At 36.2% G+C, this 288,358-nt stretch overlaps 1 protein-coding gene across 1 annotated transcript; it reads right to left on the reverse strand.

Moving 5' to 3' along the window:
- Positions 1-7,587: 7,587 nt before the first annotated feature.
- NCAM2 (neural cell adhesion molecule 2) lies at positions 7,588-131,504 on the reverse strand. Its single transcript, XM_070943633.1, has 19 exons — positions 131,361-131,504; positions 113,120-113,222; positions 111,622-111,693; positions 109,080-109,286; positions 108,297-108,440; positions 97,828-97,965; positions 87,699-87,816; positions 85,364-85,524; positions 83,440-83,585; positions 68,077-68,227; positions 60,327-60,514; positions 59,828-59,924; positions 50,964-51,137; positions 46,466-46,585; positions 42,901-43,022; positions 36,265-36,445; positions 14,333-14,537; positions 9,313-9,432; positions 7,588-7,699 (listed from the first exon to the last, which is right to left on the reverse strand). Exons 1-19 carry the CDS (start codon positions 131,502-131,504, stop codon positions 7,588-7,590), a joined length of 2,703 nt encoding a protein of 900 aa, XP_070799734.1.
- Between the last annotated feature and the right edge of the window lie 156,854 nt (positions 131,505-288,358).

Genomic DNA, 288,358 nt, shown 5'->3' on the forward strand with positions numbered 1-288,358 from the left:
TTCTGATGAGCAACATTCCTTCTTGAATGTTATTATCAAATTATGGCACATCTGTGTTTAATCTTATGCCAGGGTGGATTTTAGAAAAGAAAAATGTATTTTATGTATTCAATGATATAATCAATATTATATCACACTTTTCATAATAACACAAAAGTCTGCTGCCTAAATCAGTAGCATACCACATGGAGTCTGACTACAAATGGTAGTCTATATACCAATGGTGGCATATGTGATTGCCCATCAAAGAGCCTTTGTCACACTACAGATCTGAGAGGTTCAGCGGTTCAGCGGTTTACTGAAGAGCCTTCAAGCATGAAGGACCAGAAGTGATGCCTTGAAAGATGTTGATGGTGGAGGAAGGTGAGAAAAGAATGCAACTGAACATAGGTACAAGCCAAGGTTCAGGTATGCACTATTGGCTAATAGTAATGGTAATTCTCATCTCTCGATGTGTTAGCAGAATAACTTTTGACAGCACTTTTGAGGAGGCTCAATCTCAAAACATAGCACAATTTGGCAGAACATTAATTGCAATCTGAGAATCAGCTAAATCTGAAAATAGATTTTAAAAATATCAGAATCTTGTCATTGAAATAGCAGATATTTCTCAAGCACTACTAGAGATTCAGTCAAGATTTATAAAAATCCAAATGAGTTAAATATGAGAATGGTTACAAAATAATGTACCAGTTAGCAACTAATTTAAAATTCTATTCCATGGGCGGATAATATAGGATGATGTAATATCTATTGCCAAGCACCATTTCAGAACTGTTCTGAAAAAAGTAGCAGCATGACAAGCAAATCTTCAGCACATTTGTTATCTCACTTGGCATGACCTAGAAATCCTCTCACCAATAAATAAAGCTGCGAAAGCCTGTGACCCATATTCAATATTTTTGTCCACTAGAATATTTGCATAGAGGGAAGAAATCTATTAGAAATTAATTCTTTACTGTAACTAAGAAATTGAAAACTAATGAGTAGAAACCAATCCTTAACTTAAAAATCTTTGAGGGCCCTTCCTGCTATGCTAATTTAACAGTCAAATCTATTTTTCAGAATTTTAAATACCATTCATCAAAAGGTCTAATTTAGTTTTTTAATGCTTTGAGAACCATAACAAATACATTATTTTCCTATAATGTCCCATTTTATAAGATTCTGGAAACACTAGACTGGATACTAGAATTGATATTTCCACAATTTCCTCCAAAACATGGGGAACATTAGTAACTATGAAATATATCAAAGATAACATGATACTTTCACTGCAAAATCAATACAGATCAGTATAATAAAATTGTAAATGATATTATAGTTGCTAAAAAGATTTGAAGAAAATTTTACATTATAATTTCAAATCCCAAGTGCTGTTCTGTACCTTTTTTAATATTTGAGAGAGCTTGCTGAAATTGCAAAAGAGTTTTTTGATGATATTAAAAATATATTTTAAATTTTATACAATAAAATGATAATATGATGATTTAAAAATAAATCCAGTTTGTTTGATCTTTAGAATATTGATTGGTCTATAAAAGATAATGTTTCAAAAGGCTTCAGTGGTTACAGAGATTAGAATAATAGTTGGAATGACTTTTCCATTCTTCTTTCAGAAGTATTTCTCAATATTTTTCAGAATTTCTCAGTATTTCAGTGGAGAGGAAAAAGAAAAATGTATTCATTATAAATGCCAAATCATTATTGATGTAATGAGTTTGATGGTTGCAAACATTTTGTATATATCATAAACTGCTAGAAATCAATAATGCACAGAAAGGCTCAGAAAATTTTGAGCTGATCAGGCCATTGAACCCCCTCTTTTGGTGGGGTGTGGGGCAATACTCTATGACAGCCAGAGTTTAGAAAAATACAATATTCTATCACCAAGATAAATGAAGCTAACAATATTCAACATTTATTGGTTGGCTCGTAATGTTGCATGCAGAAATTCATAATTAATTACAGCAAAGCAGAGACAGAGTTAAGAAATTTTGTTTTGCCTGAGAGGCTGTTGGCACTGGAACAAGAATAGACTTTGGTTATTCTTAGACAAAAGATTTTGGATAAAATGAAATTCTAATATCAGCTGGAATACAATTTGGACATATTAAACTTCACTTCAAACTGGCCCGTGTTGACTGGGCCAGATCAACATGCACAATTGAGCATCTCAACTGAGATTGAGAAAAAATGGGCAAATTCATTTTATTTTATTCCAGAAACTAAAAACACAATTACTCAAATCAGAACTTTAAATAGGGTTCATATAATCATTTTTCAAGGAAAGATAGCTAGCAGGCTAAAATTGATGTGAGAATTGCTATGAAGATCTTCCCTTGTTGCACTGGTAAATATTTGTTCAGATTCTTGGAACATAGATGTGCATTAATTATTTATTCACAGGAAATAGAAATAATTATCTGTTTTTATGAGGGTTTTTTGGTATTGTATGTATCCAAATTTAAAGCAGCTATAAGAAATTTAAATAAATAAAATAAATAAATAACATTACAAATACTGTAGTTCATGGTTGCTTCACATGAATAACTAATTTCCTAATGGTAGATTTTCCCCAACAGTTTTAATTACCTGAAAGTAATTTAGGATGGATAATATACATGTTTGTGTGTTTTATTACCAGTCATCAGCATAAAAAACCCAAGTAAATAAGGAGACCAAAATATTATATCTTTTGTATACCTTTAAATAAAGTGTGATGTAATATGATGACTAATCCAAACCATAGCTTCTTTTTTAAAAACTTTTTTCAAAAATACATTAAGAGTTAACTCATCTGGGGTATACCATAATTATATTTAATGAAAAGCATAGATATATTTTTCATGTGATCTCAGTGCCTTAATTATGAAAAACATATGCTCCCATATTTTAAATACTTGCAAGAAACTAGTGAAGTAAAATCATTTTATAAGTTTATTTTCTTCATAAAGAGACTGTAATTGTAATAGTTAATAAACAGCATTTATCAAATTCATGGCATTTCCATGTTTAGAAGCAATTAAATCGCATGTGAGATAAAAACTTATATAACTGCTTGTGATAAGTAAAGCAAAAGCAATGAATTCAACATTATCAATAACTTAATTATTTTATTCTTCACAAAAATAATTAGACAAAATATGCTAGAGACTATTTTTAATTTTTTAAAAATACACATTAATTATTTGTAGGATTATTCTAAACTTTAGTCACAAGGATTTGGCCGGATAAATAAAATTCTTTAAAAATTTATATAGGAATGAGACTTCCATTTTTCTTATTGATTTTATGGAACATACTGATTAGTTGCAAGTCTCAGTCTTTGAATCTTCTTTAAAAATAATCTTATTTGTTAGCACACACTCTCTCCACTAAACATAAACTTCTCTATATAAATATACATAGTGATATAATAAAACAAAAGCAAACAAAAATGTTTTCTATTTAAAAACTTTGATTGTTAATGTTAATAATTAATGTAGCTGAATATTTTACTGTCCAGTTCAACATATCTATGAAAAGAAAAGGAAATATGTGATTTGTTATTCATTGAAACAACAAAACTTGATATATTAGTGCATTTATTTATAGTTACACATTTTTTAAAAAAAATCTAAGCAAATATTTATTGAGAATTAAGCTGTATGTTATGCAAATACATTTCATTTTTACAAATTATGTAAGAATCTGACTTACATGCTTTTATTTATGAGAGATTGTTGCAAATGTGTATAAACCTAATAATATATGTATATACTTAAGTTCATCACTAAGTTTGCCTTGTATTCCTACATTTTAAAGCATAATATTTGTTGGTACTAAACTCATGATCTTTATTAATCCATTGCATAAATCATTACTATGGTATTATACACAAATAAAAAAATAGTATTTGGTTCATTAGAACCCCCAAGTACTAACAAAAGAATACAATCTAAAGAAGGAAAATTCTCACATAACTGAAATGTGTTTAAAGAAATTTATGACTAATCATACAAAAACTCTGAAAAACATTTGGAGGTAATCGTGGATATCAAAGAGAAGGGTATGCAATTCAATAGAAGAATCAAGAAATCAAGATTTTATGGTGTTCCCATATTCCCTAAAGAAGTACTGGAATCAATTCTTAACCTACAGGAAGCCAAATAAATCTTATTTTCATTAAAATATATATATATAGAAAGGTGGTGAGAACAACATCATTGTGACTTCAAATAAATATAATTTAATTATTATATTTAACATTAAGTCAAATTACAAACTTTTCTTGTACTGAAACATCAATCCATAATGTGGTTGCTTTGCTTAAATTGCTTTCCATCAGCTACTGTAATTTGTACAATGACCTGGTAATTGTAAATAATGAAAAAGTCCAGTTTAAAAATATGTTAAACTGACTAACATGATTTGTATTAGTTGTATAGCTGAAAGCAAGAACTGAATGTTTTACCTGGCCACTCCTATATGAAGATTCAAATCAATAAGAATCTATGCACACAATAATATACAATCCTATACCCCAACTTCTATTATGAATGAAAAGGAATAATTTCCATTGCTATCTAGTCAACAGACACAATTGAATAATCTGGGGAGGAGGGACTGCTCATGGTCACTCATGCCCTTTTGACCTCCAAATTGGAATATTGAAAGAGCTTTACATGGGGCCACCCTTGAAGAGTATTCAGAAACTCAACTGGTGAAGAAGTGACAATGTGAACAATTACTAGTCCCAGTAAGTTGGTACATGTAACATCATTGCTACATGAGGTATGGATTTCAGTGTACTTTTGAGTGCAGTTGAAAATGCTGGTTATTATCTTTAGAGCCCTTTATGGCTTTGGAGTGGGTTACTTACAGGGTGTTTGTAATTGTAATTCTTATGGAGGTGACTTTCCACAATTGTTTTTATCCCATTTTATCCCAACTGGCAGATGGAACAATCCAGCAGGAGAGTTCCAGGTAATGTTGACTAACAATTATTGGGTGTTGAGAAGGAGACCCTTTTCTACCATTCCATTTGCTCTTTGGAACTTCATTCTTCTCATAATTAGATTGGTCCTGTGCCTTTTGGTCTTTCATAAGACCTCGAAAACTTGGTTTTGTGCCAAAGCCTAGTGCCCTCAATGTGGCATGGAACTTATATCCTGACTTTATGGATGATTGAATGGATAATGTTTGGCTGAAATATTTTTATTTTTATTTTCTGTAAGGTGTAGTTTATGTATTATGTTTATTGTATTGTATTGTAAAACCACAGTCACATAAATGTGAGATGGGTGGCTATGAAATAATTGGTTGACTGAATGAATGACTCCATTCAGAATATTTTCTTTGCAGTACTGATACTTTTTATATTTTCTCAATTCACTAAAAAAAAAAAAAAGAGTTTCTGGACCTAAGCTTATTATATTTTAACAACAGTTACAATTACTTGTAATTGCATTCACATTAGGGACATCCATTTACTGATATTTCTTAGGAATGCATTTCTAAATCATATAGTAAAGATGTAATACTTATTTAAGAGCCTGTGGGTAATTTTCCACTTTGAAAATAATATAGCAAGTGCGGTCTCAGGTCTGAAAATGTTCTTCTCTTACAATACTATTGTAATACTGTTCTTGGTTATATATTTTGCATTTACATTGTTGATTTTGTTGCTCAGTCTAGTTTGATATCCAATTAGTGTACCTATGCAACAAATGAGCTTTCCTAATGACATGATACCAATTTCAAACATTACTGTTATTCTAATTGTATCCTGTATGTATGTCAGGGAATTTCATGAATTCATGAAACTGGGAGTTTAAAATAATTTTATTTTAATTACTTAATTTATTTTATTATGTTTTAAATAACATTACATGAATAATAAATTATACTGTTTATTCTCCCAGAGAGTACAGAAATTATAAAAATATGTCTATATTTAAATATCAGCGAAACAGTCATCTGGATTCTGGTCTCTACTTCATGTATTATTTCAGTGTAACAAACTGGACATTTTCAGTTTTATCCCAGATATATAGACCATAGTGGAACAAGATCTGATAGAGAACACCACACATACAGTATATTCCCATAATAATTAATCCAAGTAGAAAAATATTGTGATAGTTTCATAAATATCAGATACATTGGAAAAAAATGATATAGATATATATTCCACTTGGTTCTTCTGATCAAGAATCTAAGTTTAAGAGTCTGAAAAGCCTGGCTACCTTTCCAAGACTATGTGTTTCTGCTTGTGACTTAATCTCAGTTTCTGCATCCTCAATTTTTTCAGAAGCGCTTTTTTCTGGCTGAGATAACATTACTATTAAGTCAAGGAGTGAACAACTAAATATATTTGCTATCTGTGAATTAGGAAGAAGATATTTATTATTTCTTTTCCTAATAGTGAAATATAGATATTCCTGGCAGCTATTCCAGTATGAAGTATTTATTGTTATTATCACAAACTAAGAGAAGCAAAAAGAAAAAATGTCTCATTTTTTATATTACCTACCTAGGTCTGGATTGGAAGTAAATAATTGGTTACACAGATGTAAGAAATATTTCATCCTTTCTTTCTTGTGTATTATTACCTACTGCATGCTGCAAATCTTTTAGATTGAGTTTATATGTAGTGCAAGTATGAAAAAGGGCCAAGTAGCTTTCTGGAAATGTGCTTTGGCACTATTTATATATTTTTTAATAAAAATGATTCTTTTTTTCACTAAATGAACAAAAAGGAAGTCTGCACAATATTATGTTTTATAACCACAACTGAGATAACTCAGTTGGAGCTTGCATTTATTGTTATAAGAGTTCTTTGAAGCTGAGTGCTATGGTCATAGTCAGGATTCTTGGCTTTTTTTTTTATACACAAAATAAGTTTTGACATTTTTAGCTTACACACAATTTTTCAAACATAAATACAAAATATCCGAAGCACTGAAATTTCTGTGGACTTTGAAGTTAGGATATGTTCAGTATTTTCATCAAAATAGTTCACAACTTGGTTAAAATCTGTACATCAAACCTATGAATGGTTCATTCTCTTTAAGAATTGATTTGAAGTACAAGGCTAATACCCTGAAAACATTCAATCTACTCTTATGTAAAGGGTTCAGCTGCAATCATCCAGCCACATAAACCTAGTTTATATCTGACATTTATATATATTTATATAAAGGCAACAAAATCCTTAAAATTGCAAACAAATATAAATTTCTATGGCACTTTCTCTCATGAGTTTAATTCCATTAAAAGTAGTACAGCTATCTTATGTATAGTCTGTGGCTAAGAGGGTATCATAATATTTGATAAATAATTTCAATTTCTTCAGCAATAAAATAAATTACAGTATTTATAGTGGTTGACTTGCTGAACTGAGACCATGGTATTGATGTCGCCCAGGACTACAGACTAAAACTATTGAATCAAAATGAAAATAGACAGTCAACAGAAGTAGACCAAACTACTTCCATTAATTATTCTTAAATTGCCAAAAAACCAAGGTCAAATGTAAAGTTTTGGTCACAGATTTATTAGAATCCACATGCCTTTTTGCCCCTCTAGATAGCTGTTGTTATTTTATGCTTTGCTATCATCTTCTTTTGACTGGATGATATCATTGGATACTTTGATCTCTATAGTATCTGAATTTAAAACTTCTTTTCCATTTTCTTCCTTTAATGGTAATTTCCTAAGAAAAATAAAAAACAAAAGGTATTACAGCTGGAAACCAGTGTTGACAGAAAATGCATATTTCATTTGGCAACATATTTTGTATTGATTACACTGCTTCACCACTCACATACTGTATATTCCCAAATAAAAATGTATATACATTGTTTTACACTTTCTATCTATCTAGAGTTGTTTTTAATATAAAATTGGATCATCAAGAACTAATATGTGGATCATCTAATATTGGATCATCAAAGTTAATATGTGTGGTTTCACTGTGATAGTTTTATCCTATAATAAAGCCTATCAACATTTCCTGCTAATGATTAGTCCATTTGATTCCTTAGTATAATAACTAAATTTTATACTAGTCATTGTACAACATACTTTTAAAGTGGACAAAATCAAAAAAATATTTTAGATGAAGAACAAACAGTGTTTAGAGTTGGACATTTGACATTAGATGAAGCTCTTTATTTTCTAATATCTAGTTGAAAAATATATACAGTATTTTAGGCCAGGATCTGCACCATATGCATCTTTTATTAACTTCAGATTAAGTTTTGAGTTTGGTTTTAGACAAAAACTATAGCATAAACCTAAGAACTCTAGTATAGTCAGTCAACTGTTCCTTCTAAACTCAGTGAGAACTCTAATGTAAAAGTTAGATGCACTATGAGGGAGTACTACACTAAGCAAAATTTTGTTGGCAGAAAAGTTAACCAAGGGTATAAACCAATTCTCTGGTGGCTAAGATAAATAATCTAGTTTATCATCTTCCAGAATTGAAGGATTGATACTTTTAAATCCTCCTATATGCAAATAATGCTATGTTGTATCACAGGCTTTTTTAAAATGACTTTAAAAAAAACTTTATGAACTTTAACTATATAATTTAGTACAGAAGCCCTGCTTTAATAATGCAAACCCCAAGGTACTAATATTTGTTAATATCCCTAGAATTCATGCCTGGCAACTGAATAAGGATCTGATTGAACAAATATTTCAGTGAATACTTGTCTGATTGTTTTCTAGGCAGACTCTCATCCTCTCTTTTCCCAATATATTCATTATATAATTATGTATATTCAAATAAATATACTTGAATCAAAGCCTTACTATGATAAAACAAAGATATAAAGATTAAACAAACCAGTTCAATTGTTCCATTCAATATTAATACCATTTTTGTCTTCCCCCTCCATCCAGACTTGAAGGTGCACTCCATGCTTATTACTTACACTTTAATAACTATTAATAACTGCTAATTGTGTGAATAATTTTGCATAAATAGATGTAATTTATTTAGAAAGTGCCTATTTATAATCCTATTTACATACATACATTTTCGTAGTTTAGATAAGAATAAAAATGTTTTTTATAAGAAAGTTCTAGATTATGATATTCAAATATGATATAATGTAGTTTCATATCACTTAAAATAACTGTTGATTCTTGTCACTATTAGTAACCACTAGTTAATCTAATAATAACTAATTTAATAGATATAGAGCTTTAGAAAATTAGTTATATATTAGTTGAAATCTGTAGAACTAAAACTTCTTTTTAACCTAAATGCCAAGCCATACTGAAACTTCTAAATTACTAAAAAAAAATCAAAATACATACTCTGGTTCTGTTAATGGTGTTGTTTCATTGGGCTCATTTACTGGACTCCCATCTTCATGATTGGTAATTCTTTCATCCTCTGTTCTCATTTCAACGATTGGTTCTTTTGATCCATCTTTCCTAAGTAAAAATAAAGGTAAAAATGCTTAATGAACTAATGTTTTCATTTAAAAATGGTGATATTTATTACCCTATCCATGAATGTTTATGCTAAGATATATTTATTAATTCTCAAAATGCCACCAGAATATTTGCTGAAGTATCAAAATATTATTAATCAGAAAAATTGTTTATGATACTAAAATTTCCAGAAGGGATATTTTAGAATATGCAGAAGAGTAAATGCAATGTAGCATTTTTTACATGAAACGCTATGTCCTTTTTTCACATTTTTTCCACAACTGTTTGTGGAAACCTTAACTGTTTTCATCAGTCCTATTAAAGTTATGGCTGTTTTAATGTTTGCACACCAAAGCAATACTTTTTCAGACTTAAGTAGTAGGCTAATAGAAGAAACAACTGTTATCTCCAAGAAATCTTTTCAAAATTATATTAAAACATGTTATTTATTTTTGTCTTTGCATCACTTTTATACCTTGACCAACTGAAAAGATACTGGATGAGTTAATAAAAATTAAAATTATAGCAGCATCAATAGAAATAAATCAAGTATTTATATTAAATACTATTTATCTAATAGATAATATAGATATTTGATTTATTTCTGTTCCATCAATCTTTCCATGAGATAAATTTTAGTAAAACATAGTTGTATTAAAGAGGCTTATCATTTATCACTATATTGTCAATCATCATCATCAAACAAATCAACTCAGAGTTCGTACTCGAGGTACAAATGACCAAGCTTATATTATCAGGCACATGATATGATGACAAAGCTCCCTAGAGAAAGCTCTAATGCTAAGAAAGGAGGAAGGAAAAAGAAGAGCACAATCAATAGCCAAAGTAGATAAACTCAGTTATACTGGTGATGGATATATTGCTGGAACACCTAAGGATAATCAGAGAAATAATCAGAGTTGTCACTATGAGTCAACACCGACTTGATGACACATATTCAGTCACCCAGTCAATCAAACAATGTTAAATAAAGCTGATCTTAACTATCATGAAAGGCAACTGAGGAAACAACTTTACAGAGTTGGGGGGGAAACGCTCTAAAGTCTATAGGATATCAAAAGAAAAATCTATTATATCATGTCTGTTCACTTCATTTCAGATAGAGAAAAGACTTTCAATAGCTTTCTTGAGATGTTCTCACTGGATTCAATTCTGGAAAAGTGATATTTGATGAGATCCATTCTTATATCATTGTATGTTTTATACTCTAGGTTACTGCCAACATCTGAATTGGCCAAAAGCCTATTGGTAAACAGTACAATGACTTTAGATAAAATATTACTGTAGCCTGCAGTGTAAAATTATTCTGCTAGACCAGTTGTACATTATGCATACCTTCAAAGACTGCCCTATAGAACACATTACATCAATTCAGCTGAATGAAGCTCAGTTGATAAATTACCAAATCAGTAATTATTTGCAAAAATGTTTACTATTATTCCAAGTTTTGTTTATACCTTATCCAAAGCCTGTTTCAAGCATACAGGTTGAAATAAATATTAAGATTAAATATTAATATATTTTGTGCTAATTTATTTTTCAAAAACAGATTCAGTGGTGGGATTCAACCCACTTAACAACTAGTTTGCTGAAAATGTGAGTGTGTGCACATGCATGCGTGCGTGCATGGCTTCTGCACATCCGTGCATGCACAGCTTCTGCGCATGTGCATACTGACAGCTTCCATTCATACGTGTGTGCACAGCTTGCATGTATGCGCACACACATGGCTTCAGCGCATGCACGCACACAGCTTCCATGCATGCACGGCTTCTGCCACGCGGTGAGGGTCGACCGAGCAGCGTTTCGGGGTCTGCTCCACTCCATCTCTGCTTTCCAGGGCAGTGGTTGCTTCTCTCCGCTCCTGCTCTTGCTGGAGAGAGCGCGTTTCTTGTGCAATTTAGCAGCTGTGAGCTGCCGCTTTCCTCTAAATCCCATCTACAAAGCGCACAAGACAGAGAAGCAGCAGCCATGTTGAATGCTACTTCTCTGTACTGTGCATTTTCCAGAAGGGACTTAGAGGAAAGCGGCAGCTCACAGCTGCTAAATTGCACAAGAGACGCTCTCTCTCCCAGCAAGAGTAGCAGTGGGGAGAACCAGCTGCTGACCTGGAGATCACATGAAGCGTCTCCGTGAGTGAGCAAGCCTTGGCAAGGGACAGCTGCATGATCTCTGCTGCAGCACTTTAGGTAAGAAAAACCCACACGTAGTTTGAGGCCAGAGGGGGGCAGTGGTGAGAGGGTGGTGGCTCTGAGGCAAGGCCGAAACCGGCAAATGCACATTCCTCAACTCAGCTAAGGTGGGCAGTGAGCTGCCAGCGGCTCTGGGACAAGGCCGGAGCCAGGAAATAACCCAGCCAAGGCAGGCAATGAGCGGGCAGTGGTTCCAGGGCAAGGCCAGACCCGGGTAATGCCACGTCCCTGGGCCCTGACCTGAGGCAAAGGGCAAGCGGGCGGGATGCTTACCTTTGGTGGGCAGAGCGGGTGAGGTGCCGAGGCAAGGCATGGAGATTAGCTGGACTGAGTGATGAAGGAAAGATAATATATAGGGAAGGGTGGGGCAGGATGGACAGGGCTAGCAATTTTACCAGTTCTATGAACTGCCCAAAATCATAACAACCAGTTCGCTCGAACTGGTCCAAACTGGCTGAATCCCACCCCTGTAGAGATTGTTCAGCATAACAATCAGGTTTCAGAAAATATTACTTCCTTGTTCTAAGTAGAAATAACATACATATATACATATAGTTTGCTGCCCTTTGGGAGACTAATATAGATTTATTTTGGACTAATTAGTCCTCATTAGTTAGCCACACCCTCATCACATGTTTCACATGTTTCCTCCCTGTAGAATGCCCCATATCCTTGACCTCTATGGGGAGGAAACATGTGATGACGGTGTGGCTAACTGATGAGGACTAATAGTCCGAAATAGATCTATATTAGTGTCCCAAAGGGCAGCAAACTGCTTACTTGCTGTCTGAAAAAGCCTAGAACTAGTGAATTGTGATTTCACTCAGCTATGGCAGCATTTTAAAAATCTTGGTTTATGTAGGAAAATACCCAGATGAGGAGAAATAGGAGACATGAGATGCGGGTGTGGCTAACTGAAGAACACAAACTAGTCAGAAATAGATCTATCTTAGTCTCCCTTAAGTCTCACAACAGACAACAAAATGCTGGTTTGATGTCTGATAAAGCCTAAAAATTAGTGAATGAGATTTCACTGAACTATGGCTGTATAAAGATCTTGATTTACGTAGGAAAAACCTGGCTGAGGGAAAAATACACATAAAGACCTACGAAAAGAGAATAAAATAAATATTTGACCTTTACAGGGAGGAGACATGAGATGAGGGTGTGGCTAACTGAAGAAGACAAACTAGTCAGAAATAGATCTATCTTAGTCTCCCTTAAGTCTCATATCAGACAGCAAAATGCTGGTTTGATGTCTGATAAAGCCTAGAAACTAGTGAATGAGATTTCACTGAACTATGGCTGTATAAAGATCTTGATTTACGTAGGAAAAACCTGGCTGAGAGAAATACACACACACATACATTCAGTTCATTTAATATTACTATTTACACAGAATTCTGCATCCCCATTTTTTTAAAAAAATTGTTTGTACATAGAATAAATATGAATGCCTTGCAAAAAAGCAGCTGCAGCTTTTTTTAAAAAATAGCTGACATTAGCTGGATTCCAACTCTTAAACATTCAATTTTATTAAGGAGAACATGAGCAAGGAAAAAAGGGCATATAGCATATCAATTTATATTTTCTCTGATCTGGATTATATCAAAATAGCAAGTTTTGCTGCCCAAAATGATAGAAAATATATTCTATAAACTACTGGTTCTGTGGGCATGGCTTGGTGGAGAGTTAATGTGACTGGGTGGGCATGGCCAACTTTTTTTTTTTTTACTTTTAAAAGCATTTTTTCTACAACCTTTTCTACAACCTCTTTGGCCGATGAGGTTGTTAAAAAATGCTTTTAAAAGGTTCTGACGATCCCAACTGAATTGCCTGATCGTCAGAGGCTTTTGTTTTCTTTTAAAAGCCTTTTTTTTTTTTTGCTTTTAAAAGAAAAAAAAGCCTCTGATGATCAAGCAACTCAACTGGGATCGTCAGGGCCTTTTAAAAGCATTTTTTCTACAACTTCTTCAGCCAAAGAGGTTGTAGAAAAAATGCTTTTAAAAGGCTCTGACGATCCCAGCTGAGCCGCACGATCATCAGAGGCTTTTTTTAAAAAGCGTTTGTAGCAAAAAAAAAAAAAAAAGGCTTTTAAAAGAAAACAAAAGCCTCTGACGATTCGGCAACTCAGCTGGGCATGGGGGGGAGGGCACAGGGATTTCTGCTACTGGTTCTTTGAACCACCCACCGCCATCGCTACTGGATTGGGCAATCCTATCTGAACCGAGAGCATTTCACTCCTGCTATAAACATCCCTGCATCATCTATACAATGAATGCTCAAGGCAGAAACCACGGTTCAATGATCTTTTTTAAAATTGTGGTAATACATATAAGATTTGAAATATTACTGATACATATCTCAGTATACACTGTGCACAGTATACTCTGTGCAACTGCAGTCCGGAGAACTCAGATGTCCAATGGTATAAATTTGTGTTGTTTTGACTGAATAGAATAAAAATACAGACATGATTTTTGTTAAGGTAACATCTGAATGATTTCCCAAGCTCTATCTGTCACAATACTTTGTTAGAGCTGCAGAAAGTAAACAACATTAAGTAAAAGTTAGAGAACATTTGTTGAAGCACAATCCTTATGGCTCTTGAGATACCACAGTTTGTATATTATTTGCAAGTTACTGGTATATATTATTTTTCTCAAAGTGTGGTGACCAATACTCACAAATATGCTGCTTTTCCTTCTTCCAGCTCTTTACTCTTCCCACTGGACCCACTCTTTTTCCCACAGATCCTTCTAGTGATGCACATTAGCAATCCACACTGCCGTACAAAGAAGCAGCTGACGTCAGTCACCACAAGTATTAGCAGAAGAGCAGCTACACCCAGTCCAATGACTGCACCAAGTCCAAGTCCGTTAAACAAAGTACCTTGAAAATAAATGGAATAGATAAAGTCAAAACAGTTAACTTCCTATATGGGAGAATTTTGGTTAATCCCAGAAGAGGAAGAGGGGAGGGGCTGGAATAGGGGTGGGACAAAAATCTTAAATTTAGTTTTGTTGGGCATAAAAGAAGGAAAGGAAAGCACTTTCAAGCTTCTGTTTGAATTAATAAAGTAGACGTTCAATCATTCCCAATGAATCTGGTTTTTTTTACATGGTTTATCTTGAAAGTGTAACAGCTCTTTATTTCACTGATATGAATCATGTGACACCCCCCCACACCCCCATAGCCATATTTAACAGAATAACAGAATAACATAGTTGGAAGGGACCTTGGAGGTTTTCTAGTCCAACCCCCTTCTCAGGTAGGAAAGCCTATGCCATTTCAGACAAAAGTTTGTCCAATATTTGTTGACTGGAAACCACATTTGCAAAATTCCAGATCTATGTTAATGTACAAATTAGTTTGGAAAATGTGACATAGGCAAAGTTTCATATTACGCTATTAAAAGGTAAATCAAATTTCTTTTCAGTCTCTGGTCACTTCTATGTGTAAAAATTAAATTATGATGTTATCTATAGTGTAGTTTAAATGTAGTGAATGTTTCTTTTGAATCTGGTTCTCTAGAAGGATATTTAAAGACTTTGTCAAACATCACTGGTATTTTTCTACCATTTCTATCGCAAAGAAATTTGGAAAATATTTGCACAGAATAGCTCAAGGCCTTTTCTGACCATTTGTCTGTCAGCAATATATCTCTGAGAAAACAAAGTGGAATGAGACCAGATTTGGTGTGGAGGAAGATTTCAGATGGATCCAGGTAATCTAGCTCCGAAAAACAGAAAAAATATATATGTTAAAATATTTCCCTGAATCCATGCTGAGCAGCAGCTTCAAATGCTGCCAACTGTCCCATTCTAGGTTTTCCTCTATACTTTGGATCATAGGATTCATAGTGGAATACATGTAATATCCTTTGGGTTTCCCAGTATATATTGCCTTATAAAAATATCTAGATACAATGCAAGGGGAGAGCAGAAACATGCTAAAATGCAATACCTATGCAGCTGCCCTGATTAGAACCCTACATACACAGAGCCAATGTGTATGTATCAATCTCTATTACATATACATGCACACATACAAACATGTACACAAACATGTGATAATAAAAGGTGGGGAAAATCCATGCTTTTCCTGATTTTTGTTTAAATACAACTTCCAGATAGATGAGAAACAGAGAGGGAGAAGCAGATGTTGTGATATACCACTTAATTCATCCCATTATATTTTTATTTTCCAAATATCTATATTTTCAATACTTGATTGTTGATGGTGTTAAATTTTACTTGTTTAAAGTAAATTAACCATTTTATTATTAAAATTGAAATATACTATTTGTATTAATATTAATAATTTTGTGTGAATTTCACTGTGACATTTTAGGTTTAGATTTTTTTCTTTTAAGTCTAACTTCTTGTAGTGAGAATAAAAATAAAAATTACTGTACTCCTTGGACAAAGACTGGAAGTAAAATATATATTTATTCATCTTTAATATGAGCAATTATGAAAATCTAAATAGAAATAATGTTTTGCACACTTATTGCAGCTTTTAAAACAGTGGGTTTTTTGTTTTGTGAATTTTAATTTGACTGATTTTGATTGCTAAACATTCATCATATGTTTTAAAAGTGAATTAATCATCATAAGTACCGTGTTCTCCTGAAAATAAGACCCTGTCTTATATTTTTTTGAACCTTGAAATAAGCCCTTGGCCTAATTGCTATGTGCTCAAAAGCCCGATTGGCCTTATTATCAGGGGATATCTTATTTTGGGTAATGACATGTTAATGCAACAAATTCTTGTCACTTCTGTGTCATGTTAAAAAAACTACAATAAGATATTTGAACAACTCTGAAGTTTATTCATTCCTATCTTTTTAACTTCAGTTTACTTCAATTAACTTCAATTTTAACTTCAGTTTGAATTGAGAATAATTCTTAATGATTCTTGAGGAAAAAGATAATTTTCACTTCTCCTTCCCCTATAACTTTTATATTTCCTGCAAAGTTGGTCTGAAGCCTAGAAACATCTGTGAAACATGAGAGACACAATGGTGGGCAGACTGAAGGGAGGTAAACGACGTGAGACATCTGATGCACTATTGCTACTGAGTAATCTATCTTGGCTATTCACAGAATAATCCTTCCAGGTACATATATTCAGTTAGTTATTATTCAGACTAGTCAATATATTTTACAGGATAGAAAAATGTTGTGCTGCAATATTGTGTTTGATTGTACAATAAATTAGTTTACATTTAAAAACAAGAATCACGTTATAATAATGGTCATTCTATAGCTCTTCAAAAAAATTTAAAAGGCTTTTTTTGGTGAAAGAAATAGAGCCTGAATTCAAGATGTTTTTTTTTAAAAAAGTGGTCTTGTTATTTGTTAGATTTATATCCCACTTTTTTTTTTTTGCAGGGCTTCAAGTCAGTGGGCACAGATTTTTCATCAAAATATTCTGGTGAAGAAAGTGACTGGCCTAAAAGTTACCCAATAACCGTTCCACAGCTGGAGTTCTATTTGAACTTGAATTTCTTAGCTCTTTGTCCAATTTCTTAACAGTTGTCTCATGCTATATATTTCCACCTTACCACATGAAATAGACTTTAAAAAAATCTTCAATCATAACCAACCTCCTACTTTTCAGTCTGGAAATTACAACTCCGCTTGAAATAAGTTCTGAAGATACTCCCTTTTCAATAAATTATATGCCATATATGTCTATTTGTTTTGTTGTTCTAATTTTATTGAACAATTAAAAAATATATAACCAAACGGAACAAAGATAACAAGGGAGATTCACAAATATAAATGAATGATCAAAGATTTAGAAATATCAGGGAAGCTATCGTTTTAAAATAAAACATCATAAATAGGCTAAATATAACTGTTCACTTCTAAACTAAGAATCAATATCAAGAATTGTCATTAATATAGTATACATCTTCAAGTAAAATTATAGGTTGTAAAAGTCGATCCATAATACTAAAAATGCTCTGTTTTTAATATCTTGTGAATTTAAGAATATACCAAGAGAAACCACATTTTAAACATTGTAGTTTACAAATAGTTTCCAGTTCCAGAGTTTCATGTGAATTGTGTGTCACATTTGCTTTTGAGATACAGTATTATTCTAGATTTTGATATGTAATTCCACAGGTAAAGCTGTATGTTAGGTATATTATACATACTGTATTTTTTGCAGTATAAGACACACTTTTTCCCCCCTAAAAGAAGGTGAAAATTTGTGTGCGTCTTATACACCGAATGTAGCCCCACCCATCCGCCATCTGCCACCTTTTTGGAGCTTTTGGAGCTGCAAATGCAGCCTCCTAAACAGAGAGCCTCTCAAACAGCCTCCAAAAGGTCTGTTTGAGAGGCTGCCTTTGCAAAGAGAAGCTCCTTTGCAAACTGAGCTTTTGGAGGCAAATACAGCCTCCCAATTGGAGAGCCTCTCAAGCAGAATTTTTTTTTCTTATTTTCCTCCCCAAAAAATAAGGTTCGTCTTATACTCCAAAAAATACAGTACACACACACACACACACACACACACACACACACACACACACACACCTGAAGCATGTACATATGAAATCAGAGTAAATAGAAGACAATCAAATGGAATAATTATAATAAGTAAGTTATTTTGTAATAACTGATTACAATTAATTGATAAAAAAACAAGGTATACTGTTATAGATATGGTGGTCCCCTTATCTGTCTATTCTGGGCATTTCCTTTCACACTCAGAAGTTATATTCCCACATATTCACATAAAACATATACTATCACCACACATCTTCTATCCAAGCCAGTTTATCAGAAACACTGCAGTTCATCAGAAACAGTTAAAAAGGGGAGGAGAAATAACCAGTCAAGATAATAAGGCATGGAAGAAGAAAAAAAAAAGGGGGGGGAAGAATAATGGTTAGAATATTGTATGTTTTTAACCTACAGAAGAAAGCACTCTGGGTAGAGATATAGTTATCTTCAAATATCTGAAGGGCTATCAAAAGGAATTATTCAAAGTTGTTCGAAAGACATCAAGAAACAGTGGTTCAACAAGGAAGTAGATTGTATTTGGACAGCAGGAAAAAATAGTAACAATAAGAAGTATTTAACAAATGCACAGCTTGAGAATATAAAGGACTCTCCTTTACCAAAGAAGTTGAGGCTGTCTGGCTACTAGTATGATAGTATAGCAGTAGATTCCTGCACTGGAAGAGAGCTGGATAATATTTCCAGGAACTCTTCTCTGGTATAATATTATTCTATTATCCTAATGAGTAGTTTGGAGGGCCAGGACATAAAAATAGTTGAAGAGAAAAATAGATGTATACTTGGGATAATACAAATCTTAATTGCAGTAAAAATTTCTGTTTCTTATTGGAAAAATTAATAATGGAAAAAAGAAATGATAAAAAAACTTTTATCAGTTCAGAATGATTGAAATTCATTTTCTCTATATAAATGTTATTGAAGATTTCAATTACAATTAAAAACTAATACAAACTATTTATAGTGAAATAACCAAAAGAGAGAAAAAATACAAAGAAAGAAAAATTAACAAAATGAAAGAAAAAGAAAGGGAAAAAGTGAAATAAGAAAAAGAAAAGAAATGTATAGAGAAGTTACTTCCAATCTTCAACATAAATATAAACACATTTGATAGCTCTTCATTCTCTATTAGGGCTGCAAATATATATCTCTTCTTTGCATAGCAATACCAATAGCACTTAGACCTATATACCACTTCAGAGTGCTTTACTGCCTTCTCTAAGCGGTTTACAGAGTCAGCATATTGCCCCCAACAATCTGAGTCCTCATTTTTTCAACCTCAGAAGGATGGAAGGCTGAGTCAACCTTGAGCCATTCAGAACTGAACTACTGTAATGAGCACTTCTGAACAGAGAGTTAGCCCTGCAATACTGCATTCTAACCACTGCACCACCATAGCTCATAACCTTATCTACAAGCAAATCTATAAGATGTCAACTTTTCACAGAATGTTAGAAGACAAAGATATAAATAAATTCAGGACCTAGACAAATCTAGAGTATTGAAAGTAATAGTGTCAGATTTCAGAGCCAGTTTTGTGTAGTGGTTAAGGAATTAGGTTAGAAACCAGGGGCTGCTTCTACTTCAGCTTTATGCATGAAACCAGCTGGGGGACCTTAGAACAGTCACTTCTTTCTCAGCCATAGAAAGGCAAGCCACTTCTGACATACATGTCTCCCAGGGGTCAGTTCTACTTACCTTTACTACTGGTTTGCAACGGGGCCGCACGCGCACACTCGCTTTGCTTGCGCATGCACACACTCTTCTGCGCAAGCGCAGAAGCTTCTGCACATGCGCAAAAGCATTTTGATGACATCAGGGTCAGTGGGCGGAGCCTCCTGCCAGTTTTACTACCGGTTCTATAGAACCGGTGCAAACTGGGGGCAACCCACTACTGGTTTCTCCCCAGGAAGCTTTTTTTAGAAAAGAAATGGGGTGAAGCCAGACTGGTGGACTTATGGTAAATGGAGATCCTATCCTCAAATCTAAAGAGGAGATGAAATCAGAAGGAAATGTTTGCCATTGGTTTAGATACTTACAATTGAAAGAAAGATTTAAACTAGACAAAAAGGATTTTTTTTGTTGGATTTGATTTTGTGAAAAATTAATTGGAAATCTTTTGTATGGTAGTGATGAACATATTATTGCTAAGGTTTGTAAACTGTTATTGAAATTGAACTTGGAGAATCGGTATGTAACCCACTGTATGGCTCAGTGGACAAAGAACTTTGGATATAATATTGAACAATAGGTGAATATGTGGACTATAGGTCTAAAATTCATATTAAATTATAATTTAAAAGCAAACTGTATAAGGATGTACCATTGGTATCTAACACCAGACAAATCTTCAAAAATTGGAACTTTGATGTTATATATGTTAATGACAGCAAGAATACTTTATGCACAAAAATGGAAGGATACTTTGATTCCCACAATGGACGAATGGTTGCAAAATTTGATGGGAGTTGGCTAAATTTGATGGAGAGATGGCTAAAGTGACTTCTTTGATGAAAGAAAAGAACACAATTCATTTTGAAACCATTTTTAGTGTACGGACTTTGTCCTTGAGGTGGAAAAAACGAAATTACTGATTGAATAGGTTTATGGTTATAGAAATGGCTAGTATATATTATTATAAAAAAATTAAAAGGTTTTTACTACCTTATTTACTACCTTATTCTACTGCACTAAAAGCAATTGGAAGTCAATTCTTTCTTTTTCTTTTCCCATTTACCCCACACTTTTCTCTCTTCCCCTTTTCTCCCTTATTTTCCCATTATCTTTATTTTTTCTATGTATTTTATATTTTGATAAACTAATAAAAATATTTGAACCAATAAGCCCCTTCTACAGGCATACATACATACCAGCTTTTCATTGGAATATCGTCAATTAATTTTTTAAGCAAACTTTTATTAAAAAAATGTCTGGTTATTCAGACATTGTTTTTACCTTACTCTAACAGAATTATGGAGTAGCAATTCTTTTTTGGAAAGAAATGTTTTAAAAATGTCAGAAGAAATATTAATTTATTTGCAGAAAGCGGCTTCTTACGTGGCATTTCCATAAACATTAATAACTTGAAGAATAATATTTTATTTTTTAAGAATTACATTCTGTTCACTGTCCTTAAAAATATTTCAATATTCGTAAGTTCATAACCTATGACTTCAGTCTGTATTGAAGAATTACTTCTATCTGTATTTACAATCCAAAAGATGCATCATAAAAACTATTGTAATTCACACTATTACAAATACATTTTGATACTTTATGTCCTTATTATTACTATATGTAGATCTGAGATCAAAATGGCAAATGTAAACTATTTTCCTACAACATCACTAATAGATGGTATTTTCATATAAACATATATGAAGGACATGCATGAGATGCATGGATTCTGGAATGAAATATAAGCATGTATGAAGGACATGCATGAGATGCATGGATTCTGGAATGAAATATAAGCATGTATGAAGGACATGCATGAGATGAGAATATCTGTCTCTATCTCTACCACTATCTCTAACTCTAATTTCTGCTGTCATTTACACACAAAAATTCCTGATGAACACATTGCTTAATGATACCGCCTTTCTTAATCTTAGCATGGCATAAGCAACAGTCCATGATATTTTATCTATGATATGACTCCTGGAATCTACTACTAAATTGTCCATAATATCTACTATGTGTATGATTAATATAATTAATTGGATAATTAATGTGTGCTTTCTCATTCTTGCTTTTCATAGGAAATAATCAGTTACTTCATTTAAAAAAATATTTTATATTATGAAGCTATGTGCATCAGTCCAAAGAACTTCAAGAGAAAATACAGAATGTGAGTTAACATACACTCTCTTTTTAGCTGATTTTATTCTTACAGCCAGCTAATACATTTTAACTACTAATAGCTGTTTTCTGCCAAGATTTGTAGAATTAATGACAAATAAGACAAAACTTAGTAGCCCAGATTTAAAGAGTGAAACAGAACAATGAGGTTAAAAAAAAGAATACAATAGAGTATATAAAATGTTTTTAGAAAGAAAAAAAATATATTTATCATTCAAATAGGAAAAAAAATTAGGAAAAAGAGAAATGACATTTTAAGCTAGGACAAGTAAACTGTTATTTATGTGTTCTATTTAATGCATATGTTACCTTTTCAAAAATAAGCAATAAGTAATCCATTATTACATTAACTGAAATACCATTAACTGAAATACCATATATACATAGTCTCTGCAAACAGTATTTTTCTGCAAACAAATGAGAAAAAAATAGTGACTTCTTAGATATTTATTATTATTATTATTTATATGCCGCCCTTTTCCAGAGACTCAGGGCGGCTTACAGTGCGTTAAGCAATAGCCTTCATACTTTTGTATATTTTATACAAAGTCAGCTTATTGCCCCCACAAACCGGGTCCTCATTTTACCTACCTTAGAAAGGATGGAAGGCTGAGTCAACCTTGAGCCTGGTGAGAACTGAACTCGCAGTAATTGCAGGCAGCTGGAAGCTAAATACTACCTTTAACAGTAGCATTAGTCTGCTGCGCCACTCAGGCAGGTTCTTCTGAATTCTTTAACTTATTTGATCAACAGTGGTTAATATTCTGTATATTTCTTTAACTGTACAAAAGCTTCATTGATTGTAGCAATTAAAATCAGTGGAAGCCTTTTGCACCTATGTGTAAGTAGAAAAATTTTCTGGATAGTTTTCTTCATTTATACTGATTACCAGACACTGTGCATTTAACTGAACTAATTATGAACTGTTTATTTAGTAGGCGTACCAGGTTTGAAACATGTGCAAGTTTTCCCTGTGTATGTAATCTGTGACAGTATCTTTAGTTAATGTTGTATCATTATGACATGAAGAATAGTTATAAATCAGAATAAAGCAAACAAGATTTAAAGTGCTGTCTATGGATCTTTCAGGAACACTGCTGTTTTTTTATTTAGTGAAGATAAATATATATTTTAAAACTATGGGTGTCAAGGTAGGAAGTGGAAGCAAATAGGAAAATATGCATGTGACATTGTGAGATGAATTCTGCCCTGCGTGTTTGCATGCAGCATTGTAATACAAGTACTAAAGGGCAGAGCTTGTGTCTTATCAAAATACACATTCCATCATTTTAGCATCCATAGAATATTAAAAATAGAAGTTTGTGAGGAATAATCTGAGCAATGTAAGAGTAATAATTAGCATATCATCCTGATATGAAGAGAACAAAATCACAAATTCCTCAAAAATTGTCACTCAAAGCATTACTATTAGAAGGAAACAACTTTCAGATAATTACAAAATAAGACTTTCTTCAACTTAAAGATAAATACACCACAGCATAAGTCTTTGTGGAATGCAAGTTAATATTTTATGATTTCCACGGCAATAAACAATACAAGTATACTGCACATAAAAAGTGGATTAATCGAATTTCTACAGTGGACATGAAGATATCGCTATGTATTTTATTAGGTGGATATGATGTAATTCAATCATTGATAACTGTAACAATTTCCAAATAATGGAAGCACTTATGGACAAAACAGAAATCTCGGCTGTGATGGACATGTAAATCCTAGATCCTCTTTGTGTTGCTCAGTGACCACTCTGGACACCAGTTAGGATCTATGACTTTAAGTATTGAGTTGTTGTTTTTAGTGGGAAACTAATATGCTGCAAAGAAAAGAGTCAGTCTTAAGCATAATTATAATTTTTATTTGCAAGAATCTTTGGTGATCCACATAAATTATAAAAGGATACATATGTAATATGTAAATAGATACAGATAAGAGCAATGAGAAAGAGAGAGGGAGGGAGGGAAGGAGCAAAAAAGCAAGAGAGAGGTTGGATATAGATGAAAGAAAAATGGTAGTTATAACTAAATATAAAATTTTAATATAAAGTATAAAATAGAAAAAAGGACAGTCTAGTCTTTTGTTGGGAAATGTACTTCTCTGATCAGAAAATGTTAAGCTGAGATAGTAGTGTATCCAGTATAGGAATGTTTGAAACGGTGTTAGTGAAAGTAACTATCCGCTCAGCTTCTAATAAAAAATGTTTTATTACTAACCATATACTGCTGAACAGCTACCTCAACAGACTGGTCATGTCAAAGTCATATTTTCTCTCCATCTTTTTAACTTTGTATATTTTATATGGTTTTTATGGTCTCTTTAATTGTAAACCCCACAGAATCTCCTGTATAATGAAAAGGGTGGCATATAAATATGATTAATAAACATTCCAAATTACAGTACCTGTTGGCATAAAATTTGGGAATCTGTGATCTAGGCAGTAGGAGGCTCACACTGATTGATCTATGCTTTATGTTTATTGGTTCCCTCATTAAGACACACAACACAAGAAGAGAAGACAACTAATATGCCTAAAAGATACAGCTTGGAGTTTTTAACCTTCAAGCAAATGCCATCTTTAATTATTAGTCAATGTTAGAATCAGTTTTGAAAACAGAAGAAAGACTATATAATTTGATAGAATACATAATATAGTATAATAAAACAATACTTTAATATCTTTTTAAATTATATTTTTGGATATGTCAGGGTTGATCTTGATATTTTTTATGATTTTTTAAAAGAATGTTGCAAATTAAATGTAATGTGGAAAAAATGTGGAACATTATCAATATGTGGTATCAATTTTTTTTAAAAAAAATGTACTGCTAAGCGATGTTATATCACATTTATTGATTCCAAATTAAAAAGGTTACATAAAAGAAAACTGACACCAAGCAAGTATGCAATGAAAAATATGCATAAAGTTACATATATTTAGACATTACATTTAGGAAGAGGCTATTACATATACAATTTGCACATCTTTAAGAAAAATAAGATACATGACAGTAAACATTTGTGATTGTTAATAACATAGAATGACATGGACAAAAATTAAATGAAAAATGTACACTTCATAAACTACTTTAAATATACATATTCTATATTTGGAGAGTTTTGTTCTTAAATAATGTTTTAGATATGAGTTCATTCATTTCCTCATTCTTATTCTCATACAGGGTTCTGTTTCAGTGATAGTACATACAAGTGAATCTTGGATTTAAATTTGAATATAGGTTTCTTTTTCACTTTTTTGTTTGTTACAGATGAAAAGAAAGAGAATGCTGGTGGTCTCATGCTAAAAGAAGCCAGCTTCAGACTAAAATAAGCTTCAGGAAACTGTCATTCTAATTAAAGTTAATTTAATAAATTCAAGATTAAAATGTAACCTAAATCAGAATTCCCCAACCTTTCTGGCTTTGCGGACTGGGGGGGAGAAGAGGTGATGATTTTACAAAAGTGGTGGGCAAGCATGCATGCAGCTACCTTTGAGCAAGTGGGGACCATGCATGCCCACTGCTCATGTACTGCATACACAAGCTCTTGCCCACTGCTCACCCACTGCTCATGCAAGTGAAGATGCATCATATGCACACTTGCCTACTGCTTCTGTGGCCCAGTTCCGCATGGCTCACGGCCCCTTATTGTAGCCCAGGGGTTGAGGACCCCTGATCTAAGTAATCATTAGATTCAGGCTGGTATTTTTTTCAAAAGATTAGAATGCTCTGCAGTCTTACTTTGGATTAAGACGAACATGACATTTAGAGACTGAATTCTACATTTAATAAGATTGCTTCATCTGTATATCAGGATTTTTAAAGGGTTAATAATAAAGGCAATTAATTACTGGAATTAATTGAATTATATAACCCACATAAAGCTTCCAATGCAAACTACATTATACACTGTTTTCATTAATGTTATGCAATAAGAGTTCAATCCCAATGAATAAGTCACCAACTAATTTAATTTTTTTTATTAAATAAATTAAAATTCATCCATTACTTTTTTTACTGGTGGGAAACTGTTTGGGGAAATGGCAAGAGAAATATGTGCCATCTTTATACCTCTAATGTCACAAGCCTTTCTTTTCTTTTAGCTTTTATCTTTCTCTTTCTCTTCCACATCTACATCTTTCAACTTCCAGCTAACTTCTCAATTAGCTTAGAGCTCATATTTGCAGACTTTCTTTCTGTTCTTCATTCCAAAAGCTGGGCCAGTCCTTTGTTATTATCAAGCTTTGTCTTGTTTATTATCGTATATGCCAGGATTATAGGTAACATAGATGTTAGAATGCATGTGATATACTATCCTTGTTCATTCACAATATATTTTTATATTGTAAAAAAAATGGTATTTTTTCTGGTCCCTGGGTGTCTTTAGAAGAAAATTATTTGTAGTGAGATATTTTAGCAGCAGCTGCAAGATAGACCCTTGGACAATGCCTTTGAGACAGTGCTATCCTTAAATAGTTGACATTGAATATGTGTGTTTCTGTGTATGTGTACACTTATACACATTCAGAGAGAGAGAGAGAGAGAGAGAGAGAGAGAGAGAGAGAGAGAGAGAGAGAGAGAGAGAAAGAGAAACAAAGAGAGAAAACATCAAAATACATAAGGTACAGATAAAACAATCATCTTGAAAATAAAAAAAAATGCTTTCCTTTATTTCCTGTTTTTTTTCCTGAAAAAAACAATTGCTGCAGATTCTTTTTTACTAGCACAATGGTTATAACATTTGCTCAGGTGCCAATCAAAACGTAGTATTGGTCTAGAAAAAGGAAAATAGGACAACAGTGCTTATACTAAACTGAAGTTGTCCATTCATGTCATGCAAACCATGGTTACAAACTCCAATTGGGCAACCTGTCAAGGAGGATAAATACTGGATCTTGTTTGTTTTATACTGTTCCATGTCACTTTTAAAAAGTTTAGTTACAAAGATCATGATTAGAGTGATGAGAAAGCCATTTGATGGTTATGGAATAGGCAAGGAAGCCTGAATACCTGAAGCCTGCTACCAATAAATTTGCCATGGTGAAGATATAAGATGAGCAACCTAATTCAGGTTCTCTGTGTTGCAATTTTTTTTTTCACTAGATGTTTCTGCCTAGCCACCTTCTCTGAAAATTAGAAGAGGAAATGATTACTAATGATCAATAGTCATGAATTACCATTAACTGGGGCAAAGATGTATCAGTGGAAGTGAGACATATTTGGGAATAGAATTTCCTGTTGTCTTATAGATTCTGCTTCTTGTCTGAAGATATTCAATACGTCGATCCTAGACTGCAATTTTTAGAAATCTAATATTATGGCTGCTGCCTTATTATCTACATTTCATTAAATAAACATGCACATGATAAAATAGAATTATAATGCTGTTTGAACACTACAACTTCTTTCTATTATGAATTAGTTACATTTTCCCAAACTAAAAAGTGAAATCCTATACATAAATTGTATGCGATATCTATCAGATGTAATCTGAAATAGGTTAATGTTCTCCCTAATACCAAAGGTACATATTTAATTTCAAATCTTTCAATTTAATCTTTATTTAAGATAAATACAGTGCAAGTCTGTGTCCATGGGAAATTTTCAGAAACTTTTATATTAATCAGCTTTATTTTCCTTGTTTCTCTTTTTTTTAAAAAAATGTAACTATAGATTCCTTCAATCACCAAAATTAGCAGTATGTTTTCACTGAAGCAGAACAATTCTGTGCATATTTAAAAACATTCTAATTCATTTTCAGAAGTCAGCTCTATGGAATTCAGTGCAATTTTTTTTTCCAAGTACAGGAAGTTTTTTTGCTTAACAACCAACATCTAGCAACCATTTGAAGTCATGATGGTCCTGAACAAAGTGACTTATGACTGATCCTCATTTTTATAATAGTCAGTGTCCCCCATGGTCACATGATGATTTGAACCCTTGGCAATCATTGCACATTTACTATGGTTACAACAACTTATAGTCACATGATCATCATTTGCAATCCAGCTGCTTCTCACAGGCAAAGTCAATGGGGAAGCCAGCCAAGAAGTTTGCACGTCACAATCATGCAATGTCTTAATTAACTACAGTGTTTTTTTAAAAAAAAGCACAGCATAAAGCTTGTAAAATTGATAATGTGATGATTTCTTTAATGACTGTGCTGCTTAACAATGAGTTTTTTGCTTCCTATTGTAGTTGTAAATCAAGGACTATCTGTAAACACAACATGTGTAAGTTTGAAGAGAACTACAGCTAGAACTAATCTTATAGATGATCATATTTTAGATTTTAAATTCATAAACTAGTTCTGAAAAATGTTAAGAGACTTAAAATAACTCATATATATATATATATATATATATATATATATATATATATATATATATATATATATATATATAATTATATTAACTGGTGGCTTTAACAATGACAGTGCTTGTCTGAAACTTTCCTTTTCTTCAGTCACTGTAAGAATAATTTCAAAAATTTAAGTGAAAGCCTAAACTTTAACTTTTATTTCTTTTAAAGAAAGTAGCAAAGCTGTAATATTTTTTTTTACTAAAAGGCCATGGTGTCCAAGACTATTTTGTTTACTTACTTTCTTACTTGCCAGCCTAATAAAGGAACGAAACAGTCATTGCAGCCCATGCTATGCTGGTTTTTATCCCAGGAAAATGCAATGGGTAAAAAAACTTTACTTTTAAAAAGTAAACTCACAGAATTATGTATTTTTAGTAAGATTCTCTGGCCAATATGAATTTGAAAATCATTATTCCAATCTCTATAAAAGAGCCAAAAAAAACCCAACAACCCCAAAACCATTTCATGGAGAATGCTAATGACACAGCTGGTGCAACTAGGCAAGATTTGTTGCAATTTTTTTTTTTTATTATTGTTTAGAATTAAAGTAACAGAATTATTTTTCTCTGGTAGAAGCATGAAATATTCTAATTATCCCTATTACATAACTTCTATTTTAAACCAACCACATGTATTATCAGGTTTTGATACGGGAATTGCCTTGTATTATCAACATTACCATTTGCATGAATTTATTAGAAAAAACTTTTTTAGGCTACATTCTATACCTTGGTATAGAACTAGAGTAAATATGTTTATGAGGTTTGAAGTAATATCCTTACAAGATCAGAAATCTGACATCTTGTATTTTGATTTGCAATGTATCTGCAAGTCATTTTATCAGCAACATTCAAAGATGCCTTAAAATTTAATGACATTTGAAGTAAAAGTCATGATGACATTTAGAGGATAGCTGAAATATGAGAAAGAGTTTTTTGGTTGTGTTTGCATGAGTATGCATGGAGCAAACTGCTTTAGTTTATCGTTGCATTTTATATTAAGATAATATTAATATTATAATATTTAGAGGATTTAATTGTCTGAAATATTGTGATAAGAATACAAGAAAATTTATTAGGGGAAGTTACCAAGACTTTATAATAACAAAGTAGTTGTTTGTGCAAAAAATACAAAAGTTTGAATTGTATATTATATAAATTATATTATATAAATATTATGTAAAAATCATGTGGTCTAAAAATCCATAAGCACATGGATCCTATATTTTCTGGGCTTCCCTCTGATTTGAGTGATATTTTGTAGTGTCTTTATTTGGTATTGTTTATATATAATCACAGTACAATCTTTTTTGAATTATTTATTTAACGGCAGAGATAATCTTACATATATTATAGAGATGCAGGCAAAAATTCAATTTGATTATTTAGTGGAAAAAGAAACTTTTCTGAAGACACTTATTTATTAAGCATGTATACTATGTAAGTGAAGGCTGAACTTTACTAAAAAAAATTTAAAAGGAATGATATAATAAGGAAGATATTACATATAAACACATTTTCATAAAGGCACAGCAATATGCATAGTAGTTTAGATGAAACCAAATGTTTAATAATAAGGCTCCGATTATATGCTAAACATAACATACAGGTGATTTCATAATCCTATTAATAACTATATATTGATCGGCAAAAATCAAAGTTAGATGAAAAGAAAATCTTTTACTTTAAACCACACTACAAGCAACCAATCATATGTGTATTTGAAACTGTTTACACTGATGAACCAAGGAGACATTTTAGCTTGGTAGGTGTCATCTTTGAGTTATAATATGTTTCTAGGTAATGAAGCCTTTACATCAAATTATATCTACCAAAAAGCAAATTTATGGTTTCTTCACTAAAAAAAAACCACTTGTGATAAATATTCATGCAGTATCTCCAGTTGCTGTAGTGCTAATATAACATAACAAATATATTAAAAGAGTGCCAAAAATCTAATTTGATGCATACTATTTTAGATTTTTTTAAAAATCACAGAACAAATGCATGGGCTTGGTTCACCAACAGTATTAAAAAATACACAATATACTTATAACTATCAAGAAAACAAAACCAGCAGCATTCAGCTGCAGTGATTGACTTCCAATTCCACCTTTATGGGCTTCGCAGCAAGTATCTGCTTTGATGAAAATTGATATAAAATTGGATTGAAAAGTTGAAAAAAAATGAGAAAAAAGTATGTGTAAAAAGAAAAACGAACAGTGAGAGTGAGAAAGAAAAAAAAGAGAAAAATAATTAATGCAATATTTACCGTACATAATGTCAGTCAGTTACTTAAAGCAATCATTTTAATATAAAATGCTGAAACTATAGATAAATGAAAGGCTTTTAAAAAGTAAGATGAATTTCAGATAAACAGTGATTAAAAATTATGATAATTTCCGCCATAATTTCCTCTGTGAACTATCATAGAAAGATCAAGTTCATTAAACTGCTATCTTGCACATGAACAGAAATATCATATTATCACACTGCTGCACTTGCTGTCATTTAATCATTACAGTTTACTTACATCTTAAGCAGTTCATCATGTGATATGTTCAGCAAGGATACCGAAAATGTAATAGAATTCTTTTCAACTCACCTGTACTGAGTATCCACATAACTAGAAGTGACAACTAAAAGTGACAATATTTCACTAAACTCACTCTACAAATTACGTAGTCTCAATGATTTACGTTCAGTTACATGGAGTTAATACAGTATAATACTTCTATAAAATGATTTACCTGCAAGTAGAAAAATGACAGGACTGCACATATTAACCCTGGCAATGAAATATTAAATTTGCATATTAAGTAGCTCAGGAAGATCATAGTCTAACACTCAATGTTAAAATTAGGAATTCAATTCCCTGAGTTTACTATAGAATTGGTGCTATTATTGTATTATTTTAATGTCTATTTCAGACCACATTTCAGAATAATTCTAGGTTTATTTTAATCACCAAAACCCCAAGTATTAAGTATTATTGATGATACATCATTCTGCTTTGTATATAAATCATATCATATATGATATGTATATAACCAAAATTATTCAGCTTTTCAAAATATCATTTTTATTTATATAATATATTATGATACTATCCATATATATTTTTAACTAAATTCATTTCTATTATTAATTCTTCTTTTTGAAATTTTATTTACAGTTTGGGTTCCATGGGGTCAGAATTAAAATGGTTTGCTGAAGAATATGACTGAGCACTGTGTATAAAGTACACAACTTTCAAACTGCTGATCTTCACAAGTGTAGGAATTGTAGGTTTACAGTTAGGGTAACTTATTGCATTTAGATCATTGCTCAGATCACTGTTTCAGATCACTGAGATATGTGATTTTTTATCCCTGTCATACAGTCCCATATATGACATTAAAAAAAAAATTAAACAAGGAAATGTAATTTGTTCAGGATAATGAACAGAAAAAACAAATAAGCATCTTTTATATATATATATCCAGAAAATAACATTCAACAGATCAGTATACTAAAGAAAAGATTTAGAAACAACTATTTTATTGAAACACTTTCATGTGCTTATGACAATAAACTAATTCATAGCATAATGAAATAGCATAATGAGTCAACTAGCCAAATAGAAGAGCAAAACAGCCAGGACTATGGTATCTTAGAACTTGTGGTTACTAGTGAATCAAAGTTCTGTCTTTTTTTTAATGCAACTCTATCATTAATTATTTTAATGAACAGATGGAAGGTGTATTATCAAATTTGTAGATGCTAATAAATTTGTTAAAATAGTTAAGCTATTAGAATATAGAAAAAATAATATTTTGAGAAAGCTAGAAGAATGGGGTTGAAAGTAATAGAATGAATTTTAAAAGAATCAAGTGAAATTTTTTCACTTACAGAACAAAAATCAGATGGCCCAGAGACCGAGTGTGGATACTAGATTTGGTAATGGCATGGTATTTGTAAAAAAGATTTTGAAATAGTAATTGATGAGCAAGCAGAACAGAATGCCTTCAAAGAACAGAAATGCAATTTGAATCTGCAACAACAGTATAATTTCTAAATCAGGGAAAGCTATCATTTCACTCTATTCTGTTTTGGTCAAAGCCCATTTTAGCTATTATACTCAGCTGTGGGAGGCCAATCACAGAATTTTCTGAAAAGCTGGAACATATTCAGAAAAAGAGCAGTAAAAATGATGAGGGAAATCTCTGTATCTTTGAGAAGATAACTGATAGGAAATATGATAGCTCTTTTCAAATATCTGAAAATGGTACTGACAGATGTATTTTTTTACCCATCCATCTGCAGACTTAAATAATTAAAGTAAGAGATTTTCTGTATGTTTGTTTTTATTTTATTGGTAGTCAGCCTGGTTTGCAGCCTAAGTCACACAAATACTGCAGACTAGTACTGTATGTACTGTATGTTCACCGTTTGTGGCAAAGTTCAAAAGGAACAGGTTAGACAGGTAGAATGTCCTCTCCTACCCCCACCCTAGATTCACAGAGGGCAATGTTGGTAACTAGGGCTGCTGAAGAAGTTGAAGATTAATGGCAAAAAATGGGGAAAAGGATAAACCAACACCAGAAGAATGTGTGATGGATATAATCATTCCCAGAAAGAGGAGGAAAGAGAGTTGAGCTAGAAAAGGAATCCGAGCATTGTGGAGGAAGTACACCATAGTGCAAGACAACACTGAATCAAAAGCCATACTAAAAGGTACTGTTAACAACTTTTCAAGAGGTCACTTAGGAAATAATCTTAGAAAATGATCATAATTATTTAATAATCATAAACAATCATTATTAAAATGAACAAGCTAACCATTTTAAATATTTAGATGTTTCAAGCACCTAGAACCAAAAAAAATCTATGGAGAGTCACGACTGTCCCAAAGGTGCTTTTTCAAAATGCAACTGGACTTTCTTTGTTTTGCTTGAAGATGTTTCTCTTTTTTCATCCAAGAAGCTTTTTCAATTCTGAATAGAAGAAGCTTCTTGGATGAGAAGGGAAATGTCTTCAAACAAAACAAAGTCCAGTTGCCTTTTGAAAAAGCAACTTTGGAAGAATCTTAGAAAAACTTTATTAAATTTATATGCAACCTTGACAAATGTATTCTGTTGTGCATATGAATACCTATTCTTAAAGCATTTTAAAGAAACTGGAGAAAAATGAAACAAGTTCCATTAATTCATAGAAGAAATGAGCATCCCTTGAATTCTTTAATATCATCTATCTACAGGTGGTCTGTGTTAATTGAATCCTGGATCACTCTGCTGCAAGGAATCTGCTGTCAGTAGTCACATTTGGCAGGACAATCAAGCTTTTTTTCTATCAAGGTCACAAAAAAAGCTGTATAGAGAAAGAAGCCAGCATGACTTCTATAATGTGAGTGGAGTGATTTTCTTCATCATAAGCATCCCAACTCTTCCAAAGGAAAAGAAAACCATCTGTCATGTATAGAATATAGATTCTTTTGAAGAATATAGAATTAAATATTTTTCTTCACATCAGGCCATTCCAATCAATAAAAATTTTGGTTGAGGATTGACTGAACAAAACAGATTTCTAGGCATTTCAGGCATTATCTTATTTTTCTTCCCTTCATCTCTTGCATGATTTTTTAAAAAATAATAATTATGAGAAATAGCCGCTCATTCATAGTTAATATTAGTGAACAGTTAATACTACTAATCCTATTGCTAGTTAATTACTATTATATAGTATGAAAAATTGTTTTTGATCATGCATAAATTTTCTGTGACTTAAATTTTAAATCTATATGGTTAACATTTTTCAAATTTTGATTTACTTGTTTGGTATATGAATATCAATTATGTACATTAATAGACATCACCACTCTTTATTGATTTTTGTTTGGCAGTATAACGTCTGCCAATAGATAGCAAAAGTAGTTGAGACTCTATCTAGCTCAGATATTATTGCAAGTGAGCAAAAAAGCAAAGAAAAATCGAAGGATATGAATCATTATGCATATTAAAACTGAAGCCAGTAGCACTGAAGCCTACATCTGTCCTGCAAAGAATCCCAAATTGATGTAAAGAGTAGGGAGAAATATATGGGATCTCTAATTTATATTATAATATTGTAAAAAGCTCTGCTGGCAATATATTTAAAGGAAGTGAACAGGGAAGATAGAGAATAAGGCTAAGCAATTCTTCATAGTTTTTTTTTCCAGATTTACAATAGCAGCATCCAGTTCTTTCCATAAGTGTCTGTGTGAATAACTACTTTGCTTTGCCAAAATAAAAACAGTGTAAAATAATTCTGCATGCCAACACATACAGAGACAGCCAGAAACAACCCCTGAAGCAACCACATAATCCTGGTTAATTATTAAGTATTACTTCAGAAAATTTCTACAAGTCTTCTGCACAACCAATGAAAGCAGTCAGGCAAGCAAAGATATAATGCAAAATACTAAATTTTGTTGTCCAGAGGAAATTAAGCTAGTAATTTCTGGCTAACCACACAATATATCAGCAAAACGTCAAAAGAAGATGAGGATGAGTAGGATTAGACTACATCCAAATTGAACCTGGACTGGAAATGGTCCAGAATGCTAACTAAAAGTTGTCTAGATTGAGGGCAGTCACTAGTAAATTCTAATGAAACTAATGACAGCTCAAAATGAATGAATGACTTTCTGAAGTTTTGAGATTTGTGCAGATTTAGGCATCTTAATGTCAGTTTCGTGTAATATTTTCTACTTTGACTACTTTTGTAAGAATATAATCTTTTATAATCTTTATAATCTTATAGCACTTCAAAAAATAAAGTTGTATTAGCCATTATCACAATCCATTTTTTTCACAACTGCTTTTCAAATCTGTCTCAAATTCAGAGGGGTATTTTAAATGTTATAATATATCTCGCAATTAAAGTTATCACACCAAAAATGTTTCTCCATTGCAAGATAAACAAAGTTATGTTGTCCTCCCTCTAGCTACTGAATGCTGTTGAAATTTAATTTACACTTCATGTCTAAGATTTTACTTTTGTTGTTTATGAAAATTCATTCATGAAAATGTGTCCTTTTTTTCATTTCAAAGACCTAGTCTAAATTTTGTAAGTAGCATAATTAATTTACAGGCAAAGATGTTAATATTGTATAATCAAATTTCATTAAATGTGTCAAGCACAAGCAACCAGAGCCATACGTGAATAGCTGAAATCAGTAACTTCATATTCTACCATCTAATGTTACAAGAATCTCACCAAACTACTTCCCTTCCCCTGGAAACAACAAAATAACTTCAAGGCTCTTGGAGAAGGTCAAGCTTATGTCACTAGAGGCTGTGCAACAACTCCAAGTTAGGTCCTCACTTGACCCCTCCTTTCAGCCTAGCTGGCAGTTTTCCAATATCATGTTTAATATCAGGCAGTTATTTTAAACAAAACACATCCAACTGAAAATATTTTATACACTGCTTTGTGCATTAATATTGCTTCATGAAGAAGGAGGACACTTATACAAGGTTTGGGGTTTGTTTGTTTTTTTGCAAAAACTGTTAGTAGTTGCGTATTGTTCTCTCCGACTCTGGAAAAATCTATAAAATTCATTTATATCTGAATGCCACAAAAATTGTTCTAAAATGCTGTTTAAAAAGGGCTATAATTAGTAAATTGTATACTGATGATTTAGGCTTTTGTGATATATATTGATTAGCATGTAAAACACAATAGTTATCTGTTTATTCTACCAGAAGTCAGAAACAAAGTTTACCGAAAGCCTTAATAATTTATAAAGGAATTTAAAAAGCATATTAATGTCTGTTAAAACTAAAAGTAGATGTAACTGCTAAAAAACATATTAAAATTAACTTACCTGTAATAATATTGGGCTTTGGTGGCATGATGAACTCATATAAAGTTGGTTCAGAATATCCCAGCCTGTTTATAGCAGTAATTTGCACTTCATAGCCCATTGTCCACTGCAAATGCTCAAGAATAATGAAGTCTTTATTACCGTGAACCTTTTTTTCTTGCCATTGCTCTTCCTTATCTTTCTGTAAAGTTTGAATAGTAGTTGAAATTATAGTGAACTAATATTAATAATGAATATTTTTAATATTTATTTGCAATTATTTCAAATCAGGTATTATGATTATTTTCCTCTTGTTCACAGAGAATAATCTAATCTTAAATCTTTATAAACTGTATTTAGAACTATGTTATAAAAACCCAGACTCTTTTTACTTAAACATTTAATCTTGGAACAAAATGCATATTCTCTGGCAACTAAGTGATTATGAATGTACACTGAAATGACAATATTCCTGTTTCAAGTATTAACTTATTTATATACACAGCCAAACAACTTTGTAGGTCTCATCTTTAATTCATTACAAGGTGTGTGAGCCACTGGTTTATATTATATTACATATTATAATGAACACATGTAAGGATTACAGAGATAAACAATGTGAAATGTTTAATATAATGCAAATCTCAATTTTTGGTCTTCACATTAAATATATATCAGATCATATTACTAGGACACCTCGGCAGTTAACAAATTATTAGGTTTGATAGCCTATATCCAATAGGTCGAAAATGTGAAAATGCTAATAAACTAACTAAAATAGATAATACTTATATCTCAGTTAATATCTCAGTTATATCTCAGTTAAGTAGGATTATAAAGTAGTACATTATCCCCCAATTTTTAAAAAGTATCCTGCCTTATCAGTCATGGGAAGAGCCCTTATAGGATCCAAAATATTGAATGAGATATATGTTGGTTGGCCTTGGTTACTTCATTAATCATTATTTATGTCTATTCCACTATCCTGCTGTTTTAATATTCCAAAGGCTAATATGGTATGATTTTATACTACATTATATTATAGTTGCTTTCTCTCATGCCCCTCCAGCATCAATAAACCAATCAATAAACCTCATCTGTGCATGAACTAAAATAGTTAAATAAAACAATATTATTCAATTGTTAAGCAAGTGGTAATAGTAAACAATAATCTGCAAATATTGATCTATAACTTATTTTATTAATAAAAAACTAGTTTCAGTAAAAAAGTTATACCTGATCATGCAAACAAATATACAAACTTATATATTTCAAGCAAAAAAAAATATACAAACATAAGCACCCACACAGAAATATTTTTATCAAAAAGTACAAAGCCAGCATTATAATACTGTCTTGATTTATAGAATGAAGATATTTGATTTTTATTTCATAACACTAATTTTTTTCACTATACGAAAATAGTATCTATGGAAAGGAAAAAAATAATTCATATGAAAGGTCAGATCTAGGTGGTGGCAAAAATATGGTGCACAGATGTCAGAAAGCACAGGTGGCAAAAATTTCAAAAATACAATTTCTGGTAAGCAATTGTACTATAGGTTTATTATTGTGAGCATACATTAATTGAAAACACTTTATATCATATTCTTAATTCACCTTCTTAGTCCTTGAGTATTACTTTATCTTTGATTGCACAACATGGTTTATAATTACTCATATGCTGCAATAAAAGGTGAGAAGTATATATGGTACATATACAAGAAGATAAATTCTCAGCCACTATTTCAGAAGTTGCAAAATATTTACATTGCTCAACTATAAATCCTGTTGCTTTGAAGTCTCATATCTTCTGGTAATAATTACTAAACACTATGAGAAACTATGATGCCCACTGTGATGCTAGATTTGTGAATTCTATTTCCATGTCTGAAACTTCCAACATCAATGTAAAACTGCCATTGTCATTACCATCACCTTCAAATACAGAAAGTACAAAAATGTATTTTCTAACTAATGATAAGGACAGACATGGAATATCATCCAATTTACTCTCCCATCGTTAGACTACCTTTAGTTGGATGTTGGTGATATTTAAAAATCCAATCTTAAATTGTATCTTCAGGGCAATTGGTAACTAGATCTTTTATTACAGGCATAGTAATTCCTGAAAGCAAATTCAGATAACAAATCTACTTAAAGAGCACTTCTAACCTGGGATCCTGATCTTTTGGGGAATTCTAAAGTCCTCAGTGCCAATTGCTTGACACAGTTGGCAGTAAAACTGCCCTAGGGCCTCTGGTTCATTTTAGGAAGTGGAAGGAGAAGAAGTTGTCTATAAATCATGAGAAGGCAAATGGCAGTTATCCTAAAATAGCAATACAACTCATAATTAGAGGACAGATAATCATAAAAGTGAACAAGCTAAGCATTTTAAATATTTAGATGTTTCACGTATCCAGAACCAAAAAAGGTAATGCAACTTATGCTTACAATATGGCCCATGACAGTGTAGTTGCCATTTTAAAATTTCACTGAAACAAGGAGGATACTTTATTCCAGATGCTACATAACTATTATGCAGGTGGGATATGATTCCAGTGTAATTTCCAATGAAAAAAGGTGCATTCTGGCTTTATGTTATAGCAGTTTATGGCCCTCAGGAAGCCAGTGCAGAATTAAGATTGTAGGCAGGAGTATCCTATAGATAATTTAAGTCACAATTTGGAAATCACATAGCTAAATGACTGCAGGCTTACATTGCAAAATATATTTTACTTTCCTATTTACCTCATGTGGGTATGGGTCCTTTCCTAATCTTGCTTTAACACTCTTATGTCAGCCATACTGAAGGGCAAAATTGACAAAAATCCATAGATGAAGTTCAGACGCAATGCCCATGTGGATTAGGTAGCATTGAATCCAGGCAATATGGATTTTCATTGAAGTTTTATACATTTGTGCATTATATTATAATTTAAGATTAAATTAGTCACTATTTAAATGGTTCAAATGGGACTGAATAATTTTATAGCAGTTACTCATATCATTTCCATTACAAAATGTTGTTACTTCACAATACAGTTTCAGAACAAAATGGCTAACTGAAGCAGTAACTGTGCTTAACTATACAGAGTCATTGGCAGTTGAGTGGCATTAAACTTAATGAATTTTTACATTTGTGTGTGCAATCAGTCAGATGTTTAGACTGGATTTGGCATTTTTGTCCACATATCAAGTCCTTTCCCAGGACCTGGGATAGGTGCATGTTCTAAAAATAAAGGCATCGTCAAAGGATCTAAGCCATTTCAAATAAAGCTGCAATTGACTGTTGATGATTTTGTAAATGCTAATACTGTTTAGTTGATCTCCTGATATGCCTATGACTCTTCGTACTACCTTTGTTTTCTTTTGCCACAATTTTTCTATTTATATTTGCAGGTCTTTGTATTTTGTGATTTTCTCCAGTTCTTTCTCTTCTAATCTACTGTGCCCAGATATTCCAATGTCAGCCATCAAGACTATTTTTTGTCTTCATATTAACAATTGTTAAATTAGAGATATGTGTGGCAGATTATTGTCTGCTTGAATTCTAAATTCTAGAGCACTTTAGCTTCTTCATTTTCTATTCCTTTGTCTATTTTGTGGGCTTACCAGCTTTTGCCTGCAGGCAAGTGGTATTTCTCGCTGATATTCCAAAGTACCATTCTTGCTAATTTGTCATGCTGTTGCTGTACAATCTTTTTTCAGCAGGTAACTAGATGGCCCATTATTTAATCAGCTTTTTGCAGAGATGGTATTTGCTGTTAATTGCTGTCTTGTCATTTTTAGCTTAGTATGCTTTTGTTCTAAAAACTTGGTCTTGTGCATCCCCTTAGTCTCTTTCTTCGACTTTCCTGCTCTTATTCATTTCCAGGCCTTGTGGTTATAGGCTTTGCTTGCTAGATTTTTAGTGTACTGGCCATGTAGCACTTTGCTTTGCCAGGTCTCTTTTCCATGTTAAATTTGGTATTCCTTTTTAGGTCAATTTGGTCTCTTTGGAATTCAGTAAGCTTTCATGGTATCAGTGTATCTTCCTCCTGTCTCTCAGATATTCTTGCCCTTTTTTCCATCATTTCTGCTGTTGTTGCAAGTTCTTTCATTTCAGTTTTTTATTCCTTCTCCATGTCCATTATCCAAGTTGCATTCTTCCTTATTTCTTTGAATTGTCCCACAGTTTCTTCTTTGTCAGATGTTGGCTGGTTCATTGAAGTTTCTGTTGATGGGAGTGACATGTCACTGAAATTGGAGAATCTGCCTTTAGTGTGCAATTCAAGCTTCATGTCTGCTGATTTTACTTCTTTATAATTTCCAGTGTTTTCTTGATCTTCCTTGTCTCTAGATTATCTTTCTTGATTAGATATGTTTTGGTCTTTTTTTCCCAGTTTTATTTTTTGTCCAATCATGCTGTTATATCCTGTTATGATCAGCCAAACACAGGAGAAAACACTAAAAATTGGTTGATTGCCAGAGGCAGCTTCTGAGCTGGAATTTCTACAAATTAGGACCCTTTCTTTATAAAGTCTGGATTGAATTCACCCCCATTGTCTTTTTTCTACCAGTCACTAGATCAATATTTTTGCATGACCATGCTCCATTCCCACCTTCCCATCTTTTTGACACAACTTCAACCATAAATGCTACTAGTTGGCATCAAAGAGAAACATAAAACGTATTGCCATCTAATGGATGGTTGGATTTTTGCAATCCAATTCTGGTGGCCTATACAGAATGAGGAAAATGATTTTTTATGGAGATATGTAGGAACCATTGTCCAGACAGAAGGATCTGAAAAAAAATGTAAATTAAGTGTGAGATAATATTAAGAAGCATCTCAGAGAAACACTTCTGAAATTAAGCTATGAAAAGACGGAAGAAGTACAGCAATCAAGACTTTCAAGATTCAATATTACAATGGGTAATCTCAATAAAAAATAACTTTAACTTTCCTGTGTTTATTTCTTAGTCTGGACCACTAATGGGAACTATTTTGCCCTAGAAAAAGGTTAAAATATTCTTTATGTCACCTCTTCAAAAACCACTGCAGCACAAAGGACTCTGTAAAGAATGAATTCAGCTGAGGAGAACATCAGCAGTTCTGATCTTGCTAATAAAGTTGACTGTTTCAGATTGTCTCTAAATTGCTGCTGATATTAATAGGACTGAGTCCCACCCTATATATAATTAGGATTTTGGAAAAGGATTTTTAGTCTTTAATACTCTTGACCAAAGTTATGGCCACTAAGAAAATGGCTGTAAATATAAGTAACCTGACCAATATGTTGACAAATGTGATTAATTTATATTCCAAGTAATGATATTACAAGACTGATTAAGGCCATACCATTCTACTCTTTGAAGTGGGAATGAATGTAAAAGATTTTTTTTTTTCAGATAACTCCAAAGGATATAGAAGCACAGGGCTGGAAGAGACCTTGGAGGCCTTCTAATCCAACTCCTACGCAAGTTAGGAGTCCCTATATCAACCTGATGAATAGTTGTCCACACTTTTATTGTAAACTTCTAAAATGGAGCATCTGCTACTCTCTGAGGCAAGTTGTTCCACTGATTAATCATTCTCACTGTCAGGCAATACCTTCTTATTTATTAAATATTATTACTATTAATATTAAAAACAGCAGCCTAACATTTAATTCAAATTCTCTAGAATTTGCTGTTCTCTGCTATTCAAATTTTCATAGAAAATTTTGAAAATACTAGGCTCCATAATATTTGGGCAATATCTATGGACAGATGAGGAAGTCTGAGGAAAATTCACCAGATTTAACTAGACTATATTTTTAAAAGAAAGCAAAGCCCTAAAATCCTTATCTAAGTAATACAAATAACTCAACTATTATAGTTCAATATCTAAATTATTAATAGGAAGGCACTGGGTTCCTAAAGAAAAATAATTCCTTTCTGAGTGGAATCACCCAGCAGTATAGTGTTAGTAGAACAGAAAATGAATGTGATATTGCCAATACTCTAAAATTCCTCTATCTTTGTTCATGAGTCATGAATTAAAATGAATAGAATTGGAAGGCATGGCTAAATCAACTGAGTAATAGGCGCTTACCAATTTTGGATGTAAAAACCACAGAAGAGCTGAATCTGATTATTGCTTTTGGTTACAAACAAGGCTACAACTTTTTCAAATTTTAGAATTGTTATAACTTTCTAATGAATGTTCTGCTAAACTGATCACTAGTCAAATTGAAAGTTCAATGCCAGTTTTTAATAAGCAAAAATGAAATTCTACCTAATGAAAGGCTCCATATGCCTCACTTCTGGGAGATATGTGTTGTGTCCAGATCTTTTCATTAAGATAAATTTGTAGATATTTAGATTTCATATGGACATACCGTACTTCCTTTCATTGTACTGTATTTCCTTGTCGGAAAAATGCAAAAGGTCCAGAAATGTTAAGGTTTGTTGGCTCTCTGCCCAGCTCCACGGCCATTCGCCCATGTCTTAATTAAGCACTTTTTTAACTAAAGTGCCATCTCTGGTTATGATAATTGTGTATACTCCCTAAAAGTGTTTCCTTCTATTAATGTAGTTCTACAAACATAGCTAGAGAGCATCAAGACATGTTATTTATTTATTTATTTATTTATTTATTAATATTAATATTAATATTAATATAATACTTACACTTCTATATTTTACAATATATTCTAAAATAGGTGCTCCTCCATCATCTTGTTTTGTTATGCTAAGTTTAAAGCTTTTCCCACTACCTGGTTGTCCATGAATTGAGGGAGGACTTGGTTCACCTAAAAATCAAAATAAGATATGCATTTATAGACATTATTTAGAGAATGGAGTTGTTCACAGTTTCCTTTAGGACTGGCCTTAAATAATATTTATTTGGTAATATTGAAATAATTCCCTAATATACAAATATATTCAGAACACACCATGTTAAAAATATAGTTTCTTAGCCACAATCCATTTCATTAACAACAGTGCTGGTAAAGATGATCAATCGATTGATCAATCAATTGATAGATTGATAGACAGAAAGATAAATAATTTTCTTCACAGCAGATAGTACATTCTGCAGGAGGAAAGTAACAGAAGTATAAAAAATATGAATTCTGTACTTTGAAAGTGACAGAAATAGAAGAAAAATTGGGAAAAAATGAAAAAAATAAAAGAACAACAACAAAACTATTAACAGAATTGTGTGCTCCTGCATAGAATATATGTCTATTGAGTATGTGGGGAAAAAACATTCACTGTAGATCAATGCACTAGTAATACCATATTTTATCTTTAATTGTAGATGTTATTGCTGATGTATCTATGAGCAAACAGAGGAAAGGGTTGAATAAATCACGCCCAAGAATTTCTTTATGAAAAACATAATTTCTATTTGTCATAAACCTGCAATAAGAAAAGAATACTATTACGATACAACAGTCTACTAAGTTGTCCATATTTTATTTAATATAATGTTGAAATTTTGATCAATTTACTGCTCCCTTAAAAACTTGAACTTATATTTTGTATCAATATTTCACAACTACCTTAATAAAAGATAGAAAGTTAATGTTCAAAACATAATGACCTGAAATTTGGAATTTATATTATAAGACAGAATCTATAAATGCTGATGATATAAGCAGAAATCCTGCCTTTACAATTGCACTTGCTTTTGAAAAAATGAGTCATATCCTCACAGAGCAAAGGTTATATTAAGCTGACTACACAAAGGTAGTTGTGGCTAGGAGAGCCTTTTCACAATTTTAAGTTGTGCATCAGTTGTACCCTTTCCTGGATTATTAGGCCCTCAGTGCAGTCACTCATATCTTGATTATCTTAGTTGGGTTACTGCAATGTGTTCTATATAAATCTATCCTTGAAAATATTTGGAAGCTACAATAAATTCACTTTAATAAAAAAGACTATCTGAGCTAACTGAATTTCTGCCTCTCTTATCACAAAATGTGATTAAAGATGTGTTAATAGGGAAAGAGCCTATTTCTTATTTACACATTTTTATTTTTTAAAAAAACAGGAAATAAAATAAATCAACAAGAGAGACAAAACATAGAGATACATACATTATCAAAACTTCATAATTGGTACTTAAAATAAGTGAAAAATGCAAGAGAAGAAAAAATAGAATATAACATGTTCCTACAGCAGTAAATAGTTACAATTCTGTATAAAACTGTTTAATATAAACATTATCAAAGAATGTGTTTATATAGCTACTATGTTTTTTTAACTTACTGTATTTTGCATAAATTACTCATTATTTCATTGTAGTATTTTTCAATATAAATTTCATTATGTTTATCCATATAAAGTCTACATCTACAAGATAGGCCAGGGGTGTCAAACTCAAGGCCTGGGGGCTGAATCCAGCCTGCGAGGTGCTTAGATCTGGCCCGTGGGGTTGCCCTGGAAACAGCACAGGGACAGCCTTTGGTTCCTCTGCCAGTGAACACAGAGCTTGGGAGAGCCACGGGCAACCCTCCTGAGCTCTGTTTTCACTGGCAGAGGGTTTCAAGAGGCCAGGAGCCCATTTTCGCTGGCAGAGTGCTTGGGCTATCGCAGGCACCACAAACATGAGTAGCATCAAGCTGGCCACCATGGCTACACCCACCCAGCCCCCTAAGGTCAAACACAATCCTGATATGGCCCTCAATGAAATCAAGTTTGACACCCTAGTATAGGCAATCCAATCACAATTACACAGCAAGTGTACTCAGGTATTTAATCTATTGAGTAAATATGGCCATATATATCTTTCCAATGTTGCAATATCAGTTTCTTAGCTATAATAAGAGCATGGAGAATCCATTTATGTTGTGCAGATGTTAAATTCCATTTACTTGTTGTCTAATTCAAAATAATATTATCCTCTGAAAATTTTAACTTTTATTGAACAATCACATTTATTTAGTCCACTACTTTCTCCCAATAGGTAGTAAATTTAAGATATTGTACACACATGTGTTTTAAAGAAGCATTGTCCTTACTACACCTTCAATAAAATCCTAGACAATCTTTTCTTATACAGATTAGAATCTATACATTACAGATGTCATGAAGTGCAAAAAAATCTGAATATTATTTTTGTGGTATTCTATGAGTCATAATCAAACATTCCTTCTATAAAAGTAAAATCACTCTCCTATTGTTTAAGCAATAGAGGAGCCTTTAATTCTTTATTCCATCAACTCTTAACATCTACATATCAAATGTATTGATAGGAAAAATCTAATAGGTTTTTTTTTAATTTTAAAAGTTTAGCATGTTAATCCAGTATCTTGGATGTCTCAGGAGCTGAAAATAATGTGGGTAACACATCTTGTAGCTGTAAATATTGTCAGTTATGACTTCTCCATAAATTTAATTTAATATGGGAAAAAGGATTGGATCCTTGTTTTGGCAAATAATCTATTTTTTAAAATAAAATCTATAGTCCAGAAATTTTACTCTGCATGTGTGTGTGTCTATGTCTCTGTTTGTATGCATGCACATATATATTAATAATTGAAGTACATATAAAGTGTTTTAAGAAACTACCATATAGCAATATAATTTAAATAAATACTTCAGTCAGATTCAATTGATTCCTATATAATTAAAGCAGTAGTCTATTCAATCTACTTAAGAGCCTGTAGTACAGTGGATTAAGCACTGTTATTAACATCTGCTGCTTGCAATTACTGCAAGTTCAAATCTCACCGGGCTCAAGGTTGACTCAGCCTTCCATCCTTTCAAAGGTAGGTGAAATGAGGACCCAGATTGTGGGGGCAATAAACTGACTTTGTATAAATATACAAAAGTATAAAGGCTATTGCTTAATGCATTGTAAGCCGCCCTGAGTCTCTGGAGAAGGGCGGCATATAAATTAAAGCAAAAAAAAAATAAAATAAAAAAAATAAAAAAAAATCTTGTAATTTCTACAGTCAATTTTTTTTAAAAAAAATGAGCATCAATATTTGGAACTGAATTGTGAAATTCAGAATTACTTTCAGAACAGCAACAGTTCAGTTACTTCATGTATCCTATTTATGCTGAATTATCAGACAGTCATAAACAAATTCAGGAGTATCATTAAGTTGTGTCAAATTTTACTTGTGATGCATAAAGGCACATGCCATATGAAATCTAAAAATGAACACCAATAACTTTATTTTAATCAATGTGACTTAAAGTACCTTATTTTACCCGCAGGGCAAAATAATAAATTACTTACGAACTGGTAAAGTCTGAAATATCTCAATTTTACTATATTCTCCTTGCCCTTTTCCATTTACAGCAGCAACTTTTATTTCATATGTTGTATTTGGTTCCAGATTGCTGAGAATAACCATAGCTAAGAGAAAATAAAGAAAAGCTTTATTTAAAAAAAAAGAATATTTTATGTGAAAAGGGACACATTTGGTTGTAACAGTTCTGCTTCATTTATTTCACAAGGTTAACATTGAGATTAGATACATTCATTTTTATTTGGAAGAAAAAAATAGTTGTTCATAAGATATGTTGGGTTCACAAGAAGGTGTAAATAATGTATCCAGTTGTAACTACAAGCTATTTAACAAATATAAAGTGCAAACATACTGTTATCCAGTTCCTTAGTTAATACACATATAAGTGACAGGAAATGCATAATACCTTGGTATTACTCCAGAAGTATTCAATACCTAGGTAAATATGGCTGTGCTATTTATAACTACATTAAGAAGAAACTATGGGTGAATTAATATTCTTGGTTTGAAATGAGTGACTATTTCATGACTGTTAAAATCTTGAGAAGGGATAGAGAGGTATATAGATAGTAATTTACTCTGCTCCTCATTTACTCTGCCTAATCTTTGTCTATGAGATTGATAAACTCAGGGTCTTCATTCTGTATTTGTCTGCAGATACATAGACATGGAGCTCTTGCTCTCTGACTCTCATCCTAGTAGGATGGATGTAGCACAGGATTTGAGATGCTGCATAAGATGCAGTTCATTAGGTGCTAGGCTTCCCTTATCCCTATCATGTATTTCATTCAATGATTTATTTCTTCACTGCTTTTGCTGAGGTTCAGTTCCCACTCTCAGGTATGCTCATAGGTTTACAAATGGTTTGCCCCCCAAGAGAGTACAACTGGGTGGTAAAAGAAAAGAAATATAGAAAGTAGTTAAGCTTGTATAACAATCTGCTTATCACACTGAAGACTCATTAAGTTTATCTAACATTATACTTTGAGAAAAGAGATGCTGAAAAAAGTATCACAGTATTGTTCTAAACTTAGATCAACATTTATTTCCATTTCTCTGTCCAAGAAAATCTTTTTTAAAAAGTAATAATTGTGGGACCTGGGAGAACATAGCATTGGAAAATTTGACTGGAAATATAGCATAAATTTAACTCTGCCACTGTTTACATCTACCATCAATCCGGGACATATTATATTTTTCTATAATTCTATTGGCACCTGACTGGAATAAGAACAACTGATATTTATGTTTTGTAATGTGCTTGCAGCTGCACATATTCTACTAAAATATTTCATGTGTCTTATGTAAAGTCATGTATAATTTATATTCTATTTCTGTCAAAATAACAACAAATAAATAACCACTAAGGGAAAAAGGAAGAAACAACTCCTCTGGTAGTGAGATTACAAAAGCAGATATTTATAAAAATAAGAATGCAGATTTGTAAACAGGAACAACTCAAAAGACATGCCATTTTTACAGATATTGATCACAAAAATTATGGATGTCTAAGAACTATTTTTCTGGAAATCACCATATTAAAAGAGAAGGGGGGATAACTGTCCACAATTTTTACCTAGTGGTCAAAAAGTTATCAATATTCTTCCAAAGATAAAAATATACAATAATAAGCAATGAATAACAACTTCTGAAAATACTGCTGAATTTCAACAAGCAAACAAAAATTATTCATTTACAATATTAGTCAGTAAAAATGCTGTTAGTTATTACTGAGTAGAAGATATTCAAAATGTGCATTTAATTGATTAAAAATGAAAAAAAATGGTTTCTAAACAAAGACCATGTTTATTTTTCAGTACCATCTAGAGTAGTAGTTCTTAATTATGACTTTAACACTGTCCAGTGGGCCATCCCAATGCTAAGGGAGCTGCTGCTGCTGCTGCATCAGGGCTATTGTAGCTCTGAACTTCTAGTGAATCTGCTCATCTTCTAACATGTCTGAAAATGTGTCAGTCAGGAGCATAACAGTATTATCTGTCAAAAAAATAATCAACCAGACAACTATAATCTCTTTAATTTTATAGTGAATGGTACCCTGCCATCTAAGGTTAGGAAAAGTGTTGAAATGCAATTGAATAGCTGAAGACTAAGAGGAAGAATTTTGGCATTCCCCAATCATAATTTGAAAATCTAAAGAACTTGTCTGAATGCCAAGCGTTCAGGAATTTCCTAGAATTTTTGATTTTGGCTTGGTCTAAAATGCTAATACTTTTCCAATTGAAACTGTAGTTGAGTCTGTTCAAGTAGTGAGATTAAGGATTTTTTTGTCATTCTTCTAATAGCTAAGTGGGGTTCCTGGATGTGTTATGATAGTCTTCTGTCTATCAGTCCTACATAGTGCTGTTGCAATCCTTGCACTGCAAGTTACAGATGACTCCTGGTCCCCCCCGCCCCTTGGGCTACTGAGTCTTTTAATTTGTTTAAAATGTTTTGGAGGACTTTAGTTGGTTTGTATGCTACAGTGTGATCCTACATGATTATAGCAATCTGTTGGACATTTCTAAGATATTTTTGATGTATAAGAGTGTAATCCTTTTTACAGATTGCATTGGTTGCACTGTAGTGGGTTGTGTAGTCAAGCATTTTTTGATAAAGTACAAGTTTACAACATTATGTTGTAAGATGTTGTATAAGTGATCTGTTTCCTATTTCTGTTGTTCCAGAGTGCTTGTGCTCATTTGAATAGCATTCTTACATATGTCCTCTTCTGGGGGGATAAATAGTTAGCTTGGAAGTGGAGCACTTGGTTAGCATGGATTGCTTTCCAATAGTCTTGGGTTTGTGGTTGCCATTGTTTCCTCTACTGTTGAGGATATCCAGGAAGAGGAAGTTTGCTGTTGTTTTCTTCTTGTGCATTTTACACCTTCAAATATTTCATTGTTTCATTGGTCTTCTTGACTTATTACTTTGCTATGACAAAGGTACTGTTGACATACCAGAATCATACTTTTGATTGTGTGTGTCGGAATGATGTAGCTTTTAGAAACTGTATCATGTCTCTGCTATCAAACTGGAAATTAATGATCTCACTCTCATTTATTACACTTATTGTAATACACTGCTCAATTTGATTAGACACATAGAATCATAAAAATCATTTTATCTCTACAAGCTTGGGCACCAGATTTCTATCATCGGATACTGCTTCAATGGATGAAATATGAAAAAATGGTACAAAATATTACTATTATCAATTTATATTAATTTGTCCATTTTACAAATATAAAATGTTAAAATCTTAGAAATTCCCAATATTTCTTGAATCAACTTTCTCAAGCTCATTTTTTAAAACACTGCGTATTTCTATATGTAATTGACATGGTAGTTATCATACCATTCTTTCAGGGCAAAGTTCTGTGAAGTTTATCCTCTTTCTCACATCCAGACATTGTATGAAGTATAGAATTTTAGGCATTTTTTAAAATATTGTAGCCTCAGAAATTAGACTGGCACCTTCCAGAATGCCATTAAGACTGAACTATTTTGAGAGACCTTTAATGGACTGTTGTTTATTTGGTAACTGGTTTATTGTGGTTGGTCTTTATTCCTATGCCCTACTTATCATTGATTTTGTGTTATTTTTGTATATATATATAGTTGTTTATGGTTGTCTTATTGATATAAGCTTCAGGGAGTCAGTAAATTTGATGATATATAAGATCATTTAATCAATGAATGAAGATCCTAATTGTTTTTCACAAGTCTGAGGATGTTTTGAAATGGGGAGCTTTCTCTACTTGCGCTAAATCCTTATGAGTAATACAACGCTGGAAAATCAATATTTTAAATGACAGGTATTCTAAATGGAGGCATGCATTGGTTAAAATATTGGAATAGGATTGGGAGACTTTTTATCTACATCATAAATTGGGTACTTTGTCAGATTCCCTTTTTAATATTATTCTATTCGTTTATACAGGACAAAAATCCACTTGTCTTCACTTGATTTAGTACCACTGCAAATAAGTACAAAAAAAGAAAGCCCAGTCAATATTCCAACATATATTTTTAAATTCTGCATTACATGAGATGGAATATATATTCACCTTTTTTTTTTTTTTTTTTTGCAAAGTCATTTTGCACATATCCGATAACATTTCTTGAAACAGAGTCTGGCTAATTATTTCTAGGAGTTGAATGAAATAGTGTATGTAATAGTGTATGTAATAATGAAGAGTGTTCACACATAGCATGGAAATGTTTGTAAATTTAAAATATCTTTTCATTAATGACACTATGGAAGGAACATCTAGGATCTGAAGGGATACTTTGTTTTTGACCTTAAAAGGAAAAATGAAAAGTAGAATTATAGTCTACTGTGTCTATAGAATTCCTCCTGTTGAAAAGAATTTGAAAATGACATTCCAGGAAAAAAACTAATTGTTCCTAAAATATATAAATGTATTGAAACTGACTAATTATTTTAAGAGTGATCCTTTTTTTTTTTTCTTATTGCATACTTACTCTGAACTGCATGTGAAAGAACAACTTTCCATGTTTCTGAAGTGACTTCTTTTACATCCACTTGGTAATGATGAATCGGGACACCTCCATGAGAATCTGGTTTATTAAAAGATACTTTAGCAAAAGTCTGTGATACATCTACAATTTTCACTCCATGTGGACTGGATGGTACATCTGGGGAAAAATTAAGGAACATATAGTAAAATTAGACAATACATGAAACAATAAAGAGTAAGTTATTTTATTACATGGTGAAAATATTAACAGTATTAAATAAGCAAAACTGATCAGTACATTGAACAGTTGAAAATGGGGTCTGTAGGAAAGTTAGCTTTTTTTGAGGCTAAAATCCTTTGGATAGAAGTTTAATGCAAAACTGTATGCTAAGATTTATATATCTAGGTTCAACTTTATGTTACCATTTAAATAAATAAAATGCATACATTTACTTTTTATTAATGCAAACTCTTCTAAATTTAAGGTGTTTTTTTTTTTTACATTTTATTTAATTTTTCCTAGGTAAGTGTTGCAGCAAATTCATTCATTTTGGTCCTTTAAATTATATTTAAGAAAGTCAAGTAAATACGATTAAAATCATAGAAGTTTACACTATAAAAGATTTACAGGAAAAAAATTACAATAAAACACTAAAACTATATTTAATTTGGTATTTTTAGTATACTTTGAAAATCAAAGTATACTAAACTCATTTTTATTGTCATAGAATGTTTTAGGATTTTTGGAAATTTTGGAAGATGAAACAGACATGGGAAAACAATGGAAATCTTCCAAAACATCTCTGAACTCAAAATGAGGTTCTAAACTTGAATTAATATGCTAAAGAACTCCATCGGATAGATGGTAATTTATTGAAATAGATCAAAGAAAGATGGAGGAATATACAGAAATACTATACAGTAAATGTCAACATCCAAGAAACCTTAGAAGATATTCCCTACTTACAAGAATCTCTAGTATTAAAAGATTAGAAGTTAAATCAGCTCTTAACTGATTACTAATTCTGAAGTATAATCAGTGAACCTCTACAGTAGGAGGAGGTCAAGTATACTACCAATACCAAATAAAAGAGTATACAAATTATTATTATTATTAAAATAATGATACACGTATTTTTATTTTATAGAACTGTTATTAAAACAATACAGTCTTGAAATAATGCAACTATTAAAAATAATGAACTATTCTCAATCAGAGTGAGGGCTCAATTAAGCCATGTCTGCAAGATAACCAATAAACCTCTGAAGACCCTGGAAGAACCACTCACTGCTTCATTGTTCAACTATTGACAACTTGTAGTGTTCCTCACATCTAACATGTCATTTCAACCCATTGGTTCTGGACTTGATCCATAATGCAGTAAAATATATGTCCATTCTACAGACAACTGTATGACAACTCTTCAGTATTTGAAGAGGCAATCATATATTACCTATGCCATATTTGCCTAGATACTGTAGCATTTCCTTGTAGACTTCATCATTTTAATAATCCATCTCTTAACTTGCTCCAATTTATATAGCTAGTTCATCTTTAATTTGTGGTCAACAGGGACATATAGTTCCCTTTTACATGTACTACTATCAAGCCCATTATCTCATATTCTACGTGTTTGCCATATATCAGGGGTGTCAAACTCACTCGCAGGTCAAATGCATCATGTGCTGTCCCTGTCCCTGCCTGGTTTAGTGAAGGGGGAAAAAGTCCTGATACGTCATGTGACGCTGATGTGACAACGCAAGTTCAACGCCCCTGCCATATATTGTTACTACCTTGATCGAAATATACCATGTAACTTTAATTTTTTTTTTCTCTTAAATTCAACTTCTTTCTTAAACCTATTCTCAAATAAGATAGGGACTTAGGTCTTTTATTTAAAGTATTAGTCACCCCTCCAAATTTATGTCATGTACAAACTTCAGAAGAGTCCCCTCAATTGCCTATCCAAGTCATTGATCAAACAAACAAACAAAAAAAGGAACTGTTGCATGGAGTTTATGGCAGAGACCTACAGATTTAGTACTTTTCTCCAAGATGAAGTGGAACCATTAACTAGCATGCTTTGAGTGAGATCATTCCACAAATCTATCTTATAGTGTTAACATCTAGGTCCACTTTATTATTTTATGAAGAAAAATATTGTGTTGTACTTTTCAAAGACTTTATTGAGGTCCAGGTATACCACATCTATAATATTCTTCCTATCTATCTCCTAATGTGTCAAAGAAGGAAATAGGTTTAGCCTAGCATCATCTGTTTATGACAAATGTGTGAGCCTTCTTTTAGTCATAGTATGTCTATACAAGTTCTATACAAGTTCTCACAAAAAAATTTTTTACAGCCAGTTTGATGACATTAGGCAATATAGATGTTAGGCTGAAAAATCTGTAGTTTCCTGGCTCCTCCACATTTCCTTTTTTGAAGATGGGAAGATATTTGTTCTCTTCCTGTTTTTTTGAAATCTCATGAATCTTTCATGATTTCCCAAAGATGGTTCTGTGATCGTCTCTACTACTTCCTCCAATAATCTGGGATCCTGAATTCCTTTAAATTAGTCCAATTAATTAACCCCTTGCACCCTAAGAGGCCGCGTCGTGCCTTTGCGGCCCTTGACTCGGCGCCGATCTCAATTGGCTCCTTGGTTCTCCGAGGAGCTGAGAGAGTTGAAGCACCAGAAAAGACACCTGGAGAGTGGTTGGAGGGCCAGCCGTTCCAAATCTGACCGAGCACTGGTGAGGTCTCATATTAAGATCTACCTAGTGGCGATCAAAGTGGCAAAATTTAATTATTTTTCCGCTCTGATTGGGTCTGCGGATAACCGCTCAGCTGCCCTGTTTAGAGTGACCCACTCCCTTCTCCATACGGGAGCGCAAGAAGACCCCTTGCAGGGTAGGGCTGAGGACTTTGTGCAATATCTGCACGACAAAATCACTCAGATTCGAGAGGGCTTAGACTCCGACTGGATGGGTTCAGATGGGATGATGGAGGTAGGTTTTGAAAATGTTAGCTGGGAGGAGTTTGACCTTATGACTCTGGAGGAAGTGGACAGTGTCTTGGGTAGGCTGAATGCGACCATATGTTTGCTAGACCCGTGTCCCTCCTGGTTGGTGCTGGCTTCCCGGGAGGTTACACGAGACTGGCTCCAGGGGATTGTTAACGCTTCTTTGAGTGAGGGTTTCTTTCCCGTCGCTTTGAAAGAGGAGGTGGTGAGGCCCCTCCTCAAGAAGCCTTCCCTGGACCCGGCTGTTTTGTCAAATTATCGTCCTGTCTCCAACCTTCATTTTGTGGTGAAGGTTGTTGAGAGTGTGGTGGCACGACAGCTTCCTCAGCACCTGGATGAAGTGGATTATCTGGATCTGTTCCAGTCAGGTTTCAGGCCTGGGTATAGCACGGAAACGACATTGGTCGCATTGGTCGATGATCTCTGGAGGGCTCGGGACAGGGGCTGTTCTTCTGTCCTGGTCCTGGTCAGCGGCTTTTGATACCATCAACCATGGTATCATGCTGCGCCGGCTGGAGGGGTTAGGAGTGGGGGGCACCGTTATGCGGTGGTTCGCCTCCTTCCTCTCCTGCCGTATGCAGTCTGTGTTGGCAGGGGGGCAGAGGTCAACCCCAAGGTGCCTAGTCTGTGTGGTGCCACAGGGGTCAGTCCTCTCACCCCTCCTGTTCAACGTTTATGTGAAGCCACTGGGTGAGATCATCAGTGGCTTCGGGGTGGATTTCCATCAGTATGCTGATGACACTCAGCTGTACATTTCCACCCCAGGCCACCCCAATGATGCCTTTGAAGTGATGTCCCGGTGCCTGGAAGCCGTACGGATCTGGATGGGGAGGAACAAGCTCAGACTTAACCTTTCCAAGACCGAGAGGCTGTGGTTTCCGGTGTCACGTCATAGTCAGTTGACCCATCACTGACTATTTGGGGTGAGATCTTGACCCCCTCAGATAGGGCTCGCAACTTGGGTGTCCTCCTGGACTCGCAGCTGTCCTTAGAAGACCATCTGACGGCTGTGGCCAGGGGGGCTTTTTATCAGGTTCGCCTGATTTACCAGTTGCGTCCCTTTCTGGATCAGGACTTCTTACGCACAGTCACTCACACCCTCATCACTTCCCATCTTGACTATTGTAACACTCTCTACATGGGGCTCCCCTTGAAGAGCACCCAGAGGCTCCAACTGGTCCAGAATGAGGCCGCACGGGTAATTATGGGAGCGACCCACTGCTGCCATGTAACACTGCTCCTGCGTGAGCTGCACTGGCTCCCGGTGGTCTTCCGGGTGCGATTCAAGGTGTTGGTTGCCACCTTTAAAGCGCTCCATGGCATGGGCCCTGGGTATCTACTAGACCGCCTCCTGCCACCGATAGCCTCCCATTGACTGGTACGCTCCCACAGAGAGGGGCTCCTCCGGGTGCCGTCAGCTAGATAATGCCAGCTGACAACCCCCAGGGGGAGAGCATTCTCTGTGGGGGCCCCTACAATCTGGAATGAGCTGCCCCCGGAGATTCATAGGATTACCAAGCTGCGTACCTTTCGCCGTGCCCTAAAAACATTACTATTCCAACAAGCAGGGCTGGCCTAAATAATAATAATATTTTTACTATTTTTAATGGGTTGTTTTATTAGAATTTTCGGCCAATTGATTTAATTGTTTTAACTTGTTTTTAATTTTTCTATTGGCATGGTTTTATTTCTGGCTGTACACCACCCTGAGTCCTTCAGGAGAAGGGCGGTATAGAAATTTAATAAAATAAAATAAAATAATCTATATGGCATTTGAGTCTTGAATTCATTTAAATTTATTATCTCTTAACTACGTTCTCTTTGTCTATAATAAAGTTAAGAAAATTCTTCCTTCCTGTCACCCATTACCAATTTATCACTTTTCTCCTGCAATAAACCTTCTTTATTTTCCTTTTCATATCCAACAGAATCCTTTATTTTTTATTGTTTATCTGTCACAAGCTCTTCACCTTACACTAAATTTTAACCTTTCTGACAGAGTTTATATAATTTCTGGAATCTATTTTGAATTCCTCTTTGGTTATGTTCCTCTTCTGTTTCTTGTTCATGTCCCTTTTCTCTTCAGCAGTTTAGTGAGTTCTGCATATATCCATGCTACCTTTTTTATTCCTTTGGTTTTTTTTCTTCCCACGTGATGTAATTGTAATTTAAGTATCCTGTTTTATAGGATTTCTCATCCTTCCTGGACATTTTTCTTCATTAGGATTTAAGCTGAAGCAACTTTTCTGGAATTTCATCAAAAAATTCCTCTGAAGCCCTGAGTCTTCTTGCTTTCTGATATTATAGAACAAGGGAGACATGAAAGCAGTGTCTCCGAAGACTGCATTAGTTTTCACAATCAAACACCCCATAGGCAACAGCGTTGTCACCAGGAAATCCTTTCAAACCAAAAGCATCTTCAGTTAGCTTTGTAAGTATTTTTGACATGAATAAAGACAGCTCATAGATTAAAAGATAATATGATCACTTTTTTCATGTTTGAATCAGGTTGACTGAATCAGGTTGGCGAGTTTTAGATCCCAGGTAGCAGATCTCCTGTTCTTTCTTTTATCTTCAGTAAGAAGAATAAGAACCTGGATCTCTGACTCTTAACAGATGTCAAAATAATAAATGTTCTCCAATGTAACTATTATATACCTCTTTGAAAACTACTAATCTGAAGCAGAAAGGCTTTATTCATATTTCTGGACTGTCCAGATTCTGGACTGTCCAATTCTCTGTAACTGTATTCTCTTACAATAAATTCACTTTTGTTTCTCTGAATCCTTTTACAACTTTAAACAGATTTTCAGCCCATCGATTCTGAAATTTCTGAGCAAATAGGAGCATGTGGATGGGTAGCTTCATGTATGTGTAATATAGATATTCTGAGCCTGTTTATTAGATCAGTTCCTTTTCAGTAAACTAGTACTGTGCTCTGGTATTCCAGTAATGTGCTAATCATCATCCTGTAAGGTTTCAATGATGCTTCCACGTCAAATTTGTCTTTCTGAATTAGGAAATTCATTATTTTGTTTATTTTCCATATTCTGTGCATTTGATATTCTGAATATCATCTTGGTCCTCTTGTTGTAGCATCCTGTAACATATAATCATCTTTTTTCAGGAGTTCTTTTTGAAACTAAGACCATTGTTGTAGAATTCAATCTTTTGTTGGTCACACTATCTGAATAGCCAGTTGTTGATTCATGTTATATTTTTTCTGCCATCTCCTGTAACTGGGATTGTTCCCATCTCCTTCATTTGTTGCCCTTTTGTCTCATGGTCTCCATATATTTTTTCACTGTTTCCATGGCATTCATCCTCAAATGGATCAAAAAGAAAACATATGGTTGTTCGTGGCTTTAGTTGGTCTTGGTAACATCCTGTCACATCCTGCAGAAGGGCACCTGGAAGACAATACACCTCCTACAATGTCATATCAGTGTATTCGCAACCACTTGATTTCCCTCAGCAAGGAATCACCCACCACCACAACATTCTCTTTTTTCTCAAGGTTTATCATTGGTTTCTTCAGTCCATGGGGCCTTTCATTCAATTCCATTCATGTTTCAGATATGACCATGTGGAAGCACTTGCTCTTTGAAATAAGAACTAATAGGAATTATTATAGGGTCAGGTTTTCAATATCTACATTAAACTATGTGAAGACATCATCATGAACTGAGGAGCTGAATGCTATCAGCATGAGGCTGACACCCAGATCTATCTTTGTGACAGGTGTAGCTCCCTGAAATACCTGTGTGATTTCATAATAGCCATATGAAGAATAATAAATTGAAATTATATTTTAAAAAGGTGGATTAAAATGGTGGGCATTAAGGGGTATGCTGTCATGGATTTTATCTTTACCAACAAATAAAAGTTTGAGGATAAATAAGAATGCATAGTTAAAAGTTCTTGATTTCAAAAAGTTTACTTAAAAAACTCAAAGACATGGATATTTGAAAGGCTGATTTTAATAAACGAATAGAAATAGTGAGGAATATGCCTTGGGATTTATTCTTAAAGGAAAGATATCATGGTTGGCTTGGCCTTCTTGTAAGGAAAGTTAAGTATAATGCATTCTGCAACAATATCAATGAGGGAAAAAGACATCAAAAATACAATTTGAGTGGATATACAGAATAGATTCATGAAGGAGTTGAGATTAAAGACAATGTTTATTGGAATGGAAGGATAATCTAATTACCAAGATTGTTGACAAATCTTCAGCTCAGAAATGTAGGAATTAGGTCAGGAAGGCAAAGGTGGGGAAATGAGCTAAGAAGAGCAAGAGAAGCAAAGTCCAGCAAGATTTTCTTCAAATATACTAGCAGCAAGAAGAAAACAAATGAAGTAGTGAGATCATTGCTTACTTCAAATGGAAACATCTTAACAGAGCACCAAGAGAAAGCAGAAGAATTCAATTCCTTTTTTGCCTTTGTATTAACAGCCAGAAGAAGCAGTGATTTGATAGATCAGATTGTTAACAAATGGAACAGGAGAAGGTGCAAGTCAGTAAAAATGTGATAAGAAAAATTCTAGATAATTTGAATGTGTTCAAAACATTAGGTCCTGAGGAAACGTACATTGAAATACTGAAATGGCTGAATACCATTTCAGTCTGTCAATTATCTTTAAAGAACCTTGGAAAATTGGGAGATGCCAGGAAATTGGCAAACAGGATTCCCTTCTTCAAGAAAGGAGAAACAATTTTACTTCAACAGGAAGTATAATATAAATATTTGGAAAGTTTTTAAGAAGCTTCTGCATAGCCACATCTTGAGAATGATTTAATTGATTTCCCTGTAGGTCACAGAGAATTGTACTAATGATGTTCCACCATTCTCTAATTCTCTGGTGGTTTTCACTATTAGGTATCATAATGCCAGAGAGATGATAGATCTGCCTTTTCTGAATGGGATTACATTTCTCCAAAGAAGAAAGTACTCAGTTGGGAGGTACTTATAAACTCAAATCTTTCTTTGATTATCAAGATTGAGTCAACAGCCAAGAGTCCCTTTTATTAATTTTAGTTGATATAGTAACTATATTCCTTTCTAGAATAAATTAACTTTAAACCTTGTACACACATTTGTAACCTCTAAGAAGGCCTATGGCAAAGTAGTCCACATGAACCTGCATTTTTGTGGAGTTCATGAACTTCAATTGGGACAAAAAAGTAGGTCTTGGATAAACTTGGATAAACTCTTTCTTACTAAGATAATCTAAGTGATTCAACCACAGTTGGTATAGGTTTGTCTGATGGTGACATAGAATCAAGCGTCCTCTGTAAAAACCTAGTTTTTTTAAAAAAAAATGTTTAAAGTTTTAAAGTTAATTTATTCCCCAAGGAGCTGAAACACTTAAATTTTATTATCTTTTTAAAAAATTCTATAACTAGAGTTCTGAATTATTAGTTTTTAAAAAAATATTTTTACTAATTTCTTTTTAATTGTTTTATTGTATGGATTTATTTTTATCATAAACATAAAACAGATTAAAGTGTTCTGAAGCATACTAAAGTATGTAAATATATAAAAGTTGATTTTATAGATTGTGGATTATATTTTCTTTATTTGAAGGACACAGAAAACAGAGTGCAGAGACAAGAAAGGAAAGGAGAGAAGTGAATACTTCTTTTGCAGATACTGTAGCTATGATCTCCAAAATATGGAAGGTTGCACTTAGTTTGATATTTGGCCTTGTTGAGAAACTTTTAAAATCATGTTTTACATTCCTTTTATTTTAGTACACTAAAATAGGTGTCATTTCTTAAAGAATAGAAATGAATTTTTTAAATCATCCAAGACATTTATTTTTATATAAATAAATTACTTACCAGCCAAGGCTAGGATATATTCCTGATATCTTTTCCCTATTCTATTTGTGGCTGTACAGTTGTAATGTCCAAAGTCAATGTCTGATGTGGGAGCAATCTTTATAGAAAGGAGAGAGAGGGAGAAAGAGAAAGAGAGCGGGGGACAGAGAGCGAGACAGAAAGATGAGGGGACAGAGAGACAGAGAGAAGCATGCATCAGTTTTTATATAAAATTGACAGACCTGAATAACTGTACATATAATCTCTAAGTATAATCCATAATATTTTTTCATGTGACCAGCAACTTTGCAAATAATAAATAAGGATCATTAATCCTTACTACAATTGGTTGAATTCACTAGAGATGGGGGCCCATAGATGTGATACAAAAGTATCTGAAATAAATGATAACTGGTAAAATATATGCCTGAATTTTTAATAAATAATATTAATATATTTATGATGGTGAGAGAAAAATATCTTGAACAAAGAAAGTACAAAGTTATCACTGGAAGCTTACCTCTAATATCAATTTGTTTTCACTACTATGAGTCTTTAAAGGAGTTGTATTTTCTATAGGTAAAACCAATTTTCCTTTTCTCCACTGGATAGATGCTGCTGGATTAGACAGAACATCGCAACTTATGTTGATGGGATTTCCTTCCCAAGAATAATAAATTGTTTGATTTGACACAAAGATTGGAGCATCTGCAACACATATTTATAAAAGCATATTATTGCTTTGCCTTAATTTAACATTACATAGATTGGTTTAATAAAGACATGTCAATTGCTTAGATTTATCAAAATACTGTTTTAAATGTTTAAAATGTTACACACATCCTAATAATACATGAAATATAACCAAAAGTTTCAATTATAATTTGCTCTTTGAAATTATTACTTTTATAATATAATAAAATAAATTATTTTCAGATGGACAAAATCCTATTTATAATGGTGTAAACTATTCAGATTAGCAATATTTTAACTGTGAATAAAATGAATAGCAATTAAAGCACTTCATTATGCATTTTCCACAATTAAACATGTTCTGGGAGCAATTATTAATGCATAAGAGCATCTATTTGGCTCACACACACCAAAACCATGACAAGGCAGGCTGGTTTTTTTTTTTTCAGGAATACTTTCTACAACATATTTGTCTCTTATTTTGTTAAACTTTCAGAGGGCATGTAAGTATTTTGTTTATTTTCACTGTCAATGACTGCTATTTTTTTACAGCATTTCAGATGCTGATTCTTTCTAGTGCAGTTATTTATATACTTAGAAATTTTGTGAATTATGGAACTGTTGATGATGCAAAAAATAAAATAAATGAAATAAAAGGTAAAATAAAATAATCAGAATAATAAAGACAAAAGCAACCCAGAAGGAACATACACAAAGATGGAATACAGATTGTGATTAATTTTCACTACCTAGTATGAGTTGAATTCATCCTAGAACCAAACTTTCAGTGCTTCTACAGGAAACATATTTGAAAATATGGAGCCAACTATGATGCCAATGTGCTTACAGTCAAGTTCCCAAAATAATTGACAATGCTAAATTTGTATTGTTTAAAGACTGTTTATAGGTTGGAAAATCTATAAAGAAATGTTTTGAAATAATTATAACACAGGATAGTGTAGGGATTTTGACATTTAAATTAAGTGGAAAAAATGTCCATGAACAGACTACCTCATACCTGTTATGTCCAATCATAATGACTTGTTAAAGGGATAGTGAAGTAAATAATACAACAAAAAAGCATCAATAATAATTCCACTGACTTTTCTGCATAGACCTTTTCCTCTAATCAACCTTCTAAAATTTGAAAAGAAAATGAAATAAAAGTACAAAATTATGTATTAACACCTGAAGTTGATCTTCATAATCCTTATGTAAGATATCTAAATATGCTTGAATCCAATAAATAAAATAAAATAAGAGCTTAAGTCATTGAATCAAATGTACTATACTGAAGTACCAAGTTTAGCAACAAATTGAATTATTATAATTTTGGCATATAAGAACTATTATGACAGTTAAATTGCAGTGTTGTCATGGCTTCTAATATGACAAGTAGTTCAAAATGAGTACAAAATAAGCAAGGTCAAAATAGAAATACATGGTACATAATCATAGTTACAATGATAATATACCATATTGTTTATTTCTAGGCCACATATTGGAAAATAGGGGGAGGAAGGGAGGAAGTAATATCTTCACTCTTAATCAGGAGATGAAAACCATATTTTGAACTAGTTATACTTTCAAGATAACCTATTCTCCATTCAGAGCATTAATTACAGAAATTAAGCCATTCCATCCAGGAAAATTAATAGCTAATAACTGTGAACATGATCATTTAGGTGGCTAAACTCAATCTAGAAATAAATAAAGTCGACCATAACCTACTACTTGATAAAATAGAAAAATGTGGGTTAGACAACATCACCACCAGATAGATTTGTGGCTGATCAACCACACTCAACGTGAAGTCCTCAATGGAACTGCATCAACATGGAGGGAAGTATGCAGTGCGGTACCCCAAGGCTCTGTTTTAGCCCCAATTATTTTCAACATCTACATCAATGACTTGAACGAGGGGATAGATGGGGAAGTCATCAAATTTCAACACCAAGCAACAGGAATAGCCAACACTCCAGAAGATAGGCTTAAGATACAGAAGGATCTTGACAGACATGAACATTGGACACTATCTAACAAAATGAAATTCAATGGTGAAAAAAGTAAGGTTCTATATTTAGGCAAGCAAAACAACATGCACAGGTACAGTATAGGGGGTACCTCACTCCATAGTAGTAACTGTGAGAGAGATCTTGGAGTCCTAGTGGACAATCACTTAAATATGAGCCAGCAGTGTGCTGCAGCTGCCAAAAAAGTCAGAACTGTTCTAGGCTGCATAAACAGAGGGATAGAATCAAGATCCCTTGAAGTGTTAATACCACTTTAAAATGCCTTGGTAAGGCCACACTTGGAATACTGCATCCAATTTTGGTTGCCATGATGTAAAAAAAAAATGTTGAGACTCTAGAAAGAATGCAGAGGAGAGCAACAAAGATGATTAGGGGACTGAAGGCTAAAACATATAAAAAATGGTTGCTGGAACTGGGTATGTCTAGTCTGAGGAAAAGAAGGACTCGAGGTGACATGATAGCAGTATTCTAATATCTAGGGGTTGCCACAAAGAAGAGGGAGTCAAACTATTTTCCCAAGCACCTGAAGGAAGGATAAGAAGCAATGGATGGAAAGTAATCGAGGAGAGAACCAACCTAGAACTAAGGAGAAATTTCCTGACAGAATAATTAATCAGTGGAACAATTTGCCTCCAGAAGTTGTGAATGCTCCAAAACTGGAAATTTTTAAGATGTTGGATAACCATTTGTCTGAAGTGGTGTAGGATTTCCTGCCTAAGCAGGGGGTTGGACTAGAAGACCTCCAAGGTCCCTCCCAACTCTGTTATTCTAGAACATGCTGAATATATATTCTTTCCATTTTGTTTGAATTATCTTCAGATTATTGCACTGTTTCATCTCAGTTCATAACTGATTCCAGTAATCAAGGTGACAAGACTCTTATTTCAGCTTAATAAAATATGAAGGACAATATGAGACTAAAGCTATGTGGTCTAGTGATTAAGGCACTAGGGTAAAAAGAGGGAGATTATGAGTTCAAGTCCCATCTTGGCCATAAAAGCCAGCAGGGTTATTTTGTGGCAGTTATTCTGTCTCAGTCCAACCCACTTCACAAGATTGTTGTTGTGGGAAAATAGGAGGAAAATGTGTTGAATGGGTTCACTGCCTTGAGTTGTTTGTAAATATAATAAAGTTGGGATTCAAATAAATAAATAAGACTTGAAATGCTAGTCTGTAGATATCAAATTTTTACTGAGCAGAACCATGCACCTATCTCCAACACTATTTTTTGGATTTGGTATTGTTCAAGGGAACAAAATCATAGAGAACAATCTGCTCATAAATGTAAAATAGTATAAGAAGAAATTATACAATAATATAAGAAGAAGAAAAATTGAAAATGACGTTCTCAAACCCAAAATCTCTATTCAATGATACATATTCAAATTTCCCAATATACTTTTTAAATGCAGAGCTCCAAGATGGGTACAAAATGCTTGGAATGATCTGACCAACATTGACTAAAAAGGAGCAACAGTTATTTTTTTAATTGATTTTGATCTTATGTTTCTGTCAATAGAGCAATGATTGCATTTGCTTTTTTTAAGCTAGATCATGTTTCAGTTATAATCTATAAGACATTTGGATAGTTTTTCACTATACTGTTGCCATAAGGTTTCTCTCATCATAATCACTTAATTTTGAAATTATTTGGGTAGTTTCTCCCACTTATTATACCTTATCAAAACTTGGGATGCTGTCTTCTCCTACTCACCATTGTCTGTTTCATATATAATGTCAGTTAAAATATGTTGAACAGCAATGGATATCTCACAAAACCTTGGTGTGCAACCAAGCACATCTCTCAAGTTTGTTGCAGAACCACTGATGTCATACTTGTTGAATATTTATTTATTTAATTTTTATACCGATATAAGAAGAATATCACTCTTCTACTGGCTATACATCTATCTAATGACATACTAATAGAGCCATCATTTGGACATTGTTTTCCGCTTTGTTTCACTCGAGTTGTCACCAAGTGCTTGTTTCATTCCCACTGTTAACTAGTGACTCTATCAAAAAGTATCACATTTGCTTGACATCATTTATTTTTGATAAATTAATTCCTGCTGTTTTCTGCCAAACAACACATACTTTTCCAATGTTCAGAAATTGCTACCTTGTTTAATATTTTGTCTAATATTAAATCAGTTCACCAATCTGTAATTACTTTGACTCAATTTCCCCATTTTTGCAAACAAAATTATTTGCCTCCTAGCATTGGGTTCATCTTTCATTTTTCAAAAAGTTTGGATAATATTTGTAAACTCTTACTTTTTGTATTATTATTGACAAAAAGTGTCTCAATACTCTAAATAGCTCTCTGAGTTTTGTTTTCAGTACTATGTTTCACACTATTTTCCGGTCTCTTGTTTGCCTCCCTTGCAAGATTCAGTTTAAAGCCTGCAGATCAGGTTTGCAAGACACCTTCCAAACCTTTTCTATAGGGCTTATAAGATCTTGTCAGCCTTTTGCCAAGAGTTCAGTAATGTATTTTACTTGGATTATTTTAATAATTGTATGTAGTATGATAAAAGATTTGCATTTACCTAAATATAATATTTATAGTAGAACTGTGCAAATAATTTACATGAAGAATTTCACAAAGTGTGTTAGTATCCTCAAATGTTAAAGCATCCTAGCGTTTGGAAGGCTTCTGTAACTTCATTGAGGATTGCCCTTGAGGTAAAGGGCAAAATAGCTTTCAAAACAGCATGACTTTAATTCACCAAGGAGGAATGCTTCACTTAAACTATAAGATTAGTGAAGCATACTGTTTTAAAAAGTACTACCCTTAATTGGACTTCTTTGTCAACTAGCATTCAGGGTAGATATGAAACCAAGAATATACTGTATTGCTACTGTATTGCTACCCCTGATATATGACCTGTATGTAACTTTTTATGTCTCCCTTTGTTTTTCCTTCTGAATAACTTTTTTGGTGAGCATTAAAATGTTTAGAGTTGAGGGTCTTAATTTAATATAACTTGCTTACTTCATTCTCAATACTTCCAAAGGTTTGGGATTTTTTTTTTTTAATTGCAGTCATATTATGTAATAGCTTCCATTAAGAAAGTAGGCCATCAACCTTTTGAAAGATACATAACTAGAGGTCCTTGATAATCATTGAGAAACTTCCTAATATCAATTTTCTAACATATTAATACAAAGACACTTTCAAACAGAATAACAAGAATTGAATTAATTTCCCTTTCCCTTTACCCTTTCATTCAAGATGTTGGTACTGCTATAACAACATGAAATTGTCTTGAAACACAAAGCCTCATTTAACTACAAGTAGAAGAGTCAGCTTCTACTGGCTCTTCTGTCTGCTCTAAATATAGAATTATTAAAGTAGACTATATCTATGTATGAAAATGTGTGTGTGTGTGTGTGTGTGTGTGTGTGTGTGTGTGTGTGGCATCCAACCTTTGCCTTACTTGTGTGTTTGTTACATTTTAATTTAAAAGTCTACTTTTGCTTTTGGAATCCTAAGATATACAAAGTGTGCATATTTCACTACAACTATAAAACATAAGAATTACAATTTGAAAACCTACAGCTACATAACTCATGTTGCAAAGAACTTTATCCACTTTATTAGACTCCTCAGATCTCAGGTAATATTGTTAGATATTGCCCCAATCATCTTAATTTGACATAGCCGTTTAGAATACAAATCTGAACAAATAAAGTAAGTTTATCAGCAAAATATGTAGCAAATGCTAGTCATTTACATTTAAATCTTTCTGGCCAACATTGGCTGATAAATACAATTTTTGACTACAGTTATCATTATAGTGCAGCCCCAAAGAGGAGTTCTTATGTTCAGTTACATCCATTCTTGATTTTTCAGACTGATATTCTAGGTATTGCAACTTTGTCTCTAAGAATATGCCAGGATCAGTGATTGCAAAGATCTATTTGGGAAAAAGTCATTTACAGTTCCCTTACTCCCACTGACTTCCAAAGAACAAGGGGGTCTAGCAATCCAGGAAGCAATTCTGTTGGAGAGCAATATGATAAATGTAGCAGCAATAATCTTATCGCTGTTGGGAAATATCACACCAAATTATTGTTAAGAGTTATACATTCCTTTACAAAGAAATATATAAAAAATAGGGATATGAAAATTGAAATTCATACAAAATATGGTTATGTATGCCTGAATATACAGTGTTAGAATAGGGTATGTAACAGTATATACATGTGTATGAATTTAATAGTTTTAGGGGGGAAAGAATGTTTTTAATATATACAGTATGTTTAAGATATATATTTTAAGAAATCCTCTCTAATGCTGTACCATCATTTTGGTATGTACTTTTATTTGCTAATCAATAAGGACATTGATTTGAATTCAGGGATACGCACCCAATGCCCCATCAGCCGTAAGCTGCTTTCTTCCATCCATAGCCTGATACATACAATGGCACTGAATTTTAGCAGCAAAAAGGATACATTTTTGTGACACAACTTCTTTTCAAAAAATAAAGAACATCCATTTTTACTTCAACATTGTTTGATTGAGGAGGGCGTGGCCAGCGTCGCGGCAAAATAACATTTTCTTTGGGGGCTCCCGAGGGATCGTTGATATCGCAGCCATCTCTTGACCGAAGCCGTCCTATACGGACCGTGAACGAGAGAGGCACAGACTGGTGAGCATAGGGAAGTTGCAAATTCCCTGGCTGGTTGGAAGAAGCGTCTCAACTGGACAGCTGAGAAAGCACACTGAGTGCTGCTATGAAGCTGGGGCAGCCACAACAGAAGTGGGCAAGTAAAAGGAAGTCGTCTGAGTGAGATGCCTGCTTTTCTTTAAAATATATGTTTCTTTTCATAACTTCCTGGAAATAGCTAAAAGAAGATAAAATGGCACAAAGAGAGGAGGGGAGAGTGGGCATATGTCGGCTTCTCTACCTCCGGTAATACAGCAACAATGTTTGCTTGTTTGTTTTAAGCACAAAATCTTATTGAAACAAAATTTATCATGGCATTTTTGTTTTATGATTAGAAAGGCCTCCCATCTGCTTCTACAGCTTTTGGTGACTGGTCACAGAACTATTTAAATGTAAGTCCATAAATACAGATAGTCCTCGACTTACAACAGTTTGTTTATTAACTGTTCAAAGTTACAATGGCATTAAAACATGAGACTTATGACCACTTCTCACACTTATGACTATTGTGGCATCCCTGTGGTCACATGATCAAAATTCAGATGCTTGACATATGATTCATATTTATGACCATTGCAATGTCTTGGAGTTATGTGATCACCTTTTGTGATCTTCTGACAAACAAAGTTAATATGGAAGCCAGATTCACTTAACAACTGTGTTACTAATGTAACAACTGCAGTGATCCACTTAACAACTGTGGCAAGAAAGATGGTAAAATGGAGCAAAATTCACTTAATAAATATCTCACAGAACAACAGAAATGTTGGGCTCAATTCTGGTTGTATGTCAAGGACTACCTGTACAACACAAACTGTAAAGTACTTTGTTATTATATTTAGAGGAAACAAAAAATCTAACTTACATTCAATATCAAGATACATGCTCTTTTGATGCCCTCCAATTCTACTTGCAGCTTCACAGTCATATCTCCCGGAATCTGTCAATGTCACATCTTTAATGTGTAGTGATGATCTTCCATATTGTCCTTTGACTTCTATTCGACCATCTGGACTCTATTTGTAGAAAAAATAAATTGTTAAGATTATTGTAGAATTGTTACACGATACCTATTTTATAAATTCTTTGAAATATACACATAATGCATAAAGTAAGTATTAGTAAAGGAAATCCTGTAGACACAAGGAAAAAAAAAGATTTGCCTATTGGACTTAAATTATTCCCTAAAGAATTCAATCTTTTATCAACCTGACTAAATGTAAAATATGCCCTATGTTACATTTATGCTTATGACAATTTTGGTAGAATTGATTGTTACAATTCTATATTTATATTTATGCCATGTATCACAAATTCATATGCCATCTACCAATATGCTTTACATGAAGCAATGATAACATTTAATTATTTAAATATACTTTATCATACAAATTAAAAATAATATATTATTAAAGAACACTTTTCTGATTATATATCATAGAATACTTGGTATTATTTTTTAAAAGTCTGGTAAATTACAAGTCATTCACAAATGTAATTAGTATGCCTAGATACAGAGTCAATTTTGGACATTTTTAACATAAATTATTCTGTACATTTGAATATAGCCACTATATATGGTTATAAATCCACTACCACAAGAACTATTGACTCTATTATCATTCCTTCTCCTCATAATATCATTCCTTGGCATATTAAGGATAAAGCTTTAACAAATTACAATTACAGAATTGATTGGCCCAACAGCAATTAACCTAGTTATTAATATAGTATACCATTAAAACATTTTTTTAAAAAAACATGTATGTTTATCTACATCATCAGCTTTATAGACTGAAAGCATTTACTATGAAAGTAATTTGGTCAAGTCAATTCCATTACACGTAGTCCTCACTTAACAATTTCAGGGACAGGCAACTCCATCATTAAGCAAAATGGCCATTAAGTGAGAATTCATATGATCATGACAGATTTACAACTTCAGTTCTACTGTGGACAATAAGTGAAACATCATGTGATCCCAGCTTGGTACAATCAAGATCCAAAACCAGGGGTGAAATGCTCCCGGTTCGGACCAGATCACCCGATCTGGTACCGATGGCGGCGAGTGGTTCGAAGAACCGGTAGCAAAAATCCCTGCGCCCCTCCCCCCCATGCCCAGCTGAGCTGCACAATCAGAGACTTTCTTTTTTACTTTTAAAAGCATTTTTTCTTCCGCCAAAAAAAAAATGCTTTTAAAACTAAAAAAAAAAAAAAGCCTCTGATGATTGTGTGACTCAGCTGGGATCTCAGAGGTTTCTCAAAGCATTTTTTTCTGCAACCTCTTCCGGGCAAGAGGTGGTTTAAAAAATGCTTTGAAAAGGCTCTAACGATCCCAACTGTGTTCCTGATCGGCAGAGGCTTTTCAAAGCATTTTTTTGCATTTGCAGAAAAAATGCTTTGAAAAGTTAAAATAAAAAAAAAAGTTGGCCACGCCCACCCAGTCACATTACCCCCCCAACCAAGCCACGCCCACAGAACTGGTAGTACGGGGCCCACCGGGCCATCACATGCCAAAATCGGGGGTAGTGTGGGGGTAGGGGGCGCATTGAATTATGGGTATGGGCACACGTGTGCGTGACCTCACTACATGATCCCCACTTTTGGCACGCGATAGCAAAAAGGTTAGCCATCATTGTCCTAGCATCTTCTCTTACTTCCCTGTCTTTCATTAGTGGCCAATGTTTTTTTGTTTTGTTTTTTTTGCTAACCCTTAAACCATTTCTTTCCAGAACAAAATGTCCCATTCTATTCTATGTACAAATTAAGCTTCCTGAAAGATTCAGGCACAGAGCAATTTGAAACCAGCTAGTCAATACACAAAACAATTTACGCACAAAAAATTCTGAACATCCCTAGGCAGAAAAAAACAAATATATAAAACTTTGATAGATTGACTACATAATAATAGTTAATGAAATTTTATAAGCACTGTAATTACAGTGTAGAATCAGTTCTACAGCTGATTATTTGCCATCAGGTCAGTGTCAACTCTGTGTAACTTACAATACCTTCCAGAAAACCATTTTACATATTTATAGCTCAAAGTTTCATTAAATGTATTCTATTATCATCTATGACATATAAATACATTGTATACAATTATTATTCTGGTTTCTCTACACATTTTCTTAAAAATACAATAGATGTAATATTAATTGTCAAGTAAGTTTAGATTCCAGTCTTTAAACATGGATATCAGTGGCATTCTTCTACTGCAATGTATCAACTTTGTAAGAAAAAAATAAATTTCTACTTAAGTATATTCAAATTAAAAATATTGGCAACCAAAAATCCCATTGCCCAATCCTTTATATTAATGGGCATCTTTGCAAAAGAGCCTTGCTATTTGGTTCTTTCCAAAAAAAGTTGTAATTATGGAATCTATTCATTTTATTAAAACATCTCATTCTGGAAGTATCTCCTTTTATCATTCCACAGTTATTTCTGCTGCGATCTCTATACTGGCAATAATATCTATAAAAATTTTCAAAATTGTTGTTCTGTTTTTATACTTCCTATATTTCCTTTAAAAATTATGCATTATAAGAAAACATTATCTGCAAAAGGTTATTAGTGCCTTCACATTTGTTTTAGTGAGCCATCAGAGCATAGAAATATATGGATTGCCCACCACTAATCAACAGCAAAAACATACAGATTTTTTTTTTTTTATCTCTAGTGGTTTTCTGGATTTTACCACTTAGATTTATTATAGGTGACAGAGAGAGACTGATAAATAACAAATAATATGTACATTTCCAAGAACAGAAAAGATAGACTCTAACTTCTTTCAGTGTTTTAGTCAAAATTTCTGACCCCAATCAGAAAAGTCACTTCCTTCCAGTACTGTAATTTTAGTTTTTTCATTTCAGTAATAACTTCAACTGAAAATATATTTTTACATTTTTCCACTTCTACTCTATTGAAATATGCATAATTTTGTAAGTCAAAGTGATGAATATCCTTCCATCATCATATATAGTTGTTCAGTAGGCAGATTTTTCATTTTGACTGCAACATAAGAATAGCTCAAGAAGTAATTCTTTTTTCCTTCTGCTTCGATATAATATTCCCTCCAGATTTCAGTGGATATTAATTGGATTCTTCTGGTAACTGTATTATAAAGTCCACCAATAAGAATCTGCAGGAAACTATATTATCCCTGTCCAAGAACAACATTTTTTCAACAGAAACAACATTTATGTATTTGATTTACTCATGAGAAACATCAAGTAAAATATGCTAGTATTCGATTTTTATTTTTTTAAAAAACTCATTTGTCATAACATTTTCAAATACACTTGTTTTGGCTTAGATCTAGAGAATGCCATGTGTCACCAGCCATAATGACAGGAAATAAATTTCTATTATGTACAATACTGCCATTTCTCAAATGTAAGTTGCAAATCATAAGATTGGTAGCTTTGTCGTACTTATAACACCCACCAAATAAATATTCATTAACGAAAGTAAAATAATTTAATATCTGAAAAGTTGCTATTAAATATAGATGGTAGGAGAGCCAAAGCAATATGACGCCCTAGATAAAAATATACATTTTTATCATTGGTACTATTTAGTTCAACCGCTCTTTCTACAAGAACTATCAGAACTATCTCTGGAAGTCAAGTAAATGTTACACTTATGCATCCAGGAGAATTTGTATCACTGGATTTCAAAATAAAATTGAATCCTTAACAAAGTATATTATCATTGTCTTTGTCAAGGAATACACTACCTGATGAATTAGTACCCATGGGACAGATGAATAAATAAGTACTGTTACTTATAAGTTACTTAGGCTACAATATCATACAGGATTTTCACCTTAAACAATGAGCTAGTTCTTCAGTAGCAGAAAAGCAATGGAAACAGAAAATGCTATCTGAACTGAAGGCATTATTAAAATTCCAGCGGTTGTAACAATTGGTCAAGATTTCCTAGGATGAAAAGCTACCTTTGATGAGTAAGGGCTGTCATTCACAACAGCCACAAATGTGGAGAAGCTGATGGAAGCTTCCTTCTGGGATATGGATGAAACATTCACAATATTCCCCACATTCTTCAGGTAAATGCATTCTATCCATGCACCTGTTGGAAACAGCAGAAAATTCCAGAGTATTGCCACGTGTATATTCCTTATTGTCTACTGATTCAGTCATGTTAAACTTTACCTTGTATTTGAAGCATGTGGCTATGTTTTCAATTGAACACCTTGAATCAAATCTATAAGTCACTTAATTTCTCACATAAATACAAATTATTGTAACATTTTATAATTTTCTAAATGGACTGGTATAATTTCCCGTCCATAGAGAAAACAATTATTTGTTGTAATTAAGAAGTATATAATATTAAATCATTACAAAAAGTTAGTTTAATTGTTGTTGCTTTGGCTTTCTGTCCATCTTTATAACTAGCAGCTAATTTCAAAGATTGGAAAATGAGAATGACTTTTTGGATGCACCAAAAATTATTTAATAATTATCCGTTATACACCAATACAATAATATATTTTTAAGAATGTAAGATATGATTTAAGAAATGGTAGCAATATGAGATATGATTAATTACTACTTTATGCTGGTGTTTTCATGCAATATATTTTGGTAGGTTATACAAAGAGGTGACACAGGGCATTGTACATACCAAAACCAATATTATTTCTTCTGTTCTCGTAAGAGGCAGGATTGGTGCACCTGTAATTATAGGAAGGTGAAAAAGGGGATGGAAAATGAAGCTAAGGGACACTTTAAATACTTTTAATAATAAATTAACCTAGAAACAAATTTTTCTAGAAATGTTTGAATAATATAAACTATCAATACTATTTCTCTTGAGTAACAACTAGCCAAAAAACAAGATTGAAAAATGCTGTTATTCAATTTAAATTTGTAAATTCTAGCCAGAAGAAAAAAATGAAACTATTTGAGGTAGAGAATTATTCAGGTAAAATTATTTCACCTGAATCAGTGGGACACATCATTCCTCCACTATAGAAGTTATATACATTGTTTAGTTTAGTTTAGTTTTATTAAATTTGTATACCGCCCTATTCCCGAAGGACTCAGTGCGGTGAACAGGCACAAGATAAAATACAGAAATACAAAAGTTAAAAAAATTTAAAACCAAATTAAATAATATTGGCCCACGACGATTAAAATCCCAATAAATTTAAAACCAATTAAAATTTCAATTTAAAATTTAAAAAAGGGGAGAAAAATTAGACCAGGCCAGCTTGCTGGAATAAGAGGGTCTTAAGAGCACGGCGGAAGGTGCGCAGATCCGGGATCCTCCGTATCTCCGAGGGGAGCTCGTTCCAGATAGTGGGCTCTCCCCCTGGGGGCTGCCAGTCGACACTGCTTGGCTGATGGCACCCGGAGGAGACCCTCTCTATGAGAGCGTACCGGCCGGTGGGAGGCTATTTGTGGTAGTAGGCGGTCCCGTAAATAAGCAGGTCCTAAGCCATGGAGCACTTTAAAGGTGGTAACCAAAACCTTGAAGTGCACACGGAAGACCACCGGGAGCCAGTGTAGTTTGCGCAGGAGAGGTGTTACACGGGAGCGCCATGTTGCTCCCATAACCACCCGCGCGGCCGCACTCTGCGCCAGTTGGAGCCTCCGGGTGCTCCTCAAGGGGAGCCCCATGTAGAGAGCATTACAATAGTCCAGGCGGGAGGTGATGAGGGCATGAGTGACTGTGTGTAGGGAGTCCCGATCCAGAAAGGGACGCAACTGGCGGATCAGGCGAACCTGATGAAAAATCCTCCCGGTCACAGCCGTCAGGTGCTCTTCTACAGACAGCCGTGAATCCAGGAGGACACCCAAGTTGCGAGCCCTCTCCGTGGGGGCCAGCGATTCGCCCCCAATAGTCAGTGATGGCGTCAACTGACTATATCGGAACGTCGGAAACCACAGCCACTCGGTCTTGGATGGGTTGAGCCTGAGCCTGTTCCTCCCCATCCAGATCCACACGGCTTCCAGACACCGGGACATCACTTCAAGGGCATCGTTGGGGTGGTCTCGGGTGAAGATGTACAACTGAGTATCATCAGCGTACTGATCGAACTTCACCCCGAAACCACGGATGATCTCGCCCAGCGGCTTTACATAAATGTTGAACACAAGGGGCGAGAGGACCGACCCTTGTGGCACCCCACATACGAGGGGCCTCGGGGACGACCTCTGCCCCCCTGCCAACACAGACTGCAACCGGTCAGAGAGAAAGGAGGAGAACCACCGTAGAACAGTGCCCCCACCCCTAACTCTTCCAGCCAGTGCAGCATGATACCATGGTCGATGGTATCAAAAGCCGCTAAGAGATCTAATAGGACCAGGACAGAAGAGCAGCCCCTGTCCCGACCCCTCCAGAGATCATCAACCAACGCGACCAATGCCGTTTCTGTGCTGTACCCAGGCCTGAAGCCTGACTGGAACGGATCCAGATACGTCGTTTCATCCAGGTACTGGGGGACCTGTCGTGCAACCACACCTTTAACAACCTTCACCACAAAACGAAGGTTGGAGACCGGACGATAATTAGCCAACACTGCTGGGTCCAGGGAAGGCTTCTTGAGGAGAGGCCTCACCACCGCCTCTTTCAAGGCGGCGGGGAAGTCACCCTCACCCAACGAAGCATTTATAATCCCCTGGAGCCAGCCTCGCGTCACCTCCCGGGAAGCCAGCACTAACCAGGAGGGTCACGGGTCCAATAAACAAGTGGTCGCATTCAGTCTACCCAGAATCCTGTCCACGTCCTCAGGGGTCACAGGATCAAACTCATCCCAGATAACATTCTCAAGACCTGCCCCAGTCCCTCCCCCTGAGACTACCCAGTCGGAGTCCAAATCTTCCCGGATCTGAGTGATTTTGTCATGCAGATACTGAACAAAATCCTCGGCTCTACCCTCCAAGGGGTCCTCCCACGCTTCCTGATGGAGCAGGGAGCGGGTCACCCTAAACAGGGCGGCCGGGCGGTTATCTGATGACGCAATAAGAGCAGCAAAATAGCTACATTTCGCTGCTTTTATTGCTACTAGGTAATTCCTAATATGAGATCTTACCAGTGTCCGGTCCGATTCTGAAAGACTGGCCCTCCAACTACTCTCTAGGCGTCTTTTCCGGCGCTTCAACTCCCTTAGCTCCTCAGTAAACCAAGGAGCCAAATGAGATCAGTGCTAGGTCAGAGGCCGCAAAGGCACGACCCGGTCCAGAGCTCCAGCGGCCGCCCTATCCCAGGCGGCCACTAGGTCTCCAGCCGAGGCGTGTGCCAGAGCCTCAGGAAATGGCCCAAGCTCCATCTGGAACCTATTGTATGTAAGAATCCATGATATTTTGTTTGGGAGAAGAAAAACAGAATCCCATCATGCTCTCATTTTCCCTTCTCTTAACTTAGCATTTTCATAACACTATAAGTAATATTTTAACCACTCCTGACAGTTCCCTTTTATCCATTGTTATTGTTCTAATTTTGAAATTTTCAAAGTTTCAGATTTTTGTATTGAATGAATACTATATAACCTGTACATGGATATTATCAAAATATCTCTAAGAAAACTATTTTTAACTTTTTACATTCTCAGAATGTTGTATTGCACATTATCCTCATGGTTTCATTTCTCCTCTTAATCCTAAAGCAATTCACAGCAGTTCTTACAAATTCATATGTAGCATTTAAATATTTTGAACAAACTACTAATTATTTCTAAAAGATATTATAATGTTTATTTTTGCCTTATATACTTGAGCAGAGTTATTGTTGGGATCAAACCATATTGGCTCTCAAAAGAACCAGAAGAAATGAAGAATACAGACAAATTAAAAGAAAAACGATTTTTTTTCAGCAGATTCTTTATAGATGTAATGGAAGAACAAACCATTTCTTAAAACTGTATGCTAATTTGAAGTGTGAGAGAGTTTAATGTAGTGTGGGCATGAGGCTAAAAATCAGGGAACTGTGAGTTGTAGTCTCATTTTAGTGCAAAGCCAGCTGGGTGACCTTGGACAAGTTGCTTTCTCTCATCCATAGGAAGGAAGCAATGGCACTTCTCGGGTGGGGTGGGGGGAAAACCTTGCCAAGAAAATTGCAAGGACTTGTCAAGAATTCAACATGATTGAACAGAAGAAAAAGGAAAGAGAGAAGCTTATTTATTTATTTATTTATTTATTTATTTATTTATTTATTTATTTATTTATTTATTTATTTATTTATTTATTGGTTCGATTTATATTCCACCCTTCTCCAGAGACTCAGGACAGCTTACAATGCATTAAGCAATAGCCTTCATACTTTTGTATATACTTGCTTAGTAGGGCTTTCGGCTCCCCTCTAAGCAGTGTTCTTTTTATACAAAGTTAGCTTATTGCCCCCACAATCCGGGTCCTCATTTTACCTACCTCGGAAGGATGGAAGGCTGAGTCAACCTTGAGCCTGGTGAGATTTGAACTTGCAGTAATTGCAGGCAGCTGGCAGCTAAGTGCTACTTAACAGCACTTTAGTCCGCTGCATCACCAAGGCACTTATGACACAATAGCAGATATTATGTTACTTTCTAAAACACCAGTACATGTAATCATGTTTTAAGACACTATAAAGAACTATGAAATTTTAGAATACAAGCTAGCCAATACAAAATTGTTTCTTTGATTCTATTTTCTGTAGCTTGTATTTCCTAAATATATGTTCGTATCACACCTCATCTAGTAACACTGGAGCTGCTAAAAATAACAGCTGCAATGTAAAGCATTTTAATACAGAATTAGTTCTATTTATACTTTCAGTATATATTCACTCTTCAAAGGTAAAGTACATGATTTTTTTAATCTACACTTAGTTTCTGTTTGCCCATTTTGCATATGCAAGAACTGTTTCCTAAGCAAAAGGTGCCAAAGCATTTTTAACTCTAGAACTATAAAATAATATTCAGAAGGCAGGCAAACACCTTCCTAATTTACTGAACTATAAAGAAAAGTATGAGATAAAATCAAACTTTTAAGATTCTGCTATAATAGCTAATCTCAAAAATAATTTTAGCCTTCCTATGGAGTTAATTTTCCAGTCTAGTCTACTTAGGACTGATATATAAAGTCAAGATCATTTTATTCTATTCTGTGTTGGTCAGACTTTATTTTAAATACAGCATTCATTTTAAATACTCTGGCCAGCTAGGACAACAAGATAGTCTCCAATTGGAAGAAGTTTAGTGGCAAGTCATAACAGTAAAGTATACAGAAAGCTAACTTTTAAGGAAAACTTAATGGATATAATATGTTTAGTTTATAGTAGAGATAACTGGGTTAAAATCTGAGGATCGTAGTCAAATATCTGAAGGGTATAGATACCTTTTATATTGCCCAAGGAAACAGGACTACATTCAGTTGGCAAAGACTGGAAAGAAAGAGATCCTGACCAAACTGCCTTATGAAGTAGTATGTTCTCATTCATTGCTTTTTGAGGTAACGTGAATCAAGAAATATACCACACAAGGATATTGGAACTCTACTTTATTATCATGGGTATAATTGCAAATCTTGAAAATAAGACAAAATTTCTCTTTCTGTTCTCTTATATGAAAGAGAATCAAGCAAGACAACCTTGTATTTTCTCACACCTACCTATTTATCATAGCCTAGTTGATATTTGTGTAACACTCTTAGCAATTCTTCTTCAAAGTTATCTACATATTCCTGTATAACTATACATTCTAAATGTCCCAGTTGAGCCAAAATATTGCATAACTGCTTAATATTTAATATTTTAGAACTTAGTGTTTTCATGGCTGCTTAGACAATTACTTTTCTATATTCCATTCTGTCCTATCCAGGCCATAATTGTTCATGTAACATGCTGAATGGGTGAGTGATTTAAACCCAAACTCTCTCAATTTAGTTTAATGGCTTGGATGTAACATTATGTTAATGGTATGCCTCATAAAATGAAGAAGATAACTCCTTCTCAGTCATTTCAAGCCAAGAACTACTCTCCAGCTGGTGAGGGAGAAAAATAGAATAAGATTACATACACTATTGAAGCTTAGAAATCTTGGATAGAGATGAAGGAGTGATAGCTCTCTTCCCAAGTGATGATTAGACAGTGCTTAGAGATATGTTGGTAGCTTTACAGAATATTGTCAAAATTATTTATTTACTGTTTAAAATAATAACATATTTTCACCATTATACCACCATTGAAAGATTCCAAAGAACGGAAAGAGGTGATGAAGACGATATTAAACCTACCGTACAATTAATGATTTTAATTCTATACAAACTTCTCAAAATCAAGTGAAAACATTGGACCTTGTTCAACTAAGAGAATGAGCTCATTTCTGGAATGGATTTGGCACTATAGAGCATATACAAAGGATTCAGCATATTATTGAACATTGCAGTGAATACCAACTATCATTTTGCCTGACATTCATTGACTTTCAAACAGCTTTGACTCTGCTAAATTGAGTGTTATAACTGAAGCTCTAAAGTTTAAGTGTGAAAGAATCCTAGATTAATTTATAGAAATGCTACAGCTACCACATACATAAATGAAAAGATTGCCACCTTTAATATATATAAGAAATTCAACATTTATCAAAAATGTTATTAGCAAGTTTGCAGACATATTCAAATAGCTGAACTGGTCCAAAGCAGTAATAAAGATCAACCAATTATGTTTGCCCAACATTGTTCTTTTCACCAACAATTTGGGAACCTTCAAAGATGAATAATCTTCAAAGATATATAAAAATGACAATAAGTTTTCAGACTTGAAAATGAACTTGAAGAAGAAACAAGTCATATTTATAAGTACCAGAAAAAGTCAACAGCTATACCACACCTAACCTACATTACAAGATTACCATAGAGACTAATACCATTCTGAAAGTAATTTACAAATTATTAATCAAGTAAAAAATAAGAGTAATTGGGATTTCCTAGTGAATTTATTTTAATGCAATGCCAAGCAAAAAACAAAAATAATGAAAATAATAAAAGTAAATTAATAAACTTAATAAAATATGACCAACCAAAAGGTTATATTAAATACAACACCATCACAGAACACTGATAAAATGAACCTAATGGATAAATAATGCTGATCTTCATAAAAATTATTAGGACCTAGGAAGATTAAATATGATTTCACATTTACTGTCAAAAATATACCTAGTCTCTTTCCTTTAACAACTATCTGTGTATTCAGATTATAGTCTAACCATTTTTTAAAAATAATTTTTATTAAATTAGGTTGTAATACAATACACAAGATATCGGTTTGACAGTGATAATATATATACAGGTTGGATACATTCCTTTGTTATGGTGTCTCCTAATTTACCCACTTATTTTACTATTTACATATCTCTTATCCCTTCTTTATTCGATCTTCCATCCATTTATACCAAAGTCGCCACACCGTATAGTATTCTGATTCCTCTTTCTCGTTAATCTCATATGTTAGTTTGCTCATCTCGGCACATTCTAGGATTTTCTGAATTAAATGTTCTTCCAGTGGTATTCCCTGTTCTTTCCAGTGCTGTGCGTATGTTAATCTAGCTGCCGTAATGATATGTATAATTAAGTATCTCTTTTTTTTCTGGTACATCCTCTTTAGTACTCCCAGGAGAAAGGTTTCAGGTGCCAAATCTATATCTTCCTCAATTATTTCTTGGATTCAATTTCGGATCTTTTTCCAATACTTCATCGCTTCGGGGCACGTCCACCACATATGAAAGAAGATACCCTGGTGGTAGTCGCGTTTCCAACAATTTGGGCTTGTGTTTGGGTAGATTTTGGCTAATCTTGTGGGGGCTAAGTGCCATCTATATAGCATTTTGTATTGAAGAGGTGGTAAAAGAACAAATGATTGTGTGGGCAAAAAATATAGTATAAATTTGGCTGATTGGGAAATAATTTGGAATAGAAACTACAAATTGACAGGAGCAGTAGCATATAAAGAAAATCAATACAATATAGTCTAACCATTTATATAGTAATTATATATCTTATGAATGAGCAGTATGGTGAAAATGCTTGCCTCCCACTCAGCACTTGAGAGTTCATTCCTAGATAGTGGAAGATGTTTCTCTCCTAGGACACACAGAAAACATATCTGCTGTGAACTCCATGTTGCATCAGGAAGGGCATCTAGCAATGCTCAGCTCCATCCAGTTGCCCTGACTCTACCTGATTAAGGGATAATAGGATTGTAAAAAGGGAGTTTTATGTATGTTATGAATTGCCTGTGAAACAAACAAAACATCACCTTATAGTAAATCTGAAATTACTCTGTCTTCCAAAACTGAAAGATGAAGATGTCAGACAGCATTGACTGCCAAACTAAATGAACAGTTTTTTTTTAAAAAAAGAAGAGTTAAAATAAAACTGCTTTGAGGGAATTGGAGTATGATAAGACAAATATCCTGAGGAAAGCATCTAAATCTAAAATAGTTGCTCATATGAAGCCTTTTCATAAACATTAACATTTATAATAGCTCCACTACCACTTTAACACCTAAGTCAAATATGATCATTGAGTCAAAGATGAAAGTGAAAAAATTAGAATGCATGTACAAAAAAAACAAAGATAATGACAACTGCAGAGAACACACAGGTCAGGGTACAGATCAACAATGAGACCATTGAAACAATAAGGAATTCAACTTCCTTGATTCTAAAATTGACCAATGGGGTGACTGCAGCATTGAGATCAGAAGGCACATAACATTTGGAGGTACTGTAATGTCTGGCATCAATAACATCTGGAAGAATAAAGATATCAGCTCCCAACCAAATACAGATTAGTCAACAATAATCCAATTGCTAATTATGTCTGTGAAACTTAGACTCTGAAAAAGGCAGATAGGAGAAGGGTGGGCATCTTAAAATTGTGGTGCTGGACACAACTATTATGCATCTCATTGACTGCAAAAATCACAAAGAAAGAAGTCCTAGACAAAGACCTAGACTAAAAATATAACTCCAAGCTAAGATTATCAAGCAAAGTCTATCATGTTTTGGCCATGTCATGAGAACCAAGTCACTGAAAAAGTCAATCATGTTGGGAATGATTGGTAGAAAAAGGAGAAAGGGGCATCTTAGTACCTGCTGGCTTGACACTATAAAGGATGACACAGGGATGATAATGGAGTATCTGAAGGAAGCAGTATGAGACAGAGGGATATGGAAAGTGCTGATCCATAGAGTGGCCAAGGGCCAGATACAATTGAATGGCTAGCAGTGAAACATTGGTCAAATGTTGAATGTCCCAGCTTCCCATGGACACACACACACACACATACAAACAGACTCTATTACCTTTGCATTCTATCCAAAGATACATTAACATAAATAATTGTGCATTGCCTATTAAGGCATAACTTAGCAAATATATGTACAGTTGAAAATGTCTATCTGTTTAACATATTATTATGAAAACAATGATTGCATGTTGACCACTGAATATAGAGAGATAGGCCAAATTGTTTTTTATTTAAAAGGGCTGGCAAAACTGCAGCTTCCTGTGCATATTTTTCTTTTAAACTTTAATGATAAATAAAATCTTCACATAATGCTTTTCTGGATCACATTTTCTAAATGTGATCTTTAATTTCTGCTTCAGGTATAGGAGATCTGATAGTGCAAAGTTCCAAAATAACTTCTCATTAAAGTTTATTGTAAAATTAGTTTGGAAACAATTTTTATCAGGATTCTGCTGAATTTTTACATGCCAACTACAGTCCTTTAGTTAAAAAAAAATGAATTACTTGCCAAAATGCTATAAGATTATTTAAATCAGTGAATTACAATAATAATCAAATATTATTCCAATTTTTTAAAAGAGTTTTATAAAAAAAATATGTTTGGAAGGAATAAAGGCAAGTAGGTGAAGAAGTTTCACAAAATAATTTAACAGCTTCAATGCAATCTCCACTGAAGCAATATGCAATTTATTGCATATTGACTACACTTAGCAGCATAAAGATTGTGTAAAAGACTTTGAAGTGACCTGGAAATGTGCTGAAACACCAGAACATTTGTGACAGAGGTTCTGATTGTACATTTATATAGAAGTATTTATATGATTAAATAAATGTTGCCTTGGTTAGGTTTCATTGGTTTGTGTGAGTGCCATCCACAAAATCCCAAACCTTCTGTTATTTTTGTCAACCAATTGTTCATTAGATAAAATGCATTAGAAATTTATTTCAAATGATAAGGAAATTGTAATGAAATAATTATGGACACTGTGGTTTTTATATTTACCTATCTAGTTAGTAGATTTTAGTATGGATGCTTCGTATCTCATCATACTATTATTCAGTGGTGAAATCCACTGCAGATTGCCATTGGTTTGCTGAGTGCACATGCACATTGCACACCAAAAGCATGCTGTGCGCTTATTCACAATGCACACAAAACTTGTGCTTCGTGCAGAAAAAGGAGGCTTCGGAAGATAAGTAGAACAGCGAGGGGGGGAACAGCTGTGCTGTGCAATTTAGCTTTGCTAGAAAGCAGTAGTTCCTACTTTCTAGTGAATATAAACTGCGCAGCACAGCTGATCGTCGAAAATACTGGTTCAGACAAACCGGTAGCTTTTTAACTACCAGCTCGCCTGAACCGGTGTGAACTGTAGCATTTCACCCCAGCTATTATTTCTTAATTAATCTGCATTCTCTATGGCTCCCACATTTTTCTAACATATTATAAAATAAGGATATCTTTTAAGATAAAGTCAAGCAGAAACAGATATCATAAAATCCATTTTTTAAAAAAATAGATTATGTCAAAGCAATAAAGAAATGAAGAAGAAATGTCTGTCAATGTGCAGAGTGATTTCAAAGTGATGAAAGATGTAAATAAAAAAGCAACATCAACAGTAATTTCTCATGTCAATTCCAATAATAAAAATCAAAATGCAAACAATGAAATGTGAACAAAATTCTCAAATATCCTGTGGGTAAGATAGAAAACAGCCATTTTGTATAAATAAAAGTGTAATTCAAGCATAATATTAAGTCCTGCACAGAAAATAATCGAAGGAAGAGTATTCTCTTTAATCCAAATTATTCTGTTTCCTGCAGCCTGGGAAGGCAGGATTTTTATACTTATATATGAAAATTTCACACATAAAATGTTTTTATCTAACTGAAGTTATATTTGAATATAATTGAATACACTTTGAATAAATACAATATTGATTATTATAGGAATTGTATACATTAATTTACCTTGTCACCCTCAGAAAAAGTTATTCCATCAACAGCTCTTTTCCAAGTAATTTCTGGAACTGGTTCTCCTTCTGCTTCACATATCAGAGTGGCTTGACCATTTTCAAAGGTGGTTTCATTTTTAAGTTGTATTATTTGAGGCTGTACTGTTAGAAATATAAATTATATTACTTGTTCTTGGTATCAAAGGCTACATACAACACCTTCTTGATATACATGTTTATTTTACTCCTAATGTTTATTTACATTGTAACATTATTCTTCTTTTGGTAGAGGTTTTCTAGCTGAGAAAGTTAAATATTGAAATACATGTGGCCTATTTTCAATATACATGGGTAAACTAAATTTAGTTTATTTATTTATTTTATTTTATTTATATACCACCCTTCTCCCATAGGACTCAGGGCGGTGAACAGCCATAATAAAAACAATGTACAAAATAGAATTTAAAAGCAGATTAAATAATTAAGTCATAGGCCGAATTTAAAACTCTCATTTTAAAACCAATTTTAAAACCCCATTAAAACCAAATTAAAATCATTTATCCCATCAGAGTTGCTTGCTGGAATAACAGGGTCTTCACTGCACGACGGAAGGTACGGAGGTCGGGGATCCTTCATATGTCCGGGGGTAATTCATTCCAGAGGGCTTACATACACTTAATGAAAATAACATTGATTGTATAAAATAATAGCTATATTCAATCTCCCTTGCTCTTCTTTGTTCTTGTCTTTCTTACCACATTACTTTATAGATTAGACTGGACATTATAAAGCTTACTCCTGCAGATGCAAGATATGTCGTGTTTTTCTTCTTCTCTGTTCTCTAGTTCCTTTGGTGTGCTTCACAATTTATGTCTAACCCTTGTAAATATCTCCAGCAGCTGCTTTTATGAAAGTGAACTATTTAGTAGCTAATGTTGTCACAATATTTTTCTTTTTTAACTTTTCTTATGAATTCACTAATGAGGGGTCCTTGGTGCTCTTGGTTCTTTTCTTTTTAATCTTTTTATATTTAATCTTTTCAGGTTCATAGAGCATCAAGGACTCTTCATTTCAACCCTGAACTACAATTGTTCTCCTTTATTGGAATTCACTAATATCTCAAAAAATAGCAAAATGACTATTTTAAAGCTACTGCTTTAAAATTTTCCAGATTGAATGGATAAGAAACTATAGAGATAAGCAGAAATAACCTTATAAAAACATGTAGGAACCATTAAGGGAAAATAAATGAATTTTTGGGAAAGAGGAAGAATCTGATTACATTGATTCCTTTTGGTATAAGAAGGCAGAGAACCCTTATACAAATAGAGAGGACTGAAACATTTTTAAAGTCCTGGGAAACAATAGAACTATTTTTAAAAAATATCAATGTGACACGAATATCATCTGGTCATGTTTATCCTATATTTTCCATTTGAATCATTTTTTCTCAGACTGTAAAAAACAACTGGCTGGGTTTTTGCAAATGGGACATCATAGATTTCCTTCTTTCTTTGTTTGTTTTGTTTGTTTGTTTGTTTTGTTTTGTTTAGACTTCCTCCTCTATATAAAAGAATAGAATTTTGATATGGGCAGAGGTAGATTGTACAGAAGAATTTATAATTTCTCAGTATACTTCCATCATTAGTGTAAGGCAGCAGTGAGTTTTATTATATATTTTTTTAAAAAAATAATCAAACTGTTAATTTGTACTAAAATGAAAAATTATTTTTCCTAACACTTTTTCTGTAACCTTCTTTTGTAAAGGTCTGATTTAAAAACCAGCAAGTTTAGTAACAGCAAGGGATCAGATGGCTTTCCTAACTAAGAAAGTGAAGGATCTCTGAATTTATTTCAGAGTCAATTAAACATTTCTAAGAATTTTACATACAATACATTTGAACTGAAGTTCAAAGATAGCCCAACCAAACAATACTTACCAAAAACTTGCATGAAAGTCTGATTTGTCACTCTTCCTGCTTTATTTCTTGCTTCACAAATATATGGACCAGAATCAATGTTTTTTATGTCTTTTATGGTTAGTTCCATATTCCTGCCTCTTAATGTATATTTATCACTTTCCTCAATACGTTTGCCCTTTCTATAACGACATATAGATACAATGTTTTCTTTATAAGCTAAATGAACACTAAAATTCCAATTTTATTACAACTATGTAAGAAGTTTATTACAACTGGTAAGAAGAAAAGTACAAATTTTTGATCACTATGGAAAATTATAAATTTTAATTTTTCATTTGCATGTGAAGATTCATTTTAATACTCTAGTATGTAATCAAATAAGAACATATAAATTAATTTATATGAAGAGCCTGGTGGCGCAGCAGACTAATAGCCTGTTATTAACATTCAGCTGCCTGCAATTACTGCAAGTTTGAATCTCCCAGGCTCAAGGTTGACTCAGCTTTCCATCCTTTCTAAAGTAGGTAAATTGAGGACCCAGTTTGTGGGGGCAATAAGCTGACTTTGTATAAATATACAAAAGTATGAAGGCTATTGCTTAACGCATTGTAAGCCTCCCTGAGTCTCCAGAGAAGGGCGGCATATAAATCAAATTAAAAAAAAAAAATGTATGTGATGCAGCAATGTTACTAATTCAAATAAATTACATTTAACATATTTGACATTCTACAATTATGAGATTTCAAATTCCATTTGCTTTATTAAAGTTACAAAAGGACATGATAATTGGGCATAACAATCATGTAACTTAACTATCATTCATTATAGTATTTATAATTTATTCATGTCATGAAGAATATATATTTTCCTTATAATTATGAAAAAGGAAAGCAAACTTGAAAACAAATATTTCTGAATTGATTATAAATATTACCATTTTGATTACTGATACTTTATATAAAGAAAGATTTATATTTCAAAATATGTAAATCATGTAATTTCATGTATATATTATTAAGGATTTATGATGCAATAAGAATGCTGTCAGTAGAAGTTGCAGAAATTCTTTAGAGATATAAATGACTGAAGAAAAATATCAACAATGAAACAAGAAAGAATTAATATTTTACATTTATTTTACTACTATTTTACTACTAGGAAAATATTTTTATTATCATAAATAATCATATCATAAATAATTTCAAATTATATCTTGTTTTACAGGCTACTATTTTAATTTAATGTGATAAATCTGTTACTTCTATCCACAAATGTTATTTGCATATAAGAATAGATTTCTGAAGCTACATGTAAATAAATGAATTTGCAGTAATCAATAACCACCATGTTGTAAGAACAAAAATCTTAAACAGCAACCTATAATAAGGGAGTATGTTAAGTATATTTTGCAGAGGAAGCAGCAAGTGGTTTCTCTTATGAGTCTCAGAATATTTCTCCAAAGAAATAATTAGATTATTTTCTGTAATATATTTGTAAGGCTATATAGATTCAATTTCATGTAAACATATGATCCAAAATAATTTTAATAATATAGATTTCCCAAGTTATTTCCTATATTATACTGTGTAATTGTTCAAATGTAGAACATATTTTAGTGAAATTTCCTTTCTGCACTGTAAAAATTCTGTTTTGATATAAAAATAGCAATTGTTATTATCTTTAATATTATAAATTGTGGTATCATAATATGATTAAAAAGAAGAATACTGGAATAGTTTCTGGGAATACTTGTTTTCAACTTGGAGTCTTTCTTCAGCATGACACATCATATATTATGCTAGTATATTCATAATATAAGTAAACTGACATTTTTCATTTTGCATCCTTTTGGTGTGCTTACAGCACTTAGCCAGTATGCATGGTAATTTAATGGCTTAAACAGAACCTGTTTCAAAATAAAATATTTAGGAAAGTCATCCATTCAGAACTGAATTCAGGTTGGGAACAAAAACCTGCTCAATCAGCATACTTTTTTTTTTTTTTAAATCCATATTGACTGAAAAATTCCCCTAATTCAGGGCTGAAATCCATCAGGTTCTGACAGGTTCTGGAGAACCAGTAACGGAAATTTTGAGTAGTTTGGAAAACCGGCAAATACCACCTCCGGCTGGCCACAGAGTGGGGTGGGAATGGAGATTTTGCAATATCCTTCCTCCTGGAGTGGGGTGGGAATGGAGATTTTGCAGTATCCTTCCCCTACCACACCCACCAAGCACGCCCACAGCACTAGTAGTAAAAATATTTGGATTTCACCACTGCCCTAATTAGTTATTTCTTATTTAGTAATTCCAAAACCCATTTTATTTTAAAAATCTCTGCTTGTGAAACTTACCTGTACCAGTTGATTTCGGGTTCAGGAGAACCACTAGCTTTACAGAACAAAGTAACTGCCTCTCCACGATCTGCTGTAGCATTAAAGGACTTCTGAAGCAAAGTAATGGTTGGAGGAACTGGACAAACATAAAGCATTCAGTTTTTACAATACAGACAATTTTTTTAGACATTGAAAGCAAATTTCTTTTTTCTCTCAAATCATATCAGGCAGAAAGGATCAGACAAGATTCAGTTGGTTTTATTTATTGCTCAAACCTATATACAAAAATCTAGTAAACAAAAGTTCAATACTAAATTGGCACCAGATAAGAGTTAACGGAATTCAAGGGGTATGTGGCAATGTAACAACTTTTAGCTAATGATATGCTTAATTCTGCACACCAGTTCTGCCTGCTCTTCTATAAATTATCTGTCTATAATTGTTTCAACATGGAATTTGAAACATTGCAGAAGAGAAATAAAGATGTATCATTTATATTCTTTAAAACTTTTGACTATATTTTGTTTCACTGATATCAAAATAAAGCAAATTAGCAGCTAATGGTCTTGTTTTCAGTCTTATTTAGCTGAGAATTTCTAATGCAACTAATGTTCCTAGAAAACATAAGCATAAATATTATTTTTCATAAAAAATAATTTTGAAGACATGTAAGTTGAAATTTATAATACATTAGTTAGCAATATTTTGTAACAGTTTTAAATATGAAAGTCAAAATGTTATTTTCTGAACTGATTTATTTTTTATTTTATAGATTTTCTCCATTTTTGAGGCTGGGTTAGTGCTCAAAATTCTTATAGTAATTATTATTTGAAAAAAATAAATGTCATATCTGTGTGCAATTCATTTTTTAAAGAATAACTCTAATATTGCCTTCTTAAGACTATTAAAACTTAAAACAAGGATTAGCAATCCTTCAGAAGTAGATGAATTTTCTCTCGTAGTCTCTCTCTCTCTCTCTCTCTCTCTCTCTCTCTCTCTCTCTCTCTCTCTCTCTCTCTCTCTCTCCTACATGTGCATGCAACTTCCAACAATGTTGAATCATTGGTATGATTCACAAAACTGGGAGTATATGTTCCTACAAATTCCTATCCCAGTGTTTGGAGGCTATTGGTGTAGGAAGTTAGCACCCACCCCTTTCCTGGAAGAGTGAAATATTTTAGGAAATATGAAAAAGGCAGAATATTATATTTCCCTGGGAGAAGCATATTTTACAGACAAAGCAGCTCCCACCTTCCTGCCCCCCACCCTTTGTCAATGGGCCATTAAGGCCTGGGCCAGTCTATTCTACATAACAAAGATCTGCCTCCTTCAGGCAGAGCCATAGTAGGAATTGCCAAAGATAGGATTAGCCCTCTACACAATAGTAGCAGAAACTCACCACATGTGACCTGGGAAGCACATGTGACCATCAGCCAGCAAGGCCCCCACCCCCTGGGAGTCTGACAACCAATCAGGATACTCTTTCGGGGCCCCAAGAAATGCAGAGCCAGAGAGAGCATAAAAACCCGAGGATTTACTGTATCTGCCCTTTTCTGTTCAGGAACTCAAGCCATGTGATCCTGTCCACCATTAAACCATCTTTCCAAGCAGTCTCCATGTTTCCAGTGTCTGTTTCCCCACTTGGAGCAGAACCCAGAAGGATGTTTCTTCCAACATTGGGACTGGATGAAACAAGTCAACTCAACCCAACTCAAGATGGGCTAGCAAGATGGACTGGCTGTGATTATTTGAACCTTCCAGACAAGGTTCCTCCATCTTTGGTTCTGGATGGGATTCCACTACCTCAGACAGACCCAGTGTTCTAACCTAGGCTTCACCAAATCACGAAACAGACTCCTTGTCCAGAAAAAAAACCCCTCTTTATTTGGCTAATGTGAATTCCTAGCATTCACATCCAACAAATACATCTAAAGAGTATTAAGTTTCAACTAGTGAAAAACGTGGCTACCCAAGTAGTAAATTGCATTAGATATATGGCACCTGTAACATCACTTCAGCATGAGCTGCATTGCTTACTGGTATATTTCTCTCTCTCTCTCTCTCTCTCTCTCTCTCTCTCTCTCTCTCTCTCTCTCTCTCTCTGTGTGTGTGTGTGTGTGTGTGTGTGTGTGTGTGTGTGTGCAATTAAAGGTGCTGATTGTCATCTTTAAAGGCCTTCATGGCTTGGGAATAGATTACCAAAGGATCAACTTTTTCCAACAGTTTCTACACATCCAACTCAATCTAGTTATACTATAGATCTCATCAGTCGAAGAATGTTGGTTGCCAGGGGCTAGAAGATGGGTGGGTTTTTTTTGCAGTGGTTCCTGTTCTATGGAACATTATCCCTCCAAAGAATACAATGCCCCAAACCTCTTAGCCTTTTGTAATGTAATGTAAACCTGGCTATACTCCTGAGACTGAATGGGGCCGAGGTGCTGAATCTGGCAAGGGCTTAATTTCCTGGCTTTACTGCTAACTGGCCAATTATCTCTGCTGCTATGTATATTTATTTTTGTGATATATATATATATATATATATGTATATATATATATATATATATGTATATATGTATATATATATGAATAGTAAGCTGCCTAGTCATTGATAGAGATGGATACTATAGAAATAAATAAAAGTAAAATAAATAAAATAAATTATAAAATATAAATATAAAATATAAAAAAATTGGAGGAAACAAAAAAATATTGAAAGAAAACAAAAACAAAAAAACCCTATAATATTAGGGTGAAGCTTCCATACACTACTCAGGTACTATAAAAGATTCTCTTTTTGTTTCCAAGCAAATAAATAACTTTGAGCAAGTTGATCTCAGAAATTGAGGCGAGGCAATAATTTCTATTAGTATTCTCAAAGTATTTGAGGGCTTCGGTTTGTGGTTTTCTGGGGGGAGCGATTAGTAACCTGCCTAAGATATTGTATAACATTTGTATAACCTAATGTTTCATATATGTTTGACGCAGAATTTTCAGCATTATAAAAATATCTGTATCTGTAATATTGCCTATGAGGATCAACAGATGACATACTGTATTTATACTATTTATACTGAGAGAATTTATATTGAGAGAAAATACTTAGACATGTTACAAAAAGCAGCCCCAACTTATCTGGAAAGTAACGCACTGTGGGAAAAAACCCTAATATGACACTATATTGTCACCATATCCCACCATACTGCTCTAAGCACAGAACCAAATCTTCTAATATAACCACATTTTATTCCATCACTAATGGTGGAGACAATGTAGAGAAAAGATAACCTGATTCATATAAATGCCTCATATGGGAAGTAACTCAAACATTAAGTAATTTTAAGCAGTTTTCAAATTGCCACTATTTTAAATGAAATGTGCCTAGCAGTATTAAAAGATTAATCAATATTAAATAATAAGTCAATAGATTCTAGCATTTGTAATGAAAATGTAAGCATTATAATGCCATAGTTAAACATAACCTTCGCCCAGGAGGAATCAAATGGTAGCCTTTATCACCATCCTTTCAGTCATACTTTGGCATGTGCTTGAGTAATAAAGACTATATTACCTGAACATTATAAACATCCTTGCAGACATCTTGAATATTTAATACAGTTGTTCATATTTCTTTATTTATCATCAGGAATACTAATTTAATCTGAATATATATAATATCTTTTTCCATCTGTTTTTATTTCAGTTTTAACTATTTCATTTTCATGTTTGTTTCTTATGAGTTTTTATTTCACTAAAAAGCCATTCAAATTAACAAGAAACAAGAGCTGTTTCACAAATCTGTTATCTGAGGTGTATGGATGTGATTGATTTGAAAAAGGAACATCAAAGGAAGGATTTGTGCAGGATATGCAAATATACAAGGCTAATACTTTTGTAAATAAACAACCAAATCTCAACTGAAATTCCACTTGTGCAAATGAGTATCCGGTGTATTCCTCAAAACCATGTGAAATATTGTTTCCAGAAATTAATATCTAAAAGCCTTGGGAATGCCACTAAATTAGGATGTGTGGAGATAAATTCTTATTCCAATCAAATAATAAAATACCATCTACTTTCTTAGAGACAGAAAGTTACACTGCTGTCAATGAATCTAGGGAAGCTGGTTTGTGCTGTGTTCTAGAATTTTCAGGTGAGATTGTTATCAGGAGAGATATTAGTTAAGAGAACTGTCAGCACAATGAGTGGTAAGGAGATATTAATAATATTTATATGTACTGTATATGATAATACCTACTTCCAAAGCTCTGAAATATGAAGCTGACATTTAAAAAAAAAAAACCAGCATTGCCATATAGCACCGGAATACTTAGGTTTGTATTTAAAGATAAAATAGATGAAAACATCAGACATTAATATTGCTCTCCTTCCTCTTACAATAAAGGAGGAGGAGATGATGAAGGGGGGTGGAGAGAAAGAAGAGTGCAGTTTGTACATGGTTGTGCACATGATATTGGGATCTGCCCTCTCCCCCAAGATGGAGTCCAAGCAGAAGTCCTGTTGGCAAGCTTCTTTGTTATACTTGTTCTGGTTGGTACTTGGCCATGATTTTATGTACCTTTTGCTTTATTTTATCTTACCTATCTCATTTTATTTTATTTATATAAATCCCAAACTCCCAACTTTACAGAAAAGAAAGTGTTCTGTTAAGAAAGAGAGTTGAATGTGTGTGTATGTGGGACACTGAGAATTATTATTATTTATTGGTTAATCTTTAGTGAGATTCACAGCCTTTGAGGCTGGTTAATAGCTCAGCACCAAGGACCTAGGAACTGTTAAGGTATCGTCGGAGGATGTAAGCTGTTCCGAGTAAGGTGGTTTTTTGTAGAGTCAAAATGTTCAAGTCCGGCAAATTTAGAATTTCTAAATAGCGGGGTAGTCCTTTGGGTATTGCTCCGAGGGCTCCAATTACAATCGGGACAACACACGATTTCTTTTTCCACAGTTGCTCAACTTCAATTTGTAAGTCCCGGTACTTTGTGATTTTTTCTTGCTGCTTATCTTCAATTCGTGCATCACCAAGTATTGCAATGTCAATGAACCATACTTTTTTCTTTTCAACTATTGTTATGTCAGGTGTGTTGTGGACCAAGTGCCTGTCAGTCTGAATCCTAAAGTCCCACAAGATCTTGAGTTTCTCATTCTCTAAAACTTTCTCAACCTGATGTTCCCAGTGGTTTTTGCTGTACTCAAATCCAAACTTCTGGCACAATTTCCAGTGAATGATTTTAGCAACACGGTCATGGCGCTGTAGGTAGTCAGTTTATGAAATTTTGCTGCACCCACTGATCAGGTGGTCAACTGTCTCTTCTTTTTCATTGCAGAGGCAGCATTTGCTGTTGGTGGTAACATGTTGAATTTTTGCCTTCATACAGTTTGTGGCTAGGGCTTGTTCTTGAGCTGCCAAAATAAAGCTTTCAGTTTCTTTTTTCAGTACTCCTGATCTTAACCAGTTCCAAGTTAGTTTCTGGTCAGCTTTGCCTTCAATACTTTTCAAGTATTGGCCATGCAGAGCTTTGTGTTTCCAATTTTCAGCTCGCTGCTCAATTACTTCTTTCTTATATTCTGCTTTTGTTTTAGTTGTCTTTAAAAGGCCTCCTTTATTTACTTCCTTAATCATTGGTTCTTCACTTTTCTGGATGTAACCATTCAAGCTGCATTTTTCTTCTTCCACAGTCTGCTTTACTTGTAGGAGTCCTCGACCACCCTCTGCTCTTGGTAAATATAATCGGTCAACATCACTTTTAGGGTGCAAGGCATGATTCATTGTCATAAGCTTCCTTGTTTTTCTGTCCAAATTGTCTAACTCCATCTGGGTCCAGTCAATTATTCCTGCAGAGTATCTAATCACAGGTATAGCCCAGGTATTTATGGCTTTTATGATGTTTCCTCCACTCAATTTGGACATTAATATCTTACGAATTCGTCAAATGTACTTGGCTGAAGTTAATTCCTTGACTTTATTATGCATTAAGTCAGAGGCTTCTAAAATTCCCAAGTACTTGTAGCCTTCTTCTGATTTTACTGCCTTTATCATTTCTTCATTCTCTAGTTCTATTCCATCCTCTTCTATGATCTTGCCTGCTTTGGTTGCTATTGTTGCACATTTGTCAATTCCAAACTGCATACCAATGTCTTGGCTGAATTCTTTTGTGTTTTCAATTAATAAATTCAGTTCAGCTTTTGTTTTACCAAACAGCTTCAAATCATCCATGTACATCAAGTGCGAGATTTTCAGTCCTTTCTTTGCTAGTTCGTATCCACAGTTCATCTTCTTCAAAATGATTGTCAGTGGTAGCATTGAGAGTATAAAAAGTAGGGGTGAAAGGGAATCGCCCTGGAAAATGCCTCGTTTAATTTCAACTTCACCCAGTTCTTCTTCATTAGCCATAAGTTTTGTTTTCCAGAGGTTCATTGAAGATTCCATGAATTTTTGTATGTTTCTGCTGATGCCTAATATTTCCAGGCATTTCTTGATCCAGCTATGGGGAACTGAATCAAATGCTTTCTTATAGTCTATCCAAGCCATGAACAGGTTGGTTCGTCTTTTCTTTGAGTTCTTTAGGATTAGCTTGTCGATCAGCAATTGATCTTTTGTTCCTCTTGAGTTTTTGCAGCATCCTTTCTGTTCTACAGGAAGCAAGTTATTTCTTTCCAGGTATCCATAGATTTGGTTTGCAATGATACCAGTAAGAAGCTTGTATGTTGTTGGCAAGCAGGTGATTGGCCTATAGTTTCCAGGGTCCTTTCCTTTTTCTTTATCTTTTTGGATCAGAAATGTCCTTCCAGTTGTCATCCATCCATCATTTTCAGGTGTTTTTAGGATCTGGTTCATCTGGGTTGCCAATCTTTTGTGCAGACTTGTAAGTGCCTTTAACCAGAAGCCATGCAGCTCATCCAGTCCAGGTGCACTCCAGTTCTTCACTTTTCTTGACTGTCTTTGCACCATTGCTTTTGTTATTTTCACGTCTTCCATTTTATGCATTTTAATAGAGTCCTCAACCTGTTTGATCCATTTTGCATTTCTGTTGTGCTTCTTGTTGTTTTCCCACAAATTCTTCCAGAATTTCAGAGCTTTCTCTTTATCAGGCTCATTTTATTTTATTTTATTTTATTTATATAAATCCCAAACTCCCAACTTTACAGAAAAGAAAGTGTTCTGTTAAGAAAGAGAGTTGAATGTGTGTGTATGTGGGACACTGAGAATTATTATTATTATTATTATTATTATTATTATTATTATTATTATTATTATTATTATTATTATTATTATTATTTATAAAATTTGTATGCCGCCCTATCTCCAAGGACTCAGGGTGGCTCACAACAACAATCGACCAAGCAACTGTTAAAATCAACAAATATACACAAAAATATGAAAAGTTTTAAAAATTTGAAAATATACTACCCCATCAGTCCAGGCTGGGGGACATAAATAGCCAGGTTTTCAAGGTCAGGGGCCAACCGGAGCCCCAAGGGAAGTTGATTCCAAAGGGTGGGGGCGCTCACAGAGAAAGCTCTACCCTTGGGGTAGAGAATGAACCAGCCTAGCAATTCTGAAACCATTTAAGGCATCAAAACAACTGAATATTAACCAGCTCCTCATTACAAAGGCTTCTGCTGAAGATTTAGTCTCCTGGAATCCAATTAAGGGATGTGAGGTGCTATCTCAGCATTGGATTGCTTTCGTCTAAAGAAGAACAAGGGATTTTTCTTGAGCAATGATTTTCAGGAAAACATTACATGCGGCCTACCATCTGTACTTATGCCTCTAATGAGGTACTCACAGATAAGCTTTTGTAGGAATGTTAACAGCAAAACCTCTCTCATATTTTTATGGTTAAATTTTGTCTTTTAACTGCTTATAGCTTTGTTTGAGTAAGTATTAATTGGCTCTCTAATTAATGTAATTACATTACATTACAGTAATGTAGTTGAGCAGTAAACTACATGGTGACTGTACTCTTTGTTTGTTCTGTGAGGTGTGGTAAACAGAATTTCTAACACTGTGTCCAGGTGTTTCTGTTACCTGTACTCTATTTCTGTACTCACTGGTATTATAAATTGTTATATGTACTTTTATTTAGAAACATTCTAGATTTTACTTTTTTCCCATATATTATTTGTGGGGGTTTTCCCTCTGACACAAAGGAATCATTCTTTTAACAACAAACCTATAAAAATTGAATAATTGTGTTGTCAGTTTCCTTAATTTAGAAATTCAACTTTTTTTTAAAGTTGGAAAATCACTACACAGGTATCAAGGAAAACCAATTAAATCACAAATTACCTTTTACTACTGTTAACATTTTGGAGCAATGTAGCAACAAATTCACAATTTCTAATTATACTATGAATTATATTATGCTACATTTGTTAATTTTTTCTGTACTTTTTTCTAATTTGCTTTCTTGTCTCCTGTTCATCATCTCATATATTGCAAAAATGAAAATATGGGGGGGAGGGGGTTGTGGGGAGGCATTTTTTAAAGTCTTGAATATAATGTTTGGTTTGGTTTTATCAATGTATTGGTAAGTGGACAACTATAATGTAATGGTTATAACAAAATGTAACCAATCATAAAAGCATAATTTAGTTGGCCTCCTTTTAATAAAACAGGCAGCATAAAAGAATTTAACTTTGGGTTGTTGTTGTTTTTTTCAAATTCTCTTGAGTCACTATAATTCTGAGCTACTGTAAATCCAATAAAATGTTTACCACTAATGTTGCAGCATTTTTAGCTGACTTTTATTTCATTCTACAGTCCCCTAAAACAGTATAGGAACACTGTGAACTTCTGTAAATGAAAAGAATGGAATGTTCTTCCATTCTTAAGAAGCAAGATTGAATCCAACTCAATAATTCTGAATAGACAAATTAGTTCACATTAAAAACCTTGAAGAATTTACTAATCTCTTTAATTTCCAGCAAAGAAACAGTTTGTTTTCATGAAGAAAGCAAACCAATAAAAACAAAAGGAAAATGTTAGACATATCCATCTTTTCAAACATTTCTTATAACATTTGAATATCCTTTTAGATCTCATAGATTCTATATAGCAAGGCTAGCTATTGAGTAATGCATATAAAATTTATAATCCTTTGTCTCTCTTTTATTTTATAAAAGTAGTTTTTATTGAATATAAATATTAAAAAAGACATACGTAACATATACACAACAAACATTTATACAATATATACACAAAAAGAGTGTAATTTCTTCTTAAGCATTTTTTCAGAGTGACGTTCTACAATTCTACTTATGATATATTCCTTCACCTCTCCTTAATCTAATAATATTTATATATATATATATATATATATATATATATATATATATATATATATATATATATTTAAATCGGTAATATTTCCCCTATATTTTTTTGTATATTTCTGATTTTTAACCAATTGTACCAATTATTCCATATTTTATAATAGTCTGATTCTTCTCTTTCTTGTAATTCTTTGGTTAACCTATCCATTTAAGCGCATTCTAAAATTTTCCCTATTACTTCTGTTTCACTTGGTATTTTTTCTTGCTTCCAATTTCTTGCGTAGATTATTCTTGCAGCAATTAATATGTGAATTGTGAGATATTTGATATCCTTAGGGTATGATTTGTTAAAGATTCCTAATAAAAATGTTTCTGGTTCTTTTTCAATCTGTGTTTTTGTTATTTGTTCCAACCATTTTTTGATGTTAGACCAAAATTTCTTTGCTGCCGGGCACGTCCACTATAAATGATAGAAAGTCCCTTGTGCCAACCCTTTGTCTCTTGTATTTACATTTCTTTTCCTCTCAGGATAAATTTTGGAACAAAATAATCTTTATATTATCCAGATCATCTACATTATTAGAACATGCACATATAAAAACTAAGAATGATTTTTGGCCTATGTTATGATGATACCAAAATTAGAGATCACATTTATAAAAGTAAATCACATATAATTATCTTGGAATGATAAACTAGTGCTATAAGTTGTCTGCATTGCACATACACAATGCTGAACTAGTGACTATTATACTTTTCCCTTAAAATTAATTTACTTTACTCTAAAATGCCACAATATCAAAAATATAAATTATATTTCTTACATAAAGAAAAAATATAATTTAAATCTTACCATTTACAATTACAATGATATCCCGAAAGTCAATTTCTCCTCTAGCTTCAACTCTTCCTTCACATCTGTATATTCCTTCATCACTTTTATTAATTTTAAGAATTTGAAGATTGTTGTTTGGCAACATGGCAAATCTATCTGGAAAACATATAGGAAAACTATTAGCCATAAATAATGGCAATTAGTGAATATAACTTTTGGCATATTTAAATACTTCCACTTTAATACTATTAAAGTATTATCAGCAAAGCATTTTCACAAAAGATGTAATCCTGAAAGCTTAATTCTGTATTTTTCATTTCCTACATCTTGGTTTTCTAATAAATCTATGCAATACTACTTGTATTCACTTTAGTAAAGAAATCCACACTGCTGGGTGATAACGATTCTTGAATTAAAGACATGAAGCAATGAAAAGACACAAAGCCTTGGATATTACTCATTTCAGACTGAGAAGTATGCAATTTGTGTCTTGTTTGCATTCAGCACATAAAGTGCTAAAAGCATCCTAAAGCTATGACTGAGTGCTAAAAGCATCCTAAAGCTATGACTGAGATATCATTCATATAAAATCAAATGATAAAAAATGTCAAAGTAAAAAATAAAGTAAACTTTCCTGTTTTTTCCAAAATATTCTTTATGGTGTATTTTCACAGGCTCATCTTCCCATCCTTCAAAGTGGCACAGGAATACCTGTGCTATCTATTGACAAAGGATAAACCTTCAAGATGCTTTCATCTCAACCACAAAACACTAATGGTTGAAAAAAAAACACTTCTAATGTTTTCTTTTCTTTCTAACAAATCTTTCTGGAGAAACCTTATACAATGCCTTATTAACAGTGTTACTGATGACATGATCAAAGACTTCAATGTGTCTGGATGCTACTGGCCATTCCCTGAATTTATCTTCTTTCCTCTGGTTGTTGGGCACAGCCTACAGGTCTTCTTTGGCTTAGACATCAAGAGATGCTGGATATATGACTTTGTGCAGAGACATCTACTTTAGTGATGCCTAATTAGCAATTTGTGAAGTACCAATCAGGCATTATATAACAGGATTTTCACTAATTTATTATTCATTAACTGCCATTGGACTCCAAACCAATTCTAGATAATTCACAAAAAGGCTATACATACAAGATAAATTGAAAAAAATTAAATAAACAATAGATGATGAACATAGCCAGCAGCATAAGACATGCAAATACAACCAACAAGGGGCTCCAGCTACCTAGCAAAGAACCAACTGGCCTTTAAGGCCCTCTGGATTAACATCAGATTATGAATCACCCTTGTCTCAAAAGAAACTTCATTACAGAGAAAGGGGCTGCAAAGAGAGTACCCCTTTTTTATCAAATGATATACCATATGATTAAAAAAAATGAAGTGGAACATGGTAGCAGTGTTCCAATATCTGAGGGGCTGCCACAAAGAACAGGGAGTCAGTTTATTGTCCAAAGCACCTGAAGGCAAGACAAGAAGCAATGGATGGAAATTAATCAAGGAGAGTTGCAATCTAAAACTAAGGAAAAATTTCCTGATAGCTAGAAAAATTAATCACTGGAAATTTTTAAGAAGAGATTGAACAACCATTTGTCTGAAATAGTATAGGGTTTCCTGCCTAAACAGGGGGTTGGACTAGAACACTCTCAAAGTCCCTTCCAATGCTGTTATTCTGAACAATCTTATCAATTCACATCAGCTTGCAAATATCATGGGAGATAGGCAGTTCCTCAAATATCTAGGCTGTATGTCATGTATTATTGTATAGATCATAGCCTATATAAACTGTCAAAGAGTACAGCTTGTTCAGCATGGATAACTTCACTGTCACACCATTGCATTCTGAACTAGTAAACACACCCAGTGTTTGTGTGCTTCTGAAACAGTATTAGACTTTTTAAAAAATAGCAGTACTTTGAAAAAAATATATACAATTACATACAGAACTAGCACCTTGCATGGAAAATAATTTTAAACCAAGAGAAAGACCTGGGTTTTGCCAGTAGTCTGCAGCTGGGTTTGTACAAATGGGTTACTGGCAGGCAGAGACAAAGCACGTGGAAATGAGATAGAACCAGGGGTGAAATGCTCCCAGTTCGGACCGGATCGCCCGATCCGGTAGCAATGGTGGTGGGTGGTTTGGAAAACCAGTAGCAAAAATCCCTGCCCCCCCCATGCCCAGCTGAGCCACGCGATCATCAGAGACTTTTTTTTTACACTTTTAAAAGCATTTTTTCTTCGGCCGAAAAAATGCTTTTAAAAATTTTAAAAAAGGCCTCTGATGATTGTGTGGCTCACCTGGGATTGTCAGAGCCTTTTAAAAGCATTTTTTCTACAACCTCTTTGGCCAAAGAGGTTGTAAAAAATGCTTTTAAAAGGCTCTGACAATCCCAGCTGAGTTGCCTGATCATCAGAGCCTTTTAAAAGTATTTTTTACAACCTCTTCGGCCGAAGAGGTTGTAGAAAAAAATGCTTTTAAAAGGCTCTGACGATCCCATCCGAGTTGCCTGGTTGTCAGAGGCTTTTTTTTTCTTTTAAAAGCAAAAAAAAAAGCTTTTAAAAGAAAACAAAAGCCTCTGCCGATCAGGAACTCAGCTGGGATAGTCAGAGCCTTTTAAAAGCATTTTTTTTACAACCTCTTCAGCCAAAGTGGTTGTACAAAAAAGGCTTTTAAAAGTAAAAAAAAAAAAGTTGGCCACGCCAACCCAGTCACATTACCCCACCACCAAGCCACGCCCACAGAACTGGTAGTAACTAATTTTACATTTCACCACTGGATAAAACAGGATAAATTCATGGCCCCTTTACTTACCAAGAGATAAAGCAAAGGTGTAAAGTAACCACTCAAGTTACTTCTAGAAAGAGATTGATCTTCTGGAACACCAGTTAACCCACATCAAATACAATCAATCATTAGGCAACAGAAACTTGTCCCATCATACTTTAAGGAGAAAATACATCCAAAGACACACACACCAGCTAGTGATGTTAGGTAGATTTCTATTTTACTTTCTTACAGTAAAGCTATAAAAACAGAACTATAATGAGGCAATAACAGCTCAGTCATTAGTGTTAACAATTATGCCAATATATTTTCCTGTCAACCAAAAAACCAAAAGAATGCATATTAGCATTCTACAAGAAACAGCCATAGTTACTTAACAGGTAGGAGTAGATAGGAACCAACCTGAAGATTATTTTGTAACAAGTGTTATAATTCATTTTTTTAAAAACTTAAATAAAGATAAATACTGTACGTCTCCTATGTTCAACCTGATTTAGTAAACAAATTCATGTATTTTCTTGGCAATAATTTAGTAGTTCATACAGGTTTCTTCCAAGTTCCAACCCCTCTGTTCCCAATACTTTGTCAACAGCACTTGTATTATCTTTCTATTGCCAGCCAATTCTGTTTAGATACTTCCAGCTAACTTTACAACTATTTAATGACACATTATAAATAAATGTTTATTATAGTTTGTTTACTTGTATTTTTGCATTCACAGTTCTATGGGGGTGGGGTGGAAGCTAACAAAACAAATGTGATATTTTAATCTTAGATTTATGTCAAATTTCTTCTAATGGTGAATTTCCATTTAAATTACCAGATCATTTCTTTCCTAAACCCGTGGTAGATTTTCCACAGTGAAGTAGATTTTCCACAGTGAAGTCAGTTAGTATAGTATAGCCTTTATTGTCATTGTACATCATGTATACAACGAAATTGGTTTTAGCCTCACTGGTACAATCCATGACAAAAAATACAAATAACATAAATAGTATAAAAAATAATCCCTATCTCAGGATCCTCGGACCACGAAACGGAAGAAACACAACAAATCACCAATAGACAAGGTTTTGCTTTGGGATGATGGTTTACTTTCGTAGCAACGAAGGATCACCAGCAGTCGTACGCGATTTAAAAACAGCGCTATGGGCGTTTAGCTCGTAGCGTTTTTATGCCTCTCCGCCCAGCTGCTGTGGGGCGTAGCCCGCGCCGCGCCCATCCGCCCCCCCGAACCAGCGAATCAGCGGCGGAATCCTCTCCGCCCAGCTGCTGTGGGGCATAGCCCGCGCTGCGTCCATCCGCCCCCCCGAACCAGCGAATCGTCGGCGGAATCCTTTAGCTGAGATGACGTTGCATGTGGGAAGCTGCTGCCACGAGAAGCCCTATATCCGACGCACCCCGCCACCTCACCCGGCCGCCTACCCCAGCGCCCCGAGCCCCACCCCCGTGTGCCACCATGTGCGCCCGCTGGCCGTCCATCCCCGAAGCTGAAGGGCGAGGGATCGGCGGTGAGTTGTGTCGAGCGTGAGGGCGAGCTCGACATGTGGCACCCCTTCACCACGGTGTGGTCTGAAAGATACAAAGCAGATTCGTTAGCTCCTATTATCTCCGGTGGACTCGGTTTCATAGGGTATTTGCGATGAAACCGTTTCTGTAATTTTTTAGCGTGTACATCCTCCATAGGTACCCAGGATGCCTCCTCTTCAGGGTATCCCTTCCATTTAACTAGATACTTGAGCCGGCCCCTACTCAGTTTTGAATCTAATATGTCTTCCACCTCGTATTGGTCATCCTTAACAGGCCCCGGATATGGCGGTCTATCCCTGACACGAGTTACTGGTTTTAGCAGACTCACATGGAACACGGGGTGTATCTTCCCTAATAAAGGTGGGAGTTTGAGAACCACAGTAACTGGGTTTATTACCCGAAGTATAGGGAACGGGCCTAGGTATTTCGGACCCAGCTTCCGGTTTGGTACCTTCAGTTTGATATATTTAGTGGACAAATATACTAGATCCCCAACCTTGAGGGGATCACTATGGGCCCGTTTCTTGTCTGCATGCGCTTTATACACAGTAGCGGCCTCATCTAACGCCTCTCTAACCTGTGGCCATAGTGTACGTATTTTATCCGCCCATTCCTGCGGATTCTGCTCGCCTTTGGGTAGGTCTTCTAACTCGGGTATCGCTACAAACTCACGACCTGTGACAATACGAAAAGGGGTAAAACCGGTACTGCTATGTACCGCGTTGTTATAGGCAACCTCAGCCAATGGCAAGAGACTGGACCACTCGGTTTGTTGATATGAGACGTAGCACCGAAGGTAACGTTCTACCATGGCGTTGGCTCTCTCAGCTGCTCCATTAGTGCTAGGGTGGAATGCTGAACTGAGCCCTTGCGTCGAGCCAATGGCTTGTATAAAAGACCTCCAAAATCTAGCTGTGAATTGCACCCCCCTGTCTGAAATGATACGCCGAGGCACCCCATGTAACCGGTACACATGTTGAATAAACAGTTTGGCTAGCTTTCTGGCTGATGGCAGTCCGTTGCATGGGATGAAATGGGCCTGTTTTGAAAAAAGATCTATCACCGTCCATATGACTGTATGCCCATTACTGTCTGGTAGATCGACCACAAAATCCATACCTATCTCATCCCAAGGCCTAATGGGATTTGCGACTGGTTGTAGTAAACCGAGGGGCTTCCCTGGCCGTGGTTTTGATTTAGCGCAAACAGTGCAGCTTGTGACGTACGCATCCACGTCAGACCGTAGACGTGGCCACCAGAACTGGCGCCGGATCAGGTGTAATGTTTTGAGGAACACAAAGTGACCGGCAGTTTTGGCATCATGACACCTTTTAAGGACGTCTTGCCGTAATACACTAGGGATATACATTTTATCTCCTTTCCAAGCTAGTCCATTGTTATATGTGACGAGCTGTGTGTTCTCTGCCACCCACTTATCCTGGGATGTGGCCTCCCGTACTGACTCCTCCCAACACCGTTGGTTTTCTGCGCTGGACGCCGCCCTCCCACCGTGGCCGTTACCAGGGAGGATAGCCTGAACAACGTCGTCCCGTTTACTGTGGAATTGGGGTAGTCGTGATAAAGCGTCAGCGAGGAAGTTCTTTCCTGCCGGTACATATTTCAAGACAAAGTTGAAACGTTGGAAATAGTGGGCCCATCGCACCTGTTTTGGGGATAATTTCCTGGGGGTTTGTAAAGCTATCAGGTTTTTGTGGTCCGTCCAGACCTCAAATTGGGTACGGGCCCCTTCTAGAATGTGTCGCCAACTAATGAGAGCCCATCGGACAGCAAAAGCCTCCTTTTCCCATATAGCCCAACCCCGTTACGTGGCACTAAATTTCTTGGATGTATATGCGCATGGTTGCAACTGCCCTTGGCTATTGGGCTGCAACAACACAGCCCCCACGGCCACATCACTTGCGTCCACCTGCACTATGAACGGAGTCTCTTGATCAGGATGCTGTAGTACTGGGGCCTGTGCAAACTGAGCTTTCAAGCTGTCGAAAGCCGTCTGGCAAGCCGACGACCAATTCAGCTTCTGACCCGGCCGTGGCTTTCCCACCTGTCCCCTAGTTTGCAAAAGGTCAGTGAGTGGCAATGCTATATGGGCGAAAGAGGGAATAAATTGCCTATAGAAATTGGCAAACCCGAGGAAACTTTGCAATTGTTTCCTTGTCTCTGGGGCTTGCCATTCCAAAACGGTGCTGACCTTCTTCGGATCCATTGTCAAACCGTCTGTAGAAATTCTATAGCCCAGATAATCCAACTGAGTACGATGGAATTCACATTTTGACACCTTCACATATAATTTAGCGTCCAATAAACGCCGCAATACCTGACGGACTAACTGTACATGTTCCTTCATTGTTCTCGTATAGATCAGTATGTCGTCTAGGTACACTAAGACACCACGGTAGAGGTATTCATGGAGAACCTCGTTGATTAATTGCATAAACACTGCCGGGGCGCCCTGCAGTCCGAATGGCATAACCCGGAATTTATAACTTCCTAGGGGGCAATTAAACGTGGTTTTCCACTCATCCCCCTGTCTGATTCTAACCCGGTAATACGCCTCCCTCAGGTCTAACTTAGTGAAATATCGCCCCGTCGCTAATGTGGCCAGAAGGTCTTTTATCAACGGGAGGGGATACAGTGGTTCTACACTCACAGCGTTTAGACCCCGGAAGTCGACGCATAAGCGAAGGCCCCCATCCTTCTTCTCCCGGAATAGTACTGGAGCAGCCATATGGGCTCTACTGGGTTCAATAAACCCCCGGGCTAAGTTCTTGTCGATATATTTACGCAATTCATCTACCTCCCTTGGTGTCATCGCATACATTCGGGGTTTCGGTAACTTCGCACCAGGTACAAGTTCTATAGCGCAATCTGTCCTACGGTGAGGTGGTAATATATCACACTCCGCCTCGTCGAATACAGCTGCTAGATCTGTATACACTGCTGGAACCCCCGGTGTCAGGGGTCTCGACCTATGTTCGGTCCCTTCCAGCAACCGACTAGAGGGTTCAGGAGCACTTGGTTCAGGCCCTAGTTCAAGGCGGAGTTTGCGATACCCTCCTTCCCACCAGATAGTTGGTTTCCATTTGTCCAGCCATGTTAACTCCAGGATAATGGGTTCGATCATAACATCCACTACTATGAACCGAAGATACTCTTTATGCTCTCCTATCCGTAATTGTACTAGTTCCGTTACCTGCGTAGCAGGAGCCCCCCCCAACGTTGACCCGTCCACCTGTTCAAACTTAATAGGTGAGTGCAACCGATATAACCGTAACCCTAACTGCACCGCTAATGCTCGTCTCATCAAGCAACGAGTACAGCCAGAGTCGATTAGCGCTCCCTGTTGTACAGCCAGACCCCGTCGTGTGTTCTCCATTGTAACCGGGATCAGAAAAGGACGAACGGGAGCACTCACCATTGGATCCCGGTTGCTGTCCTCCTCGTCGCTATCCCCCTCTACAACGAATGCCTCGCCAGTGCTGGAACGTTCTGCAGGCTCGATTGGTGACGTGTCGTTACCAGACGGTCGAGCCTGAGCCACGACCTTGGACCGTTCTGGCGTGGTCCTTTGGCGTTCACGGCCCTTCCCCCCAGTCGCGGGTGTTCGGCTTACGGGTTGTTGGGAGGGCGGAAGAGGGCAGTCCAGAGCACGGTGGCCTATCTGATTGCATCGGAAACAACGAAACGTCGGCCGACGAACGGAGTCTCCAAGCGCTGTAGGTGCACTTCCTCGGTTGGCCACAGGTCGCTCTGGCAGCCTCCTCACTTGGGCTGATGGTCCTGCACTGGGTCTGCTGCGGAACTCTTTCAGCCCCATATCCAGGTCTATGGCTGCTCGAAACCACTCCGACAGACGCGGTGGTAATCCTCGATATACGCATGCCTGTCTCAGGTCCCGATCCAGTCCCAAATGAAATTGATGCACAAGCATACGTTCAGGCCACGCCCGCAACCGCCCAGCGATGGAATGGAATTCTTTCACATAGTCCTTGGCAGGACGGCCTTTTTGTCTCAAGGACACAAGCTCCCCTTCGGCCTGTTGTGTCCTAGAGTCATCCTCGAACCGGGCCCGAAGGCCCTCCAGAAAAAGTCCAACGTCAGTTAACTCACGGGCGTGGTCGCTGTGTAGGTCCGCCACCCAGTCAGCAGCCTCCCCTGCCATAACGGTGGTAAGGGCAACCACCATGGACCACTGGGATGGGTAGAACCGGCCATAGAGATCGAGATAACTGATAGCCTGGCTGAGAAAGATTGCCACTCGGTCCGCACTCCCATCAAACGTTGCTTGGAAAGGGGGAGGGCCCCACATAGGCTGGGCCCCCCATGGCCCCGCCTTCCAGGGTGGTATGGACCTGGGCTGCCCAGCAGGTGTGCCACGGAAGCTCTGTGAGGGTGCCCGCCGCCCTGTTTCGGCCCGACGTTCCTCCTGTGCAGGCCGACCCCTGGTATCCGGGCGACCCGTTGCCCTCTCCTGACCGTCTGTAGGGGGAATGGTCTCACGTCTCTGTCCAGGGGCCCCCCCGTCTGCCCTCAACTTTGGACTGGCCAGACGGAAACGGGTATCTGTTGTAGTTGTAGAAGCCCCTTGCCAAGCTGCTGAAGACTCCCCCCCCATAGCCCATGGTTGCCAGGACTGTGCGTCCCGAAAGCTGGCCTCCCCAAACTTCTCCCTTAGGACATCCAGAGTTGAAGGAGCCAGTTCGGTGGAATAACTCCACCCCCCCCTTCCTCATCATCAATCCACCGCCTCTCTCTCCACCTAAGGAACCTTTCATCCGTGGAGGGTGGGGTCGGCACTCCCTTACTCGGACCGGTGAGGGCTGAGCTATGCCACCATTCTCCAGAGGCCATAGTTGTCCTCCCCTCCGGCTTGCCTGGCCCCTCACATTGACTCCCCGTCCATTCCTTCGGCCGAACGACAGGGGTGGGAGCCTCATCCAAGCCCCCTGCGCTTGCCTCCACTTGCTCTACCCCGGAGTCCTCCCCCACGCACAGCTCAGGATCCAAACCTTCAGCCATTCGTCTGTTTGATTCCTCCGCTGAAGTAAAAAGAAAAGCGCCGTTTTCCTTTCAGGATCCTCGGACCACGAAACGGAAGAAACACAACAAATCACCAATAGACAAGGTTTTGCTTTGGGATGATGGTTTACTTTCATAGCAACGAAGGATACAGCAGTCGTACGCGATTTAAAAACGGCGCTATGGGCGTTTAGCTCGTAGCGTTTTTATGCCTCTCCGCCCAGCTGCTGTGGGGCGTAGCCCACGCCGCGCCCATCCACCCCCCCGAACCAGCGAATCAGCGGCGGAATCCTCTCCGCCCATCTGCTGTGGGGCGTAGCCCGCGCTGCGTCCATCCGCCCCCCCGAACCAGCGAATCGTCGGCGGAATCCTTTAGCTGAGATGACGTTGCATGCGGGAAGCTGCTGCCACGAGAAGCCCTATATCCGACGCACCCCGCCACCTCACCCGGCCGCCTACCCCAGCGCCCCGAGCCCCACCCCCGTGTGCCACCATGTGCGCCCGCTGGCCGTCCATCCCCGAAGCTGAAGGGCGAGGGATCGGCGGTGAGTTGTGTCGAGCGTGAGGGCGAGCTCGACACCCTATGCAAGTAATTAGAGGGAAAAAAAGAAAAACTAGTCATACGTTTCCGCGTGTGTGTGAAGTGATTGTGGTTGTGTTTAAGAGTCTGACAGCCCAAGGATAGAAACTATTTTTAAACCTATTTGTTCGGCTGGCTATGCTTCGATGTCTTCTGCCCAATGGTAGAAGTGCGAAGAGATACTGACCAGGGTGTGAATCATCTCTTTCTTAATCTGCTAAAGCAGCGAGACCTGGCAATGTCATCCAGTAGTGTTAGAGGGCAACCAATGGTTTCTTGTGCTGAATTGATCACTCTCTGTAGTGCCTTCCTGTCCTCAGCAGTTAAACCAGCGTACCATACTGTAATGCAGTATGTGAGGACACTTTCTATTGTGGGCCAATAGAAAGAGGTCATCAGCCGTTGTTCCACCTGAGTTGTAGTAGCCATGTCAATTCCACACAATATTGTCTTAAGTAATGAAGATTATTAAGTGTAAACAATCTGAATATGTAACAAAACATATAATTTAAAGAGTTACCAAAATACTAACTGTCAGCAATATTTGAGACTTCCTCATTTTGATATAACCAGCTGACAATAGGTGCAGGTGAACTGATAACATGGCAATTGACTTGTACATCTTCTCCCTGTACAAATTCTTGAGGTGATGGAACATCCTGGAATGTGAGCTTTTCTAAGGAAAAAAAGAAAAGAAAAGAAATATATTTATAGGAATAGGTTATTCTTTAATTTGTTAAGAATTTCAAAGCAGTTAAATAATTTATAATGAGTCACCTTGACCACCATTTGTTAGCAAAAAAAGGTCATGTATAAATTTAATTCAGAAAATCTTTCTTGAATTTATCAAGTATTTAAAGTCCATAGTTATGGATGTATGCACACAGAACAGCTTTCATAGATGGGAGATAACCAAAACTATTATTAACATTTTTCCATTTTCTTAGTTTTTTTCCAAGGAAGCTGAGTTATCATTATGTTATACTATGCTAACGTAAGTAACATAAGTGTGTTGGTATTGATGTACTTGAAATAACGAACTTTGTTAAAGTCTCTCCTATGTATATAATAGTTACCATACTTGTATAGCAAAGATCTGGGTGAGATAGAGACAGTTACTGTCTATTGGTTATCTGGATATTTACAGCTTGTACTGTATTGTCTATACAGTATATAGTAGGCCTGTAGTTACTAGTTTACTAGAAGAAATAGTACCATACTTTAATATAACTTTTTAATTAAATTTACAGAGATTTCTATCAACATTTCCAACACCATAAGAAGAAAGACAAAGCTTGATAGCGCATTTACTTACGGTAAATTTCCAAAACAACCGTAGCTTCTTGACTAAATCCTGAAGAATCAGTTGCTTGACACCTGTATATTCCCGCATCTTCCACATTGGCATTGTAAATGGTTAATCGTGATCTTACACCTTCTTTCTGCACCACCACTCTCTGATTAGAAATGATCTTTTCTCCTTGTGGATTATACCAATCTATACTCTCAGGTTCACCAATTACTACAACGAAAAAATAAAGAATGAATATAACAAATGCTCAAAAGATACTTAAATGTAAACATAGCATTTTAATTAAATTAAACATCTTTTAAAAAAAAACATACCAAAAAGTATTTTTTAAAAAATCAACTTAATAAAAACATAATATTATGTCTTATATAACACATTTGGAAATTGATTTAGATGAGGAGATATGCAAATTCAAACCTTTCTTTTTCATGATTAATTTATTGACTTCAGAGAAAGCCATGTTCTGCCACATTTTGCTTACAATTCTTTTTTCAGAAAAGACCTTGGGTGATCTGCAGGAAAAATTGGACTCTTGAGGACTGCAGAGCCTCTGCAGATTGACCTCATATTGAGTTTATGCTTCTTGAAACTGAAGAAACAGCTCTTTTGTGCTAGCTAGCTTGTCTTTCCAAGGATAAAGAGATTATTGTCAGTACTTTTCTTCCTTAACGATTATGGAGAGATCCAGTCCAATGAAGTAAAGCTGTGCAATGTCAGGGGAAGAGGACTGGACTGCTCAGCAAATAGATAATTCTTAGCAACAAGCAAGTTTCCCACCCACCCACCCACCCAGGACTGTATTTTCTTAGTAAGAACAACTATTCTACTTTCTCCAAACTGCTAGGTATGGTGCCTTGTCAAGAAAAAGACATGATTGTTAAGACAGGCAGGAGGATGGAGATGCTGCTGTTTTTGATAAGATTCTAATCTATCCAAAGTTTAAATCCATGATTTGGCTAAATATTTCTAAAGCTAGCATTTTTATATATCCTAGTAACTACTTGTCAGAAAAATCTAAATGCTTGTAAATGGGGCCTACCACAGAAGAGAGCACAGGTTACCCTCAGAAAACCACTTCTGTGATCTCTGCTCCTAGGTGACTGTGATGTTAAATCTTTCCCAAAGATCTATAAAAATAGAGTGGATAAAATTCTTCTCTAGCCTCTTCCTATTTGAACTGTTGACTCCTAGACCAGGATAACACAACAACACCACAAAGATATTTGGTAGACAAAGTCTCAAACTATCTTCCTTGACAATTCCTCTTATCAGTTAAGCAACAGGGCTGATAAGGTGTTAAGGCTATTAACCTTATTGACAATCTTTTGTTCAGGCCAGCAAACATTAATTACTAAATACCTGATAAACCTCTTCTCCTTCTCCCTCAGTCAAGCAAATTGCTTGGTATTATTCAAATAGGAATTCAAATGATTGAATATTAAATGTTAGACACATGTTAGGTTCTTAGTGTTCAGTCCTCACAGAATTAGCATTGTGTGATACTCCACCATTACGTCAATCTTTATATATACTGATGTATGACCAGACCTGAAAATTATTGCCTGGAGTTCAGCTTTTGCATACCAAACAATGTTGGAAGAGTGGGAGGCAATATAGTGGTTACATACTATATAAACCTGGATGTCCTGACTATATCTCTGCTAATGTGCCAGTTCAAGAGTTAATTCCTGATCTTATTCTTTGAATCCAGCATTAATTAGCTCACTTACATCAACTGTATAGAAACAGTAATTACTGGCCAATGCAAATATAAATGACTGCCTGCCTAGTAGAGAGGTATGTTTACTATTTTGTTTAAATTTAAACAAAATAGTAATTTAAATTTCTGAGGAAGTGCTGTGTGTGTATTATGTTCTATATTGTGTTTTATTTTACAAGAAAATAGCCATTAAGACACATACAAAGCATTCAGAATGTAATGTGTGCAAGTATTTCTAATGCAACTCAGCATCACAGGTTGTAAATCATAAATGCAAAAGACTATGTTGGTTTGTTAGAATTTCAGTACAGAAGGATTGAATTGATTTCATTGGAATGCTGAATATTATTGTATTTTTTTGTGTTCTCAATTCATGCTGTTCTTCATGTTGAATTTTCAGCATGATTACTACAAATGGAAAACTGTCCTGCTGGTTCATTGACTATTGCTATCTAGTTAGTGTTGTGCTAGGTTAATATACAATGGCAAAGATATATAGTACATAAAATTTGCTTCAAAAAAAAAATTCCTTCACAAATATAAAAAACCTCACAATAACCTATCCAAATAGTACTATTTCAAAATGCTTAAATATAACTTCATTTCATTTTGATTTTTGAAGGATAATTTCCTGGTCAATTATCATACTCTTGATTTAAAAGTTTTAATTCATTTTATTATTTTTTACTGCTAAAAAATAACACAATCTCTAATACTCTTAATAACGTATTTAAAGAAGCCACTAGAATGTACCATAACTTTTCTAGTTAATATTAATAATTATGTTAATCATGAAGCTGATACAAAAATTAAAATGTATTATACCTGTACAGGTGAAGAATTTTGATACACCCACACTGACTTCTACTTTGCTGAGAGAAATTGACACTTGAAGTGCTGTAAGACATAAAGTAATAAATTTAAGGTAGCCCACTTTAATAAGAAATTAGAAATTAAGAAAAAAATAGAAAAATGCGCACAAAGTTAAATACATTTTAACTTAACATGAACATTATAAAAATCAATTTTGAGTAACTTTTATTAATCTTAAATTCAGTAGAATATGATCATTGAAGAATTATTAATACAGATGCACAAAATATTGAAGATACAAACCAAGTAAATTACATTGCCAGAAAGGCATACATTACCAATAATATATACCAATAAATTATTGGTATATATTCACTAAATATGTGCCTGTATAAATGGCTTTTATTCTTTTTTTTCATAATTATTACAAATTCTTGAATTCCAACAATTGAGAGCCAATTCGGTACAGTTGTTAAGGTACTAAATTAAAAATTCAGAGACCAAAATTTCTCAGCTTCTCTTAAGCAGAAAGGCCTACTTGGTGGCTTTGGATTTTTCATTCCGTCAGCCAAACTACTTAACATGGTTAAGTAAAGAGAACATCATGCATGTCACAGTCACATGGAATTGGAAAAATAAAGGAATGGTATACATCAAATAAAAAATAAAAGACAACAAGTTAATTCAGCTATTTCAACCACTGTTCTTTTAGGCTTGATATATAAAGAATTTGGGGGGGGGGGGGCGGGAATGGAACTTTGTTGTTACATATGCTGACAGCAGCAAGATTGCTCTATGCATAAAAATGGAAATATACTTTAATTCCCACAATGGATGACTGGCTGGAAAAACTGGAAGAGTTAGCAGGGTTGACTAAATTGACTGCTCTAATCAAAGAAAAGAATACAGGCAACATTGTTTCTACCAGGAAACTGATTTTGGATTTTGTGCTTGAGGTGGGAAAATAAATGAAACTTTGATTTTGGGTTTTCCTATTAATAGGTTTACTGTTATAGAAATGGCTAGTATATATTATTACATATTATAATTTTACTACGCTAAGAAGAGTCAGAAACCAATGATTTTCCCCTCTTTTTTCCCTACACTTTTTCCTGTTTTCTTTTTCTCTCCCTACTTTCCCACTATTTTCTTTTTAATTTTTTTTGCATTTTATATTTTGATAAACTAATAAAAAATTGCAACTCAAAAAAATAACCCTATTCTAACCCACTTTGCTGTGAGAAGTATCAGTAACTTCAAAGACTCCACCGCCACAATTGATTAACAATAAATCATATTCACACATGTAATGGCACGTGTGAATGACCTTGGATGACTGGATCCAGAAATTTCTCAAGAAATGGTCAGATAAGAGACAGCATTGTCCATGGATAGTAAGAGACAAGGGACTGTGGCGGCTCATGTCGTAAGACACTGAGCCTGCGCTCCGCTGAGACCAGCTCAATTCCTGTGAGCGTATAAACCACATAGGGACAGGAAAGGAGCCTACTGGCAATCAGGCGTCCCGCAGTTAAGATAACACCACACAAAAAAAATCCTTTCACAGAGGCAGCCAGCCACCTCGGTGATCCCTGGCTAACATGTGCCATAAGCTAAAGGAAAAAAAAAAGGTGAGACAAGAGGCTCAGAAGAGATCATAATTTCTCAGGCTGTAAAGGAGACAGGAGGAGAACTGTATTGTAAGACTTGCATGATTCTGTAATGTAATCTAAAATAAAATTAAATTAAATTAACTCATTGGATTGTGTTTCTTATCTGGTGCACGTGGTAAGGCTATCACACACTAGTTTATTTATGTAATTTCTTCATATACAGCTGTCCATCTTATGTGAGTATGGGCAGTTTACAGGATTAAAAACAACTCTCCACCACCAAATAATAATCACCTGGGTACACAATAAGGAATTAACTATTAAACAATAGTTATCCTGCAATTAATTACTGCAACTCTCCTTAAAGATGGACTCACCCAACACAGTGGCCAATGCTTGCAAGGCAGCCAAAAGCCACCTAGAGTCACTTGGTTGAGTTGGCAGCTATACAAATAGAATAAATACATGAAAATGTCTATAAAATCTCAAGAGAGTCAGATTATCTGAATGTTGGGGTGTTCCATAGAGCATATGTTATAACAGGAAGGGAACTTCCTGTGTTCTATCAGATAGTATTGATTGGTAATAGAGACCTCTGGCATGCCAGCTCTATTGAATCTAATGGGACAAGCAGAGACAGGGCGTCCTATAAATAATGTGCTGTTTCTGGTAGTATCCAGTACCTTGAATTTACCCAGAAACCTATTGGAAGCTGTATATGCAGAACACTGAGATATGATCATAATTATCCATACTGCTGCATTTGGAACCAGTTTATCCAAAGGCAGCCCCATAAAGATCTCATTGCAAAATTTCAAATGATGGATGACTAAACATGAGTGACTATGAGCAATGCCTATACATCCAGGTACAGGTACAGTTGGTACACAATTCTAAAAAGGACCTTCTGTTTATGGCTATCAGCTACTCTTTTAGAAGTAGCTTAGAATCTGGAAAAACTCTCAACCTGTGAATAGGTTCTGCCTGGAGGAGTGTCACACTATCCAGAAAAATATATGGAAGGTGCCCAGGATTAGGGAAGAGGAGAACCTAAAATTCATAGCCAATGGATCTCATTAGGTTTCAGTGAAGCTTTTTTATGAATGAAGGTGAAGCTTATTCATCCCATCCAGGACCCTTCTATCCCACTTATAAATACTGAGAAGGAACTTAAACAGCATTATTTGCTTGATCAGGTGATATATACATGCTAATGAATACATATATTCATTAGCATACACATGATATTTCACCTGATACTGTTTCCTAGGGTTCATAGAAGTACAGAGATAAGAAAGATTCCTAGTAACCCTATAAAACAGTAGCCCTAGAACTTGACCTCACCAATACACCAGTAGTGAAATTCAGCCGGTTCTGTCTGGATCGCGCGATCCGGTAGCACTGGTGGCAGGAAGCTCCGCCCACCCGGCTGGACATCATCACGTCCCATTTTTGACCCTCTGCGACCCTCTCCTCCTGTGGAGGAGGCACACACGCGCACTCACATTTGCGAACCGGTAGCAAAGGTAAGTGAATACCACCCCTGTGACACACCCAATCAAATTAATAATTGTGCAAGTGTCCTTTATATTTGCCAGGTCAAGACTTAACTCTCTATGGAAACTGTTTAATTTTTCTGCTTATATTTAGGAAACATCATTCTCCAGCGTCCCAAGATAATAAGGCTTGTTTGTTATATTTTAATGATTTGGCATTAAGTTCAATAAGTAATTAAGAAAAGGAAAAGTTTGAACTGTTTTATCATGAATAGTTTGTGTTCAGTGTTGTATTTATTAGTCTTTCTATTACATATGTGTGTTGAAATGTGTAAGTATAAATTGAATCAATATGACTAGCTTTAGCAGTGATTGTGTCTAATGATTTTAATCAATATAATTAAACTGTAGATCATTATACAACTATATTAAACTCTTAGTCCGATATGCAACCTGAATTATCCTTTACATCAAGTAAGCTTAGTTTATCTCTGATGGGACTAAACTAGAAGTCAAATAGAGTTCATTCAACCCATGGAGTATACAGATGTTTCTATGGTGAAAAGAATGATGCAAGAGTTTCATTCTTAATTATATAAAATAAATATAGTGCATAACAATCCACAAAAAATGTATTAAAAAGCCATAATCCCATTAATTTTAAATCACTATATTATATATCAGAGAGAAAAATCTTAAATCTAGTGTAACATAGAAATTAGAAATCAATAAGAAATTAGCTACATGCTGCCTTAAAAAACATGAAAATATTGAGAAAATTACATTTTCAAAGATTAATTTATATTCAAAGAAACCTGATGAACAGTTGATGTGGTATCTCATGCTGAATATTATATTATGCAATTTCAAGTACTTGAAATAAATTATTACCTACGCTTCTCTAACTCTGTGATATTTTTTCATTAGCTATTTGATAGTTTAAAGAGCATTAATGAGGTTCTTCATATGAACCTAACGAATCTTGCATATCTGTGTTCATTGAGAGAATTCTAAATAACAACCAAGTCTACCTACATAGTTTATTGAAAATTCAATCAGGTGAAGTGATACAGGGTATAAACTGCTGTAAAACATTAGCATGTCTAAAAATAGTATGCCAATCTTCTCATTAGCAACAATATTCATGATAAAGTCATTAGGAATCCCAATATTAAAAAGAAGTGTATTAAAAGTTGGCCTCAATGCCTAGTAAAACTAGTACATTTTTTTTTAAAAAAAAAGTAAGGTAAAGGAGTCCCTGTGGATTTTACTCCACTAGTCATTGCTGACTATAGGGTGTGGTGTTCATCTCCATTTCAAGGCCATTGAGTCAGCACTGCCAGAGACATTTCCCTGGTCATGTGGCCAGCATGACATCATGGAATGCTGTTATCTTTCCACTGAAGTGTAAAAGTAATAGCACTTTATCTACTTGCATTTGTATACTTTCAAGCTGTGGTGAGGATGGGAGCTCATCCCATCACATGGAGCTTGGGCCTCAAACCTGGCTACTGGCTTTCCAGCTGAGAAGCCCAGTATTTTAGCACTGAGCTACTGCACCACCTATTATATTTTAAAAAGATACTTGAAAGAAATTTCACTCAGTGGCCAATAGAGTGGTTCATGAATCAATTAATATTTTGTCTACCTGTTAATTTCCCAGAACAACTGAGATAGATCCAGTCAAACAATCAATAAATTAATTAAATAGATAAATAAATACAAGTATTTTTAAAGTATTTTTACCTACATATATTCCCTTTCAGCACTGGCAAATGTTTATTTGTACGTAATTATATTTGAAAAATGGTATAGATCATAGTACTGATGGAGGGAAAACATAATTATCAACAAAACTCCAAACTAAAAGACACAGCAACATTGCACATGAACAGTGTAGTTTCATTGTTCTAGAAAACGTTCTTCAGTTTTGTAATTCAGTATTACAACTCCTTGATACTTCTTTCCCAGACTTGTACTTTTCACCCTCTTCATTAAGTAATATTCCCCAAAGACATACTAACATGCAAACCATCCAGCAGAAAATAATACCAGATTTTTTACAATCACATCTTCCAGCCATTTTTGCTCAGATCAATTTCACTAGCCAGCAAGAATAAAGAAAATTGTCTGAAATATTTTGTGTTCATTTAATTAAACAGACCTATTAGAACTTTCTGTAGGTTGCATGAAAAATCAAAAAGATGAAATAAATAGAATGTAATTTTATAACAAAAAAATAGAAAGAAGACAAAGACCTCCTACTCCCAAACTTATACTGCCCCCCACCTCCTGTAAAATGCTTTACATTTGCAAGACCTGGTAAATCATCAACAGTTCAAGGTATAAATCACATTAGCATTATGACTCACAATTTTGAATTATTTTGTTTGGTTTAAGATTTACAGTAATTATTATTACCATCTAAAAAGCACATATCATATGAATAGCAAAGAGAAGGTCATGCCTATGATCACTGAAGGCTTTAGTTAATTCCTAGTTGCTTCTGATTAACTGAAAGTGAAGTTTAAATTTCAACATCTGAAAACAAATTAAAGATTGCTTCAAACATCTAGAGCAGGGGTGTCAAACTCACGTCATCATGGCAGCATCACATGACGTATCGAGACTTTTCTCCCATCGCTAAACTGGGCATGGGCATGGCCAGTGTCTGATGCATCCAGCCAGCAGGCCGTGAGTTTGAACTAGAGAAACTTGGGGAGCTTGGGGAGGGAAGTGCAATTAAGAATATTGAGGGTAGAGCTAGCATGCATGAAAGTTTATGTGAATTGCATACATCTTATTCAAATTTAATATCTGATTTAATTTATGGTTCCAACTTCTAATCACATTTGGATTAATGATTTGCCTTCTCCCTGTACAATAGGCATTTTCAGATATCAAGGGAATATCATTAGCTACAACTTAAAAAACATTATTATTTATACTTGTGTTCCTTTAATGTCCTCAAATTATACCATATCCACAATTGGTTGTTAGTTAAGTTGTGCATATGCATCTGTACAGAAATAATTATGCAAGCAAGAGATTTTATATGCCTCCAAAGAGCATGTTCTAGAGATCATGTTCTAGAGACACAAAAGCTAAAATATTTTACATTACCTTTTGATTTATGCTTGAGAAGAAATCTTCACATTTGTAGAATCACTCAAGCAAACCAAGATGCATAAGTGGGTACAGTAAGGTGACCAGACGTCCCGCTTTTGGCGGGACAGTCCCGCTTTTGAGCAATTTGTCCCGCGTCCCGCTGCGTTTTAAAAAAGTCCCGATTTTTCATTCTGCCTCCTGGTTCCCGGCTGCCTCCTGAATCCCCGCTGATGGCTAGAGGGAAAAAACCTGTTTAAACTCTTGCCGCGGGGCTTCAAAGGGCCGCCCTACGTTAATTAGCTCGGCTTCCCCCTCTCAGCTGATTTGCACAGGGCTCTGCTCTTGCTAAATTGCTCAGTTTTTTTTTCCTCTTTGTGCAAACCAAGCTCAAAACAAAAATGAAAGTAAAACAGGCTGTTGGCTTTGCGGTTTGCTTGCAACGTTGAAAAATTAGGCAGCAGATTTATTTTCCTTTTCCTCACCAAAAAAGGTAAGTGCAAACAATGGAAAATTATTTAGGGCAAAAGAGGAGAGTTCAAGATTTTAAAACACAAAAGAAAAAAAAGCTCTTTTTAACTAGGGAATTGTAATAATTGAGATATTATTAATTGTATACTGTGTTGAAAGCAGAAATGGTTAAGTTGTGGTTTGGAGGAATATATGGGGGAAATTATTTGGTTTATTATTATTGGTAAGTATAATTAATTGATTTGTAAGAAATTGGATTGCATGGAAATAATTGGAATATTCATGTTCATATTGATTAATATACAAAAAAGATAGTTATATAACTAATTGATTTATATTAAAATGTTGAATTTGTATTAAACAACTGTATTACATAATTACATAATTAACCAATGTGAGGATGGATATAAAAATAGATGACAATGGGAAGGGGTATAAAATAGAATAGAAGGGAAAAATTGAATTTGATTAAGATTAGAGATGAGGATGAAGGGTAATATTGTTTTTTTAAAAAAATAGATGAGGAATAAATATGGCAAAAAGGAAATATAGAAATTGTAAATTTAATTGAAATGACTAAACACTGTTTAAATTTGTGAACCAGCCAAATATTCTGTTCAAAGAAAATACATTGTATGTATGTGTGTTTCTAATTATTGCTATTTATTCATATTTGTTCTCTTTTATTCTTTAAAGTTTAACAATTCATTCTTTATCTTAATATCTTTATATTTGTTTGGGGTTGGCTTTCTTCCCTTTCATCTTTTTTATTGTACAGCAATCTTTCTCCTCAAACCTACCACCTCTCTTTTCTTTCCTTCTTACTTTCTCTTCCCCCCCTCTTCTTCTCCTCCCTACTTCCTCTTCCTTTCTCCTTCTCCTCCTCTCTTCCTCCCTCTCTTAACCGTCACTCCTACTCTAATTTCCCTTCCCTTCCTTCATCCCTCTCAATTACTGTATCCTTTTATGCATATGGACTACTCAGAGGGCTGAAAAAGTTATTTTTGACTGGTCCTCGCACTTTTGACCAGTCCTCGAACTTATGACTGTCCTCACATTTTACATTTTTGCCCTATCTTGTCATCATGGTGAAGAGAAGCAGTTGTGAAATGAGTGACGTGGTTGTTAAGAATGCTGCACGGGCATAAATGTGAGGATGGTCATAAGTGTGAGGACCAGTCAAAAGTGCGAGGACCTGTCAGAAATGACTTTTTTCAGCCCTCTGGTTAGTCCTTTTGTGCATATGGACTACTCAGAGGGCTGAAAAAGTTATTTTTGACTGGTCCTCGCACTTTTGACCAGTCCTCGAACTTACGACTGTCCTCACATTTTACGTTTTTTGCCCTATCTTGTCACCATGGTGAAGAGAAGCAGTTGTGAAATGAGTGACATGGTTGTTAAGAATACTGCACGGGCATAAATGTGAGGATGGTCATAAGTGTGAGGACCAGTCAAAAGTGCGAGGACCTGTCAGAAATGACTTTTTTCAGCCCTCTGGTTAGTCCTTTTGTGCATATGGACTACTCAGAGGGCTGAAAAAGTTATTTTTGACTGGTCCTCGCACTTTTGACCAGTCCTCGAACTTACGACTGTCCTCACATTTTACGTTTTTTTGCCCTATCTTGTCACCATGGTGAAGAGAAGCAGTTGTGAAATGAGTGACATGGTTGTTAAGAATACTGCACGGGCATAAATGTGAGGATGGTCATAAGTGTGAGGACCAGTCAAAAGTGCGAGGACCTGTCAGAAATGACTTTTTTCAGCCCTCTGGTTAGTCCTTTTGTGCATATGGACTACTCAGAGGGCTGAAAAAGTTATTTTTGACTGGTCCTCGCACTTTTGACCAGTCCTCGAACTTACGACTGTCCTCACATTTTACGTTTTTTGCCCTATCTTGTCACCATGGTGAAGAGAAGCAGTTGTGAAATGAGTGACATGGTTGTTAAGAATACTGCACGGGCATAAATGTGAGGATGGTCATAAGTGTGAGGACCAGTCAAAAGTGCGAGGACCTGTCAGAAATGACTTTTTTCAGCCCTCTGGTTAGTCCTTTTGTGCATATGGACTACTCAGAGGGCTGAAAAAGTTATTTTTGACTGGTCCTCGCACTTTTGACCAGTCCTCGAACTTACGACTGTCCTCACATTTTACGTTTTTTGCCCTATCTTGTCACCATGGTGAAGAGAAGCAGTTGTGAAATGAGTGACATGGTTGTTAAGAATACTGCACGGGCATAAATGTGAGGATGGTCATAAGTGTGAGGACCAGTCAAAAGTGCGAGGACCTGTCAGAAATGACTTTTTTCAGCCCTCTGGTTAGTCCTTTTGTGCATATGGACTACTCAGAGGGCTGAAAAAGTTATTTTTGACTGGTCCTCACACTTTTGACCAGTCCTCGAACTTACGACTGTCCTCACATTTTACGTTTTTTGCCCTATCTTGTCACCATGGTGAAGAGAAGCGGTTGTGAAATGAGTGACATGGTTGTTAAGAATGCTGCACGGGCATAAATGTGAGGATGGTCATAAGTGTGAGGACCAGTCAAAAGTGTGGGGACCTGTCAGAAATGACTTTCCAGCCCTCTGAGTAGTCCCTATACACATAGCCATGGCCACCCGGTCACATGACCAGCTAGCCACGCCCACACAATAAGCCACGCCCACAATGGTGTCCCTCTTACCAATGTTAAAATCTGTTCACCTTACCCTATACACATAGCCATGGCCACCCGGTCACATGACCAGCTAGCCACGCCCACCCAGTCACATGACCAGCTAGCCACGCCCACAAAATAAGCCACGCCCACAATGTCCCTCTTTACCAATGTTAAAATCTGGTCACCTTAGGGTACAGCTGATATGCACGCATTCTGTGAGAAAGTGCATACATTCTTACAGACAAATACACATACAGACAATAACTCTAAATCTCCTTTTTTTCCATTGGACTGGCAAATTTAAGTTTAATTCTTCTTCATTTGGCCTGTTTAATTTCCTTTAGATGAAACAATCGCATGACCCAATTAAATGGCTTGTTATCATGCATTCCTACACCAACAATCATTTTTATGCCACATCCTAATGATGGTGCCTTTTCCTTATACCCTGCCCACAGCTGAGTTAGCTCAAGGCTTTGTTAGTTGTTCCAGTTTCAACTAATATTTCTCCTCTTCTATCAACACTAAAAGTTTAATTGACAATGGACTTGCTGAGACATCAAAGTTGGGATCTCTTCAGGTCTTTTAGGCTGCTTCACCATGAACTTTCTTCTCCAGTTGGTAAAAACTGCCTTCTCTGGCTACTTTGAATTGGCTTTTGTAGAGCCAATTGCCAACGTAGGTAGTTTTTGTTTAGTAAAAGCAAAGTTTTACATTTAGGCAGGAAAAATCAAAGGTATAAGTACAGATTAGACGAGACCTTGCTCAAAGACTGTGAGAGGGACCTTGGAGTCTTAGTGGATTATCACTTGAATATGAGCCAGCAGTGTGCAGCAGCTGCCAAAAAAGCTACTGGGTTGTATAAATCAAGCTCACGTGAAGTATTAGTAACACTTTATAAAATCCTAGTAAGACCACACCTGGAATACTGCAACCAATTTTGGTCACCATACTACAAAAAAGATGTTGAGACTTTGGAAAAAGTTCAGAGAAGAGCAACTAAAATCATGAGACTACAACTGTGAGTATTATTTTTCACAGGACAACTGACTATAATGGCAAACACATAACTGATATCTTTGGCTAGATATATGGTTCATTGTTTTGGATTTTTGCTGTTTTGTTACTTAAATCTTTGTCACTTTGTCTATTCCAGTCTGGTTGAATATTCATGAAGTACTTCCCAGTTCTGCCGTCTATAAAAACAGGACCTAACACACTGCTAGCACTATCACTTCATTCCACTCCATTCCATTCCACTCCATTCCATTCCATTCCATTCCATTCCATAAATGGTTTTCCCTTGTCTTTTTCCTAAGACTGAGAAAGAATAGCTGGTGGAAAGTCACCCATCTGACCTTGTACCTATGGTGGGATCAAATTCCATCAGTCCAGAGATGGGTTTCAGCATGTTCTGAAGAACTGGTAGTGGAAATTTTGATTAGTTCGGAGAACCGGTAGTAAAATTCTGACTGGCCCCACCACCATCTATTCTCTGCCTCCTAAGTCCCAGCTGATTGGGAGAAAACGGAGATTTTGCAGTAACTTTCCCCTGGATTGGGAAGGGAATGGAGATTTTACAGTATTTTTCCCATGCCACGCCCACCAAACCATGCCCACAGAACCAGTTGTAAAATTTTTTGAAACCCAGCACTGCACCAGTCTCACTGTTTCTACTCTTGTATCTAAACTGCTAATTAAATGAGTTCTACTACTCTCTGTCTGTATCTGTATAAACTGAGTAACTGTGCTTGTTTCATGTGACTTTGAAACCTCTTTACAACAGAGCTGCATCTAAATTAGCAACAGATCTGCAACCTTTCATCTCATGGGCTCTACCCTGCTGCTGCTGCTGCTTGACATGTCAAAGAAAGAAAAAAATGGCCAAGGAAAGTAGCTCAAGAGACATCTGGAGAGACTGAAGATAGCAAGTGCTCAATCTGGCAGTGATGTAGTGAGTGCCATATTAAATACTGCCTTCTTACAAGTGTCATTAAAATATAAATAATTTTAATGAGTTTATTTATTTAATAAAATGTACACCAGTTAATAGGTGAAGCTGTATGTGCAGTTTTTTTAAAAAAAGAACCATCTAAAATACAATCTGAGTTAAAAGAATAAATGATGAAATCAAATAAAATACACAACAAAAGCATTATATAAAGTACAGTGGTCATTTAAAAAATAAGAATGAAAACACAGTTACATACAATTAAAAGACAATTAGAAAGCCTGAGAAAATAAATAAATCTGGAATTAAAATTATGCTGATGTCGTGAATTCTATCACTTTTGTGCTAACTCACAAAAAGCTCTCCCACCTCACTTCATTTTGTTGGTGACCAGTATGAGAACTTTATTAGAGGCCATAGGTAACGTGATCCAGTTCAAGTAGGAAGTAATGCAAATGTGAAGCTGCCTCTGTCTACATAAGATTGTAGTTGGTAAGTCAACTGAAGCTAATAAAAGGCTCTTATTTTATTTATTTATTTATTTTATTTTATTTTATTATTTTATTTTATTTTATTTTATTTTATTTTATTTATTTTATTTTATTTTATTTTATTATTTTATTTTATTTTATTTTATTTTATTTTATTTTATTTTATTATTTTATTTTATTTTATTATTTTATTTTATTTTATTTTATTTTATTTTATTTTATTTTATTTTATTTTATTATTTTATTTTATTTTATTTTATTTTATTTTATTTTATTTTATTTTATTTTATTTTATTTATTTTATTTTATTTTATTTATATACCGCCCTACTCCCGAAGGACTCAGGGCGGTGAACAGCCACAAGATAAAAATACATCATTTAAAAAATACACCATTTAAAAATACATTAAATAATTTAGGCCCAAAAACGAATTTAAAAACACCCAATTTGTATAAAACTTAAAAGCAAATTAAAAAGGAGACCAGCCTGCTGGAATAAAAATGTTTTGAGGCGTGGCAGAAAGTGCATAAATCTGGGATCCTCCGTATCTCTGGGGGGAGCTTATTCCAGATGGCAGGTGCCCCACAGAGAAGGCTCTCCCCCTGGGGGCTGCCAGTCAACACTGTTTGGCAGACTGCACCCTGAGGAGACCCTCTCTATGGGAGCGTACTGGTCGGTGAGAAGCTACTGGTGGCAGAAGGCGGTCTCGTAAGCATCCTGGTCCTAAGCCATGGAGCACTCTAAAGGTGGTGACCAAAACCTTGAAGCACACCCGGAAGACCACCAGAGCCAGTGCAGCTCGCGCAGGAGGGGAATCACATGGGAGTGCCACGTCGCTCCCATAACCACCCACGCGGCTGCATTCTGGACCAGCTAGAGCCTCCGGGTGCTCCTCAAGGGGAGCCCCATGTAGAGAGCATTACAGTAGTCCAGGCGTGAGGTGACAAGGGCATGAGTGACCGTACGTAACGAGTCCCGATCCGGAAAGGGATACAACTGGTGAATCAGGCGGACCTGATAAAAAGACCTCCTGGCCACAGGTGTCAAATGCTCTTCTAAAGACAGCCGTGAGTCCAGGAGGACACCCAAGTTGCGAGCCCTATCCCTGGGGGCCAACTATTGCCACCCCAAATAATCAGTGATGGCACCAACTGACTATATCAGGACGTCGGAAACCACAGCCACTCAGTCTTGGATGGGTTGAGTCTGAGTCTGTTTCTCCCCATCCAGATCCGCACGGCCTCCAGGCACCAGGATATCACTTCAAGGGCATCATTGGGGTGATCCGGGGTGGAGATTACAGCTGAGTGTCATCAGCGTACTGGTGGTACTTCACCCTGAAACCACGGATGATCTCGCCCAACGGCTTCACATAAATGTTGAACAGAAGGGGCAAGAGGACCGATCCTTGTGGCACCCCACATACAAGGGGCCTCTGGGTCAACCTCTGCCCCCGTCAACACAGACTGCGACCTGTCAGAGAGAAAGGAGGAGAATCACCACAACACGGTGCCTCCCACCCCCAACCCTTCCAGACGGTGCAGCATGATACCATGGTCGATGGTATCAAAAGCCACTGAGAGGTCTAACAGGACCAGGACCAAGGAACAACCCAAGCCCTCCAGAGATCAACAACCAATGTGACCAATGCCATTTCCATGCTGTACCCAGGCCTGAAGCCTGACTGAAACGGATCTAGATAAGCCGATTCATCCAGGTATTGAGGTAGCTGTCGCGCGACCACACTCTCAACAACCTTCGCAACAAAGCGAAGGTTGGAGACTGGATGATAATTAGCCAACACTGCCAGGTCCAGGGAAGGCTTCTTGAGGAGAGGCCTCACCACCGCCTCTTTCAAGGCGGCAAGGAAAACACCTCACTCAAAGAAGCATTTATAATCCCCTGGAGCCAGCCTCATGTAACCTCCCGAGAGACCAGCACCAACCAGGAGGGACATGGGTCCAATAAACATGTGGCCGCACTCAGTCTGCCCAGTACCCTGTCCATGCCTTCGGGAGTCACAGGATCAAACTCTTCCCAAATAATATTCCCAACACCTGCCTCTGTCATCCCTCCTGGATCTACCCAGTCAGAGTCTAGGTGTTCCCGAATCTGAGCGATTTTGTCATACAGATATTGTACAAAGTCCTCAGCCCTACCCTCCAAGGGGTCCTCCGGCAACCCCTGGTGGAGCAGGGAGTGGGTCACCCTAAACAGGGCGGCTGGGTGATTATCTGATGATGCAATAAGAGCGGAAAAATAATTACTCTTCTCCACTTTTATTGCCACCAGGTAGGTCTTAATATAAGACCTTACCAGTGTTCGGTCGGATTCAGAACGACTAGCCCTCCAACTGCTCTCTAGGCATCTTTTCCAGCGCTTCATCTCCCTCAGCTCCTCGGTGAACCAAGGAGCCAGGTGAGACCGGTGCCGGGTCAGAGGCTGCAAAGGCACAACCCGGTCCAAAGCTCCAGCGGCCGCCCTATCCCAAGCGGCCACTAGGTCTTCAGCCGAGCTGTGTGCCAGAGCCTCAGGAAGTGGCCCAAGCTCCGTCTGGAACCAATCTGGATCCATCAGGCACCTGGCGCGGAACCACCTCATCGGTTCCGCCTCCCTGCAGCGGGGTGTGGCGGTTCAAAGGTCTAAGCAAAGGAGGGAGTGATCTGACCATGACAAGGGTTCAATTGCTATATCCCCTATCTCAAGATCACTCAACCACTGGCCAGAGACAAAAAGCAGGTCCACAGTGTTTCCCCCGTGTGAGTAGGACCATGAATAACTGGGTCAGGTCCATGGCCGTCATGGAAGCCATCAACTCCCAGGCCACCTCGGACGCCTCGCTAACAGATGGCAGGTTAAAATCCCCCATGACCATAAGCCTGGGGGTATCAACCGCCACCGCGGCTATAACGTTGAGCAGCTCAGGCAGGGCTGCTGCCACGTGGCAGGGAGCCAGGTACATGACTAGCAGGCCCCATCTGCACCCCATGACCCCACTTCACAAGGAGGGACTCACATCCAGCCATCTGAAGAACAGTGGCCTCCCTCAGATTAAGACCCTCATTGATAACAACAACAACCACCACCCGCCCTTCCCTTGTGACCTTGGCTGATGAAATGCACAGAAACCAGGTGGGCACATATCAACAAGAGGAACTCCCCCCTCCTGGCCTAACCAGGTCTCCGTAATACCCGCCAGGTCCACGCCCCCCTCCTGAATAAGCTCGCAAATGAGGGGGGCTTTATTTGCCATGGACCTGGCATTGCACAGCATCAGCCGAAGGCCCAGGGCCCGAGGATCTGTGCAACCTGGGGAACGAGAGGAGCATTGGAGGCGAGAGCACGCCACTGCTTGAAGACAGCGAGCACGCACTCCCACAACATGATGTGGCCTCCTACTCCCACCATATCTGCCCCTCCCACCTACAGTATCAATGTCATAGCCATCCGCACCACAAGCTCTAACCCCCTCCTTGACCCCAGGACCCACACCCCCCATGCCGCGCTCTTCAGCTGGACTAGGCACCCTCCCCCATGGGTTCTCCCCCAGACCCACGCAGCCCAACCCCCTCCCAGAATCCTTTAAAATCTTGTTCAAAAACTTCCCTAAAAAACCCCACAGCCCTCTTTTTGCAGCATGCCATCTCTCAGGACTCCAAAGTCCGTCATCGAGATAGGCCCTCGATAGAGTGGAGGGCCAAACCTGCGAGAGGGGGAATCTCGCAGGGCGAGGAGCTCAAGCACTGAATATATCTGCTCATTAGGGTGAAATAGTCCATGGTTGGGAGACCACCGACTTTTGTTGCCACTAAGGCCACTTAGTGATATGAAGGATCTAGGAGCATCCCATATTATGAAGTTATTCAAGCCTGGCCTTGATTGTCCATCATCTGCTCAAGCATTCTTCCTAGCAAGGCAATATTGGCTATTGGCTCGCAGTTATTTCATTCTCTGAGTCAAGATTCAGTTTATTCAGAAGCAGCCAGATCACTGTTTCTTTTAATGATGCTGGAATTTCTCCCTCTCTCAAAAGGTGTTTATGAACTCATGGACCCAGGTGGATAGCCTCCCAAACTTAATAAACCAAAATGAGCATGAATTGAGCATATAAGAGGTAGACTGAACATGTCCAGTTACTTTGTCTGCCCTCTCATGCCTCAAAGACTTTCATCCATTAGGAGAGAGGAATGGTCTACTAGTGGAAGCTGTGGATTTGTCATCACTGAAGATTTTTAAGAAGAAGCTGGAGAACTTGGCTCTGTGGATGTTTAATTGGTTGACCTACATATTGTAAAAGGATAACCTAGATGATAATTTTCAATGTTAGAATTATTTGATTTGCAATGGGAAATTGTTGAAAAAATTTGCTAAAAAGAAGGAAGGTGCTGAAGCTAGCACTTAATATCAAATAATCATTGTTAATTTATAATCATTGTTAATTTAACATTTATCCTAGTATATCATCATAATAATATACCCATAATAAAGATTATTTTAATTTGATTTGATCTGATTCAGCTATTACTTCTGGGTATTATTTGGGGGCAATTTGCCTTTCTGAAACCTGATGCGTAACATTGGCAAACTCATTGACACATTGATACATAATTTATAATCACTGACATTCCAGAAAGTTATTACTTATTTATTTATATTCCACCTTTATTATTTTTACAAATAACTCAAGATGGCAGACATAATCAATTGTCCTTCTTCCTCCTATTTCCCTAAAACAACAATCCTTTAATGTGACTGAACGAGAGTGACTAAACTAAGGTCACTCAACTGGCTTTCATGGCTAAGATGGGGCTAGAACTAAGTGTTGATTTCTAAAGCTGAAATAGCCATTGTTTTGTTGTAGCCTATGATATAACTTCTATAGTTATAAAGTAAATTATTTTGTGTTTCTTACTCTTCTTGTATAGTTGTGTTGCTTTTATCTTTACTTTTTTTTTGGCAGAAAAACTCAATGTATTTAAATTCTAGTTTTAAATGCATTGCTTTTATTCTTTGACAATGTCCTTTCACCTGTACTAAGTAAAATGTAAATGACACAGACCTTTTCCAGAATAAGTAATGAGAAGTTAATTGCTTTATCCAGCAACAGAGTGGAATGTTTATCAACTATTAGCAGTTTCATAGAATATGTGCATATGGGCACAGGAGGGAATTACAACATGTGCGGTAAAGGTGGTTTCACATTAATTAAATCTTCACTGGATTTCTACAAATTCCTTTACTACAGAACTATATCAACAACAGACAATATAATGCCAATTTTTTTCTCACTACAGCCTAAAATTAGAAAAGGTGATCAATTTTTCAATTTTAATGAAAATCAAAGAGGTAAGGTTCTTCTGGAAGTCTGGTTCTTTTTTCTTGATTTTATATCTTTCCAACTTCTTTGCACAATATGATCCCTGGATTTATATATAGGTAGTCCTTGACTTTAAACAGTTCATTTAGTGACTGTTCAAAGTTACAATGGCACTGAAAAAAGTGACTCATATCTATCTGCATACTTATGTTGCAGTATCCCCATGGTCAAGTGATCAAAATGGCAACTGACTCGTATTTATGATGGATGCAATGTCCCAGGGTCATGTGATTACCTGTTGTGACCTTCTGACAAACAAATCAATGGGGAAGCCAGATTGATTTAATAATCATGTTACTTACTCAACATCTGCAATGATTCACTTAACAAATGTGCAAGCAAGGTTGTAAAATGGGAGAAAACTTATTTAACAAATATCTCACTAAATGTTGGGTTCAATTGTGTTTGTAAGTCAAGGACTACCTGTACATGCAACTTGATTCATAGCTCAAATTATTTGAAGCTTTCAAAAGGAAAGGAAAATAAAATGTTTATCACCAGTATACTTCTGGGATCCACTCTTGGCCTGATGTTTGACATGCCCAGACAACAATGGAAGAAGAAAATGATGAAATGGGTGTCATGGTATGATGCAAACTCTGACCCTGAGCATGCATACAATATGCTTTTCAAATTTACCAAATGGAAACAAGTAAATAACTAACTGACATTTTATTCTCTTCATACATATCTAGGATTAATGTGCAAAACAGAGATGTGCATAAACCAGAAAAATGTTTTTTGATAGTTCATGTCCAAATTGAAATGCACAAGTACAGAACCAATGAGCTTTATTTTTTTTTCCATGGACACAGGCTGAAATGTGTCTGTTCCAGACAGAAGTAGTGGGATGGGATAAAGTGATGCAGGCGGGCAAGGCTAAAGGATTTCTTGAATGATAGTGGAACCTATGTTAACAAGTCACATTTATATAATCTCTATGCTATCAACTGGTACTTCAGATTAATTATAGCTTCTTCACAGCTCTTTCCCCTGCATACAAGGGAATGCATGAAACTTTTTGTAACAGCAATTATTAATGTTCCTATTAATATTACAAGCCAGTAGAAGTGGTTGCATGTTTCTTTTTCCTGTTTAGAAATCCTTCTGATATGGTTAATTTGCTTTGCTGCTTCAAGTTTAAAAAGTATAGCTTCACTCTTGTCCTTGTCATTTTAATATAGGCATTCCTAACTAACCACAATGATGCTAAAATGATAAAACATTTCTTGCAATGACTTGAAGTAGCCTCCACTCTTCTGTACTTACAGTGCAATTTTACACACAATCTATTCATAAAATGAAATTTACAGTTTGATGTTGTGATGTCTGGCCATTTTTTTCCCTTGTCCCTTCTCCGTTTTTCTATTTTACTTTAAATCATCAAGTCTGTTTCAATAAAAAAAAAATCAGATTTATTTCAAAGATGCTCTAGAAATTGTAGCACTTTATTTATATTAGACTTCTATGCAGTACTGATTTATTTTGTCTAGGAAATGGATCCCACACTGATATTTTTTTCATGTTTCATTTTCTACTGTGTTGTTTATTAGCTATCTACTTTTCATAGAAATGGGGAAAAGCAAATCTATTCATAATGTCAGGCAATACTCCTTGCAACACAAGGCTAAAAAGAAGTTTGTTTTCAGAATTAATCTCTGCTTCATCTGGCATCATCTCTCCATTCCAAATACCTATACCAGTTTCAAAAGGAAGTTAAAAATGGTAGTCCTAGTTTTCTTTGCAGCTCTTAAAATGGTAGAAGCTGTGTTCTCACAGTGTGAATATTCAGTTTGTGAACCATTCAGTGGGAGTTAAGTTATTGTTGTGACTTACATACAGAAGCTTATATTCGTTTTATGTATGAACTCAAGTAGTTATTTCTGGAAAATATTTAAAGTTAACTTCCCCATGGAAGAATAAGACTAGAATAACAGTTTCTGGGGGGGAAAACCCCCAGGAATTAGACACATTGTCTTTTATTAATGCAGCCTCCTGGACCTTGACTTAACCTTTTAGCTGCATATCAACTGCAAAGGTTCCTATAATTTTGACATAAGAAGCACACTAAAATTATTTTAAATACAAATGTAAGAAAAATCCTTTCCAAAAGGCCCCTAATGTCATCCCCCAAATCCTGTTTGTAATAAATTCATTTTATGAGTTTAGCAACCCATACACACACACAAAGTTCCAATAAAGCAAAGTCCACACGTCCAGTACTAAATCTAGGCACAGATCCACAGACATGATATTGAAATCCAAGCTACACGTCCAGAATCCTCATAAGTCTAAAGTCCAAGCACAGAGTCAAAAAAACAAAGTCAGGAATCCACGAAGGAAGCTAGAGCACGTGCACAGCAGGGAATCAAGCAGTTATTTTCAGCATCACACTGCTCCACTCATTGGGCTTAGTTAGTGTAACTCTAGGAGGGGTGAGGCTGCCTCCTCGTGAGTAGCATCCATTGGGCCTACCTCCAATCGGCCTGCATGTCCTGGAATCTAATGGAAGCAATTCCTCCTCATCCATGCTGGCCAGCTGCCTGGATTCCTTCTCTACCTTGCACTTCTGACTGGGTCCCTGAACTCACCAGCTGCAGCTGCACCTTTCTCCTTTCTTCTCCAGCCAGGTGTTTGCTTTTCTGATGATCCTTCCAATCTTCCCGGCCTTGCTGTGGTCCCTCCACTACTGGGTCAGAGCGGAGGCCTCGGCATCTTCCCAGCACTCTCTGCATGTCCCCCTTTCTCATTGTCCAAACTGACATCCAGGGAAGCCATCACATATCTCAAGTCTCAATTGTCTCCCTTTTATATCATCTTTCTTTACACTTTTCTTTAAAGCTTATAGCTGAACATTTTAATACAATTAATACAATTAATTTACTAACAATTTTGGAAGCCAGGGAGTTTTCATTTCATTGATTATGTGTCATGAAGTTGGTGTTTGCTTTTAACAAACAGATAGATTTTACCCATGAGACTCTGTCCTTAATTTAATTTTTCAGCTCTTACAATGGTACACCTATTACCACTTTAACTGGATTCATCCATTTGCCGATAGTCATCCTATTTTTCTCAAACCTTCTACCTTTCCCAGCATAAAAGATTTCTCCAGAAAACTGGATCTTTGCATATCGTGTCTATTTATCTTGATTCTATTTCTGCATACAGAGAATGCTTATGTGTCATAAACTTACTATCTATCTATCTATCTATCTATCTATCTATCTATCTCAATCCAATTGACTATATTTATATTTTTAATATAAAGATTATTAAATAAGCAAGACTTCATTTACTGAAATTGTTTTTTTCACAACACATATCAAGTTTACTGGATTTACTGGAACGCCATTTCAGTTCCAAGAACTCAGCATTGTACACAGTTGACTGTTTCCAGGAATTTAGCATGTTGTTCTTAAAAGCATGCAGGAAATCAAATATGTAGTTAAACGAGAAATCCATAATTGTCAATACAAAAAATAAAACTTGTCAAATGTACTTGTATCTTTGTATATTTCAGTTCTGTAACCTTTAAATATACTGGAAAGAATATATATTACCAAATAATTGCTATTAATACTTGTTATATTTTATTTTCAGATGTATATAATAAACATAAAATATTTTACTTTATTAATGGACTTTTTCACATTATTAGTTAACATTTAAATTTCTACTCTGATCTTCATTCAAAGCATTTCATGCAAAGCAATTGAGACATTTATATTACATGAATGATACATTGTAGTGTTCAGTTACACACATTTTTACTGTTACTACTAAAAATAGGTCTTTTGTACTCCTCTTTTTTAAAAAACTTGGTCAAAAATTTTTGTTTTGTCTCCCAGCTCCATTTTATATCCCTAGTAAATAATTCATCTAGAGATTAGATTAAAATATAATTAATATTTAAATAGCGTTTAACTTAAACTAGTTTTGTGACTCCTTCCACTTCATGGAAAAAGTAATGATTCCATTGGTGTTATGGAGTTGGACAAAAAATAAATAAACATACCAATTATTAAAATAATTACATTTTACTCAAGGTTCACAAACTTTGAAGTATCACAAATGCTCACTATAGGCTTGATCAAGCAAAACAATGAACAAAGCCCAAACCAAATTCTGGTTCAATTTTTATTTTTCTTAGATAAGCTGCAAGTAGTTAGAAGGCAAAACTAAAAATTAAGCTCCAGATAGGTTATATCAATGCTCTACATTTAAAAAAACAAATTTATGACTTGCTCACAATTGCTTCAATTTTTCAGAGAATCCTGACCCATAATCTGAAAACCCTGTCTTCCCACTCAAAAGATTCATGTTAGTTAATTAGCGATATTAGAATTTTAATAAGCAAGCAAATTAGATTTTACTGTAAAGTATTCTGCACTAATCACATTGTTGATGAAATAGTCATAAAACTTAAACTTATTCATTTATTTGTTATGGCCTTATATAACTCAGATGCATGATTCTGGGCTGCTACAACAGTTAGACACACGATGAATCACATAATTAAAACAAGAACATACAGTATATTTAGTCAATATCCAAAGTAAAATTGATTAACACAAATCACCATAAGCATAATACAGTAGTATTATGTATAAGTAGTATAAGAATAATGCAAACTGTTTTATCTATGCAAAGAAAAAAATTAAATCCTGTTTGTTTTTTTTGTTTTTTTTTTATTGCAAAAGTTTTACAATTACATTTTCACCCCTTTTTCCCCCCCCCCACCTCCCCCCCAAACTTCCCGACCTCCCTAACCCTCCCTAACCCTCCCCTCCCCCCAGACTTCCCTATAATATACTCATAATCATGACGAACCCTAATATAACACTTATATATAAACTTGAGCCCCTCCCTCCCCTGTATAATTTTTCTCTTCCTGTTTGTTGAGTTACTTTTAAAATAAAGTTTGCCCAACTTCAAAGCAACTTTAGGTAGCTTAAACTGAAGAAAAAAAAAAAGACCATGTTTATCCAAAAAGGCTATACTATATGTGCCACAAAAAATGCAATCAATTGGGATTCCATCGATCTCAAAGCCTGGAGTCAGGAAGTGACCATGCTTCTAATGGCCTCCAGAAGATTTTCAGAGTGGGAGATGAACATATTTCTCAGACAGAAGGCAATGTGACACACTTCCTGACTCCCAGGAGGTGGTATTATTTAATCAAAAAGAAAGTATACCATCTCTGCAAATTTTAGTGAATGAACAAAAATCATTAAAAAAATAAGTGGTCTCAAATAACAGAATCCTATGCCATTAAGGATTTTACAGATAATAACCATAATATTGTATTGTGTCTGAACGTGTTTCAGCAATTAATGAGGTTCAAGGAACAATATTTATAACATGCCCATTAGGCCTTCTGCTGCCACACTCCAGACTAGCTACAGGTTATCATCATCATCATCATCATCATCATCATCATCATCATCATAGCCATTGCCTATCCTCTGCAGGATGAAGGCCTCTTCCACATGTTTCCAACCAATACGGTCCTGAGCTTTCTTTTGCCAATTGGGCCTGCAATACTGATGTCATCGATCCATCTTGTTTTAGGTCTCTTTAGTGGATGCTTTTTATAGAATGGAGCCATTCTATGAATGCCTTGGTCCACCTGCCATTAGTTCTTCTTGCTATGTGACCAGCCCATTTCAATTTCAATTCTTTTACTCTCTTGATGATATTGTATACTTTTGTTTGTTCTCTAATCCATGTGCAAGTCTTTCTATCTTGTCTTGTAATGTCGATCATGTATCTTTCCATGGCTCTTTGTACCACTTTTACCTTTTGTATCAATTGTGATGTTAGTGTCCCTGTTTCATTGGTATATGTTACAGCAGGTAGCATACACTGATCAAAAACCTTTCTCTTCAGGCATAGGGGCAGGTTGTTCTTGAAACTTATGCTTAGCTTGCCTAATGCCTGCCAACCACATTTAATACACCATTCCGTTTCCTTTATTGTGTCACCTTCCATTGAGATCTGCTGGCCAAGGTATGTGTAGTGGTCTATAAAAGCTATAGCTTTTAAGTGGACTTAAATGGCATCTCCATGTGGAGCACATTGCAATACTCTAACCATGAAAATTAGCAGCTCAGTTACCATCTGGAAGGCACCCCAATCCAGGAGAAGGCATAAAGGCATCTAATGTTCAAAAGTCCTCCTGGCCACAACTGCCCACTGCTCTTCAAGCAGGAGCCATGAATTCAAGACTACTCTCAGATTCCACATGAGTTTTGAATGGGGAAATGCAAACCTATCAAAGAATAAGGTCGATAATTCCCTGCAGCTGACAGATCAAAAAATCCAAAGCATTCAATCCTGTCAGGAATAAAGCTGAGATAGTTTCCTCCACCTGGAGTTGCACAATTTCCAGAGAGCAGGATTGAGAACATCATTTGGCTGTCATCCAATAGAGATATTTAGCAAGCAGTGGTGAGATTCAGCCGGTTCTCTCCAGATCGTGCAAACTGGTAACGGCGAATATGACTGTGGAAGGCTCTGCCCACCCGCCTGGACATAATGCGAGGATGCACAGAAGGCAGTGCGCATGCGCAGAGATGATGCATGTGCTCACATTTGAGAACCAGTAGGTAAGGTAAGTGGAATCCTACCTCTGATAGCAATGTATTCACATATTTATTGTAGACCCTAATTTGATAGATGACCTCCCCTAGCAACTTTATGTAGATACTAAATAGTGGGAGAGAGTGTCAAGTCTGAACTACCTCACAAATGAAGGACCAAGAATGTGATCTTACCATTTATCACTACTGACTGATACCGAACACAGAAAAGAGAACTACTGTAATATGGAGCCTCTGACAAGCAGACTATACAGCTGTCCAGAAGGATAGCATGATTAATTATCCTGGCTGCATGAGAGTTGTTATTGTATCATTTTCTCCCATTGTATTTTTTTTAAGTATATGGTGATATCAGAACTAAAACTGTGTCAAATATTCAATTCTCAAAGGTGTTCTTACCTATAGCACTTATATACTGCTTCATAGTGCTTTACAACAGGGTTCACCAACCTTTCAGCCCTCAGGGACCACTAAATTCATAATTTTAAATCCCGCGGACCACTAATATGATCTGCCTAATGACCGGCTGAATGGGTGTGGCTAGGTGGTCATGTGACTGGGTGGGCATAGCCAACTCGATGTCACTCACATTGAGGGGTGCCTCGCTGGCCTGCCCGGCCTCCTTAGGACCCTAACAGGCCCCAACAGGAAGCAGTTGTTGGAGCTAACCACCACGAGAAAGAGTTGGCAAAACAGCTGGCTCAGTTCAAATTGGATCTTGCCAAGAAGGAGGCTCAACAGAAGCACCTCACTCAGGACTACGAGCTTATTCTTTCCAAGCAAAAGGAAGACCTGCAGGAGTGCAAGGCCATGTACCGGCGCCTGCAGGCTCAGTGGGCTGAGATGGTCAGCCAGTTCCAAGCCATGATGCAGTCCCACTGGAATGAGGTCCTCTGGCTCTCCGCCACCAACGGCGCTTCCCTCTAGCCTTCTTCCAAAGCCCCACACCAGGAGGCTGAAGCAAACCCGAGTCGGAATTTCTGTTCCCTTTGACCCACAAAAAAATGCCCCGAAGGGGAACACTCTCTGCAGCAACACAAACATTCATTGCACGTATCCAGCCCAGGGGCCATAGTTTGAGGACCCCTGATTTAGTGCAATATTAAAAAATGCAAATAATTTTTTTGCAGACCACCAAAATTTTCTTGCGGACCACCAGTGGTCCATGGACCACCACTTTACAGCATTCTCTAAGTGGTTTACAGAGTCAGCACATATTCAAGATTCTTTACAAATATTTTCATAACTTTTTTTGGAAGTGTTTTCAAGCTTTACTTTGTAAAGCCGCAGCATATATTATGTTTGTGTTTGTAACCATCCCTGGTTACCTGGGAACAAAATTAACTCTACCTTTTAAAAGATTTAATTAAAGGCTAGGCAGACTACAAACACATCTATACTGTTTAATTTGCTTCTGTCCTCTTCCAGGAGGAGAGTAAGCCTAAAATGGCTTGAGAAAATATTTCTGGACTGAGACATATTGATAGTGCCTTATATGATATTCACTGCAACTACAGGATATCACATCCTCCCATGGAACAAATTATGTCCTGACATCTTTCTTTTCCAATAAAACAATAGTGGATTGTTTTCCTTTCAGTCAGCTGATATTCCAATCAGAATAGAGCTGGAAGGGAAGTTGGAGGTCTTCTAGTCTAGCCTCCTGCTCAAGCAAAAGACCCTATACCATTTCAGACAAGTGATTGTCCAGTCTCTTCTTAAAAACCTCCACTGGTGAAGTGCCCACAACTTCTGAAGGCAAGCTGTTCCACGGGTTATGGCCCTCACTCTTAGGAAATTTCTCCTTAAATCCAGGTTGCTTTTCTCCTTGATTGGTTTCCTTCCATTGTTTCTTGTCCTGTCCTCTGGTGTTTTGGAAATTCCTTCAGCTTCGTGGCAGCCTCTCAAATACTGGAATAATTCTGTCATGTCTCCTTTAATCCTTCTTTTTTTCTAGACTAGCAAAACCCAAATCCTGCAACTGTTCTTCATATGTTATGAAGATATGCAAAAGATAATTTTTGGACATAAATACCTGTATATATACATATGCATGTATGTAAAAAGTTAAAATCTTGGGTGTTTTCCCGCGTCATTAAAAGTCTGTTAGTTAAAATGCTTAAAATCCTGGCTAAGATCCCAGCTCAAAATCCTCTAAAATTCCAATAAAACACTTTGTAAGGTCTTTTAAAACTCTGGCTAAAATCCTAACCAACACTTTAAAGGTTTGGCAATGTTTCAACAAGCTCTCTACCTTGTCATCTTTGGGCCTTTACTATCAGTTTAGAAGCTGTGGGTATGCTGCGAAATCGGAGTTGTCGCTTTTCTATGTTCACTGCTGCTGATGTATGCTGGTTAGCCTGCAACTCTGTGTCCTGATTGGAGGGCAGCAGTTTTTTCTCCTGCTTCATTATCCTAGCTGCAGCCTGACTGCGTGTTAATGGCCCAGCTTTCTCTGGTTCCCTATTACTAACTGTCAACTGTAAAGAGGTAAAAATTCTAGTAGGTATCACAGCACCACTGGTTGCCTGTTGGGATATCTGCCTATCCTCTGATGTTAAAATTCAAGTTTCCCTCAGTGCAGGTCTCCAAATACTTGATAACCTAGAGGGATCATCTCGTCTATTCATATTCTGCGGCCTCTTTTCATATATATGCATGTATGTATGTATATGTATACATCTACACACACAAAAATCTGTGTTAAGTCATATATTTATGTATGCAAAGTATCAAAATAAGCATCCCTTTGTTGTTAGCCCTTTTGCACTCCAATACCTTCAAGACTTATTTTTATCACTAGTGCCAGGATGGGACAGTGGCTAAGAGCTTTGCCTAGCATGTAACAGGTAATGATAACAAGGAAGCTAGGCAGTGCAGATTAGACCTTAGACAAAACTGTATAATGAAATGCAGGCCACTTACCACCGAACCAAATGCATAGATGCCTCTGTGAACATTTTTGCCATCGTATCTGAAAGTATACACCCATAGAAAGAAAATAAACTATTCTTATTTTGCAAAATAATAGTTATTTCTCACTGAAACTGTTGCAGTAAAGATGAGCTTCTTGCAATGACCTTTTAATGTATTGTTATAATATGTTGTGGCTGTTCACATTTTCCAGAATATAGATGTCATTTTATTCATAAATATATACATATAAATTCATACATATAAGTGGTATCAGGAGAAAGCAGGACATAAGCATTTTCAATGCGACTATGTCCACAATATACAATGCTTTAAGCAAAACTGTGGCAAAGCTACAACCCATTATAAAAACGAGATACCATTTGAATGATGGCATAGCAATTTGTTTTGTAAATTGTTTCTTGACCCCATTACATGGATATTTCTTTTTCATTGTTGTTCCAAAATATTTCATAAGAAGAAGTTGATGTAGTTGTCCTTTTTATTTTATTTTATTATTTTATTATTATTATTATTATTATTATTATTATTATTATTATTATTATTATTATTATTTAAATTTGTATACCGCCCTTCTCCCGAAGGACTCAGGGCGGTGAACAGCCAAGATTAAAATACATACAATATGAAAATTAAAATAATTTAAAACATAATTAAATCAATTTGGCTTCCCCAATTTAAAACCCCTTACCCATAAAATTAACCAGTTAAACATTTTAAGCCAGCCTGGCTTGCTGAAATAGAAAAGTCTTCAGGGCCCGGTGGAAAGTACGGAGGTCCGGGATCAGTTGTATCCCTGGGGGTAGCTCGTTCCAGAGGGCAGGTGCCCCCACAGACAAGGCTCTCCCCCTGGGGGCCGCCAGTCGACATTGTTTGACCGACGGCACCCTGAGGAGACCCTCTCTGTGGGAGTGTATTGGCCGGTGGGAGGTTATCGGTGGCAGAAGGTGGTCTCGTAGATACCCAGGCCTTAAGCCATGGAGCACTTTAAAGATGAGAACCAATACCTTGAAGCACACCCGGAAGACCACCAGAAACCAGTGCAGCTCGCGCAGGACAGGTGTTACATGGGAGCGCCATGTCACCCCCACAATCACCCACGTGGCTGCATTCTGGACCAGTTGGAGCCTCCAGGTGCTCCTCAAGGGGAGCCCCATGTAGAGAGCATTACAGTAGTCCAGGCAGGAAGTGACGAAGGCATGAGTGACCGTGCATATGGAGTCCCGATCCAGAAAGGGGCGCAACTGGTGTATCAGGCGAACCTGATAGAAAGCCCCCCTGGCCACGGCCGTCATATGCTCTTCTAAAGACAGCCGTGCATCTAGGAGGATGCCCAAGTTACGAGCCCTCTCCATGGGGGCCAATGACTCGCCCCCAATAGCCAGTGATGGCACCAGCTGGCTATATCAGGACGCCGGCAACCACAGCCACTTGGTCTTGGAGGGGTTGAGTCAGAGCCTGTTCCTCCCCATCCAGACCCGCACGGCCTCCAGGCACTGGGACATCACTTCAAGGGCATCATTGGGGTGGTCTGGGTTGGAGATGTACAGCTGAGTGTCATCAGCATACAGATGGCACTGCACCCCAAAACCATGGATGATCTCACCCAGCGGCTTCATATAAATGTTGAACAGGAGGAGCGAGAGGACCAACCCTTGCGGCACCCACAAACAAGGCACCTTGAGGTCGACCTCTGCCCCCCTGCCAACACAGACTGCGACCGGTCAGAGAGATAGGAGGAGAACCACCGTAAAACAGTGCCTCCCACTCCCAATCCCTCCAGCCGGCACAGCATGATACCATGGTCGATGGTATCAAAAGCCGCTGAGAGGTCTAATAGGACCAGAACAGAGGAGCAGCCCCTGTCCCGAGCCCTCCAGAGATAATCAACCAATGCGACCAATGCCATTTCCGTGCTATACCCAGGCCTGAAGCATGACTGGAACGGATCTAGATATACAGTTTCATCCAGGTACTGCGGGAACTGTCACGCCAGCACACTCTCAACAACCTTTGCCACAAAGTGAAGGTTGGAGACTGGATGGTAGTTTGCCAAAACAGCCGGGTCCAGAGAGGGCTTCTTGAGGAGGGGCCTCACCACCGCCTCTTTCAAAGCAGGAGGCAGGAAACCCTCACTCAAAGAAGCATTTATAATCCTCTGGAGCCAGCCTCATGTAATCTCCGGGTAGCCAGCACCAGCCAGGAGGGACACGGGTCCAATAAACATGTGGTTGCATTCAACCTCCCCAGCATCCTGTCCACGTCCTCAGGAGTCACAGGGTCAAACTCATCCTAGATAACATTCTCAAGACCTGTCTCTGACATCCCGCCTGAACCTACCCAGAGTCCAAGCTCACCCTTGCAAGGGGTCTTCCCACGCTCCCAGGTGGAGAAGGGAGTGGGTCACCCTAAATAGGGCAGCTGGACGGTTATCTGCCGACGCAATAAGAGCGGAAAAGTAATTACACTTTGCCGATTTTATCGCCACTAAGTAGGTCTTAATATGAGACCTCACCAGTATTTGGTCGAATTCGGAATGACTAGCCCTCCAACCACTCTCTAGGTGTCTTTTCTGGTGCTTCATCTCTCTCAGCTCCTTGGAGAACCAAGGAGCTGGTCAGGTTTGGCGCCGGGTCAGAGGCCGCAAAAGCACGACCTGGTCCAAAGCACCAGCAGCTGTCCTATCCCAGGTGGCCATCAGGTCTTCAGTCGAGTTGTGAGCCAGAGTTTCAGGGAATGGCCCAAGCTCCATCTGGAACCTATCAGGATCCATCAGGCGCCTGGGGTGGAACCACCTAATCGGTTCTGCCTCCCTGCGGTGGGGTGTAGCAGTCAGAAAGTCAAGCCTAAAGAGAGAATGGTCTGACCATGACAAGGGTTCGATGGCTATATCCCCTGTATCTAGGTCATTTAACCACTGACCAGAGATAAAAACCAAGTCCAGAGTGTGTCCTCCCATGTGAGTATGGCCATGAATTAACTGGGTCAGGTCCATGGCTGTCATGGAAGCCATGAACTCCCGAGCCACCTCAGATGTTTCACTGATGGACGGCAGGTTGAAATCCCCCATGACCAAAAGCCTGGGGGTATCAACCGCCACCCCGGCTAGTATGTTGATGAGCTCGGGCAGGGCCGCTGCCACGCGGCAGGGAGCCAGGCACATAATCAGCAAGCCCACCTGCATCCCATGACCCCACTTCACAAAGAGAGACTCACATCTGGCTATCTGAGGCCTCCCTAGGCCTCCCAAGGATCAAGACCTTCCTTTCTTTAGGAGAAATCATTCAAACTTGATTATTGTATCACATCAAATTCCATAATAATTTCCCAAGCTATACAGCCTACCTTAAATGCTGACTAATCCTGGTTGCATTGTCCTTAAATAGTCTCCTTGGATTTTTGAGACTGCTATGTGAATTTGTAATTCATATTAGTAATGTTTTTCATTTCTTGTCTATAGAATGACTTACACATGGGCAGAATAACTCACTTCCACCCTGTTAACTTTCTAAATTGTCTGGCCCTAACATCTGAAATATTAAGTATACATTTCCCATTCATTTCCCTGAAGTGCATGACAAAATAATAATAATAATAATCAATGAAGTCGTTAAGCACCTGCTTTTAACAGACTCTTACAATTTCAATTTGGAAAGAGAAAAATCTTCTCCTTCTCCTTCTACCCCTCCTGTTGGTCAATTGGTTGCAACAAGAATTGACTGACCAGATTGTTGCCCGAGCCTGACATCACAGGCTTAGAGAAAATAATTGGCCCAAAGCAATAGTGGGTTTCAATTTCGGCCGCTACCAGTTCGCTCGTGGGCATGCATGCGCTCGCACATGCGCATGATGCTTCTGCACATGTGCAGAGACGTCTGGGTGGGTGGGTGGAGCCTCTTGGCACCTCCGCTACCAGTGTGCCTGATCCAGGGTGAACTGGTAGCAACCTATCACTGGCCCAAAGTTACCCAGCTGACTTTCATGCCTAAGGAAGAATTAGTACACACAGTCTCTTGGTTACTAGCCTGGTGCCTTAACCACTAGATCAGACAGCCTCTCAACAAAGAAAAATATATCTATGAAATTTCTACCACAAATTAAATCCAGAATTAACACTATCACCATTCATAAAAACTTGAGCATTCCAAAACCACGACATGTAGTCATAGAATTCATTTTGATATAAACGTATATAGATTCAGTTAGTGCTTCCATTCTAATAAATAAAGGTCTTGCTTAGAGTTCATAGATTGCTTAATATATTTCAGAATTCATAGAATATACCTACTTGTGCCTAGATTCACCAATCCCTGCCTCTTTAAGAATCAGTGCAAGAATGGACAGCTGAAGTACTTATATATTAATAACTGATTTGACATGTTACATTATACTAATGTGTAGTTTCATTGCTTTCAGTTTCATTCAATATGTTAATTGACAATTTTGGCTTGTAAACCTCTAAAAATGTATGGCTTAGCCAACTGGTTTGTTCAACAAGTGATGGATTGTTCTGATGAATGAAGTAAGTGTTACAGTGAAATGAGACCAAACTATTATTCTTTTAACAGTGAAATTTATATCCTGATGCTCAAATTTCTTTAAGATTTAATGAAAAAGAAGAAAATTATACATGACTAATCATATTATTAATCATATTAGCTATATATACTTTATATGTAAGTATAAAGATAGAGGTAAAGGATTTATGCTTTAAATTATATATTGAAATAAGCCAAGTTGAAAGCATACTGCTCAAAAAATAGTTTTTATCATACTTTCTTGCTTGTCATGTGCAGGCTGTCTCACAGTGCACTTTTTATCAATGTATATAGCAGTCTGTAGAAACAATTTTTACTGATTTATTGAATCACTAACTGAATGACTAACTGAATTGGTTTATATATTGTTTATATATTATATAAAGTGCTGAAAAGGCCAGGTCTTAATTGCTTTATTGAAATTCAACAATCAAAGTCAACTAGTTTCTGAAGGAATGCTGTACCAGAGATCTGCTCCATAAGCTCTTGACTGGCCCCCAATATTAGTATCCAACAGATACCAATATTACATCTGTCTGTCTGTCTGTCCCCCCCCCTCTCTCTCTCTATCTCTATCTCTAAAATTTTAGCATTTTTTCATAAAATATCTCACAAAATTATGGTATGATTTATGGCTGACACAAACTATTCCTTAAAATTTGCCAGTAGCATTGTAGCAATAAAGTAACTGAGTGTGCCTCAAATAACGGGAAAAAATGAGATGGTATACTGGTATATTTGTTTTAAAAGAGAAAAAAGGCAGAAGAAAAATAGGAAGCTCAGGGAAAGTAAAATAGTAATTAAAACAAAACAAAAAAATAAAAAATAAAATAAAAAACCATCCTGCTGGCTTCCAAAGCAAGGTTATTCTTCACATAAGCAGACCTGCTGTTAGACTCTGTAGCAGGTGTCTTCAGGAAAACAAAAAACAAAAAAACAGGGAGAATATGGTTAAAGGGCATTCCAACCTCTGTGAAACAGCCAATTAAGGTGCAGCAGTTGGTTTAAAAGACAGTAGAGCACAGCAGGCAACCTGAACAGCAACAGAAAATACTACTTGAAAGTAGAACTGAAAAACATTTTGAGAAGTTGCATTTGCAGTATTTCAGTACAGGATGATTTCTAGATAGAAGGCCTAGGATGGAAATGGTTACCTTCCTAAAAAGAAGCCAAGAACAGGATAGGTGGCATGATTTTTTTTTTATTAAAAGTTCCAGAAGGACTCAGGCAGGCAGTGAACTAACTGATTAGCCTTTGGCTACCTAAGTGTTTTATAAACTCTATTTGGATAAATTTGCATGCCAAATGCTCTTCAAATTGCATATAGTGAAGATAAAGTGGGTAAAATGTGATTTGAATTTAGCATTGGCAATAGTTTGCAAATGCATTGGATGGGAAGAGCTTGCAAATGTATTAGATAGAGTAGTAGAATTCATTGTCTATGTTTTAATGATTATTTGGGTCACAATTATCTGGTTCACATCAGTGGAGGGTTCCTCCCGGGTCGGCCTGATTCTCCCGAGCCAGTAGCGGTGATGATATGACATCACCAAACCGCCCCCCGCCCCCCCGCTCTCTGCGCCCCACCCACCCACCCGTGTTATTCTTACCTTTTATTTGGCCCCACCCCCAATCTATTGCTGCCTCCTGAGTCCCAGCTGATGGCTAGAGGGAAAAAAACTGTTTAAATTCTTGCCGCGGGGCTTCAAAGGGCCGCCCTACAGCTGATCAGTGATAAAAGAAAACAAATGAGTAGACCGGTGCTTGCAAAAATACATGAGTAGATCAGTGCCTGCAAAAAATAAATAGGTAGATCGGTACAGCTCTGCAAGCAATTAAAAGCCTGGTAGACCAGTACCTCTGCTAAATCCTAAATAATTGTCACATGACCATCAGGCCACGCCCACCAAATAAGCCATGCCCACAGGACCGGTAGTAAAAAAATTTAGAACCGACCCCTGGTTCACATATTGATTTAAATCATAAACCATTGGTTACAAATTACAGTAGTGAAGTCCATACAATAAACTAATCTGGAAACAAGCAAACCATTTTGTACGTTAATGCAGTGTATGAAGTGACTCATAATTGGAAGCCTTCCTTTATTATTTTCACTAATTTCAAAGAAAATCAGGCATTTTGGTTCCAAGTATTCCAGATGTATCACCTTATCCCCCAAAAAAATCCAATTTGCTCATCAACCTTCTTCGCTATTTCACTCTTGGGCTTCAAGCACCTGAGTGGACTGCTCAGCTCTACAAAACACGGCATAAATTCCTATACTTGTGTGCATGTCTACATTGTTTGATGCCTAGCAGGAATGAGCTCAGCAAACACATATTCGGTGACTGTTTAAAGTTACACTAATGCTGAGTTACAGACAGGATAGGTTCTATGAATGTCCCTGTTCATAGCTGTTTTGACAGAGTTGCCGGTCTGATTGTATTAAACACAGAACATAGAACATGGAATGTCAGAGTTGGAAGGGACCTTGGCAGTCTTCTAGTCCAACCCCTTGTTCAAGCAATTAATTAATTAATTAATTAATTAATTAATTAATTAATTAATTAATTGTTAACAGGACAACCTATGCATTAAACCATTTCATTACAGCTTAATAGCATATATCTTTTTACAAAACAGCTATGAAAAGGGACATTTAGAAAGTTGGAGATGATTTGTAGCTGATCATTTAAGAGACCCACCTGGAATGGACAACATTTTTAAAAAACGATTATAAAGAATAATACAAACTGTTGGTTATGCTGATGATTGAAAATACTTTATCAGGGTTCAATTTATTTCATAAATGGCAAGATCGTTTTTATTTTCCATAGTGGTAAGAAAAGGGGTTAGGTAGAGGTAAAGGTTCCCCTCGCACATATGTGCTAGTCTTTCCCGACTCTAGAGGGCAGTGCTCATCTCCGTTTCAAAGCCAAAGAGCCAGTGTTGTCCAAAGACGTCTCCGTGGTTATGTGGTCAGCATGACTAAATGCCAACGGTGCACAGACCGCTGCTACCTTCCCACCAAAGGTGGTCCCTATTTTTCTACTTGATTTTTTTTTTATATGCTTTTGAACTGCTAGGTTTGCAGAAGCTGGGACAAGTAACAGGAACTCACCCCATTATGCAGCACTAGGGATTCGACCTTTCAATCAATAAGCTCAGTATTTTAGCCACTAAGCCACCACATCCCTTTAGAAAAGGGGTTATAACGGGATAAATGAAAAAAGATGAAGGCATTCTTTAAAGATGCCTTGCCAAGTGTGCTTGTTTTAAGTGACATTTCCTGTGCATATTCATTCTTGTACTCCTGGAGTTACTGCTGAAACTGTTGAACAGCGTGCTGAGAATTCAGCTTTGACTGGTCACATGAAAGCTTATTTCCTTTCCACAAAATCAGTAAACATTAATGATAAAGTTACTTTTATCTGTTTTTCCTCCCTGTTCTTATGTATTTGAAAAGAAGAAAATTACTAAAGGGAAAATAAGAAAAAAAAAACCACTGATAATAACAAAGAGTAAAGAAATATGTTGAGATGCAAGTAGAAAATAAAGCATTTAGAAAGTAACCCTTCTGGATCAAATCATAATAAAAAAAAATATACGAATGTGCAGAGATGGACAGATTATCTATGGAAATGAAGGAGAGGGAAGACACCGAGAACTATTTAATATGGAATAAATGGTATTCCTGGATGGAGAGTAAACATAAAGTTTAAGGGATGTTTTTGTTATGAGATTGAATTGTAAATAGAAATCAAGATAATTTAAATAAAGATGTAAGTTTAAGATAGAGATATTTATAAGTAGAATTTGAGTAAAGAGGTTAAATAGGTTAGAGATACCGACACAGAAAAGTTGTTATTAGTATTGAAATTTTGATATGTTTGTTTTTGGTTGTTTATATTTTTTGTTTGTATGTGTGGGTTTTTTTCTTGCTTTTTTGTGTATTATGTTTCTTTTTGTACTGTGTATTTTAATCTTTGGAAATGTAATAAATATTATTTTTTTAAAAAAAGAAAGAAAGTAATTCCTATATTCAGTGACAGAAAATAGAAAATCTGCAAGATTTCTAGGAAATAAAGTCTATATTTACTTCAATAGAATCTAATTTAATTTTTGCTTTCATCCACCAAGTACTCCTCTGGTTTAAAGTAAAAGTTCAGGAAGGAGCTGAGAAAATCTTTGCTGCATCATGGCCAAAGCTGAGTTTCTCCAAATTTTCTGAGAGATTGTGATTATATTTGCCAAACATACTGAGAGAGCTGGATACTGCAGGCACTTCCAGTTTGATAATGATGCTGTGTTAATTTGTCATACACCATTTACTGTAGTGGCCAAAATTGTGGAAACCTTTTGGGAAAAGTGTATTTTCTAAAACTAGCTAATAACACAACTTTTTTTTTTAGTAGTACCAACAGAAATTTATATATCAATGGAAAGATAATTTAATCAAGAATGCAATGCAATCATTTTTATTAATTAGAATAGCAGTTACAGTATAAAGAAGAAAAGTGAAACACGTAGAAAAAATTAGATATACAAAAATTATCACCATAGAAAAAACAAGTTATACAAAAATTAACCTGTCAGTTAATACTTAGTTGAATAACCTTTAGCATGCCTTACAACATCTTCCCATGGAGTGTACCAAGTCTTTTAGTTCTGCAGCTGTTATATAATGTGAAACCAAGATTGAATTATTGCCTCTATTAACTGGGTTTTATTGCTGGTTCGCTTCTGACTAACAAGTTTCTTTAGTCGGCTCCATAGATTTTCAATTGGGTTAAGGTCTGGGCTATTCCCAGGCCATTCCAGCAGTGGAATATGATTATCTTGAAACTCCAAAAAAAGTGATGTTATTAGTCATCAAACCTCAAAAATACACTTTTCCCAAAAGGTTTCCACAATTATGGCCACTACTGTAGTTGAATACAAAATAAGTGTTACTTATATTTGTAATACATATAGCAACAAATCCATTAGGAAAGAAGAGGTTGCCAGTTCACAAACATTATTAACTCAATATAATTGCAGAGTATATGAAACATTAAGATTCCCGTTTGCCCATACAAAGCTTTCTGAAGGACAGTCAAGTGTTATTAGTGTATTTAATATTACTAAATTATATAATTATGTAATTTATTGAATTATTTAAATAAATATCTGTTACACCTTTAATCTCTATCATTTTATCTTATTCTCTCCATTTGCTGATGGGAAAAGTTCTGGAGAAGATGTGGGAATAATTCAGTAAATATCAGGAGCAGATGAACAGTAATTGATTGATGAGAGCCAATTTAAAGGGTTGTAGCATACCCCGCTGTAGAGAACTCCAGAAAAATAGGGCAACTCAGGTAACTTCTGATAAGATGATGAACTATTGAAGTACAATTTGTTTTTCTCTCTCCCTGTCTGTGAGTTCTTGAAAATGTGGCATTTTCAAATGAAAGTGCTAAGCCTGAATATTAAATTGTTCTGCACTTCAAAAAAAAAATAAAAAAATGGGGATATAAAATGCCTCATAAACATAAAAATAAATAGCCCATATACCCTCTGTTGTACATCTGGGAGGTACAAAGTTACTTTTTCTGCCCAAGGGGCAAAACTTTTGTTATAACTATGTTAAATCATAAATTATAAACTGTACAGACAGCAGTTTTTGATAGAGCAAGTAGAGTTGTGACCAATTATAAGCTTTTAATTATGATGCAGCATGTCTAAAACATGCTGACAATTCCTGCCAGCAGTGTCTTTGGCTGCCCCTAACACTGAGTCATTGGATTCCCAGATCATTCATGTAGACATTACATAAAAGGGGCAATAAGCTATTAAGGTTCAAGAGATGGCATTCTGAAGCAATTCCTATGTTGCTGTTATAGTTTTATATGTAAAATGAGACAGAAGGTAATCTACATGGGACATTAAATGTATAATAAAGTCTGGCTGGCAACCAGGTGATATTACTAATATAGATTTACATGAGGTTGCCTTTGTAGCAGCTGCCACAGGCTGCATGTTGATGGACACTATAGCAATTTGAATTTGGTTTTGATCATGGCTTGACTCCCAGTTATTGTGAGAGACCAGCTCATTTAAATAAAAGCAAATTAAACTTTGAAAAATTATTGAAAGTGTTTGGGTTTTAATAATTCTTTAGTCAATCTGGTGAAAGAGAAAAAAATAGAAAAAATGTGGGTATCTTAGAGCAACATCTGAATCAGCCCATATTTATTTATTCTGGTAATAAAGAGAGAAGCCTTAAATTCACTAACTAGGATATTGATAAAGAAAAATGCTCAAATGTCACAACAAGAACCCTTCCCATACTTTTGTGGGAGAAAAATCAAGAAATTATTCAAGAAGAAACAAGGTAGATTTTAATTGTTACATTCAATACTATCTCAGTCCTAGATGAGTTACAAAGAACTTAAGTAACAGAATAACAGAGTTGGAAGATTCCTTGGAAGTCTTCTAGTTCAAATGACTGCTGAAGCAGGTCACTCCAGACAATCTCTTTTGAAAAACCTCCAGTAATGGAGCATCCACACCTTCTGAAGGCAAGCCATTCCACTGGTTAATTGTTTTTACTGTTAGGAAATTTCTTCTTAGTTTTAAGTTGCTTCTCTCCTTGATTAGTTTCCATCCAGAACAAAAATTAATCCTGATTCTTATATGAGATATGATAAGCTTCTTCAGAGGGAGCAATTAGCATGTTGCAATATAAACTGTCCATTATATACTTCAGTGCTAAAGGGCGTTGCTTATATGTGACATCATGATGCACATTTTGTCATGTTGTTGTCATCATGGTTAGGAGGGAATATCTACGTAACAAAACAGAAAAAGCCAAACTGGATAGGATTATTTAGCAAGTGTAGAAAATGGATTCTTATGTAATAGATCCAATAAAATGATGCAATGTCCTCTTTTTCCTGGATGTAATTTTACTTTGGAATATCAAAATCCAATATTGTACTGTAAAATACTAAAATCCAATATTTTCCAAATGTCATAAAAGGCAAGTTGATTATAAAAGGCTTTCAAAAAGCAAATGTTTACACAATTTAATAAAGCTAAAGTGTCTAATGAATATATCTCTTCTTTACTTTTTGGATTATTTTTCCTTCAAGGATAATTGCTATTTCTATTTTTTATCAGACTTTATCATAATTCTTCCCTCATTATATGTAAAATTAACATCTCTGTTTATAGTTCCCCTTACAAAAATAACAACTCTTGTTTCTTTCTTTTATTCTAGTTGGGTAACAATTGTTTTTATATAAAAAGCCCCCCTAGGTAAAATAGACTACTGACACAAACAAAGATTTGGCAGTGAAATACTTGTGTTTTTTCTCTTTTCTTATTGTCTTTATTGTCTAAACTGTTTTACATGATGTGTGAGGAAAACATACAGAGAATGCATGAAAGCTGTTGTTATCTGTTTGAGTATGACCCAAATCTCTTAATTTGCTAAAACCAAATTCTCATTCTTCCTGATACAGCAAAAATGTTTTGTTCTATTGATAATCAATATTCCCTTCTTGTTTGTAAGCATTCATTTAGTGGAAATAAAACCCCGAGCTATGTAATAAAATAACATCCATATTTTAACCCATTTTATTTGGAATGTTTTCAGAATTATATATTTGGGAGCTACTCACAGGAGAATCAACAGAAAACAGACAATTTAAAACAAGAAAGAAAGGAAAATAGCAACTGAGGGATTTCAATTCCTGTGCTGAATAAACAACAATGTAGTATGAGATCAATTGATTAGCCGTCAAGTGTTTCTTCTGACACTTTCTTGAAATAAGTGTTTACCAAATTATAGATGCAATTGACCTGCAATACATTAAAAAAAAATCTGGGTATTGTACTCTCAATATATTTGAAAGACAAGAGGCTGAGAAAGACTAAATACGGATGATCATATTATCTGTGATCACATCTGAAGTTTCAGAATGCCACTACATAGTGCATGTATGCCCTGCAAAAGTGACTACTATTTTTCCTGAAAATAAGACTGGGTCTTATTTTCTTTTGGGCCCCAAAATAAGCACTAGGGCTTTTTTTCAGGGGATGTCTTATTTTTTCCTAGTACAGGAGGCCCACTTCTTCTTCTTACTTGCTGCAGGGCAGGAGGCTGCTGGGGCAGAGGCTGCATGGTGCACCAATGCCACTGTGAGATGTGAGGGGGATCTGCCCCATGTGCCCCCCTTACTGGCTTACCTCAGGATCCTTGCAGCCAGGCTGTCCATGCCTCAATACCTGCCTCAATTCATGGCCATGGCACCAGCACACCACTCAGCCTCCTGCTCCATTGTGGCCATGAGCAAACAGAAGAAGTGGACCAACAGCCATGTGGGCTCCTGCTGCAAATGGCTGCTGGTGCTGCCGCTGTGAGGCAGGTGTTGGGGCGTGGATGGCCAGGCTGCGGGGGCCCTGAGGTAATCTGTGCAGAGCATGTGGGGCAGCTCCATCACCACTTCACCTCATGGTTGCAGCACCACAAGCAACCAAATGGAATGGGCAGGCAGCTGGCTGCACAGGCTCTTAAATAGGACTTATTTTGGGGGTAGGGCTTATATTAGGTATATGCTAGGTTATTTTAATGATAGGTCTTATTTTAGGAGGAACAAGATTAGGGTTAGTAACATAAGTAATTCAGACAAGCAAACAAAAACGTTTGAGCTTGAAACAGCAAAAAAGTCCTTTTTTTTAAAGATGGACAGATGCTAGCTATTTGATTCTGGTATCCTTTGGTTTTGAAACCAAGCAATCTGTGTCATGACAGAATTGAAATATAAAATTGGCTATTAATATTTTATCAACAACAGTAATAATATTATAGGAACCATCAAATCAGATTTAAAAATATGAATGCACCCCAAGAGAAAATAAATTGATACAGTAGCAGTTCTCAAACATTTTTCTCAAGGCTAAACTCACAAGTCATCCCATCTCCTACAGATAAATTATAAACTTCTGTTATTTTCATTAAAATATAATTTAAAGTTATGTAATTTTAATATTATAATTGATTGAACAGCACTGAACCTGACAGCTAAATTTTTAAAACGATTGCTGACTTTATGTACAGCATGTAAACTGTTTTAGGAGCATAAAGAAGTTACAGCAGTTACATTTTAGCCATACATTTTTGGTGGCAAAAAATGAAAAATAAATAAATAAATGCAAGCAGCAAAATTTTGATGCAGTCCATAATTTGGTTCAGGAAAACTGTCCCTCCCCCATCCCATAATTTTTTTTTTCCTTTATAAAAATCAAGAGTGGCAAAGGACACACTAGTATTCTCTGGATTCCCCTCCATACACAACGCCCTGCCTTTGGAAATACACTGCAAACTTTTTCAGAGTTTTTGCTTCTTGATACCAATGAAATCATTACTAATCAAACAGGCAACTTCACAACACGTACAGAGTTAGAGTTCATTGTTTAACAAGTGAGGGAAAGTATTAGTTTCCCACACTTTATGTAAGTTGTATTATTTTAAAAGAATACCATGACAGTTTATCTTCCTGCCTTACTGAAAGAACATGGCCTGCCACATCCAAACCAAAATCACTGTGCTTTCCCCCCACCACACACATGCACAACCTTATAATAATCACCTTGCTCAGAATTTCCCTAACCTTCATTATGTGAAGTCTTCCTCTGTATTCTCCTTTCCCCCCAAAATGGAAGACTCTATCACTCATAAAAAAAAAAAATCAGTGTTCATGAAAATGCAGTTTTATTAAATTAGATGTGCTGGCAAGGCTATACAGGAGAGAGTTTATGTCAATTGCAGATGGCTTTGTTTAAAAATGTGTGGATCTTGAACATCATAAATTAGATTTTTGGTCATGTAATTAAAACCTTTAAAACTAAGGGTTTTTTTTTAATTCAAAAGGTTTTTTTTCAGTTTAAGGACACACTTTATATTAAAAGAAAAATATCAATTAAATTTAACTTGAATATACATAGGTACATTTGAAGGATGAATTTTTTACCTATGATGAATGCATGGTAGAAGTCTATACATCATGACACAGAAACAAAATGTTCATGAATGCTTTTACTTTGTTGAAATCTATCCAGTCTGTGGACATTTATGGAGATGGATCTTATTTAAATGATATTATTGGGGACAGATTTGATCTAGAGTAATTGGGTGATCAATAATCTTTCTCTTTAATATTTAATAGGGCTGCAGAAACAAATAAGCTTTATAAGATATAGCTTATTAAATTTGATAGCTATTAGAGTTGGATTCCTTAGCCAAAACCTCCATTTCAGAAGGCACTCTAAAAGGGGCTTAGCTTCAGTTCAAAGCTTGCATTTTCTTCATCAATGTCACATGGAAGATGTTGTAACATTAGTATATTTTCAATTTTTTTTCCCATGACATACTTGTTAAGATAATCACTGAAGTGGATATTAATTGTTTGCAAGAATTCTTGAATAGAGAATTAGATTTATTCCTTATTAATAATTTAATGGTTTGCAATAATAAATTAATGGCCTAAAAGAATTTTAAGTACATTAAGAACATTTCTAGGTATTTTAAGGCAACAGTAATACAACTAGTTTGCTTTTTCTTCTGATTTTACATTCATGTAAAATGTACATTCAGGAGAATGGTCTTAAAGCTTGGTTGTTAACATTATTATGTTAATGTAAAATGGGTAAGAATAAAAGAATGCACACATACAACACTGAGAGGTAAGGGATATTTTGATGGGAATTGGAAGGTCAGACACACTTGTGGAAGACCCTTAGGGTAATTATGATATGTTTCGTCCCTCTGCACTCAAGCCCAGGCCCTGATCAACAGACCAATAGAGACTTGGGTTTTTAGCTGCTGCTACTTAATGCCAAATTGCTCAGTAACAAAGTTCCTTTCTTTTGTTATCTTATTATAGAGGAGCAGGTTGACTTGAAATGTATTACTAAGACCTGTGTGGGCCCTAAATGGGGAAAGGAATCTCTCTCTCAAATTTGTCTAGCAAGTTTTAGGGTATGGCAACCCCACAACATTGGAGAAAGGATATTATCCAAGAACCACAGATAGCCTTCAGTGCATGGCTCCACAAGTAGTGGATTCTGAGACCTGTTTCTGAAGTTAGCTTTGCAGGATTGTTGCTATGGTAGCAGCTTTCCTACTGCATAGCAACCTTCCTGTCTGATCTGATGAAGTCCACCTCAGGGTCAACATGACTAGAGGACTCAGGACTAGAGTACCTGAGGACCCATCTAATTGCCATCACATTGACATGCATCATACCGCCAGGCAGTAAAAGTAAGTTATTAATCCCATCAATTAAATAAAATTTGACTGGTGAAGTCCAGGAAGAGAGACTTTTATGTCATTGTCCCTGCCCTCTGGAATATTCTGCTTCCAGAGTTGAGGGGACTTCCCACTCTCCTGGCCTCTCAGAAAGATGTAAAGACCTGGCTGGTAAAGACCGAATCATGTGGGGCTCATTGAATGGCATAAAACCAAGAAGATGATTAGCATATTGAATGTGCTCCTCTGCCTTTTTAAACTTATTCTATTTTGTTTTTAACCAGCTCTAATTGTATTAATGTATTGTATTTTTATATGCTTTTAGCTAAGAATGAGATGAGTGGTCATAGCTATCTAGCTATCTAGCTATCTAGTTATCCAGCTATCCAGCTATCTATCTATCTATCTATCTATCTATCTATCTATCTATCTATCTATCTATCTATCTATCTATCTATCTATCTATCACTCTGCAAGGTCCTTTAAAACCTCAGCTAAAATCCTACCAGTGACTTTAAAAGTTTTTCTTATAGCAACGTTTTGACAGGCTCACAACCCTGTTATCTTCAGGCTCTGTTTCATTTAGAAGCTATGGGTTCTCTGTTGTGAGGTCGGAGCTGTCGCTTATCTATATTTGCTGCTGCTGACATATGCTGGCAATGACGCAGGAAAACACCCGAGATTTTAATTTTTTTGCATATGCACACCCACGAAAACTTAAGAAGACATATATTAAGAAGACAAACCCCAACTTAAGAAGACAAACCCTGGCTGAAACAATAATGTCCAATTTTACACAGGAGAAAACCCGAATAACCAAAGACCTACGTGTGTGTGTGTGTGTGTGTGTGTGTGTGTGTGTGTGTGTGTGTGTATAAATAAAGTATTTTTCTACCGAGACACCTGGTCTACCCCAGCATGTGGGAGGGAGTGTACTGCATCCCTTTCGCCTTTCAACTCCAATCCAGGAGTCCTCAAGCAGTCGCATTCACGACAAACCATTTTATACCAAATTTATATTTTGCTGATCAAGAAATAAAGGGAGACTAGTATAGATCTATTTCAAGCTATTTAGCTCTCATCAGCTAGCCATACCCTTACTTGGTTTTGAAGAGCCTTGATAGTACAGGGGTTTAGTGCACCCTGTTATTAACACAGCTGCCTGCAATTTCTGCTGGTTCGAATCTCTCCAAGGCTCAAGGTTGACTCAGCCTTCCATCCTTTCTAAGGTAGGTGAAATGAGGACCCAGTTTGTGGGGGCAATAAGCTGACTTTGTATAAAATATACAAAAGAATGAAGGCTATTGCTTAAAGCATTGTAAGCCGCCCTGAGTCTCCGGAGAAGGGCGGCATATAAATCAAATTAAAAAAAAAAAAAAAGCAACTGCTTGAGGGCTCTGGATTGGAGCTGAAAGGCAAAAGGGAAGCAGTATGCTCCCTCCCACATGGTGGGGTAGACCAGGTGTCTCGATAGAAAAACACTTAATCTTTCCCCTGGGTCAAGCTGATGAAGGGTGGAGAACTTGTGGCTCAGAAGGTTAATTCAACCGCCTAACATGCCGGAAGCACAAGTTCGAATCCAAGTAAGGGTATGGCTAGCTGATGAAAGCTAAAAAGTTTGAAATAGATCTTTACTAGTCTCCCTTTATTTCTTTATCAGCGAAATAATATATATATATATATATATATATCACAATCTGATAAACAGTAGCTTCATATATTTCATCAGGAGCAGTCAAGCTTAATCAATTTTTAATTATAAAATATCCCACAATAAATGCACTTAATATCTATGGTTCATCTAAAGAAAATGAAATATCAGAGATGAATGATAAAATTAAATGGAAAGTAACACAAAAAGTAAAAACCTGCTTTTGAAATCAAGTTATTCTAACGTGCAAATCATAAAAGCAGACACAATTGCATTTGAAGAAGACAAAGGTATGTCAAAATAATTGTGAAACTATGCTATGAAAAATGTCATATGTGGTATGTTTTCTTCTATGTCTCAAAAATAAAAGAATTCACTAGACCAGCACAAATTGCATAAGAGATGCAAATCATTCCAGAATACATAATAATTATAATTTGCTCAGTACTATATTATTCAAATTATTTTTTGCAGCTCCTTTCTTATCTAACTCTCTTTCTTGTTCTCTTATTCTATCTCATGCATGTGCTCTCTCTCTCTCTCTCTCTCTCTCTCTCTCTCTCTCTCTCTCTCTCTCACACACACACACACACACACACACACACACACACACACACACACACACATTCATCGGCCTATATATCAACAAAACTGCAATAGACAAACAGATTATATATTTTTTAAAGCACCCATTAATTTGGAAACAAAGAGCTGCGTACACAACAATTAAAGAACACTTGTCAACAATCTCGATAGGTTCCAGTTGGTCTTCAGTTTAGAAGTTACAAACTTCATCTCACTTAATGAAGAGGGGACTGGAAAAGAGGTTTTATTCAGTAACTGAGATATTTTGTTTTATTATTTCTGTGTAATAGTGCTTTGCAATTTGCATAACAACTGGCATTTTTGCTCAAAGTTTCTATATTACCAAAAGTGCAGTAGAGCAAATTGCTTTGGTGTGTGTGTGTGTGTGTGTGTGTGTGTGTGCGTGTGAATTAGGATGACACTCTGAAGATTCTGAAAGACATAGCAGTGAAAATTGCACAGCCAGGAATATAATTATTCATGTAGCAATATATAAAGATCTTGTATTTTCTTTGTTCTATCACATTCTAAGTGCTACTTCAGAGTCATTGAGTCTGAAGTCATTGAGTCATTATTGTATTATTTCTTTGAAATTCATCTTAAAAATATATTGCAAACTATCTTTTTTCATATGCGTATTCCATTTCCTACATACTTTCATTCCCTTTCCAAGTGATCTGTTCCAAGATTGATTTAACTTGCACTCAGAATATCAGACAATTCTATGTTCCTCTTGAATAATACCATCTGCTCACCATTCTAACTCCCAACTTTCCTTTCTAATGATAAAAGTGCTTCAGAATTGTAGGGTTGGAATGGTTATTCAGATCAAGTCCACCCCCATGCTCATTGTGGAAATACAAATTAAAGCATCCATAATCATTCAATTTGCCTTACTAACTTAAATTTTGTCTGCAATTATAAAATAAGAGAGATCAAATCTTGCCTTTTTTATGTCAGTTTTTGGGGGATATCTAACGGCTGCTATTAAATTCCTTTTAGTAATTTTTTCTCAAGGTTAAATAGATTGTACTACTTCAATTTTAGTTCATAGGTTTTGGTTTCTAGTTCCTTTATCATATTCATTGCCCTTCTCTGAACTGGAAGCTATTTTCTCTGAGTACTTTTTGATGTACAATATCCAGACTTGAGTTGGACCTCATGTGTGAAAGTGGAATGAAGTGGAATTATCATCTACCATCATTTCAGAATTATAGTTCTTTGAAACAGTTGAAAACTGTATTTGCATTTTTTTTTTTGCAATAACATCACACCAAATATTTTGTGATCAACTAATAAATTATCATTCCAAGCTCTTAGTACCGTGTTTTCCCGAAAATAACACCCTGTCTTATATATTTTTGAATCCTGAAATAACCACTTGGCCTTATTGCGCTCAAAAGCATGATTGATCTTATTATCAGGGGATGTCTTATTTTGGGGGAAACAGGGTAACAATCACATACTATTACTAAGCTAAAAGTCATCTATTCTATATCTGTATATATATTTCTTTTTTTCACAAACTTATTGTATTTCAAAAGAATTTAAATACAAAATTTCATAGCATACATATTGCATTTTCTAGTCATTTTATTCAGCCTTTCTCACATACAACATGACAGCACAGTCAAAAGGAGGGCAGAAGGTTTTGAATCTCTTTTAGGCTGACAAAGACATATACCATGCAGGAATCTCAAACTTGAAGCTGTAAATGAGACAGCCAGTAATTTTTATCACTACTTTCTTGCCATGAGTTTTGAGTAAGAAGGATGGCCATGCCTAGGCAATGAACTGATAGACCCTGCTCTAGCTGTGATGATGTCTCAATGTAAGATGAAAATTGCAGCTGTCCATCAGTTTACCCTGGCCAGGCACAAGACCATGCTTATTGGCCTAAAGTAAGAAGGAGCTATGGTAGGGAGGCAAGTCCTGTCCCCAATGAATATATATATCTTGGTTTACATAGGAAAATACCCGGCTGAGGAAAAATACACATAAAGGGCCTACAATAAGAGAAGAAAACATATACTTGACCTCTATGGGGAGGAAACATGTGATGAGGGTGTGGCTAACTGATGAGGACTAATTAGTCCAAAATAGATTAGTCTCCCAAAGGGCAGCAAACTGCTTATTTGCTGTCAGGAAAAGCCTAGAACTAGTGAATTGTGATTTCACTGAGCTCTGGCAGCATTTGAAAATCTTGATTTATGTAGGAAAATACCCGGCTGAGGAGAAATACAAATAAAGGGCCTACGATAGGTTCTTAGTGAACTTGTCAAATATTTTGATGGCATTGTCAAACTAAGTTACGCATATAGCTAAAAGTCTGTAGAGATTCTCAGTCATCCAGGTCATGGTTGTCCTAAATGTGCTTTTTTAGGAGGCAACTGGACTTTCTTGTTTTTGTTTTTGTTTTCTTTTGAAGATGTTTCGCTTCTCCAACAAGCGTCTTCAGCTCTGACAGGACAGTGGGGAATGGAAGGATTTATCGGCCTTGCAAACAGCTGGTAATCTGCATCCTTTTAGAGGATTGTTAAAGCACTTGGAGGTTAATCTGTGTCTTCAGGGTCACCTGAGTAGTGCTCCTGGTTCCTGTAGTCTGTAATTTTTTTCCCCTGGAAATCCATTCCTACTCCCACACCATTCAAAGTGTGTTCTTCCCAAATTATATAGCTAAAAGTCTGCATAAAGCATGTGTTATATGCAATCTGTATCTGTTATATGCATCAACTGAGATATCAATCTGGCAAGATTTGTTATTGACAAATTGTTTCAGACTTGTGGCAATTATTATAACTTGTTTTTTTCTGTGTTTACATATCCTTCATTTTCTTATCTGTCAAAAAATCTTCCAGATTATTGTTTCCTGAGATTTTTTGGATCTTTGTTATGTTCCCTTTTGAATCTATGAATACATTTGTTTGTGTTCAGTAATCTGTACCTCAGCAAAGTTGTCCAAAATTTATCAAAGATGATATATAAGCAAGACTGCTCTTGGGTTAAAAAGACAAAAGATTAGGAGAGGCATTATAATGGAAGCCTACCTTTTTTGTATGTGTGTTAACATCACACAGGAAAGGATTTGAATCATGTTGTATCTGCGATCTTGCCCTTTTGGATCTCCCTTGATAGATGCCCATGTGCACAAAGGTTTAATTGATACATCATCAGGTTTGTTGTTACCTTAAGATAAATTAGAGCCTTGGTAGTACAGTGGACTAAAGCACTGTTATTAACATCTGCTGCTTGCAATTACTGCAAATTCAAATCTCACCAGGCTCAAGGTTGACTCAGCCTTCCATTGTGGGGGCCAGATTGTGGGGGCAATAAACTGACTTTGTATAAATATACAAAGGCTATTGCTTAACGCATTGTAAGCCGCCCTGAGTCTCCGGAGAAGGGCGGCATATAAATTAAAGCAAAAAAAAATACTCATTAAAAATAAAAAAGTATTCCTCTTCTTTGTATCTACTAATCATAACTTTCAATCCTTGATTCTTTATTCCACTCTTCACAACGTAAGCATTTTTTAAAAAAAAAATTGTGGTCAAAGACAACAGCGAAACAATAAATGAGTAATTCTGTCTGTTCTTTGTTGCCTCATACTATTTTGCTATCTTCACTGAGCAGCAAACATGGTCTTTTTATTATACATTGAATAGATCTGAAGAAGATTGCTTTGTTGTTCTTAGTATACTTCATAATCTCAACTCATTCTGAACTTTCTCTTTCTTGATGCCAGTTCCAGAACTGACATGAATCAAAGTATTCAAATATTTACCTTGGAAAAAAAATGAAACTACAAGAAATACAAATTCTTTTATCTTAGAAAAATTAATAATTTAATTTAAAATGTAAAATATGGAATGAAAACCTTATTTTTTTTAAGTAGAAAATATTACTTTTCCTAAGTAATGTTATGTTAATGCAATTAACAAGTGAGTGATCTAGGCCACAAAATGATTTTAAAAAATCTTCAAACAATAATTGTTTTAACAATTACTCTGTAATTTTACAGAGTAAAAACAAGTAATCTTATTCTGATTCATTACTTCTTTATTTATCAGGTTATTTGCTGTCTCGATAAATAAGATTCCACTGAAGATTACTAGAGAACTAAGTTGCTGGAGTGAATTAACCAAAGTAGACAGATTTTTAACTAAGGTTACTTTTAGAAGAAGACTGTAGACCTTATCTCAATACATTTTGTCTTTATAAATTAGAGTCAATATTAGGTTGATCTAGAACAGTGGTTCTCAACCTTCCTAATGCCGCGACCCTTTAATACAGTTCCTCATGTTGTGGTGACCCCCAACCAGGGGTGGGTTCTAAATTTTTTTACTACCGGTTCTGTGGGCGTGGCTTATTTTGTGGGCATGGCTTGGAGGTTATGTGACTGGGTGGGTGTGGCTAGCTGGTCATGTGACCGGGTGGCCATGGCTATGTGTATAGGGACTACTCAGAGGGCTGAAAAAAGTCATTTCTGACAGGTCCTCGCACTTTTGACTGGTCCTCACACTTATGACCATCCTCACATTTATGCCCATGCAGCATTCTTAACAACCATATCACTCATTTCACAACTGCTTCTCTTCAACATGGTGACAAGATAGGGCAAAAACGTAAAATGTGAGGACAGTCGTAAGTTCGAAGACTGGTCAAAAGTGCGAGGACCAGTCAGAAATAACTTTTTCAGCCCTCTGAGTAGTCCATATGCATAAAAGGATACAGCAATAGAGAGGGATGAAGGAAGGGAAGGGAAATTAGAGTAGGAGTGAGGGTAAGAGAGGGAGGAAGAGAGGAGGAGAAGGAGAAAGGAAGAGGAAGTAGGGAGGAGAAGAAGAGGGTGAGGAAGAGAAAGTAAGAAGGAAAGAAAAGAGAGAGGTGGTAGGTTTGAGGAGAAAGATTGCTGTACAATAAAAAAGATGAAAGGGAAGAAAGCCAACCCCAAACAAATATAAAGATATTAAGATAAAGAATGAATTGTTAAACTTTAAAGAATAAAAGAGAACAAATATGAATAAATAACAATAATTAGAAACACACATACAAACATACAATGTATTTTCTTTGTATCTTCTTTTCTTTTTCTTTATTTATTTCTTTATTTATTTGCCAAAATAATTCTCAACTAACCTCATTGAATTTGAACAAAATTATGTTATAAAAGTCTCTAAATGACAACAAATAAATCATGATTTGTAGTATCACTCTAAAGTGTTGTTAGTGAATTGGAATTTGTAGATTCACAAATACAAGTGATCAAATTCCAGTTATGTTTTTAATTAATTATATCATTTTTTTTTTCATTTTATTAAATTTGTATACCGCCCTACTCCCGAAGGACTCAGGGCGGTGAACAGCCATAAAATAAAACAGATAGATACAAAATTTAAAATAGAGATAAAACTAATTAAATAAATTTGGCTGAACCAATTTTAAAACCCCAATAAATTAAAACCAAATTTAAAATTTCCATTTAAAAAGAGGAAAAATTTAGGTCAGGCCGGCTTGATGAAATAGGAACGTCTTAAGCGCGCAACGGAAGGTACGCAGATCCGGAATCCTCTGTATCTCCGGGGGGAGCTCATTCCAGATCGTAGGTGCCCCCACAGAGAAAGCTCTCCCCCTGGGGGCCGCCAGTCAACATTGTTTGGCCGACGGCACCCGGAGGAGCCCCTCTCTATGGGAGCGTACTGGTCGGTGGGAGGCTATTGGTGGTAGCAGGCGGTCCCGTAAATAGCCAGATCCTAAGCCATGGAGCGCTCTGAAGGTGATGACCAAAACCTTGAAGCGCACTCGGAAGACCACCGGGAGCCAGTGCAGCTCGCGCAGGAGAGGCGTTACATGGGAGCGCCACGTCGCTCCCATCACCACCCACGCGGCCACACTCTGCGCCAGTTGGAGCCTCCGAGTGCTCCTCAAGGGTAGCCCCATGTAGAGAGCGTTACAGTAGTCCGTGCTGTACCCAGGCCTGAAACCCGACTGGAACGGATCTAGATACGTCGTTTCATCCAGGTACTGGGGAAGCTGTCGTGCAACCACACTCTCAACAACCTTCGCCACAAAGCGAAGGTTGGAGACTGAACGATAGTTAGCCAATGCTGCTGGGTCCAGGGAAGGCTTCTTGAGGAGAGGTCTCACCACCGCCTCTTTCAAGGCAGCGGGAAAGACACCCTCGCCCAATGAAGCATTTATAATCCCCTGGAGCCAGCCTCGCGTCACCTCCCGGGAAGCCAGCACTAACCAGGAGGGGCACGGGTCCAACAAACATGTGGTCGCATTCAGTCTACCCAGAATCCTGTCCATGTCCTCAGGGGTCACAGAATCAAACTCATCCCAGATAACATTCTCAGGACCTGCCACCGTCATCCCCGCTGGATCTACCCAGTCGGAGTCCAGATCTTCCCGAATCTAAGTGATTTTGTCATACAGATACTGAACAAAATCCTCGGCTCTTCCCTCCAAGGGGCCCTCCCTTGCTTCCTGGTGGAGCAGGGAGCGGGTCACCCTAAACAGGGTGGCCGGGCGGTTATCTGATGACGCAATAAGAGCAGCAAGATAAGTACATTTCGCTGCTTTTATTGCCACTAGGTAATTCTTATATGAGGAAGATCCACAAAGAGTATAATACTTTACAGAAGTTCATACTTTATACATGGAAAGTTATACAAGGATAGTGCTTCTCTTCTCTTTGAATGAGACTATAAGCTTGCCATTCTCTTCATTGCCAAATAATCCATCAAAGATAGGTGTAAGCAAATACTTACCTGGATGTCCAATAACTAAGGTGCAGTGACAGGGATTTTATATGTACATACTGTGCAGTGGTGAAATCAATTTTTTTTACTACCGGTTCTGTGGGCATGGCTTGGTGGGCGTGGTATGGCTTGGTGGGTGTGACTTGGTGGGCATTACAGGGGAAGGATACTGAAAAATCTCCAGTCCCACCCCATTCTGGGGCCAGCCAGATGTGGCATTTGCTGGTTCTCTGAACTACTCAAAATTTCCACTACCAGTTGTCCAGAACATGTCAGAACCTGCTGGATTTCACCCCTAATACTGTGATAATGGGAGGAGAATCCGGAAGCGGCGCAGCAGTACTGGCTGGGAAAATGCCGGGCTCCAATGAGCTTGGCAAAACAAACCGTCACCGGGGGGTCTTCGGACCGAAGCTGTCCTGTAGGGACAATGAAGAAAGAGAGGCAGCTCGGTGTCTAAAGAGGAACAGGCAAGTCCCTTGGATAGCCCAAGAAACTCTCTCCAAGCCGGTGACGGGGGGAGGCAATCAGAGTGAATCATCATGAAGCTGGAGTCTCTGGAGCAAGCGATGTGCAGGAGGGAAGATTTGGACAGAGTGTTGTGTTGGGCAAGTGATTGGCTAACTCACAGACAATAAAAAGAAAATTCTAAGTATTTTAAACTACTAAACTATTACCAAAATTACCCTGGCATGGAAATTGCGGCTAAATAGCGGCAGGGAGAGATGACGGATGGAAAGAGAAAGTGAGAATGACAAGCACACCATAGAAGAACCCGAATAAAGAATTAAAAGTGATTGTCAAACGGAAATGTAAATTTGAAACTTGGATTCAATTTGGATTGGATGGGATTATAAACAGATTGGTGGTATATAAAGGTGATACTATGGTAATGTGAAACAACTTATATCTCAAACCATTAAAAGCTTGATTTTTGCAGATTCCTTTAATTGGGTCATTAACTAACATCCTAACATCCTTAGCTAAAAACATTGAACATCAAAAATTTGGCTACACAGAACTTTGGAGCTCAGTTCCAAAGAGGCCAGCTGGTGGAAAACATTATTTTCAGCCTTGTACTGACTCTTCTTCCTCCTCCTCCTTTCCTATAGTGTGTAGTTTGTCTATATATACACACACATATACATGCATACAGTGGTGGGATTCAAGTAATTTAACAACTGGTTCTCTGCCCTAATGATTTCTTTCAACAACCAGTTTGCCAAACTGCTCAGAAAGTTAACAACCGGTTCTCCCAAAGTGGTGTGAACTGACTGAATCCCACCACTGCATGCATACACATACACACCTTCTTGACATAAAATGCAAGACATTATATGTACACATAAAGCATCCAGTGTAATAAGTCCGCCTGACCAAATGGCTGGCAAAAAATAATATATGTTCAAGGTTTTAAGAAGGTTAGCAGATTTGGGGCCATCTGGACCTTGGACCATATCAGGACGAATGGGCTCAGACTCTTCCCAAATGACTATAAACCAGGATATATGTCAATCTACTCAACAAGATTCTAGATCAAAGCAAGAAGTTAGTAGTATCTGTTTCAAGAAAAAGAAAAAAAGAAAAGTAATGGCCCAGTACCTTAAGTGGCAGATGTGAATTAAAGTCAGCTTGTGGTTTAATATTTTCAATGTATTATTATGTTCTACCAAACTATACCAAACAATAACAATTTTTGTATCTATCAGAAGTGGGAAATTAAAACACATACAGGTTATTTGGGGGGGGGATTGGATGGAATGAGCAGTGGAGGCAAAAAAAAAAAAAGAATGACATCAGCATGTACTTTTAAGAGCAGAATATCAGTAAATCATTACAGTTAGCACTATAACAACTTGTTATTTTTTATTATGGATCTGTTGGAAGCTACCTTAGAAAGTTTAGCTGTGGTGCCAGATTTTTCAGTATGAGGTTTTATATATACATATACATACATTATGCATATACATATACCTACTCATACACATACACGTGTGTGTTTCATATATTATTTATTTATAAAATAATATTATATTTATATATTGTTTTTATTTTTGCGTTATGAGCACATGGAGTGTGGTTTAAGATAGGTAGCTATATAAAAGCAACCTCTATCAGTTCACTGCTCAAATAAATAATTTGACCTGAACCAAGCTCCTTTTTATAATAATATAAATCAGAACCAAATTATTTCTACTTTTCCATTACGATACCGATATTACCAAAAATGAACAGTATGTTTACAAATTAGACATAAGAACTGACCTTGGGAGGCTTCTGAAACATGATTTAAATAATAATAAAAAATAATAGAATCATACATAAAAATAATTATTTGTTAAAATAGAACAAAAATTAAGGTAACTGATTGAGCAATAAATCTTAATCCAATATTTATAACATGGATTAGTTTTCCATTGTGAAAATTTCATCTATCATATAGATTGATATCTTTATTACTGTAGAAGTTACGTAATAGTTATAGTATAGATTATGAGAGGATGTAATATTTAAACCACAAAGTTTGAAATAATCATGTTCTGTGCTTTCTTTAAAAGCACTTGAGAACACCACAGTTTTATTGCTCATCTACCACTGATTCATAGAATGTCCTTTAAAATTACTCTAGAAATGGGTGTACATTGCTTGCAGATTTGACATAATTTACATATTTGTCAGAGTTAAAAATATATTACTTCTTTAAGAAAAAAAGTTATCTTAATTGGTTGCATTTTCTGTATAAAAATCTTCCAAAGTTAATTGCTGACATAAGTTTGGCAACTATTCCTCTATCACTAAAAGGGATATGTAGAATTCAACTACTTAGCATTCTGATCAGCAATAGACAGCAGCAACATGACAACAAAGATTTTTTTAATTAGAAAAGCTCTTTTTCAGTGACTTTCCTGGGGGCTGAAAAGAATCCACCTTCTCAGCAGCATTACAGTAAATAAATAAATAATAGACAGTATACTGGTACATGTAAAACCTTAATGCTAAGTAATTCTGCATTTTTTTTTTCAATAAACTATTTTTATTTTTGGTATTCTTTCAAAATAAATACAAGATTTCAAGATACAAATAAATAAAATTTCAATTAGTCAAAATGTGTCTCTACAGTACAGGTAGAGTACAGTGCATTCTTCAAAATAAAGAAAATACAAATTAATGTATTCCTAGCCCATTTCACATGTTTTATCCACAAACAATTCTGTTTTTAAAGTGGTCTGGCAATGTATACCAGAATCTTTCAGATAGACTTTGTAATATTATTAGCTGCAATAAGCAATAATATTGTTATATATGTGTGTGTGTGTGTGTGTGTGTGTGTGTGTGTGTTTGTATGTATGTTGCATGGAGATAAACAGATAAATCTAACCATCTGTTAAGCTATATGTATTATATCCATGTTTTTATTTATGACAATTATATCCGGCACTTCCTTTTATTCTTATTCCTTCCACATTTTATTCCTCAACAACCTTTAATCAAATGACAGTGATTGGTTTAAGTTATCATTTAGCAAGCTTTGTGACTTAATGGAGATTTAAATCTGCCCTTAGTCCTGGCCCAATGTTCTTATTAAATGTTATTTATGTACTTATTTAGTACATACACTATAACTGTTATGGGCAGGAATAGTCAACTGAAATCAATCATTATCAAAAGGACATAAATTAATAAATTGTCAAAGTGCTCCAAACTGGTAATCTCAGTTGGCTTTCATCTTCATAAAATACCTACTAATTTCAATTTGATATGGGAAATAATCTTATTTTTGAAAAAGTAGACTGGGACAACAAGCAAGATACAAGCAATGTCTTCCAATACTTTGCTATTGCTTGTTCTACACTTCTAGAAATGAATATAAAAGTTATCCAATAGACTAATTTGTAATCTGCTCAGTTTATATTGTATCAAGTAAAGGACAACGTAGCAGCTATTAATTTAGATTAACTTATACTTCAAAATATGAACAACAAAGACTTCAAATTAAATTAACTCACAGGGAGACAATATTAATGGTATGGTGATTACACCAGGGACCAAAATATATTTGGCCTGGTAGATCATAATCTATAGTGAAATCAAAAGTATGTTTTATTTTTTGATCTATCTGATGTTTCAAGGTTGACTGTATATGTGCAGTTCAGTTATATAGCTCCAATGACTCAACAAAAAAGAAGCCTTCATAAAGCTTTCATAAAAGAAATTATCAGACTTGAGTATATAATAGTATGTATAGCCTTTTCTATAGCTAGTAAACAACATTTTGTTTTGGTTTGGTTTGGTTTGCTTAAGTGTGGCTAACCAAAATTCAAACTGTGAGGACTAGGACAAGCAAAGTCAGAAGTCACAGAGTGCAAGACCATTGCAATAACAATGCACATCGTTATTGCATTGCTCCTCCCAAAGCAAATAATTACCCTCAGAATATTATGATCCCTAGAAGGAACAAAAAGACAAGAGTTGAAACTTGGGTAAGATTACATGTATGAAATGAGTCTTATAATTTATATTTCCTGTTTTATTTACTTTATTTATTTATTTATCTATCTATTTGTTTGTTTGGCTCACATTAAGAGTTCTTTTGTTAACTGTACTAAAACAGCTCTGTTCTGGAACCTCTCCTTACAAGCTTTCTAGTTCCACTTCTGGATCAAGTGAAGTTTGACAAGAACAACAAGAACAAAAAATAGTAAGCTGGCTTTTCAATGTTAGATATCTTTTCTTTATATCCATAAACTACGGAAGACATTCTATTTTATACATATTGATGTAAAAAACTTTCACATAACTAGTTGATCCTTTATTACCTATTTTAGATACAAAGACTGCATCAATGGAAAAAAAACCAAGCTGTGCAGCCATTTAAGTATACATATATGAATTTATTTGTTATAAAAGCAAACATGTCACAATCTCTAACTTTCTTGGATGAAATCTAATTATAGTAAAACTATATAAAGGCTGGACACAACAAAAAGAAAGATGAGTGACATAAAAATATCATTTCATTTCCTGTGGTGTTAAATGCTTAAAAATTATCATCCTGATTCATGGTCATTCATTAGAGATTTCCACAATTTCATGAATGGAAGTTCATGAAATGAAATGAAAGCAAGTTAACTCTTTGAGAACAAATTGGGATGGGGCCAAATTTGATACATTAGGATAAGTCTATGTTTTTATGTTGTAGGCATATAATAATTTAAAGGTGGAAAAATAGAATTCCATATATTTGGAAATGGGTGGAAAAATAGTATCTACTATTAAATTCAAATATATTAATGAAAATACAAATTTAGAGAATTCCAATTATTCATTCAGCAATATATAAAATCTAGTATCTAATTCTGTTTAGAATTGAGATATTGAGATATAACAAGAATAAATATTCCTGGCTTCCGGTTTGGCTTCCGTTGCCGCCAGATGGTCCTTTGAGACCTCCAGCCCCGTCGCCCATAAAGAGCCGCCTTTACAGCTGAAAGGCGGCTCAAAAAACTCTGTTTCCATAAGGAAACGTGAGACAGAGCCGGTGAGGGCAGGTAGAGCCCTCTGCGAAGTCCCCAGAGTTCTTTTTTACCTCTGGGGAGGAAGCAGGATGAGGCTCCCTATTTTCCTCGCCACTGCTCCGGGCTTCGGGAGAACTCTGCGCTTTGCAGAGCCAGGCGACGGGACCAGACCAACTAAAGAAAACTACCAGACTTTCTGAATAAGTAGGATGAAATCCGGATCTGGGACCCTAAATTGCAAGTACTTCTAACAACCCTAAGACTGACTTTAAAAGTAAAGAAGAGTGGAAGGGGGAAAAAAAGAAAGTTTAAAATGGTGACTGGCTGAGGCTTGAGAAGAGCTGAAAGCGAAAGTCCTTCCGTTTGACTAGTTTAATATGTTACAAAGTAACTGAGATAACAGCGCTGGCTAGAAGTGAAGAGAAAAATTCTTATTTCATGCTTCTTCCTTCTTAGAGACTTGATATTGATATTGTTTGGAGAGAAGTTTTCTTCTTTAAAGGGGAAAAAAAGAAAAAAAAATCTGCTTGTGTGGCAGGATGGCGTTAAAACTCACAAAGCCAGACAACCAAGCTGTGGGGGGGGGCTCCCCCATTTATAAACCACATGAACAAGTTTTGAGTTTGCAGATGCAGAGGAATGGCTTTAAAGATCTAACACAATTTGTATTGGAGGAAATGGCAAGACATGATGCGATTGTGAACCAGAACCTTGAAAAATTTAGACAGGAAATTAAAGAGTTGGTTCAACAAAAGTATGATAAATTCAAGCAACATATGATAAGTTTCTTAGACGCAATGATAAAGATGGATGAAAAGTTTAATTCAGAAATAGAGTCTAATATGAAGGAAGTTGATTATAAGATTCATAATTTGGATAATAAAATACAAAGAATTGAAAATGATTTAACAATGATTCAAGAAAATAGCTCAGAAGTAGAGTCAAAAATAAAGGAAGCTGACTACAAGACTTACAACACAGATAATATAAAACAAAGGATTGAAAATGAAGTTATAATGATGCAATTCAGATTTATGGAATTTGCAGTCAGAATTAGGGGAATACAGGAAGATAAAAGAGAAGATTTGAGAAAGATGTCTGCTGAAGTTCTGGCTGGGATTTTAAAGGTTAGTCCTGAAGAGGTATTCTGTAAGATTGATAAGGCCTACAGAGCAAATTCTTGGGTGGCAAAGCAAAGGCAGTTGCCTAGAGATGTGGTGATTTACTTTACTGATAAAGGAATAAGAAATGATATTGTACAAAAGTCTTTTAACTCCACTCTTGAAATGTATGGAAGGAAGATTTGGATATTTAAAGAGCTGCCGCCCAAGATGTTAAAAGATAGAAAGGATTTTGGTTTTTTGGTGACTGAGCTAAAGAAACAAAACATCCCATTTAGGTGGGATGCTCCAGTTGGAATAATATTGAGATATCAAGGAGAAAGATATCAATTAAATACTGTTGAAAAAGCGGAAGAATTTTATTATAAGGTTCTTAAAATGGATTCAACATCTCCATGTATAATACATGAGGGGAATAAAGAAAAGCAAAATCAACAAGAGATTGAAACCCAGGCTAAGCAGATGGAAGTGGAGGTAATAGAAAAACAACAAGTTACAGAGGCTTTTGTGGACGAGCCGCTTATGGATTCTCCTTCAGAGGTTATAGTTGGATTACCTATAAATACAAGAGAGGCGGCTTTGGATTCTAATGTGATGACTTATCAAGTTACAGACCAGCATGGAAATCAATCAGTTGATATACAACTCCTAGAAAGGCAACCAGGATGGAGATCTAAGCCACAAAAAGTTAAGAAAAGAAGAAGCAGGTCCTACAAAAATAAAAATTTTTAGACTAAACAACAGTGTAATGCCAGTTACTTAAGAGACGATTAAAAACATGAAAATATAGCTGAGGCAAAGTATTGGTTTTTACTATTTTGAGGAGAGTGACAGATCTCTGCAGTGCTGTGCTTTTGGGATGTGGAAGATGGCCTTTAATTGAGTGGATTGGAACTTTCTATTTTGGACTCTTTGACAAATGGATTACGTTTATGCTGAGCTATAAGGCAAGAGAACTATGGGACTGGGGCATGCAGAAGATCTGGTTGTTACCCTAATACAGTGGTTGGAATTAATAATCTAGATGAAAGACATTACAGAAGACACTATATGGAATATAAATATAAAGTCACTCGGGTGGTTTTTTATATACGAAAACATTTATTATTGATGGGGGCAGATGGTAATTGAAGATACTGAATATACTGTTGGAACTAGAATTTGATGTTATCCTAACATGGGTGATGGAATTAACAATCCAGTTGAAAGACATTACAGAAGATACCATATGGATTACAAGCTTAAAGTCATTTGAGGATTTTATCTATATATGGAAATATTTTTAGTGGTGTGGGCAGAAGAACAAAGATATTGAAAATATTATGTATGGTAGACCTGCAGGAAAGTGGGTGGAGATAGGCTAGTTTACTGATTGTTTAGTTTAGGAAAAGGGATGTTATGTTATATTAATATACGTAAAAGATTTGAATTAAGAGATATATGTATGGGGGAGGAGGAAATGGATAGATTATGAGTTGAAATTTCCAAATTAGGATTTATTATATAATTTTACAGCTGAATGTTGCTTTGAAATGTATAGTATAAGGGGGATATAATAATATTGTTCGAAAGAAAGGGTCAGCATATGGGGGGTGGAGTAAAAAGGATGGTAAAGTATTATATAATCTGTTATTAATTTGGGTTTTATTCTGGAGAAGCCACAGGGGGAGGGGAGGGGGAGGGGGGTTAGGGAGGAGGGGGGGAAAAGGGGGAAAAATCTGTATTTGAAAAACTTTTTCATTAAAAAAAAAGAATAAATATTCCTGTTTTAAAAATAAGGTTTTAAAATCAACAAACAACATTTTGTAATAATCCCATATGCGCTCAAAATTTATGAGATGAAATAGCCATAAATATCAAATGTAAATCTATGGAATGTTCCATTCAAGCACTTAACAATTGTTGGAATCAAAGCTTAAAACTGCCATAAATGGCACAATGCCATTTAATATCCAATCACTCAGCCCAAATGCTTGAATAGCTGGCAACTCAATTTGAATACTGATTTGAATGGTAATATAAAACATAACCTAAGGCATAAAGCTTGCATTTTTGTGCAAATTTCTGTTTCCTAAAATGCTATACATTATCTTTGATGTCAACAAATTCAGATTATGTAAGACTGACATTCCGAGAAACGAATTACTATTTCATTTCATAGCTTTTCTTTAATGCTTATAAACCTTTCATCTTACTGTAAATATGGGAGGCAGATAAGAGATACATTCATTTAATATAAACAAAGATCACCAAAAAAACTGCATTCAAAGAATTATAACAATTGGCAATTAAGAAACTATTGCACAGATGAAAAAATCAGTGACTATCCAGATTATGCTGAACTAAAATTTCTAGTATTCTTCACCACTGGTTCTATTGGCTGGATTGCCTGTGAATTATAATTCACAGAATATTATTGAAGAATATATTCTGTGAATTGCATGCTACAGCAATTCCATGTTACTGTAATAGTCTATTGGTTGTTTCTGAGATTTTTTACTTTATGACAGTGTTATCTTTTCAACAGCTTGTGTGGGTTGAGAAGTCAGACATTTTTTGATAAAGTTGTATGAATATTCATTTTGTTGGAAAATGTTGTGTAGATGATCTGTTCCACCATCCAAAGTCAGAAAGCACTAAGGACTCCCACAGTTAAACCCATTGTCTTGTTAGTATCAGTTATTCCTCCAGCAGATTTTATTCTGGTCAGAAAAAAAAGCTTTTATTTCCTCAACAAAACAAAGTGTACCAGTTAAATATGTACATTCTATGCAAGAAAGTCAATGTAACTAATCTGAAATCCCAGTAGTGTAACACAATTAACTCCTTCATATCTAGAATATTATATAGAATATTATATTCTAGATATGAAGGAGTTAATTGTGTTACACTACTGGGATTTCAGAACTTTACATAGTTCAAGGTTAACACTGCTTTAAAAATTTTGGGGGGAAATCAATTGCTGTGTTCATTTGATAAAAATCTTTTGTGGATTTGTAAAATTATTTCCAAATCTTTCTGCATGTTTGCTAGTGTTTTAAAGGGCATGATTTTAGTTCCTCTCAAACAGGTTTTTCAGGGAAAAATCAAATGCTGACAAATGCACCTAGTTGATTGGGACATGTTCTTCAAAAGTGTATTTTCTTCCAAACCAAAAAAAATAAAATAAATCATTTTCACATCAGGTAAGTTGTAAATAGAAAACAACATAGTGTTTGGATATTGGCCCACTCAGTTTTGCTTTATATATGTTTGTCTCTCTGTGTGTGAATAGAAATTGGTCTTAATATATAAGAATACATAGGTGTATCTGGGAATAGATGACTGCTAGAAGTTATATTGCAAAACAAGGGCCATGACAAAAGTTAAATAACTAAGTCTAATTAAATATCTCAAATGAGACATGTCTTTTACAAGATTTACTGTTATTTCTCAAAGTTGAGGGTAGAAAACAGCCATGGGGTTCTGGGTGGAGTATCCTTCTTCTGGATCAAGCCCTTTGTCACCTTCTGCTTTGGCATTGTGATTATGATTATGTAACACCTTCTGCTGCTGTCACCCATATTCCTGGAAATCGGGTTGCCCTTACTTTTTATCCTCCCATTTAATATCACCTTGTGAAATTATGAAAATACGAAGTTTGGACACTGGAATATTGGACAGTCAGTCAGGAATATCACCATAATAATGTTAGTGATAATGTTAATAGTCATTGTCATCATCATCATCATCGAACAAAGAACTACAACGAAGAATTAGTATCACAATTTTATTGCTCTATTACGCTCTTATTGTGTTCAAAGCAATGACCCACACATTTATCTATATTAACAACCCTACTGTTCAAAAATTGCTTTTCTCTTCTCTCTGGAAATTTATTGGATCTGATGCTGCATCCTCCTTATCTTCAAATATCAGAAGAGAACTGAAATATACACACCATGACAGTTATTGCTCTTGTTGTGGTTCACCAGCAGCCTGCAGAGAAGGCAGCGGTGTCAGACAGCAATGAGGCTGAGGAAGAACATGGACTAGTCCTGGAGGTTGGGGAAGGCCCAGATGAGGGCTCTGTGTCGCAGACAGAGATGGGGCCAGGGCCATTGGGGAGTGAGCTGCAGACTCCGGAGCCTCCAGAGGCTGATAGTAGAGAGGCAGAGGAACAGGAGGAGCCTGTTCCTAATGCATGTATGAGAAGAGCTGCCAGAAGGCAAGAGCAACTAAAGCAAAGAGGACGACTCAGGAGTAGGCCAAGAGATGATTGGTCCATTCCATAAGGTTTAAAAGACCAGCAACGGCTCTTGGGCTCTTTGTTGGAAAACAAGGTTGATAGTATTGCTGCACTTATCTCTTGTCGGCGTCATCTGCTTTTGAACTTTTGCCAAGAGAAGCCTTTGGCAGTTTGCCTAATTATACCAAGGTTGGTGATTAGACTGAAGAATTTGTGTTATGAACAGTTTGTTTTAATTTAGTTTGGACTACGCTGAGAATGAGTTAATTCTCTGTCTTTATTAGCTGTTCTAATAAAGTCTGTTTGTTTTGGAACTGTTTGCGTTGACTACTATCTACTTGGGCCTTGGGCCACAACAGCTCTCCCCAAATGTTGCAGTTTTCTGTTTCTCCTGGAAAGTACCAGTAGCTCATAAACATCTTGTGACTTTTTTCCATTCTTCACTTTGCCTATCTCTTGCAATGATCTTTCTTTGTCTTACAATATATTCTATAAGATGTTTGCACCTCCCTGACCTTTTCTCTTAACAACAAAAGTTTTAACCAGCAATCTCTCTTTCCCCCTCTCCCTCCCTCTCTCTCTCCCTCCCTCCCTCTCCTTCCCCCCCCCCCTCTCTCTCACACACACAGACATGTGTTTCTAATTCATCCCCCAAGACCTTTAAATCTTGGATTTAAAATTATTGGGAATCTATTTTTTCTCTTTTTCTTTATCTGCTGCAGGTTTGTGAGATATTCAATGAGCTCTTTTGCCTAAGCATATATTTATATTTGCTGCTATTCTAAACTCTCCTGTCAGTCTGCTCAGGCAAGCAGGATAAGTGTATGAGGATGTGTAAGGCTCACTGTCAAGATATAAGATAGACTTAGGTGCATTTCTGAATGAATGTAAAGGAAATGGGCATATTATGATTGTGACTAGAGATGCATCACATGAAAGAATCGGGAGCAGGAGAATTAACTATTGATTTTCTATCTTAATATAGAAATATTTCTTTCATGCACATTAACATTCATATATATAGATATACTACAATATGCATAGAGTTAAACATGAGGATTGACATGAATAGTAGATTGACATGAGGGAAGGAAGGAGGGAGGAAGGAGGGAAGGAAGGAAGGAGGGAAGGAAGGAAGGAGGGAAGGAAGGAAGGAAGGAAGGAATTATTTGAGGGTATTGACTGGATAAAGATGGGACAAGATAAAGAAGTAGCTAAACAGAAATAGAAAGGGGAAGGTGTCATTTAATTATTATAGACAGCATTAAATTGATTCAGTTCAAACCAAGCAATATCCATTTCCACATTAATCTTGGAAAGCTTTCATACCAGTGACAACTGTTACTTGTTTCAACTCTCCACTTTAGCAACTGTTTTATTTTCTTCTCTTTGAATATAATAGAATACTGGCTTCAATTTATAAGAAACTTATTTGCGGGAAAAGTCAATGTGGTATTTAGGTAGTATAAGATAAATGAAGCAAAGTAGAATCCTAAAGTACTGTCTGAAGAAGCAATAGGTATTTGGGGTGGGAAATATATGATTCTTAAATGTAAGGGTTATTTCTGAATTATTTATGCATTACTGTTTGATTTTTATTTTTCTTCTCAGTAAAGATTTTATTATAAAGTGCTGATACACAGTATTTAAATAAAGTGTTAAACATGGGTGTACCATATGATATAATGCAGTGGTGGGATTCAAGCGGTATAACAACTGGTTCGCTGAGCGCATGCTTCATGTTTAAAAACTTACCTTTTACTGCAGCCCCGGTGAGTAAAACAACTGAGGCGCAGCAATCCGCTCTGCTGCGCTGATCAGCTGGGCTTCAAATGAAGGAAATAAAGGTCAGTATAGCGCAGGGGCAAGCGGGCAGGCCCACCTAATCGTTGAAGCGAACCAGTTTGCTCTCAGCTGATCATTGGGGCTACTGGTCAAGGGTGGGTTCTACTCACCTTTACTACCGGTTCGCAACAGGGCCACGCACGTATGCAGAAGCATTCTGATGACATCAGGGTCAGTGGGCAGAGCCTCCCGCCAGTTTTACTACTGGTTCTATAGAACCGGTCTGAACCGGGGGAACCCACCACTGCTACTGGTTCATCTGAACCAGTCCAAATAGGCTGAATCCCACCCCTAATATAATATAATGGCTTCTAGAATGGCTGGCAGTTTCAAACAACAAAAATGTTTTTCATGGGCAAGGAGTGTAAACAGAAATCTTTTATGCAACTTTTAATCTGGTAATTATGTGTATAGAGGGTGTGATATTCTTTTCCAAGAAATATTATATGTTTTGAGAACAGTAGTCTTGGAAGATCTCACATATTATGTTCTTATGTGAGGAAACAATGAATCACTGAATATTTTCTTAAGAGGAAAAAAATCCTGGAATGGGAAATATGATTTGAAAATTATTATAAAGGAAGTTCATGTCACAGGTTAGTGGGAAATGTAAAGTTGTGGGAAATCATTGGATTGAAGAATATTATACTATAGTTAGATATATATCCATATTAAAGTTTCCCTATAAGTGAAATCACCTGAAAAACATTCAGAAGATCTGTCCATGCAAGTATCTTATCAACACAATGGAAACACAACTTACAACTATGTAATATGATCATAATACATGGTGGCTGTGTGTCACCATCTGACTGTAGCCAATGTTACTACCTTTTTGCAGCAGTTGTTAAGCAAACGCAGCAGTCATTAAGCAAATGCAGACATTGTTAAACTAACCTAATTGCCGTTTTTCACTAGAAACCAGAAGTAAACACTGGTTTCTGGCAAAAACATTTTAAAAATGAGATCATGTGACCATGGGATTCTACAAATGGATATAAATGCAAACAGCCATAAATCACAGATCACAGAGTGGGCCACAACTGTAACCTTGAAACCAGATCATAGGTAGCTCTGAGGTGGTCCATTGTAATCTATACTGGTTGCTAAGGGACTGGTCATAACTGAAGGTCTACCTGTAACTCAGTAACTATGTCTTTAAATCATATATCAAATTTCACTTTTCATCCAAGAGCTTAAGGTAATATACATATTGCTTATTCATATTTTCTCTACAATAACAACATTGTGAATTAGGTGCAACATAGAGAGAATGACTGGCCCAAAGTCATGCAGTAGGATCCTATAGAACCTGATTTTATCTGGTCCTAATCCAATACTTTAACCACTATGTTACACTACACTGGTTTCTGCCACATTGAAATGTTAAGTTCTCCTAATCTTACATCTTATATTGGTTTGTCACTTACATCTTATATTGGTTTGTCACTTCAGTAAAAGGCATTACATATAACATCGATCTTTGATAACTGCCATTATTTAGTATTACATTATTTGGATATTTTCTGAGAAAAATGTGTGTGGTTTTTGCCAAGCCCCACAGCAGATGTTTAGACTACTTCACAAATTCAGACTGACATAGTAGTAAGATTAATAAAGAGTCATTTCAGTACAATTAAAACCAGTGTTCAGAGAAAGTTCTGAAAATAATTAATTATATTTATACATGTGTTTTACAAGAAATCGATTACATAAATATTTCTACAAAGTTTTGATTTTTGTAAAGTTATTGTAAGAATCTTGAATTTGTATTTAACTTCACAGGGCAAGAAGTGAATAATCAAACTGCAAATACAAACAACTGTACATTCACAATAATGGTCTCTCACACACTATGGCACTGACAAAATTATATAGACATCAAATTGAAAATATACAGGATCTTAATTATTGAAAATTTTCTCAAAATGTGAGAAAAGTATATCTGTAAAAAAAAACATATTCTTTCTAAGAGGCATCACATTAACTAGATATATAGCCATAACTATGAAATTGCTGGCTTGGGGCACTGCATAGGTAAAGTTATACTTAGAATCCATACAGAGTTATGTTAATATTTTCTCCCTTTTTTAATGTTGTATTCATTAGAACAAATAACAGTTGTACTTTAAAATAAACAATCCTAAATGTTTATCCTGCTAAGATGTTTAAAAGTCGAAAGGAACAATACTGATTAATTTCCTTTATTTCCTCATTTCCACTGGAACTGTATTATTTTATTGAATTGTATGGTGGATGCCCACACAGGAACTAGCATGCTGTAACTAGAACAGATTTGATTCTTCCACCCATGCACTCTGTATTGGATTATGGATTATGTAGTAGTTTCTGCTGCCACCACTCCTTTTCTGGAGGAAGGAAATGCTTTAATCAGGTTCTTCTTTCTTAACAACAGCTTAGAGCAGGTTGTCAAACTCCCGGCCTGCGGCCCGGATGCATCACATGCTGGCCAAGCCCAGGCCCAGTTTGGCGAAGGGGGAAAAAGTCCCGATACGTCACGTGACACCACTGTGATGACATGAGTTTGACACCTCTGACTTAAAGAGTTAGAGTAGGAAGCTCTCTCCTCCTGATCAATTTCTTTACTCTAAAACTAAAATGCTGCTGCTCCTCCTGCTGCTATTACTACTACTACTACTACTACTACTACTACTAATAATAATAATAATAATAATAATAGCCATCCAATTATGTAGTATCAACTCTGAACCATAGTTCACAGTATTTGAGGTATGTATCCAGAGAACAGCAGCTCTAACTTTTCCTGTCAATATAAAAATAAAAGCATCAACCTTCTTGTTTGAATATGGGTTTTATTTAAAAAAATAAAGAAAATGGAAACAATGGTCAAATGCCCAAACAAATGGATGGAATGAAATATTAATCACTGATAAAAATACTAACAGTGTCTCAAACATCACTTTTGCATTTAATGCTATGGGAAGTCTGGGGTGCAGATTGAACAGTGGGAACTGAGCTTAAAAAGCTTAAGACAATGAAGAGCATAAGAAGCAAATTTATCGATACAATTAACAGATGATTTCCAAACATCAGAATGAATAAAGCAGACTAATTGCATAATCCAAATCTAATGTTGCTATACTTGTGACTGCATGACTGTAACTTTGTTGTTTGTATCCTTGCAATTTATATTGATATTGATTGTTTCCTAGTATGATTTGATTGCTTATCGTACCATATGACTGTCACTGGGTATTGTGCCCTGTGATTCTTGATGAGTGTATCTTGTATTTTTATGTACACTGAGAGCATATGTACCAAAGACAAATTTGTATATCCAATCACACTTGGCCAATAAAGAATTCTATCCTATCCTATCCTATCCTATCCTATCCTATCCTATCCTATCCTATCCTATCCTATTCTTTCATTTAATGCAAGAAACCGAATAACTAAATGTTGGCTGTTTCTAGTTTCCATCTTTTCAATCATCTTTCTTTCTTCCTTTTCCAGAGGTTCCTCCTCCTTTGTCCTTTCCTAGGTCATCTTCCAACTCTTTATTTTTTTGCTTCAGACAAAGTTTTTGACAGCAAAGGTAACACTTAAAGACATTTTATTGGATAAGCCCACACATATTTTCTCCATTCCTTGGAAACTAGGATTTTGCAGTCAATATAAATTATCCTGTTTAAGTTTGTGATGACTTAAGAAATGACTTTGGCTGATCTCAAAGCTATAAAGCAAACTTGAACCTAATTAGTATTTGGGTGGGAGACAATTAGACCATGAAATAATAATTTGAAAAATCCTGGGAAAGACTATCTTTATAGTTTCCTGCTACTAAGAGTTAGACTTTACTTGACTAAAACTTTTTATTATCTTTCCACAGATTTCTATCAAAAATAAGACCTACATTTTTGCTGCTCTGATTTACAAATATGATTTTTAAGCTGTTGAATGAATTGAAGAAAAAAAATCATACTTAATCCTTCTAATTAATAACATTTTTTAAAATTTAAGATGTGCTGGAAAAATGCAATAATATTCTTTTCTAAATATTGTTCATTAGTATAAATTTTCCTTCTACTTTTCTTTTGGAGTGGCAGGAATGCATAATAAATTTATGGGAAATATAGGGAAAAGCCACATTGTTGTTTCTAAAAATATATATTATTTAATTAATCAATCTGAGGTGAGATCTTTTTTGATATATCAAAGGAAGAAAGAAGTTCCAAGTGACATTCAATGATTTCCAAATTTTATTGTACTACTATAGTTTGCCACTCGCTGAGCCTCTTCTGAAGACATGTTGCTGATTAGTAGTGAATTTCCTGAAAACATTTATGTATTCACGTAAACTGAAGTAACTGGAAAAAAGTCTATCTCAATAACATAACTGAGCATACTGAGCCCAACAAGACCTAACAGACAATATATTTTATCACAGTGTAGAAATCATGTACTCTTTCAATTGTAAAAAGCATGATAAATAAAAAATATCAGAGTCTTAAAATTTAGATACAATCTTAAGCCTTCTCTATAAATCAGCATTCTAGATAGATAGATAGATAGATAGATAGATAGATAGATAGATAGATAGATAATTAGTACAATATGTATATTGAATTATAATTCCTTAAATTTAGTGGATTTATTGTCAGCATTTATATGTAGGATTACAACTTAATCACTTTCTATTCTGAATACCATATTTTCCGGCGTATAAGACGACTGGACGTATAAGACGACCCCCGACTTTTCCTGTTAAAATATAGGGTTTGGGCTATACTCGCCGTATAAGACTACCCCTCTTCCAACGCACACCAAATAAAAATTAAAAAACATCAACTGGCTCACCCACAATGTAAAAGCAGCTGTGCTAGACCCAAAATGGCCCCTGCAACAAGCAGGAACCTCACACAGCCACAAAAAGCCCCCCCCCAAAAAAAACAACTTTCACACTTTACACACACACAACACAACACAACTGGCTCACCCACAATGTAAAAGCAGCTGTGCTAGACCCAAAATGGCCCCTGCAAAAAGCAGGAACCTCACACAGCCACAAAAAGCCCAAAAAACAACTTTCACACTTTACACACACAAAATTCCACATACAGCTTTGTGAGATTTTGTGTGTTTGTGTAGTTAGAGTGAAACCCTACAGAAACACACTAAATCTCAGAAAGCTGCACAAATATTATTTTATTTTATTTTATTTTTATTTTTATATGAAAATTAAATTTAAAACTTCCTAAACTTTAAATGGCTAGGTCTAAAAAAGAACAACTAAAAAAACCCCCAATTAACTATTTTTTTTAAAGCTCCCAAAGGGGAAAAAAAACTTACCCAATAGAACAGGGGTCTCCAACCTTGGCAACTTTAAGACTTGTAGACTTCAACTCCCAGAATTCCTCACCCAGCTTTGTTTTGCTGGCTGAGGAATTCTGGGAGTTGAAGTCCACAACTCCCTGCCTGCTTGATTGCAGGCAGGGAGTGGCTTGCTGATAAAATGGATTCAGGCAAGCGAAGCAAGGCAAGCATTGTGACTAGCAGCTAAGGTAAGCAAGCTGGAGGGGGAAAACTTTTTTCCTTTTACATGGCTCTGGCGATCCCAGCTGTATTGCCTGATTAGCAGGCAACGCAGCTGGGATCGTCAGAGTTTGGATCGCCAGAGCCATGTAAAAGAAAAAAAGTTTTTTCCAGCTGTGTTGACTGATTAGCAGGCAACGCAGCTGGGATCGTCAGAGCTTGAATCGCCAGAGCCATGTAAAAGGAAAAAGTTTTTTCCTTTTACATGGCTCTGGTGATCCCAGCTGAGTTGCCAAATTAGCAGGCAAAGCTGGGATCATCAGAGCTTGGATAGCCAGAGCCATTTAAGGCTCGTCAGAGCCTTTCGGGCTGGTCTGCCTGGTTACAGGAGAACGACACCCGGCGTATAAGACGACCCCCGACTTTTGAGAAGATTTTCATGTGTTAAAAAGTCGTCTTATACGCCGGAAAATACGGTATATATCTTGACAAAAAATTGAGATGATAATAATAATAATAATAATAATAATAATAATAATAATAATAATAATAATAATAATAATAAAACAACTTTTTGTCATTGTACGTGTATACACAATATACCCATACAACAAAATTCACTTAACACCCAAAGACCAGGTCCAACACACATAACAATCCCCAAATACACTCCCACCCACCACAATTCCCCACCCCTGAACCACCCAAACATCCACACAACAGACCAAGTAATGCTGTCCAACAGCTCACTGTTGATGATAAACAAAGACTTAATTAAATACCTTTACACTATTAATCAAAAACCTAAATTCTGTATGAACAAAAAATCCTGCTTTTTAAAAAAACATCTTTGTGGTTGCATTTTATCAGGCCGCTTCCATTAAAGTAACCTTTTTTTTTACATATCTGATTAAAATTAAAGGTAGGAACATTGTGTTCCTTATCTAATTATGACATCACGGAGCACTGATGTCAATTTTCAATTTTCACTTTGGTCATTTTGAAAACCCAGTTGCTAAGCTCAAAATATCATGACTGCTTAAAAAGAAATACATTATCCTTCTGCTAGGCTAACTTTACAATGTGTCTGAAAAAATAAGCTTTCACCATGCTTCATAAAATCCACAGCAACTATATTGCCAACATAAAACCTGGACCTTGGCAATTTATATATTGAAAGCAAATGACCCCAGTGATTACTGCCTATTTTATTTGTGCCTCCCGTATGCTTGCATTGCTTTCAAAATATTGAAAAATAAAGCATTCTATTTTAGATAAAGGTGTAGAAATGGTTTTGCATTATTTAAAATTGTTTTCCGTTATTTTTATTTTTTTAAAAAATTGCTCAATGAAATTGTCCCAAATTTGTGTAGCTTTGTTCTTTCTACCTTTATACTATCAGGATGTTTCTGATTTATATAAATAAACAGTACTTCTTCTTCTTTTATTGTTAGGCTTTAGGTAGTCAAGAAAATATTGTTAAATCTACAATTTGTGCTGCCAACATTTTAATTATCTATGGTAGATAATTAGATGCTCTACTAAGCCTCTTGAATATCTCACAGTAGAAAAGCATTTAAGCATGTTTCAGATAGATTGCTCTGAACAAAGGCAAATTTCAGAAGGTTATTTCATGTAGAGGCCAGCAATAATATATTCTATTTGGGTCTACAAGTCAAGGGTGAATTACCTATTTGGCAAATGATTCCAATTGCCAAGGGCAAGTTTATGCAGCATGATTGCTGTATAAATGATGAATACAAGAACTGCACAAAGCACTGCACTCTGAAAAGACCTTAAGAAATGAGCAGCGTACAGCTTCTCCTGGAACCTCTTCATTCCATACTGTCACAATACAAAATGCAATCCAACCTGAAGGACAGCTCTTGACCAAAGATATATGATCTAGTTCTCCTGCTGAAACTATAAAGGTCTAGGCATCATACATAAGCCACTCTGAATCCTCAGAAAATACTGATGAATATATTCAATAATTACACCTATGCATGGTATTTGAACAAAGCATTGTAAGATATATTTGTTGTTGAATCTAAAAAATATTTGAAAAAAACCAAACAAAAGCAAACCAAGAGGGGAAAATACAATAACTAATCTCTTGCACTGTCCTTTTTCTTCCCTTAAATATAGCTCCGTTGAACATTATTTGGGCTATACATTTTAGTTGCTTTAGAGATAATAAAAATAGATCACTTTGTTACATCACTATTTCAGAAGGAAACAATTCCATCTCTTGTCATGACTTACAAGATTACTCTGAATGGGCATTTAGTTTAGCAATGTGCAACAGTTTGCAAAGGCACATTTTTTCCCCTAGACTGCGGACAGTAATTTCTAATATGTGTGATGGAAGAGGAGCCTTGGAGGAAAATGGCTTGTTCATCTAATTTGCATATCTTTGTGTGAAGTCAGTTTCTGAAGTATTGCATTGGGGGGGGGATGGGAAGATGAGAATTGAAGAAGCCCAATTCAGAATGTCAAGCTGTGCTTCAAGAATGATAAAAGACAGACTCATACTCTTGTCAGTGTAAAACAACTTGCCCAGAGAGAGTAGAATTAACAAATGCTGTATTTCAGTGGAATTCTATCACCCCCTGCTGGACAGATGATTTCACTAAAAAGAGCACAGTAGAAAATATATGGCACACAGATACTATATATGTTCCCCTTCCCTCCCCCACTTCCTTTTGGTCTGTTTCTTAAGGCATATAAACTTCAACATTAATATGCTGTGATGAAATTCATTAAATCTTTCACAGAATAGACAAAAACATTTTTTTAGCAATTTAGTCCAGTCTTTGCCCTATCACAAACTTGTCTGAACTGTTCAAAGCGCTGCAATTCATTTGTGCAAAGAGATTCTGTTAGTGTCTCATATCAACACACTTCAGCACTTCCTTCTCCTAATCAAAACTAGTGGAATCCAAATATAACCTAGGATACACCACCAAATAATTATCTGCCTATTTTTTAAAAAACAATGTTAGAAAATGCATAGAGAAAAAAAATAATCCAGTGGAATATAAATCAACCTTTGTGCTTTTAATTACTACTTCCTTGCAACTGTTGTTCCTTTATGGATGTCTGTATGTTATGTCTGCCTTGCAATAAAACTGCTGTGTACATATCTATATATGTACACATATGTTGTGCCCAACAAAACACCCCAGAAAAATAACAGGAAATTCAGAAGGAAGCTTCCTTTACAGAGGCACAAAAGGACAGTGATCGATTTTTTGCATATAGCAGAATTCCAATTTTTTTCCCTCACTACAACTATCCTGCCCTTTAAATATTTTAAAACAAGAAATAACTTTAATTAATATATTAAGAAACACATTCAGACCCATGCTAAATGTAAGGCATTAAAAAAAAAAATCTGCCGTGAAGAAGCAAGGACAATCATTGTCCATATAAGAAGACTGGAAGAGAAACTGGAATTAACATTTATTTATTTATTTATTTTGCTCATCCTCGTTTCAACAAGAACAACAACAAAATGTAACAGCTTTTTTTTTTTCTCCCCTTCTGAGAAATAGATTTCAGGAACAAATTGGTATGAGAGCAAAAATGGTTTCAACCCTTAATTTGCCGGGGTGGCAAAGAGGTGAGAGATGCTAATCTTTGATTTGCATTGTAACGATGGGGGGGGGCGGAGGAGAGGTTTGGACGGTAAATAAACCACGATTAGAAGAAACGGCACTCCTACCTTGCCCGCTACTGAGAAACAATCCGAACAGGTAGAGCACCGGCAGGTTCATTTTTTCAGGAGCTCACACTGGTGGACAGTTCCCAAGTTAAGCGAGGGTGCTGAGCCTAGGAAAAGCCAGCTCTTTGCGGCTTACTTTGCCGCCGCTTTGCCTGCTCCTGCGTCTCCTCTTCGCGTACAAGTCTACCCTTCAATCAAGCGCGCGCGCGCGCCCGCGCAGAGCCATATACACTCACATCAACCCCAGCCCGGAAAGCCGAGCAGCGCCGCTCACCGACTGACGGCAAGCGCCTCTCGCCGCTTGGCTATATCAGGCAGGCGGGCGGGCAGGCAACGGTGCCAGTAGCAGTAGCAAAAACAGACCCGCTACACACATGAAAGGATGCAAAGTATCCCTCCGCGAACGCAGATGCACGTTTTTTTTAGAAAGAGCTGGACCAGCCTTTACAAACGGCAAGAGCGGAGAAGAAATGGGAAGAAAGGAGACTGATTCTTCCGCCTCTTTGCCCTCGAAAGCTTCTGGCGGCGGCGGCGGCGGCGGCGGCGGCGTTGATGCTGCTTAAGGGTGTTCCGTATCTTTTTTCCAGCTTGTAGGCTATAACCCTCTCTTCTCGCTTGAAACGGATTATTCAGGAATGGGGGGGGGGAAGGAGGGAGGTTCAGCTTTTTCTCTCGCTTTTGAGTTCGACGTGGAGCTGAGAGAAAACTCCGGTTCTTCCGAAGGGATCAGAATCAGATCCTAATGCCAAAAGTGGTTGGGGGGGGGGGAGGTGGAGGGCGAGGAAAAAAGGAACAAGCGAAGACGATAGAAGTTCACAGGAGCTGGAAGCAAACGCATTAATGCAAATGCAGATTGTGAGGGCATGCATTGAGATTGCATGTATATACAGCGGTCAGGTTGCCAGACGTGCTTGGAAAGTATCCGGCAGATGTTAAAGAACTGCAGGCTTGTGCTGGAGTTTGTAGTAGGAACGAAGTCTACCGTTTAAATGCTCCAGGAGATGGGGTGGAGCAGGGTCGAGATGAGATTTCATGATGGTGCCAGAGGCTGATTCTTTCCAGATGTAAAATACTGCATACCAATCTCCCTCTTCTCCTCCCCCCCCTTTCTCCCACTCTGTTGGGATGATAGAATAATTAGGAAAAAACAAAATGGCTGGAGGGGAAAAGAGAGGGGGGGAACAGGTCTGAAATGCTACTTTAAATCAATGAACATGGACATAAAGGACATGATCATCAGATATCCCAAAATCATCCCACAATTTGAAATCAGAAACCTTGTCCATAGGACTGAAATTAAGTAGGTTAGATGACAATCAACTCCAGACAGGGAAACTGATACATCACATTATTCATTGTATGTCCGCTTTTATAGAAAAAGTTAAAATCACCATATAGATTGGTCTCTCTCTCTCACACACACACACTCTTCATTTTATCATTGCACATATATCTCAGATGCTTCACCTGGCAGCTGTTACCACTGAAATTTGTGCTTAATAAAAATAAAATCTGGATCCTCTAAATTCCAATTCAGTACTTCAATCAATATACTGTCTCTCATAGTTTGCCTGCTTTCACATGGTTCATTGAAGTAGCATTATAATCTCTTCGATGCTAAGTATGTCTCAAAATCACATAAATGATTACCTGAAATCATAGAGTTGGAGAGAGGTTTCTAGAACAGATAAACCAATCTTTTTTCTTTCTTTCTTTTTTTGGTGCAAAAAATCCAGAATTAAAGCATTCCCAGTAGATGGCAGTCCAGAGTTGGTTTGAACTATCAATTTATTATAGTTCCCTGCCACCCAGTATTTGTTTCATTTGTTATAATTTGCACCATCAAAAATGTTTAGCTAATATTTAATCACTAACCGTTCTTTGGTAATCCAATGGCAATCTTATGTCCCACACTTAGAGAAAGCAGAAAAAACGCCATTGTAATTGGGATCATCTTTGACAATATTTAAGAGTTATCTCTCTTCCTTCCTCTACACCAGGGGTGTCAAACTCATGTCATGTGGTCATCATATGATATATCGCAACTTTTCCCTCCTTCACTAAAATGGATGGGCGTGGCCGCATGATGTATCCGGCCCACAGGCCACAAGTTTGCCACTCCTGCTCTACACAATATTATGGGGGTCAAAATATTTCATTCAACCTTCACCATGATTTTCAATAGAATTCATGTTTTTCTAGTTTGAAGTCTGCTGCTTTAACCACTATAACTAATAGACTCTCTAATTTTAGTCAATGTTCAACATAACATTCAATTATCTGTCCATCCCAATTGCTAGAAACTGACAAAAACTTTATCAACACAAATACTGATAGTATTTGTGATTCTTATTGAAAGAAATGGGGATTGCCTGTTGTTCATTAATATGAATCATAATGAAAGTACTAACTTTCATTATGGAAAGGAAGGCAAAATTACTTTCTAGTATATGGTTATTTATTTGTTAGGCAGGGAGTGTTGGGAGCAAAGCAATGAGAAATAAAATGATTACATAGGGAAAATAAAAGAAATATTTGATTTGATTAAGCAAGATCTGTGGTAAAGAATAAACATATTGCTTGAACTAGGATAAACTAGTATTATTCAGCCAAACACAAAGATGCAGAAAATATTTCAATATATACTTTCATAAATCAAGAATATAATGTTTTTGGTTTACCCTGTATATGGAACGTACTATATTTTCTTTAAAACAATAACAATTTCCACCAGTCATACCTTCAGTCAAGAGCCAGGACAAAATGTAAGGATAAATATTGGTGTGACTTATCTTTTTTTTTCCAGGGTATAATTAGCTGAATAAAACAAAACAAAAAAAGTTGTTGAGGAGATTAAGTTAATTCATTATCAGAATGAAAAATGAAATGCTCAGATTTATTTATAAGGTAAACATCAATATTCACATTTGAAAAAGGCTAACACTACTTCTTCACTTGTTTTTATTTAAAATCTTCTTTAACTCAAGGCAACTAATATAGGCATGGATTCAACTAAAATTTATTGATTATTCTCATTTTTATATAAGAGAAAAATATAATGTATGTGTTACAATAATTTCAAATCTAGAATTGATTATTATTTTTATTGCCTGATATTGATTATGTTGTAAAGAACAAAAGTGGTATCATGTGACAAAATCAGAAATAAGAAAAGTGACGGAGTGGAAAGAATGCTGATATTGGTTAAAATAAGGTAAATCCATGGAATCAGTGTGACTACCGAACAGAAAGTCTTGCATAATCCAGCCAGAGCAAGCAAAATCAAGAAACTTGAAGGAAATGATGCTTTAGGTGTTGTATATGGAGACTTGTTGCCCTCTTATTTCAACAGGGGACCTCTTGAAAACAACATCAGGCATGGAACCATCTCCCAAGTGCTTTGTCTTCTTCAAGACCCTATTCATTACCTGACCACTATTGTAGCAGATTCTTTGAGTATAAATGTGTGCCTGGATTAAGCAATTATAATCAATAAAATAAAAAGTTAGAGACTCTCTATATGCTGCGTTTCATGAAATCTTCTATTATTACATAAGATCCTGACGTTCAAGCCTGTAATAATCCCAAATAATATCATTACCATTACAGTCATTATGGGCAACTGTAACTGTGTTTTAACACATGATTTCCCATAATGACTGTAATGGTAATAATGAGTCAAGATGGCATATCAAAAAGAATCAAAATGATGCTGCCTTTATTTATGTAATACTTTGTAATGTACTTATGTAATCTACTTTGTTAAAATGCTTGCATTATTATACAACCTATCATTGCAATCATTTATTGTAGTTTTATTGCTACATCCATTTACTCATCTGAGTAACTTCTAATGCTTCAACTAATTCAAACACTTCATGCAATTTATATTGCTCTGTGAAAATAGATGTTAAAAGAAAGCTCTTTCTTTTTCTGCATTCCTCCATTTCCATATTGTTGATTTTACTAAAACTAAAAGAAATTTCAGAAGTAGCTAGTTAAATGAGCAAGAGAAACAGAATGAAGCAGAATATGTACCATTTTTGTCAAATTGCTCATCAAAATATTATTAGATAATTCTCAGTGCCTGGCCTTATCTATAGTTATTAGTTATGCTTGTCAACAAATTATCAGATTCAAGATAATATATAATCTCAGAACCAATTGATTGAGAAATAACTGAAAACATGGAAATACTGTCTCTGTAACATGCTTGTGAACTTCCAAGTATAATCTAGGTAGACGTGCTCAGAAATCAGTTTCTGAGTAAAACACACCCTCTTTTATTCTTAAATTCAGTGTAGCTTAAATAGTCAGGTAGATCAAGATAATTTATACAGGTGCTCAGATATAGTGGCAGTTTATCTGCTTTATTTTAGTGGCTCATGCTTTGCATAGTATTAACTTGACTTTCTATTTTGTGTAAGCTGTGGTCTAGTTAAGAAATGCTGGTGAAAGCATTAGGAACAATTGATCCTGATTGCCATTATTTGTGTATTTTTGTCTATACTTGAATATATGTATGTAAGTATTTATTTATAAAATTTATGTAATATGTGTCTGTGTCTCTGTGTGTTTACATATGTACATACATCTTGGTACATATATATGCATTTATATTTAATTGACAAAGACTGCCATTAAGGTGAAAGGATATTGTACTGCATATTAATTAATAAAGCCATGTTGTTAATTATTTAAAATGTTGAATTAGCTGATCCTGAAACATGGCACACACGCACACAAACTTCATAATAACAACAGAGCTAAGGACTACTCCAATTTCCAATTTTGCTTTTAAGTTAGTTTTTCAGAAAAATATGAGAATAGAATCAAATCCTCTGATTTTCACTTGATGTTAGCATATGATTTCCCCACCCCCTCATTCTTTGTGCATCTAGTTGTTTGAAATTTCTTGCCTGATAATTGTTGTTATTTTTAGACAGTACAAAACTTGTTATTCTTTCATGGTCAATTCTTGAATTAGTTACCTTGTTGGTTTGCTACCTGGTCATTGTACTCCATAAAAATGTCAACACAGTTTTCCCTCTAGAACTGGATTGATTTTTTAATTTCAGATTGCATTTGTAATATTTAGTTGATCTATGTATGATCCCTATTTCAATAGCATAATTCATTTCTTTTTTGCACTTCCCTTGACATGCGGATAAGTACTTTTCAAATTATTCTGTGTTTATATGTAGTACCTGCTAGATACACAACATAGTTCTGGGTTGGCATGGCCTTGATTATTCTTTTCAGGGTACTGTATAAAATGCTGTAAGTATAGTGCATTCATTACTATCTTGCAATTATGTTTTCAGTGATCAACAAAAGAATAACAACACCTAGTAAATTGAGCTAATTGGGATTGCTGGCTTTTTGCCAAATTCCTAATAATTAAGATATACTAATGTTTAGGCAGCATTTTTAGGGAAACAAATATTGTCTCATGTTCAAATAATACTGTTCTCGGAATTGATTAAATAAACTTGATGTCTATGGCTTCACTTACATTTTGGTTCTAATGATTCAGATCTTTAAAGAAAAGTATTAGAGGATGACAGCATAAGGCTTATTTTGTCTGTCCTCAACTTAAGCAAGGTCAGGCCTTATTAATGCTTTAATGGAAGCCTACAAAAGAATGGCATAATTGTAGGTAGTTTGATAAATTGGAAGGAAATATCCATTCCAGAAGAAGTCAGTGGAAAACAATTTCCATGTCATCATCAAGAAAACTACAGGGATATGCACATGAGGCATGAGAAGTTGAACTGTACCCAAAGGCATGTTATGTATGTACAGTATGCTTGTTAGTGACTTAGATGCCACCAAACTATAATTGATACAGTCAAGGTAAAAACATAGCAGTAGTGTAAAATAGCGGTATTTTGGTGACCTAGATGTTGCTGAGCTGAATGTTGCTGAGCTGAGTGTTGCTGAATGTGAATTGTTGAATCCCAATATTTGTCTAGGTACAAGAAAAATTTTTTGTGTACCAATTTCTTGTTTTTCCTGAATTACTTGCCAGTAATTCTGAGCAGGAATCATGTTCACATTTCCTAAAATGATGAGTACAGCTGTTAAAAACCCTACTATATTTGTTCAAGGAAATATGAATGTAAATCTATAGATCTTTTGATTTAATGTACAGAAATTAGGGAAGCAAATGGCTAAACATCAGGATGTAGCACATTAGGGCAGAGCTACCAGATTTAAAACTTAATTCAGTACATTAGCCTGGCACATGTAGAATTCACGGAGATATGCAAAGATTGCGTCAAGGTGGTTTGAGCTGATTCATGCTAATTAATTGCTTTAGATGATAGATAGGTAATAGACAGATAGATCTATTTGTATTAAATCTGAGAAAACCATTGCTGTAAGATATATACTTGAAGCAGGCAAGTAATTCATTAAGAAAACTGGCAACAGTACCTTTAAGGTGTTGAAAGATGCTGGAAAAGTAAGGGATGGAGGAGTTGGAAATACATCAAAACAGCTGTGGCTGAATTTTTATTTGATTTTATTTTAGTATTTTGCAACATTTATAATGCTTTAAGAGTTGTGTCAACATTTTCATTAGCACCTGAAGCTTACTGTTCGACGTTTTGAGTATTTTATGTATGTCCACTGACAGGAATCATTACTTTATAGAAAACTACATTTCTCTCTCTCTCTCTCTCTCTCTTATTTTCACTGAATATTCTGATATCATATATTCTTATATCATTCTCTGCACTCAAAATGTGTCTGGAAATCCCATGCAATTACTGCATGAATGAATGAATGAATTACTGGTATAGCTGCTCATAAGGGCTAATATTCACAAAATGAATTGTTTTTATAAGCTGCTATATTTTGCAAGATTCATCTGAACTGAGCAATAATTAATTTGAAGAAGAAATTTTCATTATTTGGATCTGATTAAAACACTTAACTTCCATTATTTTCAGATAGACTAGACTAGACTATATTAGACTAGACTAGACTAGACTAGACTAGACTAGACTAGGACTAGACTAGACTAGACTAGACTAGACTAGACTACAATACAATACAATACAATACAATACAATACAATACAATACAATACAATACAATACAATACAATACAATACAATACAATACAATACAATACAAAATAATACCATACAATACAATACTTTATTTGATCAAGTATGATAAAACACACAAGTAATTTGTCTCCAGTGCAGAAGCTCTTGGTTTACATACAAAACAATAAATAATAATAATGATACCAATATGAGAAGGTAGTAGAAAAAATGAGAGGGATAATAGTAATACAGCCATATAACATGGGTAAATATACTATGAATATGACTTAGGCATTCAGCAGAGTGATAGCATGAGGGGGAAAATGGTCTTTTTTAGTTGTTTTGGCATGCAAAGCCCTATAGTAGCATCTGAAGGGAGGAATTGAAACAGTTTATATCCAAGATGCGAGGGGTCTGTAGATATTTTCTCAGCCCTCTTTCTGATTTGTGCAGTATACAGGCCCTCAATGGAAGGCAGGCTGGTTGCAATTGCTTTTTCTGCAATCCTAACTTTCGGTTGAAGTCTGTACCTGTTCTGTTTGGTTGCTGTGCCAAACCAGACAGTTATAGAAGTACAAATGACAGACTTAATAATTCCTCTGTAGAACTGTACCAACAGTTCCTGGAGCAGTCTGAACTTTCTGAGTTGATGCAGGAAGAACATTCTTTTTGTGCTATTTTAATGATGTTTCTAATGTTAGGTGCCAATTTCAAATCCTGGGAGATTATGGAGCCCAAAAACCTGAACAACAGATAACCCCCAAGTGGCCCAACAGCTCCCAGAGAGAGTTCTAGCAACCAGATGACTGCAAAGAAATATGATCCTTCCATTTCTCCCGTCCCCCAAACCTGTTAGAACTAATCCTTCACCATCACCCCCTCCACTATCCAGTCAGAACTGAAGAAGCTTCTTGGATTAGAAGTGAAATGTCTTCTTCCTCAAGCAAAAAAAATAGACCAGTTGCCTTTTGAAAAAAAGCCACTTTGAGACAACCATAACCTGGATGTCTGAAAATCTCCATAGACACTGAAGGACTCTACTGCTGATACTGCATTATCTAGTATAGTAAGAGGTGGTAGAATTGAAGGGCTGCTCCTAAAATCTACTCTCATTTCTACAGTTTTAAGTATGTTCAGCTGAAGATTGTTCCAGATCACTACAGAGTATATATGCAGATGCATCACCATCTCAAATGAGACCCTTGATTGTTGTATCATCTGCAAACTTCAGTACTTTAACAGAGGGATCATTAGAGATGCAGTCATTGATATATAGAGAAAAGAGTAATGGAGAGAGCACACAGATCTGGTGTGTGTATGTGTGTGTATGTGTGTGCTTGTGCTAATTGTTCAGGTATTCAATGTGATTTTCCCTAACTTCACTTGTTGCTTTCTATTTAAATTGCAAGTGGTCTAACAGGAGATCCATGATGATTTTCAGGTGGGCCAGCTCTAATCTTTCAAAGGTTTTCATAACTACAGATGTCAGAACAACCAGTCATTCAACTCCTTGGTGGAGGGTTTCTTGGGAACAAGGATGATAGTAAAGTATTTGTAGCAATATGGAATAAAGCATATATCCAGTGATCTATGAGGGTAAAGATGGGGAGAGGGGGCAGTTGATCAGCACAGACTTTTAAGCAAGATGTCACTCCATCTGGTCATAGTGCTTTTCTGATCAGACATCTTTTTCTAAGATCACCAGTGGAGAGGAGGCCAGAAGAATGGAGCTAGGTGTAGGAGATTTGACTATTGTTGGTGTATCTGAGATGGGGAGGGTAGTAATAGTTGACAATGATCTCATCTCAAACCTACAGTAGTACACATTCAAGTCATCTGTCAGTTGCTAATTCTCTTCAATAAGAGATCTGTTGTAGCCAATGATATCTTTCAGACTTTTCCACATGTTCATTGGTTCATTTGATGAGAACTAATTCCTTAGATTTTCAGAGTAACTTGTCTTTGCTGCCTCAAGTGATAATATTTTACTGGATCAAATGAACATATTTTAAAAGAAAATGGACATTTAAGAGCCTTTTGTATATTTTGAAATATTAAATCCTTGTACCTATTCATTTACTTGTATATAAACTTACTGATTATCAGCATAAAAATAGGAAAACCTTTTCTATGAATACAAACTCTCTAGGTGATGTGCAATCAATAATTAAACAGGAGGCCTTTCTTCAGAAATCTCTTATTAAATGTCTTCTTATAAGAAATGTAACAAATACTAAAAAGGACAATGTTGCCTTTTCTTCTTTTTTATTTACTGACATTTGACTAGCAACTGAAGAATATAAATTGAAATCATATGGTGACAATGTTATACTTGTAGTTAGCCAACCAGATGACGCCTTAGGCCCATTAATAGAATATTAAGAAATATAGTTTTGTTTCAAGGTTTTGTTTTCAGAATAATAATGAAAAAAATCTCCAAATGTTGACATGAGAGTTAAAGAAAAATGATCCCTGTAATAGTGTTACTAGATGTTACCATTATTGCAAAAAAAAAAAAAAAAAAAAAAGTTAAATACTTTGGAATTGTCAGGCTCAAGGAACCAAGAATGATATGAAGAGCTACTTCAGGATAGTTTCTTTATGGTTGCCCACATATGGACAGAAATCTTGCCAGACTAAGGCACTTACTTTGCATAAGTATTAGATATATGCTGTGAGCTGCTAGGGTAGATCAGCCTTCATCCTTTTTCTACATTCCAGAGATTCCATGCTATGTTATGTCTTCAACCTTGGAAAAGAGCTTCTCCCTCCTACAGCTCTGAGCTATATTCCACCAAAGGGATTATTTCATAGAAATCAATAAGTATTTATTTAAAAATAGTTATTTATGATCTGGGAAAATATAACACCAGATAACTTCAGTAGAACAAAAATTAACTTGTGTTGGAAGAATTGAATATTTTACCAAAATTTATTTTGTTTCCCAGATATTTCTAATACATAATGAAAAGAAAGGTTTTAAATGACTAGAAAAAAATGATAAAATGCATGTGATCCAATTAAAGGCCAAGATTTTATAAGAGGCAGAGTGATGACTCTAAATTGTATTGCCAGGGCACTTGCTTGTCATGGATTACAGAAAAGATGGCAAGAGATCATGGAATAATAACGTTTGGGTTAAATGTAAATAAAAAAGAATAAGCCTAGATTTTTACCATTTTGCTTAGTTATTAAATATTTTTTAAAGCACATAAAATGCTCAATGATGAAAGAATAATTCATTTAGACCAAAAGAATTTACTGGTATTATTAATAGGACAAAGATAAATTCATTTGAGACTCTTCACAATGATATTGTTAATCTGACAAATTACAGTGTCTTTAAATAAATAACATATCAAAGAACTTAATTCAATCAGAAAAACTTATTACATGTGACTGGGAATATTCAATTTTCTTTATTTGCTGATGGTGAAGAATTACTGAGAAATTGGGAAAAAAATGATACAAATGCAGTAAATGTAGAATTTAAATGCAGTAATAGCTATGCAAGAGCCAGTTTGGTGCAGTGGTTAAGGCATCAGACTAGTCACCAGAAGACTATGAGTTCTAGTCCTGCTGTTAGTATAAAACCAGTAGGTTGACCTTGAGCCAGTCACTTTCTTTGAACCCTAGGAAAGAGGGAATGTCAAATGACTTCTGAAAAACCTTGGAAGAAAACTGCAGGAACTTGTTCAGGCTGTCTCCAAGAATCAGACATGATTGAATGAAAACAAATAAAAAATAGCTACGCAACAATGGGGCTTTCAATAGAAGAAAAATATTAAATTTATCCCAAATATTATAGAGTATTTTAGCTGAATATTATTTTTTGGGGGGGTGGGGAATTGACAGAGGAAGATTTATAGTTGATATATCACTTCATTTTTATCACTAGAGAGACTGAGAATTAAAGAAGAATAAAGCAGAAATATAGAAAAAGAAGTAGAACAGAAAAAAGGAAAAGAAGAAAAAGAAAGGAGAAGGAAAGGAAAGGATTCTAATGTAATGGCATCCAATCTTCTTGACAGTATAATAGATACATTTTATTCTCTCTCTCTCTCTCTCTCTCTCTCTCTCTGGTTAGAAGGAAATCATAATTTCCTTCTTTCCAGAACTTATCTTTTCTAATCTTCAAACTCATAAATCACAAATTCATTTTATTCCTTTTTCGGCAAAAGTCCATAAGGGGCTTTCAGTTACTAATAAATGTCCTCATCGATCTTTCGCTAATCAAATAAGTTAACTTTGCCATCTCTGCTAGCTCAATCATATTCACCAACCAATCCTACAATGTGTGCATTTCAGAATCTTTTCATTTTTGAGCACATAATAGTTTTGCAGAAGTAATTGTATATAAAAATAATCTTCAATATCTCTTTTCTAATTGACTGTCCATTAAATCCAGCAAGAAATATTCTGGTTTCAGTTGAATGTTCAGTCTTTAAAAAATCCTTGTATCTTTACATGTAATTGAACCACAAAATTTCTGGGTTTTTTTACAAGTCCAAAATACATGATAAAATAACCCCCATTCATATTTACAACATAAATTTAAACACTTTATGCATTCTAGACAATTTTTCTGGAGTCATTTACCAATATTCTGCTTTATTAAAAAAATATTTGAAGCTGGAAACAATGTAAATTTCAGTTCATTTAACCACATATTTCATCAATATTTTATGCCTGAAATTCTATCAATATGTTATGTCCAAAGTTCTTAATTCATTTTATCATAGTCTTTTGTTTGTTCTTTTTTCATTTCAAATTTCAATAAAAGATTATGCATTTTAGCAATTATAAATCATTACATATAATTTGTACATATTTCGAACTGTTGCTGAATTCTAAATATCCTATTGCCTATTTCAAATCTTTTTCTTAAGTGTGCAAACAAAAAACCATTGAAAACTAAATCTAACTAAATTCCTTTCTTGATTTCATCTTATACTATATGCTCCATGTTCTCAATATTTTTCTTTATCTACTCTTTCTTTCCTATAAATTGCTTTTTGTGCTGAGATCCATAAAGGTATTTTCAAGAACAGTCTGGGTTTACATCTGTTCCATATTTTCAATATAGCATTTTGAATATAATGATTCTTAAATCTTCCATTATTTTTATCATATTATATTTAGTCTCCAGAAAATTGTGCGCTGAACATTGCAGTGATTTTTTTCTTTTGCCAACAAACATCTGACTCTGCCATGAAAGCCAGTTCTTTGGCGGCATGTTTCCAGGTTTGGAATAGGAATAATTAGGAACAACCCATGATGACCCTCATATATCTGTGGACTTGCCTGGCAAGAAAATCTACTGAATTGTGATTCTCAGTGAAAGCAACTTTTGCTTTTTTATTTGTTTACTTTTTAGGCATGCCTATGTTATAACATCATGTTTTGAAGTTTCCTTTTATTTTGATTTACATTTTTAATTCCCAATCGGCTGGTTGTATGATGACTTATCCTATATCCCTTATGTAATGGATATTTTGGAATATTTAGAACAACATCAAGAAAAACAAGCAGCAATGATTTTTCTAGATGCAAAAAAAAAAAAAAGTAAAAAAAAAAGGCCTTGGCAATTTGAACTGATTTTCTTGTTTAAAAATTTGGAGGAACTGGCCTTTGGTGAGAATTTTATCAAATGGGTAAAATAAATAAAAATAATTTACACTAAATATTTTATTATATTACTCAGTAGAAACTGGGTTAGAACATGGAAATCAAAAAGATAGAGCCATCTCACTAGTAATATACTGTGTCATCTTTTGTATCCCAAATAATCTTTGCTTGATTATATATTTTAATTTTTTTCAATTTTGTCCTTTTTGACTGAATCAAACCTTGTAAATTTTCTTACCCAAGCAAACCTTCTGAGCAAGGTTTTAGAAAGTATACATGTAGTTAATAGGTGTTACTTGACATCAATCAAATCTGATATTGTAGTAAGTTAGTTCTCATCACTGTATCATCAGTTTGAATAATTTCTTTTCTTTTCTTGCCTTTCAATTAAACTACAGAAACTGAATATTTGATTCCTAACAAAAAAGATATATTTTATTTCTAAAACTCTAACTTAGTTGCTTATCTGGCTATACAATTAAAATAGGTGGTTGTCATAAGCAACAAAATATTTTAAAAGGCCGACATATGGCATCTGTTCAGTCTGAAAATAATGTTGGTTTAACTTAAAAAAACACAAGCATAAATGAAACTAACACAAGGACCATTTCAAAGGAAGCTGAAACACAGAATTGGCAGCATGTAAAAGCCAGGTAGGTATAAAAAGGAAAAAGTGGTATCATAAAAAAGCCAAAATCTTTTAAAAGATCTTTTAATATAGTAAATATAATTTGGACAATACATCTTGCATTATGCTTCAGATTTTTTTAAAAAAGTGGGGAAGCAATAGATAATATTCCCCACATTTTAGAATATTATGTAAAATATAATTACAGCTTTGGGGAATAATTATCTTATAATTACATGAAAAGCAGAAAGCAGAAAGCAAAATAATAGTGCAAAAAAGAAATGGAAATAAAAAAAATAAAAAAAAGAATTTTGCATTTCTTCTAAAGTTCCATATAATTCTAATCAAGACCAAAAATCAAAATTACATATCTCTCAAGTTTCTCACAGAAAGTCCAAAAGTGGCTAGAAATAAAATCAGTCAAAATCTTTTCATTAATCAAAACTTCAATTTCACCATCCTTGTCAATTCTATTAGTTTATTTATCCATTTCTTCAGTGTATGTATTTGTGAATCCTTTCACTTTTGTGCATATTTAAGTCTTGCTGCTGTTATTATAACTAATAAAAGTTTCATACAAACTTTCAATCTGCTTGTCCATTAACAACAAAAGAAATATCAATTGTACATTTACCTTTAAGAGCTTCTAAATCAAAATACATATTTGATCCTAATATTTTCTAATTTTCCTACACGTCCACCAAAGATTAAAATACATATCCTCAATTTGATTGAATTTCCAACAAATATTTGAAATACCATTATACATTTTTGGCAATTTATCCAGAGTCAAATAACATCAATACATACTTTTATAGAAGTTGTCTTTAAGATTATAATTCAATGTGAACTTTAGCATATTCTTCCACATATTATAACATTGGTCAACATTGGTGTGTGTGTGTGTGTGTGTGTGTGTGTGTGTGTGTGTGTGTGTGTGTGTGTGGTTGTAGCCGGGGTGAAATGCTCCCGGTTCGGACCGAATCGCCTAATCCGGTAGCAATGGAGGTGGGTGGTTCGGAGAACCGGTAGCAAAAATCCCCCATGCCCAGCTGAGCCGCACAATCATCAGAGGCTTCTCTTTTTTTTACTTTTAAAAGCATTTTTTGTACAACCTCTTCAGCAAAAAAAATGCTTTTAAAAGTAAAAAAAAAAAAAGCCTCTGATGATCGTGCTGCTCAGCTTGGTTCGTCAGAGGCATTTAAAAGAAAAAAAAGCCTCTGATGATCAGGCAACTCAGCTTGGATTGTCAGAGGAATTTAAAAGAAAAAAACCCTTTTTTTCGTTTAAATGCCTCTGACGATCCAAGCTGAGGAATAATGGTTTTAAAAGTAAAAAAAAAAAATGGCCATGCCCACCTAGTCACATTACCCCCCCCCCCCCCACCAAGCCAAGGCCATAGAACCGGTAATAACAAATTTTAGATTTCACCACTGGTTGTAGCCATTTATCAAACAGTCTTTAAATTGTTCATTCTCTGTTTCCATGTTCAGTAAAAGTTTATACTTCCTAGCAACAGTATGATCATAATTTGTAGATAATTCTATATCAGATTTGGTCTTACCATTTTCAAGGTTGTAGCCCCTCTTGTCTTTCTTCAATTTTCTGTCTCTTAGTCATTGCCAAGTCTTGTTATCTGTTATGTCTACTAGATATTTTTAATGTGCTGGTCAAGTAATGCTTTGTTTTGACTTGCCATATCTCTTTTTTGTTTTTCATTCAGTCTGTCTTGAAGGTCAATTTGGTCTCTCTGATATTCAGCTTTTAATTCTGCTTGAGTCATGTCCACAGTTCCAGTTGTTTATCTAATGACCCTGGAATTGTCCAGGATTTATTGCCTTGATGGCATTTTCTCCATTGAGTTTGGACATTAAGATCTTCTTCACTCTCATGATGCATTCACTTCTAATCTTCTTGACTTCAGTGTGTTGTATGTTGTCAGCTTGAAGAATGCCTAAATATTCATAGTGATTCTCTTCATCAAGTAACCAGATGTTCTTTCTAAAGGGCATCTTGATTCCTTGAATTTTCATGCTTTTCTTCCTGTTGATGATAAGGGTAGAACATTTATCTAATTCAAACACCATTGTAATATCTTAACAGTATATACAGACATTATTGAGTAGTGATTCTATTTTAGACATTTGGAGGAAGTATATAAAAATACCATTTCATCCATCTCTTATTATTTGCTACTCAGCAGGATCTCAAAACACTTCTGCTCATGGTCTATTTGAAAATCCAAGTTTTTGATGACTTTCTAAAACAGAATAAGGGTAGAAGTTGAAATACAAAATAAATGGGGTCATTATTTATTTTCCTCTGGTTCATAGATTGGCATAATAATTAAACACAGACATATGCATAGACACAGGCACACAAGAATAAGAATTTTGAAGAAAAATAAGGAAAATGGAGTGGAAAAGTGCCAAAGATGTTTTACTGGTTGTTGTTATAGTTAATTAATCTATTTAGTACATTCATGAATTTGTATTCTTTAAACTATGAACTGATGAAAAAAAAAAAATCAAGATTTTTTTTCTTTAAAAAAAATCAAGATTTTTTTTCTTTAAAAAAAGCATATATAGAAGAACGACGCAAAATGTTAAATAGGATTTACAGTATCATTGTAAGAACTTTGAGGATGCTTATATAGATAATGAACTGTCATGAAAAAAAATGAAGACAAATGATACATGTGAGACAAAGCATTGTAAGATGGAAAGAAGTGACAAATTCAGTGCTAAAAAACTTTTATATTTTTTTTTATTAAATCCATATATCAGTAAGGGGAAAAACAACATCTGGACTATCAAGATTGAGAAAAAAAATCAAAGAAGGAAATGATAAGAGTCAGAGGATGGGAACAGAATGGCTTATAAGGACACATTGCAAGCCATCAACATTCATTGCAAAATGTAGGGGGAGGCGGGATCCAATTATCTGAAAGAGGAGTAATTTTCTAGATGGGGACAGATTCTCTATTTATTTTGTAGTTAAACACAATTTCCAAACTCATTATTAATAAATTTTAAATTGGTCATGCAAATTTGTATAGAAATATTTTTCTCCTTTAATTTTATTAGTAAATCAGATCTGTGAAACATGGTTTCATCCCTCCAGACTTCATTTTGCAGCCCAGTTCAATCTCTTTTCTGCCCAGCTGTACAAAGCAACATTTGGCTTAAAAGTATTTTTTCCAGCACCTATCTTCTAAAGGAAGAAAATACTCTGAAAATATTCTTCCCCATTAATACCAGTTTGGAAAAGAGATGGAAATTTTATAGGCGCTGCATCTTACTCAACTCTAAATTAGGCATAATTAAATTAATGATAATGATAATAGAAGCATAGTGGCTCATGAGTTAGAATGTTGGGTTGATGATTGGAAACCTTGCATGCAAGACTCATTGATACCACGAGGCAGGCTGAGCTGCCATCACACACTGCAGCTCCTGCCGAGCCAGCAGTTCAAAAGTCGGTGACTGTAAATAGATAAATGGGTATAACTTCGATGGGAAATGTGACAGGAAGACCAAAGCAGCCCCCAGCTGGGCATCCCTGGAGCAATAGTGATATCACCGGCAAATCATTTTGCCATGGAAACACTTCTGTGCTTCTGACAAATCTGAGTTTTCTCAGAAAACAGGCAGACAACAATTTAATCTTTGTTTTATTGTTAAATTATTATTTAACAAAACACTAATATGATGTAGTGGTTAAGGATGTCAGTAGAAATTGGAAGATCATGTGTTCCATTTCTACTTTTGGCACAAAGCCAGCTGAGCGACTGGGACTAGGAATTCCTAACTCCTAGGAAGGAAGCAGTAGCACTGGGAAACCACTTCCAAACTTTTGGTTAGAGAGAGGGGGGGAGGGGGGAGAGAGAGGGAGAGGGAGAGGGAGAGAGAGAGAGAGAGAGAGAGAGAGAGAGAGAGAGAGAGAGAGAGAGAGAGAGAGAGAGACTCTCAATGTTTTCCTTGGATCATATTCATCATGGTGCTGTTTTAGTTCATATCTAGGAACCAGAACATAGAACATAGTTCATATCTAGGAACTAGAACTTTGGAACTGGCATTAAGGATTGTATATTAGTATAACAATGGGTCAATGATACAGGTATTCCTAGCTGTTTCCCTGGAATTTGGAATTTATTGTGCAGTATGGCTTTTGGATACATAGGGTTTGGCTAAATGAATAAACACCGGAAAAAGAAAATGCACGTGATTTGCAGCAATAGATTTTTGATATGTATTATTTGTCAATCTTGATTTTTTCCCCCTCCTAATAAAGGGCAGAAGAAGGGGATTTTGAGCAATGAAACCAATATTTTGAGACTTAGAATATTTTTAAATGATACGTTTACTCCTATTTAGTGTTAATGTATTCATTTTAATTTGTTGAGTAGCTTGGCATAATAAACAAAAATTCTGAACCTTTTATGATACATGAAATATAAATTAAAAGGGTGCCATACAGGATTGAGCTCTAAACCAAACTTCACAAAATTACTCTTATTAGTTTTGCTGGGAACTCACTAACCTAACATCCATGATTTATTGCAAACATATCCTATATTTTCTTCCTCTGAGAAGAAAACAATCACAGGAAAGCATAGCTGTTTGGAAACTCTGATTTTCTGTTCAAGAATGAAATTCTAGGATTAGGAAGGTTATCTCTCTTAGTTCTTATATGTTAGATTTCTATTGAAGCAACTGCACTGGTGTCCAGTTAGCTATTCATCAAGATTCAATATATTATTCATGACCGTTTTGGAAGAGAATATCTGACATGTTGCCTTCACTAGTATTACAGACTTGGTTGATCACCAAGATCATCAGGATAGGTCCTGTACATCTGCCAAACTTGACGGAGTGCCAGGTTACAGTTCGTCATCCTCTGGTATCTGGAATGCTCTTACCATTAACCATAACATTTATTGTTGCATCATTTAAGCCCTTTTTAGAGATTTGTCTCAATACTCAACCTTCACTGCATGCAGACTGGAAGAGTGGTTCTATTATATTTTTGCCTTTCTTCTCTTCCCATTGTTTTAAGTTATTTTTAAAAAACATTTTATTGTTAGCTTTTCTTTTTAAAGTACTGTTTTATTGCATTTGGATGTGATTGTGCCGAAAGTAGCAGTATAAAATAAATCATTTTAGAAAATATGCTAGGTTCAAAAAGCATGGCAATGTGTAATATCCCTCTAATGAAAGTGTTGCAATATTTTCAGGATCAGACTCAATAAATTTAGTAAGAGTTAAAGGTTTAAATATTTCTCCTTTTATTTACATTAGGCATTCTATATTCACTGAATATTCACAGATAGAAGCAAGGAAATGGGTGCATACAGCTCCTTATATATACAATGGGTGGAGCTAGATGTGGGAGTGGTGAATTATGAATACATTAAGAAGTGAAGAATAAATTAACCCCTGATACCCCGTTCATATACTATTTACACATTAGAGAATAAGGCATTTACATCTTACAAATCCCCCTCTAAATGCCGATTCGTTATGCTACACCAATTACATTCAGATTCAGGACAGTACAAAACATATAACTTAGAAGTCAAGTATTTATGCTGCTTAGAAGGTAAAGGCTTTGTCAGTATGTCAGCTAATTGTTCTGAAGTTTCACAATGCACTGCTTTAATAAATCCATCCTGAGATAATTGTCTCACATGTTTAAATTTTATATCTATGTGTCTGGACCTTTGTCCAATGGTGTCAGATCTAGATATTTCAATAGCTGCTTTATTGTCTTCATGCATAACAAAAGGTAAAGCAGGTTTTTTCCAAACATCTGAAATTAAATCATTAAACCATACAAGGTTATTTGCAGCTTTAGATAAACAAACATATTCTGCTTCTGTCGTTGAAGTGGCCACTAATTCTTGTTTACCAGTGTACCAGTAAACTGGACAGTCATTTAGGAGGAATATATAACCAGATGTACTTTTTCTACATGAGGTGTCTCCAGCCCAATCCGCATCTGCGTAACATGTGAGGTTTGGTTCTTTATTATTGTTAGGTTCTAACATTAAACAAAAGTCTAATGTATTTTTCAGATATCTTAATATCCTTTTAACAGCTTCCCAGTGGTACATTGTTGGCTTGCTGACATGTCTGGATAATAAATTGAGGAGTAAAGCGATATCAGGTCTTGTCCAATTAGAGATATAAAGAAGTGAACCTATGACTGATCTATAAAACGTGTTATCTTTGAATTCAGGGGATGATTCATCAGCATTTCTTAGAAAGTCAGTCTGCATAGGAGTATCACAAGGTTTGGCATCACTTAGATTGCATTTGTTTAAGAGCTCTATGATCTTATCTCTCTGAGTAAGTTTGAATCCTCTTTTAGTCTTATTAATTTGAACACCAAGATACTTATTTACTTTGCCTAAAGATTTCAATGAGAAATGTTCATTTAGCTTAGTTACAAATGTTTCTCTTCTCTCTTTATGTTTACCTATGTATAAAATGTCATCCACATAGATCAATACAAACTCTATGTAATCATCACCTTTTTTGACAAAGAAACAGTTATCAGCGGTAGTAGCATTGAAGTCCATAGTTTTAAGTACTTTTACTAAACAATCATACCATCGTTTACCAGATTGTTTTAACCCGTATAAACTCTTGTTTAACAACCAAGTCTCATTCTTGTTTGTGTATTGACTGTGAGGTGCTCTTACATATATTTCCTTATCTAGTTTTGCGTGTAGATACGCAGTCTGTATGTCATATTGGAATACATCGAGATTGAGTGCTGATGCTACTACTAGAGCTGTTTTGACACTCTCAGTTCTTACTGTGGGGGAATATGTGTCAGTATAGTCCTCCGGATATTTCTGTGCATAACCTTGTGCAACTAGTCTAGCTTTGTATAGGGTATTGCCTCCCTCTAAGTTTTTAATTTTATATATCCACCTAGTACCAATAATTGTTTTGTCTTTTGGTGCAATTGCAGGTGTAAATACGTTTAATCCTTGTAAACTTTCCATCTCTTTTTTCATTGCTAATTCCCATTTTTCTTTTTCTTTACGAGGAAGTTTTAACACTTCCTCATATGTATTAGGTGTCGTTGACTCACCATCCATATGCATTATGTAATCCTTGTATTTATTTGGCATCTGATTTCTGGTGTTTCTAATTGTTTTTTCAGGTTTACTATTATTATCATGCAAATATCTTGCTTCCTTTTTTGTTAGTGTATCTGTCTTTATTTTGTGTTGGCTATTTGTCCATGTTTTGGTTTTGTTTCTATGTTTGTTGTTATTTTGCTTTTCTATAGTCCCTTTCTCTTGAGATTTTGTATCTTTGTTGTTACTTGGAAATATTTCATTAAGATGTATTTTAGACCAGTTGGCCTGCTCATGGAACACAGCTGTTCTGGAAACTATAAATTTGTTATTATTATCAATGAATCTGTACCCTTTAGTGCCTGTCTCATATCCCATAAATCTGAGTCTTCTGGACACGTTTTCTCCCTTTCTTCTTAATTGCTTAGGTATGTGTACGTCTGCAGTGACTCCAAATATGTGCATGTGTGCCAATTTTGGTTTCCTATTATACATCACTTCATATGGTGTCTTATTTACAATGCTGGACCAGGTTCTATTCTGTGTGTAATTGGAATAATGTAGGGCTTCTGACCAGAATTGTTTGCTTAAGCCAGCATCTTCCAATGTGCATCTAATCATGGTTTGTAATGTTGAGTTCTTCCTCTCTGCAATCCCGTTCTGAAACGCAGAAAATGGACTAGATGTGTAATGTAACATTCCTTTGTCCTTCAGCCATTGGGAGAATTCTTTAGACATGAATTCACATCCCCTATCTGTCATGATTTGTTTTATTTTGATATTGTGTTGTGTTTCTATGCGTTTATAAAATTCTTTAAATTTCTGAAAGGTTTCATCTTTGTGTTTTAATGTATAAACAAATCCATAGCGACTATAATCGTCCACTATGGTCAAGAAGTAACGTTTTCTATAAGTGATTGATGGAGTTAGTGGACCAACTAAGTCCATGTGTACTAAATCAAAAATTTTGTTGGTTGACCTAGTTGATTTTCTTGGCCTGGGGCTAGTTTTTAGTTTTGTAGATTTACATACTGAGCATTCCAAATAGTTTTCACAATTTTTTATTTTAACACCTTCTGCGTGTTCAGTCATTTTTTGTACTACAGGAAAACTGGCATGTCCTAACTTCCTATGTAAGATGTGAGCACACTCATCATGAATTGGCTTACCTATTTTTGGTTTTTTTTCATTATGTGCATCTTTGTGATCATGAGATATTTTACATTCATCATTGTCACTGTTGCTAATGTTTTCATCATCTACTTCAATACAATCTTCCATATTTGAATCAATGTTGTGCAACCATTTTTCCTTTGTTATTAGATAGGGTAGGCCTCCTTTAATCATCACAGTGCCTATATCTATTTTATTTTTCTCCAAAGTCGCTTTTCCTTTAGAAAAAACAATGTTAATATCAGAATCCCTGCTTAGTTTTATGGCACTTAGTATGTTATGAGGTATTTCGGGTATTAGTAATACCCCCTCTATTTTTCCTAGGCCAGGTAAGGTTACATTCCCTCTACCTAATACTTGAACCTTTTCTTGGTTAGCTACCTTTATTACAAATTTATCTTCTACAAATGAAGATAATATATTTTTGTTATTAGTGGTGTGATTAGTTGCTCCAGAATCAATAAGCCAATTATTGTTCTCATTCTGCTGTATGTTAATGTTGTCTTGTTTATTTAATCCATTCAGTGAACCAGATTTTCTATCCTTTGAATTATCTCTGCCCCCTCTATTCTCTTTGTAATTTGGTGGGCTTCTATATCTATGTCTATCCATGGAAGACTGTCTATAATTGTATTTGTTTCTGTATTCTGACCTATGTCTTTCTTTTGAAATTTTGGGGCAATCTCTTCTATTGTGTTCCCTGGATCCACAGTTGTGACATCTAAATGTTTCATTATATTTTTCTTGAAAAGCTACTTTTCTATATGGTTTGTGTTCTATGTGATTGTTAGAACGATTCCTTCTTGAATTGTCTTCTGCTATTAACTTATTGGATAGACTTTCTATGGATAAGTATCCTAGATTGATTGTGTCTAAGTGTGACATATAATTATCCCATGATGGGTCAAGTGAGTTGATGATAACACTTTTCATTGTTTGGTCTGAAATCACCTCCCCCCTTAAATGCAGTTCAGCTCTTATTTTGTTTAAAGATATTAAGTGCTCACTTATGGAAACCCCTGGTTTTATCCTAGATGAAAAGAAATCTTTAGACATCCTTGTGGTAGTAGCTACACTGTCACTGTGAAACAAATTGAACATGCATTGAATAATTTCTGAAACAGTCAGATTTTGCTTAATGCTGTGATACATTGCAGGAGATACACTAGAAATTAATAAGAAAAATGCTCTATGGTGTAAACAGTCTAATTTTAGAGTCCAAGGTCTTTTTGGGGGACTAGTGATAAAAAACAGTAAGTTTTCTTTCATAAAGACAACCTGGAGCTGCTGATACCATTCTTGTAAATTAATGCCATCTATCCTCAGCTTTGGGAAGTCACTGGGTAAATTTCCGACATTATTAGGTCCATTACTTACAACCTGAGGTAGTCCGTGGTCTCGTAAATGCTGAAAGTTACAAAACGGCGTGGGGATGCTCGCAACGAGCCTGCACGGTCTTCTCAGCAATTCATGTCTTCCCGGACCGTCTGCGTAGTCTTGTGCATGCGCGTTGTCCATTTCGTCCCTGGAGTCGTCGTGAGAGGTTCTCGTCATTGCGGCTCGCTTGTTCTGCTCCTCCTCAGACGAATCGGTCTCTGGCTCGATCTTGGGAGTCCTGACGATGGTGGCTGCTCTTCCTCTTCTTTTGAGAGCGTTGGTGCTTGCTTCGGTCTGTGGCGTGGGGCGGTATCGGCAGGGCTCTCTGGGTTCGGGCGTCGGCGCTCTCGTAGTCAGGATGGGAGCGGGTAGGTCTTGAGGCATTGGCTTGCTCGCTCGCTTCTTAGTTAGCTTTTTGGTAATTTTTAGTTTTGGCCCAAATGCAGCAAAAAGCGTTTTCATTGCTGATTTTATCTGATTATCTGTTGAATCACCTTCACTTTCCGATTCTGATTCTTCTGAGGTGTTTGAATCTTCTTTTTCGTTTTCATTGTCTGGTAATGTTTTTCGCGCCAGAAATTTTGAATCGAGATTTCTGATTGGCTCTGCTTCGCTCACCCTGGAGGTCTGTTGAAACCAAGATGGCTGCCATTCAAAATTTCGCGCGGGATCACCGTTTTTCTTCATCACAGTATTTTTTTCTGCAGTCATATCACTCACTATTTTTGGGTCTTTTGGTTTTTCATTAGTGATGTGCTTCTCTCTCGCTGCTCCGCTGTTCTTCAGCATATCTTGGAGGTTCGCGATGAGGCTTTCATCATTCTTCTGGCTCTTTAATAGTTTTAATATCTCTGACCTGAGTTCGTTGTTTTCTATTTCGATTTCCTCTCGATCATCATTTTCATCTATTATTTCTTCGTCTTCAGTGGTGTATTCTTCGGATTCTCTCGAAATCGCGTTTGTGGATTCGTCGATTATTTCTTGGTCCGTTTCCATTTCTTTGCTGTATGCCCTGGTGTTGGGCCTATCTCTTTTAGACATTTTTAAATTTTTTATTGAGTCAATTAACCATCCTCTGCTACCAGCTTGTTGCAATATTTTCAGGATCAGACTCAATAAATTTAGTAAGAGTTAAAGGTTTAAATATTTCTCCTTTTATTTACATTAGGCATTCTATATTCACTGAATATTCACAGATAGAAGCAAGGAAATGGGTGCATACAGCTCCTTATATATACAATGGGTGGAGCTAGATGTGGGAGTGGTGAATTATGAATACATTAAGAAGTGAAGAATAAATTCATAAATACATTAAGAAGTGAAGAATAAATGATAATTTGGAGACTTTCTTTTTAGCTGTTTAGTTACTGATTCCTTACCTCTTTAATTTTTATATTATTTTGTAATGATTAAAATCAGATGGCATGTATCAGTGGCTGTATTTCCCATCTGGAAAAGACTAGCATTATTTGGAAGGATTACAAAGTTTGCAGAAGGAAGAAACAAATCTAATGAAAGCAGAGCATGTTCATCAGAAGAAAAAGCTTGTCTATAGTTCTCCAAAATAAATTTATTTGCCATTACACTGATACATCTATATGTTGAATTAAAGAGAAAGAAGTGTCCATTCAACTCTATCGAAAAGAATCAATGTATATGAATTTTAAAAATTTGTCAATTTAGATATATTCTCTTCATGTTACCCAAGTTGGAATTCTTCATACTATGCTGATTCATTCCTGATAATTATGCTTACAGTCTAACATAGTTATCTTTTGCTCAAAAACTGAGGTTTGTGCATAAAATTATAAAGCTATGGATAAATAAAAAGTGTTCTGTGATTGTTCACAGAACAATTTGTTCAGAATTTGTTCAATTAACCTAGCTTTGATTTAAATAATGACTTTTCATATTGTACTTGGTCCATTAAATGTGTTAGTAAAATATATGGGCAGAATATATAAAAAAAATAAAGAAATGTTTACAGGGATAATCAATTTAAAATATCTTGTTTTCCCAAAAATAAGACCCTGTCTTAGATTTTTTTGAACCCTGAAATAAGTGCTTGGCCTTATTGCCATGCACTCAAAAACCCGATTGGACTTATTATCAGGGGATGTCTTATTTTGGGGAAAGCAGGTAGAATTATTATTCAGATTATGTTAACTGAATTGCAGAAAATGAAAAAGACCTAAATTGCATTGTTAATCTACAAACCAAATGAGATTGTCCTAGATTTCGACACAACCAGAACTTTTTAAAGACTATTTCTGCAGTATACTTGGCGTAAGAAATTAAACTAAATAACATAATACAAATATTTTAGAGGCAAAATTGGAGCACAGTTCTTAATGATAAAAGTAAGTAATGATATTTTTAAAAGTATGAGGGCCCATTTTATTTGACATCAAGTTACTACACAGCATAATTGAAGCATTCAATAAAACCAGAATGAATAATTTTCCTAAATAAATTAAAACTGCGATAACAATAGAACAAAATTGAACGGATGTACATATTACATAAAACAATACAAAAGAATGCCTCTCTTTGTGTGTGAACAGTGATTTCTTTCTTGTTTTTCATCTATGTTCAAAATGCTTTCAAATATATCAAAAGCTCAGCATTTCTAGTTATGTCCATGAATCATTCTTCATTGAATATGATCATGAAATGCCATTACTGAAATAATTCTTTAGAAACCCACTGGGAAGCAAAAGGACATTTCTTTGGAAGGCCGTGCTAATTTTTTCACATTAGTATAGCCAAAAGTGCATAAAAATAGAAGCCTGAAAGAATTATCTTACAATTTTACAATTATCCTTTTACCTGTCTTTGAAACATTTAATAGTATTGATATTGTTGTCATTCATTCTTTTATTATCTTCATAATGTTTCTACATTTTCATATGTGTTTTGCATGCATGGGGTTTGTTATCTGTAAAATCTCTAAACCTATTTCTCATCCGTGAATGTGAAATCGGAATTTTCTTTACCATTAGATTATAAAAAAAGTAGATAAAGACTGTGACAATGAGATAACTATATACAAATGTGAACTTTTCATGAAATCAATTTCTAAGATTCTTCCGTATTCTGGTATTATGGGAAAAGCAAATTTATACATAATTGAAAGGAATAAAACATGAGGAGGTCTCCAAGGAATATACCATTTCACCCATTTAATGCAACTTCCACCCATTATGTAACATCTATTTAATGTAATTTCCACCATATAGGTAAGACAAAATATTTCACATGGAAAGTAGAACGTGTTAGAATAAAAATATTTCCAACTCTTAAACTGAACATTCCATGCCATCCGCATTGTTGCACATGAAAGTATGTTTGAAAAAGCATAGGATTTAAATGACACACTCTAAATCCCACACATATTCTTGTAATAAAAGCATGCACACATAGTCTAAAGTCAAAACAATTTTTGAAATAATAAAAATAAGCTACTTTATAGAAGCAGTACGGTGGGAATTACTGAGGATTTGTAATTATGTTGATTTAAAAGGAAAACTAATTTGATGCATTCTGATCTTGGATATTTTATAATAAAATTACGTTTACACACATGTACAATAGCTGTGATGAATCTTACTGCAATGGATCTAATTCTATATTCTTTCAAGTAAATTGAATACAATAATACTAGTTTCTAGTGTATGATGACATCAATAAGTTCCAGTCAATGGTTCATTTACATATTTCTTCAACCTGTTGATTGATTTCACTTGCATTCCTTCTTCCTATTTTGCCTCATTCTTTAGGGCAAGAATTATATTCACGGATAAAGTTGCAACAGTATTGCACTTTTAGTGTATTTAAATGTAAAGGTTATAATATTTCCTGTTCTTCACTCCATTTTTTTTTTTTAAATTCCTTCCTCACATCTGTTTCCCCTCCTGAATAAAATCAACTTCTGTTAGAGCCTAGGGTATTTTAACAACAGACACTGTAGAGAATGAGTTTGGTAGATTAGGCGTGAAAGTTGAAACAGAGGATTTTAGCACACTTATCCACTCTAATCATTGTTATCTTGATCATACAGTTTATATCCCCAGTGGCTAACCAGAGTTCGATAGCACTTGCAAGTGGGACCATGCTTAGAAGGAAGATAGACAGCTTCTTAAGTACTTCTCAGTGACTACACTTCACACAGTTACGTCTTTGACAACAGAATGGCTATGTGCTTGTTTTCAATATAACCTTACGCAAAATTGCTCACTTTTACCTGCAGATATTTTTTAGTCAAAATCAATGATATTGTGAGTGTCATCATTTTAAGGAGATTGAGACTCTTCTAAAGAAGTTCACATGTCATCTGCATATTGGTCTGTCTGCAAGTTGACAGAATGAGATGCAATTTTCTGGAAGGTTAGATAAGTTACTATAAAATGTCATGCCTTCTGTTGCCATGCATAAATAGCACAAAACACTTTTTTCATCAGCTTCACTGTTCCATTCTGCTACATTTTATACGTAGTAATATAAACTTTCCAATATTCATTGAATAATTCATCTTTCCTGTATCTTAACAGCATAGTATATTTATGGGATTAAAGTAAACAAATAAAGCCTTCTACCTGAATTGTAATTGCAGAGGAATAGAGGAAATGTATACCTCTAAATTCACAATCTTTTTTCGGCTAAAAAAAGCCTCCCTAAAATCATAGGTCCAAGTGGATACATCTAGGACAGCATACTTAATGTGATACTGATGTGTCAAATTATGGAAGGAGCTGCATAAATTGCATAGGGTGGAAAGAATTTAGACTTTAGCTTCTTGAATACATTTTCCAAAAAAATGAACTTAAAACATTTGTTTGTTTCTTCTACCTCGTAGAAGAATCTTCTACCTTGAAGGTTTGTTTGTATGCCTTAGCTGAATACTGCTTGCGTAATTATCTAGCAAAAATAATCAGATGTACAGAGAGATTAATATTTTCTATAGTTGAAGTGCTATTTTTTAAAAAAAAAAAATGACTAGAGGTCAAAATGTTGGTGTGATATGTCTGGGACTGATCAATTCTAAGAATTCACAATGCAACAGGTTTGTAACACTAATTAGCTAGTTTAGTTAGCCTAATAAAGCTGTGTATTTTAAGGATTGAAAGGAGAAACTAGCAAACTATGGGATAGAGGGAGACAAGCTAGTAAAACAGAAAAGGGTTGTTCTACACCTGAGGTACTAATATGAAAATCCTGACCTGTAAGGTATGAATTTGAGCTAATTTACCCAACCAGGGTTTAAATGAATGAACTCAAAATGTTTTGATGTAAGACGGGGTTGGAATTTTAATAATGCTAAATGTGGTATGTTGGGGTTTCTGGTGTGTACAGACTGCCTAACTCCTGATTGGTCTGATGAATGAGTTACATAATTCATTATCCAATATAAAGTTTGATGCTTGGTCAACTTTGTTCAGCTTTCTTGGAGTCCTTTTGAAATTTTCCATGCTTCCTGCTTGCTCCATTCTTATGAGATCCTTGATCCTATTCCAAGATGGTATAAGCTCTGTTCTTGAGTCCCTATTGGTGAAGTTCATCAACTCCCTAAACATTCTTATAATACACAAGAGCATGTGTGGTAATTTTGTTAATGTCTTCACTAAAACCTAAAGAACTTTTCATGTTCTTTTTCTAATGAAAGTTAACAGAATTAACAGAATAACAGAGTTGGAACAGACCTTGGAGGTCTTCTAGTCCAACTCTATACTCAAGCAGAAAACCCTATATAATTTCAAATAAATGGTTGCCCAATTTCTTATTAAAAACTTCCAGTGATGGAGCCCCCACAACTTCTGGAGGCAAATGATACCACTTGTTCTAACTGACAAGAAATGTTTCCTTAGTTCTAGGCTGGTTCTCCCCTTGATTAATTTCCACCCATTGCTTCTTGTCCTGGCTTCAGGTGTTTTGGAGAATGGGTTGATTCCCTCTTCTTTGTGACAGTCCCTTTGATATTGGAACACTGCTAACATGTCACCCCTAGTCCTTCTTGTTATTAAACTAGACATACCCAATTCTGCCAATTGTTTTTTTGTATGTTTTATCCTGCAGTACCCTAATCATCTCTATTGCTCTTCTCTGCACTCTTTCTAAAATCTCAATATCTTTTTAATACCATGTAACCTAAATTGGATGCAATATTCCAAGTGTGATCTTAGCAAGGCATTATAAAGTGGTATTAACACTTCACATGATCTTGATTCTATCCCTTTGCTAACACAGTTTTGGGTTTCTTTGTTTTTTTGGCAGCTGCAGCACACTGCTGGCTCATAGTTAAGTGATTGTCCACTAGGACTCCAAGATCCCTCTCACAGTTACTACATTGAGCCAGGTACACCTATTCTATACCTGTACATTTGGTTTTTCTTGCCTAAATGTAGAACCTTCCTTTTCTCACCATTTAATTTCATTTTGTTAGATAGTGCCCTATGTTCAAGTCTGTTCAAGATGCTTCTGAATCGTGAGCCTATGTTCTGGAATGTTGGCTACTTCCTTCAGCTTGGTATTGTGTGCAAATTTGATGAGTTCTCCTTCTATCCCCTCATCTAAATTATTGATGAAGATATTGAAAAGTACTGGACTTAAGACAGAGTCTTGGGGTATTCCACTGCATACTTCTCTCCATTTAGATGTAGTTCCATTAAGGACCAAAAAGGTAAAGGTTCCCCTCGCACATATGTGCTAGTCATTCCCAACTCTAGGGGGCAATGCTCATCTCCGTTTCAAAGCTGAAGAGCCAGCGCTGTCTGAAGACATCTCCGTGGTCATGTGGCCGGCATGACTAAACACCAAAAGGACACGGAATGCTGTTACCTTCCCACCAAAGGTGGTCCCTATTTTTCTACTTGCATTTTTATTGCTTTTGAACTGCTAGATTGGCAGAAGCTGGGACAAGTAACGGGAGCTCACCCTGTTATGCGGCAATAGGGATTTGAACTGCTGAACTGCCAATCTTTCGATAGACAAGTTCAGCATCTTAGCCAGTGAGCCACCACGTCCCACCCCACTAAGGACTACACACAAGTAAATTATCATTATAAAGTAAATTTTCATTACACAGCACTCTCAAGCAATGTATTACAAATGTAATCTCTCCTGTATGTGTCAGTGATAACTCTTTTTGTTCGCCAAAGTTTGTTCTTCCAAACTCTTTTCAGAGAGCTCAGCAGCAATTTACTCTTTTGCCTTTCTTTGAGTACCAGCATTTTTCTTCTCCACCAAAAAAAAAATAAAAAATATTTTAAAAATCCACTTTAGCTGCCTATTCTGAAAACCTTCTGTTGATAACCTGAATCTTAACTAAAAGCTGGAAAACCACTAAATCTGTAGCTGCAATACCAGAGGCAAGCCATGAGCCAAAATAATTGTCTGCACATTGATAACTTAATTGAATTTCAGAAAAACTTTGAGCTCTGGGGAGGCAGGAGGACAACTTCCCCTGAAGCCATACTTCTCAGTTTAACAGTTAACTTCATCAAAAGCTGAAGCTAAGATGTACAGATTGGAAAAGGTTGGCTGTATAGTAGAAGGGAGAAGAGAGACAGAAAGAGAGAGCTGTTTCTTTTGCTTATGAGGTATTTTATCTCCCAGTTTCATTTAATAATGGGGTAGCCCAAATCATTCCTCCAAAAGTTGGATTCCTCCAACTTTTTTACAGTAATGATATTTTTGTTAATACATTTCATTTTCAAATTAACATTTAGTTGTTTAAATAAATTATTTTGTAAAACAAGAGGAAGTTTGAATTATTTTAAACTTTATATTTATATTTAAATTATTTATTTTATTAAATTTATGTGCCACTCATCTCACTATTGATTGACATAACATCAGTTATAGCTCAGGACCATGTCAATTATTTTATAAATTTCTAGTTCTGTTGTTGGCCACCTAATGAGAAGGGAGGACTCACTGGCGAAGAACCTAATGCTGGGAAAGATTGAGGGCAAAGGAAGAACGGAGAATGAGGTGGCTGGATGGAGTCACTGAAGCAGTCGGTGTGAGCTTAAATGGACTCCAGAGGATGGTAGAAGTCAGGAAATTCATGACATTCATGACATGAAATTCAGCAAGGATATCCCTTCGTGGTTCTAATGTTGTTGTAAGAAACTTTGGACTATTTAATTAGGTAATCTGGGGGACATGCAGATTATTTGATTAGCAGGAATTGAGCAATGCTGTTATTATATGCAAATGATAGGTTAGGCTTTTTCATGATGGTCAGATCCAGATTTGTGAAAACATGGTGAAAACAAATATCACTTTTAATTAATCTACATTTTTAGAGTATTGCTGTTGGAAGGTCAAAAGGAATAGTAACTAATAGAGACACATATAAAGCAGACATGCCAATTAAAACAAATATTATTATTACAAATAGACAATCAATAAAGTTTTCTGTTCAGGTGCAATGCCCTTTTCTAGTCCAGGAGAGTGCATATGTGAATACTTACAAGCCTAACTTAACAAATATAACAGAATTAGTTACTGATCCCCTTTTAAAGTTTCTTAATGTTTCAACTGCCTGCACATTTTGCTTCTACAACTCTCCTCATAGCTATCAGCCTAATCCCAGGGATATATTATGCTAATCTCCTTCTTAGCCTACTCTTCCTTCTTTCTTTCTTTCTTTCTTTCTTTCTTTCTTTCTTTCTTTCTTTCTTTCTTTCTTTCTTTCTTTCTTTCTTTCTTTCTTTTTCTTTTTGTGGCTTTCTGGGAGGAATATCCTTGAACATCCTAGTCTGGTAGTAATCCAGAAGAGGTGAATCTTGACAATTCTAGCATTGAGAAGAACATTTTTTCATCTAGACATAGTTGTCTATGTTAATTCTAGTGTAGTATCTTAAATAAATCGACATTAATATTAATTTTTATGTGGAATTTTTAGATCCTAAGGGTTGTTCTTTATGCTTTGGCTGTCGGAATAAGAGAGTCATCAGTTTTCCAGTTTTTAAGTTAAGATAAATGCAGTAATATTGTAGAATTAAAATGATGCTGAATTTATGTTATCTATCTATGGCAAGCATTGATATTTTGAATCTGGATTGTTGCATGCATGCACGCACGCACGCACGCACACGCACACACATACACACACACACATACACACAGCCACCTTGAGTCTTCGGAGAAAGGCAGCATACATGTTGAACAAATAAATAAAAACCCACCCTGATGAGTGAGGTTGGTCTACGGTATGTCTCAAAGACTAAGGAAGGGCTGAAACCTAAAGTTACAAACCTTTTAGTTTAGATATCCAGAAGGTAGCATTATTGAAATAATTTCAACATTTGCATTTTTGACCCTTTAATTGTCAGAATGGCAGCACAAATTGTGAGAACCTCTGTCTCTCACTTGCATATCAGAGATAGGGAAGGAATGTCAACTCATTATTGTGACCCTGGCCCAAGTAGGTAGCAGTTGATGCAAAAAGTTCCAAAACAAACAGACTTTATTAGAACAGCTGAGAATTAACTCATTTTCAGCGTAGTCTGAACTAAATTAAAACAAATTCTTCATAACCCAAATTCTTCAGTCTAATCATCAACCTTGGCATAATTAGGCAAACTGCCAAAGGCTTCTCTTGGCAAAAGTTCAGAAGCAGAAGATGCCGACAAGAGATAGATGCAACAAAAACAAGTCTATCAATGTTTTTTTTTTTCCTTCAAAGAGCCCAAGAGCCATTGCTGGTCTTTTAAGCCTTATGGGAGGGGCCAATCATCTCTTGGCCCTACTCCCGGGTCGTCCTCTTTGCTGTAGCTGCTCTTGCCTTCTGGCAGCTCTTCTCATACGTGCATTAGGAACAGGCTCCTCCTGTTCCTCTGCCTCTCTATGGTCAGCCTCTGGAGGCTCCGGAGTCGGCAGCTCACTCCCTGATGGCCTTGGCCCCAACTCTGCCTCCGACACAGAGCCCTCATCTGGGCCTTCCCCAGCCTCCAGGACTGGCCCATGTTCTTCCTCACCCTCATCACTTTCCGACTCCACTGCCAGTTCCTCAGGCTGCTGGTGGACCACAACACTCATAGTGAAGAAGTATGGTGGCAGAAGGAACTACTAAGCTTCACTTAAAGCAAGTAGTGGGATCAGACTATGAAAACCCAGAGGCTGTACACAGACTCTTAGGCTATACACCTAAATCTAACATTACTTCTCTAACCAAAATAAAAATTCTTATCTTAACCAAATCTGAAGAATTAAAAAGTTCCTTTTGCGCATGTCCAAGATGGCGGCGCCCGCTGGGATCACGATCTGAGGATGGGGCGCCGACCTACACTTTGGGTCCTTCGGGGGTCGTTTTGAAGATCCTTGACCCCAGGACCTGTCAGGGGAGCTCCCGGCCAGCACGGAGAGGGTTTTCTTTCCCTCCATGACTGAGCCGAGGGGAAGGGGCTATGCGTGGAGCGCCAGGCTGATCAGCTGGGCGTTGGCAGCGTCGGCAGCGTTTTTTTCACAGCCGGAGCCGGAGCCATCAATTAGTGGGAGCGGCGCTGTGCTGGGGGGCGCCCGCCGCGCGGCAAGTTTCAAAGCCCGGGGGGGTTGCCCGAAGTGCTACATGATGTGTCGGGCACCCCTTGAAGACCTCTGGGACGTCGCCAGGCTCTTTGGGGACTGGCAACGATGGCGCGGTGGTGGCGGCGATGGCGGTTGCTGTGGAGGCTAGCTGGCGGTCAGACGGCGCTGGGGACCCCCCCTTTTTGGAGTAGGAGCTGGGGGGGCAACAAACCAACAGGTCTGGGAGACCTGCAACCACGGTTGGGCGGAAAAGACCCGGAGCGATTTTCTGGGCCTCGGGAGGCCTCAATTTGTGGTTGTGCGGGGGGCGGGGGGCTTGAGAAAGCCGCCCCATTTCTGCCCCATTTCTCTCTCCTCCAGCGTTCCCTTTTAGAACTGGGCCCACCTGGACCAACTGTCAGCCTGTGGGACTCATTGGCGCTATGCCCTATTATTATTACTATTCTGAATCCCCCTGACTCTGGAGAGGGCTATTTCCATCTGAACGGGAGACCGGTACATGGCTGCATCCCGTCGGCTGAGGGGGCTAGACATTTGCCTGACCACCGTGAGAGGGTGGCCAGGTGTCAGAGCCCCTGGGGGCTGAACCGGGACGCTTTCTACATATATGCACTTTACCAGCTTTCTACACATATGCACTTTACCAGCGAGGGGACTTTACCATCGGTCTTTACCACCGGACAAAACGCCGTGAGAGGGCGATTTTTGGACCTGACCCCGGACGCTGTCTATATGCATCGGTTCATTGCTGCCACCCCACCACTAGAGGGGGTTGTCCAGCTGACCTAACCACCGTGAGAGGGTGGTTAGATCTATTTCCCCCTTGGAACTGTGGTCGTCCTGGCTTTGGTCTATGTCCTCTGTTGTGAGGGGACAGGGGACTTGGTCCTGCAAATATGTCTCTGAGATCCCCCATTCCTTTGTCTTCTCCTCGGTCCTTTATATACACCCTCAGGATATGGTCGTGTTACCCATTATGATTAATGTACTCAGCAGCGGAGCTTCTTGGTCTGCAAGACTCCCCCCTCTCGCAGGCTTGGCCCTCCATTCTATCGAGGGCCTACCTCGATGACGGGCTCTGGAGTCCCGAGAGGTGGCATGCCGCAAAGAGGGGGCTACGGGGTTTTTTAAAATTGTCCTTGTTTAAACTTTTAAGGGGTTCTGGGAGGGGGGAGGGGGGTGGGATTGGAATTAGGATTGTGGGTTTGGGGGATAACCCACTAGGGGGAGAGTCGGGCTTGGCCAGGACGTTCAGCGGGGGTGGTGGGGGATCCGGAGGGGGTCGAGCTGGTCCAGACTATGCTTTCACCATCGGTACTGTGTGTGGGAGGGGTAGATATGGCGGGAGCAGGGGGCCATATCATGTTAAGGGAGCACGCACCCGCTGTCTTCAAGCGGTAGAGTGCTCCGGCCCCCAAGGCTCCACCCGTTCTCCAGGTAGTACAGACCTTCAGGGCCCGGGCCTTCGTCTGATGTTGTGCAACGCCAGGTCTGTAGTAAATAAAGCCCCCCTCATCTGTGATCTTGTTTACGAGGGGGGAGCGGACCTGGCGGGTATTACGGAGACCTGGTTGGGCCCAGAGGGAGGGGTCCCTCTGGTAGAAATGTGCCCACCAGGTTTCCATGCATTCCATCAGCCAAGGTTACAGGGGAGGGGCGGGGGAGTAGCGGTTATTATTAGAGAAGGCCTTAGGCCGAGGGAGACCACTGTACCTCAGACAGCTGGTTGTGAGTCCCTCCTTGTGAAGTGGGGCCACGGGGTTCAGATGGGTTTGCTGATCACGTACCTGGCTCCCTGCCACGTGGCGGCAGCCCTGCCCGAGCTACTCAACGTTATTGCCGCGGTGGCGGTTGATACCCCCAGACTTATGGTCATGGGGGATTTCAACCTGCCATCCATGGGTGAGGCGTCTGAGGTGGCTCGGGAGTTCATGGCTTCCATGACGGCCATGGACCTGACCCAACTAATTCATGGCCCTACGCACACTGGGGGAAACACACTGGACTTGGTTTTTGTCTCTGGACAGTGGTTGAGTGATCTCAAGATAGGGGATATAGTCATCGAGCCCTTGTCATGGTCAGATCACTCACTCCTTCGCCTTGACCTTTGAACCGCAGCACCCCGCCGCAGGGAGGCGGAACCGGTAAGATGGTACCGCCCCAGGCGCCTGATGGAACCTGATAGGTTCCAGATGGAGCTTGGGCCAATCCCGGAGGTTCTGGCTCACGCCTCATCTGGGGACCTAGTGGCCGCCTGGGTTAGGACGGCTGCTGGAGCCCTGGATCGAGTCGTGCCTTTGCGGCCTCTGACCCGGCGCCGATCTCGCCTGGCTCCTTGGTTCACCGAGGAGCTGAGGGAGATGAAGCGCCGGAAAAGACGCCTAGAGAGCTGTTGGAGGGCTAGTCTTTCTGAATCTGACCGGACACTGGTAAGATCTCATATTAGGAGTTACCTAGTGGCGATAAAAGCAGCAAAATGTACTCATTTTACTGCTCTTATTGCATCATCAGATAATCGCCCGGCCACCCTGTTTAGGGTGACCCGCTCCCTGCTCCACCAGGAAGCGAGGGAGGACCCCTTGGAGGGAAGAGCCAAGGATTTTGTTCAGTATCTGTATGACAAAATCACTCAGATTCGGGCAGGTCTGGACTCTGACGGGATAGATCCAGCGAGGGTGATGGAGACAGGTCTTGAGACTGTTATCTGGGATGAGTTTGATCCTGTGACCCCAGATGACGTGGACAGAATTCTGGGTAGATTGAACGCGACCACATGTTTGTTGGACCCTCCTGGTTAGTGCTGGCTTCCCGGGAGGTGACGCGAGGCTGGCTCCAGGGGATTATAAATGCTTCGTTGGGTGAGGGTGTCTTTCCCGCCACCTTGAAAGAGGCGGTGGTAAGGCCTCTCCTCAAGAAGCCTTCCCTGGACCCGGCAGTATTGGCTAATTATCGTCCAGTCTCCAACCTTTGCTTCGTTGCGAAGGTTGTTGAGAGTGTGGTTGCGCGACAGCTACCCCAGTACCTGGATGAAGCGTCGTATCTAGATCCGTTCCAGTCGGGCTTCAGGCCTGGGTACAGCACGGAAACGGCATTGGTCGCGTTGGTTGATGATATCTGGAGGGCTTGGGACAGGGGTTGTTCCTCTGTCCTGGTCCTGTTAGACCTCTCAGCGGCTTTTGATACCATCGACCATGGTATCATGCTGCACCGGCTGGAAGGGTTGGGGGTGGGAGGCACCATTTTACGGTGGTTCTCCTCCTTTCTCTCTGACCGGTCGCAGTCTGTGTTGACAGGGGGGCAGAGATCGACCCCGAGGCCCCTTATATGTGGGGTGCCGCAGGGATCGGTTCTCTCGCCCTTTCTGTTCAACATTTATGTAAAGCCGCTGGGCGAGATCATCCGTGGTTTCGGGGTGAAGTACCATCTGTACGCTGATGACACCCAGCTGTACATCTCCACCCCGGACCACCCCAACGATGCCCTTGAAGTGATGTCCCAGTGCCTGGAGGCCGTACGGATCTGGATGGGGAGAAACGGGCTCAGGCTCAACCCATCCAAGACCGAGTGGCTGTCGTTTCCAACGTCCCGATATAGTCAGCTGGCGCCATCGCTGGCTATTGGGGGCGAATCATTGGCCCCCACGGAAAGGGCTCGTAACTTGGGCGTCCTCCTGGACTCACGGCTGTCTTTAGAAGAGCACTTGACGGCCGTGACCGGGAGGATTTTTCATCAGGTTCGCCTGATTCGCCAGTTGCGTCCCTTTCTAGATCGGGACTCGTTACGCACAGTCACTCATGCCCTCGTCACCTCTCGTCTGGACTATTGTAATGCTCTCTACATGGGGCTCCCCTTGAGGTGCACCCGGAGGCTCCAACTGGCGCAGAGTGCGGCCGCGCGGGTGGTTATGGGAGCAACATGGAGCTCCCATGTAACACCTCTCCTGCGCGAGCTGCACTGGCTCCCGGTGGTCTTCCGGGTGCGCTTCAAGGTTCTGGTTACCACCTTTAAAGCGCTCCATGGCTTGGGACCTGGTTACTTACGGGACCGCCTACTACCATCAACAGCCTCCCACCGACCAGTACGCTCCCACAGAGAGGGGCTCCTCCAGGTGCCGTCGGCCAAACAATGTCGGCTGTCGGCCCCTAGGGGGAGAGCCTTCTCTGTGGGGGCACCGACGATCTGGAATGAGCTCCCCCCAGAGATACGGAGGATTCCGGATCTGCGCACCTTCCGCCGCGAGTTGAAGACGCTTTTATTTCATCAAGCTGGCCTCGCCTAAATCTTCTCCCTTTTAAGTGTAAATTCTAAATTTTTAATGGATTTTAAAATATGGATATCTTAAATTATGGGTATTAATTCAGCCAAATTTATTTAATTCATTTTATTCGATTTTAAATTTTGTATATCTATGTGTTTTATTTCATGGCTGTGCACCGCCCTGAGTCCTTCGGGAGTAGGGCGGTATAGAAATTCAATAATAAGTAATAAATAAATAAATAAATAAAAGCATAACAATAAAGCCCGATATACAGTAAATCCTATTAAATAATTTTTGTATACTAGCTGTTTTTACTAGCTCATCTAATTTTCCGTCCTGTTTCAGAATTGATTCTTTTGAATACTATAATACTATTTCAGAATTGATTCTGAATACTATGAAGTATTCAGAACTGTGACTCAAACATATCTATACATTTGTGCTTCAAGAATTCCAATTTCCTAAATAATAGACTTTGTCACTCTTCTACAAAAAAGAAAAAGAAAATGATTAGAATGAAAGAAGATATAATTAGTCCATAAATTCCTGAAGATAAAGAATATTTCAAAGAATCACACATACCAATTTGTAAGTGTTGACTGATGTAGACTTAACATATACTTAAGATCACTATGTAGGCTATACATTGTACTTTCCTTCAACCTGAACAAGATTCAACCTTGGGTAAAGTAATATTCCTTTCTCCTGCTCAATGACTATTTCAATTACTGTATTTTATTTTCTAGTTCCTAAATAAAGTGCTAAGAGTAATAGAACCATTGGGGAAAACATTGGTGATAGGAAGTTCCTTGAAAATGTGTCTGAAAATTATTCTTATGCATTCACAAATAGAAGGGAAATTGTCAGTTCAACAACATGGGCTCTTATATTGAACATTGACTGGTAGAAGGTATTAAACTTCTTTATACCCAACAGATATAATTTTTTCTTATTTGTTGTTTTGTTTTGTCTTGAATTAAATGAAACCTTACTCAGCTTTGCAATCTATAAGTACTGTAAATTGTATGAGTATGCATTACGGCGTTATGTCTTCTTATAGCCAAACTAAGTTTTTCCATCTGGAATAACTAAAGGAGACAAAAACATAATCTTTTCCTGTATTGGAAAGACATGTCTTCCCTCATTTGGCTTTGTTTACATAAGAAAAATAATCATAAAAAATAATCAGATGTATATTAGTATCTGCCTGGTCATAGACCTGTAATTTCTGCAGAGTTCTTTCAAGAGTACCTGATGTGTAATTTGGACTGCTGTGATTAAATAACATTATCATTAAGATACTGTATACTTGTAGTCCTTATTAATCAATGAGACACTCTGTAAAAGTTACAAGATACCTCTTCATTTTGTTGGTTGTTTATTTCCTGGCATTTCCAGAACATCTGTTCTGTGTTGCAGAGAAACAGCCAAACACCCCATCAAACAAGATGATACCAGAGGGTAACCTTCTCTTTAGCCATCTGTTAATTTTTTTTAGCTGTATTCAGAAATGATTTTAAAAGGGAGGAGGAGAACCTCTCAAGGCCAGTACATTGTGCAAAACAATTATTCTGCTGAAATATACAGCTCCTTTTTAAGGCTAAATGCCATTATTCTAGAGAGAGAGAGAGAAAAAGAAAAAAAGAGCAAAATAAATAAATAAATAAATATCTGATACTTGAATCTTCAGAATAAACTTTTAATCATGGGATGGATGGTGAACATAATACTTTGAATATATCAAGGACCTGATGACATAGAGTGAGCATTTTGAAAGAAAAACTCACAGAACTGGAAAAAGAATGTAAAATTGTTTCTCACTGATGTCAGAAGGAGGAGGAGGAGGAGAAGGAGAAATTATAAAAATATTGTTTATCATTATAGCAAGATTTCTTAGTCAAAATACTTGTTAAGAAAAATTATGGCAATATGCAATACATTAAGAAAATGCAATTCTGCATCATATAGTTCTTCTATAGTTGCCTTTGTCATAACTATTTCACTGATAAAGGAACAACTCAATATTATTGCCTTCTTCTGTCTCATGTTACTTATCAAATGAAAGTTGGACAAAGAAAGATTGCTATCTATATGCTTCTATGCTACAATAAAACTTTATTCCAATGAAAACAAAGTACAGTTGCAAATTCAGTTACAAACCAGTATCAGTAAATGTATAGATTTCATGTAAAGGGTTCCCGTGACCAAGAACTATTAAAACAATCATGAGTACTGAAGTGATCACAATTGCACTTCATTCTTCCACTAATAAAGTTCAACATGTACCCCACTAGAATTCTACGGATGTCAAGTTTCTTCTACTGTAGGTAATATTGAGTAGTCAGTATAAGACATTTTCACATATTTCCAGGAAAATAGTCATTAGATATCTTAATTGTCAGGCTAACAGACTCTTTAGGGTTCCTTTATTTAAAAATATGACAGTATTATTATCCTATTTGTAGTGTTGCATTTTCCAAAGCCATCTTACCTGATTGTAATATACATACTGGGTATTGGGGGATGAAAATAACCATTGGCCACATGTGAAGATAGGTGCATTATGACATGATGGCTACTACTATGTTCGTGTTGAAAGAATATACCATGGCACTTCCAGGTTGGAAGGATTAGCGAGTGACATTGTCCAGGGACACCAGAGGAGGCTTCTTTCAAGTCCCTGTTTTTTTTTTTCCCACTGAAGCCTATTTATCTGCATGTATTTGCATATTTTCAGACTACTAGGTAGGCAGGAGGTGGGACAAATCGATGGGAACTCACTCTGTCACACAACTTGCTCTGGGTTTTGAACAGCTGAGCTATAGATAGCTGCTCTCCATCTTTTTGGCTTGTTGGGTACAACAGTGGGTTAGCATCCTGCCATATAGTGTTCTGATGCAATTCTTTGGTTGCTGTTGAAATTCAGAATGCATGGGGTGTTGGTGGCCTTGCAATAAACTCTGCCTAGAAGACTAGAAACCACAGTTTATCTCAAGGCCACCAACACCTCATGCATTCTGAATTTCAACAGTAACCATCCACTGTCACACAAAAAGAGTTGCATCAGAACACTATCTGGCAGGGTGAAACCCACTGGAGTATCCAACAAGACAAACAGCTGGAGAGCAGGTACCTATGTGAAAAATTCAAGCAGAATAGGTACTCACAATAATTCATCACAAGATGTCTGCACAACACAGTGGGGAGAGAAAGGAAGAAACAAGTACCAGGCCAACCAGATATATGGCACACCTTGCCATATATCAAAAACATTTTGGAAGCTGTAGAATGCAGCTTCCAAGATCTGCAAGTTGGCATCGCACACTGCCCAGAGACTACTATACAAGGACAAATTATGCATTGCAAAGATTGGTTGGAGGTGGGAGATACTTCCAATGTAATCTACCGAAACCCCTATATGGATTACCCCTGTGACTATGTAGGACAGATTGGGAGCAAGCTAACCACCAGATTGTGAGAACACAAGTGAGTGGTCAGACGAGGAGACCCAAACTCATTGGTAGCCTCACACTCCAATGAACAAGGACACACATTCAACTTTGCAGTGATTAAGATTGTTGGATGAGCAGACCAGGGGTGGTTCTAAATTTTTTTACTACCAGTTCTGTGGGCATGGCTTATTTTGTGGGCGTGGTTTGATGGTCATGTGACAATTCTTTAGGATTTAGCAGAGGTACTGGTCTACCAGGCTTTTAACTGCTTGCAGAGCTGTACCAGTCTACCCATTTGTTTTTGGAGGCACCGGTCTACCATCACACTGCCTTTTAACAGTGATCAGCTGTAGGGCGGCCCTTTGAAGCCCCACGGCAAGAATTTAAACAGTTTTTTTCCTTCTATCTGATCAGCTGGGACTTGGGAGGCAGCGAATAGGTTGGGGGCAGGGCCAAATAAAAGGTAAGAATAATGTGGGGGCGGGCAGCTCCCAAACAAAAAGAACCGGTTCAGTGACATCATATTATCACTGCTACCAGCTCCGCCAAACCGTGCGGAACCTTGAGGAACCCACCACTGGAGCAGACACAAAAACAGTCAGGGAAGTGATTGAAGCCTGGGTAACAGGCCCTTCATCAGTGAACTGGAGTGCTGATTTATCACCAGTTTATCAAGTTCTTAGAAGGTGAGGGTTGGACAGCACAAGCAAATGCAGCTAATGACTGAAAAACCAGCCAATCAATTTTTAAAAAGCCACTTACAACAGGCATTATAAATACCACACAGAGAACAGTACACCCTCTGCTAGAGAAAAGTTCCCTCAAGATGGGCTCCATCACAAGTCTGAAAGCCCAGAAGACAAAATCTCTGGTCCTGGTGATCGACCCTGATTGAATCCTGAATAATCTTTTTATGATACTCAAATTTCTCCAAATAAATAAAACAAAATTTGGGAAATGGAATGTGACTCTAATTTGTGAAAGGATATATATTCTTTTTTATATTACAGGCATCATTTTAACAATCTAAAGACAGCAGCAGTGGCTTGGCCAAACTTATTGTAGTTGCTGTAGATGAGAATCCAAGTTATTTTAATTGGATAATCTGCTCTATTTGGGCTACACTGAGCTACATAAAAGACTGTGACTCATTACTCATTACTCACTTTGTTTTGCCAGCATTATTGTTCAGGCTATAAGAATGGGCAGTGTTTGTGATGTAATAGAAGATAATAGTGATCTCTGCATCACTACCTGCAAATATGAAAGTACTTTTGATAAATATGACATTCAGAACTCCACTGCAGGAGAAAGATGTAGATTGTCCCAAGTTCAAACAATGGAGGTGATTGGCCTCTATTAAAGTAAAGCCGGGCACATACTATTTCTATGGACAGTAGCAAGTTAAAAATGGAAATTCATGTAGAATCTTTCCCAAAAAGATATTTTGTTACTTCATAAAGCACTTGCGTTTTATAATATCTCAGCCATCATTTATGATCTAACCTGTCTTTTATGATCTAACCAGAAACTACTGCAAAAGCTTTATAGTACAATGCTCATATATTTCAGCACTTGAGATGAGAAGATTATGCAAGTTGTTTTATCAGCAAAATATCTCAGACCCAAATACTATGTTAGTATTACAAGGATGTTAGTTCTGTACTTCAATAATATTTGGCAGTGCAAATATTTAGCATCAGAGTTGCCAAGAACCAGCAATTAAATCTTGATATATCTGTTGTAACTAGCATTTGACATCTTGTTTTCAGCTTCTGTTACTTAATTTCTGGCTCTTTAAAAATCCTCCTACAAATTAATTGTATGTCTCCTAGACTTGGGTGCATTAATCGATCATCCCTTGGGATGATCGATAATGAGTGTAACTATAACTTGTTTTAGCGTACAGTTAACTAAAATTAACTAACTAAAGAAACTAACCAAAGTTTCTGTGATATCTGAAGTTTTTCATTGTAATTGTGGATTTGCAAAGGATAATGCATTAGGTACAATAAAGAATGCCATAATATCATGATTTTAATTGATGTTATTCAGTTTCCTGTTATAACACCTGCTCTCTGGAACAGCATCTTCCAGAGAAGGCAACAATTCAGGCAAGCCCTTAAACCTGGCTCTTTTCCTAGAGATCAGTGGGTGATAGACCTCTGGTGCGAAGATTTTAGTTTTACTTTTATGGATGTTTTGCTTTTTTTTTTTTTTTTTTTAGTTGTTATTGCTAACAATACATATGCAGCTCACCACCTGCTTCCTAGTGCACAAAAAACAGTCAGACCTAACATAAGGAGAAGCAGAAAGACAGGGACACACAGAAGCAGCACATAAGCAGCACATAAGGACTCATCCTGTTAGTGTCTCATAAATATCCGTACCCAGATGACAGGTTATTCCAAGCTGACAAAGCAATAATACTTCAATAATATATTTTCCATGACATACTGACTTGGATAAGTAGATTTGATTTAGTTTTTAAAAATGGAGCCATTATGAGAGAATTTTTGAAACTATTGAATGTCAAATACATTCAATGCTTCATTTGTGTTATAATAAATGTTCAATTTCTTCTACCTGACTGCTAGAAAAATAGTTTTGAGCCGGAGACAGTGTTTCCATCTGGTCCTTATTTTAGTAATAGTTTGATCAATTGTCGTATTGCTTAGTTTTGACTGTGTATAAATTGGAAAAATAAATGCAATAAATTAGAAATGCACACATAGTTAACCCAGTACATTAATACTGATTAGTCCCTATGAGAAAATCAACATAAAAGCACAAAAAAAACATGCATGGTTGTGAGATACTGGAGAGAGGGGGGGGAGAGAGAGAGAGGGAGAGAGAGAGAGTGGGAGGGAGGGAGAGAGAGAGAGGGAGGGAGGGAGGGAGGGAGGGAGGGAGGGAGGGAATGAATTCTTTATTGGCCAAGTGTGATTGGACACACAAGGAATTTGTCTTTGGTGCATATGCTCTTAGTGTACATAAAAGGAAAAAATAGATTCATCAAGAATCATAAGATACAACGCTTAGTGATAGTCCTAGGTTACTAATAAGCAATCAAATCATACTAGGAAACAAATAAAACAATATAAATCGTAAAGATACAGGAAAAATGTTATAGTCATAAGTGCGAGGAGATAGGTAATAGGAAGGATGAGAAGAATAATAGTAATACAGTCTTAGTAAATAATTTGACAGTGTTGTGGGAATTAGTTGTTTAGCAGAGTGATGGTATTCGGGAAAAAACTGTCCTTGTGTCTAGTTGTTCTGGTATGTAATACCCTATAGGTCGTTTTGAGGCTAGAAGTTGAAACAATTTATGTCCAGGATGTTAGGGGTTTGTAGATTTTTGACTTTTACAGTATACAGGTCCTCAATGGAAGACAGGTTGGTAGCAATTGTTTTTTCTGCAGTTATAATTATCTTCTGAAGTTTGTGTCTGTCTTGTTTGGTTGCAGAGACAAACCAGACAGTTATAGAGGTGCAGATGACAGACTCAATAATTCCTCAGTAGAACTGAATCAGCAGTTCCTTGGGTAGTTTGAGCTTTCTGAGTTGGCGCAGAAAGAACATTCTTTGTTGTGCTTTCTTGATGACGTATTTATTTATTTATTTATTTATTTATTTATTTATTTATTTATTTATTTATTATATTTCTATACCGCCTTTCTCCCGTAGGACTCAAGGCGGTGTACAGTCAAGAAAAATATAGACACACAAACATCATAAAATTGCTAATTAAAATTATTACTTAGTTTGGTCAATTAAATAAAACCCAGAATTAGATAACATTTAAAAAATCATTCACACGTTTGTATGTTTAGCCCCGCCTGTTGGAACATCAGGGTCTTGAGGGCACGGCGGAAAGCACGGAGATCAGGGATATTCCGTATCCCTGGGGGCAGTTCATTCCAAAGGGTTGGAGCCCCCACAGAGAAGGCCCTCCCCCTGGGAGTCGCCAGTCGACATAATTTGATTGACGGTACCCTGAGTCGTCCCTCCCTGTGAGAACGAACTGGTCTTTGATGTTAGGTGTCCATTTTAAGTCTTGAGATATGATAGAACCTATAAACTTGAAAGTCTCTACTGTTGATACTGTGTTGTCTAGTATTGTAAGAAGTTGTAGTATAGAAGGGTTTCTCCTAAAATCTACCACCATTTCTATGGTTTTGAGTGTGTTTAGTTTAAATTGTTTCAGTTGCACCACAAGGCTAGTTGTTCAACCTCCCTTCTGTATGCAGATTCATCGTTGTCTTGAATGAGACCAATCACTGTTGTATCAACTGCAAACTTCAGTATTTTAACAGAGGGATCTTTTGAGATGCAGTCATTGGTGTATAGAGAGAAGAGAAGGAGCCCTAGAGGGCTCTTGTACTAATTGTACAGGTATCTGATGTGATTTTGCCTAGTTTCACCTGCTGCTTCCTGTCTCGTAAGAAGCTTATGATCCATTTACAAGTGCTGAGATGAAGTCTACAAAGAGGACCCTTGCATAGATCTTTGGAGATTCAAGATGTTGTAGGATGTGGTGCAGAGTCATATTGTTAGTTCTTAATCAGGAAAAAATGCTGATCTATGCTATTTTGAAGGCTCCAATCTGGGTTGGTCACCAGGACCAGAAGTTTTGTCTTCTGAGCTTTTGGGTTCATAATGGAGCCCATCTTCAGAGAACTTCTCTCTAGTAGAGTATGTGCTTTTGACTGTTCTGTGTGTGGCATTTATATGGTGCCTGTTTATATGACTTTTTAGATGTTAATTGGGGTGTTGATGGTTGGCTATTAAGTTTTTGGCTGTTGTTTGCTTGTGCTGCCAAGCCCTCACCTCCTAAGTACTTGGTAAACTGGTGGTAAATCAGCACTCCTGTTTACTGGCCCATTTCTCAGGCTTCAGTCACTTCCCTGGCTGTTTTTGTGCCTGTTCGTCCAAACCTCTGGTACCTGTGATGGTGACTGATCCAGATTGGATCCTGCAACATTATCCTCGGATACATGTCCTATTTTCACCACTAGTACAGAAATTGATTCCAGAATCATAACTGCCAGGTGTAAATTTAGATAGAGCATCATGAAACTTGCAAGATTCTTTTTTCAAAAGAAAAAGGAGAATATTTGTAGCTCAGGGTTAAAATGAAGGGTACATGGTGCTCTCTGAGCTTGGTAGTTTTCTGGTAGATATTTCATTACCCAAACTAGGTAATATCACCAGTGCTAGTAGAAATAGGCTCAAGCTCAACCCTTCCAAGACTGAGTGGCTGTGGCTTCCGGCATCCCGGTATAGTCAGCTGGTGCCATCGCTGACTATTGGGGGTGAATCTCTGCCCCCACAGAGAGGGCTCGCAATCTGGGCGTCTTCCTGGACTCACAGCTGTCTTTAGAAGAGCACATGATGGCTGTAGCCAGGGGGGCTTTTTATCAGGTTCGCCTGATCCGTCAGTTGCGTCCCTTTCTGGACCGGGATGCCTTGCGCACAGTCACTCATGCCCTCATCATCTCCCGTCTGGACTATTGTAATGCTCTCTACATGGGGCTCCCCTTGAAGAGCAATCAGAGGCTCCAACTGGTCCAGAATGCGGCCGTGCGTGTGGTTATGGGCGCACCTCGTTACGCCCATGTAACACCTCTCCTGCGCGAGCTGCACTGGCTCCCAGTGGTCTTCTGAGTGCAATTCAAGGTGTTGGTTACCACCTTTAAAGTGCTCCATGGCATAGAACCAGGATATCTACGGGACCGCCTTCTGCCACCAACAGCCTCCCATCGATCAGTTCGCTCCCACAGAGAGGGACTCCTCAGGGTGCCATCGGCCAAGTTATGCTGGCTGGCGACATCCAGCAGGAAAGCCTTCTCTGACGGAGCCTCTGCCCTTTGGAATGAATTGCCCCTGGATATTTGTAACATCTCTGATCTCCGGGTCTTTTGCTGTGCCCTCAAGACCCTACTGTTCTGACAGGCGGGGCTGTCTAATTGAATGATTTTAAATTGGGTTTTAACTTTGGGTTTTAAAATTCGGCCAAAACTATTTAATGATTTTAATTAATTTTAACTATGATATTGTATATTTATGTTTAAAATAAAATAAAATAATAATAATAATAATAATAATAATAATAATAATAATAATAATAATAATATTGTTCTTAATTTATATTCTAATGCAGGGGTGTCAAACTCCATTTGCCCTGGGGGGGGGTAGGGTGAGTGTGGCCAGGCTGGGCATGGCCAGTTCAATGTCACTCATGTTAGGGGCACCTGTGGTGGCCCGAGTGCTCCACCAGCAAAAATGGGCTACCAAGCTCCATTTTTGCCTGCAACAGCCACCTGCAACTCTCTGTCAGCAAAAACGTGAGCTCCATTTTTGCTGGCAGACACACCATGGGCCGGTCTTTCACTGTTTCCAGGGCAACCTCATGGGCCAGATCTAAGCACCCCACAGGCTGGATCCAACTCCCAGGCCTTGAGTTTGAGCCCTGTTCTAGTGCTTGCCCTGTCGGTGTTCGTGGGCATTATCTTACTGGTATTTTTTATTGGCCTGTTTACCGTTAGCTTGTTTGGCAGTTCCTTTATTAGGATTGTTTACTTCTTGATCATTGTTCTCATGTTAATCTTGATGTTAATCTATGCTCATCTGGGTTTTGATTGCTGGTGAGAAAGTGTTTTGGGTTTTTGTTCCTTTTTGGTTTCTTGATTGTCTCTTGCACAATGTATACATGTTGTTTATGTCTATGTGTCTATTGATGGCCAATTAGTCCGAGTGGCAGGCTTCCAAGAATTCTGTAGCATTTTTGGACTTGGCTTAGTCTAGAATGCAATTTTTCCATTGAAATTATGATTAAGTCTGTTCATATGTTGGGAAATGGGTTCATCAAGTCTTCTGATGTGTTCATGGATGAGTGTTAGTTATTTACAATAAATACTTTGAAGGATCTGTTGATAGAAAATAAGTGTCATATTTCTTTGACCAAGTTGAGACCCACCTTTATATGTCTGACTCTTGTACTATTGAAGTAGTCATATAAGTTTGCTAGTTGCCATATAAATTGTTTTAACTTAGTTGTAAAGTTAGCCACTTTAGTTGACTCATTCCATATTTGCTTCTCTTTAACTATTACTAATTTAGGATAGAAGCAAGCAATAGAGTTGGGCCCATGATATTTAAATAACATTAGCATTAAATATAGACAAGCTTTAACTTGAGTGCCAAACTAGCATTTTTCTGGTTATGTATGAAAGAAAATCTTTCTACAAACCAATGAAAAAATTATGGAAACAATTTCCATACACTTCTTCAGTACCCTATTTATTATAGTCCTCATATGTTCAGTCTGATACCTGATTTGGCCTAAAGAAAAAAAATCATATACTTAAATTTAAAAGATATAATTTATTAAATATATTAATCAATGCAAGTAAATTCATACATAAATTCATACGTGAGTGAGTCTCATGAGATTTAAAAATATTTCAAATATGAGTTCAAAAGAGTATTTTGAATGTATTCTCTCTGTGTATTTAAACAAATTCAAGATTTTCTCACACTTAATTACTGTTTTTAAGAACCTAGGCAACAACTTTAGGCAGATAGCTAGATCAGAAAAAAACATTAATTAATGCACTTATACTACAAGCAATTCATTATAACTTCAACCATTAATGGAAAACACAAATTTTAGCATAGAGCGGTCAGAAGCTCTTACTTTATTGCTTAAGTAAAATTAATAAGAAATTAGCTTTTCAGAGACCTCTTATTCTTTGGGAGTGGAGAATTTATGGTTGACTATTGTTTCTTGTTAGCTTGCATCTCCTTCATATCTAATATTCACATAATTTTGGATCAATGACATGGTTGAATTAAAAATACAGTGCCCATAACAAGAAATGCTATGTTTTGTCTTCTACTGGTAGGATTTTTACAATAGCAAACCTTTATTTGGGAATAGTAAAAGAGCTGAGATTACCTGCAGTGGGTGTTTGCTCCGACCACAGAGACTTAGACTCCCATTGGAGTGTTTCTTCTAAAGTTCCACTCTTCTGTTTCCCTATCTATAGTATCTCTGACAGTTCTTATTCTGGTATTTCTATATAGATACAAAGAATACAGATTAGCTCATAAATGCATTTTTGTTTCAGCTACATGTGGAGCAAGGTTATAAATTAAACTTAGTGTTACCAACTTATTAATATCAGGTATGTCAGATATGTCAAAATATGAAAAGATTAAAACACAAATTAGTACAAGTGTTTGGAATCAGAGAATGGAGGGGGTAGAGAATAAAATGTCAACAGACAGAGAGAATGTAGAAGAATTTCCCCTCAGGAAAATTACTATCTATTCATTCATAGTCAATTAGATTTCTAGTTACAAGCATAAATACTTGATATGAAAACTTAATGAATAAAATGAGACTGACATCTGAATAAACTTGCACAGGTACTATGCTCTAAATTTCCAGTAGTATAAATATAAATAATTGATCATAGCATCCTTCTGATCTGGTTTTGGGAATTGGGAGTAGACTGGTTCTTTTCTTTGTCTGGGTTTGGTTCCAATGGGTGATGATGGGGGACGCACAGTGGTGGGTTGCCCCGGTTCGCACCAGTTCTATAGAAAATATAGTAAAACTGTTGGGAGGCTCCGCCCACCGACCCCGACGTCACTAAAATGCTTCTGCGCTTGCGCGCATGGCCTCATTGCGAACTGGTAGTAAAGGTAAGTAGAATCCACCCCTGGGGATGCAGGGAAATATCCAACCTGTGACTCTTACTTTCTGGGATGCCTTAGGGCTTGGTTGTCCCAAAAGTTATTTTTCCAAAAGGCAACTGGACTTTCTTGAGGGTTTTTTCTTTGAAAATGTTTTACTTATCATCCAAGAAGCTTCTTCAATTTTAACTGACTGTTGGGGAATGGAAGGATTAATATTCTTAGTGGTTGTCTGAATGTTAGTCATTAGCACTCTAAGAGTCATTGAGGCCACTTGGGGTTATCTGTATCCTCAGAGTATAAATCCTTCTAAAACCAAGAAAGTCCAGTTGCCTCTTGGAGAAAGTACCTTTGGGACAACCATGACCTGGATGATTAAGAATCTTCATATATATTTAAGGCTTAGTTCTCTCGTTTCCTATTTAACATCTACTGAGATCACTGTGTGAGCTTGTCTGACAGTTCAAGGTGAATTATCTTCAATATATCTCTACCTGAGTAATGCCATGGATGGTTTCTGAGGGCTGTAGTGGTCTGGATAAGGTGCAGTGGGCTTTGACTCAATCCAAACATGACTGAGTGGCTTTGAATATTTGGGCCCTCAAGTAACAAGATTCTCCCATCCTTTGGTCTTGGAAAGTGGTGGCACTGCCTCAGACAGACACAGTATGCAATATGAGTATTGGATTCATAGCTCGTGCTAGAAGGTACCAGCTGTGGCTAGGATAGCCTGTATACAACTTTGGGTTGTATCCATGCTGAGTCTGTTCACAGTCACTAATGCCTTTGTGACCTCTCATTTGGATTACTGCAATAAACTCTACACGGGCTTCCCTTGAAAAGCATTCAGAAACTTCAACTAAGCAAAATGTGACTGCATGGGTAGTGAATTGTGTCATATATTTGACACATGTAAAACCACTAATAAATTAGCATTATTACTGTAGTTAGCTGTATGTTTCCAGATGCAATTCATGGGCATTGGTTATCACCTTTAAATTCTTCATGGCTTGGGCCATGTTCTCATTTTGTTGTGTGAGGGTCAAATCCAATATGTGTGAAGGAGGATATTTAGTCTAGTGCAGGGGTCAGTAACCCACGGCTCTGGAGACACAAGTGGCTTTTTCATCTCTCTGCTGCGCCTCCCTGTTGCTGGTTGGCTGCACAATTGATAGGGCTTTTGGTTAGGACAGGTATAAGAAAAAGGATGCCATGCTAGGAGGAGACTCTATGGTGGGGGAACCGGACTTCCGGTTGACTCCAGAATTGAACAGGGGCTTTCAGTCAGGACCTTTGTGGCTCTTTGAGTGTTTAAGGTTGCCGACCCCTGGTCTAATGTCAGGTTTCTCTAAAATAAGTGGCCCCTCCCTTTCCCCAAAATGGGGGTGTGGCAGAGCTATCAGGACTGGCAAGTTCCTCTCTCTGCGGTTGAGTGAGTGTCTTCAGCTTCCTCATGGAAATGAGAAGACAAGGCAAAGGCAAAGGTAGGGTTTTTCTTACCCAAGGTTTCTGTCCTTAAGCAGAATTCTATATACAATCCAAATAATTCTATATTGGAAGCATTTGGAACACATAGGTTACCAGAACTATTGCAAGATTCTTTTTGGTTAACAAAGAACTTTCAAGGAAGAGCAGATTAGTCATCGATCATCTTAAAGTCCTTGGTCTAATTAACATTAAGGGGCCTGGTGGCACAGCTGGCTAATAGCCTGTTATTAACATTCAGCTGCCTGCAAGTTCGAATCTCCCCAGGCTCAAGGTTGACTCAGCCTTCCATCCTTTCTAAGGTAGGTAAATCGAGGACCCAGTTTGTGGGGGCAATAAGCTGACTTTGTATAAATATACAAAAGTATGAAGGCTATTGCTTAACGCACTGTAAGCCGCCCTGAGTCTCCGGAGAAGGGCGGCATATAAATCAAATTTTAAAAAAAACAAAACATAAGGACTGACCCAGGAAGAGTTTGTTGTTCTGACAACAGGGAAGCAAACAAATAAAGTAGAGAGGAAGATAAATTAATTAATTCATACCTATCTCTTTATTAATATATAAATATATTCATACCTGTCCATGGTTATTCTCACTTATACATCTTTTTAACAAATACTTACTTCTTTTGAAACTTCAAACTTCTTTAAAGTTTTAATTAATTTTTACTTTTTAAAGTCATACTATAATCATTACTATAATTTCTATCACATAAATCATACTGCAATGGAGTTCAACATTCTTTTAGTCTTTTCCTCTCTAACTGGAAACTAACTATTGAATGCCAGTCTTATATGATGAAATTTAAATATTCTCTTTGTCTCCTGTTTAAATATTGACTCACTGAATGCTAATCATAATGCTGTTCAAATAAGACAAGTGTTGAAGAAGTTAGATTTATACAGGAATCTATCGGATACATTGTTATATGCATAGATGGATAGATAGATAGATAGATAGATAGATAGATAGATAGATAGATAGATAGACAGATGATAGATAGATAATGGATGGATGCATGGATAAATGGGAGGACAGACAGACAGACAGAAAGACAGACAGATGTGAGATAGATACTACTTATATATTCATTTTTATGAACACTGGATAATTTTTCTTAGTTCATTTTTTTCAACTTTCAAATTATTTACCTAAATGAAAGAATAATTCTTTGCTTAAAAATTCTTTAAATAATTCTTAAAGCATGAGTGTACTAAATTTTATCCTTGTTATGATTTATGACTTTTAAAATGTTTATTCTTTTCAATTTTGTGTTATGAAAGTTACATGGAAATACATGTAACTGATTCAAACTAAAATGAAGTCCAACCTTTATAGCATAAAGTTTTTGAGTCCCCAATGAATCATATGTCTAAACTACATTATAGATAAATATCTCTTCCATTCTCCAATTTTATAAACAAACCAACATTTGAATTTGAACATTTGAATTAAAGCCAACATCTTCATATAGGCATGAATAAATTACCCACAAGCCCTCCAGAACAAGATGTGAAAACTGAGGATTTTTAAAAAAAGAAAAAAGAAAAAGAAAGAGAAATCTCTCTTGGAGATAGAGGAACAAGGTGTACTAGTCTGGAAATAAATATGAGCTAGTAGCAGAGTCTTCCAGCTTTTAATGAAAATACTTTTTTTTAGAGGAAAAGAATTTCCATGGAAACTGAAAAAGATGGAACATCTGAGATAGAGAGATAGATAGCTCATAGTATCATCAATAATAGCAACAGTCTTCTAAGATGTTTGTAACTTCTTGTGTGAAATAATTTCAGGATTTATTTTATTTTTAACTTTTAATGATCATTAAAGCATGTTGTCAAATTATGCAAACAATAAGTACATGAGCCAAAGAATAAAAAAAAATTTTTTTTTAGATCTTTCATAAAGATCCTATCACCAACATCAAGGTGGTAATTGTACTTACAAACAGCATAGCACAATGTGTCCGAATCTCATTAATTTCAAATATACTTTTATGTTAAGCTTTGACATTCTTACACTGCAACCAAGAAAGGTCTAGCTTTAAGTCCAATATTAACCATATCATTCCCCCCCACCCACCCACCCACACACTCATGGTACCCAAAGCAGGAGATGAAAAAATGACTATTATTTTTATTAAAAGTCATTCTTTGTCAGCTAAAGGCTTTGAAATCCATCCAAGAATTTATCTCTACTCCCAAGGCATTGATTCATAAATGATTCATAAACATCTTTCACTTCAGGTTCAATAGGTTATAACTGATATGACTGGACCTTTTCTTTAAATTAATTGTTAAAGCTTCTGGCATAACTATTGTTATGATTAACATTGATTGACTTAAGTTGGATTCCACTGCCGGTTTTATGAGTGTTTTAATTATTTAGATGATATAGCCTATGAACATACTATTGTGGGGAAATGGTTTACTGAGATTTTAGAACCTAAATTAGAAGGGAATACTTCCATCCATAAAAGGGATTCATTAATGAGAAGTATCTTTTGAGCATATATAGATGAATTAAACTTGACTGTTCTTTGGCATACTGAACAATGGAATTATAAGTTGCATTCAGCCGTGCATTTTTTTCCTTCTGATTTGATTATATTTTGTGTTCCTCCGTGTTATTTTAATATATTTAAGTGTGCATAATTGATTTCTCTTATATATCAGATCACAGCCCAATCAGTTTAAATTTACTGTTTCAATAGTTTACTAAGCCACCTGGAAGTTGATATTTTAAAATTTTTCTAATGAAGGATAATGAATTTAAATAGCAGATTAATTCTGAGACAGTGCAAAATGTTCAATTTAAAACAGGAAAGGCTAGTGCCTTAATCTTTGAGTAGAAAGATTATAAAACATATATGCATAGTTATTACAGATTTATAGAAGAAATTTAAAACTATGTCTTATGTGTATATATAATATGTGTGTATGTACACACATACACACTCATGCACACCAAAATGTAATATAAAACACAGTTAAAACTGAAAAGTTTGCATTATATCCAAGGTTGTACATTCAAACTTCATAACTATCTGATTAATTATAGTTGAAAATGCATGCCCATAATAATTGAAAAGTATTTATTTATTTATTTAATGTGGAAAAATAAATTGAAACACTGGCTATCTGTGTGGTAGGTACAGTATGAACTGAAAAATATCAAGCTGAATTGAATTTGTGTTAAATTGTTTGTGTGAAAATACCAGGAAAATGATGAGTGTCTTGGCCATATCTTGGCATATCACAGGGCAAAGGGGGAAAAAAGAGGACATGGAGAGAGGAAAATCATTATAATCACCAATGTTGTCTTGAAAACAAACTTTTTTGTTTTGTTTAAATTTTACTCAGACTTTTACAGTAAACCTGAGATCCTATGTGATGAAGCCTTTTAAAACTAAATTTTAGCTTCCATAATTTGATTCCACATAATAATTAATATTAACGTCTTCTTTGACTATGGATAAGATTTTTTAAAAAGTGATTTTGAATATGAGTGATAGTAAAACAGTGGATATGGTGGCTCAGTGACTAAGATGCTGAGCTTGTCGATCAGAAAGGTCGGCAGTTTGGTGGTTCAAATCCCTAGCACCAGGTAACAGAGTGAGCTCCAGTTACTTGCCCCAGTTTCTGCCAACCTAGCAGTTCGAAAGCATGTAAAAATGCAAGTAGAAAAATAAGGACCACTGGGTGGAAAGGTAACAGCATTCTGTGCGCCTTTGGCATTTAGCCTTGCTGGCCAAATGGCCACAGAATCGACATCAGACAGCACTGGCTCTTCGGCTTAGAAACGGAGATGAGCACCATCCCCTTGAGTCGGGAATGACTAGCACGTATGTGCAAGAGGAACCTTTACTTTTACCTTTAAAGCAGTGGATTGGATAATTGGGACTATTTTTAGTAGATATCCTCCAACACATGGATCTCCAACCCCTGGTCTACAGCCTGGTATAGGATCACAGCCCATTCAGAACCAGGCCACAGAAGTGGAGGGCGAGCGCGCAAAGCGAAGCTGCATTTGTGAAAGCAGCACACATGCATGAAACCATCCTCTCTCCCTACACCACTGCCTGCACCGGCCCACCAAGCTGGAAGAGTTGGGAACAGTTGCTCCAACAAGTATTCCTTGTTACCTACAATGGTTCTTACTCATATCATATCATAACAGTACATAATACTGTATTTAAAGCTACATTAAAGAATGCCAGAAATGTCAATTATTACAAAACATGGCTTCTAAATTATCAATCGGTACATTATTTTATTATACTGAAAGATCTACACTAGTTGTCAGTTGTTTTCAAAGTTCAATTCAAGGTGCTAGATTTTAATCCTTAAAGTCTAAAATGTCTTAGATTTAGGTGCAACTGTGGGAGTACATAAAAATGTCCAGATGGCAGCAGCCGCAATTATATCATCAAAATTCTTCCCCTTTTTTCATATGTGTCACACAATTAAAAAGGGGCAGGGCTTCAACAACAGAGTTGTAACTGCCATCTGGACTTTTTTTGATACATAAATGCACCCGCATCATGTCTTTGTATAGATTCTATTTTATTACATATTGATTGCAAGAGATTCCCTCCAAAGATGTTTCTTTGCAGAGACTCCTGTGGGTAATTAAAATTGAAAAAGCTTTCTTATTTTCATTTTGGAAGGATACAATACATTCAACATAAAGTTGCAAATTGTCCTAAGGAATGTGGTTAAGTTGTATCTTTTTTTAAAAAATCTACTTTTTATTGTTTTATAACTATTGTTGATTCTTCTGCCAATATTTGTAATTCTTCATTTATATTAACTTGTGGGGTTTTTTAAAGATACTTTGATGCCATTTTTGGTGGAAAAATAAAAGAAATCTGTATTTGTAAAATGCCATATTATAAAAATAAGTTATTCATTATTTATAATATTTCTGCAAAGTATTCCCTGTTACATCTTTCTGAATTTCATGTCTAAATTCACAAAATATTGTTCATTAACTTGTGTATTTTAAAAACTGGTTTGAATAAAACTATTCAAACTTCTGTGTAGACACATTTTATACAATACAACAGCTGTACTAAAGCTATATGAATATCCTTAATGTAAAGCTTTATTTCTGAAGCTTTATATAAATTAATAAAATGAATAATCATAAGATTTACTGTGATTCAAAGTAGGCCTAAACTTCCATAAAGTGTTCACATTTAATATGTGTAATAGAAAAAGTAACATTTACCATTTTTTTAAAAAAAATCTGTATTACAGCGGATATTTTAAAAGTTGTAACAGTAAAGTAAATAACAATTGAGTAAATCCTCTGTAGATTCTGATGACCACATGGGCATACCCATAGATATACCTCTGATAGCATTTGAATTCCACAATATTTTTAGGGGTGATTTCATACTATAGTTTGAAATCAAGTTTTTGTTTCTTAGGCTGCTGCTTAGAAACTTAATTTATTATGCTAACTTCAGAAATTCTATTCTAAATATTCATCTCTTATGACAGAATGCAGACCCTTTCTTTTCTGCTTTGTCTTTCTTCCTATGGAACCTTCATAGCTCTGCTGCTGTAGTATTCAGACCAATAGGAAAAAGAATATATTTCTTTCCTTTGTTCTTGTAGACTGTAGGTCCATGGAATCCATATAACAAGGAAGAAATTCATAAAAATCAAGTACTAAATGTCCTCAGTTGGAACTGAAATCACTAGCCAACTAAATATGAAAGAAGACAAAGGAAGCTTTGAAGTGCTATAGGCAATGGGAAAGTGAGGGGACACATTTGACCCAGTTTATGCTGAAGCAGAAAGGAGGCACACTAGGAGAAGGAAGGGCTTCTAAGTTTGAGTACAGTTGATTGGCTTTACAAGATATCAGTTGGTTAGCCACAAATTATACAAAAACCAGCAACTGCCAACCAGCAGAGAACATAGCAGCCCAGCAGCTCAGGACAAAATCATAGCCTGGCAGTGACAATCTGCTAGAGAGAAAGGGATATGCCAGCTACTGCAGCCAATTGGGCTGCTTGAATGGAACACATTGCTGGACACCATTGTCAGGCACAAGGAGTTTCAAATTTTGTAAATGGTATTTTTTAGGCCTCTGCCTAAAGAAATAGTGTTCCATTCATAATCCTGGAATTTCTTTGGGGCTTTCTACCTAAATACTACTAAATCTGACCATGTTCAGCCAAAGCCTTTTGTTGTTTCTGAAAAGGTCTACTACCTCATAAATACGATCCTTAAAAAAAAGTATTTTATAGATTTAACCTAATTTCTGAGTGGTTAGTAATAATTCTCAATGTAATTTCTAAAAATAAATCTATGTAACTTGTATTGCCTATGTAAGTATCCCTGGAATGTTAAACTACATGTTGAAGGATGGCAGCATTTGCTGTCTCTGAGAAGACTGCATTGGGCTTAACCTTGACAGGCACATCGTACATTTGCCACCATCAAACAACATACAGTAGCTTAAATAGTTTGAACCTAGTTAAAAGTAACCTCATGCTGATAAATGGCTTTAAATAAACCCAGGGAATCCTGTATTTATAACTTTGTAAACTGTTTAACTGAGAAATAAAACAGAGTTAATGAATGAAAACAACAAACAGCTTTTAAAAAATCCTATTCGATAGCAGCAGATACATTTGAGATCAGTATATATTATATACATACAGTTGGAAATAGTACACATTTTATCAGAAGGAAAATCTGGTCAGAAAGTAAACTTTCAGAGGTTTTATCTGGTTGCCAAATAAAAAAGTATATTATTTCAGTCTAATAGGCTTGGTTCAGTTTTATGAGATAGATGGGTGGAAATGTTTCAAAATTCTTTTGAACTTCAATCCTCACTAAAAAGTTAGAAGAAATTCAAGATTCTATTTAAAGGTTTTAATATGAAACAATGAAAAAATAATAGATTTATTTATTCAGGAATTTTTCAAGGGCTTAGCTGGAATGCCTGTGTATTTAGCTAAGTTTGATGCTGAACTAGGTTTCCTTTTTTCTGAGTTTGTAATATTTAACAGCTACGTGGAAGAATGTACAAAGTAATGGAATGTATATAACTGTACCTATTGAATCTGGCAGCTGCAGATGGATGAGAATATATTTGTTCATTTTTTTAAAAGCACTGATGCAGGAAGCAGAAAAGCTAGTAATGAATCAAATGCAGCCAAAGACAGATAAATCAAGAAAGATATATATAATCTAGATTTAAAGAGAACAGGTTTAGTAGACATTGTAATATAAGTACTAATTATAATCTGTAACTAAAGTATGATGTGAAAAACAATTATGCAAATAGAAATCCACATAATATGGCAGGGACTTCAGATCCTCATGTATTAAAGGAGTAAATGAAAAGAGTATTAGGCTCTGAATGTTATAGAAACATTACTGAATGAAGCATACCGAGGTTTAGTCGTCTCTTACCTTGCACTCACAGCTTCAGTGAAAAGCAAAAATGAAGGCTACACTTATAATAAATAACACTATTATGTAAACTCACATTTTCCATATCTGGAAACCCTTGTTCCTTTCTTGCCCATCACTGTCATTACAATCTGCTGTCTGAAACAATTTTGCTTACCAAATATGAAATTAATTGGTGTGATATCCTGCTGTGCTTATGGCATGGGTACATAAATTCACATTGGTAATTGTTAACAACCAATTGATAACCATAACCTCAACCCAACACATTTGGTGGAAGGAGAGGGAGAAAAAGCATAAGGCACCAAAATAAGCAATTTTAATTGATAGGCGTATGAAACTTACTGCTGGGCAAAACTTTTTATGGGTAAAATAAAAAGCCTTTCTAGATGCAGAGAAGCGGTAGAATGTTATATTGTTGGATTAAATACTTTACATTATAGTGTGGTCACTGAAAACAGTAAAAGGCATTTTTAATCTTGCAAAAAAAAAAAAGAGGATAGAATCCTGTATAGTACTTTTTTTGGATCAAAATTTGTACTGGATAGAAAACAAGAGGCAATTTTAAATTTAAGTATCTCTGCAGGAATAATGACTTGTTTATATTTTGTTGATGACAATATATCATTTTTATATTATCATATTCAGAATTGTGTGTGTTTCAAGTACTGTTAGAAGTGTATAGCACTCTTGAATGCAAGAAGCAGTGGGAAACTAAAAAGAAAACTAAGAACACAACATTAAACAACACTGCAATTTCTAAGTTAATTAGAAAAAAATGAAAATCCATATCCACAGGTTTGTTTTCTGCAAAGGTACTATTAAAACAATTATTTGTGTTGCCTTGTAATGTATAAAATGTGGATATGTTTTTCCTACAAAAACAATAAGGAAATAGACTTTTTCTATTCTCTGTTATGAAAATTAACAGGGATGTACAAAAGATATAATGTTGTTGATGTCTTACAACAATGGAGAAAATCAGATCCTGGAGCATCACATGAGGTTGTAGATATCTTTCTTGACGCCTATCATATTCTTGCTCCATCTGATCTTCTTTGTTCATCTAAAAACTGGGAAAAGACATGTTGCAATGCAAGTGCCTGTTTCTAGCAAACTCTTAATTCCAAGAATATAGGGCTATTAAATCTGGTCTGTAAAGTTTTGGAGACAACCACTAGTTGGCACTGAAAGGTTATAGATTTTGTATGATGTCATTTAGTGATTAAGAAGCCTTCTCTGGACCCGGCCGTTTTGGCAAACTATTGTCCGGTCTCCAACCTTCGCTTTGTTGCGAAGGTTGTGGAGAGTGTGGTTGCGCGACAGCTCCCACAGTTCCTGGATGAAACCGTCTATCTAGATCCGTGCCAGTCCGGCTTCAGGCCTGGGTACAGCACGGAGACGGCATTGGTCGCATTGGTGGATGATCTCTGGAGGGCTCGGGACAGGGGTTGTTCCTCTGTTCTGGTCCTGTTAGACCTCTCAGCGGCTTTTGATACCATCGACCATGGTATCATGCTGCGCCGGCTGGAGGGACTGGGGGTGGGAGGCACCGTGTTGCGGTGGTTCTCCTCCTATCTCTCTGACCGGTCGTAGTCTGTGTTGGCAGGGGGGCAGAGGTCGACCTCGAGGCGCCTTGCTTGCGGGGTGCCGCAAGGGTCGGTCCTCTCGCCGCTCCTGTTCAACATTTATGTGAAGCCGCTGGGTGAGATCATCCGTGGTTTTGGGGTGCGATGCCATCTGTACGCTGATGACACTCAGCTGTACATTTCCACCCCAGACCACCCCAATGATGCCCTCGAAGTGATGTCCCAGTGTCTGGAGGCCGTGCGGGTCTGGATGGGGAGGAACAGGCTTCGGCTTAACCCTTCCAAGACCGAGTGGCTGTGGATGCCGGCGTCCCGGTATAGCCAGCTGGTGCCATCTCTGGCTATTGGGGGCGAGTCACTGACCCCCACAGAGGGGGCTCGCAACTTGGGCGTCCTCCTGGACACACGGCTGTCTTTAGAAGAGCATATGACGGCCGTGGCCAGGGGGGCTTTTTATCAGGTTCGCCTGATACGCCAGTTGCGCCCCTTTCTGGATCGGGACTCCTTGTGCACAGTCACTCATGCCTTGGTTACGTCACGCCTGGACTACTGTAACGCTCTCTACATGGGGCTCCCCCTGAGGAGCACCCGGAGGCTCCAGCTGGTGCAGAATGCGGCCACGCGGGTGATTATGGGAGCGACGTGGCGCTCCCACGTAACACCTCTCCTGCGCGAGCTGCATTGGCTCCCGGTGGTCTTCCGGGTGCGCTTTAAGGTGTTGGTTCTCATCTTTAAAGCGCTCCATGGCTTAGGGCCAGGGTATTTGCGAGACCGCCTGCTGCTACCGATAACCTCCCACCGGCCAATACGCTCTCACAGAGAGGGCCTCCTCGGGGTGCCGTCGGTCAGGCAATGTCGGCTGGCGGCCCCCAGGGGGCGAGCCTTCTCTGTGGGGGCACCCGCCCTGTGGAATGAGCTGCCTCCTGGAATACGATTGATCCCGGACCTCCGGACCTTCCGTAAAGCCCTGAAGACGTTTTTATTTCATCAAGCCGGCCTAGCCTAAATGGTTTTTAATTGGGATTTTAAATTTTATGGATTTGGGGTTTTAAATTTGGGTAGCCAATGATTTAATTCTTTTAATTATCTTAACTTTTGCATTTGTATGTTTTTTAATTTTGGCTGTTCACCGCCCTGAGTCCCTTCTGGGAGAAGGGCGGTATACAAATTAAATTAATAATAATAATAATAATAATAATACAAATTGTTGTCAGATCTGATAAAGCTATAAGAATCCACCAGGTCCTACACTGTGGAGAGACTTTGGAAACTAAAAGTAATTGATGACTAGAATGCTTTCATTGCTTGGAAGTGTTCCCTTCTACTCTGAAAAAAAAAAGGCGAAGGTAAGGTAGAATAAGTCTAATAATAGAATAGAATTATCTAGAAATTTGATGCAATATACATCTCAATTGAAATGAATTTGAATAGATCGCCATCCAATTCCACAGACAAAAATCTATACCCACCCTAAATTAAGGTCTGGGGCAAAAGTCAGATTTTTAATGGACTGTTAGGAACTGTATAAATATCTGAGGGAGGAATGATTCAGGCCACAGGCAGTGACAGAGAAGAAAGATTCAGAAAACCCTCACAACATTTGTGTCATAATTATTGCAATAGCTAAAATTCTAAATAATTATTTAGCACCTAGTTTTGTGAGCTGTGAATGCAAGAATGTAATGTTAGTCCTGAACTTCCAGAATCTGGAAAAGTATGGCATTCAAACAGAACCATCAGAGGAAACCCATTTGCAGGATCCAATCTGGGTTAGTCACTGAGACCAGAGGTTTAGTTTTCTGAGCTTTCAGACTTGTGCTGGAGCCCATCTTCAGGGAACTTCTCTCTATCAGAATACTTGGTAAATTAAATCTCTGATCCCGGTGACTGACCCAGATTGGATCCTGCAACATGGAACAGAATATTTACTTTCATTCATGAGAAATCCATTTATTTAGTACCACATAATCAATACTGTAGCAATGTAACCATAGCACGTGACAGCATTATTTGCATTTTTAGATGTACATTTCTTAAAATATTCTGTATTACTTTTGTTTTATTTACTTAAACTATGTATTTTTAAAAAAAATAATAATCTTGCTCAATGGTTGAAGTAATAATAGCTGGAAATGCATCATCAGTATTTTTCTTATTTCCATAATTAGAAGCTTTAGGAGAAAGAACAACTGACTGTGCTTTTATAGTGAATGAAATAATTTGAAATATCCATCCAGAAATAGGATGATTCAGAAAGAGAAAACACTAATTATCAGCCTTTTTTGGCTGCAATATAACTGTCAGCAATGTCAACTAACATAGCCCAAAGTTCTTGAAAGGGCACAGGTTTACCATCTCTTCTCTATAATCCATAATTAAATCATCATCATCATCTTCTTTTTTTAATGACCCTATAATCCCTTGCGGGATGGAGTCTGGGCAACTGAATAGAGCTAGCAGAGTGTTTAGTGGCCGGATGCCCTTCCTGTCGCCAATGCAGAGTTTTGTTTAGCAGATATATTCTCATTGTGCCCAGAGAGAGAAATATCTGCCTCTACCTAGGATTGAACTCACAGCCTCCTGATTGTGAGGCGAGAACTCCACCTCTAGGGCACTGCACCACTCCTATAATCCATAATTAAGTAATGTTTCAATTTATGATTTAATATTTCTATAATTATTTAATAATAACTATTATTAAACTAATATTTCTTTGCTTTTGTTTGAAAAATAAGGAAGCTAACTTATTTCTTGGAATATTATGCAATTCCTTGGGTTGCTCTAAATTAGAAACTTTCACTTTTGAAATCAGGGGCAGCGCAGCTTTTGTGAAAGCTATCTAGGTTTGGACTAATGTCAGAAGTCATATATTAGTTATACATTGGAATGATTTCAGTAGTAGGTAGACCAGAGTCAAAAAATATCACAGTCATATTTTTCTCCTAAAGTCCTCTTATTTAGATATCTCTCTTCTATTCTTTTTCTCATCCTTATAAAAATACAAATTGAAGTACTAAATATTCTTACTTGAAGTCTGAATTCATCACTTACACAGTACATTGAAAATACATAGGAAGTCATATTTCAGTCTGAGGTTTTCCCATCTCTTCCTACCATAAAGCAATTTTATCGGATTTTCCCCACTTTCAGGATTAAGATTCTTTTCTTGTTTAATAGAGAATACACCATGTCCAAATTAATAAGAGAGACTGGATTTTGAAGATGCAAAATAAAAAAGAGTATTAATAACTTGAACTTTGTTGTTGGAGGAGAATCCTTACAATGCCATTGATAGCCAAGAAAACAAACAAATGAATCATTAAACAAATCAACCCACAGTCCTCACTGTAGGCTCAAATCACTAGATTCATACCGTTGTAGTTTGAACACATTTTGTGAAGATCCAACTGTCTTGAAAACTCCATAATGCTGGAATAGCTGGAAAGAAAATGAACAAGAAAACCAATAGCAAAGTGGATAGATTTTATTATAGCAACGATGATTCATTGAATGACCTGAAGGACCAGATTAGGAACAGATCATTCTGATTAAAATGGTTGTTGGATGATTTGAAGAATCCACTCCATCTTTGTGGCATAAATCAAACAATTCTGTCTATTTCCAGTACAATTTCCTGTTTTTTTTAAAAAACTTAACATTAGAAAAATATATATAATAATTACTTTAGTAAAAAAAAAAGCAAGGGCTCACTTAGTATGTTAGCCAATTATATATAGATGCATCAGTTTTTATAGCAAAGTTTTACTTTGTTTGCTTCACTTATTCTGTGCTTTTATTATTCAATTATCCCCATAATCTTTTACAGCAAATTTCTCAAGTGCACTCCTATATATACTGGATTTTATTTTAACTTAAATAAAATATTTAAATTAAGTTTCTACAGTGGTCAAAAGAGGAAAATAAATTTATTTTAAAGCTTATTCATAGAAAAGGATAAATTCCTGTGGTGTACTCTCCAGATTCCAGGTTAGGAGAAGCATCTCCCAGTTTATGAGCAGTTGGTTACAACATAATTTCTACCTCAAATGGAAGGGGATCACCTGGAAGAACAATCACACCTTAACAGCCTGGAACTCAAGTAAAGGGATTGTGAAATTTTAGGGAGGAATGTAGTAGGCGAGTAGTGGTTTTTGTGACACACATGCCTCACTTTACCTACTACAGAATCACTAGTATATATCTCTTTCCCTCCCAACCCAGTTTCTATAGCAACACATACTATGGCTTCAACTATTGGGGAAAAATACTGATTGCAAAATAGCTAACATGTCATAATTTTATTTTTATAGTTTACAAGAGGGATGGACAGTGTTTGGGGTCTAAGACCACAACTCAGGTTCCTAATATTAGAGTTGGCTCACGAAAGCCACAAAGATAATTTGCCTTTTTTTAATGTCAGATTTCCCCCCATATTTTGTGTGGAATTTAAGGATAGAATTGGGAAGTAGAGGCAAAAATGATCAAAGATTGCGCTGTTGGTTTTTGGCACAAGATTATTTTTCAGGGTTTTTTTTCTCTTCCCATTTTTGGTGGAGGATGAAAATCAAAACAATTTGCTTTTTCAAACTTTCCTTCTGATTTCAAGTCTTAATAGTTATTGGGCCATCAAATATTGTTAGTGCAATTTCAGGGTCTTGGGATGCACATAGAATTCAGGCAGTGGGACACACATTTGTGTGTAAGTATTTCTTTGTTCATAATATTTTGTCCTTTGCTTAAATAATGAGCTTGGCTTGCTACGCTGAGGATTATCTGGGTGGCAAGCTTCACTGACATTTTAGAGAAATAACTACAACTTGTTAGTTGTTTCCATTTGCAGTCACCATGCATGAAAAAATTGTGGAGAATAAGAATAAAAGCAGCTTGTTTGACATCTCTGCTAAACTAAGAAATGTGTTCCTTATTTCATTGCCTGGAATATAGCAAGTGACCTCTCAGAGTATAACTCTTTCTTCCTAGCAACTCCATAATGGAATTCTGTAGATACATTTCTGTTCCCCTTAGGTCAACTGAGCAAAAGAAGTAAGAAGACATTCTCCTTCCTACATTATTCTGCTTTTTGGAAACAAACTGAGAAGTTGAAAAAAAATGCATCTAAGTTCCAAGAAGAATAAATGGGATTTTGCAATAAGTGATGGGTCAAGGAACAGAAAGGGCAGAAGCTGTATATCTAGTCTGCAGGTTATGGTGAACTTTGCTCCAAAAGCAAATTTCAGTCCAGAAATTAAACTTATTGATCTCATCTCTTACCCAATAGATAGTAAACCATTTGAATGTCCCATAGTAGAAAGTTATTTTAAATTTCTGGTTTGTCATATTGGATGAGTGACCTTCCCTGTATACTATAAAATGTTTAAATATATCATAGAAATGTAGATTAAAATAGATAATGCTTATTGTAATTAAAATCATCTGGGTTTAAGACAAAAGAGACTAAGATCTAACCATATATTGGAGGCATATGACTTAAAATATTCACTTAAATAGTTGGATGATAGAAAAATTGTCATGCAGTAGCTTCAGGTCCAAATACATAGGTAAAATAAATAGGCTTCATTTTGTAATGTTCAACTACAGCCAAGGCCAAAGGGTTTGTAAATGCTCAGCACTCAGCCATTCCCTTCAATACCTGTGTCAAATTTTTCTGTGTTCAAAAAGCCATCATATGCTTTTTATATTAATTCATCCAATTATTATAGAGGCAAAAGGGTAAAGTTTTGTCAGAAAATCCATCTGAAAACTCTAAAGCAACACTCTAAGGCTCTAAGGCACTACTGACAAGCAATTAATACTCTGGCATTTTGTACTGATATTTTTATGCCAAACTCAGCATCAGAAGTGATCTATGTATGTATGATAACTTAAGAGGAAACCCTCTCCCCATTTTTCTGTTAAAAAGGCAGGACTTCTCTCTTTTTAACTTCTTTTTAAAGAGACCATGCCATCTTTAAAAAGACTGACTCAAAGCTACTACTACTTACATAACTGATTGGTTATTTGGTTGTTAAATATGCAGATAATTCTGTGAATAAGGTTGATGAAGTTAGCGTATTTAAGAATATAATTTTGCATTGTTTTATTTTTCATTGTCTATAACTGATAAGCATTAATACATGTAATGCTTATCAGTTATAGACAATGAAAAATAAAACAATGTAAAATTATATTCTAAAATACTCTAACTTCAACCTTATTCACAGAATTATCTGCATATTTAACAACCAAATTTGATCAATACTTAGCTACTGATATCTTTCAAAGCAGTTAGCTGTTTAATTCTGATTAGAGTGCTATGCAGTGTCTTTTATATTGCTGTATTTAAGAAGTTTGTCAGTATTAAGGTTATTATCTGGGGGGTAATATGTTAAGGGTCTTTGTGAGATCAGTGGGAGAGGGAGAGGGAGAGAGAGGGGGAGAGAGAGAGAGACTATGCTTATATTTAATTTTATTCTGGTAAAGGCATACAATGCCAGGGAAAAGGAAGAGGCTTATTCAGCTGGTGTTCATAGACTCTGATAGTTACTTATTTTGAAATGGTTCACCAGTACCGTTTAAGTATGAAAACAGGGTTCAAAGCAAAACATTCAGAAAGCTTAGAACAGGGCTGTGAAATTTGCAGCCCATGGGGGGCTGGATGTGTGACGCCCTGGCCATGCCCACACTGGTTTAGCAAAGGGGAAAAAAGTCCCGATATGTCACATGATGATGCCGTGACGATGTGAGTTTGACACACTGGTTTAGAATGTAAATGAAAAAGAGTTGTACAATTTAGACCTAATTTCTTCTTGGAAAGATAATTTACCCTTAAAGGAAAATGAAAGGTATACTGGGATTCAAAGTATATGCATAGAATAGTAATGAAACAGGAGACAGCAAGTTCTTATAAAGCTAAGCACAGGAAAGATACTTGGAGTTCTGTAGCCAGAAGAACCTGGTAGAGTGAGAGAATAAATAAATAAGTAAGTAAATAAGAGAGTCAATGTTATTATTTTATAGCAGGGTTATTCCTCAAAGTACAGCCCATTTCAATGTAGAATTTCTAAATGTGGGGCTATGGCTAAAGGTTATCTTAATTCTTTTGAATGGTTTCTTCTAGCTTGCCTTGGTGCATCTAATCTTCATTCTGTCTTTGATATTGATTCATGGATAATCTCAGGTTGGGTGTTGTGTAGCTTACATAATTTTTTGTCTGGTTAGTAATGAAGCCTGAACTCATCTCTCATTTTTCAATATAGAAAAGTCTCTATGCGTCTCTATAAAAGACTACATTCATCTTTGTCCTGGTTTTATAAATACATACATTCACATGTCAATGGCAGGGATTGCTTCATTACATAGGGCAACTGAGTGTGAATGTTATATTTTAAATAAGGAGAACTTTGGAGCTGTGTCAGTGGTAAAAGGAGGGATTTAAATATAAATTGACCGCAGAATAGAAACTCCCGAAGGGAGAGAGTTTATGCTGGGGGAGATATCAACAGCAAAATATAACCCATGGAAGAAGTGATAAAGAACACATGTCCTAATTTCAAGGTGATACATAAACTACGTAGGAGAAAAATGGTTTGCATGTATTGCACACCATGAAGATTACATGCATAAAAAGGTATTTCCTTTTTCAAATTTCAAGAGGGAAATACATAATAACTTGCATCTGCAGCATCTTTTAGGATTGAGTTCTGATGTCTCCATTTCTTCAGCTCCATGGTTTTATCATTATATTTTATATTGAGCAGCATTAGAGAAAGAACTGGTAATTGCAAATACAATACCTAAATACAGCTATTTTTCCTCTTGTTCTCAATAAACAGTGGCTTTTTTCACTTAGTCCTTGTTTTTAAGACTCTCCTTTAGCATATAAACCACATAAATAAAGGAAACAGTCTTCTAATTTGGCATACAATGACATATTCTAAAATGAGTGAAACTATACAGACAACCTATAGTTATCAGCTTAGATTAGTAAAGACATTTAAAAACTACAAAAACAGTTTCATCATCAGCTGCTCTTTTTTATAATAATTAGAAAATTTTACCAAAATGTCTCTGGGGCGAAATCCAGCTCTGAAAGCGCCCACTCTGTGGACGCGTTCAATGTCCTCTTCTCCCGTGGCCAAGTTAGGGATTATTTCTTTAAACCATCGTGGGATCAATTTCCTCAAGTCCTCTCCTGTCATATCTGGTAAATTTCGAATTCGTATTGATGATCTTCTGCTTTGATCTTCCAGAGAAATCAGCCTTTTCTCATGCTCATCAAACTCCAGAGAGTGCTTTTCTTCCAACTGCCTCATTTGTTTCCCTAATTGGTCAGTTTCCACTCTAAGAAGCTTAATCTGTTTATCATTATGACTAATATTTATAGCTAATTGGTCCATGCGCTTGTCAACTTTTTCTGCATAATCATCCATTCTTTTGAATATTGCCTCTTTAGTGCTAGTCAGCATTTCTCTGAGTTCATCAACTGTTGCTGGCTGTGAGCCAGTTTTTGCTGCCATTATTGTTTCACTTTCTGAGCTCTCTTGCTCCGATTCACCCAGAGATTGTCTTTTTAATCATGCTGCGGTGTGATTTGAAGGATGGATACGTTGCCACTTATATTTGCTAACACCTTTTTGTTTTTTCGGTGGCATAAATCTTCAAAGCAACAATCAAATAAACCTTCTGCTTCCAGCGGGTGGTTTTTTTTCTTTTTTGTCCGTAATAAAACGGGCTGCTTAACCGTGTGAGGTTGTAAAGTTATTAATCACTCCTTGAAGCTAGCTGCTGTCTAAAAACAATTCCAAACATTCTTCTGTGGCATTCCAACAATAGCGATTAGGCCCCACACTTTAAACACTCTTTATCGGTTTTTCACTGTCCCAAACAACTCTCTTTTTTCCTCTGCTGTTGGCCCAGATAATCATAAACAGACCTTCACAACTTTCTGTTCATTTTAGTTAGATGATAAATTTTATCGGCCCACTTTTCCGGAGCAGGGAAAAACTCTTACCGGCTCATCAGGCTGTCAGGCATGGGGATACCCAGTATTTATGAGGTTTATGTATGATGGGAAACAATATAGGATTACCTCTTTGGAGCAAGGCATTGAGCTACTTAAAAGTCTGGGGCTTGAATTGCAGGATGATGCTGTTCCTAAAAGTCCAAATGGTGGAGGAAGAGGAGCCACGGCAGTGGGAAGTGAAATTGAGAAGACTGAGATGATAAATCTGTAAAATATTAATATTAGAAGGCTTGCTGGTTCTAGACTGTGGGCTTCATCTCCCCCCCCCTCCTTTAAGGGAATGGCTGGAGCATTAGGCTACTGGGGATTTAGTGGGGGGGAAAAGAGTTTGGGGAGATTTGGGGGTGGGGGGGGTGGGGAAGGGGGGTAGGTTATGAGGGTTATTTAGTTGAGGTCGTTTTGTGTTTTCTTAATGTTGGTTTAAGTTAAAGTGCACAAGGGGTCGTAAATAATTTGTATGTGCTGAATATGGATAAAACTATAAGAATTACAACACTCAATGTCAAAGGTTTGGGGGCAGTAGTGAAAAGGAGGAGAATCGAACAACTGTTAAACAAGGAAAGATCTGACATCATTTTCTTTCAGGGAACTCACCAGAATAAGGAGGGAGTAAATGAAGTGCATTTGAAGTGGTCACTCCATTATGAAAAGTCACTGGGGACTTCAAAAAAAAAATGGGGTGGCCATACTGATTTCTAAAAGAACTGGATTTATTATGGAGAGTATAAAAAAAGATGGGCATGGTAGATTTATTATGATTACAGGTCAAATTGAAAGTACAAAATACATGTTGGTTAATGTTTATGCCTCAAATGCGGGACATAGAGAATTTTTTTTAGAATTGTTTAAAGTAATAGAAGAATTTAAAGAAGGACATGTTATTTTAGGTGGAGATTTTAATATGGTTATGAATAATAGATTGGACAGGACCAATCCCACAAGTGCTGAAAGGAGGAATAATATCACCATTTTAAATAAATTAATAAAAGAAAAAGATTATGTGGATGGGTGGCATTTTCTTAAAGGTAGGGAGCCCAGTTTCACATATTATTCCCCAACCTATAAATCCTATTCTAGAATTGATTATGTTTTCGTTTCTAGGGATATGGCAACTAAGTTGTGTAGAATGGAAGTGGGAGTAATTAAAGTAACAGATCACGCAGTAGTTAGTTTAGACTTTATGGTAAAAAAAGACTATAGAGAAGCGATTAGATGGAAGGTGACTACAAGGATTCTTAAAAATGAGAAAGTGGTTGAGAAAATGCAAAAGGAGATATCAGAATTGTGGGAAATTAATGAAAAAGGAGAAATAGCAACAAGAATGGTGTGGGACACCATGAAGGCGGTGAGACGGGGAATATGTATTAGGGAAGCCTGTAGTGTTAAAAGGCAAGAAACTGCATTACGGAAAAATTAGAGGAACAGATTAAGAAAGTGGAAAAAGAGTACTGGCATACAAGAAATAAACAGAAATTAATAGAACTACAAGCTAAAAAAAAAAGAATTTAGAGGAAGTTCAGAATAATTTAATATACATGAAAAGAGAATTTTTTGAAAATAGCAATAAAAATTCTAAGATGCTTGCCAGAAAGCTAAAAATTCAATAGGTATAGTGAAAGATAAATTGGGGAATTATTGTAGTACAATGAAAGGAAAGTTAAAAATATTCCAGGAATTTTATCAAGAGTTGTACAAGGGTAAGGAGGTTAAGAAGGATAGAATGGAGACTTATATTGGGAAATATATAAAAAGGGGTGTGGAAACGGAGCATAAAGAATTAATGGAAAGTAGTATATCACAAAGGGAAATTGCAGAAGTAATTGAAAGTTTAAAGGTGGGTAAATCACCTGGGGTAGACGGATTAGGAACAGAATTCTATAAAACATTTAAAACATTATTAGTACCGAAATTATTAAAGCTGTATAATGCAATATTAGAAGGGGAAAAGATTCCAGAATCATGGGAGCAATCGTTAATAATATTAATAGTTAAACCAGATAAGGATCCAACGCTCCCTGACTCGTACAGATCAATATCATTAATAAATCAAGATGCAAAAAATTTTTCAACTATTTTAGCAAGAAGAATGAATAATTTTATAGGTAATTATATAAGGGAAGATCAATGTGGATTTGTAATGGGCCGTCAAATGCATAATTTAGTTGGAAGAGTGTTAAATGTAATTCACGAGATCAAAAATCTAAAGCTTAAAGCGGGGATATTAGCGTTAGATATCTTTAAGGCATTCGATTGTGTGAGCTGGCAAGCATTAAAGATGGTAATAGACAGAATGGGGTTTGGAAATAAATTTAAAGGTGTAATAGATCAATTATATTCTCGGAACTCTGTCTTAGTGGTAGTGAATGATGGAGTTACAGACAAGATACAACTCGCCAGAGGAACAAGGCAAGGGTGCCCACTCTCACCTGTCCTATTTGTATTGGTTATGGAACTATTGGCCAACGCATTAAGAGATGACGGGAGATAGAAGGGATAGGTAAAATAAAACTAAATATGTTTGCTGATGATACATTGTTAACAGTTAAGAATATAGTGGATAAGATGGAAAGAATTGGATGGCATCTAAAAGAATTTGAAGAAATAACTGGATTAAGAATAAATTGGTCAAAATCTGAATTGATGCTGTTTAATTACACTAAAAGGGAAGAGAAGGATTGGGAAGGGAAGCAAAGCAAAATGAGAATTAAAGATCATATTAAATACCTGGGAATTAGAATTACAAAAAATTTGGAGAAGTTAGAAAACGAAAATCTAGGCAGCTTAAAGAAGGAGATTTTGGAAAGTTTGAATAAATATAAAAGGCAGAATTTATCATGGTTTGGAAGAATTGCCTTAGTAAAAATGAAGATTTTAGCAAAGATCAATTTTGCTTTTAGGATCCTACCAATAAAAATATCAGAATTAGAGTTAAAGAGTTGGCAGAATATACTGAACAACTATTGTAATGGGAATAAGAAAGCAAGGATAAATAAAAATAAGTGGTATCTAAGGCAAAAAAAAAAAGGGGGCGGTTTAGGACTCCCAAATATTAAATTATATTATGTCGCTAACAGGCTTAGACATGTTATAGAGGCAATTTTAGGAATAGGGGAATTGGAATGGTTGGAAGATAAATCTAAAATTAAAACCAAATTAGAATGGAAGTTGGAAAATATATTTATGGAAGGTAGAAAGAAATGGGCTGACAACATAAGCAATCCTCTCCTGAAGTTTCACTGGGAAATTTGGAGTAAATATAAAGGGAGGTTGCTTCCGAAGAACTCTCCATTATCACCGGTAGTAATTTTGGAAAAGTTCCCAGGGAATTTGAAGAATAAAGTGAATGAAATTTTAAAAGAGAAAAATAAAATGAAATTAAGGGAATGGTAAGGAGGAATGAGGACATGTGGGGAATTGGAAGAGGTTCTAGGAGGAAAATGGTTGTCTTGGTTAAATTATAGCCAAGTGGAACAATGGACTAAAAATTGGATAAGAGAAAATGGAGAGTGTAGAGAGTTAACGAGGTTTGAGGAATTAATTGAAAAAAATCAAACTGTAAAGGAAGAAAATAAAGGGATAAAAGGCTTAATGAGTGGAATCTATAAAATATTGTTGGAGGAAGAGAGAGGGGAAATTTAGGAAAGATGGTATGGGAAACCGATTTGAAGATACAAATAGGGCAACCGAGTTGGGACAGAATTTGGCAACAAAGAGTGTTGAGAAATATGTCAGTAAGAATAAAAGAGAATTACTACAAAATGGTATGGAGGTGGTACTTAATTCCGGTTAGATTAAGCAATATGAATCAGCACTATTCAGATAACTGTTGGAGAGGTTGTGAGGAAAAAGGAACGTATTTACATATGTGGCGGGATTGTAAATTTGTGCAAAAATTGTGGAAAATGGTGTTTAAGGAGATAGAAGAAATTGTAGGAATAAAGGTAGAAGAGGCACCAAAGGTAGCATTACTCTCACTATTGGAAGATATAAAATGTAAAAAAGAGACTAAAGAATTGATAATAAATTTGTTGACCGCAGCAAGGTTAATGATTTCTAGGAACTGGAAGACACAAGGTGTTTATAGTTTGGAAGAATGGTATAAGGAAGTATGGGATATTGCCATAAATGATAAATTGACTTGCAATATTAAAGTAAGGAGGGGCATAATGAAGGTAAACGAATTCAATGGAATCTGGAAACAGTTCCTAATATATTTGTTTTCTGGAGGAAGAGGGATACCACCACCAGAAGAAGCTTTAATAGTCTGAGAGCAGGAATGATCCCGAGGGGTGGGGGAGCACTCATTGATTGTTTGTATTCTGTATATTGCTATATATTATATATTATGATTCATGTATGTTATGTATGTTAATTTCTTTTTTTTTATATGTTAATAATAAAAAAATATGGAAAAAAAACATACAAAAACAAATTGTATAAATATAGCATTAACAATTTGAAGCACTGCATTTGATGGTAGAAATGTTTCAAATGAAATACAAACAAATGCAACCTTAAATCTATGATCATGCTAATGTTTATGAGCTATCTTCAATGGAACACAAAAACAGAGAAAAGTAGAACTTCCAACTCCAGATCATTCAAATTTATCTAATTTGCTTGGAGGTGCAGATCTTTCCAGGTCAAATTGTGATCTGATATTATAACATATTATTGGACATCATGACCAATAATTCTATTGAATTATTGGAAAGTCAGTTTAATTTGGAAATTTGATTGAATTGTCTTCAGATCAAATTGTGAAACAGCCCTGTGTTTTTCTACTCCTATGGAAACCACACATTTGTTCTTGCAGGTATGTCTTCATAATGGATTTGAGAATATGTCTGCAAAATGAGAAAAAAACCAGGAGTGTTACTACATATAATTTATATATGTAAGCTCAGAAGTTATTTTGTATACAGTGGTTATTATTCTTAGATATCTGCAATGGTTATTATGCAGAGGATATCACGCTTGATTTTTGAATAAAAGGCAATGTAGGGATTGACTGGGGTTGATAAAGATTTATATCTACATTTTTCTGAGGTTTTTTTTTTTCTTCCCTCTTTCCTCTTTCCTGAACACCTTCTTTCCCCATAAGCTATATATTAAAGTTGTGGGGGAAACTTACTACAAACCATGTGATGTCTTGCTACTGCTGGAATGGGAAAATTTATAAGAAATAAGAGCTACTCTGCATCAACATTTGTTTCCACTCAATCATAGCTATAACACATAAAGTATGTACTGACTTAAGCTGGGAATTCTTCAGTGTGACTTAATTTTGGTTGTAAAGCACAATGTTCCCATGATGCTATGGATCTTGAGATAATTAACTTCTATCTCAGCTGCTGCCCCAGAGAAAATGCTGGGAAGACAGTATTGTAGCATTTTCTTTTTAGTTGCCCAGTGAGATTATCAGAACCAGTGCTTAGAACATTCAGAGGTAGCAGGAGTCAAATCCTGAGAGTTAGGGAAATTAAGAATGATGCACATATGTATTCATGAAGAGTCTTTCCAGCATATTTTTCTCCAAACAGATAATTAGTGCAGTTTGTAGACTTTTATATTAAATTTATGAGACAGTAAGTACGGTTGGGATTGAATGCAGAATTTATGCTGCATTTAATATGTAATATTGCATACACACACGTGTTCACACAGCCTGTCCCAAGACTGCCAAGGTGACAAATGTTTGATATGACATCATGACCAAGCCTATGTTTTTTAACATGGGCCATTATATCACAAATCAATAATCAATATCAATCATATATTATACCTACAGTTAACATGTACATTACCATTTCAAGAATAGATGGGTGGAAAGAACTGCATATCCATTTCTATTTGGTGCAAGATCAATGGGGCTCACATTGTATTTACTAAGTTATTATTGGACATGATGTAGGTCATAGTGATTCATACATGATTTATAATCCTACTTTAGGACAGACTAGACAATCTCTGATATTTTAGATCATCCTTTCAGAGGTATATCCATACCAGCTTCCTCAGTGCCTTCAACAATGACTGAAGTTCTAATGTAACGCCTTCACTGGAATAGTTGCAATACATTCAGAGATGTATTGCAGCCCATGTTGAACCATATAGCACAAATATCAGCAGAGAAAATGTTTGATTTTAATGCTTAATTTTAAATTATGCCTTAAACTGCTTTATGATAATTTTTAGATCATAAAATTCTGTGGAGATTCTCAGTCTGTGAGAATCATAAAATGTTTTTTGCCAAAATTCAATTCCACAACAGACATGATTTTCAGATTTTGGAGAAATTCCATAAATTATCACATTTGAGGTACCTTGGTTCAAAAATTGTTGCTGTATGATGCATCATTTCATCCAGTTAAAGCTTGCAGAAATGACAGTTTTAATAGATTCTTGAACACAGTTCCATCTGCTTATTATACCGTATATTTTTTGTATTTGAAAAAATTTATATAGGAAAAACTTTGTTTTAACATTCAAAGAAAAATGTAGTATTTCTCTCGGTCAGTATGACTGGACATTCTTTTTTTTTGTCCTTGAAAGAAGGAACAATTTTCTTGGGTTTTTTTTCCCTCTGAAGAAGACTGAAGAAGCTTATTGGATGAAAAGAGAAATGATTTTAAGGAAAAAAAACAAGAAAGTCCAGTTGCCTTTTGGAAAAGCAGTCTTGGGACAACCATTATCTGGTTGAATGAGAATCTCCATAGACATACAAATTGATTAATCTTTTTTTGCTTTAGAATATTATTTTAAAGTCAATTTTATAGAACAATAGTACTGATCTTTTTTTTTTCCTGTGGTTTTGAATTGGTATGCAATAATTATTGCAATACTTCAATCTTTACAAGTTAATGTTTAATATTTTGGTTTTTTCTTTATTTTCTTATCAAAAATAAATTTAAAAATGAATGCCTCCTTGACAATCAATTTAACTTTTAAACCTCCAAAATTAATTTGTTTCTCTATCTGGATAAGAATCTGAGTATAAGGCTTGTAAGTGCTGGAACTTGTTCTTATAAAGTTTGTCCTCTATATATAGGTTTATTATTAATGTATATGAAACTATTAATATATGTTTTTATGTTAATCAAGCAGATTTCTTTTGCTTCTTTTTGACAAGATTGTACACATTTATAACTTAATGGTGCAGATGTATATTTGAAAAAAAATCTGAACAAGTTCTGTTATTATTTTTAAGTGAAAAGAACAAAACACCCTAAGGCAGAAAGAAAAATAGAATTGAGACATTTTTTTAAGTTACATTTCATATGGATCTTCACATGAAATATATTTCTTCCTGCAATATCTTCTTTAATGCTTCCAGCCTTTTTTATTCTCAATCAGTAAGTGCAAGAGCAGAATGAAAAGTTGAGAAGTGAGAATGAGAAATGAGATTAAAAGAAAAATGCTTGAGCAACAAAGAAACAGATGTAAGAAAGACAGGGGGGATTGCAATAGTTAAGGATCTGTCAAGTCCTACATTACCGTGGCAGTGGAGCTTTAAGTGAATGTTAATATAAGCGAAGACATATTCTGTCTAGAACATCTCAAGAGCTGTTCAGAAAAATAATAAGAGCAGCTTTAAAATACATGAGGAATAGAAAAGGTGCAAAAAGAAAGACAGATGTAGATATACTGTAGACCCATATGAGTGTGAACAGGTAACAAAAGAAACAAAATTAATGTTTTATCTCATCAGTTCCTCTTCCAATGCCTGAGCAATAAAACTGAACTACATGAAACAATTTGAGAACTAATACAATGAGCATATGTACAGTACGTGAGATGTGCATTTTTGACTTTAAAGTTCAAGATTACTTTTGATTGGATTTCTAATCCAGTCATGTCCCTTGCCCTGAACTCAACTAGAGCAATATATTTTAACAGAAGCTGGAATGCAATCAATTACATATATGCATGTATGTATTACACAGTGTAGTGGTGAAATCTAAAATTTGTTACTACCGGTTCTGTGGGTGTGGCTTGGTGGGGAGGGATAATGTGACTGGGTGGGCGTGGCCATTTTTAAAAAAACTTTTAAAACCATTTTTTCTACAACCTCTTCGGTGAAGAGGTTGTAAAAAAATGCTTTCAAAAGGCTCTGACAATCCCAGCTGAGTTGCCTGATTGGCAGAGGCTTTTTTAAAAAGCCTCTGCCAATCAGGCAACTCAGCTGGGATCGTCAGAGGCATTTAAAAGAAAAAAAGGATTTTTTTCTTTTAAAAGCCTTTGATGATCCCATCTGAGCCACACGATCATCACGATCCGTGCTGAGCCGCGTGATCATCAGAGGCTTTTTTTTTTACTTTTAAAAGTATTTTTTCAGCTGAAAAGTTTGTAGAAAAAATGCTTTTAAAAGTAAAAAAATAAGCCTCTGATGATTGTGCGGTTCATCTGGGAATGGAGAGGGGGGACAGGGATTTTTGCTACCAGTTCTCTGAACCACCCGCCTCCATCGCTACCGGATCAGGCGATCCGGTCCGAACCGGGAGCATTTCACCCCTGACACAGTGTGTATGCAATATACATTAACACAACCACACATGCACTTAAGCACAATGCTGTGTGCATATGTGTATATGTTTATGTATGTGTAAATATGTGTGGGGTGGAAGTAAGGGGATGATCACATATCATATACAATTGAAATTTACTTATAAACAACCCAGTATCATTTGGATAGTAAGATGGGCAATGCCTACATTTGATAAATAAATAAAATAAAAAATTAAGTCATTTTTTTTTTTTCTGTGAGAAATCTGCTTTCTAGGTGATAGATACTTCAGCTTGAGTAAAGTATGGCAAAAGTGATTTGGGGGTTTCACTGAATCCTGTGTAGTTTTGACATAATAATCTTGAAGTAAGGACTTCAAAAAGAATGGACATATTGTGGGAGAAAGGGGAAAAATAACTGTACTGGACATGCCTAAAGCACTCAATGAAAATTAGGACAGCACTGACCCACAAACTCTAATTATATATACAAATGCTCAGTTTATGGAAAATAAAGAAGTTGAACATAAACAATTATTACAAGAAAGCAAATATAATTTTAGGCATAACAGAAATCTTTTGCAGAAATCTTGGGATGATTGCTAGCATTGTTATAATTGGAATTGCAGCAATAGAAAGATATTTCATTTGGCAAAAGTAATCTATACTGACACTTTTGAAGAAGTTTTCCATTGCAAGTCTTTTTATTTTTTCTATATATAACATATTAAATCTAAACTGGTACCATCAACCAATAAAATTTTTGGCTGCAGCAGTCTTAACCAAAAACTTTATTTGGGCTTTTTTTATTGTGCAAATACTTTATAAATACTTTATATTTAATACAGCAAGCATACATATACTGTTGATTGATTTTTCTGAACTGTAACATGTAGAATAACACAGTTTGATCCAATCAATTTAAATAAACACTACTAAAAGTTTTTTTTAAATAATTATCTGGACTATTGTTGCTAAGGAGTTCTCTGTATTGGGCACAAGTTATGAAATATACAAGAAGAGAATAATACATTGAAGTAATAACCTACGTAATGCATTGGAGTGACATATTTTATCAAATAATTATTTATCATTGGAGAATCTCCATTAAAGGGACTAAAATATATATTTTTGTCTTATAAATATTTATGACCCAGTAGTTGCCCTCATTATTATATAAATTTGCTCAGCCATCCTTAAAAAACAAATATTCATTGAAAACAAAACATAAAGTAGATTTATATCTACCTATATATTATATTTCCGGAAGCCTAAGCTTTTATGGTGCAATTTCAGTGGTTAGTCTCAGAGAAATGCCTGAATCATTCAATAGAAATAATTTCAGAATTTGCCACCCGTATTATTAGTTTTCATCTGAAAAGTATTATCTTTCTGAAGGCTGACATAATATTCATAGTTATGCAGTTAGTAGAATTTGAATTCCCATCAGTTAACATAGTGGAAATGTAATAATGTGTTTTTCAGGCTCAGAAAATATTAGATTAATACTAGAAGTCGACACAATGATTCTGTTTCATTTGTTCTGACAATGAATTATAATTTCTCTTACAATTTATCCTGCTGTATGCAAACTTGGATCAGTGCAATCTGAATGTGGAATATGAATTATTCAGATAGTAGTTCTCTACAGGAAAAACACAAGTTACAATTACTAAAATATGTGGTAGATTTGTTTTTAATGACTTCATTTTCAGGAGAGAAGCAGATGTGTTTTATAGGGTTATGTGATCCAGTTCTGATTAGATTCAAATTTGAGATCTGAGATTTCATTAGAGTTTGGTTTGATTTATGATTCAAAAATTCAATTTGACTCAATTCAGGAAGTGACTAAGATAAACAGACAGAGATTTTATTTATGGTAGAAATTGTAGCAATAAGGAAAGAACAACAAACCAGCCTATAAACGGAGAGGAGTATTTCCACAGAGACCTGGCAATGGGGCCAGGAAGATATTTTGCTAAGTTTCAGAAAGATATAAATGGCTGAGAGCATCTTCATCTTGACTTTGACCCATCACAAAGGCAGCTTGCATTTACCTTTCCTATTCCTCTTTCAGAATAGTGTTTTCAATGTTCTTTCAATGTACACCATGATGTTTGGATGGTTCATAGCACCTTCACTGAGGTAAAATTAGGCACCAGCTTCCCTAGTTTCTATTTTCCAGGGCCATTTATTTTTTTTAATCGTGAGAGAGTCAAAAAGACATCTCCGCCATATCCCCTGCCAGTTCTGCAGGATCCCAGAATCCCTGCCTACCAAGAGAAGTCTATGGTGAGAGAGAAATAGAACTTTAGCAACTACTTCTACCTTATGAAGGTTGTCTGTGGATAAGAGAACTGTACAGAAGTAGAGGAGAAGTTGCTGTTTAGCTGCCAGGCATCATAGTTAAATCTCATACTCAGGCAGAGCAGTTCTTCTCTGCAGGGCTGTGGCAGTGCATTTTTTGATGCCTTTCTGGAAGACAATTAAAAACATATATCTATAAAAATGCATCCTACCCTTAGATCAGGTAATGTACTGCCCAATTATCAGAAGTAAGATCAAAGATAAGGCTTGGAGCTGACTACAATAATGTTCAGATGTGGAAGTGAATGAAATCCAGAGCAATGTTAGCCTTCTTCTCCCAAAGAATTGCTGAAAGGCAGCAAATTTAATCAGGTCATAAAAGTTATTGTCTGTCAACTCATGTCAATATCTGTGAGACCAGAACACCACTTATCAATGTCCATCAATGTCGCAACGTTATATATTGTCTGCAAAAATCCCAGACACAAGAGAAAAGCTATCAAATCTCCAAAGTGCTTCAAAAGCTAGGAAGTGCTTTGAAGCCATCTGATTTGCTTCAGTGTGTCAAAGTAGGTCTCTGCTTTGATTCACAAATCTACTTTGATGGGAGGGTTTGATTGAAGTTTTGTTAAATCAAAGTGCCTCTTTGAAGTTTTGTATAGCCCTAGTGTATTATCTCTGATTAACATAAATGAACCAACAGAGTTCTCATGCATTTAGGGCTTTTCCTGTTTATTTTGCCAAACCTGGATTTGATTCTGTTAATATATAAATAAAACTAATACTAAATATCTAAACAGACAATGTCATTTAAGAATTCTGTCATGACAAAAAAGTGTAGACCAGGGTAATATAGGACAATTTTCACATGCTTCACTTAAAACAAAACTATACAAAAAACCAAAACAACACTTTCTCATGGCTTAAGCTATACCTGAGATATATATTTTGTTGTTTCTAGGATATATCTTTGGCCACTAGAAAATTCTTCTGTCCCAGATTCACTTTTCCTGACTGGAACATTATAAAAGAGAAACAGAAGAGAACCAAAAAAAGTATTGGGCAGGCACAGTTACCCAATGCAGCAGGAATTGCCCTCTTTCTTGAGATACCCAACTAGGTTACATACCTTTCATCTGTTCATCCAATATCTAGTGCTCTTCATAAAACACACCAAAATCATGATTAAGTAGTCTTCTTGCAGCTAACAAGTTAAAATATTGTTATACGATAATATAGGAATCTCTTTTTTAGAGTCTTGAAGAGTTCCACAACACTCCTATCAGATGTTCTGCTTTTAGACACCCTGGAATGAATTTTGACAGATCATTGTACTATGAGGTCTAGCCACTGATAAAATGAAAGATCTAGCCTCATCCATATCGAGGAGATTGATTGGTAGATGTTTTCCCAGTCACTGGTGCAATTTTGTATGAAGTGAAGAATATTCAGTGCTAGTGTATTTCACCAATCTCTTTCTGTAGAATGTCTGACATGCAGCAAATAGAAATAGTGCTATTCAGTGGCAGCATATTTGCAGCAGAAAAAGGGATAGCAATAGAATAATAAACATTTTGCTGGTTTAGCATATTATTTTGGCAATGAAGAAATGCCCTTAGAAACTAGGGAAATTTGAGTTAATGAAAAAGCTTTTTTTGAAAGCATTCTTTGAGTTTCAACAAAGTTTCTTGGCTTACAGGTCAACAAAACTAATAATATAAAATGTTTACGTAAGATAACTGAGAAAATAAAATGCTACACTGGTTTTATTATTGGTATTAACTGTTATATTGGTTCAGATTTGAAGACTTAGCATGAGTGTACTAGAATAATTCTCATTTGTTTATGTAGTTCTCTCTTCCTCCCATCCCTCATCCCTTCTCCTCAACTTACAGTAGAGGACATGCTCATCCAGCATTGCTGCTAGTTAAGCATAACTGAATAGTCTATGAGGGAAATAGCAAGTGCAAGTAATCTTCTCTCATTAGAAGTCTTGCTAGTGCATCTATAGGAGAATCATTTTGATACTTCAAAAGAAAAGCCTTAAATTTACAGCCATAAAAATCCTTGGCACATGCAGAGGCAGTGGCTGTAGTTGCACAATATTTGCCCTAAATTACTTCTCAGAAAAACATGGAGCTTAATCAAGATATTTTGATTCTCAACAGGGTGTAATAAAAAGTCAATAGAAAATTGACTGTAGCTACATTGAGTGCTTACAAACTCCTAGGAAACAGATTTGAACAGAGGGATCTGTATAGTGTTAGTGAGAGCCATCTTTTTGATACAGACAATAATGTCATTCATAGATATCTATAACATGTCCTGAAGAATTATTTTCTTAGCCTTCTTGGTGAAAAAGCTATTTATATATTTATTGGTGGTTGTTATTGCATCATATAGTACATAGCAAAAAGCCATGGAATCACACCTCATGTGGAATATTTTAACCCAAATCGTTAGATGGGTGAACTACAGGTAGTCCTCACTTAACAGTTCCAATTGATCCTGGAATTTCCATCATAAGTTGTTGAGGTCATTGTGTGGGTTATTTTTGTGTTTGAACGACAGATACTGAGGCGACTCACACAGCGAGGTAACACAATGTCTTTAATAACCTCAATCTCATGAACAGAACAGAACACCAGCGATCTGACAGCTCTTTTATAGTCAGCTGTCAGATCGCTCCCACCAATCAGGAGCAATGGTAAGCCCACGCTCAGAACGGGCTAATCAAAAACGAGTTATAAGTACGTTATAATTCGTACTTAGTTGCTAGGCAGAATTGCCGACAGAACGACCAATCATAAACAGCCATTAGAACTCGTACTTAGTTGCTAGGCAGAATGCCGACACAACACCCCTTTCCCCCAAGCTGGAGCATGCGTAGTCCGCGAGATACGCAGGGTGCCTGCAGACACACTCAGAACGTCTTAGTTCAGGAACACTGGCCGGTAACATGGAACGCGGCTCCACCCGAGGATTTGCCACACGGTCTTCCAGGACTTTGGCCGGACCCGCCTCCCCCAGTAAGTCAGGCGATGGACACGTGGCATTGGGGGTCAGGGCTTCATTGTTGGTAGTGGATGGTGTCGGAAAACTGTGTGATGAATGTTCAGGGACGTATAGAGGTGGTGTGACCCTTAGTGGCGCCAGGGAGGCAGTTTCCCTTTCCCCAGGAGTGCTATCTGGTAGTCGCCGTCGCAGTTGATCCACATGGCGCCGCCAAACCTGTCCGTCCTCAAGGAGGCTCCTGTAAGAGCAGTGGCCTGTTACTTGCATAATCTGTCCAGATAACCAACGGGGTTCTCCTGCATAATTTCTCACGTAGACCAGGTGTCCCTCTACAAATGTTCTAGATGGTAGCGACCAAACCCTAGGTTGTTCTGGCATGTAAGAAGGGTGTAACCGGTCTAGAGTCGTTCTCAACAACAATTCGGCTGGGCTACAGTTCGTGGAAGGGCACAGCGTGGAGTGCTGCCAGAGCAAGTATGTGGATACCCTCTCCTGCCAACCGATGGGACCCAACTGGGCCAGGGTCTCTTTAGTGGACCTTACAGCTCTTTCAGCCTGTCCATTTCCTGCCGGGTGGAACGGGATGACTAGAGCTTGGCATATTCCCTGGGATGCGAGAAACAGTTGGAAAGACACGGAAGTGAATTGCGGGCCGTTGTCAGAAACCACAACATTGGGAATGCCATGGGTGGTGAATAGGCGCTGCAGAATGTGGATAACGGCCTTGGTCATGGTCGAGGTCATCAATGCTATTTCCACCCATTTGGAATAGGCGTCAACTAGGATAAGGAAGGTGTGGCCCTGAAACAGTCCCACAAAATCCAGGTGGATTTGCAACCATGGTCCCCTAGGGCATTCCCACTCCTGGGGTGTGGACTCAGGTTCAGCTGGCCTGTATTGTTGGCATTTCTGGCAATTCATAACCCATGCAGTAATATCCTTGTCAATTAGTGGCCATCACACATAGCTTCTGCTTAACCCTTTCATCCGGACTATTCCGGGGTGGCACTCATGTAAACACTTGAGGACTGGGTTCCACAAGGAGGGAGGGACAACCACATGGTGACCCCACAACAAACAACCCTGTTGTAATGATAGCTCGTGCTGTCGCAGACAGAAAGGCCAGAAAGAGTCGGCCACAGGTCCAATTGGTCACCCCCGTTTAACCCAATCCAGAACTTGAGCGAGGGTGCTGTCTTTAGTTGACTGCTCCACTATGTCACGGGCCGTGATAGGTATCTGAAGCTCCTCAACGAGGAGAACTGAAGGAGCCGGGGCCGGATCTCGTCCAACCAGAGGAAGAGGACATCTACTGAAGGCGCCCGCGTGGGCAATCAGTTTGTCCAGGCGATAACATAAGGTATAAGTATAGGCCGACAAGAAGGCAACCCAGCATGCCATGCATGGGGAAAGTATTTGGGGAGTCTTTCAGTCCCCAGCCTGGAGCCCTAATAGCGCCTTATGGTCTGTGATTAACTCAAACAGCTGGCCATAGATATAATAATGGAACCTTTTAACAGTGGCCACAATGGCCAAGGCCTCACGGTCGATTTGGCTGTATTTGCGCTCCTTTGAGGACAAATTCCTAGAATAGTATGCAATAGGAGCTTCCCGGCCATCAGCAAGCTTATGACTAAGCACCCCCCCCCCCCCCGATCCCATATGGCGAGGCATCAGCTGTTATGGAGATTGGAAGAGCAGGGGTAAATTGCACAAGCACAGCAGGGGAGGTAAGCAGATCCTTGACTGCTTGAAGGGAAAGATCATGTTCCTTGGTGCAGATCCATGGGGCATCCCTATCTAAACGATGGTGTAGGGGCTCTGCAACGCTCGCCTTATGGGGCAAGAAAACACTGTAAAAATTTAAAAACCCTAAAAAGGATTGCAATTCGGCTTTACAAGTAGGAATGGGGGCGTCTTTGATGGCAGCCGTTTTAGCAGGCATGGGGTGGATACCTGAGGCATCAATGAGATATCCCAAGAACTCAACCTTTGGGATGCCAATTTCACACTTGGAGCGCTTCAGCTTGAGGCCAGCACTCTGGAAGCGAAGTAGGACCGATCATACACTCTCGACGAGCTCTTCCTGTGAGGTGGCGGATATGAGAACATCGTTGAAATAGGGTAACCCAGATAATAAATGTTCCATTAAATTCTGAAACAACCCAGGGGCAATGCTGATGCCAAATTGCAGGCATTTACATTTAAAAGCTCCCCGGTGGGTTACAATGATTTGAGCCTCAGCTGAGGCTTCATCCACCGGGAGCTGTTGATACGCCTGACCCAGGTCTAATTTAGCAAAAATGGACCCCGGACCTAACATATGGAGTAATTGTTGGATCACTGGCAGCGAGTAAGGATGGGATTGCAATGCCTTATTTACTGTACTTTTGAAATCGGTGCATATGCGGACTGAACCATCAGGCTTTATAGGTATGACAATGGGTGTTTCCCACCTGGAATGATCAGAAGATTCTAAAACCCCTTGCACCAACAGCTTATCTATCTCAGCATCCACTTTTGGTAGGAGGGCCAGTGGTACCCGGTGGGGCTTAAGCCTGATAGGGGTGACTAACAAGTCGAGATTAAGAGAAATTGGGGAGCCATTATATTTACCCAGTGTATCGCTGAAGACGTCTGCGAACTCGAGGGATAGTCCATCAGAACTGGTGGATGAGGTGGCATGAATACCAGAAATGCCGAGGCCCAGCAAGTCGAATCAATCTAGACCTAGAACACTGGGGAGAGAACCGTTAACAATAATCAATGGGAGGCGGCCTATGAAGGAATCTTTTTCTACTAAGAAATAGCCCTTGCCAGCAATGGGAATGTGGTTTCCCTGATAGTCCCGAAGCCTTATTGGGCAGGGACGAAGTTGGCTTTTACGTAGAGAGGGGAGAATCACTTTAATCGTGGCCCATGATACGATTGATTTGGTGGACCCCATATCAACTTCCATCGGGCAGGCGGTTCCTTCGATCTTGATGGTGAGGATGAGCTTGTTTACTTCACCAGGACCTTGGCGGGTGGTCAACTCCATAATTTGGCGACTGCAAGAGATGGCAAAACAATTTTCGCCACCTTCATGGGTAACCCAATACTCTTGGATTTAGGAAATGATGGTGCTTGCTTGCAAGAACGGCACACACGAGCCAAATGACCAGTCTTCCCACAACGATGGCATACAGATGAGCAGAAATGACAGGTGGCTCAGGAATGGTTTTCGCCACAGCTAAGGCAGAAAAACTTTGAGTACTTTTGACGGTCGCCTAGGCCGGTTTTCCTTCCAATGGATGTTTTGAGGCAACTGATGTCTGTTTCCTCATCTGTATTTTCACCAGAGGCCACGTCCTCAAAATGGACAGTCGCGGGCGGGGTATTCTGTGGTTGGTATTTATGAATGTCAGTAGCGGATTTGTGTGACATCTCCGTGGCTTGAGCCTCCTCAAGGGCCGTAGGAAGGTCTAAATCTTTTTTAGCCAGTAACCTCCTTTGAAGCCTAATGTCTCTCACCCCGCAAACTAATTGTTCCACAAGAGCATCATCTAGATCTCTGAATTCGCAGTCCAGCACTGCTGTTCGGAGTTGGGCCATGTAGTTATTAATTGGCTCTCCTTCCTCCTGAACAATTTGCCTCAAATGGAATCTGCGCGCAATCCGGGATGGAATAGGTGAATAATGGCTCCTTAACTTTTCTCTCAGTACATCCCAGGGCGCTGTGTGAACAGGCAGGGGAGCAATTAAGGCCCGGGCTGTCGCAAAAACTTCGGGGCCACACGCATTTAGAAAATGCACCTTCTTACGGTTGCTAGAAAGGCCGGTAAAATCATTGGCCTCCAAGAAACACTCAAACCTCTCTTCAAACGCCCTCCAGGTCTCTGCAGCAGCATTGAAAGGAGTGAATGGAGGAGGAAGGGAAGCCATACTCAGCATTACTTGTCTGTGTGTGAGTCGCGTGAGGCAGGGTAGCATAACTGTCTGATCAATCACATATCCTCATCACCAATTTTGTGTTTGAATGACAGATACTGAGGCGACTCACACAGCGAGGTAACACAACGTCTTTAATAACCTCAATCTCATGAACAGAACAGAACACCAGCGATCTGACAGCTCTTTTATAGTCGGCTGTCAGTTCGCTTCTACCAATCAGGAGCAATGGTAAGTCCGCGCTCAGAACAGGCTAATCAAAAACAGCCGTTATAACTCGTAACTTGCTAGGCAGAATTGCCGACACAACAGTTACTATGTGATCTGATTTAATCTTATGACTATTTTAGGATGGTCATAAAATGAGCCACTGTGGTTTCGATATTTATTTGGCATATGGCAAGTTACTATGGTAGTTAAGTGAATCAAATATTTGTTAACTGAATCACTTGGTCATTAAACAAATTTATTCTTCCAAATGGGCATTTTTTTTTTTTGCCAGAACTGACAAAAAAATCACCAGAACCTGGCCAAAACATTGCAAATCACAGCTCACATAACTCAGGATGCTGCAACCAATTGTAAATGTGATCTAGTTGCCAAGTACTTGAAATGCAATCATATGATACAGAGAAGCGGTATGACAGTTATAACTTGGAGGATGGATAACTTTGGGGGAGGTCAGTCATAACTTTGAATGGTCATTAATGAATGATCGTTTTAAAAATGGACTACCTGTATAACTGGTGAATGGGAAACAATGTCTTGAAATAGGTGAGAAATAAATGCACTTGCCTGCTTCTGTGCAACTAGTTTCTTCATGGATAATATACTATAGTTTCCTTTAATATAAATATAATATGAACCTAGTAATTAACTAATTATTGCAATATTTTTTCTTACTTGGTGTTGTGAAGTACAATACGAGTAATAGAAAACACATAAATGGCTTTGAGTTCCTAAAAAAGGCACGATATAAATGTAGCACTTTGTTCTGAAATATAAATGCACACCAGTAAGCATTTTGACAGTTCTGCACTATGAATTCAACAAATCTGATGATGCAAATCAGTATATAAAATGCCCAATGATTAATGTTCTGTAGTCCAAGGCAGATTTTAATTTGGCATTTGATGGTTTTGGATCAGTGCAATTTTCAATAGATTTCTCCAGAGCTTTTTAAATAGCATTGGCACATATATATCTTGTAGACATGCATATTAACATATCAATATTTTACTATGGGAGGAACTTTTGATAGTTTTAAATACTTACAGTCTGTTTTCACAACACACTTAACTGAGTCAATGGGGCAGTTAATTAGAATAAACAAGAAATATTGTGAGAATGTCAAAAATAAGGTTGACAAATCTAGTTAACTAAGAAAAGAGAATATCTGAACTATGGGGGTTCTTGATACTCCTGAGCTTGGTTGTTTGCTCTTAGACATTGCATTAGCCAACTAAGTTACAGGATTCTTTCTGATGATGTTACCTAGTTGGGTGCCTGCAGCAAATAGCTAAACTCAGGAAACTAAACCAACTATGAGAAGAATCCCAATTAACTTATTCTGTCATAATAAAAAAATAACCCAGAAGAGATCCAGTGAAGCCAAGAATTAAAATGAGATCAATTCTGAACTGCAGGTTAAGCTGATTGTTACTCATGCTACTGTTTCTTAAACCAATTTCAAAAAATTCCATGGGTTGCAGAAGAATGATAACCAGGCTGGACTGGAGATATTTGAGATTATAGCCATCACAAAATCTCATTGGTTGTTTCTTCTTGCTCTTTCTCTCTGTGCTCCCAGTTAGATTTTGGTTAAACTGGTCTATTACTGCCTGCTTTTCCTTTTATACTTTGTTGTCTTTTGGCTAATCTCTGGCTTTTCTTTGCTTCCCAGGGATTTGCACATATGCATTCCTTCATTCATCTTTTCTATTTTGAACATTTATGTACTTTTTTTACTAAAAGTTTTAAAAAGAAAAAAAGAAAATTAGTTTTAAAAACTAATACAAACTAATATAGAGTGGGGAAGAAAAAAGAAAAAGAAATCAAAAAGAGAGCTAAAAGTGCAAGCAAGAAAGAAAAAGAAAGGAAGATATAAAGAAGTGGCTTCCAATTTTCTTTACAACAGTTATTAATTATGAATTTACCTCTTTGTTTAAACAAGATACTGTATATCTTGACTCCCTTTATTTAATCTATACTATCTAATCATCAAAACCACAGATCATTAGTTTATTTTGTTCTGTGCAAAAAGACTATAAGGATCTTCCAGTCAGCAATAAATATAGACAGTAACTTTTCTCTAATCAGACAAGTCAATTTCGCTGCCTAGGAAAGTTCCATCATTTTCAGTAAACATTATCCCATTGCAGGTATTGTTGAATCTTTTGTACAATAATTCTGTACAATAATCTTGTTGCAGTTGTCATATACAAAAAACAATGTTCCAGGACTTTTTCCAACTGTTTGTCCACCAGTACCAAGAGGAATACTTCCAGTCTCAATTGCATATGCTTCTTAAAAATACTCTGAATAATGTACTTATTTGAATCCATAAGGTGTTCCAATTTTGTGAGTGGAATTGATGAATATTTTTGAGGAAGTCTAGACAAAGACATATGTTATTATCAATGAACGGGCTAAAATAAAGATCAGAAAATATGGATTAGATTCATCAAGGTATTGTATATGTATTTAAGGGTAGAAATCCATTGTTTTATGAGTGGTACATTTTATGCCCAGTGAATTACAATAACAAAAGAGCCAAGGATAAGTTTTAGGGGAAAATATGAAGCATTCTAATTTAATGCAATCTACAAGAAAAGGTCATTCTGTTAAGTGACATTAATAAATATACGGAAACATGACAATAGAGTATAGAAGGGAATTAGACCTTTCAGAAACCTATTAATGGATAAGTATTTTGGGGGGGAAATAATTTAATTTTTTATGTTTGTTTATTTTTATTTAATTATTTTGAGTATTTCTTTGGAAAAGGCTTTTTTCATCTGTATGTAAAATTTTAGGCATGACTAAAACTGTAAATTTCAATGAATTTTTTTTTTTTTTAATTTGATTTATATGCCGCCCTTCTCCGGAGACTCAGGGCGGCTTACAATGCATTAAGCAATAGCCTTCATATTTTTGTATATTCATACAAAGTCATCTTATTGCCCCCACAACTGGGTCCTCATTTAACCTACCTTAGAAAGGATGGAAGGCTGAGTCAACCTTGAGCCTGGTAAGATTCGAACCTGCAGTAATTGCAGGCAGCTGTGTTAATAACAGGGTGCTTTAGACCACTGTGCTACCAAGGCTCTTTTTAGAAATTTTTTTAAAATTTTTTAAAAAAATTTCAATTTTTTCAGAATTCCTCTGAACAGAAGCTTAATCTACTACTATATCATACAAAGAGTAAAAGAACATTATTTTGCAAATTTGTAGCAACTTCTAAAACCAAGGCTTATATTCTATTTACATACAACTGTTTTCAAAAGAAGAAAACCACGAATGTAGCAAGGGTTGAACCATTTCATTCCAGTTTAGAGTTGGATCTTTCACTGTTGGTACCTAATATTACAGGTACCAAAACTTTTGTGATTTATGCATCACAGAAGTTTTTAAAAGGAACTATAAATATAAACAATATAGTATTGGTGATATAAGGGCAATCAGATAGTAAGCAGTTGGCAATTTATTAGCATATAGTACAAAGAAAATTTGAAGCTAGCACACAAAGCAATAAAATTAGCAGTAATTATAAGAATTTAGTTTATCATTCAATTCAAAGAGAAAAAGGCAAGGAATTCAGAGTATAATGCATTCAGTTCAATGAGTGAAAGCAGGAAGCAATAAAAATGGTGAATATTTCAGGAAGTTTTTTTTTTTTTTAAATACCTTAGTGTTCAGCTATGCAAAAGTCAAATTCTTGTAACAACAAAGAATTTTGGAGGCTTCCTGACATACAAAAATGAAGATACATTTACAGAAGTAGCAATCACACAATGTACTGGGCTAGGCATTTTTTTCTCGGTATAACTTTATTCCAGAATGGAGTATAACTAGAGAGACAATTTCTAGATTAAGGTAGAGGATGGAAAAAATATCAACTGGTTCTCAAAAAGTTACTATTAAATGGATCTCTCAAAAGAGGAAGTGAGTTAGGAGTTACTAATTTATGAAGAGTTAGACTCTCTAGAATATTTTTGAAGTAACTGTTTATTCTTATTGTCATAGGAGAAAAGCTCATTTTCTCATGACAGATTAATGAACAAATGAAAGAATATTCAGAAACATCTGTCCTGAAGATCTGAGTGACTCAGAATAATTAATAGTAAAATAGATATCAAAATAAACAATGCTTATGTTATGCTAAAAAAAAAAAAACCCAGTTGTATCCAGAACAGCTTTTTCAATATAAACTTTATCTGATTTCTGAATTTTATACCAATTATTTGCTACATTTTGCCTCAGCTCCATATTACAATCCTAGCTTTGAAAGATATATATATAGAGAGATCACTAAAATACTCAAAATAGAGTATGATTACCATAATAAATCATACTGAATCCAGCTGATTCAGGAAACAATCACAACTGGAACATTAACTATAATAGTGAAAATGTATCCTTGTTAGAATTGTGACCTCTAAAGGCAGAGGATCAAGAAGCTGTTGGAGTATTTTTTTATTTTTTCATAACAATGCAATCTACTCAGAATAATCTGATTCCATCTCCACCTTGAAATTCTGCTTCTCTTGGTTACTGTGATTGCTAAGTTTATGATAGTTTTCATTGTTTATGCATTTGCCTTGCAAATAAACAACAACAGTAACAAATAGGCATTAGGAGGTTATATTATGTATATATTTATATGGATCAGTGACTTTTATTTCTTTGATTTTACTGTGATCCATCTGAACTGAAAAGTGTTTTAAGGTACTATCCAAAGAGGGATGTGGTGGCTCAGTGGCTAAGATGCTGAGCTTGTCAATCGAAAGGTCGGCAGTTCAGCGGTTCGAATACATAGTGCCATGTAACGCGGTGAGCTCCTGTTACTTGTCCCAGCTTCTGCCAACCTAGCAGTTCGAAAGGACGTAAAAATGCAAGTAGAAAAATAGGGACCACCTTTGGTGGGAAGGTAACAGTGTTCCGTGCGCCTTTGGCATTTAGTCATGCCGGCCACACAGTGGCGAAATTCAAAAATTTTCCCTACCAGTTCTGTGGGTGTGGCTTGGTGATCATGTGACCAGGTGGGCGTGGCTGCACAATTGACTCACACACAATGTAAAAGCAGCTGAACTTCACACAAAATGGCCCCTTCAACAAGCAGAACCTCACAGACAGACGAAAAACCAACTATAACACTTAACACAAAAATAACAGAAAAGCTGCACAACTGACTCACACACAATGCAAAAGCAGCTGGACTTCACACAAAATAGCCCCTCCAACAAGCAGGAACCTCACAGACAATCACAGCTGATTGTCTCACAGCTGATCGATAGTAAAAAATTGCTTTAATAAAGTAAAAAAAAGGTTCCGAGGGTTGCCCAGCACAGCTGATTGTTGCACAGCTGATCATCAGAACTTTTTTTTAATTTTCAAAGCATTTCAAAGCATTTTTATTACCAGTTTGGGCGAATAGGTAGTAAAAAAAATGCTTTTAAAAAGTTTTTTAAAAGTTTCACTGTTTAATGTATTTTTTTACTACCAGTTTGGGCAAACGGTAGCATTTTTTACTACTGATTTGGGCAAACCGGACTGAACCAGTAGCATTTCACCCCTGCGGCTACATGACAACGGAGACATCTTTGGACAGCACTGGCTCTTCAGCTTTGAAACGGAGATGAGCACCTCCCCCTAGACTCTGACTAGCACATATGTGCAAGGGGAACCTTTACCCTATACAAAGACTCCAATAATTTCTCTAGCATGCATTACTTCACTTGTGTTTTAAGAATAAGCAATTTTATACAGAATGTAGATTTAGGCAAGTAGATATACCTTCAGCCGAGAGAATTACTAGGTTATAAAGCACTGAAAATAGAAAGCAATAAAATCATCAACAAACATAAATAGGGATCTTGGGGCTACTTAAGAATACTTAAATCCCATTGAAATAAAATTGCTGCTATAGTTCTTATATTACAAATATACCAATTATTACTTCTTAATGTGAAAGTCTGACTTGTCATGCAAAATGTATCAGAACTTCTACCTACTGTAACTAGGAAAGAGACATATTACTATAGTGCTATATATGGAGAATGCAATAATCCTCTTGGGGACATCCACTGGACTCAAGAGAGCTTTGAACACCTTTGCACATCACAGTAAGAGAACCAGTTGGAAATCAACTATTCTAAAACTGAAATAATGATGTTCACAAATTGGACCCCAAATCACTCCAAGACTATTAACCATGGCCATTGAAAAAGTAGAATGTGTTTGATACCTGGGGTAATCTTCCATGTTATGGAAAATAAAAGGCCCAAGCTAACTGTACTTCACAAAATGCAGATAGGATTCCAGCAGTTATTTTAAGATTTCCTAATTCCAAAGGAGATAGATGATAGATGATAGATAGATAGATAGATAGATAGATAGATAGATAGATAGATAGATAGAAAGATAGACAGACAGACAGACAGACAGACAGACAGACAGACAGACAGACAGACAGATATGCAGTCTCTAAATTCTTTGAGGCCAACTCCTTACCATAATCTCTATATGGTGCACTACTTGGACCACTACCACTACAAGCTTGCATCACTGGAACTTGTTCAATAAAATTCTTAACAGCTATTTTCCAAGTTCCTCAATGTGTCCCAATGCCTTACTATATAGGGAAGCTGGAATGGTGAGAGTGGAGACTAAAACATGACAATATACAGTGTGTTCTACTTCTGGTTGAAGTGATACTTTTTCCTATAGGCTTAGTTCCACTCATATTAGGGGATGTTTTCAAATAAGATAGAAACAAGCAATTTACAACCAGTTTTTTCTCCTACGACTCTCCCCCATGGCCTATCTCTAGGCTATGAACAAGCAAGGACCACACTTAAGCAATGGACCATCAAAAGGATGCTAGTAATACCACTCAACTTATCAAGATGGATAGCCTGAGATATCCTTTGGCACCAGCTATGTACATCACACAACTTAACATCCGTCATCAGAGAAGGGCCTTCACCTTAGCCTGATGTAATCTTCTCCCTTTAGCACTTCTATCTGGAAGGCACAAAAAGATACCACATTCATTATGAGTATGTCTTTGCAATTCAGGATAGGTAGAAATGATCAGACATGTTCTTGTGTATTGCCAGTTTTATACACAACTTTGAAATGCCCTAATTATTCCAGTCCTCACCAACATAACAATCAACAGTATAAACAGATTGTTTTTTTAAACTTTCTAACTCTGAAATTACACACAATATTGCCAGGTTTTACTATATGTGGTGTCATGAGAAATCAGGCAAAGAATAGTTAAGAGTAATTGAACCTGTCTGAATATGAATAGCCATATTAATTCTGGCTCAAGCTCAGCATTAACCATTGGCTACTTCTTAACTTTTGTTGGTGTGCACATGCCATGTCAACTATAAGTAATCCTTGATTTACAGCATTTGTTTGTGATGGTTGAAAGTTACAATGCCTTCAGAAAAGATAACTAAATACCTGAACTTGGCATTTATGACAGTTACACCATCCTTATGATCACATGATCACAACTCAGCATTTGAAAACTAGCTCACATTAAAAACTGGTGGCAACATTCTACAGTCATGTGAGTGTAATTTGCAAGCTTTTTTGCTGATTTCTGGAAAAACCCATAAAAAGTGCTCATTGGGCAAATGGATTTGTTTAATGACCAACAAAGAAATTATCATAAAATCAAGTCCAACCTGATTTACAATTACAATGACTTATGATGGAAAATTGTGGTCATAAATCAAGAATTGCATGTATTATACTATATTCTTCTGAAGTTTGAAAGGAAACTTAAAAATTGTTAAATTCTTTTTGGATAATTTTATTCTTTTATATATTAATAAATGTGTATGAGTGTGTATGTGTATGTGCAAGTGAGTGTATTGATATTTCAAAGTTTATATTACCTAGATTTCCAATTTTCATCTATTTTCTCTTAGCATATATTGATTTGTTATAGTCTTTCAACCAAAATTCTTTGTTTGTATGTGTCTTCTCTAATTATCCTGATATTGTCAATTTATTGGATATTTTAATGCCAATTCTCTCATACTGGTTAATAAGAGCAATAAAGTTATTCATTTTAATTTATACATTTCTGTGAAACTAGTTTTGTAATTGGATATCATTTTCATTTTTACATTATAATAAATTGGATACAATTTAAAATATCAGTATATTCTATAAGTAACAAACAATAATTCTACAAATAATAACAATAATTCTAAAACAAATATACACCAAATTTTATTATTGTATTTATATACTAGATAATGTTAAACAGTTCAGTTGTATGCCTGGAGTTATTCCTTTTTTATGCTCCTAAGTATAATAGATAATAGGCCATGAGTAACTGAATGAACAAACGGAGTGAAATCATATCTTTACAATGAGATTATTGTATTGATGAGAGAAATGTTTACCAGTTGGTTTTCAGTGTACAGAAGTTTTGTGGCTATTCAGTCACAAATCTGTTTCTTAAATATTTTCATGTAAGAGTGGGAAGATTTTTGTGGCTATAAATTCCAACATTTCCTAGAACGGTCAGGTAACTATATAACATTATATAGCTAGAGGATCATTCACAGAATAATAGGAAACTACAAGACTGTAGGGTTTTTTTTTCTTTTTCTCCATTTTGAATTCTAACACGTGTGTAATATATTCTCATGTTGAAACCACAGAAGGGATGAATTCTAAAGAAATTATTCCAGGTAGTGACTGAAACTTGATAAATGCACAGTAATAAACTTGACAATGTAGGAAACTATGTCCACCTTTCTTTAGAAGTCATTGTAATTTTAACAGTGAGAATACTGCAGGATGTTGTTGCCAAAAATGTATTCCATATACTGTAAATCCATGCCAAATAATGTGATGAAATAAATATGGGAAGGTCTCTCAAAAATATTATTCTGTTTATTCTTTTCTGTTCTTACTAGAGCACATTTTGGGTATACTTCATCATATCTTCTGGTTGTTATAGTTCACCAATAAAATATTTATCTATATCAAAATAGGAGATACAATAAAATTTACTATTTGAAACAGGTCCTTATTGCAAGCAAATAATGAAATCAAACAAAACCACAATCCTTTACATTTTCTGAATTGCTACTGTAACTCAGTAGCATCCAATATTACAGTTTATGGAGTAACCAGACAAGGTCTCAAACTCAAGTATTAATGATGTAATGTTAGGAATTATTAGCCCTTTGAGGTAGACAAGATCAGGAAACAAACTCAAGAAGAAGATTGCCAGGTTTACTATATGTGGTGTCATCCCCCAGCACGGATTTCAAAAATGTTTCCCAACACTTCTCCACTTTGTTGGAAATGCAAAATACAAAAAGGGACATACTATCACATGTGGTGGTTATGCCCAAAAGCAAAACAATTTTGGAATAAAATTAAAATCCAACTGGAAGTAATAACAGCACAAAAAATACAATTAAAACCGGAAACATATTTATTCGGTATACTTACAAATAACTACGAAAAAGAAACAATATATTTGATTATACATATTCTGACCGCAGCAAGAATCATCTTTGCACAAAATTGGAAATCAGAAGAAATCCCAACACAAGATAAAATAATATCAAAAGTAATGGAATGTGCTGAGATGGACAAACTCACTAAAGAAATCCAAGAAAAGGAAGATTCTGAATACTATTTGGTTTGGCAAAAGTGGTATCAATGGCTAGAGAAAAGGAAAACCAAATAAAAAGATGATCCTAAAAGATTTGAACCAAATCGTGTACCAAGAAAATTTAATAGAATTACAACAAAATCTCAAAAAATATCGTTATATAAGGTGAGATGTGGGAATATATATTGAGAAATACAATTTACCAATGTATTTTCTTAAGAAATAAGATATTATGTTTAAATGTTGTATATGTTGTGTATTGCTTTATTTTGCACTTGTTTGTGTTCTTGTTTTTTTTCTTCTGTTCTGTGTGTGTATGTTTTTTAATTCAATAAAAATTTATTAAAAATAAATAAATAAATAAAAAGAAAGTTACGATGCTTCAGAAAAGATAACTAAAAACCTGAATTTGGCATTTATGACAGTTACACCATCCTTGTGATCACATGATCACAACTCAGCATTTGGAAACTAGCTCACATTAAGAACTGGTGGCAACATCCTATAGTCATGTGATTGTAATTTGCAAACTTTTTTGCTGATTTCTGGAAAAACCCATAAAAAGTGCTCATTGGGCAAATGGATTTGTTTAATGACCAACAAAGAAATTGTCATAAAATCAAGTCCAACCTGATTTACAATTACAATTACCTATGATGGAAATTGTGGTCATAAATCAAGAATTGCATCTATTATACTATATTCTTCTGAAGTTTGAAAGGAAACTTACAATTGTTAAATTCTTTTTGGATAATTTTATTCTTTTATATATTAATAAATGTATATGAGTGTGTATGTGTATGTGCAAGTGAGTGTATTGATATTTCAAAGTTTATATTACCTAGATTGCCAATTTTCATCTGACATCAAGACTTTTTCTAATGCTTTCTTCTTTTTCTGATCTTAAATCAGTTTTTCTAAATGCGTTCCCACAATTCCTCCAAGGCCATTACCTCCAAAGGTTCTCTACAGAAATAGATAGTTTCCATATCTATCTAACATATGTTATAGGACAATGATGGCTAACCTTTTTGCCATTGTGTGCCAGGAAGGGGGGATGGGGGAGGTTCACACGCGTGCATGCCCACATCCATAATTCTATGCGCCCTCCCTGCACATACACACATGACCCCCCCCCTCTCCCCCCACTCCTGGCACGCGATGGCCCGATAGGCCCATTTTTCTTTCTCACCTGGCACCAGATCCTCTCTATGCATCTGGGCAGGGACTTCCAGAGACTCCTAGAGAGGCTCTCGAGGCTGGGGACAGCAAAAAACATCACTTCCTGTCCAACCAGAAGTTGGGAAATGGGCCGTTTCGGGCCTCCAGAGGGCCTCTGAGGGGGTGGGGAAGACTGTTTTCTCCCTCCCCAGATGCATAGAGAGGATCTGGAGCCAGGTGAGAAAGAAAAATGGGTCTTCCCTACCCCCCTCCAGGCTCTCCAGAGGCAGGAAACAGCCTGTTTCCCTACTTCTGGTGGGCCCAGAAGGCCTGAAAATCAGCTGGCGCGCCAGAGCTCAGCTGGCATGCCAGGCGACATGGCTCCGCATGCCCCCTATGGCAAGTGTGCCATAGGTTCGCTATCACGGTTATAGGATCTAATAAAATCATATGTTTTGCCTTCTGCTTTAGATTTATTTTTTAATATGGTCAGAGAAATTATTTCTGAATATTGTTTCAGAACAAGAAACAGGATTAAATATTGAAAGTCCTTCCTTTAGCAATAATCTTAGCAAAAATTGTAAAGCAATAACTTCACATTTTTTGTACATTCAGGAAAAAGTATAATGCATTCAAATATCTGGCAAAAGGAAAAAAGTTGACAGCTTCTCATGTGTAACACTTTGGTCACCTAAGCATTTCCTTGTATAAGAAGTCTATGTGTGTGGGGAGGAAAAAACAACAACCAAAATTTAAATACATTTACAAACTAAACACTTCAGTGACCCAAAATGTGTCATTGGCAGCTTGGTGACAGACATCTGGTATGAGAAAATTCTGCCTTGCTATGAATAAAACAAGGAATGTCAATTCCAGGTCCTTTACCATTGACATGTCTCCACATCAGAAAAAGCCACTGACTATCTTTGCTGCTAGAAACACAATTGATATTAATAAAACTGACCTTCTTCACATGGAATTGTTGTTGTTGTTGTTGTTGTTGTTGTTGTTGTTGTTGTTGTTATTGTTGTTTGAACACACAGGCAGCACATATTAATAAGGATATGACCTTAGAATTGACATGTGCTTCGGAAAGCACCAGCCAATCATTTCATAGATACCTGTTATACCTGTCATGTATCATGCCCATCCATCAGTGTAAACCAAACTGACACTATCCAGGGACACTACGCAAGGGCAGTTCCTAGAAACCAGAAATGAGAAGTTATGTAGACTAACCTAAAACAATCAATAACTTCAATGTCATATCCAATCAAATCATTATCATAAACACTGCTAAAACACCATAAATATTTCATATAGCAAAGCTACCTGTCAGGAAAAAATGGAACATACTGCTCTAATTTCCAATCAGCTAAAAATGAAATTAGGAGGACTTACAGTATTAATGGCCTGAGACAAGGCAACAGCATGAGGAGACATCCTAAAGTACTGTATATACTTTTGTATAAAGTTTGTGAGACTTTTTTGCAACACATGGAAAATTTGATGAACCCTAAGTTTCATATGGGACACGGTGGCTCAGTGGCTAAGACACTGAGCTTGTCAATCGAAAGGTCGGCAGTTCAGCGGTTCAAATCCCTAGTGCCACGTAATAGGGTGAGCTCCTGTTACTTGTCCCAGCTTCTGCCAACCTAACAGCTTGAAAGCACATAAAAATGCAAATAGAAAAATAGAGACCACCTTTGGTGGGAAGGTAACAGTGTTCCGTGTGCCTTTGGTGTTTAGTCATGCTGGCCACATGACCACAGAGACATCATCAGACAGCACTGGCTCTTCAGCTTTGAAATGGAGATGAGCACCGCCCCCTAGAGTCAGGAACGACTAGCACATATGTGCGAGGGGAACCTTTACCTTTAAGTTTCTCATTACAGAGAAAACTCTCATTACAGATGAACACTAAGTTTCTCATTGCAGAGAAATTTCCAGGTTTTCTACCCTGGATGTGTGGTAGCGCAAAAGGGAAGGCAGCATGAAAGAAGATTATGGCACAATGTTCATTCACATTTTAATAAATATGGAACTTTTGGAATATGATTGCTACAATGCAATCAGGCCATCAAATTAAGCTTGAAAATTTGAATGTGAAATTATACTGTGGTTCTTCAGAGAGTCTCATGAATTAAATACTTTTGCTCAAGTATTTTGTTTGATTTATTAATTAAAAAATAGATGTGCCCACTGAATTAAAAAAAAAAATTAGAGGGCACATTATTTTCTTCAAAGGAGTGTACTGATCTCTTGTTTTCAGGAATTAATTTAAGAAATCAGATATTTAAATGCTATGAGTATCTACACCTATAATGGACAATTAAGAAAAGAAATCAATGAATCATTGAACAAATTAACCCAAAGTTCTCATTTGAGGCACAAATGAAATTATCCTATTTTAAATATATTATGCAAAGATCCAGCTATCTGAAGAGCAGTCTAATGTTGAGAAAGGTGGAAGAAAAGAGAAGCAAGATGGATCATCAGAAAAGTGAATCAGTAACAGTAGCAATGAATATACCACTGGAAGACATGAAAGGTCATGTTATGAACATATTGTTATGTAGAAAATCTACCCATGTGCTAGAAAAAAAATGTTTGGTGAACATAATCAATCAATTGATCAATCAATCAAAATTTATTGATTTGGGCCTGTTGGATTTTGTTTCCTTGTGTTGCCAAGCCTCCATTTCATAAAAATTGCATAGATTGCCCTTGTGACTATGTAGGACAGACGTGGAGGAAGTTAACCACCAATTGCAAGAACACAAGTAAGCAGTCAGACTAGAAGACCCAAACTCATTGGTAGCCTCTTATTGCAATAAACAGGGACATACATCCAATTTTGCAGCTACTAAAATAGTTAGACGAGCAGGCACAAAAGCAGCCAGGGAAGTGATTGAAGCCTGGGAAAAGGCCCCTCATCAATCAATAGGAGTGCTGATTTACCTTCAGCTTATCAAGTACTTAGGAGGTGGGGTCTTGGCAGCACAAGGAAACAACAGCGATGACTTAATAGCCAGCCATCAACACCAGTGATGGGTTTCTACTAGTTTGCCCCAGTTCAAGCAAACTGGTAGTGGCGGCAGTGGGAAGCTCCACCCACCTACCCAGATGTCATCATGGACGCTCTGCGCATGTGCAGAAGCATAGCGCATGAGTGAATTGAGCGCACATATACAAACACTCCTGATTCTGAACCGGTAGAGAAGTTAAATGGAACCCACTACTGATCAATACCCATCTAAAAAGCTGCACACAACAGCCTTCATATAAATATCACCCAAAGAACACAGAGAAGTTCCCTGAGGATGGGCTTTTGAGTTCAAAAGCTTGGAAGACAAAACTGGTCCTGGTGACCAACGCAGATTGGATTGGATGTTGCCTTCATTCATGAAAAAGGTTTACAGCTAAAAAAAGTAGGCTAAATAGTTGTCCTATATTATAAGCACCATATTGACAAACGATTCATAGTAACCACTGGTGCTTCAAAAAGGGCATTGAGTCAACCTGAATCAGTTTATTCCTATATTAAAAACCATCAGCTACACTTTTATTAATCCATGTAAGTGAAAGTGTTGTGTCATTGCATGTACTATTGAAAAGTTTTATTATTCTTGTAGGATAATCAGTTTGGACACAGAAATGATAACATAATGTAGAATTGGCCACAGGAAGCCAAACAGAATTAGAAGTTTAAGATTAATATATTCATGGAAAAGACAAAACAGTTATTACTTTACAAATGCCAATCAGCAGCATTCATATCAAGGGTTCTGTTCAGTAAAATAAACATTGCAGACTTCTAAGAGTATCAACCATCAACCATAATATTATAAGTTCCTGAGCATCTAATAGGAAATGTGACTTTCATTATTTATTTCATTTATATCCTACCTTTATTATTTTTATAAACAACTCAAGGCAGTGGACAGATCCAATGCATGTAGAATTGTAATGCTTATGGATCTCCCTGAAAAAGCCATCTTCCCTTATTCTACACTCAGAAAACATTATTTTTGCTTTAATTTAATGAATAGATAGTAGAGCAATACATCATAAACATATTGGGGAAAATTACAATGTTAAGTGCTCTGATGTTAGTTGGAATAAAAAATAAGTTGCCTCCAGTTAACTGCCATATTAAATGATGTGCTGAGTGAGTTAAATTTAGTTAAAGGAAGTTTGGAATGCAAATGTGACTGTCAGATTATTTTTTTTCTGTAGTCCAAACCATAAAACAGTACATCGCTCCAAAGTACAAAAGCTGAGCAATCAGGAATAATTATTGTGGTAGATACATCATAGCTATGCACAATAAGCATGAATTCTTCCTTAAAAAATGCCATGAGAATTCTTTTTTTACTGATCATTAAACAGAATGCAGAATATACAGTAAGTAGGTTTCGTGGTAACTGGAGTCATTATTAAGTAATACCGTTGATCTGTGGAGATGAACTTTCATGGATGTAAAGAAAATTATTCAATTTGTTACAATTTCTTTCATTTCTTAGTATAATTACATGTTAATTCCTATTGCTGCAGTAAGTGATATAATTATACTTAAATTATGGACTATTGTATTGCCCACCAGATGTAGTCCATTGTATTTTCTTTTATTTTTCTTAGCTCCATGTCCAAAGTTACTAATAATATATTTGCCTTTCAAATGTATATAAAATGAATCTTACATGGAGATATTTCAGTGGGACATATGGGAAACAAGGACAAGTGACTATTTATAATTTGTCTTGAGAGAATTCCAAGTATCCTGTGGCTAGCAATATGACTGTACTAAACCAAGAAAAGAAATAAGGATACAAGTGACTCTTAACAAAGAACAAAATGAGATAACTCTGGGAAAAATGTGCTTTTGCCAAATTTAGCAAAATGGGTTTTGTTTTCTTTGTTCTTTGCTCTTAACATTGTAACTTTCTTGAGGAAAGGTCTGCTTAAGACATGAATATACACTGTTGAAGAGAACTCATAAGTGCCACATCTGCCTCTCCCTTCTCAGCT

The sequence above is a fragment of the Pituophis catenifer genome, unplaced genomic scaffold (genome assembly GCF_029215685.1).
Source record: "Pituophis catenifer annectens isolate HBS135680 unplaced genomic scaffold, rPitCat1.0.hap2 SCAF_4, whole genome shotgun sequence".
Classification (NCBI taxonomy): Eukaryota; Metazoa; Chordata; class Lepidosauria; order Squamata; family Colubridae; genus Pituophis; species Pituophis catenifer.

Bases quoted from the DNA above. Each gene is read 5' to 3' on its own strand.
- NCAM2 (XM_070943633.1), bottom strand. From the start codon at position 131,504: ATGCAGAGAGTGCTGGGAAGATGCCGAGGCCTCCGCTCTGACCCAGTA. The intron at 113,223-131,360 runs GTGAGTTCAGGG...TTTTTCCTTTAG, and splicing joins GAAAGGTGCAGCTGCAGCTG to CTTATGGCACATGTTAGCCA. The intron at 36,446-42,900 runs GTAAGTATTATA...CAAACTTTACAG, and splicing joins ATATTGTAAAATATAGAAGT to AAAGATAAGGAAGAGCAATG.